This window comes from Fringilla coelebs (assembly GCF_963513975.1).
Source record: "Fringilla coelebs genome assembly, chromosome: 9".
NCBI lineage: Eukaryota > Metazoa > Chordata > Aves > Passeriformes > Fringillidae > Fringilla > Fringilla coelebs.
Window position 1 is genome coordinate 5,898,896 of NC_140067.1, and position 285,013 is coordinate 6,183,908.

At 41.1% G+C, this 285,013-nt stretch overlaps 8 protein-coding genes across 18 annotated transcripts; 6 read left to right on the forward strand and 2 right to left on the reverse strand.

The window, feature by feature from the left end:
* Nucleotides 1–2,350: 2,350 nt before the first annotated feature.
* On the reverse strand, nucleotides 2,351–11,340 carry BTF3L4 (basic transcription factor 3 like 4). The gene is made up of 6 exons (XM_084211102.1): nucleotides 11,269–11,340; nucleotides 10,084–10,147; nucleotides 9,131–9,244; nucleotides 6,911–7,112; nucleotides 5,643–5,702; nucleotides 2,351–4,772 (listed from the first exon to the last, which is right to left on the reverse strand). Exons 2-6 carry the CDS (start codon nucleotides 10,135–10,137, stop codon nucleotides 4,726–4,728), a joined length of 477 nt encoding a protein of 158 aa, XP_084067228.1. The 5' UTR covers nucleotides 10,138–10,147; nucleotides 11,269–11,340; the 3' UTR covers nucleotides 2,351–4,725.
* Nucleotides 11,341–11,943: 603 nt separating this feature from the next.
* On the forward strand, nucleotides 11,944–21,552 carry TXNDC12 (thioredoxin domain containing 12). Its single transcript, XM_084211235.1, has 7 exons — nucleotides 11,944–12,124; nucleotides 14,058–14,118; nucleotides 18,887–18,939; nucleotides 19,437–19,510; nucleotides 20,061–20,130; nucleotides 20,220–20,303; nucleotides 20,693–21,552. The coding sequence occupies exons 1-7, from the start codon at nucleotides 12,034–12,036 to the stop codon at nucleotides 20,770–20,772; spliced, it is 513 nt and encodes a 170-aa protein (XP_084067361.1). The 5' UTR covers nucleotides 11,944–12,033; the 3' UTR covers nucleotides 20,773–21,552.
* KTI12 (KTI12 chromatin associated homolog) lies at nucleotides 15,630–18,054 on the forward strand. Its single transcript, XM_084211436.1, has one exon. The coding sequence runs from the start codon at nucleotides 15,635–15,637 to the stop codon at nucleotides 16,355–16,357; it is 723 nt and encodes a 240-aa protein (XP_084067562.1). The 5' UTR covers nucleotides 15,630–15,634; the 3' UTR covers nucleotides 16,358–18,054.
* A 7,141-nt stretch (nucleotides 21,553–28,693) lies between the features above and the next one.
* RAB3B (RAB3B, member RAS oncogene family) lies at nucleotides 28,694–79,553 on the forward strand. 2 transcript variants are annotated; one of them, XM_084211200.1, is made up of 6 exons: nucleotides 28,694–28,825; nucleotides 33,698–33,778; nucleotides 38,951–39,178; nucleotides 69,326–69,444; nucleotides 74,557–74,681; nucleotides 77,735–79,553. In XM_084211200.1, the coding sequence occupies exons 2-6, from the start codon at nucleotides 33,758–33,760 to the stop codon at nucleotides 77,920–77,922; spliced, it is 681 nt and encodes a 226-aa protein (XP_084067326.1). In that variant the 5' UTR covers nucleotides 28,694–28,825; nucleotides 33,698–33,757; the 3' UTR covers nucleotides 77,923–79,553. The 2 variants fall into 2 exon arrangements, with proteins under 2 accessions (XP_084067326.1, XP_084067327.1); XM_084211201.1 differs by lacking the exon at nucleotides 33,698–33,778 and having other exon boundaries at nucleotides 28,702–28,825.
* Nucleotides 79,554–81,557: 2,004 nt separating this feature from the next.
* On the forward strand, nucleotides 81,558–107,351 carry NRDC (nardilysin convertase). The gene is made up of 31 exons (XM_084211057.1): nucleotides 81,558–81,888; nucleotides 85,847–86,153; nucleotides 86,342–86,423; nucleotides 86,997–87,150; nucleotides 88,806–88,879; nucleotides 90,292–90,387; nucleotides 91,316–91,438; nucleotides 92,816–92,873; nucleotides 93,812–93,885; nucleotides 94,087–94,156; nucleotides 94,514–94,591; nucleotides 95,026–95,146; nucleotides 95,224–95,282; nucleotides 95,867–95,921; nucleotides 97,197–97,301; nucleotides 97,557–97,680; nucleotides 98,176–98,262; nucleotides 98,846–98,965; nucleotides 99,692–99,743; nucleotides 100,852–101,002; nucleotides 102,022–102,149; nucleotides 102,448–102,610; nucleotides 103,253–103,284; nucleotides 103,568–103,706; nucleotides 104,129–104,176; nucleotides 104,483–104,535; nucleotides 105,144–105,227; nucleotides 106,119–106,209; nucleotides 106,487–106,603; nucleotides 106,829–106,918; nucleotides 107,138–107,351. Exons 1-31 carry the CDS (start codon nucleotides 81,689–81,691, stop codon nucleotides 107,330–107,332), a joined length of 3,330 nt encoding a protein of 1,109 aa, XP_084067183.1. The 5' UTR covers nucleotides 81,558–81,688; the 3' UTR covers nucleotides 107,333–107,351.
* A 747-nt stretch (nucleotides 107,352–108,098) lies between these two features.
* On the reverse strand, nucleotides 108,099–165,820 carry OSBPL9 (oxysterol binding protein like 9). 4 transcript variants are annotated; one of them, XM_084211768.1, is made up of 24 exons: nucleotides 165,625–165,820; nucleotides 156,768–156,818; nucleotides 152,685–152,763; nucleotides 140,987–141,063; nucleotides 131,515–131,610; nucleotides 129,770–129,817; nucleotides 125,135–125,164; nucleotides 124,251–124,301; nucleotides 120,100–120,138; nucleotides 117,126–117,219; nucleotides 116,510–116,611; nucleotides 115,902–116,061; nucleotides 115,127–115,239; nucleotides 114,738–114,856; nucleotides 113,383–113,468; nucleotides 112,980–113,148; nucleotides 111,894–111,978; nucleotides 111,506–111,616; nucleotides 111,062–111,125; nucleotides 110,807–110,947; nucleotides 109,914–109,992; nucleotides 109,490–109,581; nucleotides 108,980–109,115; nucleotides 108,099–108,887 (listed from the first exon to the last, which is right to left on the reverse strand). In XM_084211768.1, exons 1-24 carry the CDS (start codon nucleotides 165,733–165,735, stop codon nucleotides 108,813–108,815), a joined length of 2,208 nt encoding a protein of 735 aa, XP_084067894.1. In that variant the 5' UTR covers nucleotides 165,736–165,820; the 3' UTR covers nucleotides 108,099–108,812. The 4 variants fall into 4 exon arrangements, with proteins under 4 accessions (XP_084067894.1, XP_084067895.1, XP_084067896.1 ...); XM_084211770.1 differs by having other exon boundaries at nucleotides 108,101–108,887; nucleotides 165,668–165,817; XM_084211769.1 differs by lacking the exon at nucleotides 120,100–120,138 and having other exon boundaries at nucleotides 108,100–108,887.
* Nucleotides 165,663–234,111, forward strand: EPS15 (epidermal growth factor receptor pathway substrate 15). Of its 7 annotated transcripts, XM_084211765.1 has the most exons (28): nucleotides 165,663–165,776; nucleotides 169,087–169,202; nucleotides 169,292–169,399; nucleotides 193,606–193,647; nucleotides 197,544–197,633; nucleotides 197,968–198,015; nucleotides 199,049–199,144; nucleotides 199,549–199,614; nucleotides 200,045–200,170; nucleotides 200,607–200,666; nucleotides 201,417–201,611; nucleotides 203,095–203,240; nucleotides 204,008–204,167; nucleotides 207,529–207,614; nucleotides 212,927–212,999; nucleotides 217,612–217,773; nucleotides 218,251–218,448; nucleotides 220,301–220,498; nucleotides 221,065–221,139; nucleotides 221,474–221,564; nucleotides 222,847–222,882; nucleotides 223,727–223,872; nucleotides 225,474–225,543; nucleotides 226,737–226,813; nucleotides 227,310–227,472; nucleotides 230,177–230,355; nucleotides 230,924–230,960; nucleotides 232,212–232,347. In XM_084211765.1, exons 3-28 carry the CDS (start codon nucleotides 169,331–169,333, stop codon nucleotides 232,220–232,222), a joined length of 2,700 nt encoding a protein of 899 aa, XP_084067891.1. In that variant the 5' UTR covers nucleotides 165,663–165,776; nucleotides 169,087–169,202; nucleotides 169,292–169,330; the 3' UTR covers nucleotides 232,223–232,347. The 7 variants fall into 7 exon arrangements, with proteins under 7 accessions (XP_084067891.1, XP_084067886.1, XP_084067887.1 ...); XM_084211760.1 differs by lacking the exon at nucleotides 230,924–230,960 and having other exon boundaries at nucleotides 232,212–234,111; XM_084211761.1 differs by lacking the exon at nucleotides 230,924–230,960 and having other exon boundaries at nucleotides 223,727–223,863; nucleotides 232,212–234,111.
* An 11,635-nt stretch (nucleotides 234,112–245,746) lies between these two features.
* Nucleotides 245,747–280,513, forward strand: TTC39A (tetratricopeptide repeat domain 39A). Its single transcript, XM_084211802.1, has 18 exons — nucleotides 245,747–245,862; nucleotides 247,992–248,096; nucleotides 254,836–254,967; nucleotides 255,620–255,696; nucleotides 256,200–256,267; nucleotides 258,601–258,665; nucleotides 260,027–260,126; nucleotides 261,009–261,074; nucleotides 267,015–267,123; nucleotides 267,739–267,806; nucleotides 267,936–267,995; nucleotides 268,761–268,922; nucleotides 270,531–270,622; nucleotides 271,588–271,708; nucleotides 274,182–274,293; nucleotides 276,148–276,262; nucleotides 276,968–277,084; nucleotides 279,815–280,513. Exons 1-18 carry the CDS (start codon nucleotides 245,825–245,827, stop codon nucleotides 279,933–279,935), a joined length of 1,728 nt encoding a protein of 575 aa, XP_084067928.1. The 5' UTR covers nucleotides 245,747–245,824; the 3' UTR covers nucleotides 279,936–280,513.
* Nucleotides 280,514–285,013: the final 4,500 nt, after the last annotated feature.

The window sequence follows — 285,013 nt, forward strand, 5'->3', positions numbered from 1 at the left end:
GTTCTCAAAATGTTGTTTGCGCCACACTTCCCAATGTCTGTAGAGAGCTGGTCTCACAGCACTGGCTCTTCTTTATCAGCTAAGTTGCATTAGACAGAATCTAAAAATACATTAAATACTTTCTAATATTACTTTTTGACATAAGCAGTTACTATAGCTGCAACAAGGATGTTGCAAGAAAATGCATGAGGTTGCATAACTCCTTTTATTCAGCAGGGATGTGTGCACTGAAAGGTCAAAAGGCCTTGGAATAAGGTTTTTTGTTTCTATGTTTGCCTTAGCATTCATACTTTACCAAAAATATCACAAACAGCTTCAAGAACTCAAATGAGCAGTTGATCTCCTTTTACTTCAAAGAGGAAACTAATTTAGTTTAGCTACAAAAATCTACCTGCAATGCAAAATTCAAGGAGATGCTGTCTAATATGTGAGATCTGACAGATAACAGTTGACAAAAAAGCAGCATCGTCTGTTGCTTAGTGAGAGGGAATTTAACAGCACAGAGAACCCACCAAATACTAAGTGTTTATCACACAGAAGTAGCTTTTTATACCAATAGCAGAGATGTAGCTCTCTCCTCTCAAGAAACATCCAGTTTGGTATTCATTAACTTACAAAGCACATAGAGGAGGCAGAGCAGTACCTCTGAAATAAAGGCAAACCAAGGCCCTAGAAGATGTACAAGTCTGTTTTTTCTTGTCCAGTAACAGTGGTGGATGTGACACGAAAGCCCCAATAACCCTGCTTTAGATACCAACCCAAGCTTCCACCCAAACATACCAAGACTACTAATTTTAGAAATAGTGTCTTCTCTTGCTCCCCAAATCCTTGACTGATCCTGCAGCCCTCATGTTTCTGGATAAATCCATTAAGTTCTTCAGTGTCTGGAAACTGGTCTTTAAAAGGGAGGGATTTAAAAAAAAAAAATAATGGGAAAGCAGTTAAAGGCAAATAACCATTCCCTGCACTTGTGCTGTCACTTCTGTGAAGCTGCTATGGCTGCTGTTCTGATATGCTTCTCTTCTGCACCACTTCATTCGCTCAAGTACAAAACAGGGATCATTTAATTAGTGAAATCTGGATCCCCAGAATAAAGACTACTCACTTTGTTGAACAAACTAATACTGCCTTTGAATAATATGAGCAGACTGATCTTCGGTGCTAGTGGAAGAATTCACTCAACCACCTTCAGCTAAGGGGCACTTTGCTCAGCCCTCTGTAAATTCCTACTGCCCAGAGCTGCATGGGTTCTGATTCCAAGGAACCTCAGGAGGATACCTCCTAGACCTTCCTCAGTAGAGGCATGATTTATTTCATATATAGTACAGCCTTGCTGTGCTTTTATGGCTTCTTCAGTTCCTTCCTGCTAACAAGTGCACTGGTCAATCAACCTACTGCTCACTAATTAAATCAGCTGTAGGACTTCCATGGCTCATTTTGTACACACCAAATCCAAAACATTATTTGTGAAGATCCTGGCAGAAGGGAGCTCATAACAACTCCTAGTTCCCATGGAAAGTTGACAAATATGAGCAAGTTATCAACGTATTTCCACAGCAGTTCTAAATTCATCCTTATCATTCCTGTGCACTCTTCAAGTATTGCTATATAACAAAAGCTAAAAATAAAAATCCAAGGTCTGTATTGTGCATTAAACATCCCTTTTACATTAACGCTTTCCACCCTACAAACATTCCCAGCTGTAAATTCACTTTGTTCTCCAGCTCTGCATGGGAAATCCATGCACCCAGCCCCACTGCCTGGGCTGTAACCCCTGGCATCCATCACACACAAGCATTTCTTTCATAGAGAAAATCATGAAACAACTGCAGGTTTTTTCAGACTTCTCTCCTGCCTCAGAGAAGCCAGCCAGACCCAGGTTTCCCAGCCATAAACTAGGGAACAACACAAATGCACCAGCAGCCAGGGCAGGAAGGTGTGTTTGCTGTCTCACGCATTTGCCGATTCTTTGCTTTTCACTGGTCAAGCTTTGACTCCCTAACAATCCAGGAGACATTTTGATTTCCTTTCTGCTCCATGTCCCTGCTTTCCAATCACTGCTAAGTTATTTAGCATGTCAGTAACATTACCAGTATTTTTAATACATCAGCAGAGTTAAGTAAAGAGCAAGTAAGCACAAGGGCTTCAGAAGTATGGTGGTTACCATGCTTCAGGCCAAGCAAAGAACTTAGTGTTCACTTTCATGAGGGGAGTTTTTATTTACCAACGCTCCCCAAAACTATTTTTAGTAACCTTGCATTTCCATCAGCATGTACAAACACTGTTTGTGTTATACCATGAATAAATACAAAAGAAAAAGAGCTTTTCCCACAACAGCCTTTATGGGCTACTTTTAATTAAAATCAGTTTAATGATTGATAAGCTCTAGTATTTCCAGCAGCAAATCATAAGTGGTTGACTGTTTCCAGAGACAGTGAAAAAAACTGAAGATAATATAACTACATAAGCTAGCATAGTTAGTTGGTTTACTGGTTGTCAAAACAGGAAAAATGTGAGGGTTTAACATTTAAATTCAAGAGCAAAAACTAAATCAGTATTTTGTAGGAATCAGAAAGTTCAGCTATATAAACTGAGGGAATCGTTGCTTCCAAGGCTTACTTTTAGTCTCTCACAAAATTACTTTTGACATACCTCCTACATCAGAATGAACAAGCAAGAATTTTCAGTATCTGATTAGTATTTAGGAAGGGGATGTCCCATATATCAATTCTGTACAGTTGCTACTTGAAAGGGTTCTTCACTTGTGCCTCGTAAGCAAACGGAGGAACACTGCAAATACCTGTGTCCTTCCTTTGCTCTCTGGCCTCACAGAGACAGCAATTCCATGTGCCTGAGCACACATTTGTGGAGACATCTCCTCCTTATAAGCAGAACAAATCATCTGCAGCTGATCAGCCATACAACAAACAAAAGTTTCTTTCAACAGCACAGAGAAAACAGGAGTGAGTATAGGGAGTGTGAAATCCTAGAGCTCTGACAGGACCCTCCCTAGCCCCACGTCTTCCTTGGTCACTGTCACCAAGAATGCAGTGCTGTCTCAAACAGCTGCTGCATCCACCTGCTTTCCTCAGCCAGTGCTGGTGGGAGAAGCAGACAACACACAGGAGGGAGCATTTGCTCTTTTGTACTGTTATTTTATTTTGTAGTAAGATCCACGTAGTATATAAAATATAACAGGAAAAACTGAACGAAAGCCTAGAAAATGAACCGAGGAGTTCAGCTGCCAAACCGCTACAGCTCTACTTCCCTGGGTTCATGAAGTCTCCAGAACTCATGGACTGTTTGCTTGTACTATTACAGTTCTCTAGCATATGAGCCTACACCAAAAGCTGATATGTTCCAATTAAGCCATAGTTAAGTGACAGATGTAGAGGAAAAAAAAACCAAAGTGGCTTTTGTAAGCCACAGCTGCCCTTGACAGAGGTTACAATGATGTCTAACTATACTGTAATGCACATTACATCAAGAACCTTGAAAGAGCCTCTGAGAAAACGGCTTCACATTAAGCATTTTAAAGAAAGGTCATAAATACTGCACTGTACCAACAGTACCTCCCAATGTCCTCCTTATGCCTGAGGAGCATTTGTGTTTTGTAAGCTACTACATAGATGACACCAAACCTAGAGGTAGGTTATAGGCCAAGGTAAGTTACAGGCAAAAAAAAAAAAAAGAAAAAAAAATCCCTTTAGAGCTAGTCACTGCACAGACTGCCCAGCAGGAAGCAAGGCAAAGTGTCAACAACTCTTTCCTCCCACCCTAAACATTGTTCACACAGTGCATTTAGTTCCTAGCGCCCTAAGAATGAGAGTGGATCATCAGCTGCTAGTAAATGCAGTCATGCCAAGAGAACAGCTTGAAGTTATTCAAGCAAAAACCTGTTACTGTGCAAAACTGGTGCACTGGACTGTTACCAACCAGACCTCCAAGCTCAGGAAGTGACCTGACAGTAGAGAACCAAGGTGTTTTTCTTTTGACTGGGAAATACTTTAGTAACCAACAGGAGAACACAATGCTTAGTCTACATGGAAGGAGTCAACTATCAGCTTGTATCAAAACTTTAGAGACAAAAAAATTTAAAAAAAAAATTGAAAAAGGTTTAAAAAAAAGCACACTTTGATGAGACCAAGTTTTTAAAAAGTTACTGTACCAAACAAGCCGCTAAAACAGCTCATCTCCCCTAAATCCTGGGATCAACACAAGGTTGATAACAAATATGTGTACATTGAGAAACACACCTGCAAGTACAATAGTTACAGCAAATTAACCCCAAGTTTTAATGGTGTCATTCCTTCAGGTCACAAAATGTGGACAAAACGTTAATCTTAACTCCCTCTGTGCACTATTTGGTGATAATCAAAGTAATGATGCTGAAGATTCATTTTATTTCTACTTCCAAAGGAAAAGGGTAAATGGTTAAATATGCGTTCTCCAATTTGTTCTCCACTATACGTACACCCACATACATACACACACCCCTCAAACTGCACTGACATTTCTTTTTGACCAAAAGAGTAGATCCTGGGAGTAAGTGCAAAATGCAAAATCAACTGACAGAAAATGCTGAACAAACAGCATCATAAAAATACAAAATATTTATATTACTGAACTATTAACAGATGATGTTCTCTGTTTCTTTAAAACTTTGGAACCACATAGCTGATTTCTTAAATCTAGTCCATGCCAGCTTCCAGAACTATTAATGTTTTAGTTAGCTTCATTCTTTGATGCTTCATCAAAATTTTCTACGAGATCTGAAAAAGATGAAGATATTTAATACAGTAATGCCCAGTAAGATTACCTTTGTAAGTTTAATGAAAATGCATATAATTACAGGAAAGGTTAAGTAATACTTAATTACACTTAGGGAAATCATTTCTTTACGGGCAGATTTCACAGGGCTTTAGAAAATATTGTTTGTTTAAACATAGACAAAGAACTAGAAATGCAAAAACACTCCAACAGTGAAAATTCTAACATTAAGTGATTAAAGGCTGATTTTCAAAGGTGCTCTACTAGCTGCAGTTGAGTTTTGAGCATCAGCATTCTTTAAAGAATGCCTGCCATTTTAGAGAATTGAATTTTATGCAAGGTCACAAAGAAATAAACCAGTGCCAAGGCAGGAGGAATTGAATCTCTGGTCTACACATATGCTGTTTTAGCTAACACACCATCCCAAAAGATACAGTGGAATGTGGTTATTTATAAAATAGTTATTCAATGACAAATAAAGAACTTAGCATATTACTTCCAGACACATTCACATAAGTCTTTTTTCTTCTGCTACAGAAATAAAAATTCCCACTCCAGACCCTGATACAAAAACAACCTGGTAACTATGCCAATTATGTCATTTTGCAGTCCTAAACCCCTGTTTGGATATTTAGATACCTGTTCAACCTCACTGAAACTACTTCGACCTAGTTTCACTCAATAATTAAGGTAGTTGCACAAGGTAATCTCTTTTCCAAAAGCTGGAATCCCAAGTCATATTTTAATGCTGTCCTATGTAAGAAACCTCCTTCAGCAAGTGAGGAGTATGATCACATCAAAAGCTACATATTTAAATGAATGAATCAAAATATTTATATCTTAAGTGGACATAAAAGTGTGTATGTGCCTACCTGGGACATCATCATCTTCTTCATCAATATCTTCAGATTTTGGTGCTTTACTATCCAACACTATAAAAAGAAATTTGGTGCTGAGTTCTCATAATACAGAATCAGGGACAGACACACAACAAAACCATACATGTGAAAAAAGCAAGCACTTCCCCAATCCCCAGTAGTGATAAACACACAAATGACCAGGTACTGAGAGTTACCAGCATGACCAAAAGGTTTCCTTGAGGACATTCTGACAGCAAAGCATTAGCAGAGCCATCTTCAGATGCTATGGGGTATTCATAAAGAGTTTGGAAAAGATCAAAGGATACAGAAAACCCCCAGCATGACTCAATCTTCTAAGGGAAGTCTCGTGTTTCAATGCAACAATTATATGGCATCAACAGTGACCAACATGTCATATGATTCAAATATACTTATGATGATCCATCTCTCTAAATTTTAGAAGGTATTTTACACATTACTAAAGAATAAAAACCCTTCACTTTTACTTAAACTCTGAACATGAATGCTGGAGAAATTAAAACTGATTTGAAAGGAATAACTGTGTGTTAAAAGCATTAGAACAGATGATGTATATTCCATTCCAAACACAGACAACTGCAACACATCCAACTACAGTCATCTTAATGGCTATAACAGTCTAACTGGAACTGTACCTAATCTTCATTTTTTAATTATAAAATTGCAGTCAGTTATACCACATACACCCTTCCACCCTTGCTCCCAAGGTTTTAAAATTAATAGAAAATAAAGAATCATATGCATAACTGTGATTTGGTGATTTTTTTAGTTTTTCATTAAAACTTTGATTTTTAAATAGTTTTTTTTTTAAGTCTTGGTTGGATTCCAAAGTGTATTGTAGAGCAGAAGAATATACTGCTTTCTACAATTGCAATAGAAATATGTTTTGTATGGACAAAGAAAACAGAATAGATTCCCTGACAAAAAGAACTGGTTGACTTTTTCCAAGTAAAAACTTGCTTTCCCCTAAGCATTCTGCCATACACAGCTGTACACCTGCTATCATAGCATGCCAGATTTACCTATTTCTTTTAAATCAGGGCCTGCCTATGTAATCTTGAATCAACAAAGATAAAAAGAAATTTCTTCCCCCACCCTCTTTTTCCACAACAGTGGCAAATAAATAAAAACACACACACTTCTGACTTTAAAAGTCACATGCTGTTGTTAAATTTCGGTTAAAACTTTCAGTAGTTCATATGTCCTTTAAGTCAGCTATGAAAGATTCCAAAAAGACCTACCTTGTCTTGGGAATTGTTCAGCTAACTTCCTGAGACTTGTTAAGCTGTCAGCACCGAGCTGGCTTAAGATGCCTGGAAGCATTTCTGTGATCGGTTTAGCCTCTGCATGACCAGTAATTGCAAAAGTGTTGGCAGAGAGGGAAGCTTGAACCTTGGGGTTGTTGAAGTGAATAACTGTTCCATCATCTTTTATCATGTTCACCTGTTTAAATATATTAATAACATTTAACTAAGCGTTGTAGCACCTTGTTATACAAGCATAACAACTAAAATCTAGATTTGAAATATCAAATTTACAGAACTAGCACTCCTCCTAAAGGATAATATAACCATGAGAAAAGAACCTGGAATTAACACCATCTAAACTCAAAGCTCCAATCTTGCCACATCAGGCTAAGCCACTGTCTTTCACAGGTGCCTGTGTCACCTACCAGGAAAATGTTCCTGCTTCTTCCCAGCTGGCAAAGCACAGGACTCACACTGGCTCAGGGCAGGGATGCACACACAGCTGGATTAGGTACCAGCTGCACTGGAACCGACTTCCAGCACCTTCCCAATCATTCCACAAGGGCTCTGAAGACTAAGGACACCAAAGAGCGATCCTGCTCTCCTTCCCTGGCCTTCTGAATCACCAAGAATTCTAACAGCCAGTGTAGTGGCCTGCTTTAGAAAGCTGAAAAGTTTTTTCTTTTTGGCATGGATAAACTATTCTGCAAAAAATAATTGTCTGACCATAGGAAGAGAGTTCTACCCATCCAACACAACAGTGGTATTAAACTTACATGAAAAAATTAAAAACATTGCTTAATAAGTTATAGGGAATAAAGAGGGATTCAGAGCTAAAGATGAGATCTAAAATACAGAAACATCTAAGTTCTCAATCCTCACACAGCAGCAGAGTTCCAAATATGTTTTGAACAGGAAATCCAGGTGTGTTGCTTTCCTGCAAAACTAAGCAATATCCTGTCCTTTGCCCACGGGGAAATGGTAAAGGCTTCAAGCACAGTTATCCTGTTACTTAAGAGCCTCTTTCAAAATGACACAAATGTGTTACTCATGCTTGATTCAACATTACTCTTCTCGCTGCACGAAGCTTACAAAGGTCAACCTGCGTTCACTTGAATAAAACATTCCAAAATTATGTCTCTTGCTATTAGGGTAGAAACATTTTGCATCATCTTCCTACACCGAGATATTTAAATTCCTTAATAATTGTGTCTGAATAAAGATCCTGTGCTTTGTGCACAAAAAACAAAAAAAACCCTGAACATAGACACAGTTCTTCTGAGTGTTTCTTTAGTTCATATAGCTCTACATATTTGTATTCAGCTTAAGAAAACAGACAAACATAACTGTTTCTGTAACAGAGGTCTGAAAACTTACAGGCAAACCACACCAAATCTGCATTTGCCTTTGGAAGGGAGGAATGCACTTAATGACTTCTGCATGCATGCTGCAATCCTGCTTCAATTAATTAATCACAGATTAAATACTGCACTTCTTTAACCATGTAGTACAAATACTACAGCCCCACTGAGCTCATGATGGAGAAACCTCCTCCTCTTCCATGCATGAGGGTCACTCCCTACACTGTTATGGAAAACATGTTTTATTAATACATGTAAATTTCAGGTATTTAAGGAACATCTGAAACCTTCACATTCTCCCTTCATTAACACAGAAGCTGCTTCTGTAGAGTCTCTGCAGTGCTTTAAAAAACATTTCCTGTAACCATTGCAAACAATTACAGCATTTTTTCTGTAGTAAAAGGTCCTAATTTTGATAATACAAACGTAGGTTCTTACTAAAGGTGTTTCTAAACCTTCCTTCATACTCTGTACTCCACTTGCTCTAGATGTGCCTGCCCAGTCCACGAACATTTACTGCTCTTCTCTTTAGAGCAAGTTCACAAAAGTCAAGAATGAAGAGAAGTCTTGTTCTGCAATGAATGCAAGACACACACACAGCACAGAGCTTACTACCTCCACCACACACTGCCTGGCCAGCAGAACCTTCACTTTTCCTTCTCCAGGCACGTACACATTTATGCCAATGAGGCAATAATGCATCAAACAATGTTGTCTCTCAATAACCAGATCTCCATGGTTTTGCTTGGAAGATAAACTGTTGTCAAAACGAAAAGCAAACTCCACAACACCACCACCAAAACAACAGAGTGAATTTAATTTCAAACAGGAAACACTTATTTTTTCACTATACCTCTTCAATGCCAGCAATGTTATTTACAGCCAGCTTTTTGAGGGAACTCTGAAGTTTTTTGTCATCAGCTGTAGCTGTTCTGTGCACCACCTTCTTCTTTCTGCGAGCTGTTCCCTGGGAAGAATCAGGAGGCAACAGTCAGCTCTGCTCAAAATCTCACAACAGTAATTGCAAAAGTCAGGGAACAGCCTGAGCAACATCTTTCAAGTTATGAGACATTTCTGTAGACAAAAACACTTCTCAACTTATTTCCCTTTACCTACAGCTTTGGCCATCATTCCCAGTTTTAAGTTTTTTCTTAAGTATAAAGACCAAAGAAATAGCAAACACCAGCATATTTTCCCTTCCACTAACCTAGACTACAAAAAAAATACTTAATATTAAGCAATACATAACAAAGTTTCCTCAAGATACTTTTTCCAAAACAAAGCACAAATAGAGTGATTTAAATAGCCCCACTTTGTCAACAAAGTCATTAACGCTTTCAGAGTGTTCCACAGACAGCAATTTTAAATTCCTGCTTTTGTACAATCATCTCTACGACAGGGGACAAGCACCCACACTGAACAAACTACATGCCTTTTATTGGTCACATTAACTACCCACTAGCTCAGAGAAAAGAAACAGCTCAGTGCACAGGCAGTGCCTGAAACAGGCACAGAGAAGAAAATCCCCAACAGGAAGACCATAAAGGCAGAACTGGAACACCCAACAGGTGAGATTAGCTGGAGCTTTCACAGGTCACAACAAGTCATTGAATTAAAACAATGCTTGCACACTGGAAACTGCTCATCCAGCTGTTGTGAACTGAAAAGAAACTTGCATTTCAGGTAGCTGCACTATAGGCCAGATCACACAAAACCTGTATTAGTCAAGCCTAAGCATATTTTTTTTCTTCTCTTTCTATGAACTTCAGCCTATGCTTTCAAAAGCATCTCTGGTGGTTTTCTTACCTTTCCTCCTATTCGGACCTGTGCTTGAAGCTTGGCCAGTTTTTCTTGGTTCATAGTGCTACGTCTAAAGAGCAAAACCAAGTTCAACTTAACATCAAAACAATAACAAAAAAAGTCACAGTCCATTTTAAGAGCACTTTTACAATTGCAGCAGGTTTTTCAAACTTCAAGAACATCACCCAAAACAGTGTGTCAAACAAACACAAAACCAGAGCTTTAAAGCCACACCACCTAAGCAATCCACAGTGGTCCTGCAGTAGGAAGGACTCACATTTAGCTCAAGTGTCTGTGCCACGATGAGGCACAGACTCCACAGGACAATTCATTCTGCATCAGGCCGAGGTACTCATTTCCAGGATGCCACTTTACTGCTGGAAGTATTTAAATGAATGACTGGCTCCAACCAGACCCAAACCAGCACATACACAATTGGGTCTGGGAAAACAGCTTATCTTTACGATGTTCCAGGGATACAGTCACCACTAAACTACCTGGGATAGTTTTCATATAATGAATCTATGATACTTATGACTAATAATAAGCGAGATCCAAACTTTGTGAAGTTCGTGTATGGACATATTTACTGCATGAACTTCTGATAGATTTCATCCAATACAGAGACTGGGAAGTTTGTCCACTGCTTCACCCATGGGTCAGATGGGACCTTTAAAGGCTAAAAGCCCTGAAAATCCATAATGGGTGAAAAACGCCTGAAGCCTCCCAGCAAAGGGAATGCGTTTCACTGCTCTGCCCCAGCGAGTGATCAGTGATCCCCGGAAACCTCCGCATGTGCTTTGTGCCGGGAACGACCGGGGCAAGAGCGGGAGCGGGGCAGGGATCGGCGCACGGAGGGACCCCGCGGGCGGCGGGAGAAGGGGCTCAGGGTGGCTCGCTGGGCAGCCCCAGAGCAAGGGGAGCGGGAGGAGAACCCGGCTCCTCCCTCAGGAGCCCGTGTAACCGCGGCCCCACGGGAGAGCCGCGGCCCCGCGAGCCAGGGCAGCCCCCGCACAAGGGGCTCGCTCGCTCGGCCTCTCCTCGGGGAACGGCCCAGCACTGCCCAAGGGGATAGGACCGTGCTGCCGCGGCGCCCCGCCCGCCTCAGGCCGGGGGGGACACCGCGATACCGGGACACGGTGATAGCAGGACACGGAGACAGCGGGACAGAGGAAGAGCGGGCCCCCTCACCTGAGCGCGGCGGAGCCCCCGCTGCCAACACGCGGCTAGAACAAGATGGCGGCCGAGGAAGGAAAGAGAGGCGCACAGAGAAAGGAAGCGCCGCGCCACGTGACAAGACCACCCCGCCCGCAGATGGGCGGGCCCGCCCCCCTTATTTACATAAAGGCGGGCGCTATAGCGCGCAAGGGCTCCCGGGAGTTGTAGTCTCCAAGGAGCAGACGCCGCCCGTACTTCGGGGCAGGGAGTGGTGCCCCGTGACCCAAACTGGGACGCGGCGCTTCCAGAAATATCACCACTCGCTCTGTCCGCCTTAGTGAACCCTTCCTCACACGCTGCACTTGCGGTCGGTTTTGCCTTTCCGCTAGCTGGGCAAACTCCGGAGAGAGCAGCGCGACAAAAAGATTTATTTCGGAAGAAGAGAATAAACCCGGAACTACCCCCCTCCCACCGCTGCCTGCTCCCGTCGGGATAACGCTGGGGTTTGCCCAGGGGGAGTAACCAGGGCTCTGGGGCCCCGGTGCGATGACTCCTACCCCGGGGGTCCCGGCTCCCTGTAAGGAGCTGAGCTCATCCCGAGCCCCCCACATCGTTCCCGCCGGCTGCCTCCCCCGGCACACCCGGGCCGAGCCGTCAGGGCAGCGCACCGCCCACATCCGCCACACATCACTTCCTGGGCTTTAAAAAACGGAAAAAAAAAAGTCTAGCTAAGCGGGTCTTGTCCTGTCCGGAGGTTCGGGGCCGTACCCGGGTGCCGCCGCTGCCCGCGCCGACACCATGAAGGCTCAGCCCGTGGCAGCCTCCGTCCTCTGCCTGTGCCTGGTGCTGGCGGCCTGCGCCGCCTCCGCCGCGGGAGGGCTCGGAAAGGGTCAGACAAACGCTTTCTTCGGGCTTCCCCCAACTTCTGTCCCCACTCGGGGCGGGTCCGGTCCCCTCAGCCCGCGGGGGCAGAGGGCGCCGCTTCGGGCTCTGGAGGCGCGGGGGTCTTTGCGGGGTCTCCGCCGCTGTGGTTGGGTTCTGGTCGGTGCGCTCCTGAGGGCACCGCGGAGCCCCCGTGCCTGCCCGCCTCCGCCGGGCTGCTGGCAGGCGATGAATGGCCCTTCCCTCCGCCCTCGGCCTCCCTTGCCCTTCGTGACCGCTCCTCACCTCGCTCCTGGCTTGCCCAGGCTCCTTGTCTAATTACCGTGTCTAATAGCCCGGTTCACCCGGGGCTGGGCTTCACCCCAGGTAGTGGCTTTGCCGTGGAGGTAAATCTCCTCTCCAAGGCTAGTTGTAACCAATTTGATCAATGATAGCAAAGATGTGGTGTGGACCCCAGCCAGCCATTCACCCTTTAATTCCCCAGATGACTTTCATTCAAAAGATACACTCTGTAATGTGTTGGGCAGTGCTTTTAAAAACACACTGAAGCTCACCACAAAGTGGGGTTTGTTTTAAATATAGAAAAGCTTTTGGGAAGTGTTTCCAAGCTAGAACAATAGAAGGTTTTTATTATTTTAACATTTTGGCCTTCAACTGAAATAGCTGAGGTGTCAATATTCTGGGTAAACGTGACTTGTGCTAATCCAGCTGGGTTTTGCTCTGGGGTGTTGATCTTGTACAAACGTAGTTCTGTGTCAGGGGCTGCCTCAGCACCTGCTGTGTGGGTGTGAGGGGACAGGGACGAGGCATCCCCGCCCTGCTGTGAGCTCATCTGTTTGATGTGTTGCATCACTTATGTTCATATTTGCTCATATCAGCAGAGATCAGGTAACACAAACACTGCGCCACTGTCCTCACCTCCCAGATGCTGAATGGAGGTGTCCCAAAGACTTGCCTTGTTTTAGGCTTTCTCCGGCTTCTTTGCCAAAGGTGTCTACTCGAGACAATGTCCACTTTCCCCTGTGTCTGCACTGGGCAGTCTGTGGCTCCTGATCTCTGTGTAGCTCCCAAAATCTGCTCCCCTCAGCACCTCAGGCATAATCTGAACCCTTAGGGATGGGAGGGGGCAAACCAAGGCTCATGTTTGGCCATCCAGCACAATAATTGTTAATTACTGGAACCAAGACCTTTGAGGAGGTGTTCCAAGAAGAGTTCCTCTTTGTACAGCTCCTGGATCTCCTTCATCTAAGCTCTCCAGGTGGCTTTTGGCCATGTGCTGTGTTGACTACTAAAAAACCCAACCCTGGCTTTGCAACTGTTCAAATATACACTGACTCAGTCTTAAGACAATTGACATAACCAGGCTTGTTATCTGGATGCCAGATAAAATATTTCCTGCATCGTTCAGTCACTGTAACACTCAGAAATCTGTATAATGGTGTTCTTTCTTGCTCTTCCATGATATAATCATCAGCAGGAATACTTAGCATAATAGCTTTAGAGCAATTAATGATCATATGTTGGTCTCAAAATTTTGAAATTTTAGTTTAGTTCACCTTCAGTGGGATTTAGGAAGCCAAATGCTGACATGTTTAATTTGTCATTCATCAGATAATAAATGTTCACAAACTTAAAAAGAACAGAGAATAATCAGAAGGCACTTCAATTTTAATATCTGTTTGGGGGATTTTAGTGTCATTTACATACATATATAGAAATATTCATGAGCATGGTATGTTTTTGTTAATTAATTTCAATGGGATTCCTCATAAGACCGTGTGGGCTGTAAGTATTTCTAGAAGTCTTTCCAGAAGTGGGGCTATAGTTGTCTTTAAAAAAAGAATATAAAATGAGTTGAAAATACTCTGGAGGGTTGGGCTTTTTTCCTGTTAGCTGACATGTTAAATTATGCAGCATTTATAAACCCTTCTCTTTGGCAGGTTTTGGAGATCATATTCATTGGAGAACGCTGGAAGATGGGAAGAAAGAGGCAGCAGCAAGGTATGTTTGTTAGTTTTAAATACAGACATTTGTCTTCAGAAGCATTCACAATGGTTCTATTTCAGCCCTAAATTTAATCACAGAAAAGAGTCTCTATTAACAAAAATGAGGGTGGTTGAGAAGACTCTTCAGATTCCTACAGGTTATTGAAGAGAAAATACAGAGTTTTGTTAACTTTGCTAAGGCACCACCTAGGTTTAATCACTGCAGTCTAATTAAATGATTGAAGCCCTAGCATGTCCTTGAAATAAGAAAATAATTATCACTGTAAAGAAATATATGGTTCTCAAACACACAAATACAAGTGTAAGTGGTGCTCAATGCCCTTAAACTCAGCAGTGCTAAGAGCTTCCCTAAAATTCCTTGTGCCTGTATAGATGAGGCCTCAGCATGATGTATTTTGTTTCCATCTGCAGCAATAATCTGGAAGTTTCAAATTGTAGTGAACTGACAGAACCTGGTTTGGGCTAAGCTTAAATTCTAAAAAGAACAATGTCTCCATGCAAAATGACATCTTCACTTTCTTTTCTCAGAGTTTCTTCTGCTTCTTGTTAAAATCCAAGGAGAATGGCATGCTTATAAATTCTACTTGCATTTTAACTTTATAACCTAGATCTGACAATGCTGACATGAGCAGAAATTACTCACGCCTTCCAGTTTGCTGTTTAATTTAGCTCTGCTCTCAAACTGATCCATCTGGCAAGTTCTACACTCCAGTGCAGACATTGAATTAACCCAGATGGTATACTTCAGAAGTCTTACAAGTTTTTATAACTTTGGCATTTTTGAAAAAAAAAAAAAAAAAGAGATTATTTCAGTTTTTACGTTATAATTGTAGCAGCAGCAGAGAAAGCTTTAAAATGAGACAGAAGAAGGTGGGAGGGATGGCAAGGTCTGAGTTCTCACGTTTAGGCAGGATTAGTGCTCTTGCTCAAAAAGACCCTGCAGCAAGGGATGGGATGGGTGTGACCCACTCTTCTTTCATTGCTGATGCACAGATCTGCTAGCTGATTTAAGCGTGGCAACATTTGAGTGTTATTGAACTGAAGGACTGGGAGAAACTACTATTAGCAAAGAAAATATAAACCTAAAAACTACTTATTTTTTTCTAAGTCTGACCATAAATCACGAGATGTAAAATTACATAAAATTATCTGGGATGCATCAAGTGAGATGCACCAGAGCCGGTGGTCTAGGAAGTTTCAAACCTTCGATTTCAATTCTGTAAACTCCACAATGTCATGGGATGCTGGGGACTTCTCGGTTTTAAGTTCCCTGAGGGGAACTTCCAACAACTGCTGCGATGGCGTTTTTAAGCGGGACGCCTCGCAGGGCGCTGTCGCGGTGCCGGAGCCCTGCTGGGGCGCGGTGATTCTCCGCGCCCGCGGGGAGGAGGAGCGCCTGGGGGCGGTGCGGGGCCTGTCCCGGGCGCTCCGCGGGGCCGGGCGAGCTGTGGGTGGGGGTGCCCGGCGGAAGCAGTCGCTCCGCGTCCGGGTCGGGTGTCGCTGGCGGGGCGATGCCGCTGGTGGTGCTGTGCGGGCGGCCCGGCAGCGGCAAGAGCCGGCGGGCGGCCGAGCTGCGGGAGGCGCTGGGCGGCCCGGAGCGGGCGGCGCACGTCGTGGCCGAGGCGGAGGGCGGCCGGGCGGCGCTGCGGGCCGAGGTGGAGCGGCGGCTGAGCCGGCGGGACGTGGTGATCGTGGACGCGGGCAACGAGCTGCGGAGCATCCGCTACGAGCTGTACTGCGCGGCGCGGCAGGCGGGCACGGCGCGCTGCCTCCTGCACTGCGCCGGCGGCGCGGGCGGCCCCGACGAGCCGCCCTTCGAGGAGCCCGACCCGAGCTGCCGCTGGGACCGGCCGCTGTTCACGGTGCGCGGGGAGGAGCCGCTGCCGCTGGGCGCCATCCGCGCCGCGCTGTTCGAGAGCGCCCCGCCGCCGCCGCACCGCGCCACCCGCACGCAGCCGCTGCAGTCCTGCGGCTTCCTGCACCAGCTGGACCGCGTCACCCAGGACGTGCTGGCCGCCGTGCTGGCCGCGCAGAGGAGCGGGGCGCAGCCCGGGGAGACCATCCCCATCCCCGGCGTGGCCGAGGGGCTGGTGCTGAGCCGGCCCGTGACCGTGGCCGAGCTGAGCCGGCTGCGGAGGCAGTTCATCAGCTACACCAAGATGCAGCCCAGCGATGAAAACCTGCCCCAGCTGGCCAGCATGTTCCTGCAATACCTGAGCCGCAGCATCCAGTGAAGTGTCACCTGTGCCACCTAGCAGTGGCGGTGGTCCGGCCGCGAAGTAATCACAGCAATAAGAATGTGCCTTGAGGCACAGACCCTGCAGAGCCCCGGTCCCACCTGTCGTGGATCGGATCACTGGGCAGCAGCAGCTCTGAGAAGGTGGACACCGTATCCCTGCAGCAGCCGAGCCAGCTTCATTGCTGGAGGTTCTCCAGGGAAGCAGTTCTTCAGCCCTGCCTTCTCCCCGCTGGCATCTTGCAAAAAGGAGAGCTACTGGTGCGTCCCCAAGCAAGTGAAGTCTCCTGTGGAGATGCAAACCCCAGTAATCAAATAGTGTGATGTGAAAGTGTAAAAGGTGATGACTGTAGGCAAGACTTTTCCCTCCATATTGGCATGTGTGTGCCTGGAATAAGAAGATTGTTTTACCAGAGCTGCCACTAGATGATGTCAAACTGCAGAAGAGACTTCAGGTCCAGAACTGGAACAGACTGTATTTTTAGGATGTGACTGTTTAAAAAAAATCCGACTGACCCAAGAGAGATTTTCAACTCTGCACTGCAAAAGGGTGCTGACTTAACAGACTCAAACTTCTCTGTTTCAGGTCTAATAATAAAATGTGTGCCTTAAATGGAGTAAAGTCTTAATTTACATGCAGGACTATTTTACTGAAAAAACTTGGCCATGTCTTTTGTCTTCAAGGTCATTATACACCCTTAAAAATATAATTTTACACCCTTAAACCACAAATTGCTTAAGAATGAGTGCTGTCATAGGAAAAAAGAGGTAAAATGACAGGAATTATGAGTCTGTACTGGCTGTGATTGGTAGCTAAGTTTCTAATAATTTTGGGTACAGCGTATATAAACTTCTCACTTTCTGGTGGGTGCTTCATTCTTCATTCTAATAAATGGTGGCTTTTGGTTTTAATTTTACGTGTAGTGCTCACTGGGATGATATGGTGAAGTGGGGCAGGAAGGGTTACTTCAGTTACAGTGTCTGTCTGTCTGGCACACCAGCTGCTAAGGGCTTTATGCACTGCAGAACTGAGAAATGGCTAAAAAAATGTTTTAATATAAATAAGTTTATTTTACCAGCCAAAGTAAAGAAAACAAAGCTGAGAAAACACATCAATTATCTCAAACCTCTGTGAGTTCTTACTGACTAAGAGTTGGTATTTCAAGGAAGTGAGCACTTGCATTTAAAATCTGCTTTTAAAATTTCTCTTTAAAAAGTGTGTTGGAGTACCAAACACCAGACCATTGAACTCTTTCAACATCAATCACTGATCCTTGATAATAAGAACAATCTTAAATCCAGTCTTAAATCAGCCTCTCCTCAAGAAATAAGCAAAATAATTTTGGACTGACTATAGAAACAATGAAAAGAAGTCAGGGAGAGGGCACTGAGGCAATGCAAGCTTTACTGGGAAAATGTGTGTTCTTGCTCCTTACTACAAACAGATATAGAGTTGATGACATATCAGTTAATTATAGATGGCAAAGTTGTGTTTGAACAATTCTAAATGTTAATGGCTTCATTTCCACCTATTCCCCGTTCTAAAGTTCATTACTGAACACTGCTAAGTAGAGGTTTCCTTTCATGTCTATTTACACCTAAAGAAAAACTCATACATCAGTTCTGCTAGTAATTAATGTTGTTGTGTGCAAAGGTGTTAATAATTCATGTATATGAAAATTTGACTTTATTTTTATCCCCTAATATGGTGCAGAGTTTACAGTCAGAGAAAGCTTACAGTTTGCTTTGCTTAGCATATCCTGAAAGTATCCATATAGGATGTTCTCTCCAGATTCCTTCCTCTCCTTCACCTAATTTTAGGCTGTTCTTACTGTTCTGGAAGCCATATCATTATTGTATGGGAACAATCTCTTGGTAGTGTAGCTAGTAAATGTAAAATGAATTATTTGGAAAGTGTGAAAGCAAAAATAACTTTTGTCTTTTTGTGTTGCACTTTATTTAGGCTGCAGTTCCTCACAGACCCCCTCTTCTCAGACCTGATACTGGACACATCTCTCACAATTAGTTTCAGCATACAAATGTGTAGGAAGCCATGCAGGCAGCCAGAGGGTTTGCTGGGTTATTGGGTTTGCTGGTTGCTCAGTGGAGGGCCTTAGTCATGGGAGGTGACTGAGACGTGGGCTGAATGGGGAGAGATTGTCATCCACTGGATTGCCTTAAGCAGCCACGAAACTCCATCCTGAGATCTCTCAAGCAGCTGCTCTCATTAACCATTTCCAGTAATCCAGGGGGAAAAAGCATGACCAGTTGTGTATCTGAGAAATCTAAACTCAGAAGAGAAAGTCTCCTGCTCTACACAAGCAGTTATTGGCTGGCAGCTATAATAAATTATTTTATCACATGTTTTAAGCTTGGGAAAACTTTTTGCAAGACAATCTTAGAGCACCCCATAATCTCTTTCTATCTGACTTATTTCCCATTACATTTAGCTTTTGAAGAAGCCTTGACTATTAAACTGTACATGTAATAGAATTTCTTTGACAATTTTCTTTCTTCTTTTTGTTAGTGGTTTGCCTCTTATGGTTATCATCCACAAGTCCTGGTGTGGAGCTTGCAAAGGTAAGTGCATTGAATACTAGAGCTTGCTGAAATTTCTAATGAATCTTTGTACAGACATCATGTAGCCATGAGAAATGTGAATTTTGCATCCAAAATGTAACTAATGGTATTTGTATTTCATTGAGAGTGGACAATATGACAGTGTCATAGCAAACAAACAAGCTAGGTGTATGGCTAAGCCTTAAAGGATGGGGTAGTTGAGTGAGAGTGGTGGTTTACAGCAGGATTTCTGTTTCTGTTGTTCAAATAGAAGCACCTATGTCTGTTGGGCAGGCTTCAGCCCATGGGTGCCAGGCAAGAATTCCTTCAGTTACCTCCTGTTCTGAGCCTGGCTGGAAGGGTTGGATGCATACATTCCATTTACTCACTGCTTATTGAGAAGTGCCACCTCTCCAGAGGGAGGGATGAAGTGAAGATTGTGATATAGACCTGAAAATCTGAAATATTTTCCACTGCTTTTGCATACCTCTTATTTTTATTTTTTTCTTTTTCTTTAGCTTTGAAGCCAAAGTTTGCTGAATCCAAGGAGATCTCTGAACTTGCCCATAATTTTGTTATGGTCAACCTTGAGGTAGGCTGTCTTCTGCTCTCTATCCAGGCTCTGCCTAGTAATGAAGCATTTGGAATCTGACTCAACTGGTTGCATCCTGTTTTGTGTACATCCTAAATCCTGCACTCCTAAATTGGCATTCAGGATTGATTGATAGAGCTCATTGTTTTAAAAATACTTTTTCTCAGTCTGGTTATTTTAATTGTGTTTATAAACCTGGCTCTCTGCCATTGTCTCTTTAACAGTTTGTACCTTGTGTGATTCGGTTTCGACAAGAAAGGAATTGATGTTCATTCTCTCAGTACATATCAAATATTCCTGTACCCAGAGTGGGGTGGGTAACGCAGATTGACAGACAGAAAAAATACTGTTTTCACAAATGATATTTATGTAGGTAAAAATAACTTTCTTCCCTTGGAGAGTAGAGGATACTGTTATTTAGCATCTCTTCAAGATGTAAATTGCTCAGGGTAGAAGGAATCTGAAGGCAGTAACTTGTTTCTGTAAAAGGCACCATGTTTTGTTAGCTGTCTTGCTAATGTCTTTCCTCTCTCCTGCCTTGCTGTGGAAGGATGATGAAGAGCCAAAGGATGAAGCCTTTAGTCCTGATGGAGGTTATATTCCCAGAATCCTTTTCATGGGTAAGGCATCCACAGCTGTTGTGTCCATTCACAGCACTGGGTTCTTACTGTTTCCATCTAAATTTCCTGTTGGATTTCTAACTTCATAGACCCCAGTGGAAAAGTCCATCCAGAAATCATAAATGAGAGAGGAAACCCCAGCTACAAGTATTTCTATACCAACGCTGATCAAGGTATGTGCTGAGTTGAAGTGCATTTTTAGTGAGATGAAGCTTTGGCAGTGAAGAGAAATTATGTTACTTTAAAGTGTAACTGGGAGTGGTTAAATACAGTGTGAGTGATTCTGTGATGCCATATTCAAATCATGATTCGCCTTAATACCTACTAAAAGTCTCTAGGACCTAATTTTGTCTCCAGTTCTGGCATGGGAAATCATGGAATTTGCATAATCCAGCCACACATAGTTGGGATAAGGGTGCAGGACTGTTTTTTTTCTTACAGATTAATCTGTAGATCTACATTCTGTAACTGTGTTGTTTTAAATCACCACTTTCATTACCAGTTCACCTTGATGTTTTCACCCTGAGATTAATGGTTGGTATCTCTCTGTGTAATCTTTCAGTTGTCCAAGGGATGAAGGAGGCCCAGGAGAAGCTGACAGGCGATGCTTTCAAACAAAAGCACCTGGGAGATGAACTATAATGAATACACTGAATGATACCTTTTCATCGCTTCAAAACTGAGAGGAAATGATTAAACAGACCAAGAATGTAGATGCACTGAAGGGACATAATTCCCCTGTCAGCAATGTTAGGTTAAAAACCCTGTTTGGAGTTCACACACACACACACACACACACACACACACAACAATTACAGTGTTTTCTCTGCCTGGCAGTTTGCACTGTGGTGGTTCTTTACAACTGGGTAATATGCAAACACATCTCTGTGTGTGTTTGAGAAACCACTGATATTTGGTGTTAAAAGGGAGGTGTGTAGGGAACACAGTATTTGAGGACAATGTGATGGGAAAACCTAGAATTAGCCATCATTTTGACACTGATCAGGGTTGAATCTCTCTTTTCTCACTGGTATTATGTGATCCCATAGTTTTTACTGGGCATTCCCATCACTGGGGCATGTTCTTGGGCCAGTTGTTTTCTAGATATCCAAAACCATGAATTCTGCCACTACACCAAGTAGAATACATTTCATGAATGTCCAAATAGCATGTGAATTATCAGCTCTGCAAATGTATTATTGTGTAAAACTGTGTGATTCATCTTTATTTGCCTTTGGGCAGAAATTTAACTTTTTCCTTATACACTCACCTTTTGATTGTTCCATCAAGTGAGGGTGGGTTATGTTGAAGCTTTACGGGGTTTCCCCTTTTATTCTTTGAATGTTTTTGGCGAATGCCTTGCCATCACATTGTACTGTATTTTTGTACCAGGGTGAAAAAATTAAACCTTTTTAAACATAAGCATGCTGAGAGTGGTTTGTGGTTAAGGACGTAGCTTTACGTTTTTAAGCATGGGGGGGATATGTTTTTGTTTGTGTTGCAGTGATTATTAATGTTGACTGTCACAGCTGAAGGTTTCTCCTTTTTTATAATTAAAATCCATCATTTGTTTTTCCATACAATTACAATTCAGCCATTCTTACACTACCCCCACTGTTGAAGGCAATGTGTTTCTTTACTGGAACTGAAGAGAAGAATAGAGGGGAGTAAAATCACCCCTCTTGACCTGCTGGGGACACTTTTTCTAATGCAGCCCAGCATGCAGTGGGCTTCTTTGTCACACGAGTGCATTGCTGGCCCGTGATCAGCTTGTTCTCCACCTGGATTCACATATTCTCCTGTGCAGCAAAACAGATTTCCAGATTGTACTGATGCACAGGTTGTTCCTCCCCAGTTGAGGGACTTTGGATTTCCCTTTCTTGAACCTCCTGACAACCCTCTCTGCCCATTTCTCCAGCCTCTTGAGGTCCTAAGTGACAGCACAACCACTGTTACATGGATATCAGCCCCTCTCCCCAGCTTTACATCTGCTAGTTTGCTCAGAGTTAGGTGTTAAAAAGTACCAACCAAGGGTACTCCACTAATGATGAGCCCCCTTCAGGCCAGCTGTTCTGCCAGTTTTCCATCCATTTCACTGTCCTTTTATTTAGGTTGTACTTCATCAGTTTTTCTATGGGGATGCGTTGGGAATGTTAAGCCATAGTAAAGCCAAAATAAACACCACCTACTGCTCTCCCCTCAGCCACCAAATTAGTCATCTCAAGCAAAAATTCCTGTCCAAAAGACACTTGCCATAACTTCCCATAATGAACAAGGAGATAATTTTCTACAAATATTTAGTGAGGAGCTATCTCAGGACATTAGGTGGGAAAAATTGTTTATACAATAAACCCAACTTGTGTACTGAATCAATTTTTACTGTTCAGCAGCATTAGGAATTTTACTTTCCAGACCAGTCTGTCTAAGAAATTTTAGGCACCAAGACTCAACAGGCTGCTAAAAGACAAGGACTCAGTGGAATTAATGGAATTATTGCACATTGCAATTACCCTGCTCTGCTGCTAATAGTTACTCTACAGGCTTTATCCTCTGCTTCTCTTGCAAATTGTCTAGTAAATTAACTGTGGAATTGAACACAGCAGCTACTCTCAAGTCATATCAACCTCAAAGTAAATCTATATAAGCCTTAAAAAAGGATTCATATTGTGCAAAACGTTCCTTTTTTCCCCAGCTCTATCCATTGAGCAAATAAAAAATAGATCCTACCTGATGCTCATTTTATTTAGAGCTTTAGATTGACATAACTAAAAAATCATTGCTATGGCTTTTTTACTTGCCAGCAGGGGGAGGACTCTGCGTGTTCATCTGGGATAAGATTCAACAAATCATAATTAAAAAGTAATCTCTGATGCTAATTAGCAGGGTGCACCTCTGTGAATTTCCATGCATGATTTTGCAGCAGCTCTGCCCTGCTCTTATCTCTGCAGTGAAGCTGCAGCCTGTGGGATGTACATGAAGTGTCCTTTTCTTTGCAAAATGCTCTGATGCCTGAAGTAATGTGGCCTCAAAGTAATTTTTAGAAAGCTCTTCATCCATGGACATCTCCCTTCACTGACAGGTACAGGCAATGTGCTTCATTCTTTACATTTAAGACCACCCTGATTCAAAATTATCCTCTTTCACATCTTCTCTCACACATCTCCTCTCCTTAGCACTTCATGCCTTCCAGACTTGGTACTTTGGAAATAACAACTTATTTCATGACCCTTTTTCCTTTGTTCTTCAGCTGCCTCCTTTCTCTCTAATCCTTTCTACCCTCGGTATGTTCAGACATGGTGAGCTAGTACAGCTTCCCCACCCTCTCTTCCATTTGCTGTTTTCTAGACCATGCTTTTGTCCTCTGTAGCAGGATGGAGCTTGGTACTTGCTGGCCTGCTTGGTGTCTAGTTGGGGTCTCAGCAGAATATGATTTATGTGCTTTCACAGTTTGATTTCTAGGGACAGCTGGTTAACTTGTGTAAAAGCTGTTTTCACATCTCTGGATTGCAGGGCGAACCTACTTTTGATGATGTTAAGTCACTTGAGTATTTTTCTCTTTTCTACCTGTTAGTTTTATACCTGGATATTTTTGTTACTATCTCATTTACATCTGTCTTCTTCATGATCTTGATAGGATGGTACAGATGGTTGGCACTTTCTTCTGTGCAGAGGGATCCACCCAGCAGTTGCTTTTCGTAACGTTTTGTGACTTTATACACAAACAAGTCCCCAGGGCTTAGAGGCTTGCAGGTCAGTGTTTCCTGCAGCTGTGTTTAAAGTTAATGATACACGGCAGCACTGCTCAGTAACCAAGACCTCAGCTTAGTTTGCCCCCATCAGCTTTGTTTCTTGTGCTGCCCATCTGTGTATGACTTGCAGTAACTTACATGATCAGTTCTTCAGATGCATTTAGAAATCCCCTTGGTTTCTCAGCTTTTCCTCCTTCTATGGTGATTAAAAACCCCAAGACACTTCAAAATTCTTAGTACAGATCCAGCAAAGTGCCAGGCTGAATTAATCTCTTGTAAATAAACATGCTGTCAGTTCCCTTTCTTCCAGAACAACCTACAGAGGAAAAAAATCCCAAAGTTAATTAGGGAGTGCCTGGATTGCAGCTCCCATCTGGCTGCCTGGGAGCAGAGGTTGCTTTGTGCACCTGAGGCTGGACAGGCTTTAAGGAAGTTTCAGCTGGAGACTTGGGAAACCTTTCCTTTGCCATGTTAAGCAGCAGGGAACAAAACTGCAACAACCAAGAATGCCTGCATGGTCAGAGTGTCCCATCTGTCATCCTGGCATGCTGAGTTTAGGAGTCATCCACTTCAAACACACTTTTGTCCCCGTGGCTGTCTGCCTGCCACAGTGTCTAACCTGTATCAAATTGCTAATGAGCATCATTCACTCAGAGCTCGTTTAGAGCTCCTGTAATAAATAGCTCTGAAGTGAAATATTATTAAACCCCTATGAACATGAGGTCATATACCATTGGAGATGATGAAACTCCTCCTAACTTTTGGCAAGAGGAGAGGTATTTGCATTTATGTTATGCTGTGATATTTATTTGCAGCTGACCTGGTATTATGCCTGCTTGGGTTTGCCCAGCCAGGAGAACCACTCCAGGGCTATTCCTTGACAACCGTCGCTACAGGTGGCTCTAAACTTGAGGCCTGAGGGTAGAGATTCAGAAAGCAATAAAGATGGAATTACTCTGAACAGAGCTCTCTCCAGAGAACGGGATGAAAAGGGGAAGTCACTGCAAATCCATGCTCATTTCACAGACAGCAAAGCCAAAGATGAAGTTTCTCTAAAAGGTTGCATCCCCTTTCCAGACAGCTGTGTAAGTTGTCTTTGGCACTCACTGGAGGAAACCAGGAAACAATAATGAAGGTCTTTCTAAACGTTAGAAGTCACTTTGTCTCAAAACTATTTGGCATATTAACCCGTTCCCCCTTTCCTCCTCGAAGAAACAGGTGCTGATTTGTTAAGCAGTTAGTCAAATAATCTCAGTTTGCTTTTCCCCTCAAAGTTTGTCTAGAGAAAGGTGTGGCTGTGCACAGTTCCCAGGCCTGCCATTGTCCAGGGAGCACCACTCCTGCCACTGCAGCACCAATCTGGTGCCACCACGTCAGCACCATCCAAGGAGGAGGAATCTTCACTGACAAGTGCCAGCCAGCCCCTGTGACCTGTCACAGGACCAAAGCTTAAGTGATCACCAAACTGTGAAAAATGTCATGGCACCATTTTGGATGGTGAAATCTGCAGTAAGTTCCTTTCATTATGGACAAAACAAAAATAATAGAGACCCCAAACTGCTCTGCTCACAACTGTGCTGGGAGCAGGGACTGGCTGACCTGTGCTTACAGCATTCCAGCTTCTGACTCAGATCAGTAAGAGAGGCTGTCGCACACCAGCCCCTGCTGGCTCTCATCCAGCATGGGGCACAGCATCAGGAAGAGTGCAGGGAGCGGCTGGGATGTGGGAGCAGGCAGGGTGGGGGGAGCAGGCAGGGTACAACCTGGGCATGGGGTCTCAAGTAGGTAGGTGCTGCTCCCGTGTTCTGTTTTCCTCCAGCCAACACAGGAATCTCCTCCTCCATTCCCATGTCTCTGCTGTGATGTGGGGAGTGAAGGGGAGCCAACATCCTAGAGTTTCCACCCTCTCAAAAGGTCACGATCCCATTGTTACCACTCCAAGTTAGGGCAAGGGAGGAGCTGGAGCAGAGCTGAAGGGGCAGGAGTGTGGAGGCCGAGTTTGGCTAAGGTTGTAGGTAACTGGCTGATTAGAGTTTATTTGTTAGTGCACATTCATTTTTGGACCATTTTGCACATGCACAGCATGAAATAGATAGATGTGCTGCAGAAATATTAATTGATAAGAACTGCAGATGTGCTCTCTGCTTTTTGAGAGTGCTTCAGGTCACAACATAACATGCTGTGCATAAAATAAGCTGCACTGGCAGCACAGTCAAATTTGGATGTCACTTTATTGTGCTGTTTCTGATATTATGAACAGTGTTCAAAGAGCCATTTGTGAGGATTTGGATGCATTAGTCCTGTTAAAGGGAATGAAATTTGCACACATCCTGGGGACACAGCATGGGCCTTAGATGCTTTTTATTCCACACTGAAGTGGAGAAGAACCTGGGTGAGTGCTGCCTATTCAAACAAGGAGGATTTTGTTGGTAGGTGTCCTGTTTTTACCTGGCTCCCCCGGACAACAGCTGATTTAACTGTTTTGGTGCTACTCTTGCTTTAAGAAGAAATAAATCAATACATAAATTGATAAATTAATTTTTAAAAATTCCCTCTTTAGAAAAGATTAAATTTCTTTCTTCAGATCAATTGCACTGTGAGAGGATGGAGTGTTTTGAATTTAAAATGTATGTTGTGCTTGATAAATGTGCTCTCCTGACTGCTGGGAGAGAGTGAGATAGATCCACATGTCAGAAAACAAGATAAAGAACAGCATCTGCTCTTCCACCTCCGTGTGCTTGTGGGAGTTCTTTCCTGTTTCCTTATTTCCCCATCTATAAATCTAAAATAACAAAGACCTCCCCCACTGGAAGTGGTATCAGCAATTCATGACCATACAACATTAAAACCTGGCAGGAAAGTGCACTAGGAGAGCAAAAATTATTCACTCCATAAATTATAGAAACATGTCTAAACAAGGTGATAGACAGCAAATCACTGCATATTCTCCTGTCTCCTAATTACCTGGGTGCATGGCTTCTTTTGGTTATCCCTGACTAAGAAAGGGCTTGTAGGTAAACACTGGCGTTTCAGGGGTGGAATGAAATCTAAAAAGCCTTTGGAAATTAGGATTGAACAGTGGCTCTGCACTTGTGGCTGTGGTTTTGGGGTGTGAAATCAGGTGATCACTGCCAGATGCCCAAGTGAGCCTCAGCCACGGTGTGTCCTTTGCATCCAAGGTGCAGGTGTGTGCCCGTGACCATTTGCACTCTGTGTTGGTGCTTTATAGGGCTGTGGGATCCCAGTGATTTTCTAGACTGAGCATCAGTCAGCAGACTGAGAGAAGAGAGCTCTACCTATGCTGGATTGATGAGAAGTCAGGTTTTGGCAGAGATCAATTATCCCAGAGCAACAAGAGGATTGCAAGAAGCTGGAAAGACTTTTTTAGGTGTCAAGCCTGCTAGGCTGTCTTTAAAATACCTGTTGTAATGAGTTTGGGATTTTGTTACACTGTTGATTATTTCTAGTTGCCTTCACAAAGCTGTTATTTTGCTTAAGGCTTAAATCAGGGCCTGGTTTATATAACAGTAATTTTAGCTGGGGTTTTGGTGGCAAATACACATTTTCACTCTAGATGAGGGTAGAAAATGACTCTGATGTTGGGTAGAATTGTCCCCTGGGCCAGCTGGCAGATAGCTCTGACTTGAGTAAAACAGAGAAGCTGTATGGCATCTCTGATCTCCAGAGAGAAGAGGTGCTCCTTAAAGCTGCTCAGCATCTCTCCTGTGATTGTTCCTAAAATGTTCACCTTAGCCATATGCTAGTCACACAGTACTACTGTGCTCCCTGGCTTTCTACATTCCCATGACCCTGGTAACTAGTCAACTGCCCTGGACAAAATGTAGCGATAAATCAATTGTCAGAGTCCTCTAAAGGGAGTGAACTGTTATTAAGCTCAAGCTGCTCCAAGGGCTACAAGCCAGTCCGAAGATCAGAGCTGAGGATCAGATGCTGAAGATCACCAGATGTGCAAAAAGCTTTTACAAGTGGACAAAGTTATTCCTGTGCTGTGTGGGCAGTGCCCAAGCCGTTTGATGCTGCGCATCAAACAAAAGGCACAATGAGACTGAGAAGAAAGCAGCAGTGCTCTGGAGGACATAGCAGGGTGAAAAGACGTCTGCACCTCCAAGTTTTAGGGGTATGAGTTCAGAGGTACTGCCTGAAGAAGAAACCCTGCAAATCCAGTACCTTTAAGCATCTCCTGCTCTGGCCTCCCCTCACAAGGAGCCTCTCTCCTGGGGCCCAACAAGACCTTGTGTTTGTGCTGAGGCACTTGGTTAAATCCTGCCACCTTTGCCGGTTGTTAGGGAAGCACCTTCTTAGTTATGTCACACATAATGTTTAATATGTTTTTAAAAACCCAATATTTTGTTAATTCTGTCTTGGGCATCATGGCTAAAGGCTATTTTGGTTTCCTGGAGAGGAACAGACCACAGTCAAGTTTCTCTGGGGTCTAAAGGGTCTTAAAGCTAAGGTCCACCACAACCTCTTCATCAGACCTCCTTCATGTGAGCGACTTAGATCGCACCCCCTGCCTCAATTTCTGCCTTCTCACCAGGAGAAATGTAGTGCCTGATGCCACATCGGCCACCACTGGGCTTCAGAGTTAACAGTGCTACTGATGAGAATCCCAACCCGTGCAGACAGCGGGGTAAGAACGGCAAGTTTGGGCCGTACCCGGGACGTTTTCCCAGCCCGCGGGGGCTCCAGGAGCGCCTGAGGCGATTCCCGTTCCCGCGCTCCCCGTGGGCCCCCGCCCCGCCCCGCCGCGCTCCGCCCCCGGGGCCGCCCCAGGTACCGGCGGGGGGGCGGCTCCCGCCACGCGAGCAGCGGCCGCGGGACCGCTCGGCTCGGCTCGCTTCAGTTCAGTTCGGCTCTGCTCGGCTCGGTTTGCTTCGGCTCGTCCCGGCTCGGTTCGGCTCGGCGCCGCCGCTCCTCCGCCGCAGGTAAGAGCCGCGGCCCCTCTGAGGGGGCTCCTCCCGCGCCGTCGGGGCTGCTTCCCCTCGAAGGTGGTGGGGAGGGAGCTGGCGGTGTTCCGCGCTTCACGTCCCCACCGAGACCCACAAACTCCTCCTGCCCTCCTCGCCCCGAGCGGCGGGGCTGTCCCCGGGCTCCGCGGGACGGGAAGCAGGAGGTGCCCGGCGGGTGAGCTCCGTGCCCCGAGGTGTGGTGTAACGGGCAGCCCTCGGGAGCGGCGCGGCGGAGAGGGCAACAGCAGTTCCCTCTCTAAAATAAATATTTCCCAGCAATGAGAGGCGATATAATATTGCCTTCTCTCTAAAATACCCTCAGCCTCGCGGGAGGGGGGAGGCCGGAGAGCGGGGCCTTCCCGGCTGTTTTCCAGCTGGTGCGTAACCCGCCCGTTCCCGTCACCCCGGGCCGTGCCCGGCTCGGGGAGGCGGACCAGGTGACAGCAACCCAACTGCTGGGCGATGGAGCACTGCCGGGAAACGCGGCACCCGCTGTCGTCGCGGCTGCTCGGGCAGGGCAGGGACCCGCTGCTGCCTGCACAGCCCGCCCGAGCCGGAGGAGCGGACTCGCCCGTACCCACAGTGCCCGTATAGCCCCGGGCAGCGAGCCCACCGCACCAAACCCAACGGATCCATCTTCTAATTTAGTTCATAAAAAGTATAAACTCCCCAGTTTGTCCAGTTTATGCTGTGCAAAACGCATGTGGTATATATTCTATTTTATTTTATTTTTTGCCACGCGTTCTGGGACGACGCGCTGGTTTTGCCCTCTGTTTTCTCGGCGCCCGCCAGCAGCCCGGCGGTGCCGTTGGCGTGCGCGGTAACATCAGCCGGTGGGACCGCAGCGGCATCGCCAACACCGGCACCAGTGGCTCCACCTTTTCTGCATCCCAAGGTTCTGTCTCCACGCTGTCCTTTCCTTCTTACAAGCTTGTGGGCTTGTGCAGTGCATCGCGTTGATCTAAGTGTAACTTGTCAAAAAAAAAAAAAACAACCAAAAAAAAACCAAACTGGGGGGAATAATTTTAATGTGGATTTTCCCATTATATTGTCTGAGACAATATAAGACTGTGGTCTCCGAACATATTTCTGTGAAATTCTTTGGTGGCAAATCTGGTTTTGACTTCTCCTGCTTTGTTTCTCATCACTTATTCCTCACCCAGTGCTGCACTCTCAGTTGTGCAAATAATAGTTTGCAGGGCTTCAGAGTTGCCTGGATTAGCTCTGGGTTCAAATAAACTTCTCTTGTGAATGTTTTTTCTTTTCCTCCTCCAAAGGTAAAAAATGTCACTGGAACTATAATTTTGATCTGTGTGTTTGTAACTGTAGTCAGATCATGGGAGCACTGGTATTGTGTTATAGAGGGTACAAAATTGAATCCATACACTGCTATGTGGAAGTATGTAATTAAAAGTTGGGTTTTTTCCTGTTATTTGTGCTTGCTATGCTGGAGGTGGTTGTATATGCATTTACTGGGACTTTACTGCCTTTAGGACAGTTTTATCAGAACAATTTATAGTGGAAGTCAGAATGAGAGACAAATAAACCAAATTAAAACCAAGCTTCCTTTGCAATTTTAACAAAATCATGATGCCCTCTTTGCAAAGCAAATATATTTTCAGGTGACAAAGTGAGAAGACTTATCAGCTTTAGGTTTTAATAGCAGTAGTTCTTGTGTGCAGCAAAACAATGCATTTAGTATTTGTTAACATGAAGGTTGTTGTGTGGTAGTCATGTTAGCTGCGTAGTTCAGAGGTGGTTTTTCCTACCTTCATTTTCATGTTTTCACGCAGCTCCAGATTAAATGTGCAGGTCACAGCATCACAGTTCAGGGTCTTGCATCATGCTGGTTGATTGTAGTGCCAGGGAAGGGCTCTCATGTCCACTTTGCCCCCCAGTATTTTTTGTTACTGGTTGGGCTGAAGAAGTAGGGTTTTTTGAGGCAGTTCTCAGTGGCTAACGCTGAGAAATGTCCTGAACTGGTCATTTCAGGTATGCTTTTTGCTGTAAAAATGTATCTTGTGCTTCAGGTTCTGCATATTAGTGAGCTCCTGGAAATGTGTGCTTAGCTTAGTGCAGTAGTGTTTGGTATTTGAAATAAGCAGTAAGATTTATGTTTGGAAGTATTAGCTTATTAAAAGATGGGAAGTGTGAGGGTGCTTGTTCTAATCCCAGTTAGCAGGTGGCTTACTTTGCAGCATGGGAGAACATCATAGCATAGAGAAATGAATTAACTTATTCATCACAGATTTTCTGCTTGGAAGAGGAGCATTAAAAGGCATCAAATTAGACTTCTGCACTGCAGAGGCATCCTGAGCTGGTCTGTCTCTGTGTGATTCTGGTTTGCAGGTGGTTTCTACAAGAAAATTCTAGTCTCTGGTCACTTGATTTGGTGAGGACAGCAGCTTGTTTTTACCTATAAGTGAAAGGTTTTAGACCCAGTGGTGCAGAAAAATCTGTGACTGTGTCCTGCTCATTGGTGGAGGGGTGTCTACCTAAACCTGCATGTGGCCTCACTCTAGCTTCACATAGGGTGGGTGCCATCATGTGCCTGAACTTCCCTTATCTTCCACCACCATGGGAGGGTATGGTCATGGCTTTCTCCATGGAGGGCTGTATCCCAGGGCAGAACACAGCTGTGCCCTGCCTTCCAGCTGGGGAAGGATCAACAGGGACTCAGGCGTGTCTTGTAGCAGAGCTGGTATAGGTTCATCTGGTGTGTTGCTCTGGGTGCTTTCATGTCACTGCTCCTTCAGTGTATTCAGCAGTGAGGTGTGAGGAAGTGCTTCACCATTGCCAGTTCCTTCCTGAGAAAGAGAGGCAGAGCTGCAGGGCTGGAGATCCCACGAGGAGGGGACTGAATTCCGGATTTCTGTTGTTTTGGCCATCGCTGCAGTGTTTGTGACAGGAAGGAAGGGCTTTGAAGTTGGTGAGTTTTGTAATGGCCCTCAACCTCATCAGTGTGCGCTGTTCTCTGGGACAGCGCTGGATTCGGGTCAGCCTCAGCTTGCAGTTCTGTAGACCTAGCAATTGTCTGACTCCAGGGTTCCTAAATTCAACAAAATATTCAGGGAGTTGTGGAAATCTCTACATCCTCTGTTTAGGGCATAGGGAAGATAAAAATCCCCTCTTCCTTGCATCCTGTGGAAGAGAGCTGAGCTGGGTTCAGTTAATGGGTCCCCTTTCCCATGGGAGATTTTTTTATTATTACATATTTTTCTGTGTATTTTCTAGAGTAGTGTGCTTGCCAACAGGCATGGAACCATGTGATAGTATGAGAGTGGCAAACACTTAACGCCCATAGAGAAAAAGTGGAAACTTATATTTAAGTTTTTTTTGTTTTGTTTTTGTTGTAATACTAGAGGGACTAATTCCTCCTTCCTGAGAATTTTATTCTGGCTCTGAAAGGGACTTTGAGGATGTTGAATGTTGTGCAGGAAATGGGAGAGGCATGGTTTGATGTTTGACTCGAGGAAATCTTTTTAACAGTCGAACCAGATGTTGTTGTAAAGTTAGATGGCAAAAAAGTGGTACCTGCTGGTTCTTGACTCATGTTCCACACCCAGCAAGTTCTTAAAAATCCTTTAAAAGCTGTTTTTAAAGTCTGTGTTCCCAAATCTAAATGGGAATGAAAATAAATAACCACTGACATTGCTTAAGGCTTTCATCCTTTAGTTTTTATGCATATATTGAACTTCTTTGTAGCATGTAAGTTCCAGAACAAATCCACTACAAGCATCTTCTCATAAAGACTTCTGGACTCACTAATAAACGAATTTTATTAAAGATGAAGTGCTCAAGATGAAGAGCTCACATTTTAAAAGTAATAAACATAGACTTTCTGTGTAGAGAGTTGAATTGTTTTTGTTCTAGATCTGTCAGTTGAGTGGCATTTAGATGACACCCCAAAGTCAAGTTCTGGACAGTACTGAAGAGTGAGCCAGAGGCTGTCACAGGGAGCAGCTGTTGCAGAGGGCAGGGCTGTGAGAGCAGGAGGAAATGTAACTGAAAAATGTGCAATACTTTGAGCAAGACCAAGCTGCTGTCGTGTTGCCAGGCGAGGTGATTGTCAATTGTGTGGATCCTGAGAAGGGATTGTGTTTGATCCAAATTCCGGCCTGGAGTAGGTGGCTGCAGCCTGTTATTTACATAAGGTCCGAGTGTGCCCAGGTGTTTTGGCAGTCTCCACAAGGCAAGATAATGTAAGTCAGGATGACAAATGGTGCTGGCTTACTGGAGAGAAAATGCACCAGACACAAACTTGGCCTTTACACTGTATTAGCCATGAAAGAGACAACTACGTTCTGTTACGTTTTTCTGCTCTAAATCTGGAATAATTATTACTTTAAGGCAGATATTTTTGTGTAGATGTGCTATAGGTTGCAGATGTCCTATTGCAGTTGTCTTTGCAGCATGGTAGACTTTGATCCAGGCTTTGTGCAAAACACCTTTGTGTACAGAGGGATTTCAGCTGCTTCTTGGTTCCGTTTGCTTTGCTGCCTTTCTTCAGGAGATGTGTAATGGTTCCTATCCAAGGTTTTTCGTCGACTTGTGAGATTTATCCGGAACTTAAATTTTAGATTAGTAATGATAATCTCCCTTTAATAAACTTTAAACTGATGGCTTCGAATGTTTGCTGTTATCTTTATATCTGTCACTAACTCAAGCACTGTTTCTGCTCTTTTTGTACACTACAGGACTTTCCTCTTTACCTTCAGTGGAGGAAGCTCAGACCTTACACAGCACTGTGTTCCCAGCCTAACCTGCCTACCCATTATTCCCTTACCCAATATTCTTATTATTCATCTTTATCATAATCATTGTAATCCTTTTGCTTCTACATCACAGGTTCAACAGTGTGGCCACTCTCTTGATTCATATACTCACAGCAAAGCCTTCATCTCTGTCATGGATTATAGATCTAAATTGGTAACTATCGCTTGCTTGTAATGTTTATTAGCGCTTATGTTAATTGCTCATACTCTGTTTTCTGCTTCTGATAAATCTCTCTTGTAGAACAGCATTTATATAAGAGTCTCTAAGGTCATGGCCTTGTTTCCTTTATGAGCTTTATCCTTAGGACAGCACACATTGGCTCTAAAAAATTCCATTGCTTGGTAGAAATCTGGTTCAGAATGGAAATTCATTTCTGAAAAAGAAAACAGTATTTATTTTCCAATGACAGAGCACATAAAGGAGTGAGTTTTTATAATAGAAAATTCACCTAGATGTGTAATTTGTAAACTAGAATATTTTTAACTTAATTGCTCTTTCTAAGACTTTTTGGGAAAAAAATACACGGGGTATTAATGCTTTTGAGAAGAAGTTATGTTGCACATTAGTAGCACCTCTCAGGGGTCACTGTAGAAATACAAAGGAGTGGTTTCACCCTATTCTCTCATCTGCCTAATTAAAGAAGTGTGTGTTACTGGATGATGATGAAACAGTTAAACTGTCACATTTAAATTGTTACTGGTCCTAAATAGCATAAGACAAACATAGGAAATTACACTTTTGGCTTTAAAAATGAAGCATATTAAAAGATGTTTTTATTGCTAGAACTGCCCAGAAGCTGTAATATAGAGAATACACGGGTTCATAACAAGTTGAATTTGCAAATGTGTCTTAGGGTATAGTTTGAAATATAAGTTGCATCAGTGTGACCAGGTTTCGTGGTTAACTGGGCTGACTGACAGCAGAAAAGGAGATTCTTTCCCAAATTCAGACTTCTTTCTCGCACTGTTGTGAGAGAGAATGGGATGTGGAAACAGCATGTCAGTGAACACACCCACTTGGTTGCTGGTAAAGAGACACCTAACCTTCCAAGGTAATGATTGGATTTCTTGTTTCTTGTCTGTGAGAGGATAAAGAAGAACAGCTCTCCATTAGTTTGTAGCTAAAACCATAAGGGCTGGCAACACTTAAAGTCAACCTTAGCCTTTTTTTCTGGGAATAAATAAATGGTGAGGTACATCAGTTAATTTCTAGCCAACACTTTAAACTTGTCCTGAAGTTGGCTGTAGGCAAAAAATGTTGCAGAGCAGGGCTTACAGTGACCACTTCCAGTGATTCCTGAGAGCAGGAACACTGATGTTTTGTGTTGCACTAGAAACCAGTTTGAGGCTTCACCATGATGCTGGTCACAAATTGAGCACAGCTGTGTGGATCCATCTATGTGACAGATTTCAGTGAGCACTAAAAACAACAAAGGCTGGTTTCCCATGGAGGTGTCTTAGGGCAATTGTCTTTTTTCTTTTAAAATTCATTAGACCAAAATAGAAACTAAAGGCAGGAGAGCCACTTTGACCTAGGAATATATTCTTTGGTGGCTAATAAGCTCTGATTAAGATTTTATTGCTTTAGAGCATTTGCAGCATCCTGCTCTTATGTGGTTTCTTTGTCTAATAAAAGATGAGCTCACACTGCAGGCTTTTTCCTCAATAGGGAAATAATAAGGTATCTCAGAGCTACAAAACTGCCTATTCCCACAAAACTAGTTGGAAGTGGCTGTGTTTGAGACCTTGCTCCTATTGCTAATGCACGTGGGGAAAGAAGGTTGTCAATATAAGTATGCTCTTAGCTACAAAAATGGGGGCTACCCAGGCAAAAAACTAAATGGTGCAAGGTCTCATGCTGAAGTGTTCTCAAGGACAATCTGATTGGAAGCTTTTCCCTCTCCTCTGTAACAGGTTTTAGGTCCTGCAGCAAAGTCTTTCCTGTGTAAGTATTTTATTGAGGATTAGTCCAAGACAGTCAGAATGGAACAGTTGAGAGCCTCTCCTTTGCCCTCTGTGTGCCAGCTGTATTTGACCTGGTCTCCTGTAACAGAACTCTCCTTGGGCTGTGTGTTTGTGTGAAACAGCAGAGACGCTGCTCTGTTTGGAGCCATCCTAAAAGAGCATCTGTGGCTGTGTGCCCAGGGAGCAGGGGTTACACTCCCAGCTAAATGTCTTGGGCCAAGGAGGGAGGACAGTCCCCTGGGAGCAATGGCTATGTGAGCCTTCAGCTGATTTGGACAGGAGCTGCCTGACCTCAGCATGTTGTCTCCATTTCCCTGTGCTGCAGAATCTCCTCCAGGTGCAGAGGGCCTGCAGGAGGTGTGATTTTGTGGACCTTTCTCTCAGTAGCATAGCAACTGCCACCACTTCCCACTGCTCTGTCCCCTCTGCTTGGCTCCCTCAGCCCTGAGGGATCAGGAACTGAACCAACTTTCCAAACAGCCCTGCAAAACAGGAGAAGCTGTAGGAGGATTTATTTTTAACTGGGATCTCTGTTCTCTGAACCACCTCTCTGCAGGGTCCTCAGGGCTGACATGACTAGGGAGTGCTTGGAGCAGGAGTGAGACTACAGGTGAGGGAGAGAAAGGGAGGAGAGGAGCACCAGGAGAAAGGTCTGGTGCTCCCTGGCTTTGGGATTCAAGCACAAATTCAGGGGCAGCCCTGCAAACACTTCCAGCCCAAGTGCTGGTGGAGCACAGCTTCAGTAATGATCTGCCATCAGAGGGATAATCAGAAATTAGTATGAAAGTCCTTTCAGTTTCACGCTGTTCACTAGAGGGGAAAGGGAAAAATGAAATTTAAGCAAGGGGATGGAGTTTTCTTTAAAATTTTTGTGCTCTGTCTGCCTCTGGTGATTCAAGACACTGACCTGCAGCATCTTCAGCCAGCACAGAGGCCAGTGAGGGTTGTGCTTCTATGACAACAGCCCCACGTTCTGGACAAGTATCATTTGATCTTATTCTCTGTGTTGTGCTTCTAACAAAGCTGCTCAAGCTGGCCACATTCTGTAATTGCTTTTTCAGCTGAGATCTGAAAGTCACATTTGTAGCCAGGTACAATTCTGATTAGAGCAATCTACGAGGGTTAATAGAGGCAGCAGTGCTTCAGTTGCAGGATCAGCTTGGAGTGTTTGGATGGGTTCTGGGCAGGCAGGGGTAGAAAGAAGATACTGATTCCTGTATGATTAGTACAATACCTTTGTTAAAGGTCTGCCACTGAATCTGTAAAAGACCAGGCTTCAAGTGATGAGGGTTTCTCACTATTTTGAGCCTGTGTGAGTGGAATGGAGAAACAGAGATTTTAAGTTTTTTTCTTCTTTAGCAAGTGCACTAGTGTTGTCAATGGCATTTGTAGAGATTAAATGTGTATTGGGAAGATAAATTACTCAAATAGAAAATTTTCTGTTGTCCAGTGTGGTGATGGTACAAATCAGCTAATCACCTGATTAATAATTTTTGCAGCTGAGATTTCTCAGGATAAGGAGGCAGTAAGTGCATTGGCCTCAGTGTCTGAATGGAAGTTAGTCATATGTTGAATTCTTCATTTTAGAAATTCCTGCTATGGACCACAACACATGGGTAGAAGAGCTGTTTTGTAATACACTAATGAGAAGAAAATTTGTGCTTGTGTTTTCTGGAGTGCTTGCAAAGGACTGTAGACTGACTGAAGAGCAGCTGAAGTTCAGAAGAGAGTGTATCAGAATTATGCTGTATCCTACTGAGAAATACTTTTGGGAAGATTTTAATGCATTCTGTGCAGCTGTTCACTATTGAGCTACTGATAAATTCTTCAGAAACTGCCCTTGTGAATGCAGTCTGTGAACGAAATGTCTGCTGCACCAGCCCTTTTCTGTGTGAGAAACTTGCATATGTTTAATCTGAGATAAACCATTGTGCAAATTGTACTGAAGTTTAAACCAGGTTGCTTTTGGTTTGTTTCCCCTCTGCTGGAAATTTAAGTGACATTATCATCCCTATTTAAACTTCCTTGGGATAGCATTTTGGTTTAGAGTTGTGAATTTTGAACTGTTTTGGTTTTGTTTGGGTTTGTGGGGTGTTGTTGCTGGTTTTTTTCAGTGAATGGGTGAAGTCCTCTGTGAAGGTGAGACTTGCTAAGAAGGAAGGCATTTAGGCACGTGCTGAGAGTAGATATTGGAGTGAGTTTTGTTCCTAAAGGTGCCTGTGAATTTGAGTTGAGGAGAAAATTAACTTCTGTGGAGGCTGGGTGAAGGAGAGGCTTCTGTCACTGCTTAGTGCCTTCTGACTGCACATGGGTAGCCCAGGCCCTGGTTTGCATAATAGCTGCTAATTAAACCTGTGCTGTCATTGCTCCTATTTGCCAATCCTGTAACTTGTTATAAGGAGCCAAGACCTTTGCTTATTTGATGTGTGGTGGTTTCAAACAGCATGAGAGATTAAAAGTGCGGTATATCTGTTAAAAGGTAAAGTTTCTTTTTCCTCCTCTGTAGTAATTTGGTTTGTCTGGTTGTGTTCTGTACAACCAGAGGTAAAAAGTCTTACCTCTTCCCACCAACTGTCTGAGCTGCACACATTAGAGAAGCCAGGGCTGCTCATAGCCCTTAATGATTCATATTTTGCTGTTGGGTTTTTTTCCTTCTGAATCTAAAAGGGATAATTTATCCATTCCAAATGCTGTCTGTACCCCTACTGGAGCCCTCACATTTTATACAGTGTTTATTCCAATTGCAGTCTTAGGAGTAGATAGGTGTTGAATGGATTCAAAGTTTCTAGCTGAAATTCCTGTTTTTTCATCTTTTCCCATTTCCTTTTTTTTCTTCTATAAATGTTGAGGAGGGAACTTTTCTAAGGATAAAATGGTGGTGGTGCATGCACTAGGAATGAGGATTTTCCACAGAAGTAGTAAAAAAAATTATTTAGGTTTATTTACCTTGGAGGCTGCTTGATGAATTGCATGGTTGGATGCACTGTCAAAGATTTTAGTTCTTGGTTGCAGTTTATTGGAGCAACAGAAGTGGCACCCTGCCACTGGAGTAAAGAATGCTGTTTCCCCATGAGTATTTGAACAATCTGCAGTGGCCATCTGTTATTCTGTTAAATACAAAGCAGTGCAACAGGTGTATTTCTTGGGTTTGGAAGTCTTACCAGCACAAGTGAACACTAAACAGGATTAAAGCCAGAATTTGAAAGAATATTTCAAAGTGTGCTCCTCTTTAATCAGCAGACATAGTGGTTGTGACATTAGAAAGTGGAGAGATAACCTAAACATATGGTACACAGTTAAGGAAAACAAATGCTGAACTGCTCTTAAATCTGTTCTTTTCCCACGTTTGTCATTTTCTTAGATGGCTTCAGTAACAGATGCCAGATTCAGGCAGAAGGATACTTCAGACCAAAATTTTGATTACATGTTCAAGCTCCTGATCATTGGCAACAGCAGTGTGGGTAAAACATCCTTCCTCTTCAGATACGCCGACGACACCTTCACTCCAGCCTTTGTGAGCACAGTGGGAATCGACTTCAAGGTGAAAACAGTTTACAGGAATGACAAGAGGGTGAAGCTGCAGATTTGGGTAAGTGCCAGCACTTTCAAAGGTGCTTTATATTAATCCCAGCAAAGCTGTGGTGGTAAAATGTGGCTTGTTTAGAAGTGGATTTTTGGATCGGTGTAGATTTTGTTGTGTGGCTGGACCTTTGTGTCCCTGCGGTAAACTGAGGGAGTTCTCTTTGTGTCTGTCTCACTCAGCTGGTGAGGGTCCTGATGCGGGCTAAGCAGCTGCTCAACATTTGAGTGAACTCTACACACAACTCATACCATCATTTTATGGCCTCTACATAAGATATTTGTATCTTCCTGTAACTCATGTACCTGCTCAGCACTCCATTTCTACCCAATTTCTGCCCCATCTAAGAGCTTAATCTTCTAATTGCTCTACATACACCTGATTTGTAAGTCTTTAATAATTGCATTTAAATGTCAAATTACTGTAATCACATATCGGTTTTTTATTTATTGTGGTGGTCTTGAATAGTGAGAATCTAAAATGAAGTGCTTTTTTTGGTACTACAACTGTATGTTTCATTTTATTTCTGTGTTGCTGGGTACAAAGTAAAACAAATTATTTAATAAATGATCCTTTTCATGTTGTAAAATCCTGACATTGAAACTAAGGTAGGTCACCTGATGTGAAATTGATTGAATTAATTTAGGGTTTTGGCAATAAAAATGTTTTTACTTTAGGCTCTTAAAGCAACTACAGATGATTTCCATTTAGTTGGTCTTTCTGAATTTTGGAACGTGAAATTTTCTAAGAATTTGTGTAAAAGCAAGACAGAAAACAGCATAAAATGTTAGAGTTTTTTTTAAAGACACTGTGATTAAAGTGAATTAAGCAGTAATCTTAATTAAATCTATTAGAGGGCTTCTGGGCAAAAAGGGCTTTAATAACCTTAAACTTCTTTTGAAAAGAGATGTCAGGTGAATTCCTCAGAGGGTACAATCCATAGGAGCTGTAATATTGGAGTTACCAACAACACTGTTGATTTTACATTTATTTTTTTATAAAAGGTACACCTAAGTGTTGGACAGTTTCCAGAGTAACTTGTGTTCTGTTCTTCTCTCTTTCTGCTTGGATCCCTGACATGAGTCATGATTCAAGGACCTTAACAAAACCACTATGTGCCTCTATCAAAACCACAGTATTTAAACATGTTTGTGTCCTGCCTGTCCTGAGATTATATTTGTCATTCAATGTGTTCTCCAGGGTACATGGAGTAATAATGGGTCCATTAGCATGCCAAAACTGTGGGTTTCTATGTGTGAGAAGAAAGAGTTTTCATAGCAACCTGTCTTACAATTACTTTTTAAAACTATTTACAGCTGCTGTTGAGTTTCTGGAAGTGTGGGGCTCTGTGGCTCCATTGAACACGTTGCTCTGACTTACAATTTTCCAGTTATGTTGACTTTTTTTTCAATTATGCTCTCCCTAAGCTTGGCATTAAGCCTTATCTGAATCAGATTTAATGTGAAAATAAGTGAAGGAGAAGGTACAAGTGTTTGACTTAACCACTTCAAATATTTTTCTAAAATCCAGAGAAAAGCACTTCTAGGAATCTGTGATGTTCTCTTCTCCACAGACCCAGGGTTTTTTCAGTTCAGGGGTGCTTGTGGAGCTCTGAAGTGAGCGCAGCTGTGACACACTGGAGGTGCTCAAGGGCTGTGCCAAATAACCTTGTTCTGTGTTCTACAAGCCTCAAGGTTAGAGGGAAATTATTACTGCTGTGCTGTGATCCACAGAGATCCACGATCAGTGGGACTTTCTTTACACTGCCTGTTGCCTGTGTTGAACAGAAGAACAGAATTTGGGTGCAGGACCCAAAATCTTGTGTTGTCTTAAAGCTCAGAAGAATTAATGCTGCTTCAAGGGCCGAGCAGGTGCATGTAAAGGCTGACAGCTGTGTCAGTAAATGTCTCTGGCCTGACTCCTGGTTTTGTTTCTCCAGCAGGAGTTGATGAGCATTTTAAAGCCAAAGATCTTGCATTTGTGTTTGTGCTGAGTTTGAGGAAGTCTGTGTTTTGTGAATCAGGATTTGACAAGCTGTCACATGGAATGATCAGAAGAGTGCTCCTCTGTTTGATTTTGGTGTCGTTAGTGGGGCTCTTGCTTTGTTGACATTAACGCCTCAATCACCCAAATTGATATTTTAATAATCAGTTGTGCCTGTGACTAAGCAGTCTGGGAAATGATCTGCTTTGAAAAGACTTGAAAGGAATATCTCTTTAGCTTAAGAGGAACAGGACATAGCAGAGATATTCATGATGTTTTTAAGGTAGAATGACAGCACTGCTGCTGCATATGGAAGCAGTAAAATGCTTCAGAGAGGGGTTTATGAAGTAATTTTTTGTTGGCTTTTTTCCCTTTCTTTAAAGAACTCTGAGATCAGTTGACTGTGTTTCAAATATTTTCTGTCTTGTTTAGGAATGGTGGTGTTGTGCTAATAGACTAAATTAACTTTATTGAGAACATTTGTTTTGTAGTTGGATGGGACTTAGTAATTTAATATCCAATTTAAAACATTTATTACATAAATATATTCATATATTGTATAGATATGTACATATCTACATAAATGTAATTCTTGGATTAGATTTTTTTATGCCACTGCTATCTGTAATAATACTTTTATATAAAGCATCTTCCTTATGATTGGGTTGTAAGGAGCCAATTTATAATATCTCTCTGCATTTCTTGATCAATTTTGTATTCTCAGTTGCTAATTACTGTTTACTGGAGGAAAACTATCATATTTTCAGCTAGGTATGTTTTTTTATTATAAGTAAATCTCAAAGGTAACATTATTATATTCTTAGCAAATGCAAACAGTTAATACTTAATGCAGAGTTCAGGTTGCCTAGCAGCTAGAGAGGGCCACTTTGTCCAGATCCACATGGAAGCAGGGTGAATGAATAAAAGTGATTTCAGTTTTAGGTAAGAGCAAGGTGAGATTTCTTTTTCTGCCTTCTGTGCATTTGTGTGTCTCTTGCTGGTGAAGCATAATGGTGGTGAAAATGACAGCAGAACTCCTGAGCAACGTGACATCAAGAGGAGCTGCTGAGGGGCAGCCTCTGGCCCTTGTGCTGGCCAGGTCTGGGCTCATTACATGAAGTCTTTGCACAGTCACATAAATTAACTGATAGAAAATCATTGGCAGGGTTCAGCCCCAAACACCCAATACTTACTTTGTGTGAGGAATTTGATTACATTTCCATTATATTTTTGTGCAGTACCTTACACAAAGGACTCTCAACATTGATGGGATTAATAATAAACATAACTAAATACAGGGTTTGGCAGCTGATGCTGCAGTTGAAACTACTTTCCACCCCCTTTGTAAAAAGCAACAGAGATTAAATTTAACTTCAGGTTAAAAGGCAGAAAGGCTGTGATGCTCAGACAGAGGCAGCATATTTAGACTGCAGTAAGATTTTTCTTTTAAGGAGCTGTTTATCAGAATTAAACTGCTAGGATGAAGGTTTTTCCTTCTCATTAACAAAAATGTCTCTGTGGCTTAGCTGCTGAAACCTGTTGGGGTGTGAGATTAGCTTTAGTGGATGTCTGAAGCACTTGTTACAGCTCTCAGGCACAGCTGGGGAGAGGGCACAAAGCAACATTGCTCTGGGTTTTTTGGATCTTTAAAAACAGAAATATGACAACTGCTAATTATACTGAGTGGCAGTTACCACTACAAAACAGAAAAGTATAAACCAAAATAACCCCCCTGCTGTGTAGCTGTCCAGAAGGCAAATACACAGTATTTTTAACAGCTTTTTGTATCAGACATTGCCTGGATGACAGGATCATCTTGTGCAGCTTGCCTCTTAGGGAAGGGATTCAAAGCAGTAACACTGGCAACTGAGTTCTTTTTTCTTTCTTTCTTTTTTTTTTTTTTTTTTCAGTTACTGGAGGTAAAATTAGAACACCATCATATTTGATTGTAAATTTTAATGTTAATTGCACACTTAACCAAAAGCTAATTATGCATTTCAGATGAGAGAGTCATCTATTCCCAAGGCATCCTATTCCTGTCGTGGTTTTGCTAAGTTCCTTGCAAGCACTACTTCAGGCTTGAATGCTTGCACAAAACTTGTTTCAAAAAAGGAGATAATAAGGTTCAGTAATTAAATGTATAGATGTGATAGTGAGGGGTGTCTCTAAAGCACTAACGGGCCTGATTCTGCTTTTATAGACTCACAGTTGTTGTGAAATTCTCTGATATGCTGTTTGGATGAAGAACTAAAATGGAGAAATTCATGACAGTGAGAAGATCATGTTGATCCTTGTAAGGGAGTCAAGGATTACATTTTATTTGCAGCATTAAGGACTTACTGGGTCCCAGGAATGAAAGTCATTGTGGGTGAGTGGATGTAAAGCACTGCTTCTCATGCTAAAATACAATGCAGAATATTTGACTGGAGAAGAGATGCAATAACAGTGTCTGTAATTCAATTCCAAGGTCTTGGTTATATCTCAAGTAGTAATACTTCTGCTTTGAGAAGAACTTGGTGCTCATGCCACTCTGAATGGCTTTAAGATTAGAGTTGCAAGGGTGATACAAAGGTGAGAAATAAAAACTTGACAAATAAGACCCTTGACAAATAAGACAAAAAAACCTGATGGGTCAGTTACCCAACTCACTATTGAATTTATTGAACAGCCTAAGCTTGCTTAGCAGGGCATTGCTGTGTTTGCAGTCAAACAGCTGACATGGAGGGTTTATTTCTGTTTATAGTTAATCACCTCAATCTCATTGTTATCTCATTATAACACTGCATAACAGTGAAGGCCAAATTCAACTTCAGTCTAAGCTCTGATACCACTGCAGGTATCCCTGCTGACAATACTGGATTTGCTCTCACTGCAGGTGTAGCATCTCTCTTTGTGCTCCATCTTTGCAGAGTTACTGTGTCCTTGGAGGCCTTGTTTTCTACATTTCAGTAAAATGAAACATGTTCAGAGGTACCAGGCTGTATCCAGGGGCAGTGTCGAGTGTGTGTTTGTTGATAAAGAGCTGTTGGTAGTTCAAAGGTTTGGACCTTTCCTAGAGAAAATGGACCAATGCTGACTGTTTGTTCAGTAGAGGAAGGGCTGTGTATGGGAAATTTCAAGGGAATTTACTTGATGAGGTGAGGCAGTTAAGCTTTGAGAGGACAAATGAATTGCCAGCCTCCTGACGTTTTGCATTTAATGCTTTTTTACCAGAAATTCAGAATAGATATTTTGAAGTAATTTTATATAAGGTCTGAGACTCACGTGCCTTGAAACCCTTTCCTGTTGTCCTTGTCTCATCAGAATCACCCTTATTATGACTTTCTTTCACAATTTTATCTTCTGCATAATGACTGGGTATATTCTATATTTAGATATGCTGGGTGCACTGTGATCAGTTATGAGATAACACAGGGGGTGGAATTTATGAGTTCTCCTAGTGTTTGTCTCAAGTGAGCATGTACTTAGAGTGCGTCACATTTGGTCAGATGAGAAAATACAACTGCTCTGCTTCCTCACATTTATAACTTTGATGCATTGTGTTGTCTGCTGCAGTGCCATGTTTATGCAACACTTGAGTACCTGAATGGCTGATCTTAGAACTCAAGAAAGGGAATCCAAACCCCCAAAAATGTTTTTCAGTTGTGAGAAATTGTACTCTATAGCACAGCTGGAGTACCTAGGAATTTAGCAGCATGTACTTTGTGATTTATTTTCTGTTGTCCAGCTGTTCAACATCATCCTGATTCATTAAACAGCATGAACTGAGCTCCCAGAGATAAGCACTAATTTTCTGTATTCTGTTTCACTGGAGGCATTGGACTCTGCAGACAGAAGGAAACATTTGTGAGAAGCACCAGAAACTGGACAAAAAAGCAGCACATTCCTGCAGTGTGGAGAACTGGGAGGCTTATGGTTTGCTGGTTAGGTTCTCCCATCTGCAGAGCAATGTCATGTTTACCAGGTGACACTGATCTCAACCCAGATTTCTGGCGAGCTGTTCTGGCTGCCCAGCAAATACTAATGAGAGTGATAAAGTAGGAAACAAAAATCCTGTTTGGGGTAAGATGTATCTTCCAGTAGCAGCTTAGCACCTTGCATTTTATGGCCAGGGGTCACTCCACTGCAGCCCAAAAGTGTACCCTAAGCAACCCAGTGGATCCTCCTCTGCTTCTGCCACAGTCTGGGTTTGCAGCGTTGCCGAGATGTTCCTCCATCAAAATGGAGCTGCCGGTCCCAAGTGTCCTGCTTGGCTCACACATGGCATCCTGTGCTTCTGTTGTGCACTTGCATCTTGTTTGAAAATTCCTCTAGTATTGCCAGTTCTGCTTTGCATCCATTTCTGTGCTAATCAGATACTCGCTGCTTCACTAATAATTTGTGTTAGAAACTGAAACAGGAGGTGGCAGGAGTGTTTGAAACTTGAGGGGAGCAGGTGTAAGTGCAGCAGATAAACACTGTGTTATGAGCTGCTGTGCTTCATTAACTGAAGTACCTTCATGTGATCTATGACTGAAGTGATTGAACTTTGTGTATTACTCAACGAAGGCTCGATGGTGGCATTTTCTCAGCCAGATTCTGGCTGGTTTGTCGCTCTGACAAACTCATGCAGACATCTGCAGCAGTGCTGGAGGGTAAAGCCACGGCGAGAGAGCGGCGGCTGTGGATGCGTGTGTGCACAGATGCTCCTGGTGCTACCAGGTTTTACTGTCCCTCTGCTTTCCTTGCAGCCAGAGCAATAAAACAAAACGTGCAAGGGACCTGTGCATAGGATGTTTACGAGGCAGAACGCTCACCCTACTGCTGTTTTTGCTTTTGCCTGTGCTCATTCCAAGGTTCACCTGCTGCTTCCCCTCCCTGCGTCCCTGGGTCGGTGGCAGTTGTGAAGTTGCTGCATGTTCCAGTGCCATGGTAACTGTATCCTGCTCTGCTGGCTGCCAGCGGGCACCAAGCCTGCCCAGTTGTGAAAGGAAGCAAGTGCTCCAAGTGCCAAATTGTGGTAGACTGGCATGAGTCAGCTTTGATAAGTCCAGGTGAAGTCCTTTACCAAGGACTGCGCATTTGTTTTTTTTTTTTTTTTTTTGAGGGAAGAAAGAGAAATAACTCCCATCAAATGTGTTTTGGATTTTTTTTTTAAAATTCTAAAAGTCTAAAATAGGTGTTTTCTTTGGAATTGCCACCAAGTGCTAAATTGCTTTCCTGCTCTGCAGTTTAACTTCATGCTGTACACATTTCTGTAAGGCTGGGCTACTTTTCCCATTGTTTCCTCTTTGTGTTGTGCACCCTGGGTTGCTCTTGGAGAGGTTAGAGAGCACCTTTGTAAGCACTTTTGCACTAACTGCAAGGTGAATTCTTGCAGAGAATTCTTGCAGAGTACTGTCATAACAACATTTAAAATGGAGTGGAGTTGTGCCTAAGAGTGAGCAAGTAGAGCTGGGGAAAAGTGAAGAATTCTTATTTGCTTTTTACAGAAGAAATACTCTGACTGATAAAGCACACAGGTGCATCACTTAATTACATGGAATAATAACACTGGAAATTTACAGCAAGCAAGGGTAATTAAGGAATGCATTTTTCAAGTCTTTTATGTAAAAGAGTGGAATGATGGACCATAATAACTTCCATGCCTGTGTTACCCTCTCCTGGTTGGAGAACCACCAGCACTGTCAGGGCTGGTACTGTGAGGGCAGTGTAGTGAGACACTGAGGTGAAGTGAAAGAAGGAAGGAAGGTTGTGCTCAGTGCAGCAGGTTGGGGCTTGTAGGAAGCCTGGCTTAGCTAAAACACAGCTTCAGCTGACTCTGTCGTGCCCCCTCCACCTCTGGAGTCCTGCTTCTGGCATGTGGAGGCCTGTGCAAACAACTCCACTGTGCAGTGCTGATGTGTCCTAAAGGGAGCAAGAGAGTGCAGTGAAAACTGGGACAAAACTTGTGTAGAAGCAGGACCATGACAAGAAAAACCCCTGTGCCTGTAATGAATGCATTAATTACAGTGCAAAACAGCAGCAACGAGCAGTGCTATAAATGCTGGCTTGCAAACAGCAAGGACAGGCCCTGAGCAGCAATCCCAGGAGGGCTGGAGGGGTGGAATTGCTGTTGCAGAAGTGTCAGTCTGTGTGACCTCCAGGTGGGTTCCAGCCCTTCTGGGAGGGGCTGGTGTCTGGGCTTCCTGAGATGTGGAAGGGGGTTTGCATTTGGCAAAGCTCTTCAGCTGGTTTTTATACACCTTTCTTCACCAAACCCCCTCCCTAGGTTGTTTTCCTAAGTGCGAGAGCAAAGCACAAAAAGGACTTGAATGGTTTGGCTGATTATGGGAACTCAGAGCTTCAGATGAGCAGTATTTCTGCACTGATGCTCATTCTGACTGCTGTGGTATTATTATGCAACTGCTGCAAATCCATACCTGTTTAAGGTGCCTTATCCCAGCTAAAATGAACTTCTCTTTTAGAAGAATCCCCTTCATCTTGAAAACAGCATGCAGGAAGAGTCACTGCTGCAAAGATATTAAATGAGGTAAATCTGTGAGAACTGCTTAGTCCCTCTTGAATTTTTGGGGAATTGAAAGTGTAAAATTAGCAATTTCATTCCACTTGCACTAGTTAGTGATTTTAGGGAAAAGCAAACTCTTGCAAGGGAAGAATCTGCATAAAGTCCTTTTCTGTGATGTACTTTCTACTGTTCTGAGTTGCACATCCCACAGTAGCCTGTTCAAAGCTATGGCCATCATTCTGAGGTGTTGGAAATGCTTGAAATTACTTCAGTTTTTCTGGTAAAATTCTGATATAAATACGTGTAGGAGCTATTTAGTGTTCACGAGACTGCAAGAAATGGAAAGGGAACAAATTCAGTAAAAATACACCATTGTCCTGGCAAAACTATGATTTCAGTAATCTTTCACCTAAATCTGGAAGTGGTCTTGGTCTACAGGATATTTACTGCTTTAACAGGAAATTTCACCTGAGTGAGTAGAACTTGCTGAATCTGGCTGGAAGTTGGACACAGCAGCAGCACCTCTGCATCAGTGCAACATCAGCTCAAAGTGATTTGTCAGTTCTCCCATCTGCAGCAGGGGCTTTGGGAATCCTCCCTTGCCCACCTGGCTGGGAGACCAGGAAGCAGTTGTGTGTCAAAACCTGATGTTGCTAAGTGATGGCAAAGTAGCCACCTGCCTTAGCATTTACAAACCCTAGTGCTCAAACAGAAGGAAAGGAATAACTTTATTTTCCATTAACTGCATGCAAGGTGCTTATTTACTCTGGTCTTGAAAGTATCAAACATATGCATCCCTTTTACTCCAGCTGGAATCTTCAGAGTTTTCAAGTCCCTGGAATGGCAGCTGTTTATTCTGCCTGAGAATGCATCCTCCAGGTAATGTTGTATTACCCTATAGCTGTGAGAGACACTGCAGTCAGTTTGATGATGTAAAAAATAGAGACTTTAAAAAAACCAAACCAAAAACCCAATACAAAACCAAACTGCTTTTTATCACCTATTACAAAGGCAGAGAAGAGGTGGTATTTGTTTAGTTGGTTATAATGTCAGAATCCATGCAATAGCCCTCTTTATCTTTTCTCTCCTTTTTGTTTTTTTGTTAAGTTATAGCCTATGTGGCCAAGAAAAATTATAGAATTGATTTATTTTCTTACTATATTTCTTGTGGAAGAAGCTGAGAAGAAATACAGATTATCAGATTTGCTAACTACTCTGGGACTGTTATCAGGAAATGGGAGAAGTAGAAGATCTTTCACTTCTTGTCTACTTATTTTACAGATATTAAAAAAAAATTTATAAAGGCTTAATTGCTCTCATGCCACAAGTGAGTCTGCTGTGTTCTGCTAAAATCTGTCTGCTCAATAAAGTACTTGTTCAAAATAATCTCTCAAAGGGAGATGCTGAGTGACTTTTGCAGCTGTGACTCATTGGATCTTCATTTTTAAAATGAAAAGATTCCCAAGACATATTAATTTTAAGATCTCGTCTATTCTTGATTAATAACAATAAGAGTATTAGTTTGACAGTGTGTCAAGCCTTGAGGGATTCATATAACCAGTGTTCTCTCTTCAGAGCAGGAGGGATAGTTCATTTTTTTCACTGAGAAGGACCTGACAAAGACCCAGGTTTGGAGCTAGAAGCCCTCACCTGAGGAAATGGAAGCTTTGTAGTTGTCTCCCTGTGAGGTTCAGTCAGGAATCCAGCTCCCCAGATGAATTGGTCTTCCCTTCATCCAGAGGATGTGGAGCACCTGTGTGTGTACAGAAGGAGGATCAGGGGTTTTCAGGAATGAAATCTGTACTGGCATCGTTGATTACTTCCTACTCCTAAAAAAAGAGCTCTTCCTGAGTTTTACAGTTCTGCCTGACACAGGTGGCCCTTTGGAACTGAATTTGAATTGGAGCAGTTTCTAGCAGGGCCTTCTGACCCCAGACAAGCTCTCTTCCAGAGTCAGGAGTGTATCCTGTGTAGAGAAGTGTCCTCTCTTGGGAGTCTCGGTGCCTTGGTTCTTGGCTTTGGCAGTCCCAAAGTGTCACTCAGCTCCCACAGATAGCAACAAAATCCTGTAAGTTTAGCTTTGCTCTTATGATTGATCTCTTCATTCACTCTGACTAATGAATGGAAGAGAAAATTGTGTTTCTTTGTTTTATTGAGTAATGAAAGGGAAAATTGTGCTTCCTTTACTAAACAACCAGTGCCAAAAATAGCAATTGCAAAAATACCTGACTATATTTTATCTGTCTCCTCTTCCTTACTATTATTTGACTACACTAAATGCAATCTTTTTTTTTCCCCTTTGGATTTCTTTCCATCTTTGTGCCCTGAAGCTGCAAACAGCAAATTTTGTGAGTCATATAAATGTTCTGAGACATCAAATTAAGTAGAAACTGGAGAATGAGTTCTCAAAAGGTTGTGAATGCTGCTGACGTCAATCTCAGATAGAAATAAGAAAGAAGATATGGCTGGCAGATCCTGTGAGCAGGACTGTAAGCACACTTATGCTAATTCTGTTGTTGGAGGAGAAATTGTGTTTTTATAAATGAAGGCGATAGTCCCAACTGAGGACTTAGCAGGCATTCATCTTAGTAACTAGATGATCTTGAGCTTTCATACTTTATGCTGAAATTTGCCTTCAGCAGATTCAAATGAAATTGCTTGGAAGTGACTAAAAAGAATGGCAGCATGCTTTCTGCTTTTTCAGCTTGTAATATAATTCAGTTTTCCAGCTCTGCTTCTGCAGAATTCCTCCTTCAAAGTGACATTGCAAAGTATGGGGTTTTCTAATGAATAGAAGGCTGTGATGAACCTATTTAGAGATTTTTCTTGATTGTCTCTGGCAGAGAATGGAATTTTTGAAAGTAGCAAGGAGTCATGAAAGTCAATATGTCTTATGAATTATTTTGATAACATGAAACATTTATCTTGCAGAAAGCAGTTAGTAATACTGTTTTTGAAGTTAAATGCATGCAGATTGCATATCCATATTGATTTGATGGTGCTATTGAAAGTTTCTATAGGTGCAGTGAGAAGAGTGCAAGAAATGACTAAAGGAAAGGGATTCTTGTTTTGTGGAAACTACAGGGAAGTTATTTGTTGTTAGCTTATCAGTGCAGAATGTTTTTATGTGTGGGCATGTTTTGCCTTTAATGAGTGCAGCAGTTCAAAATTGACAGATAACTGATGTACTTGTTGACTACTTTATCTTGCCTTCATTCACATGGTTCACTGGAAGCCTGCACCCAATTGTTAATTATTAGTGCTGCAGTGATCACTCTGAGTCTAGATGTGTTTTGACCAAAGGTATGTTTCCAGTGGTGAAATTGGAGTTAAAGATGTTTAGCCCTTTTTCAAAGCAAGCTGTCTTTTGGAGAGGATCTTAGAGCAGCAGATACAATAGTACCAGGTTCAGAGAGACCAAAGTGAATTGAAGTGAGCCCAGAGGTATTGAAGGAGCAAGGTAATGTGATTGCTGGTTAACTGGATCAGGGCAGCAGAGGAAATGCCTCTACCAGGTATCTGTATTGCTGTGCTCAGGTGCCTTCCTGATGCTGTGAAGAACTTTTGACAGAATTCTGTGGGAAGTCAGTTTTCAGACTGGTGGCACAGCAGGTGTCTGGGTATGAAATATTGCAGTCAAGGCCAGTATGAAAATAAACAAGAGATATCCCTTCAAGTTTAGAGATTAAATACAGGCTGGATTTACCTGCAGGTAGCCAGCAGGAGCTCAGCAGGAAAGTAATGAAGTGGGACTGTCTAGCTGGGTACTCGGTGCAAAATGTGCTTTTGCTTTGATGCTGAGGAGAGTGCAGGGAAAGAAGTTCTGGCTCTTGAAGAGTGTGCACACTGTTCTGGGAATAGAAATAACAAAGAAGAGCAGCCCCAGGGGTTGGTGCTGCTGCCAGCTCAGGGGACACCAGAGTGAGCCTGTCTCAAGGCTCAGGCTTCAGTCACAGGCTCCTTCTGAAAAGGGGAACAAACCCCATCAGTTTGCAGTCATTTTTCTGTCATAACTCCTTGGTCACCACTGAAAGGAAGAAGTAGGCAGTGATGGCAAATAATGTGGTTGAAAAGGTATCAGCAACCAAGATAGGAGATAACATGTCTGAGGTATGTGCTGAGTAGAATTCTAAGGCTTCTGACCAAAAATGATCAGAGATCATCTGGAAACTCACAGTGTACAATTTCATCAGTGAGGAAGGGACCTGTGAGGGATGAGGTCCTTTAAATTACACCTATAGGGTTAAGAAAAAGTTTTAAATTGAGAGTCTGTGAGGGTTAAAAAAGAGTCTTGGGAATTTGCCTGATTCTGTGTGGAGGAGGAAGAGAGGTTTTAGTGTTTCAGGTATAGGAATATTTTGGTAATGCAAAGGTTGTCCACCACAAGCTGATTTATTGGAGATTGGCTTCTAAGTTAGGAAAGTTTTTCCCCTGCTATGTTACTTATGTAAAGTTTTACATAATTATACTTCTCTGCAATTTTGTATCTATTGCAGAACCATCCATTTCAGATTGCTGTTTAGATCAGAAGCTTGCACTGTTCAGGACAGGATGCTGAAACGCTTCAGCTGCTAATCTGAGCTGGCATGGTGATTTCTTTACCCCACAGTGGTTCCTCTACCCTATGGTGAATGAGCATAGAGACAGAGAAGCATTTCTATTTCCTGAAGCTTCCTGTTTCTGATTAGCCAGCATAAAAATTAGTATTTGCTGAATTGATGCTTATCAGAATTCCTAAACAACTCTTCTGCCTCCAGCAGTGACACTCGATTATGTTTCTCACTCCTAAGCCTCTTAGAGGTTCAGCATTTATGAATCCCCTCTAATACTTTGCTTGACACATTTGGTTAGGCATATGACAGTGATCAGCTGAGAGAAAAACAAGTCATCTCATCAAGTACAAATTGAGGCTTCTGGTAAGGAGAGTGGAGAGGGAAGCTAAGGTTTCCTGCTGTTAGAAGTCAGAATAGAACAGGGCTGTTAAAATAACTGATGCATTTAGTATAAAAACAGGCCCTGTGTCCATTTCCCAGCCAGCTTCAGAGAGTCCACCACAGCTGGAGCAGCTGGAGGAGGGAGGCTGAGGACTGGGTGCAGTGAAGTGAGGTGGTTGGTTCAGCTCTCACTCGGTGCCTCAGGATGCTGAGCACACTGAAGGTGTGTATCTTACACTTGATGTTGGTTCTGCAGCTAAACTGTGGGATAAAACCCAGACACAGGGCTCTGAAGTGCAGCCCACCCAGTGCCTCTGGAGTGCAGAGTGGGTGATCTAGTGGGGAGGAGGCAGCCCTGGTGCTGACTGGGGTGGTGGCTCCTGCAGCCCCTTGGTGCTCGCTCACTCCTGACCCTCCTGCCCAGAGAAACTCAGCAGTGGCTGCAGAGGTGCTGCTCGGCCAGCCTGGGTAACCTCTCAGCAGTGGCTTCAGATGAAGGCTCCTAAGCATTCCTGCAATACCAATGATGTTAAGAAATAGTTGGTATTGAAAGCAGGTGCTTTCCAGCTCAGCATACCTTGACAATTTGACAGCAGCCAGATGTTTAACTAGGTGGAGTAAGCGACGACTCAAAATGCCAACATATAAATCTTGCAAATGGTGCTACAGCTGAGCCTCTGGGTATGCCTGGTGAATTGTGATTTCTCAGAGGTCCTGTTTGATCAGAGACTGAGCTCTTCTTTAACCTGTGATTGGATCCCACGGAGACAGCAGGTACTGTGATGCATCACTAGTGACAAATTTCAACAAGTCAGTTAATTGCTCCTTTGGAACTACAAGAGGCTGGTTGAAAATAGTTAAATGTTGGTGTTTTAGTGGAAATTGTCCTAATATTGCCGTGAAATGGAGCTGCAGAAAGAAGCTTCCTACAGCTGCAGTCTAGCTTTGATATACATTTCAGCCAGCATATGGTGTGCATTTTAACTGAACACATGGAGAACTAATTTGATTTGAGTTGATTGATTTTGATTACTGGCATGAGGATATGCTAATGAGAAACAATCTAGCATGTCTAAAAGATTGTTTCAATTTCTAGCACAGCTGATACATGTTTGTATCATATGCATGAAAAGTAGGGGAGAAAATGTTGTCTATTTTGAAATTTTTCTCAGTGGTTACTCTGTGGTGAACAGGAGGAGACACATTATTCTGATTGCAGCTTGACAACACATTCTTCTCTCAGTACAAATTAGGACTGATTGAATATATCTAGCTAGGACAGGTGAAGTTTTTGCATCAGGGAATGGGTAATACTGGTAGCTGTAAAAAACCTCAAGCCATTTTTCAGGAAAACTTCTGCTGCAGATCAGGAAGTGAATCTAAAAAGTTCCAGCAGGAGATTGTTGACTAGAGATGTGTGAGGTCTAGGAGACCAGCTCAGACCAATGTCTTTGAAATTGGTTTGTTAGTTTTCAATTTACTGGAGCCTGTTCAGTTTAGATGTTCGTGTACATGTTGCTTAGGGAGCAAAATCGTAATATCCTAGTGGAGGATTTTCAGAGAAGGTGAATTATTGGATGCAACATCTCAAACCTGAGGCTAAATACTTGTACTTGTGAGCATTCAGTTATAGGTAGGAAGCCTTGCTCTTGCTTTGTGTGGGTATGAACCAGCCAGAGTATGAAGTGCTGCTCTTTGAAAAGAAGCAGAACACCTTCCTTGATGTATTTATTCTTCCTGCACTCTCAAAAAGTCACATCAGCTTATGTAGATTGGGGTCCTGCAAATGCTGAACAAACATGCATCACTCTAAATATACAACTTAAGCCAGTGGAGCTGGTTGTTCTACCCTTATGAATATGGATTGAAATAAAAATCTTTCCAAGTGGTCAGTAAGTGAAGCTGAGTCATAGCGAGTCAGTTGCTCTCGTTATGGGAGACTTAGAATCACAGAGTTGGTTAGGTTGGAAAAGACCTCTGAGATGGAGTCCAACTGTTTACCCAGCACTGCCAAGCCCACCACTAACCTGTTTCCCCAGGTGTCACATCCACTTGTCTTTTAAATACCCCCAGGGATGGTGACTCTACCACTTCTGTGGACTGCCTGTTCCAGTGTCTTACCACCTTTCAGTGAAAAAGTTTTTCCTAATATCCAATTTAAACCTCTGCTTGTGCAACTTGAAGCCATTTTCCCATATTCTGTCACAGGAAACAGAGCCTGATCCCCACCTGGCTACAACCTCCTTTTAGGGATTTGTGGAGAGTGACAAGGTCCTCCTGGGTCTCCTTTTCTCCAGGCTGAACAACCCCAGCTCCCTCAACTGCTCCTCACTTGTACTCCTTCCCCAGCTCCATTGCTCTTCTCCAGACATGATTGATATCTAAGCCCCAGAGTGGTTTCCACCTAGCCAAAAATACCCACTTCACCAAGGAGGTATAAAATCTTATTTATATAAGAACATGAAATGATAATCCACCACATTGTAATTGATAGCAAGTGATCTGAGTGACTTATGCAAATAATCACTATAGGCACAGCTGCTGCAGGAGAGGAGAAAGAGTGGGATGCTTTACAGCCATCTCTGCATGACGTTTCTCACACAGGACTTGAGTAATCACACTGCCTCTGTGCAGCTACCAAGGTGAGCCACATAAATAACATTTATTTAAGTAAACAGGAGCCTCCTGTATTAAACCTGAGCTGGAGGAAGGGAGCTCTGCTGCTTTTCTCCCTGCTCTGAGGTTCTGCAGTGGGGTCAAACCTTCTGCGTAGGCACAGAACTACTGCTCAGGGAGAAGAAATTCACAGGTAAGATAAGCCCACAAATGTCAGAGCTGCAGTTGCTTTGTCCCACAGCAGCTCCAAGGTGATCACAGTGCTTGTTGCACTGTTGGCAGCACAGCTGGCAGTACTGCCAGTGAGGCTGCTTTGGGACTCTGGAGTTATCTCCCCTTTAGGCACTGTGATGTGTGAGAGGAGGAGATGGCACCCCTGAGAAGCAGAAAGTCCCACTGACATATGACATGTTGCTGTGTTGCTAAGTGGGGTGTTTTCCTTGGGTACACAATGATACAGCCTGGCTTTTCTGCCTTCGCTGTACGTTTTGCAGGAGTGGTTCATGGGATGTGAGCACAGTTGCTAAGATCAGGAAGAGGTTTGCTGGTATTTAATCTGCTCCTGTCAAGCAGCAGGGTGGTATCTCCTCCTGGATGTAGCAGATGACAGCCTTGATGTATCTATGAGGCAGTTTCTATAGGATATTTGGAAGGTATAGCTTGTCAGTTAACACCTGTCTTCATTCAGATGGGTAAGCAGATGGGTAGTAAGGGCAAATGAACTATATGTATGAACCTGTGAAAGCTAATTCTTTGTGGCCAAAACCATCTGTATTTCAGTATAACTGAATGGCTACCTCCAGGCTGCTCTCCCCTCTCCCCTTCCCTTTCTCTTATATATCAACTCTCCATTCCTTAAGAAGAACACTAACTAGTCCTGGAATGGCTTTGTCATACTATGTCTGTAGATTCCTGTCTGTCACATATCCCCAAAATTCAGCTCTTCTCTGCAAGGACAGTTGGGATAGAAGAAGATCCATGGCACTGGAAGTGGCCAGAAGTAATCCATGGAGGTGGGAAGGTGTTCATGTAATTGGGAGGAAAATCCTTGCCGGTCAAAGGTCAGTGAAGAGAGAAGTGTTCTCACAAAGACTCAGCAGGACTGTAAAAGGCCTTGGCATGTGCCCTTTTCTCCTCTGCTTCAGCACCCTGTGATGAGCTTTCTCTCCTCCTTTTCTGAGCTGTCCCTGCAGCACTGTCCATCTGGAGCAACAGGAGCCTGCTCTGTGATTGGCAGGGTTTGTCACTGTTGAGCAAGTGAAGAAATGGAAGATCAGCTGCTAATCTCAGCTGAGCTCAGACAAACCAAGAAAACCTCAACTCCTACAGCAGCGTACCTGGGAGCAAAATCTGGATCAGATGCTCTCTCTGAAGTTACAATGGAAGACTGTGCCCAGAAATTATTTCATTTTCAGATTGCGGGAACTATAATGAATTATGAATAACAAGTTGGTGACTCCTGTGAACAAAGAAATTCTGAGAAGTCCTGTGCTGGTTTATTGCAGCTTCCCACACAACAGGATGAATGAGTTTGCAGCAGGGGAAGTACAGGTCTGTGTTAAAGTGTTCAATTTTGTGTTGAAAACACAAAGCTGGAAGGAACAATAGTATCCTGGTAACTTGTGATCCTAATCTTCCTTACAAGATTGTAAAACTGTTTACCCTGGCAGTATCAAGTTATATAGCACATTCTTTCTGAATTTCTTGTTTTCCCTTTTATTAAACAATGTGTTTGCAAACTCTCTGATGTTATATACTGCTATTTGAAACCGTATGATCCCATCCCAAACATTCTAATTAAAAACATTTTTACTACTGTGTTTAGTTGATTTTTTTCCTTCAGTTATTCACTTTCTTTGTTTTAACAATCCTATTAGCACCTGAGAATTCTGACTTAAGCACAGTCTAATTGGGACACAATGTGAATCCTGTGATTGTGTTTCTCTTTTTATTAGAATATTTCATTAATTGTATATTCATCAGTTCCTCCTGGAATCTGAGTGTATCTGCAAAATGGCTTTTCAGTAACCATGTGGATATAGATGTGGTAACAACTCTGCTTTTCCAGAGTGTGGATATAGTTCTCAGTGCAGTCTGTGCACTAAAATCTGCATTACCATGCTATGAAATTGTCCAACATTCAGATTATGGCACAAGCTGACAAACAGAAAAGCTCCAAGAGGAGGCTGCTGCTGCATGCTAGAAACCTCTGTCACACAGCAGCAAATCCTGACCTGAGTGTCTTGCATGCATGAACCAAGTGCATCTTTGTCTTAGAATGTCTTAAGCTTTACCAGATTTTGTCATTATTTTGTGGCTGCTGAGTTTGGCCAAACCTCTGGAAGTCACAGAAGAAACTCTGCACAACAATGTAAAAACCAGCCAAGCAAAAACCCCAACAACCAAAAAATCCCAACCCACCAGCAGATGCAGGGGTCTATGATTACCAAAAAAACTGATTGAGGTGTTTTCCCTCCCTTTTAAAAATCTGAATAGTGAACTGGGTACAAGTCCTAGACCTAGTGAGATCGACCAGAGTTCTTTGGTCTTACTGTGTGACAAGGATAATATCACTTCATCATCTGCAGAGTCTGAGTACCTTGGGAATTGCAGATTTAGAGTCATTCAAGCTTGAAGGAGAGACTGCCTGAAGACCTGCTGATCTCTCACAGATGAACAGACCTATCCCCTGCGCAAGGGAGCTGCTTGTTTTGCCTTTTTTGAAGCAAGCCTTGTAACATCCTGGGGTGGTTGTTGTACTTACCCAATACAGCTCATTTTTCTAACAGTTTATGATGAGCCAGACTTCCCATCATCTTATTTTGATGTTCTTTTGGCTCATTTCAGCTTGTCCCTTGTTCCTCAACGATGATGTGTTACAAGGTGTCTCCTTCCCTGAAGTGACAGATCCCATTCCCTCCAAAACAGTCCCAGTCTATTTCTAGTTTCATCCCTCCCATTTTCTTTCATGGGCAGAGAGATTAACCTCTCTGTTTGCCAGGTGCACCTTGAATACCTCCTGTTTTTCTGCTTTCCACACTAAAATGCCACCTCTTCCCTTTCTGAAGGGCAGAGTATGGATGTGGCACTGATGAAGCCAGTGTGGATGTGAGGTGGTTCCTGCAGCTCCTGTCAATAAGCTGTTTTGAAAGAGGGGGCATGTGTGGAGGTTGGTTATGTTTACATCCTGTTTCAGGAGATGGACTACAGCTCCCCTGCTCACTAATTAAAAGGAGGTAAACATGTTGCCTGTTCTCATCTAAGAATTTTTATATGACATTTGCTGCCTGTTGATGCAACTGCCCTAATGAATGCAGGGCGATTTGATGTATCATTAGTGATGATAAGGACACTATGAGATTAGAACAGAGTATTTATTCTTTATCATCTAATACTTATTGCCTGACTATTTGACTCCAGGAAGAGTACAGAACATGGATGAAACTTTGCTGCATATTTACTTTTGCGCTGCTTAATGAGGATAACTAGAATCCAGGAAATTTTTTGTCACTAAGCATCGGGAAGACTGGCAGAAAGAACTGATTAAAAGTTGCAAAGACTTCTCGTGGAGGGTTAGATTTTAGGATTCCCTTCTTTCAGCTGGAGGTGTTGGCAAGAGATGAGCTCTGATGTTATCACACGGTTTGTTAAAAAGGCCTGGCTGAGATTGAGAGTTATGGGAGCTGTCAGTTTGCCCTGGTAGGACAGGGAGGAAATCTTCCACTTCCCCTCCAGGGTCCATATGAAGAACTAGCAAAAGAACACATCTAAACAGTTTTGGATATTATTGTGGCTTTCATAATTTTTCACCTGACTCAGAAGATGTAAAAAAAAGCTGTGGTCAAGGGAAATTACTTCCATTGGGAAAAATAGATGGAGAAAGTAGTTCTGGGTGCTATGTGAAGAGAGACTTGTTTTTTCCTTCCAGTTCTTTATATTAATTTTATTAGTGCTTTAAATGGGGATACATTTTGTTTTCTGAACTCTGTTCTTCTGACAGTGGTGTTTTTGATATGAGCACAGCAATGAAACAGCAACTGCTCCCTGAAGGACCAGGAATCACTCCTGCAGAACGGGCAGAGACTCTCACTGCCTGAATCTTGGGACAAAGCACCAGGGTAAGCTCCAGACAGCCAACACCAAAGCTTCCCCTGCTGCTCTGATGCCTCCAAAATTGTGTTGAGTTATAATTCTTTGATGTCAAAGTAAGGCAAAATAGCAGCAGGCAGAAAGTGCAATTAATTCAATTGGAGTTTCATAATGTTTTGAAGCAGTAACACTGTTGCTGAAGTCATGTCCCCTTTAGTGAAAATGTCTTTTGCTCACTGGCAGATCTAATTCTGCTCACTTATGCTTTACTCCAAAATTTGCTTTTGCACTTTCATTCCAGAGAAGTGATTTGGGCAGGGGTGGGACAAAAACAAGTCCCAAGAGCCCTTTCTTTATCTCTGTCACAGTAAATAATGCTGTTGCTCCAAACATCAACTTGTTGCACCTTCTCCAGACACATCACTCAGCTGCACATGAAAGCAGAGCACAGTCTGCCCAGAGGTTACTGCTTGCTAGGGAGGCTGCTTTCATTTGATAAATATTTTAGTGTGTATTTTTCCCAGTGTAACACTACTAATTCACTCCTAAGCTGGGAAGTGTTTCCAGAAGTGCGAGGTAATGGAGTGTAGGACAGCTCCCTTTGCTGAGCTGGGCCAGCAGTCCAGAGAGTCTGATTTCAATTTTCTGCTGGCAGAGGGCCTGGGTGATTTAGGAAGCTGCATAATGCATGAACTTGTGCTTGTATTGTGCCTGATACTATGATTGCTTCAATTACAGATTAGTTTATAGACCTTCGCTTGCTTGGGGTAATGCTGTGCAGTTTCCCTGTTTTATGAAGCTATATTAATATAAAATTGCTAGAATGTAATGAAGACTGATGCCCCCATGTTTTTGTTGATCTGTAAAGCATTGTACATATTTAGTGTTCTGTACAAATATGATCTCATGCTGTTTCTGTTGCTTGTAGCCTTTTTACTAGCTTTAAATAAGACAGTTTGGAGTTGTCATTAACAACTTTTTTACAGACTCCTTTCCTTGGGCTGAGGTTTGTGTTTTGAGAAACAGATCACATGGAAAAAGCTGTGTTTTAAGTTACTCTTATCTAGACATTTAATCTCATTTGAGAGAAATCAGGACCCCTGCATATGCAGGATTCTTTGCTGAGGTCACTGGATGCAGACAGGACCTTACAATTCTTCAGGACTTCTTTTAAATCAATCCTCAAATTTGGGCTGAACTGAGTGGTCCAAGTAAGTAAAAGCAGCAGGCTGTGCTTGGGAACCTGACCAAAGCTCCACTGGCGTGCATGGCTGGGGACAGGTGAACCTGGAGGCATGGAGCAGCATATTGCTTTTTTGTAATGCCATCACCACGTTTTCTTCAGCTGGGAAATCTGCTGTCATTTTCCTCTGTTCTTCTGAAAAGGTGAACGTGAAGATGTGCTTTCCATCAGGAAGGTTTGAGCCACTCAGGCCCTTGATGTGTCCACTGGCCAAAGGCAGTTTGGGGCTTAGCAAGAGCAGGGAGGTGGTGATGAACTGGTCAGTAAAAATAAAACAGTAAAACCAGCAAAACATCACATGTGTGTTGAGGAGTTTTTGCTCATGGCTCTCTTTCCAAATGGAAAAGAGAAAGGAGCATCACCACAAGGGTGGGTGAACTTAAATCAGTGCTCAAAAGAACCTCACACCTAGAAATGCATCAGCTGTAACTACTTCTGCCCCGAGGTGCTTCCTGGCTGCCTTGGGAGCCACCTGCAGCTGCTGCACAATGAAATTTCTCTTTTAACATCTTATCTGTGTGGTTATAATAGAAAGCATCACGGTAAATGGCAGAAGATTATTTTCTTTGTCTTGTGCTATTACTGAGCATCATCACATGTGTACTGTTGTGGCTGACAAAGCACTTCAATTCTAAGCTTCTATTTTAAGATGCTTAGGACTACTCCAAAATAGCTGTTCTTTAGCTGAAAGTCTTCCTTTATATTCTTAGCAGAGATGTGGGTTTACTTGGAGAGTTTCAAATTCCATTTGATTTTTTTCTTTTTACATTTCCTGTGCATTTAAACATGTAACCAATATATCAAATCTATTTATTACATTGCTTTTCAAAGTATGTGCACATTTCCATCAAACAAAAACACGAGAGAGAGGAATCTGGTTTTTTTTAATTCTAGAAACACATGAGAGAGAGGAATCTATGTTTTTTTTTAATTCTAGCATTCTAAATACATTTAGAAAATGTATTTCAAACTCCACTGAAGTAAGATATGCACTTTTTTGTTTTCCTTTTTATTTACCTTCTGGTTTATGTGGTTCAGGTTGCTCTTGGGTTTTATTGTCTAAGCTTTCATTCTACCTTCCTGAGTGCTAGAACCTTCTTTATATTTTTGTTTAATGCTCACTTGAATACAGCAGTGGGGCTTTTTTCCTAATCTGGGAGGTAATAATTGAAAAATTGCCTCATCTACTCTAAATTTCCACCAAATCATGAAAAATTACACAGTAGGATTTTAAAGACCTTAAAAGAACATTATATTTTCTTTTTATTGGCATGTTGTTGTTAATATAAATTAAGCTTGATTATTTTATTTTTGCCTTGCTGCTGCCCTTCAAATTAAAGCACACATTCTTGACTCATGGTTGTAATTCAGTTTGGTATTTGAATCTCAAAAATATCATGGACAGCTTCCCAGAATTTCTGAGCACTTTATCTTAGAATTGACCCTCTTGACATAATATCTCTGGGGGCTTCTTGTGAAGTATGAGGCTCGGATTTAGCCTTAATCCACTCCTAAATAAGATGAAATCTTCCCTGGATAAGAAGAACCAGCCCTTGGAGGGATGCTCCTAGCAGAGTACCAAGTTTTTTTTACAGTTCGGGCTTGCAACAGGTCTCTCAGCACAAAGCCATTGATTTCCCTAAACACCGAAATAATTGCTTTGTAAATGAGTTAAGGAAGGGCTTGCCCAGGGCCGGGCGCATCCGCGGGTACTGCCGCGATATCCATCCGTCCATCCATCCATCCATCCATCCATCCATCCATCCATCCATCCATCCATCCATCCATCCATCCATCCATCCATCCATCCATCCATCCCTCCATCCCTCCATCCATCCATCTCTGCATCCATCCCTGCATCCATCCATCCCTGCGGCCGGCCGGCCCCGGCGCTGCCCGTGCCCGCTGGTTTCCATGGCATTGTCTCCGCCAGGGACGGGCTCCGGCCGCTCTGCCCGGGGCTCCTTCGGCTGCTCAGCCGCGGGGTTTTGCTGCGTGCGCTGGAGGGGAGGCAGCCCCACGGCACCGCCGTGCTCATTCCCTTCACCTCTCCTTGTTCCTTCCGAGATGAGAGAGGCAGGCGCCGGAACCCGGGCAGATTTGTGCGGCACATCGCTTCCTCCTCGCAGGCTGTGCGCTTGTTCTTTTGGCAGGCGATTCACGGCGCGCCGAGCTCTCCCTTTGTGCGGCTGCCCTGGCGCGGAGCTGTGCCCGCCCGCCGGGCCCGGGGCTGCGGCACATCGATCCCTCGGGCAGGGCCAGTTCGGATGCACAGCCTGGCTCCTTCTCGGGAGTCAGTGCTGCTGCTGAAGTGCTCCAGCTGTGATTAATTTAGCGGCTTCTCTACAGCAGCTAATTAATAATGCTTATGGTGGCTAACCCTGCTCAGACATCTGTGTGCTGTGCAGCTGTTCTTACAGGGGCTGATTAACATAATTAAGGGATATATGTGGGAAAACTAAAAAGATCCAGCAAAACTGGCAGCATATTCCATAATAATAATGCATCCACTTATTCTGGGATCTCAGCCTCTTAGATGTTTTTGGTTTGGTTTTTTTTTTTTTTTTTTTTTACATCAGTGATGGTTTTATCACTTGTCCACAGTGGATGGGCTTTCAAATGTATCATATGCCTCTTGAACTTTGTTTGCTGTTTATTTGGAGCTAAAGAAATGGAATATGAGGTAGGCATGTGGTGTGGATGCTACAGATTTTTATCACTGCCATTTATTTATTTTTCTATCAAGGTAGCTGGATCAGAAATCATCAACAATATGAGACTGATCTTCATGTTAGTTCTAAGTAAGGAAAAATAAAATTTTTAAATTCTGTGAGATTTAAGAAATGTGCTCAATGAACTTAATCTTTGTGTATATCTCTTTATGTGATTTCACTTTTGCAGCCACTGTCTCTTAAATACTTTAACAGAAAAACTCAGCCTACAAAATGATGAGAGGAGCAGATAAGGTTCATAGGCAAGCCAGTGCTGTTCCAGGCCTCCGTACCCTCTGACAGACCAGGAAGGGCAGCTGATGCTAATCTTCACTACAATCTCAAAGCACCTGGGAAAATGGAAATAACTTTTTTAACATCTTAGCAGTAGTGTCACTTACAGTACCTTGACCTGATTCCAGTGTGGGAATTACATTCTGCTGAGGAATGCACCCTGTTGCATTTTCAGTGATTCACTTTTTGTCTTATGCGGTGTGGAGTTGCTGAGAAAAGATAAAAGAGCAGGGGCTTCCCTACTGCCAGAAATATTTAAATGGTGGATTAGGTCAATCTACAGTAGCTTTTCCTACTTGTCCCTAAGCTTATTTTACAAAAGTACTTTGAAAAGTAAGTGCAGTGCCTCACCTGAAGAGATACTTAGCCACAGAGTTACAGGGAACAATTTCAAAAGCCTGTGTGTTTGGGCATGACTGAGGCCTTGATGGCTGGTGAGCTCTTGAGGATTCTGCATGCACTAAGAGTCTCTTTCAAAAAAATTTCCTCCTCTCCACTGTGAGCAGTTAGTGTGGGAATGTTAGGAAGAGCAGGGTGGTAGAACTTTCTGTACAGGGTAAGTAAAATAGGATAGGAAAAGGGAAATTACTACAAGTGGTAAGTACTGAAATGAGACAATCTTGCTGGTTTTACTACTTCTAAAGAGTAGAAGTGAAGATAGCCATAATGGGGAAATGTTTAAAAAGCCCTTAGCAAAGGTGGAGCATTTTATCAAAAAAGGCAGGGGTTTTGTGTTGGGTCTTTTTCACATCAGAAATGTTTTCCTGCATATTGCTGAAATGAAATGTCTCTCAAGGCAGCTGAATGGGTCTGAGTAGGTTCCAGTGGCTCTTGGGCAATAGGAGCACTCAATAACAAGAGAGGAAAAAAAAAAGCCTAATATGATCTGTTGAACTGGAGCATTTTGATGAGAGCTGAGTTCTGAAGGAACCAGGTGTTATTTTGCTCCTGGCAGCAATTGAATCTTCACAGGTTTTTCATGACATCACATCTTTTCCATGTCTTAACCAGTGACTCATCCTGCTTGTCTGTTTGTTCCTATTTCTAGCTGCCAGCAGGAAATGCTAAGCTTAATGTTAACATTCTCTTATTAATGACTTAATGTGTCTGCCCAAGGTACCTCTCTCTTGTGGTATGTGGTGGGTGGGTTGTTTTTTTCCCCTTTCCCAAGGTGACTTTTGCTTATCTGATTCTTGGTGGCTTCCACCCCAAAGTCTCTACTTTTGCAAAGGAGATGTGTGTCTGTGTGTGAGTGTAACATCCCCCTATAACCAGGGGGCTGGGAAGTGGATTATCCTGTCTCCACGGCTGACCAAACCCCAAACAAGGTGCAAAATGCCATAGTGTGTTACAATGTGACATTTAACAGCAGGGAAGAAGAAATCTTTCCTTCACCAGGTTTGAAGAAACCCCAGATTGTGGTGGGTGCTGCTTATTGGGGAGGACGCAGCCTCTGTTCTGACTCTGAGCAGCCTAAGGAAGGATCATGCCAAGTACATGCAGCTTGTAGATGTTGCCAATAGCTGGGCAATAAGCAACTCTCATGCTTGCATGAATGAATTCTCATTCTTCTTCTAAAAAAACCAAAAAACCATGGAAATCACACGATAATCCTTTAAAAAAATGGAAATGTTTATTTCCTTAGAGGCTATTTGTCACATACACTGCTAGAAAAGCCATGGTGCTAAGGGGATTAAATTCAGTACAGATTAGATGTTTCGGTGACATTTTATTTGGAACAAAGAATTTGTGGCTGGAAATCTTGACTAGAAGAAGGATGGTTCGGAATCAGGGATTGTGGGTTTTCAGACCTGCAGCAAAGAGCATCTGTCATTATTTAAAAACTCAAATATGTTTTCTGTGTTAGTACCTTGTAGTTTCTGCTGAGACAGCCAAGTAAATTTAAGAAAAGCTGGTTGTACTCCTATTGTGAATGTTTGTGTGATGGATCTTGAGACTAGGGGGCATCTGCACACAATGCAAATGCATTTAGGTCTTTTTCTTCTCTGATAAATACTGAATTTTGATTGCTCATTAATGCAAAACCTTCACATTTTTGTTTCAAGCTACCCACTAATGGTCCTGTGGGTGTTTTTAATTGTTTGCATAAAGCACAGGCACACGTGTAAGCTGCAGAAGAAGAGAGCTGGTAGCACGCTGGTGTAAATACACCTCGCAGAGATCCTCCTGTGCCTGCTTGCAGCCAAGCTCTCTGGTTCCTCCTCAGGGACAGCCTAGCAGGTTTCTGGATGCTGGGGGCTCAGGCTATTCCACCCAGGCATTTGGCTAGACTGTTAATTAGTGCTACATCACCTTTCTGCTGATCCCTGCCTGTGCCTCATGTACTTGGCTCCTAATGAGTTTGTGGTCTACCTGGAAATCTTGGAAACAACTTGGCGGGGTGGAGAGCAATTTCTGTCAGTTGTTTTTTCCTTCATTAGATAAACAACTTGAACTTAAAAACCCGAAATGACTAATTACCTGAGGCTCATGGTGCTTTAAACTGAGAGAAGGACAACTCTTGTAATTGCTGAGGAAAGTGAGATCAGATTTTACAGTTTGTTTTATTTTATTTATGCTGAGGCATCTGTGTGTGTGGGGGGGATTGTCCGCTTGAGCTCTCGTGGTGTGAGTCAAGAAAATTAAGCCAGTTTATTGCTGTCTGAGAAGATAATGTAACCTGAGGAAAAAAGTAATTTTTGGGTGATAGTACAACTATTCAGATGCAGTTGGAGAAATGCCACTATAAAGCTGTGAGGGGAGATGACATGCTCTGTACCTGTACAGTAAAACAGAGTGAGAAGCCATCAATGACTCAGGAGGAGATGAATCACATCTCTGTATTGTAGCACATGGCTACCAGGGCAAGGGTATGAACAATCTTTGTATACCATGAGATACAGAATGCATTTCCCTCACACACACTCCCTCTGATAATCTGAGAAGGCAGGCACACAAGTATATCCTAGTGAATATGCAATTTATCTTTCTAAGGATTTAAGTGCACTGCCACATAGGACAGGTTATGGCTGAGCAAACTCATGTTATCCCTTGTGCTTCTGTACCTCCTGCAGCCCCATCTCTCACTAATGTATAAATTGGGCCCCATCCTCACTCACAGGGGGATCACAAACAGAATTCTGAAATCAGCAAATCAGATTTGCTAAAAGAGCTTTCAGGAAATAGCACAATTTGGTTTTTTCAGTCCAATTCCTCACTGAGCTGAGGCACTGAGGTGGTACCAGGACAGATGTTGGGAGTCACCCTGTGTGTCCCTTGAGGCTACTTCCCAGGACAGCCTGGGTGTATGTCCCCAGAGCTGAGTCCTTGCTCTGAGCCATTGTCAAATTTAATTTCTTTCCAAATTATTCTGCATGTAACCTGACAATGTGTCTTGCAGTCACTTTCTGCCTAGTCACAGCCTCATGCCCTAAGCCAGAGTGGGCACTGCCTAAACACAGGAGAAAATAGGAGATGAGATTTGGAAGGCAGATGAACCTGTGAATGCAGGTGTCAAACAATAATGCTGTGAGATGTGGAGAAACCTGACTTCTGTGGATTTGTTTGGTTTTGTTCATTGCAGGATCTCTGAAGTTATTGACACTGATTTAGGGCCTTCTCCTAATGAGGCACAAAGAAAGCCTCTCTATGGTGAATCCTTTGGTATTTGGAAAAGATAATCATTGCACTTCAGCTTTTTTTCACAGCTAAGGTATACTTAAGGTCTCTCTTCACCTTACCAACTACTTTCTGTGGCATATATGAAAACATTTGAACACATCTTCCTTCAGGCAAATTTGATCAAGAGTGCCTATGTGGAGACTGATGTTTTAATAAGCCTCATGTCTTTAGGAAATCAGGCTAAAGTAAACTATCATCTCTCTGAACAAAAGAACAGTACTATTACTGCTGAGACCTTCCTTGCTTGAAGAAATATAGTTAGGATCTAGTTGTCATGGCTGGTTTAGCTGTTCAGCAGCTAAGGGGGGATGTGGTGTCAGTGAATATGAGAGTGCTCTGTGATGGATTTATCACTGGCAGGAAAAGAAATGGTCACTCAGGCTGCAGGGTGGAGCCCACCTCATTCTGATATCCCCACCTCTGACTTGTTGCCAGGAGGGAATAAACAATTCCTTAGCCAGTGTGCAATGGTTCATCGTGATCAGCCACTGGACTACCCTGTCTTGAAATAAATGCACAAGTTTAAGGGAAAAAAAATCACATCTTTTCCCAGACATCTGGTGGAGAAAGAGCAAGATTCCTGCTGCACAGCCTCTCCACTGGGAAATTCACAGTATGTTACAGCTGTGGATAGTCTCACAGTAGTGCAATAGCAGAGCCTTTTAAGCCAGCTGTAGGGAGCTTATTTACAAGTGCTGTCCTGCAGAGAGGCTCTGTGATGTTCTGGTGCAGAACAACAGGCAGCCACAGACTGGCTGCTGTGTGTTCTGCAAGGGCCAGCACTGTCTCTTGCACGCAGCAAAAAACAAAGCTGCCTGGATGGGTATGATGGGCAGGATGCTTTTAAAGCTGAGTTTCCCCCCACTGTCTCCTGGGGCTGTTGTGATGTGCTGTGTCTGATCTCTACTCCTGCAAGAATGCTCTATGTGGATTTATTTTACTCTTGTAACTAGTTACATGGTTGTTTTAAGTCCTTTTGGGTCTTTTTCTTTAGAACTTTAATCACATTTTAAACCAGTGGCAGCAATGCTTTCTTCAGTGTGGGTTTTGGGAGACCGAAGGATGGTTCATTTTAGAACTAACCCATCACAGTAACTAGAAGTTGACACCTCATACTGAGCACACAATTTGAAGGCAAAGCCTTTTGGCTCCCTGCAGCTGTTTCACAGAACTGCCATTTGCCCAAAGAAGGATGAAATATGTTCAAAAGATAGACACCTTCATAGTGAGAAGGACAATCAGCACATGACTTCTCTCCTTGGTTCAGAAGGCAGGTGTGGAGAGAATGGATTGGGCTGTGGGACTGCTGGTCTGGTGTAGAAATATTCCTCAGTTTAAAAATAAGCTTGCAAAATGTAAAGGAAAAGTGCTACTGGCATCCAACAGATGGTAGTTGACATGTTTTCTAGCTGTCACAAGTCTTTCAAAATTCTTCTGTTGCATATGCCAGAGTTCACCTTTGTGCTGCCCAGCTGAACACAGAAATGACAACTGCAGGTGGAGGAGCTCTGCAGGAACACTATGGGTAAACAGAATTAAGATGAACCAACAGAATGGGATTAATAGATCTCATATTAGAATGTGCACCTCAGACTCTGTGATTGGAATATTCCACATTAAATTCACTTTCTATAATAATGTTGATTGCATCAAATCTTTAATTTTTGTCTCTAACCTGAGGCAAGAAAGGGAGTCACCCCCAGTATCTACCTCAAGGACATTTCCCTGACACTGAATTGCAACATGTGAATGTTTTCTGCCTGGAACAGTCCTGGATTGGTTATTTTGCTTCTGCTTTGAAGTGTCAGTTTTCAGTGAACTCTGCTAACATTTTATTATTGCATTGCAGCTGAGGCAGAGAAGAGCAATTAAAGGGTTGACATCTTTGGTATTTTTTTAATAGCACATGTGTCAAAATGCATTTAACAAATCATGGTTGATGCAAAAGACTAATTAATGCTAAAATGTAAGTAGAGTTCATTTCAGTTGGGAGCAACTGAGAATTTTAAAATGTATAACAACAAAGAGTGGTTGCCTTGTTTTAGATATAGGACCTAATTACAGCTTTTGCTTCTGAGAACTGAAGTCTTAAAGCCTAAATGTTCTTTTCTGTTGCAGGACACAGCTGGACAAGAACGATACAGGACCATCACTACAGCCTACTACCGAGGGGCCATGGGCTTTGTCCTCATGTATGATATCACCAGTGAAGACTCCTTCAATGCTGTGCAGGACTGGTAGGAAATACTGAAATACTGTTGGTAATGTTGGGTTTGTTTGGGTTTTGGCCAATTCTCTCCCCACAATTGTTTCTTGAGGACATGAGACATCCTGCCCTCCATCACCATCACTTCCATGTTCTTTCCTCTTCACCTAAATAATTTGATTTATGAACATTGCTTAGAAAAAGTTCTACAGCTTCATTTTAATGATAAGGTTGTAATTCAAGTATTGTAGCATACTATAGTATTTGTTACTTTTAAAAGTTTCAATTTATTGTGAAGAAATGAATCCTTTAATGCTTTTTGGGGGGTTTATAAGATTTCTGGCTACACTGCTAAAAATAGAGGTTAAATTAACAGTGGTTGTTCAATTCACATCTCAGGCATGTGGGGAAAGGCTGTGTTTCTCCTTAGTAGTGCCCTGTGACTCCACTGAAATGTCTTGCAATCATTTCTGCTGCTTTCCTGCTGCTCATTACTGCAGATAAGAGTGGTCACGGTGCACAGAAGGGCAGTGCAGTGGTTAATGTGATCTCCTGAGGCAGATTGATTTGCAGTGATCTCAGTGACCCTCTGGAGCATGTGACATCCTGACTGTGGCACTGGCTCCCGGCACCTGGCTCAGCCTGGCTTTCTGAACCCCTGTTCTGTGTCCCCTAAGCCAGGCTGTAACTCAAAAGCTGGTTTGTTGTTCCAAGTGATTTGTGTTTCCTCCAAAGCTGCCCAGTTTTTGTTCTCTCTGTTCATTAAAGCAGTTGGTCATGAAGGTCACATGCAAGATGCAGTCTCCACTTTCACCCCCCATCCCCAGTACCAGAACACCAAATGATCTGCAGCCCCATCCTGAGCAGCCCTTCAGCAGCTTGTGGTTGGGGAATACATTCTTCTCTTGTTAACCCAAAGGTTTTGCCTAAACCAGTTTCATCCATCAAGTTTTGCTCAGATGAAGCTTTTTCTGCACTTGTCTGCACAGGGATTTTTACATAGGAGTGCAGGCATGTGAGCTGGGGCAATATGTTTCACTAAACTATAAATATTTCCAGCTTGTTTCCCTGGTGAAACAAGATCCATATGACCAAACAGTTCATCTATACCTGTCTATCTGTTGGTTCTGCTCTAGTAAGTTTTACTTACTGGTCTTAAGTTAGCCAAAATTTACCAAATCTCCATCTCTGAGCTGCTACTGAAACTGAAATTTGCACAGGTGAAGTTTTACCTGAAGCTTTATATTGGAAGCAGTCTAAGGTCTATTCCATCGAAGGCACTAGTGTGAGAATAAGAACTGGGAAAGGTCAGCTCTGTCTCTTTGACTTCATGTCTTCCTGTGCCACAGGAGTTGCAGGAAAATCTTTGCTAAGAGCACCTTGTCAGCCAAAGGACAGAGGTGAACCATCAGGGTGTTTTTCCTCTGTATGTCAGGAATCTTTCCAACCAGCTTTAAGGTTCTGATCCCAAGGGAGGTAGTGGGATGGATAAAAAGGACCATTTCCTTCCTTCCTGAAGCTTGTCCAGGGGAGACATGAGGGCTTCAGCCAAGCCAGCATCTCCAGGCCAGCAGAGTCCTCTAGTGGCTATTGCAGCCAGGAGATAGTTTTTCCCCAGAATTGCTTCCTAACCTTCCAAAGGCACAAGAAATGGAGAAAAAAAAGCCTTTGGCTGGTGCTGCTCTATTGGCTGTTTTCTAGCATAGCAAGTAGGATTTTTTCCCCCACCATTCTGCATGATACAGTTATGATTATGAAAATTTATTCCACTGGATATGCTCTTCAGTCAGGAACTGTACTCTGCATAGAAAATTAAGTGTCTACTACCTGAGCTCCTTTATCTCCATCTCTGGGTCATTGGCATGTGACTGTCCTAGCAGCTTCCTGACTGGGACTCACAAGGGAAATGAGAATATTCCTCCCAGTCTGCCAAATGATTTCTTCCCTGGGAGACGTTTTACTACCCTCTCTCTTCCTATGGGGGGATGTCCTGAAGGGGATCCTCGTTTGCTTTGTGTCACTCAGACCTCTCCTAAGCCAAGTAAAGGCATGTTCTCTCCTGAGTGAGAGCATCATGGCTGTATATCAGTATTTAGACAAACTCTCCAAGTAGAATATGAATGCAAAGCAGAATCTTTCCTTCATTCACATGAATCACCCCAATTAATGATGATGATCATAAAACCACTGAGAAAGAGACACTATTTAAATGCATTTGGGAATACCTGGAACATGACTTGTTCTCTTGTTCACTGGAAAATGTACAACACATTGTATGAGAAACCTTAAAATATTAAGCCTTACTGCAGTGTGGCAAGAGTTCAGTCAGGTTATTTTACAAGAAAAAATATAAATAGGCAAACACAAAGATTGGTTTTAATTGATATTTGAAAATAAGTTAATTATTTTCTTTGAATATGTCTTTCCTGTAGGGTGAGTGAAAGGGTTAAATGAGCTTTCATAGCTTTCAGCTCAGTTTCTGGAATTTTTTTTAGTAGTCTTCTTTGATAGCTATTGTTTGATGCTGGGTTGATAGTTTTGTGTGCAGATAAATCAGTTGTTTATACCTTGTTTGAAACTGCAGTGGAACTAAAATATACTCAGTACTTGAAACTGTCAAGTAAATACAAAATATTATGGAAGCTGTGCTTTGGACAATCTAGACAATTTCATAGAAGGGAAATAAAAATTGGTAAAATTTAACTTAGATACAAGTGACATCTGGGTTCACAAATCATCAGCATTATTTATCTTTAACCCAAACTGAGTTGTTGATACCTCCATGTAACTGTGAACCTGAGATTATTTTTCTTCTAAGAATGAAGCACAATGTTTGTGCTTTATTGTTAATTTGGGGAATTCAGCACAAACAAGGCACAGCATTTTCTTGTGTCACAGAAATGTGTTTCACCCAGTGTGTATATTAGGCTGCCCTGATGGTTGTTGAAACAGCTCCATCACACAAGCCTTGTTATTATTCATTTATCTTTACATAAGCATCTGGAAATTTTCTGCCTTTCATTTTCTATGGACATCAGGGTTTCTTTTATTTGTTCTTCATAATTTTTGGGGTTTTTTTAATTCTTTAGAAGAATAAAGATTGGTGGTCTGTAGGAGGTTTTCCACTAATTTGTACAAAACAAGGAGAAGGATGCAGTTCTGTGGGAGATCCTTCATGCTGTTTGCTTCTTTTTCATTTTCTAAGTAATTCTGTATAAATAGTTAAAATTGGTCAGGGTGTCCCCATAGGATGCCAGGGGCTGAAATTAATCCAGAGGCTGAACTGTGAGTCAGAAGAGAAGCCTGTTTTTAGTTTGAACTTGGAGAGACTTCATTTCTCTGTATTGCTTATAGAGGGAGACTGGGGAGATTTTATCTCCCTGGCTTTTGGCTGATTTCTGCAGTCACCCCCCTCCTCTGATGAGCCTTGAGAAACCCCAGAGTCCCACAAAAACTCATCACAGATCCATATTAGCTCTCACAGGGCTTTTCTACATGGAGACACTCAAAAGGGTGAGACTGGAGGAGCTAAAATTGGGGTTGGAGTGAGATCCTCTCCAGAAGAACGCTACGGGAGAGTGAGAAGTTTCATTGCGCACAGTCTTGGTTTGTTTTTGCATGTTGCACTGTGGGGCTGGGCTTGGGTGAGGTTCCTGTTCTCCAGGGCAGTCCAAGCAGGCAGCCTCTTCAAGGCAAGTTGCACAATGAAATGCCCCCTTTTTCCCAGGTACCTGTGGAGTAACATAGCTGGCTGCTTTCCATGGAAAAAAGCAAGTAAGCAACTCAGACTAATATTGTCATTAATAGATCAGAGCTGGAGGCTGCTGCTAATCTAAAAGAGAAGGAATCAAGTGATTTATTGTTAAGGAAGTTCAAGGAAACTTACACAGAAGTAAAATTTGAGTGGACTCCTGGCTCTCCTGGGAAGTGGCAGATTTGCCTGAAACTGTAGTGTCCTGCCTGGAGTGGTGGTGGGGCAAAGAGGGGGAAGATGAGTTAGGGAGTGGGGGAGGATGGAGTAGAGGAATGTATGGCTTCTAGCATACCCTTGGGGAGGAGGGAGCCTTCAAAGACAGAGCTGACTTGGTGAAGATAAAATAGGTTGCGTGGGTCTGAAAAGACGGATGAAAGTGAATGCTACTGAGCTAATAATCTCTGCTGCTGCCTCTGGGTCACCTCTGGGAAAGAAGAGGGGTGGGAGAGGACTGGCCCCTCAAGATGCACAAAAAGAATTTTCTCTTTTGTCATGGAAAAACTCTAAAAAGGCTAAATGTAAGGTCAGAGTCCTGGGATCCACAGTGAGCTCCACTCCAGTTTCAGCACATGAGCCACAGAAAGCTTTAGAGGCTCCAAGTTCACCTGAATGCTCTGCCCAAGCTCCCATGCACTGCACCCCTGTGCCACTGAAATTAGTGTTGATCTGTCATTGCAGCTGCTCTTCCCAGCCTTGGGTGTCCTTTAGTCCTGCTGGGTTCAAGTATTAGCTCACAGAGTCTTGCTTTGATCTTGTGTCTTCCCAATTTGGTAAATTTCTCTTTCTCCTTTGCAGTTGCTTCTATGTGATTTTCAGTCTCCGTGAAGTTTTCCTGTTTGAGCAAAGACACCTTGATACTTCCTGCTGTTCATATGGTGTTCCTAAAGCTCCACAGCAAAATGTGCTGCAGAAAATGAGAGAATTACTGTTGTTCTTATATATGGAGTTATAAATCCAGCATGAAGTGTGCATCTGCTGTATGGCTTTCTTTATGGGACAATATCCTCAAGAGCTCTAATTGATTGTTGTTCCTCTGACAGATGAGACCCGAAGGAGAATAAGCTTTACAGAAGTCCTTTTTATGTCCCTAATCTTCAAAAATCACTTGATTCAGTTTTTTATCTGAATCTTGTGATCTTTAAAACCCTTGCAAAGTCTTAACAAGAACCTTTATTGTCACACTAAGTTAAGGAGTGGTAAAACAGAGCAGTGCTGTGAATTACACAGGCTGCATCCTTGCTTTGTGTGTAAGCCTGCTCATTTGTCCTTGAACTAACACAGCCTGGGGATGTTGATGGTGTCATTAATGGTACTTGTTTCCATATTTAATAGAGGATTGTATTTTGGCACAGCTGATGGAATGTAACAATCTCTTTTGACCTCCTGTAGGGCCACACAAATCAAGACTTACTCCTGGGACAATGCACAAGTGATCCTGGTTGGAAACAAATGTGACATGGAAGATGACAGGATTGTTCCTGTGGAGAAGGGGAAACATCTGGCAGATCAGCTGGGTACATGCAAAGCTTTTCTTTCCACCTTTCTTCCTCTCTTCTTTATACTCTGTTCCTTTCAGTTTGTACAGCAGTAATACTTCAATAATGGTCTCACAACTAAGAAGTGTAATATATTCTAGGTTCATATTTCACTTGGTTTTGGCTCAGTAGGCCAAGATAGCTGGTAGAATACTTGTAGTGTTGCTGTGTTTATAAAGGTGGTGTCTAGAGGTGGAAGGAAGATAAAGTTTATCTGAATAAAAAAGCTTTTATTAGCTCAGCAGAATGAAAAAAGTTTTCATAAACATAATTCTGTCTCCAGGTCTCTAAGTATCATGTGCTCATTGCAAATCAATGCAAACTTTGATTTTTGTTGAAGCATTTTTTTTAAAGTAGACAATGAAAAAGACAGAAGTTTATACATCAGAACTGAATTAAGTAAAATGTATTTTAAAAATGTACTAGGTTTCTCTATCCAGGTAAGAAAATGACATTATGTTATTGATGTGGGATAGAAAAAGCAAAATAGTTCCATTGAGATGAAGCTGGGATTGCAATGAAAATTTTATAATGAAGAGCCAAGAACACTCATACTACTTTATAAGTTATTTATCACTTTTCATTATCTATTATAGCCAATAAGATATTTTTAATATGAAATCGGGGCTTTGTGTTAAAATTTAACTACACTGTTGTTTTCTGTTAAAGAATTCAAAGTAACAAGTAAATCCTGCTAAAATTTCATTCAAGTAACAGTGGAGACCCTTACAGTGGGCATAAATGTTTAGCTGTCAGAGTAGAGATTCTTACCAAAGGACCCAAAAGAATCACCATCATCCTCAATTTATAAAATCCTGTGTTGTCTTCAACTTTTAAACAGTAATTGGAGGGTGCATAATAGACTGGGGGTACTGGAGTTCCAGGACACACTGCATACATTGGTGTAGTTGAAAGTGTAAATTCTACAATGCACACACAAAGGGGTTCCATTCATGGCTGGAGCCTTGAGGCACTGCCATCCTAAATAAATAACAAGCAAATTTCAAATTAGACCCATTGTTATTATTGTAAGAGTAAATCTTTCCATGTTGCAAAGCAAACAAAGATATGGTTAGTTTGCAAAATCAGTTATGGGCTCTTTTTTACCTGTCAGAATTTAATTTGTTTTTGAAAATATGAATGTGAATAAACTTGGTTCCTGGCTTGCAGACTCTCAGAAAGGTTGTGGATGCATGTGTGTCCACCCATCTCACAGGAATAATTACACTGCTAGTAATTGAAATTTTGTCCAGACCAATGTAGCAGCAAATGGAGAGTTTTATTTGAACTCCCAACCCAATTTGGACTTTCAATGTTTTTTTCTCCTCTCAAAATTCATCTCCTTGTTTCAATACAAACTTGGCATCTAGAATCTGAATCCTTTACGTGTGGGACACTTCAAAACACACACACAGAGGGTTACCATAGCAACTGATTCCATCAATAGGAAACTGTTTTGCAGAAGAATCCCCAGTGCTGCCCTGACCTGGTGCTTGTCCAGCTCACCCTGGAGAAACCACCCCAGTGCAGAGCAGCCCAACAGCCTTTAGGAAGTGCTGTCCCAGCTCTGCCCTTCTGTAACCTCCCAACTTCCAAAAGATTCTTTTTAAAAGAACTGGAAAATAGATCTGATTTAATCAGATCAGTTTTTCCTTATAGTAACTATGCTAATGTGTACAGCATTATATGAAATTATTTTGTGAGTTACGTGGGAGGAATCTAATTGGCTATTGACTGCTTAAAGTGCTAATATTCATCATGATGATTCACATAAAGGTTATCCCTCAGCATATTTATCTAAATTTGCATAGTGGCATTAACATCATTGAAATAATTCCCTAATCAGATTAAGAAATTGTTGTTAGCCTGAATGTGAACTGAACCAAAACAGATTGGTTTAGCAGAACCTAAGCCAATGTTGGACTAACAGATATCTAAGTGCAGTTCTCTGATTTCCTATGCTTTTTATATACATTTTTATTCATCATCAAAAAAGCAAGTGGAACAGACAGAACCCTCACTGATGCAGGGCAGCTCTCCCTGTTTGCTAACAAAGCAAACATCACTATCATTTCACCCCTTGTCCCATGAATCTTAAAAAGGGACCAAATGGAGTGGACACCTACTTATCCCACACATCGAGGTGACTCAGCCTGCCAGTAGTGGCACACACAGTAAAGACAAATTTTCTCTTTGTTTGTGGCAGAATCAAAGGGAACTGATGCAATGCTGAGTATCCCCAGAATGAAGCACGACAGAACGGAGCTTATTGCAAAATAAACTCTCCGTGGGGCCTCAGCTCTCACTGCTGGCAATTTAATAACCTGACAGACGAGAAGCAACAGCCTGGTTGGCCCTTAAGGCCCTTGGGGTGAGGGAGATAAGGAAATGCTTCACAGTTCAGGCCATTCCTGCTGCTGAGGCAGGGCCTGGGCTGTCTGTCAGAGGCTGCTTCTCCCCTAGCCCCTCGTGGCAGCAAGAAGCAGCAGGAGGAATTGGTGCCATCCCCTCCTTGGTGTAACTCCAGCCTTGCTGGTCTGTTTTTTTTAAATCAGAAAAGCTCAGTCTTTAAAGGGTCAAGGAGCATTTTGACAGAAATTGGACAGCAGAAGGAAAGCAACCCCCATCTTCTTTCTCTTTCTGACCTCTGCTCTTGCCAGAGGGCAGCAGGGCTTGGTGGAGCCTGGCCCCTGGCAGGGCTGTGAGGAGCCCAGGGAGGTGCCTCACACCTTGCTGGACACCAGCTGCAGCCCAGGGCACCTGCACTGATGAAAGGAACAGAATTGACTCCCTTACCTGCAGATGTGCTTACCAGGGTAATGGGAAGGACCCATGTATCCTTTTCACTCTTAAAGAAGCTTGATAACTTTTAAAAGTATTTCTGCTCACTATTCTGAGATTGTGGGAATCAACTGACTTTCAGTATTATCTGATGTCTTGTTTTCTCCAGGTAAATCCTGAAAAAAATGGTATTCTAAAACCCATCATGACCATCTGTTTCTATTGATCATTTTTGTTCCCTTTTTTCCCAGGTTTTGACTATTTTGAGGCCAGTGCCAAAGAAAACATCAACGTGAGGCAGGTGTTTGAGCGTCTGGTGGATATAATCTGTGAGAAGATGTCAGAGAGCATAGAATCAGACAGTTCCAGGGGCACTTCTGGAAGGAGCATGAGGCTCACAGACAACCCCCCCCCTTCACAGCAGAACTGCTCGTGCTAGTCACCTTTCACACTGAGAAATGTCCTTGTCCCCTGATTAAATTTTATCTTTTCATTTGTGGTGGTGCATTATCATGTAGTCCAGAGGCAGAAGTGTCTGTTGTAGGAAACTGGTATGTTTGTTTAATGTGCTGGAGTGTTAATATGATATATTTCCTCATCCAATAATTTAATAATCTGAAAAAAATATTGTAAGTGCACCTTGTGTGAATGTGAGTTACACTGAAGAATAATAATTGTGTAGTGATGCAAATGTTATTTCTACAGAGAATGTTGCATTTTTAAATTCTAAATTTCACTATTGCAGAAAGAGTGTTTTTGTCAAGAACAGCAGAAAGCACAAAAACCAATTAGAGGGGATCAGGCCTAAGAGAAGAAAGTGGAAAATCTCTTATAAAGCAAGAATATGCTTTTTTAAAAACATAAAACAAACAAACAAACTAAAATCCCCAGATATTTTGAGAATTGTTGCTGTCCTCCAGACATGGACCTCAGTTTTTCTGTAGGATTGAGCAGAAAACAAAACATTTCTGTCTGACAGTGTGAGGTCTCCCAGAGTGAAGAGGAAAGGGGCTGGATTTCGTGTCAAGCCTCTAAACAGATGAAGAACACAGGCAGGAATCAAAGCTGCCAGGCTGGAGGGGAGGAGGCCTTGCAGCCATCCCTATATTTCCTTCCCTGTGCTTTGGCTGGTGCTGAGTGAAGGAGTGAGAGCCCTTCCAGGGGCTGCCCTTGCCTCCAAACTTCTCCAGCCCAGCTTGCAGAGTGCTGGGGGTGTTGCTGTGTTCAGCACATTCCTGTCCCAAATCCTGTCTCCCCAGAATCTCTCTGTCCTGCAGCCTTTCCCCTGAGTCCTGTCATTTTACCTCTCCAGTCTGGATCTTTCTCTCATCAGCTGCTTGCAGGATGAAGGAAAAGGGGAGTTGGCTGCTGAATGCTTAGTTGGAGGCAAAAACATTTAAGATATGGAACAGCACTGTCTCAGAGAGATAAAAATATCAGAAACCAAAATGTGAGTGTTGGCAAGTATTTGTGCCAATATTATTAGATTATCTTTCTGCATTTTGTTGTTGATTTATTTTTTTAATCTTGTTCTAGATGGGTGTGTGTGGGGGGGCTAGATTTTCTGGGTTCAGATTCAAGCACAAAGTATAACTTAAGAAAAGTAAGAGTGACTAATAAAACACAACAAATGAAACGTGGCAAAGACATCCTGTTGTTCTGTCAACTTTTTCTGGCATCAAGCTTTGAAGGGAGGCAAAATTTTTAAACTGAGTGGATATGGAGAGAAGTTGGTTGTCTTAAGGGGAAAATTCTGGAAAGTTTTTACCTTTGATCTGTGATCTCTGACTGAGGGGACTTCCTGATGAGTTGAGTGCCTGCCCACTGCCCTGTAATGTGTTGGATCATGACACCACTGAGTGCTTTTGTGATTTCCTTCTGCTGTGTCTCAAAGTGTAATAGCTCTAAGAAGAAAAGCACAAATTTCTGGACAAAAATGCAACTTTTTTGGAGTGGTTTGAGCTCATTGTGCTAAAGGCTTGACCCTCTGTCTTTCGCTTTTGGGAATCTCTACTGTGACGTGTTGGGGGTGTGTGTGATCTCGTCCTGAGAGTGTGATTTGTGCAGTGCTGGGACTGTGCTTGTTGTATCTAAAACCCTGAAACTGCAAAATAAAGAGAAATGTACTCACTGGCTGTGGCCAGAGAGCTTGTGTCAGCTGCATTTCTTGCGTTAGGAGTCCTACACGTGTGTGGAGTAATCTTTTTAATCCTTTAAAAATCCATCAAACTACAGTGATCTTTCTTTGACAGGGAGATGGTCTTTGAACCCAGCAATCTGGAGTCACTGTGTAGGTTTGGAACAGTAAGGAGAAGGCTTATTTGGCCAATAAATGCATAGTATTGTGTTCTACTTGTTGAAGAAGCAGGTTTTAGGGCAACTTGTATAACTAGCAATAAAATTTAAAAAAAAAATCCACATCAGATTTTGAGCTGTGCAGATCTAACTTAGTGCAAATAATGATTTGTCAGCTCAGCAGCTCCCTGATAAAAGAAAATGGATTCAGCAGAAATGGAATTTCAATTCTTTTCTTTCACTTACTCTTTTTTTTTCCCTTAGCAAAAAAGACATTTCCCTTTCCTACTCAATATATAATTGTGTTTCCTTGTGTTCTGGTCAAGTCAGATTGGATTCTTTAAAGAATACAAGTACATTCCAGGCCCTTCAAACTAGGATGGGCAGACTTGTTTTTCACAGGACAAACCAGCAAGTAGCTACATGGCAGTCTGAAGAAAAGGGTTAGGAATTCTACCCTGTCTGATATTGCATACATGGAGAAACCTAATACTTTTTTCAGAAATCCTGCAGAATTTATTTCAAATAACGAATCAAACCTTCACAGGCAACTGCTACATCTCTGAATTAATACACATTTTGTGTGTCTCATCAGCTTCTGTTTGCTGTGAAGGAATACAAGGAAAGCCTTTTGCCTAAGTGGCCTGCAGCTGGTTTCAGTAGCAGCAGTGAGTCAGGAGTAATTGATACTTTTATGAACAAGTCAGAGGGCAGAATGTGAGACACTGATTTGTCACGGGAAATAAACCTGCTTGCACTGAAGGCAAACTCGAAATTTGCGATGTGGGCTTGCAGAGAGCCTTGCGTTTGCCTGGCAGGGTAGTTGTGTTAATAAAGCAGCCTGGTTGCAAGATAAAAAAGGGGCACTGGGGTGTGAAAATAAAGAGGCGACAGCTCCTGACGAGCGGCTCTTGTGACTTGTGCAAACCAGCACCAAGCGCGCTGCGCTCAGCAAAGGCCGTAGGGAAACCCTGGGATGGGAGACGGTCTTGGCTTCCATCTGGTGGAGAACTGAAGCGCTGGGGTGTCAGGCGGGCACCCAGGCTGAGCTACCCAGGCTGAGCTACCTCAGGCTCGGCCTCTTGGCTTTCAGCACCTCCTCTGCGGCCAAGGCCGCCGGGAGCCGGGCACTGCGGGGAGCGGAGCGGGACGGACGCGGGCGGCGCAGAAAGGCTGCGCTGAGGGCAGGATCCGCCACAGCGAGAGGCAGAGCTGCCGCTCCACCGGCACTGCAGTGTGAGAGGGGAAAAGGGTACCCACGAACCGGAGAGCGCAGAGAGCTGCCGAAGGGGCAGCAAAAAGCGAAGAGCGGTTTCTGTCCGGCAGCCGTGGGTGCAGCCTTTGCGCTGCTCAGGACACGCCGCGCTCCCCCTTCCCGGGAACGGCGAGCCACGGAACCCGCCATGCTGCCCACAGCCGGCCCGAGAGCTGATTGGTCCTTGCTGGCTTGAGCGACAGCCAGCCCGACCAATCGGTGAAGGCGCTGAGGGCAGGAGGCTGGCTTCCGTTGGACTATTCCAAGGCGAGAGCAGGGGAGCCCAGCTCAGGCGGCTGGCGGTCATAGTCATGGAAACATGGTGGCGCACAGAGAAGTCCCTGAAATCTGTATCCGCTTTTCCTCCTTTTTCTCGTCCCTCTGATTTCTCTGCCTGCTCCGCTCCATTCCTGAAAAGGGCCACATGCCCCCCTTCACTCCCCCATCTATGGTTTCCCCCACCCGCTCACGCCGGCAGCGTAGTCTCCACCAATGGGAGCGCCGCGCAGCTATGCGCATGCGCAGTCTCGCGGCCGCCCTCGCTCGGAGCGGGCGGGCGGCGGCGGCCGGGGGTCCCCGCGGGCGGGCCGTGGCCGGGGGCTGGCGGCCGGGACGGGCCGTTGTCCGGCCGCTGTGGAGCGGCGCCACCGCTGCCATGCCCGGCAGGAACAAGGCGACGTGCGGCTACGGCAGCCCGGAGCTTGCGGTGGGGCAACAGGCCGCGGAGGGGGGCCGCGACGCCGGGGGCCGCTCGCCTCACGGGGACGAGGAGGAAGAGCGCAGGGGGGCCGGTCCCGAACACAACCTCGGTGACCCCGACATCGTCAAGTCCCCCAGCGACCCCAAGCAGTACCGGTGAGTGCGGGTGCGGGAGGACGAGCTGCCGCCGGGGCAGCCCAGCCGGGCGCCGGGGTGGGCCGGGGTGTGCCCGGGGACCCCGGGGGATGGAAGTCGGGCTGGTCCCGGCGGCCGGGGCAGCCGGGTCCTGTCTGTGATGAAAGGAGGCTGGCGGTCCCGCGGGTGTGTTCGTCCTGGAGGTAGGCTGCCCGGTGTGTGTGCGGGCACAGGGCGGGAGGATCGGCCCTTTTGGCCAGGCTGCTCGGTGCTGGTTGTTCTCCAGGCACTGCAATGCCCAAGGCAGCGTTAGTTCGCAGCCCTCGGCCCGGCTCCTCTCCGAAAGCGTTCAGTGCGAAGTGCGGTTTAAGTATTTCAGAGCAGATCCCAGCTTAAAAACTGTTACTCTTCGTGTTTAAGATGAGTTTCTAAGTTTTAACGCAAATATATCTGTGAGTTGAGGCAAAGTTCTCTTAGGCTGCCATTTTGCTTGTATTTTTATTTCCCTGTTTCTAAGTAATACCCCGAAAAGTGATGAAAAAGATCAACTTCCCTGAGCGCAGCCCACACAGCATCTGTAGCCCAGACCCAGCGAGAGACTCAGATGAGAACTCCAGCAGAGGTTGAGCTTGTTGGATGGTGTAAGGCAGTCTGTTCTTGAAAGGACACTTTGGTAACTTTTTCCTCTAAGATGATTATCCAGCCCTTTTTCGAGGTGCTTTCAAATATTTATCTCTAATTTTCATGATGTCTAATCTGTGCAGCCAGTGAAGAATCTGCTGCCTGAGCCTGGAACTGAAGTTTGGATTTGCAGTGACATTGGCTGGCAGTGAGATTCCCTGCTGTCTGCCTGAAGAGGGCTGTGCCCATTGGCTCAGGGAGAAACTTGCTCCCTCCCTTCTTGCCCTACTTCCTTGCTGCTTCCTCTGGATCTCTGCCTGCCTCTCCTGATGGCATTCTTAGTCATGCTGCTTTGTGGCAGGCTTGTCTTCATGCAAAGCTCACAGTGCTGATGCTGTCAGGTTAAGAAACTCTTGCTTTTGCTGCCTGAAGCAGCACACTGCTGGATGAAGCTTGGGAAATCCATTGAAGGCTGTCACTACCTATTTTGAGGCTCAGGAACCTCCTCTGCATGTGAGAGTTGGAGAGAGTGTTTGCTTATAGCATAAACTAATACCAAAATCTTGCAGAAATCCCACTGTCCATTCTTAACAGAATTTTTCAGTTGGAAGCACAGAGTTGCTTTCAGACTTATTTTCATGTGTGTGAAGTGAGCCTGACAGAACACAGACCTTGTCCTTGTCCTTTTGTCCAGTGTGTCTGGAAGGAAAGCCACACTGAACCTGTATCCAGGTGTGATGTCCCAAACCTCCTGGGGGAGTGTCCTGGCAGGTGATGTGATGATGCTGACACATTTTCCCCTTTTCATGCTTCAGTGATGTGTGCTGCAGCCCAGTCACAGTGGGCTTAGTGTCTGTGTCTGGTGATATCAGTCTTAACTTCATGAAAAATGTCTTATTTTGCCTTCTCAAATAACATTCACAAAACCAAAGGAGCTCTGACGTAGATATCAGGATGTATTTTCAGAAGTGGGTTGGTTGGGACAAAATATTTGTCATTGTAAAAGTTTCCTCATTAGAGCTGTAACTGTGTAGTTATATTTACCAAAAATATATGTTGTATTTACATTCATCCACATATGGAACTTCATGGTCCTGTATTTACTGTCATTTGTGAAATTATAGCATTTCTCTCAGTATTTACCACGCACTGATATGAATTTCAACACTAACTTCTAAACAATTGTCAAAGAAAAACTTTGTGTGAGAACAATCCTGTTTAAACCTATTCAGGAGATTTAAGCAGGATTTTTAAGAATTTGAATTTTATGTTATAATTTGGCCTCACTTGCATCAATGCTGTATAGTCCTTCAAAAAGCAATTGGACTGTGCTTGCTTCTGTTTCTGCCTTATGGCATTGCATTTTTTGCGCTGTATTTTGCATACTAGTGGATATTAGTTACATTTGTCCTTTTCCATTGGACTGAAACATGGAAAAAGTAAAGAACACCTGTGTCAGTGGTGCCTGTGCTCTGTATAACCTAAGCTGTTTAAATCCTGCTGGAGTGAAATCCGAGAGCCTCCAGCCGCACCGGCCGTGGTTCAGCCGTGTCCTTGGTGCTCCCTGTCCTGGGTGCAACACCCACGAGCCTCCAGATGAACAATGTAAAATTAGTATAATCTGCTCCATTAGCTTAATGGGGCTCTGTGCAAAGGATCAACAAGAGCTGCTGGATACACCTGGCTGAGCAGCTTTTTGGCACATTGTTCCTCGGGAAGAGCAGCCCTGTTCTGTTCTCTGCTCTCCGCCAGTGCTGGGGGGCCGGGGTTCTCCAGGAGCTGTGCAAACCTGCAGGGCAGAGTTGTGTGTGGAGAAGGAAGTGCTGGAAGGTGCTGTCTGGGGCTTTGGCTCTCAGCTCTACAGAGGCTGCAGCACCCATGTGTGCAGTGTGTGTTTTAGGATATTCAGGAGTGCTGCAGCTCTGCAGTGGGACACGTATCTGGTGGGAATGGTTCACAAATGTGCTTTCAGAATGCAGGAGGGTTAACTTTGTACACAGACATTCCAGCACTCTCTGTGCCTCCTGCAGTTCATCAGAGCATCCCTGCAAGTTACACAGTGTGTGCTGTAGTTTGAATGAGTCAAAATGCACTTTGCTTTTGGATAGAGCAGATTTGTCCTGCTCAGCAATCTTGCAGCAAGGAGACTGGGTGTGTGCATGATCACAAAACCCTGGCCCAGAGTAAGCTCTGTCACCTCCTCTTGGGTGACTGGTCATGAGTCATAACCTTAACACAGCTATCAGACTTCTGTTCATTAGCTTTTTTCATAGACTTGATAGTCCACATGGCAAGGTTCTGACCTGGTACAAACTCGAGGGTTGGAGCAGATGACCTCTAAAAGCCTCTTTCAACAAAGACTGGTCTGTAATTCTGTGCTCTGTAACTCAGATTTTTCTGGGAGCGTGGGATGTGACCATGGGATTATTTTATTCTAGCTTGCTCTTTTTTTGTTTGTTTCTGCTGGATCAGATACCACAGGTCTCTATCACACTAGTTCATAGGGTGGGTGAAGTTTTTTCTGGACCAGCATTCCTTCCTTTCTGCTGGTGGTGTATTAGCAAGTGCAAGCTCCTGGCAGGTATGCTCTGGCCAATTTGATAAATTGTGACTCTTTTCCAGATTTGATGGTAAATGAATACTGATGAGGGCGCTTGTAGTGGAGAGCACTGGTGCTTGCAGTCCTCAGAGTGAAAAGTTTTAGAAGGGGGCTGCACAGAGGGCTTGTGGGGTTTTATTTATATGTATACACACATGTTTAAAAACTTCTGTACATGTATAAACACACCCAGAGAACTGTTCATTGCTTCTTGGTAGGAGCCCAGCCAGTTCCCTTTGACTGGTTCTGTGCATCCTGCAGAGGACCTCTCTCCTTTCTAACACTTGCCTGCTACATCTGCAGACCCCATGTATTAAAAACCATTGATGAAAACAAATCAAATCAAATGCTCTGGGTCCTACTTAGAAGCAAAGACTAAGATCTTCATTCTGTCACATCATACCTGTTTCCAAGAGCCTAACAAGCCTAAAAGATGATTGAAGTTTGGGTTTGCCTGTCCTGAGTGCATGAAGTGAGTTAATAGCTTAAATGTTTCACAAAGAGAAGAATAAAAGCCAAAATCAGTGAGCTTGACCTTATGGGGAGAAGGGCTTCTGCTACTGCCCTGAACTGCTTCTTATTCCTAGAGGCAGAAGAATGTTCTACTTTCCTGCTATAAATCTGCTCAGTCTTGGCTACCATTAGATTTTCATTAGGAAATCACTCTCTAAGTATTACATGAAATAATGAAATTTTTGCAATTCTGAAAATTCAGACTTAGGAAATGAACGTATTCATTGCACAAAATTATTCTTTCAGGTATATCAAACTGCAGAATGGCTTATGTGCACTTTTGATTTCGGATTTGAATTACTTGGATGGTGCCCCAACATCTTCAGAGGAAGAGGAGGATAATGATGATGATTCTGAAGAGGGCAGTGATGAATATGATGACTCTGGAGCTGAGATCGAAGATGGCAGAGAAGATGATGATGAGTGTGATGAGGGGGATGAGAGTGAGGACAGTGATGGAGATAATGAGGATTTTGATGATTCTGATGACAGTGAATTAGAAGAGCTGGCTGAAAAGGAAGAGACAAGAAAGAGAGGTTGTTCAGAAAAGCAGGTATGTACTTGAAGCTGTAGGGTGCAAAAATATATAGTGAACTTTCTTGAGGTCTGAAACTGTGTGATTAGGTGTTCAGATGAGACCTTTTTATTGTGCCTGTCCTAATTGATTCATCTTGTACTTCTGTCATTTTCCTGAAGTGTTTCTTGAAGCAGCTTTTACTGAGAATGTTGTATTTTCTCTAGTCTGCAGCAGCTCTCTGTGTTGCTGTTGGCAGCTTCTCTGATCCTGAAGATCTGCCTGGATTAGCACACTTCCTGGAACATAGTATGTATCTGCTCCTGTTTCATCTTCTCCAGCTTCAGTGCAAAATGGGTGCTATGTAGCTCTGCATTTCTGAAGTATTTAGTATTAATTCCTAATTTGGCTGTTTGAGAATTTATTTTCAAGAGCTTGTGATTTTATACAAATACTGACTTAGTAAGGAGTTCTTAATATGGGAGAAGGTGTCTCATACACTTTGCCAAGCTTTGCATTAGCTTATATCAACTTTAGTTGTTAGCCATTAAATTGAGGGGAATTATGTTACCTGTGGCTCTATAGACCAGGCTGGAGCTACAGACCTTTATCTCCTGGTAAAGGGTGGTGAATTAGTAATGTGGACACAGAAACCACGTGAAGTTTCTGACCAGGTGTGTTTCAAAATACTGTTCTTGTCAGGTTGAGGCCAGGCCTGCCTGGGAGGGCACTGTCAGAGGCAAACTACAGCAGGTACTGGGCAGATCACCCAGGCTTCCTCTGCCTGTGAGCTGTGGGTCAGTCGTAGAGGGGTTGCTCTAGCTGCAGTGAGGATTAACAGATGAATGTCATTTTGGCACTGTTGGTGATTTTTTGTTGCAGTGGTTTTTATGGGCAGTTTGAAGTACCCAGATGAGAACGGGTTTGATGCGTTCCTGAAGAAACACGGGGGCGGTGACAACGCCTCGACGGACTGTGAGAGGACAGTGTTCCAGTTTGATGTGCAAAGGAAGTACTTCAAAGAAGCCCTGGATAGGTAACTTTGTGTGAATGGTGACTAGGTATTAATTAATGTCTGTTTGTGCCTCAGGAGCTTGGGTGTAGTTGTCCAGTTCTTAATTTTGGGGTGATCAAAGTTGTTGCTGAACTTCCATAGCTACCTGCACTACAGCAGTGATACTGAATCAGAAAAGTGCTGTTTCCCTTTGGATATGTTGCTGGTTTTTTTGCTGTGGGATTATGTAGGACCCATCTTTAAGTCTTAACACATGCAGCTCTTTGATTGTTTTGGCACTCTTAAGCTGGTAGCATTGATGACAGGAGAAATGTTATGCAAGGTGACAACTGATCTGAGGGGAAGGGCTCCCAGAATCCCAGTAACTCATCCTTTGAAATGTCTGTCCTGATAGAGTTACTGTTTTTTCTAAATTGTTAGTTTGTTTCAGGCAGCCTTCAAAGTTATGGTACAATGTGTGTCTCTGGAGGCATTTAACCCAGTGCAGGTCATTCCCTGCTGAATGTCTCTTATGCCAGAAAGTGCTTAACTTGCTCTTTTGTGCATTTGGAACAGAGCTCCACTGGTTGGCATGGTTTCCTTTAGTAAGAGGAATTTCTCATTCAAAGGGGTGTAGCTGAGTATTTTGATGCCATAAAATATCTCAGGAGGAGAGGAGGCTCCTCTGCAAATTTACTTTGACTCAAGAGCCAGTGTTTGCACATTTTTCCAAGTATAACCTAAATTTTACTAGGCCAATTTCAGCTTCCATTTGCAGATTAATTCAGCTTTTTGAGATGTTTGGAAGTGCAAAAGAATAAAAAAAACATAATTGCAATCTGTCACAACAACTTGCTTGATGGCGAGGGAAACAGAAATTAGGTGTTCTGTCGGACCACTTCTCATGAAAAGGAGATAAATGAGTGCTGACGATGAATTGTGCTCATTCAAGCACTTGTGGATCTGAAGAAATGGAAAGACATCACCTTTCAGCTGTCTTCATTGTAATGGGTTTTCTGACCATAGAACTCCATCACAGATATATTACTTTTAATCTTTTATTGTTCCTAACCTTTTGCTTCAGCCAGTTCAGTTTTTCATTTTAAAAAACTCAGCAAATAAAACAGAGCTATATCTGGCAGCCTTCTGCAGTCTCCATGCACTGCAGGTCTCTCCCTTTCCAGTGCTCTGCTCTCTGAGGATACTGAAGGATGACAACGCTGACTTTTATGGTAGATAATAAAATTGTAATGGATATAAAAACTTGTGTTTCACGACAGTTTGTTTCCTGGAGTTAGGAAGAAACTTCCCCTGTGGTCATGTTGTTCCTGAGGAACAGCTGGGTATTTCCTCTGAAGCACCTGATACTGGTCCCTGTCAGCCCCAGATTCCAGACTAGGTGGATCACTTGTGTGATCATGTGGTGTGATCATTCTCAGGATGTAATGCAGATCGTCCTGCACCCATATCCTACTGCATCCAACCAATTCAGTCCCACTGTGGAACTGGGAATCTTTGCCCTTTGCTTTCTGATGGCTTTTGTCTTTATTTAAGACATCATAGTCAAGAATGACATAGCTCCTAGTAAGTCCAGCAACTTTGTAAACCAAAATATTAGATGTTGCATTTAATTACTGGCATTTTGGCCTAGTTTAATAGACACTGAAGAGAAGTATATGAATTTTTCTGTTCCATAGGTGGGCACAATTCTTTATTCACCCATTAATGATCAGGGATGCAATAGATCGAGAAGTGGAGGCTGTAGACAGTGGTAAGTAAGAGAATCTTTTCCTGTGTGTTTAGCCCATCTTCTTAAAACAAAACCTACTTTGTAATATTGTTTATTGGTTTCTGTGTTGAACTCCCCTTCTAAGCACTTCAGTCAACTTCACATAACCTACCAGAGAGATTAAAATCTTGAATTAAAGCTTTGTGGCTGTTAGACATCAGTGGCTTTTAGAGGAAGAAAGACTGGATGTGGTGCCAGCATTGTGAGAGTTTACCCTCACATTTTCATTAATTGGAAATTAATAATCTGAAGTGGTTTGGCAGTAACTGGCAGGGCAGTTACATGAGCATGTGGAAGCTCTGCAGTGAACAAAATGCCTTTAGCTGCAGCACAGCCCCAGAGCTCTCTCCAGTCCTGTGCAGAGTTAATACAATAAGTTGAGGTGATTTTATTTGTCTACTTATTCTAACACCTGGATAACTAAAAAGTCACTTCCCAGAAGGAAATTAAACCAGGCACAAAAGCAAGTGGAGTGTTGATTTTCTTATATGTGCTGAATACTCCCAGACTGCCTCTAAAATGTCACTGGTTTAGGGAAAAAAAAGCAGATATCCCAACTAGGTCAAATATTTATTCCAAGTAATTTTCTTCATCTGTCTTCTGGTAAGGAAAAGTGGGCGATTTGATCTTTGAATTTAGATAAAAGTCAGTGTAAACAAGGACCTGCCTTTGAGTTAAGGTGTGGTTCTTCAGCAGCTTCAGCCATTTTACACCTTGGTGGTGCAGAACCAGTCCTTGCCTTGCAGTGACACCATGGTAATGTGCTGCCCTGGAAATGGTGTCAGCTTGCTGAACTGGCTGCAGGAGAGCCCAGCCACAGGGATTAGTTTACAGCTCTGCTGCACATGGTTGTTATTACCTGCAAAACAGGAATAGGAAAATGCAGTTCAGGAGGGTGAATTGATTTTGGCAGAGCCTCGTATTTAGATTAAAGTGGTTGTAAAACTGCATTTTTAGAAACTTACCTTGCTCACCTTTCAATTTCTTATTTCTTTATTAGGCTAGGGGTTGTTCTGTGTGGCATATGGTAGAAGCAGGTTTGTAATTGTTCTCTGGCTCTTACTGCAGGGCCTGGTCCTGTATAATATTGATAGCCTTTTGTTCCCATTGAACTTAACATAGAGCATTCAGACAGGACAAGTTGGTGCTTTACATGCTTTTCCTTCTTGACACTTTCTTTACTTCTAACACCTTCTTTACTTCTCAGCTACATTTTCCTCTTGTATTCATTATTACTTTCTTATTTCACTACTGCATTCATATATTAAAAGAAATTCCAGACTGCATTTGTGTGGTATGTCTCCTTTTCAGTTTGGCTGGGATTTGTGCTTTGTTTTGTGGGAACATGATGTCAAACTTTGATGCATGCCACTGCAAATTCTTATAATTAACAGAGTATCAGCTTGCAAGGCCCTCTGATGCAAACAGAAAGGAGATGTTATTTGGGAGTCTTGCCAGGCCTGGGCATCCTATGAAGAAATTCTTTTGGGGTAAGTCCTGAATTTTTGTTACAAAATGGTAATGATACTTAAACTTTGAACTGCTTAGAAGTTTGAGTGGTTAGATGCACTAACATGAACTGTCATATCACAGCAACCATTAAACTTGTTCAGAAGAGTTCAAGCAATTATCCATTTTACAGGAAAATGGTTTGGAATAAAAGCAGCTGTCTCCTTTTTAAGATACTTCTCTTTCTGGTACTGATTTTTGCTATGTTATAACTGGGTGCCCAAGGTGTATAATTATGGAACTTACTCTTAACACAAAGGTGGTGCTCTCTGAGTCATCTCCATCTTGCTTAAGCTTGGTTTTTTTTGCTATTAGAATTTCCTGGAAAAATAAATTATTTCTAGTTGTCTGTTAAGGGAGGCTTTTCAAAGTAAATAATTCACTGTTGAATTTCTGGGAGTTAGTTCACAGCCATGTGAAGGGAGCAGAATGGAAATTTGTCCTTCTCTTGGACAGTCCTCTCTCCCTCACCCTCATGGTGCTGGTGAGTGTGTAAATAGCAGTGTGATTGATGGGTATTAGAGTTACCAGCTTTGAAGTGTAGCTTGTTTTTATAAATTTCTGTGGTGACATACACTGAGCTTCATATTTCCTCCTCTTTTTCCCTCTGCTGTTCTGGAAATTCCATTGGTGAGGGAATGGCTGGCAATACACAGTGAGAGATGTGATAATGCAGGAGGACTCTGGCTTTCCTTGTCATAAAAATATCAGCTGTCCTTTGGATAAGAACCAGAAATCAGAAAATACCCAGTTTCACTTAACACTCCTTTCACTCCAGTTTTCTATTAGGTATTTTTAATGTGCTTTACCATGATTAGACCTGGGGAGGAAAGTGAATTCTCACTGGGTGTGTTCTTGCTGTCAGCACAGTGTGGATAACTAGCCCTGCCTCCCCTGTGATGTTTGCAGGTAATGCAGATACCCTCAAGCACGAGCCCAAACTGAACAACATCGACACCTACACCAGGCTGAGGGAATTCTGGCAGCGCCATTACTCTGCTCACTACATGACCTTGGTTGTCCAGTCTAAAGGTAACATCAGTTCTCCTTAAAAGCAGCCTCATTGCTGCTGTTGGTGCTTTTGGAACCAGTCCAGCTGCAGCCCAAGCCAGTCTAGTGGTTTGTCCAGTCCTGCAGAGGGTATTTATATGTAGATTTTAGCCTGGTTTCCAAATGAAACAAGACCTGAGCAATAGTGCTGTCTTATTGTCATCCTGCTGCTTCTTGAGAAACCTTTTGAGCGGGTTCCATGTTAACACAGAAGGGAAAATCTCAAAGATAACATTTCAGAAATAATCTTGTAGCAGTGAAGAGTCAAACCAGTTACATGAATTAATGCTGCTGATTTCTCTGCCATCAACAGAGGAACTCCTCAGCAAATTATGGGGAGACTGAGACTGAATCTCCCTGTTGTCTTGTTTGTCTAGGAGGAGGAGTAGCTATCCCCCCATAGCTTGAGGGATTCTGTACAAATGGATTAGAATTTTATTTCAGTGGAGAACTGCAGACGTATGGGTGGTTGGTTACTGCTGAGAATAAAAGAAACACATTTCTCAGAAGTTATTCAAGTTAGGTTTGTGTATAGGGAGGAGTTTTATTGAATGCTAAAACTGATTACAATTCCCATCTCTAAAATGGAGATGGTAATAACAGAGGCATTCTTTCTTTTCTTCTCCTGTGCTTTTAATTTTGGTCTAGACAGTAAACTACTTAAGGTGCTGAATGCCTCTTGAATAGTCATTTAGCCAGTGATGAATTGTGATATTTTCTATGGTGTTTGGGAAGAAAATGGTGGTACCTGATAACCAGCAAGGTCAATTTTGTATTTCCTTCTCTGTTAAACCCAACAGTGAATCCTCCTCCTACCCCGTCCAGACTTTTTTACTGCTGCTGTTTGCATATACAACATCACTTCTGGAGTTCAGAATGGTTGCTTAAACAAGCAAAGGTTTTATTTTACATAACCTTTCTGGTTTGTGACTTATTTCCCTTAGAAAAGAGGATGGGGAGAAGGAATCCTTAGAACTGCAGGTCTGAGTTTGAGGGGAAAAACTCCTGTGTATAATCTGGAGAATTGTGGAATGAGTTGCAAGTCCTGGTGATTTTGTAGATCCCTAAGACAGAAATTCCTTCTGCAGTCACTCCAGACACTGCTGAACTTTAAATCCCAGTTGTGTCAGCCTGGGATTTGAGCCCCCTATACAAACCCAGAGCTGTGGCCACAGATACAGCTCAACAAATGTTAAGAATTCATTCAAACCATCAGCTTTGAAGTTTATAATTTAGAACGTTGCAGTTTTCAAATACACTGACTTGCAGCCTCTTTGAAATAACTGAACTGGTGAGATAAGGTAACTTGTCTTAGATCTTGAGGAAATTGAATTTCTGTCTGTCTTCTTTCTTTTTTAGAAACACTGGATACATTGGAAAAGTGGGTGACAGAAATCTTCTCTGAGATCCCAAATAAGTAAGATTCACTTGATGCATAAAGACATTGCAGATGATAAAATCTCTTCTTAAAATGACGTTTTAAAAAATCCCTTACAGAGGGATTTCCCCTTTGTTAATTAACATTGTTATCTGGAAAAAAAAAAGGGAACTTTTAAAATTAAAGACCACTGTTAATTGTTCCAGGAAGACTTTGTTTCTGCTTAACAATTATTTAGGCTGTGAGTTGTGTGGTGCTAACTTGAAGCAGTGTTTGCTTAATATTTGCTGATGCCTTGGCTTTATGATAAGTCATTCAAACTTAGATTATCAATTCACATTGCTTATCTTTGCCTTTTGTCAAAAATAATTGGAAGCAAAATTAATTAACATTGTATCTGGAATTTAAGTGTCATCCTTAGGGTGGCAGTGGGTTAGAAATATTTTTTTTTTAATGGTTCACTCCAATATGCCCTCTAAAAAGGGGGTTCTGCAAAAGCTTTGCTAACTTGAAAAGCATTTTTTTCCCTTTTGCAAGAGATTTGTTTCTGTGGTGCTTGGAAATGCTCTTGTGAGAGCCTAATGCCATTCAGGGACACATTTGTCTGTCCTGGCCACACCCCTCCTCATCCCTCCTGCCCCACAAGACAATCCATCAGGATTCCTTGGGTCCAGGGTGAACTCAGGATGTTGTTTGCTGTTCTTGGCTGTACAGAAGCAGGTTTTGTGCTTCTTGTACAGAAGGAAGGGGAGGTGTTGGGGTGATATCCACATCTGGGTTAATTGCTCAGTTGTGTGGGCAAGCTGCCTCCCAGGGACCCTCCCTGGGGCTGGGGGGATGCTGGGCTGCACCCTTAGAAAAAGGGCCCTTTCCAGGCTCTCTTGTGTGCTGCAGAGCTGTGGTCCTGATGCCTTGGAATATCTCAGTGTAGCCTTGAACCCCTGCCAGTAACATCACACTTCCATTTTGCTTTATAGTGGTTTACCCAAGCCCAGCTTTGGCCATCTGACTCAGCCTTTCGACACACCAGAGTTTCACAAGCTTTACAGAGGTAAGTGAAATGGATTTAAATGTTTTGAATGTTTTGAATACCTGAATGCTGAAAGAAATTTTCTCTGGGTGATCCAGATACTTTGTAGAGTAATTCTGTTTGGTTTTCAATAGCTTTTAATTATTCTTTTTGCATTATTTAAAATTTCTTATCTCTGTGTCATCATGTATATTTATAATTATTCCATTTATTTGTGTCCAGTTGTTCCAATCAGGAAAGTTCATTCATTGACCATCACTTGGGCACTTCCCCCACAAGAACAGTATTACAGGTACACTGTGCTGCATTTTACTTCTACCTTGTTTATGCTGGGAATAATTTATTGACTTTCACAACAAACCAAAGAATCTCATTTACTTGTCTAACTGATTACTTTGATTCAGCTAGGGGGGTATTTTAAAAATGAATTCAACTGCTGCAAATACAGTTCCCTTTCCTCACTGACTCAGATCAGTCATTATGTTCTGAACTCCCACACTTTCAGCTTGTTATCTTAATTCTGCCTGAAAATGCAAAACTTGCCCTGAAAAAAAGAGACAATGCATATTTTAGTCATTAGCCCAGTGATTTGAATTCTTTCTGTGAGATGTGTTACCTCCTGGCATCTAATCTCCAAACTTTCTCTTAGGGTGAAGCCTCTTCATTATATTTCCTGGCTGGTGGGACATGAAGGCAAAGGCAGTGTTCTTTCTTTCCTTAGGAAAAAGTATGTGGTTTTTAAGCGTGGTTATTAAATGTTTTGATCTCATTCAAATACAGATAAACTCTATTTTGTGTATTTATATTTTCTATAGATGTAAAAGCAGGCCAAGCCTGCCTTTTTTTATCAGTGTTTTATAGTCATATTCTGTAAGGTGATGATAAACCCAAGTAAGGAATAAATGGGCTTTTTGTCTGTGAGTCATGGATCAGCAGTATCTCTGACTGATCTTTGAGATCTCCAAAAGGATACTTAGCTTTTTCACTGCTTTTCTTTAATTCTGTATCCTGAGGTCACATCCTTTAACTGGAAAAGCTTTGTGTAAACTGTAAATGGATTGAAAGCCTCTGAAATAAGGATACCCTCTGATATACTGCTTCTAGCTAAGCTCAAACAAAGCTGAAAGGAGGAATTAATAAGTATCTTTCACTCTTCCATAGGTTTTGGGCCCTTGCATTGTATGGAGGAAATGGAGAGACAGGATTTGAACAGAACTCCACTTACTCCATCTTCAGCATTTCTGTGACTTTGACTGATGAAGGTTACAAGCACTTCTATGAGGTATGGTGTCCTGCAGCTTGTTTTTCCTGCTGTTTCCCAAAGTCTGGAAAGATGAATCTCTTCCTTTCTGCCTGCAGGTGGCCCACGTTGTGTTTCAGTATGTGAAGATGCTGCAGAAAAAGGGGCCAGATCAAAGGCAAGTGTTTGCCACTCTTTGTGGTGGTGTCCTTCTCTATTATCCTGTTATTTGTAGTGTTTGCCCTTTTTGTGGAGTTCCTGGAGCATAAACAGGGAGTCACTAGTAAAGCTTGTCTGTGTGGAAAACATGTCAGTTTAAAAAGAAATTTTCTAAATGTTTATGCTTATTTCTTGGTGTTTTTCAGTTTCTTTATTGTGATGTGATTCCTTCAGTTTAGTAAGCTGAACTAGTGTAGAGGTCAGGTGCAGTTTTGTGTTCATTTTAAAGAAATTTGTTGAGCCAGGTCTGTAGAAGTCAGGGCTGGGTGTTCTTGTGTTAGCCTTCATGTTATTTTGGTATCAGATTTTGACTCTTGTTAGTTAACTCTCTTTCTCTTTGGAAAATGGAAGAACTTTCTGCCAGTTCTGAGAAATGCCATTTTGGGAAGTGCATTTAATATTGGCTTCTGTGTCTTGTACCTGGATGAATCATCAATTTCACCATTGATGCCTTTCCTAGAAGGCTCCTTTTTTAAGATTCTTGGTAAATATTGTGGAATAATGGAGAAAATCCAATTTTATTATCTTCTTCCTCCTTTGCAGAATATGGGAAGAAATACAAAAGATTGAAGCTAATGAATTTCACTACCAGGAACAGGTATTTATCCACTGTTCTGAAATAGGTAAAATATGAAAAGTAATTACTTTTTCAGTTTGAAACACATTTTCAAAGTTCTATTTGAGAAGAAATACATTGTGCACTTAATGAGGCTGTGTTTGGCTGAAAAGAGATGTATTCTAGGCAGAGAAATATTGAGATTTTTCCCTAATAGAATTTAATGTTGATTTTTCATTCCTTACCTGCTAGCTAGGCTCTTTCAGTTTAGTCTTTACTCCTACTACATTTAGCCATGTTCTGTTTCCTACTAGGTAACTTGGTTTTTTTCTTTGAATGGCACTGAAATTTCTTTTGGGAAACAAATCCATCCATACAAATACTATATACAGCAGGAACATAGATTGGTGTGTGCTTTTGTGACTTAGTCATGGCACTCCAGTTTTTGTGAATCCCAGGGGCAGAAGAATGACTTACTTAGTCATGGCACTCCAGTTTTCTGCCTGGTGGATGGAGCTGTGCTAGGGAGTGATGGTCTCACAGGCAGGGCTTGGCATGAATGGTTAGGGGGTGCCTAGGGAAAATTTAATGTTTCCTCAGGTGTTTGTTTTCTTAAATCCTTGGGCATATTTCCCACTACATTTACAAGACACAGATGTGCCAAACTCAGCTCTTCCCAGGTGTCCTGTGCTCTCTGTCTGACCCAGGACCTGTACAGTCCTGTGCTGGCTGGTGCAGACACCCCAAAAGCACTTAGCAAGAAGCTGAGCAGGCTGGTCCTCCAGGCAGCCTTACCCTGCTAGAATGCAATGTGTATTTCATGTTCAAACAGGAGGGCAATGTGTATTTCATGTTCAAACAGGAGAACCTCCCCCTCCTCACCCTGCACATCATGGCAGGGAGCTGGGGAAAGGAGCAGAGCCAGAGCTGCTCGCGCAGCAGCTGCAGTTCCTTGCCTTGTGCTTTCCAGGTCACTTTAAATCTTGAGTTGTTGCAGGGCTCTGCTTGTGTCCCCTGGAGGCAAGGAGTGCATTCTGCTGGGTCTTTAACTTAGTAGATTCCATGACTGTAAACTGCATAATCCTGGTTTCTTCTACAAAGGTGATGTGTCTGAAATTTCAGGATTCTCAGAGAAGACTGAACATTAGATATGGTTATGAAATATATTTAATGTGATAACTGAAATGAAATGCTGTAACAAGCACAGCATCCAACACATGCTCAACATATTTGACTAGTCAAGCTCTTCTCAGAACAGAAAATTGGTATCTTGGGTTTCTAATTATGTGATAAATAGCTATATTTCTTTGCTTGCAGACAGATCCAGTTGACTATGTGGAAAACCTTTGTGAGAACATGCAGTTGTTTAAGAAGGAAGATTTTCTGACAGGAGACCAGCTCTTGTTTGAATACAAGCCGGAGGTAAATGTTCTTTGAACTCTGATTATATGTTTTGATGTAAGGAAAACATGTGCATACTGTGTAATACAGGCATTTGAAATCAAACATAATGCAGGGACAGGTTTTGTATTAATTGAAACACTTGTTGTATTCAGAAAGCAAATCTGTTTTGTAAGCTTGTTATGTCTTGTTCTTCCTACTTTCCAACTGGGAAGTCTTTGCTGGCTCAGGCAGTCAGAGCTGCATTTGAACTGAAATATTGTCTGGAACTTGTAGATCATTGCTGATGCCCTGGACCAGCTCAGCCCTCAGAGAGCCAACCTGGTTTTGCTGTCTGCTGCCAACGAAGGCCAGTGTCACCTCAAAGAGAAGTGGTTTGGGACTCAGTACAGCATGGAAGGTAAAGCAGCAGCAGGAGCTGAGAGGGTCTGATTCCTGCATTAGAGGAAGTGAAAGGCTGACAACACAAAATACAAGTGCATGGATGTGGGGCAATGAATCCTCAGTGCTTTATTGAGCTCACCATCAGTCTCTGTGCCACCTGAACCTGCTCTCTGTTTGCTGCCAGTGGATTCCCACTCCTGCAGTTCCTTTGGGAGGCAGAGGTCCCTGTGAGCTCCACTTGGCTGCCATTCAGGGGAAAGAACAGCACTGGAGCACAGGGTGTGCAGGGAGCTGGGTTACTCAGGCAGACTTGATTTGCTTTTTAATAGGGCTGCTTCAGTCCTGCTCCAGAGGATTTTGTAGGAAAGGATTTAGAAAGAGTCCTGAGGAATAGGGTGATGTTAAGAAACTGCTATGATGCTGCAGATCTTTCTGGAGATTGGGAAAAGATGTCTGGAAATAGGTGGCCTTCCCTTCCTGCTGAACTAATGCATTTTATGGTTTTTAACAGATATTGACAAGTACTGGAGTGATTTATGGGACAGTGACTTTGAGTTAAATCCCGATTTACACCTTCCAGAGGAGAACAAATACATAGGTAAGGCACCTGGGCATGAGTGAAATCTTCTCCAGTGATTTATTTGACAATTTGCTGTGATTTAGAAACAACCTAAACTGGTATCAACCGGTTTTTGCAAATTAAAAAAACATGAGCACTCTGTTCAGCTGGATTTTATTTACTCTTCTTTTATTTATAAGCTTAAGAACTGAGTTATTTTAAGGTATATAAAATTACAGATGATATATCCATAACAGAGCAGAACTCACACAGTCAGTGAGAGTTAATGCAGAGCTCCAGACACCTTAGAAGAGAATTTTATTTGCTTAATCCTCCTGTTTCTGAGAGCATCTAAATACCATCTGGTTTTGTTGCCAAAAGCAAATGAAATGAAAACCAGGACTTGTGTCCTGGATGGAAATGTGATGCCACCACTTCTGCTCTGCTTCAGCCACTGTTCTGGTGTGGAAGTGAAACAGAGATGTTCTTTGGGTCCAGGAAAGTACTGTCACAAATAATGTAGAAAACTGGAAGGGAAAAATGTATTTTTTAATAATTTAGCCTGATTGTATCTGTGAAACACACTAACATGTGGTTCTGGTGTGCTTTTTCTCTTCGTTAGCCACCGACTTTGCTTTGAAAGTTGCTGACTGCCCTGAGACAGAATATCCAGTCAAAACACTCAGCACACAACAAGGCTGTCTCTGGTACAGGAAGGATGATAAATTCAAAATCCCAAAAGGTAAATGCCTGAGGGCTTTCTGAATAGCAAGACCCTGCTTTTACCAGCTGGAATTTATTTGAAGGCAAATAATCCTTGGTAGTGTTCACCATTTAAACTGAAGTGCTTGCTGTCAGCTCTTCCATGGTCCTTTTGATATGTTTATTAGCTACAATAAAAGAGAAGCAGGTGAGCTAAGGCAACAAAGACACCCTGCTGATACCTCAGGTTGAAAAGTGTAATCACTGAAATTTACTGACTTCTGAACAGTCAGTGTGGGGACAGGTTGGGCAGACAGAATATGCTGCTGAGACAAGGGTTTGAGAAGGAAGGAGCACATTAATTAGAAGGGACATAGTCTCTTCTACAGGAAGAGAAAAATACAGCCTGGATCAGAGACAAGGGTGTAAAATATATTGCTGCTTTCAAGCAGAATGTCACAGTTTTTAGTGTCTCTTAAAGAGGTGTTCTGTGAAGTTTTCTTTTTCTATTTATAGTGGTCATGCCATGGGAGTATTCTGCAAAGCACAGCTTTGTTTTTCAATATTTGGCACTTCAAAGGGGAGATTTTTGGAATAAGAAGACGTTTAATGATGACTTAAAATAAGAAAAAAAGTGTTATAGATGAGTGACCTTTTCATTAAACTCAAATTGTCACCAAAGAGCAACTTGATGGAAATATATCTGAGTTTAGGAAGTTGTCACTTTCTACACAATTGCTCATTGAAATTTCCTTTTCCTCCCCAGGTTATGTTCGATTCCATCTGATCTCTCCATTGATACAGCAGTCTGCAGAGAAGTGAGGATTGTATTATTTATGCTTACCTTGCAGAGTAGCTAAACTACCATACCTAGTGAAAAACTGGGAGGAGACTTTAATTTTAAGCAGGAATAGAATAAGGTGTCCTTTTCTCACATCCTTCCACCTTCCTTGTGGTTTTATCTGCCCTTTGCTCATGGTGATTGTGCAGCAGGTCCTGCCTGTAGCAAACAGATGTGTAAGGAGTTCATGGTGTGGTACTCCCCAGGGCAAGTCTGGGGAAAAGCAAAATTACAGCAGCAGTGCTCAGAGAAGGAGCTGCTCCTGGAAAGAGCAGTCCACAGTCATGCCCTGAGCATGTCCCAGCATCCTGGGAGCCTGCAGGAGCAGGAGAAGAGGCAGCAGCAGCCTTGGGAAACCAACTGGGGTCAGGCAGAGCTCTGTGTGCAGTTCTGGGTCTGCTGCACTTGGCTTGCCTCAGGCTGCCATTGCCACTTGTGTCACAGTGCTGCTGTCATAAGCCTGCCAAGACCTGCACAAATCATGTTTTGGGAAAGGAAAGCCTTTTTAAATCTGTTTTCATGAGTTGTGTTAGTTTAATCTTTGAATTAGAATCCAGGCAATAACAAAAACCTGAAAGCGGGGACTGCAGTTTCCAGGTTGTGTAGCCTGCTTTGCTCTAGTTTATTATTATTTTTTACCTTGGTAGATAAATAATCATCTCATTACTCAAGTATTGAGCATAACCAAGTCTGTCTGTCCTCCACACCTTTACACAGAGTGAAATAATTTCATTTACTGTGATTTTTCCATGTTTTGAGCATGGTCATGTTAAAATGTGCATTCTTACCTTGAAGAAACCTTAAATCTTGTGAAGCTGGAATTTTTCATATTTCAAGGACATCCTGACACATTACAGGATGTCCAGATCATTTTTAAGTAGCGTCATGTGCTTTTTGCACAAAGGGAAACCTGCGTCCTCTATCTCTGATTTTTTGGGAAAATTTCTTTTTGAATCTCATTTTACACAAATTCTATTGCTGTTGGAATTCACTGTGTATACCATCAAGCTCATCGGGCTTAACTTTCATATTTAGTCCATCCTTTTTTTCTTTCTTTTTAACCCCCTGCCCTTCTCTCCCTCCAGCATAGTCTTGTTTGATACATTTGTAAACATCCTTTCCCACAACCTGGGCGAACCAGCTTATGAAGCAGACGTGGCTCAGCTGGAGTACAAGCTGGTGGCTGGAGAGTATGGCCTGATCATCAGAGTGAAAGGATTCAATCACAAACTACCTGTAAGCTCTGCTCCTCTCCTCACTGCTGTTTTGCCTGCAGCTTTTGCAGTGTGTGTGCTTTTCTGGTGCTGTGAATGGTTGGATGTGGTGTTTTAAATAGAAGAATTGGTCTCTGGCAGGGTAATTTAGCAAATGTGCTGCTTTTTCTTGTGCTTACATGTATAAAGATGGAATTGTGTGAACTTACACAAGCTCAAATTACTGACTTCAGGCTGACTTAAATCTTCCTTTTAAGTAATAACTGTATCTCCATTAAAATTTTAACAGCTTTTCCTATAAAAAGAGCTTTGTGTCTCCCATGGCCATAAAGAGGATTTCCATCTCTAAGTTGTGCCTATTTCCATGATGTCTGGAGAAGGGTGTCTGAAAAGAGATTTTGGTTTCAATTTCACTTTGGAGATCCAGCTTCTGAACATGCCCATTTTGGGTGCAGATTTTCTGTGTTGGCTTACTGAGAGGATTGGGGGATCCCTGTTCCCATTCCCTAAATTCATGTAAGGCATGGCCAGCACAGGGAGGTCACAGTGAAGGGGAGACAACCATTAACTTCCATTGCAGGAGCTTTGCTGGAGCTTTAAGACCATTAATCACTTGTCAGACTTATTAATAGGAGGTTTAACAGAAAAAGCCAAATACTCAAGCAGCAGGGTCTGAATATTCACTTTTTTAATCCTGAATGATGTCTCTGTTGTGATGTCATTGTGCTGGTCAGCTGTAAAACGAAAAAATGGAATATTAAATACAGAAATGTTGGGGGTTCCAGGCTAGATATGTTTCAATAGAATGTGGAAACCCCTATTGATTTGGGATATTGACCTTATTCACTGTGTAAAAACACTGCCCTTCTGAAACAGTCAGGATAGAATTGTTTAGTGAGGAACATCTCTCAGAATGGAGGAATGTGCTTTAGTAATGCTCCATGTCTCAATAATGATAATTTTATTAATGATAGTTTTATATTATTGTATAGCATTAAATTAAACCAACAAAAGCCCCAATTGAAACTGTTCTCTTTACAGCTTCTATTTCAGCTCATCATCGATTACTTGTCTGACTTCAGCTTTACTCCAGCAGTTTTTGAAATGATAACAGAGCAGCTGAAGAAAACATACTACAACATCCTCATTAAACCCGAGACTCTGGCCAAGTGAGTTCTGGGGAGGGCAGCAGTGGCTGAGGCTGAGCTGAGGCGCTCAGGGATCCCTGCTCTGTGCTCACAGGGCTGGTTGCAGGCTCTGCTCATGGCTGAGGGAGCCCCAGCAGCTCTGCAGCCGCGGGGCAGACCCGACAGCCGGGGAGCCGCCATCCCACAGTGACCTGCAGCCAGCAGTGGGGAGGGCACAGCCAGCCACGGCTCCTGGAGCCCTCTCCCTGTCTGCAGTCAGGAGAGGCATCTCTGGCACCCAGCAGCTCCTGCTGACCCTGCTTGTGTTCCTGGCCCCCAGGGACGTGCGGCTGCTGATCCTGGAGCACGGCCGCTGGTCCATGATCGACAAGTACCAGACGCTGATGAAGGGGCTCTCCATCGACGCCCTCTCCGCCTTCGTCACCACCTTCAAGTCCCAGCTCTTCGTGGAGGGTCTCGTGCAAGGGAACTTCACCAGCAGGGTGAGTGCAGCCCTGGCAGCTGCAGTGCTTATTCTGGGCTTTAGCACACTGAACTCTGCCCTGGCAGTCTGGAGCCTCATGGGTACTGGGCAGCGTCAGCTCCAACACCTCAGGAGTGCTCGTGGGGATAAGCCAATGGCAGTCCACAGTTGCCAGTTTGAACAGAAGTTTCCAGGAATTTGGGCTTAAACTGCTGATAGGAAAAAACGTAGTAGATGTCTGTAATCTATTTCTTCTGTTGCCACCATTTTTTATATTGTTTGGCATAATGATATATTTGATATGGAGAAATTCCCAGAGTGGTGTTACAGGAGGAGGCTTCCCTCAGAGCACATTCATCCTGGGAATTTGCCTGCATGGTTTGGTTAAACCTCACTGAGTGCCAAACACATGGAGTAAGGATAACTGGTGCCATTTCTTTGGCTCGTGCCTTCTCCTGGAGACATTGCAGTGCAAAAGGCAGCGTGGACACTCTGCAGTGTGGTGCAGAGGAGGCTGGAGGGACTGGGGACAGTGTGAGGGAGCAGGACAGCTCAGCTTTGCTTGGGGCTCACTCTCTCAAGTGCTATCCTGGGGTGTGTGGTTGTGAATTGAGGTAACAATTCTCTTCTAAATAAAACTGATGTCTGCTTTCTTCCCTAGGAAGCAAAGGACTTCCTGAATTATGTTGTTCAGTGAGTATCTCTTGACTCTTTAATTGCTCATTATATGGAAACTATAATCAAGATTCAATTCTTTTCTGGAGGAGGGAGTTAGAGTGGGAGTTGAGAAATTCCCTTCTTCCCTCTGGTGTTTGCAGGAAGTGGCTGTTGATGGTGGCAGTTTAAGCAGACACAGTTCTGGTTTGGGGAAGGGGAGAATACTGTCAGACCAAGTGTGTAAATGTCTGGGTGTTGCTCTGGTTTTGGCCAAGATGTGAGCAGGTGTTTGAAGTTGTGCTGTTTGTGCTCCCTCCAGGAAGCTCCACTTTGCTCCCCTGGCCCATCCCTGCCCCGTGCAGTTCCGGGTGGTGGATTTGCCCAACACCCACCTGCTGTGTAAGGTGAAAACTCTCAACAAGGGCGACGCCAACTCCGAGGTGACAGTCTATTACCAGGTACCGTGTGCTGGGCTGGGCTGGCCTGCTCCTCTGGCACCACTCCTCCTTGAGAGCAGGCTCTGCACAGGGATGTCACAGAGGGGACACACAGACCTCCTGTGAGCACAGGCCCTGTGCCCCAAGGCTCAACCCAAGTGGAATTCCCTGAATTCTAAGGTGGGGGTTCCCTGAAGCCAGCACCTCCCTTCCTGTACTGCTGCTGGGAGCTGGGTTAGTGCTGTGGTGGCTTCCTGGTGTCCCCAGCTGTGATCTTGGGTGCTGGGCTGGGCCTGTCCCCTCAGGGAAAACCAGAACTTCCCATCTGTTCCTGCTGTGAATTGTCCCTCAGTGCTGCAGTCCAGGCTGAGGTGTGTGCCACAAGTCACCTAGGCCTGAGCAATCACATTAAACCCACCCTAAATTCTTCATTCTTTTTCCAGTCAGGTGCCAGGAACCTGAGGGAATACACCCTGATGGAGCTGCTTGTGGTAAGTTTGTGTTTGTGCCTCCTAACTCAGCACAGTGTCTCCCTTGAACTCTGCCTGGAGCTGAGGCCACCAGGCTGACTGGCCCCCAGTGTGTTCCTGTTGCTGCCCCTGGTTGCAGTGTTTGGGTGCTGCAGTGATGGACACTACAGGGGACTGTTCTGTAGCTCCCAACCCACTGAGCACAGAGCTCTCTCAGTGCTGTGGTTGTGGCTGGCAGGGACACTTCAGTGTCCCTGTGCTCTGTGTGGAGCCCTCGAGGGGCTGCAGGCAGTGTCACCTCTCTGCTGTACCTTTGTGCTGTTTCAGATGCACATGGAGGAGCCTTGCTTTGACTTCCTGAGGACCAAGCAGACCCTTGGGTGAGTTCACTGGGAGGAATTCTCCTGCACCTGCTCCTACACTCCTGCTTTGACTGGTCTCTGGTGGTTTTACTCTGGGAATCCTTCCTGCACAGTGGCTAATCTAATGGGAACAGCAACACCAACACTTCAAAAACAAAAGCACCCATCAATACAAAGTGCAAGCCAAGTTGCTTTTGACTTCTGTAAGAATTGCATCTCTTACCAGTGTGTTAACTCAGAATTATTCAGCATGAAGTTGTTCCTTGCACTTCCACACTCAGCCCCCCTTCCCCAGGGCTGTTTTCACAGCAGCTCTGTGGTGCTGAGCAGCCTCCCTCAGAGGCACCCTGCTACCTCAAGAAACTGGAGCAGGCTTTTCACAGCTCTGGGTCTCTCACTCTGCTTGGATGAGTTTGCAGGAACCCAAATATGAACACTCCCAAGTTTAAAAGGATTTCCTAAAGCTGAGAAAACACTGAAAAGCAGCAATGCAGAAAATAAAGAAAATAAGAGTATTGCAAATTTAGATCTCAGATTTTTCTTTCGAAAGTACCAACACTATTTTATCTTGCAGCATGTCCTGTAAATGAAAAGTTAATTGTGCTTGTGTCCTTTTTTCTTTTAAGCTACCACGTGTACCCCACCTGCAGGAACACTTCTGGGATTCTTGGCTTCTCAGTCACAGTGGCAACCCAGGCAACTAAATACAAGTAAGTGCTCTGTGGGGAAAGTTCTTCACTGCTCCCAGCCCTGGCTGTGGGAGTCACCTGCTCCCAGCTGAGAGTTCCCTCCTGTTTCAGGCCACAGAGGCATTTTTAATTCAAGGGGATGTCAGAAGGGACACTGCTGACAGTCACAATATCCTGACTCAAAACCAGCACCTGAATAGAACAGCAGCCTTAGGCTTCTTAAAACTGCAGTGGTCCTGCCTTGAGTAGTGAAAAGTAATCTCAAGACTAAGTAAAATATCCCCCTGCCCTTTTGAAGCTGTTTTGTCAGGAGAGTTCAAATCCTGGCTAGCTGTTATTGTGGCTCATGTTCAGCAGGCACAGCACTGTTATGGCTTTGTTCAAACCTGGGTCTTTGAACTACAGGCATTTGACCTGCCAGAGGTGAAGGATTATTGGAAAAATGTGCCACTTGTGGAAAATAACAGTGTCAGTGAAAACTTAATTAGCACAGTGCTGCTGCCTCTAATTTTTACATTTGGACACTTCCACTACTGAGGTGTGTGTCATCAGGGAGGGTTTTAATGTGTCAGAAACCTCAGGATCCATCACATCACATTTTCTTTCAGTCCCAGTCCTATAGCCCCTTACTCTGCAGGGCTCAGGGCTGCAGCTGGGGACACCAGAGCAGGTCCCCAGCAGAGCAGGTCCCCAGCAGCATCGCAGCAGTGGGCACAGCTGAAACTGAGAGCACTGCACAAACTGACCACCAGGTGCTCTCAGATCTGAGTGAGCTTTTCAGGGCATGAGGGAACTCAGCCTGTCCCTTCCTCATCAGATGGGGGCTGCTACTTTACCCCTTAATATTTTGTGGATTTTTTTTTGTTTGGTTTGGTTTTTCCTGCCTAATTAAATTATTTGTTTCTCTTCTAGTTCTGAATTGGTTGACAGGAAAATTGAGGAGTTTCTTTCTTGCTTTGAAGAGAAAATCAAGGATTTAACTGAAGAGGCATTTAACACCCAGGTAAAACATCATCTAAAAAAGCTCTTCTTTGAACTGCATGGTTCAGTTACAGCTATCTGGTGATTTTCTGAGGTTTTCTGGACCTTTTAAAATCTGCCTCTTGCTCTGTTCTGCTGTTGTTCCCTAAACATCCATTCTCTGGCCATTTGCAATCAAGCTCAAAAAGCAAGGAGCTACCTCATTAATGTAATTCAGCTTTTCTCTCAACTGCAGTGACTGTGATGTTAAATTAAGGTAGTTTAAACTCATTAAAGCTAATTGTCTTTTTCCCATGTAGGTAACAGCTTTGATAAAGCTGAAGGAATGTGAAGACTCCCACCTTGGGGAAGAAGTGGACAGGAACTGGAATGAAGTGGTGACCCAGCAGTACCTGTTTGACAGGCTGGCACGGGAGGTGGGTGTCCTGCAGCTGTGGGACACAACCACCACACTGGTTTTGCAGCAGTTTCAAAAGCATAAATGGAATTTATGCTACTAGTGACACACTGGCTCTAAAATGATGTGTTCTTTTAAAAAGGTTCTTTTATCCAATGGATTAGAGGTTGCAGAGGAAATATTTTTGTTTAAAATTATTTGAATTGCCACTGTGCTGCTAAAACCTCCTTCCTGTGGGTTTCAGATTGAAGCTCTCAAGTCTATTACACAAGCAGACCTGGTCAACTGGTTCCAAGCTCACAGAAGCAACCAGAGGAAGGTGCTCAGTGTACATGTGAGTGTCTGTCAGCTCCTGTTGCCACCTTCAAGAAGCAGAGTGCAGTAAGAGTGTGGGAGAGGAGATCTGTGATGTAACTTTTACAATGGTTATCCACATTTTCTTCATTTATAAGTAGTGTTCTTGTTAAAATTGCATTTCAGTGTCTCAAGTTAACTGATGGGGCAGAGAAATGCTGAATGAGATCCCAATTTCTCTTCTGGTACCTTTTTCCAGGTGATTGGATATGGAAAGCACGAAGGGGACTCAGAGGTGACAGCTGTCTCAGGACAGAACTCTTCATCTGGTGAAATACCTCATCTTGTTTTATTGCCCCCCTCCTCTTTCATGCGTGACTTTACTTCCATCAAGGACATCAAAGCCTACACATCAACTCTGAATGTTCTCCCTTACCATAAAATATTGAAATAAAACTGATACCTTGCCCTGCCCTGCTGTGTAATACAGGTGCTTTCTGCAACATCAACATTACAAACCTATTTTTATTAAACCAGCTGTAGTGGTAGCTGGGATGAAGAGCCCATTCAGACACTGAGGAAGCTTTCCTCAAGTTTCCAGCCAACCTCTCATCACCTTCCCAAGTTCATTAAGAAGAGGCACAGCCCTGACTTCCCCACGGGTGCCACGCTCTCCTCTCCAGCTGGCTGGAGCTGTGGGCTCTGCCCTGGTGCCCAGCCTGGCTTGCACCATCCCTGCAGTGCTGCAGCAGCTCCTGCACAGCAGTGACAGCTCCTCAGGGAAGATCTGCAGCGCTCCCGGAGCAGTGACACAGTGGGAGGGAGGGGAGGCAAGCCCAAGGCTTCCATCTCACACTGCTTTTTTAGTTTTTCTGTATGTGCAACAGACAAAATTAAGATGAAATCAAATAAAAGCTAGACTTAACTGTGGAGAGAAAAGTAGTTTGATTGCTGCATCTAGCTACTTACTCAATCATTATTAACTGTAGCAAAAGCTCCCAATGCAGAGGTTCCTGATGTGCTGGCAAGGCTGGATGTGCAGTCCAGAAAACTTCTCCTGTGGATGCTGCAGACACTCCTTTTGCTAGTTCATTACCTACTTTAAGAAGTAGGTTTAGCTAGCTGCAAGGATTATTCCAGTGGAAAACCAAAAATACCTCTAATACATTTCACATAATTAATTTCTCATGACTCAACTGAAAAAGTCTTCCTGCAAAGGTTTATTACGAAATAAATAAAAAGTCCATAAGAGAAGTTTGAAAAATCTATTTTATGAAGCTTTAAGATGCATTGGGTAGAATTATCTATGGTTACATTTCAATCTCAAAATAACAGTTATTTTGGGCAAGACACTGAAATGCCAAAAGATTTGATTATCGTACAGGTGGAAGATAACATTTATGTAGCATTTTCTAACAAACTGTCCCATCGGAGGAATCCTCATATTTACACGTTGCAAACATCAGCGAGATTTAAATGACACCTTGCATTTTGTTCCTTGCTTTTTAAATATGTAGGACCCAGGATTATGATGCAACTGCTCCCAGCGCCGTGGCCTTCACAGTGGTTACAGAGTGTCTGTGCCCAGGGCCCAGCCCAGCCCCCCCTGCAGGGCCTGACCCGGGCACTGCCACCAGAGCCAGTCCCTGCCCGGAGCTGCTCAGCCTCTGTGAATTGCTGTGTCTGTCTCAGCCAGTCCAGAATCCCTGAGATAGGAACCGCTGCAGCTGCAGGAGGGGCGGGGCTGTGCCGGGCACTACTGATCATCATCTGCGGCTGTGGGCTCCGCTGCCAGCCCTGCCCAGCCCAGCCCAGCCCAGGCTCCAGGTCCAGGCTCAGCTGCCAGCCCTGCCCAGCCCAGCCCAGCCCAGGCTCCAGGTCCAGGCTCAGCTGCCAGCCCAGCCCAGCTCAGCCCAGGCTCCGGGTCTCACCCCTCAGTGCTTGCTGGCAGCGAGGCGCTTCAGCAGCGGCTCGTCGTACACCCAGCACTCCCCGTCCTCGTGGAATAACTGCAAAGGAATAACCAGGTGTAAGCCTTCTGTGACTCCAGAAAGGAACAAAGGGCACAGGCTGAGCTTCACCCTGCGAGAATAAAGCTCACCCTTGTTTCCCACGAGGTCTCGTTCTCCTTCCTGGCCCTGGCCTCGGCTCTCTGCCGCTCCTCAAGCGCGTGCTTGGCAGCCGTGGCTGCGTCGATGTCTCTGATCTTCAGGTTGTAGGTGACATCCTTCCACAAGCTTCAAAGAGAAAGGGCAAGGGAGACTTTTATGGGAGCAGAGTGCTACAAGTTGGAGACAGAGCAGTGAATAAAGGTAGATCCCAGGTTAGAGAAAGGGCAGAAAAGCCCTCAGGATATTTGATACTTGTGCTGTTACGGCAGGAGGGAGGAGGCTGTGGTGGAGCTCTCCAGACCTCCCTGAACATTTGATCCCCATTATGATGTGACTGAGAACTCCAGGTCTCCTCTTCCCCCTTAAATTCCCAGCCTGCCTGAACGTGGGCTGAGGGAGAGCAGAGCATGCAGTGCATGGATCAGTGCAGCCTTAGTCCCTGCAAAGTGGAGTCTAACTAAAATAAAATCTTAATGTTCCCAGTTAACTGAAGTTCTTACCAGCGAGACTCAAAGTCGTCTTGGTCCTCCAATTTCCTTACCTTCTTCTTTATTGTAGGCATTTTCTTGGTATCTATAAAGACAGCATTCTCCTAGAGTGGAAGATGAAAAAGAAATAAACTTACTCAGTTCTTTAGCTAGCTTTCAAATTCTCTACTCTCTAGTGCACTGGTTAGCAGGAACTACAAGAAACATGGTAATTCTTCAGATTCTCTTCTTGTACAGAAATCAAGCTTCCTTAAGAATAAATGAACAAGTTTTATCCCCAGTTCAGCATTCATTTAGACAGCTTCATAGGAAGTTCCAACTATGAATGTTTGTTTAAAATAAAAATACCAACCCTACAAACCCCCCCAAACCTCCCTTTCTAAGTACAATCTTGTATTTCTGATGAAAAGAGAAAAAAGAAAGTAAGCTGTGTTACCCCTGTGGAGTACTTTGCATACATGACCCCATTCCATTCTCCTTCAATGGAGCAGAAGGGTTTCTTGTCATTTGGAGAACTAAAGAGAAACAAACAGTCATTTCTCAGCTGTATTACAGCAACTGAAAAATCCTAAAGGATCAAAGCTTGGTCTTCTGTAAAGCCTGGTTTATATCAGCCACAGAAGAGAGGAGGGTTCTGCTCACAAGGGGGCAGTTTGGCAGGAGTGAGTTACATAAACCTGAACAGGAAGCACTGATCAGGGTAAAGCAGGCCCTGCCCGAGGGCTGGATCTGCATTCAGAGTTTAGGAAAGCAGTTACAGGCCTTCCACACAGATTTAGGGTGGTGAGTTTAACCTTAAAAATGTTTCCAGGCTACTGGGAAACACAAGACACCAGTTTTTAAATGGCATCTATCAATGTGTCAATGATTTAAAACCAAGCTAAACCTCATTTTGTCAGCATCCGCTTGCTGGCCTCAGAGCACATCTCCAAATATGATGGGAATCTCCACTGAAATCTCTGAAATCCACCAAACCACAGATAAAAATACGTGAAGTTTGCAATGGACACACTATGAGGAGCATCCCAAGGCTTGCTGCAGTTCTGGTATTTGTAGGAAAGGTAATGATGCAGACACTTTTGAAAATTCAGGACAGCAAAGTTCCCTTTGGGAATCAGCTGAGGATGTTTTCAAGCAGGATAAAGTAGGACACAGGCCTGTGCAACTTCCTCTCACAAACTTGGCTATAAAATGTCCAATTCCACAACAGGTAATGATGAGCTAAGTTCTTTTGGGTGTTGCTGCTTCAGCATTTTACACTCTTGACTGTCTTGTTTAAAGCTGTTGGCATTTAAGGAAGGGAAAAGTGAGATGAAGGAAACTGCTTACAAAATTTCAGCTGTAACTCTGTGCTTCTTCCCTCCATAAAATGGTTTTGTGTGGAAGACAATGGAAGCACTGTAACCTGTCTTTGAGCAATTGATGCTGCACTCCCCCCCAAGCTCTATCCATGGCACAGTGAGAATAGACCTGCAATTAGAAACACAGAAATGCACATCATGATAAACTCTTGACCAATAAATACTAAGCATGAAACATTACAAGGCATTAAAAATGAAAATAACAATTAGAACATTTACTTGCCTTCCATAGCCATTAGGAAAAGTCAAAATATAGTGTTCATCATGATCTAGGCATGTAACACACCCTGTTAAAGAAAAATATGAATAGATTTGAAAAACATTAAGCAAAACCTCTACAGAACTTTTCATAATGATCTCATGAAGTATGCCATTAAAAACAGGTGCCATGAAAAGGAAAGGTGAGGAGCTCCATTTTTAATGGATGCTGAGAATGCCCAGCTTCTGGAGGAGGCAGGGATGGCTGTATTTTTGGGGAAAACTGGGCCCTAGGTGTTGTCAGCAGGAAGGAAATCTCTAATTCAGATACATAAGCTCCAGTTACATAAATTCAACCATTGCTTACATTTAGCACCATGAGTTTAAATAATTTATGTAAATTATTCTATGAAAAATCCTAGTGGCAGAATTGAATTTCTCCTCTGCTGTTCAGTTTACACACACATACCTTGCCCTATGTTATGAACCCCAATAGACATTCCTAGGAATTTGGACTTGGTCCATATGTGAGCATTGAACTGTATCCTCTTGCTAAAACACTCTGCATAAAATGCTGAAACTGAAAAGAGAGGCAGGTATTAAAAACAGCAACACAAGACATTGATGCCTTTGTTCCCAAATTCATTCACTGGGAAATATCCCCAGGTGCCTCACACTTATTGTGAGTTTGCAATCAGTTTCTCACAAAAGCAGTTTATAATTTTTCAGCCTTTATAAATATTCAGCTTTTAAATCTGGAGAGAAAGTATAAATCCAAGATTCAAGCCAAGAGCTGATTTTACTGTGCCCCCTCTCCAGCTGCCACCTCTCCTGGCACAGGTGGTGTCACAACTTACTTGGAGGATGGTGAGAGACCTGCTCTGCCACAAAGGTGACGTTGCTTTTGCTGACCCAGGGGACTGGTCCTTCTGAGACTGGCTCCTGTGGGACAGGGCAGAGCATTCCATCACTCACAGTGCCTGCAAACACTGGAAGCTTCCCTGAGACACTGCCTCCATCTTTAAAGGCTTCTAAAAATGTACTGCAGGACTCCTTAGTCCTGGAACTAGGATCCTTTCTAAAGGATCTACTCTCTTATTTTTAAGCATAAATGTCTTTGTTTTAATTGTCCCCAGAAAAACAGTCAAACTGAAAGACTCATGTAGAAACCCAATTACAAAATAAATAAAATTTAAGTGGCAGAAACAATTTTTACTTTTGCTTCTGAAAAAGTCTGATCTGCCTATTAATAATGATCAGACTTCATGTACCACAAAAGCATAAACTAATATTTATTTCCTGTGGCAAAGAATGCAAAGTGTAGTTAATTCTTGCATAGAAGCAGTGGAAGCCCAAATACAACACTGCCTTTATGCCAGCACACTGGAGTGCAAATATTCACCTCAGAAACAAGATTTCAGCAAACACAGCAGTGGGAAGCAATGGAAATGGGAAAAATGCATGGCTTATACCCAAATAATCATACTGATTTGGATGTATTACACTGAGGCTACATGAAGCACCTCACAGCAGCACTTCCCACACCATCACTGGCAACTTCCAAAGGCAAGAGGCCCAAGTGAGGTGCCAAAAAAGAAAAACAAGAAAAAAAACCCTCTGGGCTGGTTTAAAAAATAAAAGCAAAAAGTAAGAACTTTGGGAATAAACAAATTCATAATCAGTGCTATGAAACAATTCAGGGAAAAAGGACACTTTCAACACATCAAGTTGTTCTTAAAAAAACCAATAAATTTTGTAATGGAAGATTGTATATTTCTGTCAAAAGAAAACAAGGAAGGATGGGGAGAATTGGTTAAGAAATTGCTCAAGTTTGTTGATTTGCTACTTAAGCACAGTATAATCCATTTCAGGCAGTGACTTAACAAAGCTTTGGGTTGCATCTCTGCATTGTGGGCTCCAAAAAATCACCACAAGAAACTCACCATGTCATCTTCAGTGCCAGGCAACACCCAGTGGCAGCGGAAGATCTCCCCCAGGATGGGATTGTAAGGCTTCTTAGCAACTGACCCTTTCCTTCCTGCATGGAAAGCTGAGAGGTACCATTTCACCACCTGAACCATCCTCTCCTTGGGATCCTTCTGGTCACTAATGCTACAGAGAGAGAAAAAAGGACAGGCAGAGTGAAACATAAGCAGGGACCTTGGGTACAGGAAAGTTTTATGGCTGCTTGGCTGTTTTACAACTACAAGTTTGGCTGATTTGACTTTTTTTGAAGTTTCAACCAAAATCCAAGCAATATTCTTCAAAACTACCAACTTGTGGCAGCCCAAAAGGGCCATAACCAGCATGAGAAGCAGTGAATGCCCCTGTTCCAAAGTCAAATACCTGACAAACAAGTCCGGGTGTGCAAAGAAGTCAGCGTACATTTCCAACAGTGACCTTCTTTCCAGGATAAACGTTGGGAGAACCACCTGAGGGAAGGAAAACAACTCATCTAGCTGCAGGTATTTGAATATCCTGTTCAAAAGCCAAGTGTAAATAGCAAACAGAGCTCCCAGAGCATTGTGTGCTCTCAGCTGACTGAGCTTGAGCTCACCAATGAGCTCTGACACATGCAGCTCAGTTGGCACCTTCTCCAAACCCTAAGGTTTAGTAGGAACAGTCTCATCCTCCATGGATTCTAGACCCATCACAAGCTGTTCTGAGTTGCAGTTTCTCTGCTGATTTCATTCCATCTCTGTGAACACTGTCAATTTTCAGTTACACTCACTTGCAGTCCCATCCTGCTGCATGTCTCTGTCAAGATGAAGGTCAAGCTCTTCCCTACTCCCTCCCAAAGGTCCATCCTTGTGGATTTGTTCAGTGTGATCCACCATCACTCACTGTTGCTGACAAGGTACGTGCTCATAAAGATTCCTGAGCCTAACTTTCAGCTATCCCAGGAATTCCCAGAACAGACACAGTATGGATCAATTCCTATTCAGAACTGCCAGAAACCTTGAGCAGTTTGCCTGTGAGCTGCTGGCTGTTCCCCCAGAAAAGTGTTATCTTTTCATTATCTCCTGTTCATTCCAGGCTGGACAGTTCAATTCATCCACTTAAGGATAAGAATTGATCTCTCCTGTCCTTTCTCACTCTGGAATTACTTGTTTAAATTTATCCAAGCTGCCTGGAAAGACCAACACCTTCAGAAGGCTGCTCATTGTGCCTTCAGACAGACACCAGCATGAATCTCATCCATGAAGAACCCAACCCTTTCCTTGCCAGACCTAAGTGTAGCATTTCAAAATACACATGCAACTTATTTCCTCATTAAGATCCCAACTAAACCAAGCTTTTCCCTATATGGTTACTTCTCCCTTTCACTTTATGTTTTATTGAATGCCACCATACTTTGGAATATTGTAGCTCTTTGTTCCAGGAAGTTAAAAACAGGAGTAACATTTCAGCATTCTCCCTATGCCAGCTTCACAAGCACTCCAAGAATTAGGTTCAAGGAGAACAAACAGCTACTTTCCATAGCAAACTATTTTCCCAAACAGATTTTAGCATCTGGATATCCTTATTCTGCAGCTACTTCTTCCCTTCCAGTAAGAACTCCGATTCAAAAACACCATGCTAAAGAGATTACAGCTTAACCAGCTCTTAGAACAAATATGTAGTTAAATTATGCAACCTTTTTTTACACAGAACTCTGGGTTTACTGCCCCTCCCATCCCCAGGAAGCCCAGCAAGTTTACCTTGGTGAGGTCCATGCCTAATCTCACTTGTGACAAGAGATGCATGATAACACTTTTGTGCTCCTCCACCGACTCTCCTTCCCCATCATCTTCTCGATCGTCGGGAGGATCAAAGAGATCTGAAAGACCAAATAAATGGCTTTTGTTTTCCTCTAAGCCTTCAAAACCAGACTGTATTTCATTAGCATATATGTCAAAAAATACAGGTTTTTAATCCTACAATTCAGCAATCTTCCATTAGTAAGGAAACAGTAGATAAACCACTTCCCATAAGTACCTCGCCATACACACACACACATTTATATAAAAAATCCTGCCTGTATTGACCCAGTTTACACACAGATTAACAATCAATAACTCCTTCCTGAAAGCTGACCCAGGCCACTTACCAGCATCATTTGTGCCATTAGACATGGAAGAATTGAGGGACTCTGTGGTATCTGGACGTTTCAGGCTGCTCCCCGTGCTGCTCCGAGTCAGGACTGCAGCAGACCCTGAAGAACTGAAGAAGAGTAATAAATTCTCACAGTTCAAATTAAGTAATTCAGGCCAAATTATTGTAATTTGATATTCATAGATAGGGAATTTAGTGATAGACATGAATAATTGTGCAGTGGCAGACATTAATACACATGGTGCATGCTAATTCACAGAAAGCTCAGAATGGATTGCAGCTGAAGGAATGGGACAGCCTGCAGCCTCAGATAACACATGAAGGCAGAAAACAGCTGACTAATCCCTCTTTGGAATGTGTAGCATCTCTTAAAATTAATTTTTCAATTAATAAAAAATGAAGAGTAAATGGAGATTTTGAGAAAAGGGTGCCAACTTCAAAGAATACCTTTTAGCAAATGTGTGAGAATTGGCCCCTTACCAAAGGCTGCAGCAAATGCATGTGAAATGCACCATGGCTCAGATTACAGCTGGGGCCTTCCAGAGTTTGGTTTGTTAGAGTTTGTGCACATATATCTGATGGAAGGAGAAGGAACAGAGGAAGAAACTGCCTCCCTCTACCTGTCTGTGGCTGAGGGCAGGGGCAATCTCACTCTGTTACACAAAGTGGATTTTTGACCTCCCCCAGCTTTTTAAACCAATTTCTGCAAGCAGACAAGCCATGCCCTTGGAGATACAGACTGCACACACTGCACACTGCCAGCTACTCACTCCATGCATCGCTTTGGGGAAGAACTGCTCTGGTAGAACTCATCAGCATCATAGAACTCATCCTCACTGCTTGAGTAAGAAAAATCTGGGACTGTATTTGGAGACAGGTTGACATGGCTTGGAGAGGTGAGACTGCTGCTAGGTGCTGACTGGCCACTCCCTGTGGAGTATTAAAAATTACAGAAACAATAAAAATTAATTCTTTCAACATCTACTGAAACAAGAATTGTTCAAATCAATAAAGACTGACGTGAACTCAAAAAAGGAATGTACAAAATTAAAAGCAATAATTAGGCAGGTTCATAGAGAGTTTAACAGTTGACAAAAGGAAAGTCTCAAGGAAAATCAAGAGCACAGAACACTAGTAAAGTTTAAGGAAGGTGTTTTCTCCAATTACTGCAGGATTGCAATGCTGGGGAGACAAAGGGAAGCTGCTAAAACTCGTACATATTGTGTATATGGTGGGGAGAAAGAGCAGCATTACTGGTTTTAACAAAACACTGAAACTGGTGTTGATCAAAAGCAAGATGCAGGCCAATAATATTGTTTTAATGACTAATTCCAGGGTTGCTTGTATTTCAATAAATAGAACTGTCCAGTCCAGTTACCTGTACTATTTGGGGTTGGAGTCTGGTTCCCGAGCGATGCTACCACAGGTCCCACTGGCAAAGAGGAGGGTCTCTGCTCTGACTTGCACAGCTGAGCAGGTTCTAGGAGATATTTTGACATGTTAACCCCAAAATTCAGAAGGAGATTCCACATTATTTCACCTCACCTCCAAAAATTCAGTAATTTTCTATACAAGCCATTTGGACAGAAAAACGTGTAGCCATCACTTTTACCTAGGTTCTTCTTTTATTAACCAAAGATGGCATTTAAAAAAAAAATGCAGTTGTTTAGCTAGAAAGCATTTCCCTATTCTGAAAATCATAGCTTCATTTTTAAAGAGTGTTAGAAATGCAAGCCTGTAACTGAGAGTAAATAAAACACATCAGCTTATACCCAGAACCAGGTTAGTGAGAATTCTCTGTGCCTGCTGCCCCTGCTCAGCCCCTCTGAGCTGAGTGTGCATCACTGCTCTGGGTGGCTGCTCCAGCCTGGCTGGCAGTGTGACAGCCTGGGAAGGGGCAGTCCCAGCCTACCTGGCAGTGTCACAGCCTGGGAAGGGGCAGTCCCAGCCTACCTGGCAGTGTCACAGCCTGGGAAGGGGCAGTCCCAGCCTACCTGGCAGTGTCACAGCCTGGGAAGGCATGGTGCTGATCCCTGATGGCTCCAAGGGGCTGGGCTGATACACGGCGTCCACGGGGTTGATGGTGCTCTAGGCAAGAAAAAGAAAAGCCCTTTTTTTTTTCCCCTTCAATTAAAACAAAATAAAACATAGATAGCAAGAACATTGTGAGCATGAGAAATGCCCAAATGCAAGAGAGCAAATCCCTGAGAGAGGAAGTAAAACACAAATTGACAGCTGAGGACATGAGAAATACTTCTGAGGTGGGAATATTTTGATTCTTTACACAGACTGCACAATAAATTGGATTTGATGCAGATTTGAAGTGTCCTATAAAGAATTCTTATTTCAGGTTCTTGCTTCTGGAATGCCACCCAATGTCCATTAATTAATAATGCATGCAAAGAGTGGAAAGTTAGATGCAAATTATCTGGCCAAAATAAGGATAGGCAATCAGTATTTAAAAAAAAATTACTTTTTTCTCAAAAATTCATTTTGCAGATCAACCTATAAATCAAAACAAGAATCATCAGCATGCTCAGAGCCATGAAGCAGCTTTGTTGGCAAAATTCTTCCCAAAGCAAGCTGACAGTGTTCAGTGCAGCTCAGCAGAGGACATCTCAACCTACTTCTGAATGTGGGCACTTGGAAAATGAAGCACCAGGTCAATTCAAGGCCCCCAAAAGTCACTGACTTCAGTCAATGTTCTTGGTTTTTATGCATCAAGACCCTTGGAAATATCATCTAAGCACTGTTTGCTATTTATGTTTACACACAACCACCAGAACTTCTTGGTTGTTACTTGAGTAAAAGGCACATAAAACCCTTTTCCAAACATCTTGCAATTTAAATGCCTGATCTATCAGAACTATGAAAATTTTTGCTCAGTTTGCTCAGAAATGCAGTCAGTATGTTCATCTCTATCCTCTTTTTTACACCAGTATTTAAAAGAAGTGTCTACAACTGCTCTCCTCTCCCTTTCGTCCATTAATTTCTATTTACATTCAGACTGAGGGAAACAGGCTCATTTTAATTTCTTCCCATTTTCCTGCTAAAGGCAGATTCCTTTCCTGCCTTCTTTCCCAGTTACCTGAAATTCTGAACTTTATCCTACATTTGGAAGTTTGGACAATGCTCTCAGACACATGGTGTGGTTCTTGGGGCTGTCCTGTGCAGAGCCAGGAGCTGGAGCACTATGATCCCTGTGGATCCCTTTCAACTCAGGACACTGTATGACTCTAAAAATCAGTGAAAAGTTCTATTATTTTTTTTTTTATGCACAGGCTTTCTTTAACTAAGAACAATAATTCTCTGCTTATCACTAAAAAAAAAAAAATCTCCATTAAAAATATCCATAAAAGTAGCTTTCTACAGTTTCATTGGTTTTACTACTCAGTATATAAATAATCCAGGTAATATTACTCCACTGCATTCCAGTATAAAGGCAATGTCCCCAGTACTTCACCTCTTTGTGGAATTATGTATTTAACACAGGAAGGTCCCTGTCCCACAGAACTCACAGTTTAAAATGATGGTCCCATCTTAAGAGTTAAGATTTAAACCCCAAGATGGTTCTATGATACACAGGATGCTATTGCTACCTACAACTCCTTTATTTTTTAGGGAAACTAATAATCCACATGATGGAGAACACTGGTATGATAAAGTAACTCTGGTTTTGTATTCAGGGTTGTAACCTCATCCTTAAACAATTCTCCTTACTGCAACAAGAACTGGAGTTTCTTGTTGGATATTTTGAGGGATGCCTTCATGAGCTAGAAACAGCTGAAGGCAGATCTGAAAGTCTCCTACTCTGAGTTTAATAACAGTTGAATAACAATTACACAGAAACAAGACTCATCCCACCATGGCAGCAAACAATGATTATTTTTCTGCCTAAGTTTGAAGTGAAATCCTGACTTTTAGCCCAAGGTGATGTTGACCTCCACAGCATCACAATTTCACAATCACTGAGCCATTGTTAATATATTCTTACAGAAATATTTTTTCCTCCCCAGTATAGACCAGCCCACAGATAATGAGATCAGTGGCTAATCAAATTCAGACTATATCAAGCTGCAACATCTCCATGAAATTTCTGAGTTGCAGCCCAGAAGTGCAGGTCACCTGTGCCTGTGGAAGTGTCTTCCTGCACAGCTTCTCTTTTCCAGGGGACATCACAGAAGCTGTTCCCTCACACTAAGACCTGAATTATGTTCCCTCTGCAGGGCACATATTAATTCACCTTATTTATGACAAGCACAAAACTGAAATATGCATGAAAATCTTCAGCCCAAGGTTCACACCAGAAAATCCTGCTGCTAAAGCTGTTTGTAATGGACAAACAACCAAGGCCTGGGAATTACTGTCAGCTCTAATGAAAACACATCAGGATTTTTACAGTTTTTACTGAAACCAATCTCCTATTAAAAGGATCTGAAATGTACTCAAGTGACCAAAAAAAGAACAAAGAAAGAGAAACCACGTGTGACCAAAAGCAAAAATGACAGAAGTTACATTAAAAATGCAGCAGTTCTATTAAAGAAGAAACATTGCTCAGACAGACATTACACAACTCTGCATCAAAGGAGCAGCACTGCAGAAGAGACAACTACTTGAAGCACACGGAGAGCAGATCTATTTCCTACACAAAGACACTTCAGACAGAACACAGAACTATTTCTATCCCATTAATTTCCCTTTCATCTGTTCACATGGCAGATTTTTATCTAAGTGTTGAGTCACAACACGCTGCTCAAGACGCTCCATACAAAACTGACCACTCTATCTTCTAAAGACAAGGGTGTTAGCCAACCTCAGGAGCTAAGGACTCAACAGGAATTTGAACAAGACACTGGAAGCAGTAAATTAGAGAAAGGAAGAAGCATGTTGCAAAGTGAGTGGAAATTCAGGTCTCTGTTCACATGTTCTGCAGAATTAAAAGGAGATAAAGATTAGATTTAAACTTACTATAAGTCCATTTGCGTGCTTCTCCTCATTATTTTGGTCCTTAAGGAAAAAATGTTAAAATTATCAACATAACAATCTTGCATGACTTATCAGTTCTGTGCTAAGTGAGAACAGAGAGTTTCCCTCAGGAATGTTCACATTTTCAGCCATAAAATGTTCCTCATCATGTGATACAGTAACTAAACTTCGAGGACACAATTCCACACACACTCACTGCACCTCTGAAGATCAGCATTTTCTGAGGGCCTGTCCACATGAGTGCAGACAATTTTAAAAATATCCTTTCTCTACTGCAGAGTACAATTCTGCTTTATAATGTGGGTGCTCCCCAAACACCTAGGAGCTTCCCAAAATATGCTCTGCAGCTCCTCTAAGTCCCTGAAAAATGAAGTTCTCAGTTTCTGTGATTAACACACAAAAAAGGCAGAGGTTTAAGTTGAAAGGTTTTAACTTTTGCTTTTTGGCATCCACTATATTTTAAAATGCTTTAAGATCATTCACTACCTCAGATTTTGGGGTTTTTTTTTTGCCCAGAAGCATAAATGAATGAGCAGGCAATGTAAAAACCATCTGTCCTCAGGGGATATGACACGAGCAGCAGAGCAGTTAATGCCAATCTGCAGCCAGCACAGTTTTAGCACTGAACAGCAACAGAATAAATTTTACTGAACACTAAGCCAAATCTCTTCCCTTCTGCTGCAAGTTCATATTAGTCTGTACATCAATGCCTGACTTTATCCAGTGTGAACCCCAAAAATGTCTGCAGAGCATTCCCCTGGATATCCAGCAATATTTGAAAGGAACAAAAAAAAAAAAAGCTCTAAGAAGTATAAAGAAAATTGGCACATATTTATGTTTTGATACTTAATACATCCTTCCTTAGCTTATACAGTTGGCAATAGGCTGTCCAAATTTCATCACATTTTTGAAGTCTGGCTTTCCATGATAAAAAGAACACCAAGGAGAAAAAGTTCCACTGGGTTGCAAATTTACAAAACACAATTTTTTTCCCCAACACAAAGAAAACCCCCATGTTGTGTCCATCATCTCTAAGACCTAAGAAATAAACCACAAAGATGCTGCATGAGCACTGATGCTTGCTCTCCCACCTCAGTACTGCACCAGCAGCAGCATCAGTAAGGCAAGGATGGCAGAAATTCCATAAAACTGGGCAGGCAGGACTGGCCAGAAATGGAGTGAAAAAGAGAAGGGAAGGATGCAAAACAAAATATCTAAATTATAAAAGGTACTTCATAACACATATATAAGATACATTTCTAAGACTGAGGTTTACCACATCCTGGCAGAACATTTAATTGTTTTACAGCACACACATCAGCAGAGCTGGCCATCTTCAGCTGCCACACACACAAAGGGGAAACCACAGGTCAAATGCTCCACTTTTTAAATTTTGCATATTATTTTGCTCCCACTTTGTTTATTTTGACTGCTTTTTGATAAGCAATGAATGTGTTATGACATATTCCTCTTTAGCTGGTATTTAGTTGATTATTTTGGAAATGTCATGAGTCAGCTCAGTACGAGTGGTGTAATTACACACTCAATTTACCAGCAAGTTTAATGAAAATTTAACTGTCCAAATACTAACACAGGTAAAAATCCATGAAACAGAACAACTGAACACAATTAAAAAAAGAAACAAAAGAAAACTCCAATTAACAGAAATCCAGATTTGCCTCAATGTTCCAAAATAATCCACATAATAAATGGTTGTGTGCTGGAAATAGAGAGTTCTGGTAACACAGATTGGCAAATCTGTCTCCTAATGAGAAAGGCACTGTGGAAGTAAAAATGGGGTGCATTTCAAAGATTATTCATTTTCAGCAGTGTCAGTCAGCAGTCATACTTGCCCTACAGATCTGGGAAAAAAACCTGCAGAATCTTAAATGGTCTCTAATGGAGAGCACAAAGCCACAGCCAGGCACAACACATTTTTACACAGAGATTGCATCATACACAAACAACTTGCAGAACTGTGGGGAAAAAAACCCAAACCCTTCTGTATTATAAATTTGCTACAGCAGTAGGAAATCAGGATACTAACACAGTTAATGGAAAAGGTGTGGGGGGAAGGAAGACAGAATTCCCTGGGAGTTAAAAAGTTCAGTTGTCTGAGAGACAAAGAAGGTGAAGAGATGAAGCAGAAAAGAGGTTGTTAAAGTACTGGGAATTTTTTTTCACTATATGTGGATGAACATCTTGCAATTAGCTGTGCATAAGGCACCCCTTTAACCCACAGTGTCTTCAACAGCTCCAGAAAAGCTTCAGATATGGTTTAGCAAATAAACAAAACAAGAAACCCCCACTCCTTAGTGGATAAACTGACCTATTTACACTGGTTAATATTTAGTGGTAATGAAAGAAGGACTTCAAGGTCTGATTTAGTGCAACAAAAAGGAAGTGTTAGCACCTTTGGGGGACTCAAATTGCACCTGCCTTTACACTCACATGGCAGCTGGAGCAGTGAAGTACTGAACCTGATCTAAATGACTGCATCTGCCACTACCAGCCTTGTCCATTATCAGCAAACCACCTAAAGAACTTCAAAATATATTTTAGCATCAGCATAGGGAGTTTGTCTGACTCCCAATGAACTCACACAGAGCAGAATCAGGATTTGATATTCAACAGAAACAAGAAAGATAACTCAGTTACCAGCTCTGATCAACAGCCTGAAAGGCAGATTATAACTCTGCAATTTCACATTTGCTAATTACATAGCAGAGGTTTTGAAAAAGAGTAAAATTTCATAGGAATTAAACCCCTGTGAAAATATGAACTACTGAATACATTTATAGAGTAATTAAGAAAAAATGAGCTAGTAATTCCTTGCAGTTTCTCCAACAGCTTCATCAATACAGTAAATCACATACAGATAAGAAAATCAGCATATTGCCATCTAACCTATCTACAACTGACTCCATCAAATCCCTAAAAAATGACACATTGTCTACTGACTTCATTGTACTAAAACACCTCTAAATATACCCAGGATTAAATAAAAGCAAATTAAATACTGAAAGGCTTTTCTTGCTGGCACTACAGTGAAGGATTGAAGTAGCCTCACTTCATGTTAAATAAAGACTGTACTAGCTCCAAATTCATGTGGCACAAAACTATTTTAATGTTTCAACCCTAGTGCTTGTAAAAAAGTTTTGGTTTTGTACAAGCCTCTTATTTAACAAACAGTTTCTTCATAAAATCTTAAGTAAAAGATATGAAAATGGAATTTCACAAAACATGCACTGATCCTTTCAGTGAATGACTTTTGATCCTGTAAGATTCTAAATACTGCAATTTTCACTGCACTCAGAATTTTGTACAACATATCTGGCATCTAAAATGACGACTAACAGCAGTCTTGCATTCCAAGGCCACAAAAAATAGTTGATCTAGATAACAGAAAAAAAATTGAGGAGCCCACACCTATTTCTGGATAAATCAGAATGTGTTCTGAGTAGGTCAGCCTGAAATTCTGAAAATACCTTTATTTCTTTGCCAAATATCACCTCCCTCCACTTTGGTCAGAAGATACAAATCAGCAGTTCATAATTCACATATCCTAAATAAACAATGCTAAACCTGTAAGGGCAGAATCTGACAAACAGTAAATCCAAAACTCCTCAAATTTTAAAACCCAGTGTAGGTGAAGAGCATAAGTGCATTACCCACGCTGCATTCTCAAATAAAACAATTCTAACTCCAAGAAGTTCCAACATCATGATGAACTTCAGACCTGTGACAGACCTTGCCAAACCAGTTTCATTATTTCCATCATCTTTCTCCCCTTTTTATTCGTTAGCCACACTCTTAAATGAAGCAGAAAGAAGAGTTTTGTTAAGTTCCTGTTCTGTCAACCTGACATTTGTCTAAGTTCTTCTTTAGTCTAATAGCAAATTCTGCAAAAGAAAGTTTATCTGAAAGAAAACTCAAACCAGCGTGGCTGTTACCATGAGCATCAGCAGGACTGTCTGCTGTGGAACTCAGTATTTCAGAAACTTCATTAAAATAAAAGCAGAAATCAACTTATAATTGTTTTCTTCTTCCTGAATCATATAAAAGGCACTTTTAGGTTTCAATTAGATTAAGGCAGTATCACTAAAATTCAGAATAGTTTACAGTGTACTTACTTTAGCAATCTGTAGCAACACAATGCAGTGTTTTATTGATTCTACCATGCTCTAGGAAAAGAAAAATATCAGAAAAGACTGTGTTACTATGCCTTAATATTCTGTATTTATTAGTTAAATAGAACATTGGGTGTGAACTAAATGGACACTCAGTTCTGTTGAACCCCTACTTTCCCTTCCCCATTTTTTTTCCAGAGAAAAGCACAGCAGCAGAAAACTGAAGTTTCCAAAGCCACACACACAAGCCAGGCTGTCAGGGTGAAACAGAGGTCAGCTCCAAACCCCCAGAGTGCTGCAGGCAGGTAAATCATCACGGGAAGAGAGGCTCAGAGAGCTGGGTTTGCTTAATCTGCAGAGCAAAAGGCTCAGGGAGACCTTTCCAAGGGGGATCAATATCTGACTGGGAAGGCAGGGGAAGCCAGAGCAAGACTCTTCTCATTGGAGCCCAGTGACAGGACAAGCAATGGCCACTAACAGAAATACAGGAAAATCACCTTGAGCAGAAGAAAACACTTTTTATTCTTTTATGTATGATCAACACTGGAACAGATTGTCCAGGGAAGCTGTAAAGCCTCCAGCCTTGGAGTTACTCAAAACCCAAACTAGATTTGGTCCTGAGCAACCTGTTCCAGCTGATGGTGCTCTGAGCACAGGGTTGGACTGCAGACCTGCAGAGGCCCCTCCCAACCTCAACTATTCCATGATTCCAAGGTGCTGGACAGAAACCTGAACACAGCACCAGAACCAGGTTGCCTCTGCCATGACAATATTGGACCTAATCTGGATTCTCATTTTTCTGTAAAAAGGTTTTAAAAACTTCCCAAAGAAAATAAGGTGAATTTCAGAATTAATATATAATAATTACAAAAATTAAAGAAACTTACACTGGTTGTTTCTTTGAGACCTTCAATTTTCTGTAATAGAAAAATCAAAACAGTGTGATTAAAGACAGAATTTCCAGCATCTGGTTTGACCTAAATACTGTATAAACACAATATTTTAATTTTAAATTGGGGGAGGGAAAAAAACCCTTAACCAACATGTTAAAGACTATTTCCATATACAGACAATTTGCAAGACAAGACTGAAGTCAAACTGATAATTCAAGCTTAAAGATGACAAGGTTAAGAATTTCTTAACAGTGACATTTACCCATTAATTCTATACTTCCTTTCTGCATAACATCAATAAAAATGAAATGCAGCATGAAGATTCTAAGTTCATTTTGTATCCTTATAAAGTGCACTGAATGGTGGCACATTTCAACACTATTACACCAAGTGACATCATTCAAGTACAATAAACATTTGCAGCTAAGCACAGCTTGAAACAAATCACAGAAAATAACAGTGCACACATGTTCCTGCTCTTCCTACGCCTCCAGTAAAAGTGCATCTGGAAATGTGCCTACTGGATTTTATCTAGAAACACTGGTCCATCAAGATTTCCTGTGTGGAACTGCACCTCAGGCATGCAAAAGGCATCTGCATGCCATGTTCCACAGCAGCGTGACCTGGTGCAGGAGCAGATGCTTCCTGTTGATGTCCTTGGCTCTGTCTGCAGGAGGCAAAATCACTAAACTGGACTCAGCTCTGAATCTCTACTAATGCAATTACAGGAGCTCTTTGTTTTGATTAATTTGAGTGTCTCATGTGACTTGAGTCACAATCTTCTTGAATGTTGAATAATCTGTGTAAAGGATCCTTTCCCTGCATTGAAAGGAAGAGCCTGCAGCCTAAGAGAACATGCAGCTCTAAACCTACAGAAATGAACAGTCCTAATTTGTGGATTAAAAAGAAAACAAAGGCAGTGACAGCCTCTCAGGCAGTTCCTGGGGGGAAATTCTCAGTTATGCTCTAGATACATTCCTTATGCTCTAGATATTACTCAAGGGATGCTGTACATTTTCTTCAGGATTAATTGGCAAGAGGTGGTCAAACAGAACCCAGACTCAGCCCTTCCTACTAAAAACTGGAAAACCTGGATCATGTTTATCTAGGATATACCATATGAGAGATGTTATACCATGAAGTTATATTTACTCCTGCTGCTAGCAGAGAAACATGCCAACAGCTAAAAATTCCTTGGCTTTGTTTTTGTTTGTTTTTCACGTCTCTATGAGACTTCCAGTCTAAGCTTTATCAGCACATATCCAAAAAAGCATTTTAAATACGACAGCATAGAAGTTTTGAGCCTTTTAGCACCAAAATAGAAAAGGCAATGCACCCAAGCACACAAATCTTGTTGGATGAGAGATGATGCAGCTGAAGGAGATCATGCAGTCTCAAGGCTGTACAGCCAACTGGAGGCAGACATCAGCAGCTTTGATCATTCTTTACTCATTTTTTCCCCAACTTGTTATAGAGTATTTACACACCAAATAAACTGAGATCTCAGTCCCTTCAGTGACATCACCTTTGCTGAAAATAAGAAAGTGACCTCAGGCCATGTGATGCAACTCAGTGATGTTGGTTTCTCCCCACCCATCTGTAATTTTCCAAACAGGTCACTGAAACACTGTTATTCTTACACAGAGGTACAGACAAAAGAGTAATTCTAGCAAAGATCACAAGGAAGATTGAAAGGGAAAAATCCTCAAGACAAGCAGATTTCTAAGGCCTTTCAGCAAATTATGGAACCATAGTTTTTTCCTCTTTGGAACTGAATTCTTTGCGAGCTGGCCAAATTAAGCAGTGACGTTTGCATTGATCCAGTATTTTTCACGTTTGTGCTTTATAATCACCTTGCAAGAACACAGCACATGGAACTCTGATAATTTAGACACTACAAAGCAAGTATGTTGAAGATAAAACACGTTATCAATAATTAAAAAAACCCCAAACATTTACTACTAACATCTATCACAGTCTTTGAAAACTGATGAAGATAAAATTTTAGTAAGACAGTTCCCCTGCTTTCAGTAATGAATACACACATTTTAATCTGACACACCAATTTCCTGCAGATCCTCATTTGCAGAATGCAGATTTACAATTGCAGAACACAATTTGCTATATTTAATCTAATCAAACTGCAGGCTGCTGCTGAAACTACTCCCTCTACTTGCTGCTCATTGCATCTCCTTGACATCTGATTTTTAGGAAATCACTGAGAAAGCTAATTTTTCCTCATCCAACATAATTTTTGCCTCATTCAACAATCATGTGACTACAGAGGGATCAGCTCACACAGCAAAGAGAGGCAGCAGAGGCACAGAGGGGGAGCTGACTCATGGTTGAAATCTGTAAGGCGCAACCCAAATCTGTGTGCTCAGGCTTGGATTAACATCACAAAAAGCACTTGTTTTGAAACAAACAGCTTAAACAGGCTGCACTTGCCTCCCAAATCCTGTTTAGTAATGTCAGCTTTGTTCCAGCCTGCAAACATGCACCTCTTAGCTATTCTGGTGCCTTTGAGTGCTCCAGTTTTCTTCTCCCTGATGTGTGGTCAAGATAACTACAGCAAACAGAACAGAAAAGCTGTGCTGGAGTTCTCACCAGTAATACTGGTCACACTGTAAGAAAGCAAGGTCTGTCTTGTCTTCACCTTGAAACATCAGCACCCTCTGATCAGATCACACCCCCTCCTCCTCTGCAATCAGATACAAACATTGTACCCCACCAGGAGATTCAGCAGAACGGGAGCACTGCTGGTTGTGCATGATCCCCCCATACCCTGCTGCTGCACCTCTGCCAGAACAACAAAGCAGCACAGGGAATTCATGAAAATCCCTGCATTTCCATCAGGCCTACACCTGCACTGTCTTCATCCAAATTCTAGAGATTACCACACCTCAGAAGGAAGATATCCAGGAGATCTTGAGGCATGTCAGAACACCTATAACCTGTGCCACCATCTTCAAAAGACCAAATATCCTGTAACTAAAAGCCAGTTCATACAATGCTCTTGGAACTTGCAAAAACAACAGCTCAGCTTTGAAATCCCTGGCCATAAACAGTTGCAGAACAGCACTCAGGTGGTTGGGAAGCACTTAAATATCCAAAACTTGTTTCCTTGGAGGAAGGAACTATGGGTTTGATTGAAGAACCCTGCAGATTATACTCCACTCATCATCTGATAGCTGAACCACACTTCCATAAACAAACATGGAAAATGCCAAATACTGTACCAAAAAACCTCTCAGTACAGACAGAGACAAAAGAATGCTTTGTCAAGTGTTTTTCATTTTTAATAGAGAATAAATGGAATCTGTAGTAATAGCAATCCTCATCAAGATTTAAAACCAGAGGACGCCAGCCTCTTTGAAATGAGCCTCACCCTTTCTCTATAAAGTGAAACCATCTGTCCCACAGATACCTTGCACAGACAAATAAAGAAGTCAGCACAACATGTGGAAAGTCTCTAGGGATTAGGAGCACTGCCACAGGAAAAAAGAAAGTACTGCCTGATCTGCAAAGCAGCATCTGGAGGGAGGTCAAAATTGAAGGACAACTCTTCCCAGTAAAACTCACTGAAGGAGAAATACAAAACCCTTCGACCTTACTCTTGTGGTCACTTGTCTACAGATTAAACACACTGGCAGAGAGGAACTTCAAAGTTCTTTTAAAAGCCTGTACATGAGAAAGAGCTCCCCAAGACAGCACCTAACACATCAGGTGAGATGAATAACACTTGAAAGGTCACAACCATTATAAAGAAGTAAAACTAAACACAGAAAACATCAAAGAGTTTTCAAAAAAGGAACCAAACACCAAGAGAACACAGCTTGTTTTCCACAAGAGACATCCAGGGAGGGAACAAGGATGAAATACACCACGACTTCATGATATCAAAATTACTGCATTTGCTGAAGAGAAGCTACTGCTCTGTAACAAACCCTTCACAAGGAATTTTAAATCCTTCCTGCACACACACAAGTTAATATATGAAACCAGCATGACACTGAATGCCAAACCCAAACCACCAAAGAAATGTTTGTGCCAGCCTTTCTTAAACACTGCTTGAAGTGACAGAGCTGACTTTGGGATGGGACAGGAGGGGATGCAAAGAACCCAAACCATTTAACTGAATTACACCCTTAAAGAGCTGGGCTCCCCACTACTACATTTCTGGCACCCTCACTTCAGTGCATGAACTGTGGTATTCTCAGACTTCCAATGTGTCACAGACCCACACAGGATGCAGACTGATTATGTGAAATCCATAATTAGGAGTATTTATTTTTTGCCTTTGGAATAGCTTTGTAATTCCTACCAACACAGAACACTCATCCTTGCTAAAGACTAAAAAATAGCAAATTTAACTTAAAATGCTTTCAGTACTGTTGGAAGCATTTCAATATATGGGATAGCAGAGGAGCAATTATTTCTGACAGACTAAAACCTTTTATAATGTTATGACTCCCATTATTACTAAATTTTTTTTTGCAAACTTAGTCACAACACAACTGTTGTAAGTTATTCAAATTGCTTGAAGTGATTTTGACAACCCAATCAATGTGTACTTAGCATTTCTACTACAGCAAACTGATGCACAATCTATAGATAAAATGTACTTGCTTTTCTCTGTTCATCATCTTTGCAGTTCTGGAGTTTTTCATCAAAGAGCTGAAAGAAAGAGATACTTGTGAGAATACTGAAAGTGTTATTTTTCCATATAAAATCAGACAGAAACACTGGCATTTCCAAACCAAAAACATTTAATAAAGTCATACGACCCTGGCATTAGGATCCAAAGCAGTTTTGGCCTAGTATTTCTTTAGAGCATTTGTGATATAACAGATTTGTAACTAATTTCTCACATATCCCATCCTGCAAGAGATCTCACAGCTAAGCCTGACAATTCTCCCATGATTTGAACAAAAAGGGGAGGTTAAGGAACATAACTGAGCTCATCAGAACACCTCCAGCTGCCTTTCTTCTATTTCAACAAAAACCTTTAACCAGAAGAGCTTTAACTCTTATCAACCCTTGCAGGTACCTTGATTCAGGTATATGATCCAAATAATTAAGTACATTTTTTGGGGAAGATATGACTCCCTAGCATTAATTTATGTTTAGTTTCTTAACAGCAGGATATGAGATGCAACAAACCAAAGTGAAACAAACCCTCACTGAAAAGCCTGCATGTTCATTTAACACAAGCTGAGCTGAAAGAGTTAACAGAGGCCTCTGAGGGCACTCTAAAGTGCACACACAACCATGAAGTTGTTCAAGGAAGAGAAAAGACTGGGTAATGCTGAAAGTTCATCACATCCACCCTGGCAGCTTAGAGAAGAGGATGTAATTTTTAGGAAGTGAGCTGTAGCTCTCCACTCAACTGCCTGCCTCAAACCTACTCATGTGTTCCCTTTCCCTTGAGGGCTGATTTCTAGTTCTAAAAATAGACTGTGATCTTGGTCTCTGTCCATCCTCAAACTGACTCATCTTTCATTGTTAATTAATTTCTATCCCCCTCCCCCCCAGCTGGCCTGAAATAACAATTAGAAGGTGTAAAGATTTAAATACCTTCTGTCAGAAAAGTGATGGCTCCAGAGTGGCAGAAAAGCTTCTGATCAAATCTTTGCAGGGCAGCTCTGAATTTTGTATGCATCTCTTCTGCCTACCTTCATTTTTGTTGCTGTGCTCATCCCCCTCTCCACCCTTCCCTTCAACTGAATTTTTGCTGAATATCCCACATGCAATACTTGCACATTATATCAGGGAAAAAAATCCAACCCAGCAGAACTGAAGCAATTTAACAGCAATTTTAATCAGCTGAGTCATGGGAAAAAAGGTGTCCTAAGCAGCAGCAAAAAGTGTTTTTCTCAATAAGGTGAGTACTGAGAGATATGACCTCACTGTTCCTTGCTGTCCCACCTATTCTTAAAATACAAAGTTTAAAAGAGCTGTATTGTACAACACTCCTACAGAATGTTTTCACTCAAGGACAAAGCATGGATTATCCACCACCACTGCAACAAAGTCTGAAACTATCTGCAACTGTAGTTACACATCACTTGACAAAATCTTCCCAAGATAGAGTCTAAAATGCTATGAGCAACACAATGATTTAATTATGTTTCAAAACGAAACTTAACACATTTAACCTTGCAATTTCCATAAAGGTTTTACATAAAACAATTTTTCAGCCATTGTAAACCATTTTATTTAAATCTGCTTGAGATGTTCTAATTTTTAACAATCCTTAGAGAAAGGCATTTTTATCTTTGACTTTTTCTGTTGAGCTTCCTTTCAAGCTGGCCTTGAAATCCAGCCTGACAAGGAGACCCTCACCACAATAAATGCAGCATTAGTTACCATACCTTCAACTGGTCTATCAAGATCTGTAAGTAAGCATCAGCCTCAGTAAGTTTCTTGTCAAAATCATGAACGCTGGGAACAAATCCTGAATCCACACCCTAGAAATAAATAAACAAACAAAAAATAATATGTTTAATTAGTGTCTCAGAGGAGAAAAAAATACAACAACAATATGGTTTTGCCTGCCATCTGACTGAGAAAATGCTGCCTTGCCTCTCATCCTGCCATGTGCAAACACAGGCACGCAGCTGAACACATTTGGCTTCTATCTGCAGCTAAATCAGTAGGAGTAAATTGCTCCACATTTTCAGAGGGGGTATAATCATCACACACCAGAGTATTTCATTACTTATGATTGAACAAATCCTCTTAAATTACACTGATTAAAGTTTCTTTATAAAATATAAAGGAGAATTCACATTTTTCTGAGGACTGTCTTGTGATTCCATATCCTTACACTTCAGCTAGGGAAGCACAAATCACACTCAATGGGATAACTGCACTTTTCACACTTCACACAGCATTGCTCAACTCACAGCTCCCTAGCTAAGAACTGCTAAATCTTTTCTTAAATACCTTTGATCTGAAAAGTTCAAAATTATTAGTCCAGGCTGCCCTAGTTCCTTTAGAGCTATAATGATTTGCATCCTTGTCACTGTATCTGAATTCTGACATACAGCACCAAGGACAATGTATTAGTGCAATGAGCATGGTTACTTTTATATTTTCTTCCTTGGAAACTTGTTTCTCCTAATAATAATTCTCAGAACACACTTCTTTATATAATATAATCCCTATCTCTAAACTGATACACCAGTGATTTAAACCAACAAATTCCCACTGGGATACCACATCTTTAATTAGAGGAAAGAAAATAGAGAATTCTTGATAACTTCTGCCTTCCTACACATATGCTATGTGAACACATTAAAGGTTTATTTACATAATACCTTTAATGCAAATAGAACTGAGAAACAAATACTGAAGCTGGAAAAAATTGTACACTGTAGGATAGACATATATAGGAGGGAAAAACCCATGAAGGATAAAGAAGCAAACATCAGTTGTAAGGTAACATAATCCTGAGAACATCACATCACTTTGCTACCAGCCTTGATATTTTCACCTGTGTTCACACTGATCTCAAACAGGACAACTTCAAACTCTGCTGAAACCACCAACTACTGCTTGAACTGCTGAGCATCTCAAGAGTCTGAGCATGTAAAGATCAACCAGTGGGGAAAAACATTTCCACATGGAGGAAGATGGGCAATCTGTATTTGTAAAATTCCACGTTAGTGTAGCATTTTCTTTGGCATTGTTTGCTCTGTCAGAACACACAATTTCTCTTATTTTTGTATGATACTGGGCCATCATATTTAAGAGTTTTATTGATGGCTCTTTAGAGGTGTGAGCATTTCTGTGGAGCAGTGGAATGACTTGCACAGAATCACTCAGAGCCTAAAACATAAACCCAGCTACTGACTGTAGAAATTATTATTCTTTATTCATTTGCTACAGATGGGCATGCAGATCTTGACAACAGCTCTACAGCAGTACATCTATCCATACAGCTGGGTTTGGAATCAAAAAAGATACTTCACCTGCATTAGACAGCCAACCCCAGTCAAATTTAGAAATTTGGAGGAGGAGGGAGGAGAAGATGAGGAAAAAAAACCCATTTTGACTATGACAAAAAATAAATTAAAAAAGCACTGAGTGTAACCAGTTACTAAAACAACTAATAAGCAGAAGGGAGCGTCCTCTCAACCCAGCAACTTTTGACCCTCCCTCAAACTAGTTTAAATTACACTGAAACTACATATGAAATGATGTGAAATTAGTATTCAATTTCCTTATTGAAAATGGAATTGTCTGCACAGCTACCAGCCAACCTCATCAGTTCAGCAAATGGTCCTGCAAGCTCAGTTAAAAATTTTGGAGGTCAGGTTTCATATACCAAACCACATACAGGAAATTTCTGCTGAAGATGCTATACACAGAAATATGGTTTACTGTGCCTTTTATCTGTATGCTGTATCAAAATGCTGATTTTTATTTCAGTCCTCACTCTATGACTACTAACATGTAACTATCTGGTATTTTTAGTGGTGGCTTAAAGATAAAATGTCATTCTTAAATTTCAGGCTCTTAGAACTAAGGGAAAAGCTGATCAAAACATTCACTGTTACAACTGAGCAGACACCCACACAAAACACAAGAGTGAAAATTGTAACCTAAGAAGTTCTATTAGAAAATTAAAACTTCAAACTGTAAAGAGAAAGCCACAAAACCAGGCAAAGTGTCAAGCTGAACATAACAGAGATGAAACATGAGAATAATTTTGCAAAGGACAGGTATTTAAAGGTGCAGCACCTCCCTAGTTTGCTCTTGGGTAGTTAAAATGAAATTTCATAATCTTCTCAGCAAATTTATTACCGGTCTTATATGAGATTAGGTTAATAATTAAAGTTCTCACATAGTTTTAGAATTGAAAACCAAAAGATACTTGGAAAAGTTGAAAAGAACAGTACTATAGAAAAAACAGTCTGGATAAACAGCAAACAAAATCAATCAGTATTTCAAACCCAGCAGTTATTTAGAAAGAGGAGATACACAAAGTGCACATTTGCATAACAAACGCTTATTTCTTGATCTTCTTGTCTCTCAAAGCCACAGGAAGGGTAAAATGGGGACCCTTTCTCTCCTTCCCTGCCAAGAAGGAAATGAGGCTTCAAAAGAAACAGGTGAGCAGAGTCACTAGGATGGCATTTAACAGCTTGGTAAACTTGGACACTGGGAATCTGCACATCTCAGCCAGCAATCAAATTTTTATGAGGAACTTGTAAAATACACTGCTCACCTATTCACAGGCTGACAAAACAGGTTGCCTCCAGATATTGTTGAACCTCGACCCTTGGAGGGCAGAGCTCCAAACTCAACTGGATTTGACCTTTGACAGCCTGATCTCAAAAATTTGCCTTGCAGTGAGAAGGTGCTTGGAACTGGTGATTTCCAGAGGTCTTCTCCAGTTGAAGTCATCCTGTGCCTCCAAAATAAGTATCTTTAAATTATGAAAAAGAGCAGGAATCCAGACTATTTCTGATCTTCAGAAATACACTGACTCTATCTTACTGTCAGTACCTATCTGAAGCAGTATAACTTGTTTTTCCATCGAGTAACTACAGCTATTGGTAAATACACTTTATTAACCTCAAATAAAGACTCTAAATTCACGTATGTTTAAAAGAATTAACAGATTAAGTAGCTGCAGAAGAGAATAATTTTAAAAATTCTAGGTTGACCACTACCTTCCAAACCAAATTTGGTGTCAAAACAAGTAATTTGATGTCTGACTGCTCCCCACCAAAAAAACCATACTGATAAGAACTCTATAGAAAAAAGGTACCATAGCACTCTTTCCCTGATCCTCCCTCCCTCCCACAACTTCTGGAATGTCCCTCCCCTTCAGGACACAGCAAAAGCTTAAAGCCCAGACTCTCCAGGGCACATCTCAGTGCCAGTGCCTGCAGGAGGAGGCAGGGGCAGCAGCACTGACCAGCCTGAGATAGTGACCCAGTGGGATCTCTGTGAGCTCAGTGATGTGGAGTGAGCAGACAGGATGGTTCTCCTAGGAAAGGGTTTCCAAGCTGCTCTCGAGTAGAGTAAATAATTTGCATGCTAACAGTCCTGCAAAATTATTCCCTTCATACACAATCCTTTTTTTTTTTTTTTGTTGGAGGAAGTAAACAGAAAGGCAACAACAAAACATAATTTAATAAAAAATACATATTATGAGCCTTATTTTCACTACAGAACTGCCAGCACCAAGGGAGTTTTGTGTTGTTTCCTTGTCCTCCAAATTAGAAGTCACACTTCTCTAATGCATTTGTATTCAAAACTTGTTCATGCTGAGAAGTAATTCAGCCTAATTTAAACCAGTTCTTTCAAACTCAGATGGGATGAAAAGATTGCATCCTCCTTAGAAGAAGCATACCAGAAAAATTCAACTATCTTTCTCAAATAAAAGCATTACAATAATAGCTTTCCTGGGGGAGGAAGGCAGAAAGCTGTACAGAGTGGAATTTCTTATCTTTTTGAAGACACTTCTTCTACATTCTTCATCTAATTAGGATTCAAAATCCAACAAAAAATTCCCGTATAAGTTAGTTTGAAGGAGTGAATAAAAATGTTTTCCTTTCATCCACAATATCTCATCAGAAACATATCCCCTGCCTACATGCTTGATTTTAATGAGCTGGACATTGCCTGTAAGGACCACTGGTAAAAAAATTGAAGAAAAACAAGAAATTAACTTGTAAGCCACTAAACAAGGGCACTTTTGTGGCAAAAATAACTCTGGTTTTTTCCTCTGCTAGATTTTTATGCAATATTTGAAGCTCAGAATGTAAGTGTTTGAAAACAAATATATAGGTTGTGGAAAGTATATGACCCTTCTAAACAGAATATTGCAATTCTTAGAGGGGAAAAGAAAGATTCTACTTTGCAAAACACAAAATGCTTAGCAAAGAGTGTGTACCCACAGATACTATCAGATCTTCAAGGAGAACAGAAAGTTCAGGAGATAAAAACATTTACAGACTGATGTAAAATTCTGTCTTCAAAGCATAGGTTACAATTCTGAAACCTCACAAATACTATCTTAGAGTCCCATTCCTTTGCCTTTATAATCTATAATCAGTGCAGATAATGCACATGTTCTAGGGTATTCAGGCACTACCCTGATTATTTCATTAGCAAAATCTGAAAAGGGCAGCATGGCTGCCAACCCTATGCCCTCCCACTAGTACTTGAAAAACATCTACACTGGATATAGTCTTAAAGAGCCTGGTTTTAGTTTTATGCAAGAATTCTTGACTCACAAAAGGAGCAGCACTGAAAAGCCAGTTAATAACAATACTATACATTTAGAATGTTATATACTTAACACACAAGGAAGTTTTACTCTACCTCGTGTTCTTGCTCGCAGCTTTAGAAAGGTCAGAGAAAATCCTGGTTAATGTGATACTAAGTGAACTGCTACTATCAACATTTCATAAACACTTTGCACCAGCATAAATGAAGGGGAAACAACTCAGTTCCCCTGCTGTTTATTCTAGCCTTCACTCTGCTCTTTGTTTTGAGTCAGCATAAACATTTACCTTGTCACATAAACAACTCAATGTGGAAACTAATCAGGGTAAAAAATAAATGCAGAGAGAGCAGCAAGAAAAGCAATTTTAAGTTCCAAATTCCACCCTTGTTGCCACACTGTCTCTTCCCTTTTGTTAAGAGAAGTGAGACAGGACTGCTTCCAGAAGCAGCACCAGCTCCTACACTTTGGTGAAGCCATGGTGTAACTCAGTGTTTAAGCCATTGTATCTACTCTTCAGCCAGCACAGACCCACTTATTAGAATCAAGCTTTCCTATCATTTGCTACTTAGGAAGTAAACATCTTGTTTAAATTATAGAATTATCAACCAACAAAGCAATTAATTTTCACTTAATTCCTTTCTATTTACTGGTGGTTAGAAATGGCCCACCTTCCTTTGTCTCTACAGAGGCCACTTAGAGGCTGAAGTAAATTAGTGTAGATCAAATAAGGAAGTTACTGTGGTCCTAAAAGACAGGAGCTATCCATTATAACTCACAAGATAATTCCAGAGCCAAATTCCACTGCCCAAAAGTACTTGTAGCACCAGGGTGCTGCCAGGGTGTACTTGACAGGCAGCAAGGAAAGCAGGACAATGAGAAACATGTCCTGTCTGAATGGGACTGCTGCTTGACATAAGATGCTGCTGAGCATGAAGAATGCACTGAAGAAAATGTGAGATAACTCATCTCCCCACACAAACATGAAACTTTAGCCACAACATGCCTTCACCCCAAGCACACCCTCCCCCTGAAGTCCTGTGGGTATGAGGCAACTGCTGTGCTGCCACTGCAGAGCCACAGGCCTGCTAATGCCACAAGAGTAACAATTTGGGGGGAAAACTCTGAGGGGTTCAGAATGGCATTTCCAGTAGTATCACACCATCTGTTCAATGACTTTTCCATAGGCAAAGCCAATACTAGAACTACTATGCGTATTTTTAGCAATAGCTTTAATACAAATGCATATGAAAACACAGCACACTTCAGTTTTCAAATTCAAACAAACCAGGCTTCAAGTGTATCTGAAATGTTTCCTCCCTGTCCTTGTTCCCTGTGGATACAACATTACTAATTGTCAGCCCTCTGGACAGTTTGGGTCCCTTTACACATTCTATGTATTTATGACTCAGTGACTGTAGCTCATTTTAGGCTTGGGAGGAGGGGGGCAGAAAAAGTGTGTTTCATTCTGTGTTTCAAAAACACTTCCATTATAAATAGTGAAGGACAGCACAGCAGAACATTTAGGCAAAAATAAAACCAGCAAGATTAATCAGACTAGAGAACACAAAGACACCACTTCACCTCTCCACCTCGCATTAACTCGTAATCCTTCCTGATTTGGTTCACACAGCACACGAACCACCTGGGGTTTGGTACAGTTTCTGACAGCTCAGATGAGTTTTTGGTACAGTGAAGTCAACTTTAAGTCTGACTTTCAAACTTGAACAGTCCTGTACCAGCACAGGCAGACTGAAAAGCAGCATGGAAATATGAAAAAAAAGACTCTGAAAAGATACAACATTTTGGGTAAAACCAGCTGCCTAAAGTTTTAAGTGACTGTGAACAACATGTTTAGTTAACGACAGAAACTAAGAGCCTAAGAAAATGCCTTTACATAAAATAATCTCTGCCGCGGCACTCAGACCCCGCCATCCCGCTGAGCCAATAATCCCCCAAAGAACCCGTTCGACGGTTTTGTCCGAAGGAAAAGGAAAGCGAAACAACACCAAGTGCACGAAACGCCGTTTGTTCAAGCGCTGCCGAAGCCAATGCGTGCGGCCAGCAGCATCCCTGCGGGCACACGGCACCTGGCGCCTCTCGCTGCTGCCCGCAGCCTCCCGGGCGCTCCGTGCCCGCGGCCCCGCTCCCGTCCCCGCCGTGCCCGGGCGGGGCCAGCGCCGCTCGGCCGCCGAGGGCAGGGGCTCGCTGCCCGCCCGGGGCTGCCCCGAGGGACACCCGCAGCCCCGACCCGCGGCCCCCCGTACTCACACCGGCCATCCCTCGGTGCTCCGAGCGCGGCGGAGGAGCGGGGCTGCCCGCCCGCCGGGCCCCGGCAGCGCCGCCTCCAGCGGGGCGGGAAGGGGCGGGAAGGGAAGGGCAGGACCCCCCGGCCGCGGCCCCGCCGAGCGCGTCAGCAGCGCGGCGGACGGAGATTGGAGCCGGGCCGGCCCGGCCCCGAGAGCCGCGGCCGGGGGAGGGCGGGGGAAGCCCGGCAGGGCCTGGCCGGCCATGGAAGCGGGGATGTTCCTGCCTGGGTTCACCCCGCGCTGCCCTGCGAGCATCCCCCAAACTTCGGCCCCTGTTCGTGCCGCCCCCGCCGCCACCGGAGAGGGGGAACAGAAGGAAACGCACACTCCTGAGCCACGAAAGAAAGCGGTTTGGCGAGGAGGTGCAGTCGTGTTTCATTCTGACATCGGTGCCTGTTCAGCAGCTCCCATGGCAAACCTTGGCGGTTCCTGAACGGGGGTGTAAGTGAACACAGCTCCGCCGACTCCACAAACAAGGGCCAGAGGCTAAAAGGTTACATGACCCGTACACTGAAGAAGGCTCTTGAAAATGAGTGGTGAGCACAGAGCAGTGACCTACAAATATTACATTCCATGCTGAACATATTTACAAGGATGGAGGATGTGTTTCTTAGTATGTGATTCAGGTTTTTTAATTATTCCCTCAAACACTACTAGATAAATTACTAACTTGGGCTTTTTTTTCTAAATACGCCTTACTCGTTTGAAAATCTCCAGGAACGTGAACAGTTATGTAATGGGAAATAGTTCCATTATTAGCTGCTATCATGAAATCTATTTCCACCAATGTAACTACACTCACAATTTCTAGAGAGCATGGAAGTGGACATTTTTATAAAACCAATGTATATTCTGGTGCTTCATTCCTTGACTCTGTATCTCTATGTCATAAGAAGTCTTCCAGGCGGAGAGAACAGCACAGATTCCTTTTACTTCAGACCCTAAAGAGGACCACTCCATTAACCTATTCACTTTCTAAACTGAGGATGGGGGAAAAAAGCATCCCTTGGGAGCGAGCTCAGCCCTTCTACATGCACACATTACTCCCTAGGTAATCCCTGTCTCCTCACATCCACTGCAGAGTGGGGTTCTTCAGCCCTTGGTCAGCTATTGTGTCCAGATGGAGAGATTACTTTTAACATACCCATGGCACTGTAGGAGGGATAAAAAGCTGCCTGTGGAATGGGAATTTTTATCCAGGGATCTGCTATTCTCTAAAATATTTGTAGTCGTCTTTAATAGATGAAAGAAGGTTGAAACTCAGTGTCTAACAGGTAAATTGACAGAGATAGTACAAGGGTCTAAAGTTCAATGGGTCAAATTCAGGCTTGTTCTAACCCTTTAGATTGGGCAAATCATCTAAATCATTGGTCACCTAAGCTTCTCTTCATGTGATATCAGAGATTTTACTCTTTCTTCACACTGAATCAAATGTTAGGAGACCTAATTATCCTACCATACTACAAAAGCACAACCAAAGCTTTATCCAACACAAATAATGAACACCATCACCAGACACCTATATGGTACAAACCAAATCCCTTTCATGAGAGTTTGGGTTTCTCTCCAGGGCAAAAAAAAAATATACAGCAAGTCTTATAGACCTGTCCAACTCTAGAGCATCACCAGAAAATGGTCTTAGGTCATAGAACCACAGAGTGTCCAGAGCTGGAAATGACCCACAAGGATGACAGAGTCCAACTTCTGGAACTAGAAAACTAAAGCTAAGAACCATCCTCAATCCAAACATCTGTCTTTAGAACCAGAAAACCACTGATACCCAGCTTACACAGTGATATCCAGCTTCAAACCAGCTTCAAACATGCTATTTATCATTTTTGTCATCCAGAAAAAGGTTCAATGCTGCTGTCTCATTTTAATTTCCAAGTTAGGTGGCATACAAGCACATACAAGAGGCTTGACCCACAAAGGACTCCTAGTTTTTAACAAAAAACAACAAAAAAACCCAACCAAAACCCAAATTAAATGTACAACAATAAATCCAGAACCTTACCCTAAATATACATTATTAATAAATATGAGTTAATAATAACTATCTATATTATAAATATGAGTTAATAAAGAAAAGTGTCATTCTGACTTTTCATTATGGTAGGACAAGAAAAATGTGACAGACTTGAACCTAAACAGATGTTTCACTATATCCAGCTGTACAGGCCATAGAACAGTCAGATTATATACAGAAGGTGTTGGAAATTAGCAGTCATGCCACTGTATTTCATTGATTGAAAAGAAAAAGTAAAAGAAGTGAAAATTGAAAGTGAAACTTGCCTGAAGTTGGAGAGTATGGCGGAGGATGGTGTCCTCTAAAGCGTGGATCCACTTCTCCCTCTCATCTGCATCTCGAGCTGAAAAATAATTCAAAAGATATTGTTCAATCACATGTAGTGTCATATACTAAAAGGCAAAGGCAAACAGCTCTGATGTCCACACTAGATATGGAAATTAATCACACTCTCTGTGTTAATCACTAAGCACATAATTCCACAGTTGTCTTAATATCCTGTTTCTTCTTCTGTGGTTAGAGCTCTGTCCCTTGTCCTGCTTTAGGGGAACACATGCAAACAGTTTGCACAGATATTCCTCAATTCATTAAGTAATTTTAAAATCTTCTTATTTACAAGAAAATTACCTGTAATAAATGATCTAGTAATTCTACTTCAGTGTGGACATACTAACTTCCAGGTATGGATTCATAACATGGGACAAACACCCCTAACAGGATACTGGTGTCAATAATGAAGCACAAAGAATAATCTTAAACAAACAACAAACATTAAACTGAAGAAAATCCTACTCTAAAACTGCTTTCTTTCCCTCCTATCCCCAGTACAGACAAGCCACCTTTACTTCACTAGTCTGAAAAGAGTTCCTTGCTGTGCTCTAGGAGTACTTAAAAAACAAAGGAGCAGAGTCAGTGGACTCCAGGTAAAGAAGGGAAAATTCCAGAGGCATTAAATAAACCGTAAACAAACTGGCCTGTAAATGGATTGAGAACAGTTATTAACAATTGTTTCTAGTTCCTCACTCAAATGGAAGATATTAAAAGAAACAGGAAGCCTGCTAGAAGCAAGGAAAGCTTAAGTGAGCTAGCACCTATTATGAATCAGCGAACTGAGATCTCTATCTCACTTATTTTTAAGGAGTTCAGAGGAAATATCCTTAGGCTATAGTGAAATGTACTCTCCAGCTCCAAACACTTTGTTTCAATGTTCCCTTCCTCACCCTTTTGTTTCCATTGCTTTTATTTTTTGGAGTTCTGCAGCTTAAACCTATCAGTACTTAAAAATGCCCCAAGTCTTCTGAATATGCAGATTTTTCTAAACTCCCCAAAGATAACCCTACCAATTTAAAGATAAATATACTGCACTGTTTACTCCAGCACATATATGCTGATTATGTCAAGTTAAGAAAATCATCAGGAGAGAACTGACAATGTATGTGTTTGTGAGAAATAATTAAGAATGTATTTTTAATATATAAGCTTGCTCAGAGCCTAACTGATGAGGTGGCCTCACAAAATAGTGGGACAAAATTTTCACTGCACACAAGGTAAAAGACTGAAATCTACTTTTTTCCTAAAAATATACATTTTTCCAATCTATTACAAGTCAATCCTTACTCACTGTTCTTTTAAAATACTAGATTATGATCAATTGCCACAGGTATTTCAGCCACAGTAGCATTAACCTGAACAAATTAAAACTAGACATAAGGAAAAGTGGCTGCCAAAGTGCTTTCAGATGCACAGAGAAAGAGGAAGAAGTTCAAGTAATTAAATGTTACTCAGAACAGCAGATGATTTTCCTGCAGGAAATGCAGCCAGTGTTAAAAAGCTGGATATGCCTCATTAGAAAGAACTTTTAACTTACAGGACTCTTCTTACTGATGATCCATATTTTAATTGAGAAGCTAAAGCAGGCACTGAGGACAAGTTTATAATTCAGTGAAAGGAGACAGGATGGAGGGACAGAGGCCCTGTGAACTCTGTCCAGTGACTGCATTACTAAATACATTTTGCAACTTGCAAATGACAGTTTTTCTTTTCACATTCTGTACACACATGCACACACAAACACTGTTCTTTGTGCACAGCATTACACCTTAACACTAATTTCAATTACTGAACTAGTCAACCAGAATCTATTTTAATGTTTCTTAGTTTCTTTGGTTCTGCTTTCCAAAACCAGGCTCCTTGGCCTAGTCCTGCCAGACATATCAATCAAGTTTATTCTTCCTATACTATTAGTTTATAGTTTATTTTTCCTATACTATTCTTCCAGCCACCACTAAACACATACAGTTACCTGTGTCATTAATCTATCAGTATTTGAAATGTATCAGTGCTTTAAACTTTCAAAGGTGTGTCCAAAACAACAGTGGTCAGCATTATTTCAATGTGTGTAAGGTTTCTGTTTTTCTGTGGTGTTTTTTTTTTTAATTACCATCTCCCAGTCCCAAAAAACATCTTAATTGGGGAACTGGGTACAAGTCACTGAGGAGCTATTAAGTAATTAATGGGATACAAATCTCCTATGTTGAAGGGTTTTTTCCCACGATTATTTAAACTAAAAAGGAAACAATTAAGCTGCAGACCAGTGAATTAATCCTTGTATTGCAGCAGGATTCCTGTGATCTTCCATACTGCCAGCAAAAAGAGGTCACAGTATTAGTTAAATACTGATCTTTATGTACAGTAGCCCATTAACAAAGGTTATCACATTCTGACTTGTATCTGAACCCCCACCAGAACAGAGAGGCCTTCCAGCAGCAGGGAAGACCTAGAAACCAAACAATCCATACAGTTCCAAAATGAAACTGACTTTCCCATGCTCATTAATAAACTGAATTTTTCAAACTTCTGCTTCTCCAATGATGCTTTTACAGCTTTCTCTACCAGGGCTCAGCAGTGGGAGGGAAAAATCTGTATTTTTTCATCATATATTAGACACTGCACTCTTCTGGCATAGCATGATCAATCCTTAGAGAGCACACATGAATCTCATCAATCCTGCTACTTAGAGAAAGTCTTGGGCACAATAAATCCAGGAACACTGCCATGAGAAGACTGCTTACTGCATGGAAACACAGCATCAAAACCTTTTAAGCACTCTTTGTTCAGGACACTGGTTTAATTTCAGACCATCTATCATCAACAGCAGATCCTCCTGGCTCTCCTCCATACTCTCTTAAGAAAACCACGGAGCAAACCAGCAGGATGCAGTTTTTAGTAAAGCAAGATGCAAGAAAAGTTATATTAAATCTAATCAAAATGGCTGCTGTGAGATTAGGTGCAAGTAAAAGCTCCCTAATGGTAAAAGCAATTTAGAACTGAACAGCTGCCAAAAGATCACTGATGGAAAAAAAAAAAAAAATCAATGGGAACATTCAAAAAAGAGATTAGTCGACACACTCAGAAAGAATTTATGGGAAAAATCTACACACAATGGTCAGAGATCACTATCTACCTATCTGTAGGGAAAGCTAAATATCCAAGCTGTTTTTCATTTAAAGAAGGCAACTTTGGTCAAAGAAAAAGTTCTGATACCTTTGCACCTAAGAAGTTTGTGATGTACACCACCTAATATCCACCCTGTACCTGCAGATGCTTTCTTCATCAGTAGGGACAAGAATGCCCTGCTCATTAGTCCTTGCCTCAAGTACCCTGAAATCACTCCAACTTTTCCATTATTTGATCAGGCTCCACTTTAAAGTTAATCCCCTCCTCAATTCCTATGTGAAAGCTACTCCAGAATTCGTTTCTGACAAAACATTTGGGATAAAGCAATTCTTATCTAGACCAAGGAATTACACTGGTGTGCTTATACAAAAATAGGGGAGTATTATCTGGTCCCTCCTGGCACAAAACTACAAAGAGAAAACTACTTCTAAAAAGAGAAGAAGGCCAAGAGAGATAAACAAGTTGCTTTTTCCTAGGCTGATTCTAGAATAACAGTATTACAAAAAAACAAACAAGAAACACTGAAGGACACTTGGACATGAGAAATACCTGGCACTTAAAAACATAAAGGTGGTTCTTAGTCTGAGGGGTTAATGCCAGTGCTACCTGGTCAGCTGAAATTCAGATTGTCCTAGAGCATGTAACTACCCACTAAAATAGCCATGTTATGTCTGCAGTTGAGAGGGCACTAACAGTGCCTGTGTTTTTCTCTTATTTTAAGTCCTAGAATTTTAATTCCGTTTTTACTGCAATTTAACAGTGAGCATTTGCACGTGAAAGAAGCTAAATCCACACAGAGCTGCATAATCACTGCTGTGTGTGAGAGACTGGAATCATTAATGGCTGAAACATTGCAATTTACTGTGATTATGTCAGTTAAGCTATTTTTACTTTTTTTTCCTAGTAGAATTAGTATTTATGAGCTAGATTACAGTTTGTTCCCATATGCCTAAGCCCTCACTCCTCTGTGTCTGTGGTGCATCCTTTGAAAGACACCTGTATAATTCACTGTGACATCTCAGGCATATCTAAGACAACCACAGGGTACTGAACATGATCACAGTCCTATTTATGACTGGTTCAGAGAAACACACTTGAAAAGTATGTCATATATTAGAGTGAGTTTTAACATGATTTTTTTAATGTGTATTTTTTGTGATATGTCTGGTTGAGCTTATTCCTAAAATATTTTCATATCAATCATACTAAAAAAAAATCTGAACTCTTTCCTAGAGGAGGTCCAAAGAGAGAAAAGCAATTATTTGATCAAAGAGAAAATTATAGAATGAAAAAAAGTACTAAACACAAGAATTACTGCTTCTACTGAAGAATTTCTGTAATTCTGAAAACTTGTGGTTTAAAACTCCCTTTTGTTTTATGGAATTGCTGAACTTCCTAAACTGCCAAATCAGATATGTCAGGGATTTTAAAAAGTTTTGTTCCATGAGGATAAGAAGGCAAATGAAATGCAACTACATTAGATGCTCTCTATTAATTTTCCAAATAGAGAATAAATTTTATAATTTAGAGTTCCTATAATATTTACTTTGCTGTGGAGAGATTATATGTGTTTATATAACATATACCAAATGTTAAAGTACAGCATAAAACAGATTACTTTTTCCAGCCTAAGCTTGATAGCATCTAAAGATTAGATATAAACAAGTTTAACAACTCTGCTCCACGATACAGCATTTACCATCAGCATTTCTAGGTCATGCACAGCAGTACTTGGAAGACAGAAAACACACAAAATGTATCACCTCAGAATCTGCATACTGGTACTTATTTTTGTGTGTTTGTATGCATCTACATGGCCATTAGGATGAAAGAAAAATGAAGAATTAGTTTTAAAAAAATTACTAGATTACTTATACCATACTGTCACAAGAAGAAATGCATATTTTATTTTCATTCACTGTGACCTACTTACAGGCAGAACTCAGTAAGAAGAGTCTATTACACCCACAGAGTCAATAGAGTCAATTATGCAGCCTTTATTCTGACAGAACTTCTACTGATTTGTATGCAAAATTCCTGTATTTTCTCAGCCAAGTGCAGAACTAATGTAGTATCTTTACACACAAATCACCAGATAATAGAGATGAAATCCTGGCTACACTGAGATCGATAGGATTTCTGCCACCAGTCTCAATGGAGAGAGATTTTTATCAGTAGTGCTCAATAAGGTGGAAAAGTCATGCATCACAGGACTGTTCCATGGCTAAATAAATTGCTATTTAAAGTCACTGAAGGCCTTTCAAACCATAAAAAAAAACATGCAAGATGAAGCAGGGTTTCATACAAGCCTGGCAAAACACTGTACTTTCATTGGTGACAAATACCCTTTAACTCATGCTGCTCCCACATCTGGCAGTAGCTGGAACATGATTTCCTCTAGATCATAATTCTGGAGTTGTCCCAATCATTATTCTCTCTCCTCCTGATGCCATTCTCCACCCACACACACAAATCAACCCTCCTTTTGTTCTTCAGGTGTCTGACCAGCCTGAGCTCCCTGTCCCTACAAGAAACTCCTGTGCAGTCACAAGACACAAAGTCATGCCCAAACAAAAGGCATCAAAAGGTCTCCTGAGCACAATGTGTTTGTAAGATTCATCTGTGATCTTGAGAAGCCAACTAAACTGTTCTTTTAGCAAGCCTTTTTAGCAAGCTTTATAATCAGCCCAGAAACACAGCTTTGGGTGGAAACTTGTGTGACAAAGGAAACAAGTTGCTATTAGTTCTCTCTGGAAATCATATATAATGTGTACATAATCCATATATAATTTTGTAGTTAAACTTTTCTGAGTGTGGGACAAATTGGCAAGCATATGGTTTTTCACTAGAAAATAATATTTAAATATTAATAATAGCAGCACTAAACAATACTTCATATGGTGTATTCTGTGGAAATGGTTTTTAGAGTATGTTTGCATTTAAAATTAATCATGGAATCACAGAATGGTTTGGTTTGGAAGAGACCTTAAAGATGATGCCATTCCAACCCCCTGCCATGGGCAAGGACACCTTCCACTATCCCAGGTTGCTCAGAGCCCAGTCCAACCTGACCTTGAACCCTTCCAGTGATGGGGCAGCCACAACTTCTCTGGGGAAGCTGTGCCTCAGCACCCTCACAGTAAAGGACTTCTCTCCCCTGCAGATCCCACTCACAATGCTCTGAAATTACTAGTTTACTGTAGAAACCATATTTTGGCTTGAATTGAAAAAAAAAAATCGAAATAGAAGAACAAAAATATAACCGTTTTCTTAGCCAATAAAATAGCTGTCAATTTAAGAGGTCAAACTCAAGGTTATTGCTATTTGGGATTTCTTGTTAAAACAGAAGGAAAAGAGTGTTGAACTACTCAGTATCTTTCCCCTCCTTATAGTGAGCATCTTTAGATGCTATCATTTTTCCCCTTCCAAAATACTCGCCATGTATCACATATACAGTTGAGATAAAAGATTCATATTGATGTCAAAAGTAGAGGGAAAAAAACCCCCACCAAATCAACACATCACACAGATACTGTTTCATGGTATTATTTCTTTGCTACTCTCAAGTTTAACACATATTTTGAATCTGCAGCTTCAACATTAAAAACAGAAAACCAGAATGTCTTGATATATGACCATAACAATTGAGTACAGGAAGTCCCATTAAAAATGGCATAACCATGGGGTGATTGGAAAACAATTACAACACAGGATGCTGCTGGTGCAAGAAGGACCTGCATGAAACAGGAAAAGCACAACCCTGCACCATTCCCTGCACTCTGGTCACATGTCCCAGCCTCTCAAAATACCAGTGCAATAGCAAAAAGGAGCAGAGGGAAGAGAGGGAAGACAGAAAAATCACTGCAAAGCTAAACCTAGCTCTGGCTCACAGAGGAATTTCTGTAGTTATGCCAATCAGGGGAGGATGAGATGCAACCCAGAACTTTGTGCAGCCTAGACCTGGTCAGAGAAAGGGAGGATGTCAGGAAGCTCAGCTTTACTCTGATTACAGCTGCTCATCCTCCTCTGCAACATAAAAAGCACAGTTGAGCATAGAGGAATTCACTGTTTCAGCACCACCAGAAGCCTAAAAGTCCCAGAAAAACATGAACTTAGGACAAACAATGCTGTCAACAGCAGTTACAGACATCACTGAAGAAACCAGCACAGACCAAGAATTCACACTGAAATCTCTCTCTAGGCATTTTTCAATATCAAATTTAAAAAGCTCTTAAACTTTTTGTTTTTTAAAGGCTGCAATTTATGAATCGTTATTTAAATCAGGTAATGTGATAGACTTAAGTGCCTCTTCCTACCACAAGAGCAGTCAGCTTCCTGTCATCTATTTGGTGGACAATGTCAAAGATTTCTAGAAGATTATAAATATTGACTATTTCTGCAAGTAATGTTGAAACACAGGTATAAAACCAATATAATTAATTTTGATATGTAATACAAATACTTAAAATCTCACATTCTGATACTGCTCAGCACCGAGGCTTTGTGGACCCCAGTATATCCTCAATAATAATGCTCCCACATTAACAAAAAATCCTTCCTTTTATAACATTATGGCAAACTCTTGCTGGGCATGTCTCCCTTTTTCCTCAGCTGGGATGGTGGGCAGACACAAATCCAGCTACAAAACTGGGAAAGGATGGGGACAAAAAAGGAGAAATCTACCTTTACTAGCTGACAGCTTTCATGTAATAGGAGAATAAGTTGCACAGCAACATTCACGCTTCATTTCTCAGATACTTTTGTGGCAGGAATAGGAAAGGAAAGACAAAAGCTAAAGCAAAATCATCTCAGATCAATGCACTGGACTGCTTCCAATCTTTCCATCCTTTATTACACAAAACTGATTTGCCTTCCAAGGAACTGTACTGCAGGCTGTAAGAATAAGAGCTGGATTTTCAGGTAGGAGTTTAATTTTTTTTTTTTTTTAATATTAATTCTTTTTATGCATGCAATGTGCATTTAGTGAAGTATTTCAGTCCAGATAGAAGCTATTATTGCTTCAGGTTAGACAGAAAATCAAATATCAAGAAGAAATACAACAATACCCTTGCCAGAGTCTCTTGAACATCATGTTCCCACTCTTGAATTTAAGTCACAAGCATCCCAGTGAGGAGAAAGAACAGCTAAGTAATATGAAGGATTGAAGAAGTGAATTTCCAAATGGAAAGAGCTTAAAGCTTGGTGATGATATGAAGACGTTAAAAGAAAAACAAACCCAACCCCCACAGTGTCTGAAAGTTATGGAACATTTAGAACAGGGACATGTACTGCAGCAAGAAAAAATATATCACCAAGAAAAAGCTTCCTGACAGGAAGGTAAATTAAACCAAAAGTAATAAAAGTATTATCCCAAATGTCTCACAGCAACTTGAATGGATTTTTGCATCTAATCTGAAAAAACTCACAAGGGAATACTTTAAGATCTACTAATTCAGAAGCCTTACAAGGAAGCCATGAAACTGGATATTCAGCATGACCAAACAAGGACCAATCAGGAGGTAAAATACATTACTTTTATATCTATTTTGAAATTTCTGATGTCATTCTACCTCCCTTCCCCCTCCAATATGAACAAGCATCAATATGCCTGTCCATAGCAATAAAATACAGGGAAACAATCTGCTGGGCACTCTGGCAGAGCTGAAGTCAAGCTGACAGTAAAACCCAAACATATTGTTTGTTTTTGTTTTACTGCCAATATTTATTGAATTAACTTCTGTCCTTTTACCCATACTAAGGATATGGATCCCATTTGGGATGTACCCAGTCACCTTTCAAAACCTACAACATCTTTGTAATGACAACTTTTAAACTTTTACTGATGCTCAATACAGGGATGGCCACTAGGAAGCACAGCTGAGAACAGAAAAGAGGGAGACTGACACAGGCAGAAACAAAATATGAACTTTTCTTCTGAGAAAGACTCAGAAGTTGCCAAAATCCAGTGACAGGCAAATCTGAGTGGGAGATGGTGGAGCTTTGGCACTTCAGAAATTCAGTTACACACATATGGAATCAAATCCCATGTGAGAAGTTGGTCAGGCAGTTTTAAATTACTTACCTGCCCTTTATCTCATTACTTCCATCTCCAAAGTGTTAGTCAGATGTGCAATTTTGAGCAACTGACATTAAGAAAGAATTAATTAACCCAGAATGAAGTTTTTCTTTCAGTTTTCACTAATTCAAATTCTATCACTGGCTGTCAGCTGAGGCACCAATCAGTACTTAAAGCCAGAGTGAATGGAGAGCCTGCAAGAGAAACTGTTCCACTGCAGATGGGACCCCAACTTAGGTCAGGAGATCTCTGAAAGCTTGGATTTTTAAAGTTCTGTTTTTTCCCAGCAAGGAGGCTCCAGCTTGTTAGAATCCCTGTCTGTCCTTGAGAAAGCAGGAAGGCAGCAAGAAGGAGACTGTTAAGTTGCCATTCCTGCATCTTCTCCTGTCCAAGATTTCTTTCATAAAGGGTGAATGAATTTATAGCTATGGCCATCTTGCAGAACAAAAGCTCTATCTTAACCAGGTATTAAAAGTTAGGAAGAAATAGTTAGGAATTTTGTATGTTTTCTTGGATTATTCCCAGAATCTGCCCTACATGTAATCTCAGCATACATTTTGCAATATTTACATTATTAATCACTTGCTATTTATGCCTGAAAGTGACCTACATTTTGCATAAATTAAAACCTGTGCAATACTGAATTAATTTAATATAATGCACAAAAATTTGACATAAATATGACAGAGGTTGCACGAGGTGAGAATGCATTTATAGTGGCTATAAGAACTATATATAGAGTTCCACAGAGCATTTTTTGACACTGAAATATCACAGGACTCATATCTTACCTGTCTTTATACATGTTTGCATTAAATCCATGTATATTAATACTGTGCTTGTGTCATTATAATTTCCTGGGTATCAGGTACGTTATCTTCATAATATGCTAATAGAAAAAGCATAATACAGAAAATAGTGTACAATATCTTAGCTGTACACTAAAGGAGGATAAATAAATCCTGGCCTAATATGAAATGCAGAGAAATTATAAAGCACGAGATGCGACAACACTGCTGTTGAAAAATGACCAATATTACTTAGAGTAGAACATTACTTATATCAAATACTATCAGTTTTCTTAAGACATCTGACTACCTAAAGCAGAATACAGCATATAACAAGATGCATTAAAAAAGGTCTATCTAAGTAACTAAAGATCAGAGATTTCTAGATTTACCTGTATCAAGTTCTCAAATATTCAGCAGTATTTAGCTTTGTAGTACTGAGAGACTGCCCTAGTACAGCATTCCATTACTGCATTAGCAATTAGCTTGCATTTTAACAATTATCCTTGGGAACAGGAGATTTAAGTATTACTGTGAGCTCAGCACTGTGAAGGTATATTTACAAGGCTTAATGCAGTGAAAAGCCAGAAGACAGAAGCAGCATTTAGGAAAAACTACAGCACAAGGAATACAGAAGCCAGTGACAATATTGTGTACAATTAGTATTTATCATTAGAAAGAGTCTCACAAAAGCAACAGCATTGATGATAATTCCCAGTTGCAAATCACTGATTTAAAAATATGTACAGTACAATATAAGTTATAGAATTATTTCAGTTTACATAAATTAAAATGACTGCTTAAATGCAAGTGTGCCTCTTGGGTATTTACATTTTCCAGCTCTATACAAAGCAATTATTTAGTTACTGCATTTCCGAGGAAAAGCAAAAGGACTAACAAATGTTAACTGCAAAATATTTTCATCATACTTCCCTGGGATTTTAACATTCAGAAAAAGGAAGTTCTCTATTCAATATCAGCACAGTATTTTGTCCTACTGCTGCAGACAAAATCATTTAAGGAGTACATAGCAATGATATAGAGCCTTACCCTTTCTACCGGTGAGCCATAGCATGCAATGACGAAACATAGCAGTGGCAGATGGCATTGGTGCTAGGAAATGTGAATAAAAGGATAATAGCAGAGAAATGGTGACTGGCAGACAAGACACAGAAATGTAGATGAAATGAATGCAAGCTGGTAAATCTTGAAGCAAAGCTCCACCGTTAAGCCCAACGTTGCCTCTAGTCTCCTCATAATTGAGCATTAAGTTCTATTTGGATAAAACTGCAACCTTCAGACCAGTCTTGATTCTCTTCATAAAGAAATGCATCACTGTATCTTGATAACGAAGAGCAGAAACGTTTTGCAAGCGAAACCCATAATCAGAAGCACATTACTTTCTCCCCTTGAGTGATTTATTCTTTACATTATTCATCTCCAAATCCTGCCAGAGCTACAGTCTCTTTCTAGCACATATGCATTCACTGCAGATGTAAATCCCTGCCTAACCTGCAGCACCCCTGGATCCAGAATGTTCTCAGTGTGCTCATTCATGCTGTTCTGTTGCCAAACATTTAAAATCATCCATCAAATACAAGTGGAATCTATTATAAGAAAAAACAATCTCTTCTTTCAGCTCACCCTGAAAATGGAAGGTTTTCTGATCAACAGTTATTGTGAAGGTGCTGTCGTCCTCATCGTCTATACCAATCACAGCTCCCTGTGAAACAAAGAACAAAATCCTGATAAGGCAAGCAGTGACATCAGCAGCAGACACTCTATCACTACACCACTGGAATTTAAAAAGCTTTGACAAATTAGAAGCAAACTGAATACAGTAAAGAGCAGAAAAAGATTCTCTGTTCAGTCATAGGATGCAGTCAGTTCTTTAAAACAAATTTTTAGTTGCAGAAAAAAACAGTGAATGTTTGTAAAGCTGTTATCTGGATAATAATATGCATCTTTTATTTTTGTAATGGAGGTGGCTTTATGCTGCAGCAGTTCCCTACTACATTCCAACGTACATATTTTATATGTATTTTCTGTGTATAAAAATAATAATTCTTAAGTACTCTATAAAAAGAAGCTCTTGACCTGATTTTATCTACCAGCCTGTAATAAAAAAATAAATCATTCTAGCAGAATGAATTTGGCCCATCATGTCATGTCACTGGTACACTGCATGATCTAATTTTCAGTCCCTAAGTAAATATTAACAGTAAGTAATCAGGATATATGGGAAGCAACTAGCTTTGTCTTCTAATTCTTCATGAATTATTACAACAAAATGCAAATAAATTAAAGACCATCTGTGCTTACCAATTTACAAATCTATCCACATTTTCATTCCTGCCCCCTCCAACACTTATAATAAATAACAGTTTCACCCAGAAGAAGACACAAAAAAAAGGACAATTCCAAGTTTCTGCCAGCTCAAATAAACTGTAATATTTAGCTCAAAAATCACCAGTGGATTGACTCAGTTTCTTTTCTCCTTCAAGGAGGCACAGTACCAGAATCTGCTGCATCCTTTCCCATCCCACAAAACAGACAGACATCCCTGGGAGGTGCACATATTTAGAGGGTAAATTCTGCCCTTTCTCTCACAGCACACAGAGTAACAGCACTACCAGGAGCCCTGAGTCAATTCCAGCCAGGGCTTCCTTCACTCAGCCAAGCAACCCACAGCAGCTGCAGGGCTGGGGGCCAGGGATGCACCAGACTGGCCAAAACCTAAGGATGGTTTGGGTCCAGATTTGGGGGCAGAGGGAGCTGAGTCAGTGTTACCCACACAGGTTCCTCACAGCCCCTCCATGGGATTTGTGGCTTGTGGGACCAAGTCACGCATGGCTGGGACCAGCACAGCCCCACAACAGCAGTCCTAGGGAAGAACAGCACCAACCCTCTGTAATCCAAGGCAGTGTGGCAGGAAAGGATAGCTCCAAGATGGTTTTTTATTTCCCTCCACTGATAAAATGTGCCACTTAACTTCTCCAAGAGTATCTTCCTTATAGGCTTTTCATGGACAGCTCTGTGATCATTGTAAAAGAGGCACCTAAAAAGTATATCCAAGCCAGTATAATTCTGAACATCTTTAGTGCCAGGACACAATAACCACCAGATTTCTTTTAAATATACCAGTAGATAAATATCTGGCACTTTAAGTACATATTTTGCTATGCAGTAAATCAGAAGGTCACTGCAAGTTGTACAATATTGCTCTCCTCAGCAGCTGCATCACAGAGCCAGTGTGGCTGGAAAGGAGCTCCAAGATTATCCAGCCCAATTGTTAACCCAGTGCCACCATGTCCAACACTGAATTATCTCACCAAGTGCCACATCCACACATCTTTTGAACACTTCCAGGGACAGTGACTTCACCACTTCCCTGGGCAGCTTTTTCTGATGGCTGACCATTCTTTCAGTGAAGAAATTTCCCCTAATATCCAATCCAACCCCCCCCTGGTGCAACTTGAGGCCATTTCCTCTCATCCTGTCACTTGTTACCTGGGAGAAGAGACTGACCCTCACCTCACCATCATCAAGATACTCTCCCAGAGGATATAGGTGAAACTCACATAAACACAGACTGAGACAGCTGAGTCCTGCTCCATCCCAAGTGTGGGAGCAGGGAGAGCTCTCCTGGGCTTGTGAACTCAGCACAAACCTGTGTACAGTGCACATACTGTCACTGCAACACTGGGGCAAAGGGTCCGAGCCAGAAGCACAGAAAATGCTTCCTCTGTCATGCAGATAATACATATGAATGAGTAAAATTAAAAATAAGAGTGGTAAAGTTATGGCTATTCCAGAAAACTTTGGCAGGACAAAAGCATAGTGAAGATGACACAGAATGCTTTATGACTACACTTTCCTAAGTACACTAAGACAATCAGCAAAAGAATTTGAAGATGAAATTTCAGGCCTATGAAATGTGCATTAGGAGAAAAAAGGTGAAGAACAAGCTTTTCATAATCCATTCAAGAGAAAAGGAAATATTTTAGCCAAATTGCTTAAGTTACATGTTTGTTTATGTTCACACCTACAGTTACAAATCAACAATTACTCTAAACAGAAAACCTCTCTGATAGAATTTCAGACTGCAAAAGCCCATCTGTTCAGCTATCAGTATCACTGTCATCTGCCAGGGGAGCTGCTTTACAAAAGCAGAAAAAAGGAAGATTCCTTCCTCACCAAAAAAAAAAAAAAAAAAAAAAAAAAAAAAAAAAAAAAAAAAAAAAATCCCAACCCCAAACCAGCAAATCACACATATTCAGAGAAATGCTGGGGGAGTCCATCAGTTTTTAGAAAACTCCAAAGAACAATTTGTGGTGGAAGAGTGACAGATGGGAGAAGAGAAAGTGGCTGTTTCATGTTAAATACATATAAAGATGGACCAGGCAATATTGAACAGATTGTTCACTTTTATTATTTCCTAAACTGGCAGGCTGTGGCCAACCTCCACAGTGACAGGCTCACAGAATTATAAAAGCAGGCATGGCTTTTTGGACTGAATTTTTCTGCACAATGAAAAAACCTGCCTCATGAATCTTTGGGAATGTTCTAGACAGAGGTTTGAGTGTACATTTGCCATAAAGAAATTCTGCATGAAGATATCAACATATCAAGCAAGGCAAAGTGCAAAGAAGTAATCTGGAATCCAAGTTAATGGGGATTCTCTGAGTCTCAGAAGGCTACAGGTACTCAGAGAAAGATAGAAAGGCCTAACAACAGAAGGAAGGAGTAACTGGAAAATGCACAGTTTTCCTTCAACACTCATCACACTGTTTGTAAGACCACAGATCCCCTTCTCTAGACTTCTCTTACTTCAACTTGCAAAATGCTCCCATTCATACCCATCATTCTCACTCCTCACTTCTTCCAGCTCTTCTCAAGACTGCGGCATGCTAGAACCAGAAATTCAATGAAAAATGGGAAAAAATATAGGAAAAGGACTTGTGCAAGAAGAAATAGCTTTGGTATAAGCATGACAGCGAGGTAGGAACTGGGCATGTGCAAAGACATCACAGCACTCTCACCTCCCTTTAGTAATTCCATTTCCAGCTACAGCAGCAGCAGTCAGGGCTAAATGTCCCACACCAGAGTGCCTCACACAGGCCATGCTCAGCTTTCCCACTCTGCACCTTCTCTTTCCCCAGTTTGCACACCCAACCATATTTCAAAAACTTTGCCAGCAGTGTTCTCCCTTCCTTTTTGTGTCCTCCTGTGTTTCACTAAGCTCAAGCCTAGGCCTAAGGAGTGTCCAAAAGAGGACACTGTAACAGAAGAAAAAAAAACCAGGACAGAAGGAAGCAGTTTCACAAGGACTTCTGTAGGTACAGAACAACCTATACACACACATATATATATATCTGTGTATATACAGATATATATATAGACCTCCACACACAGAGAAATGAGAACTGCAAACAGCAAATTTTTCACAGTGCCCTACTATTAACCCATCTTACTCTGCCACAAAATGCCTTCTAATATAGAATATAAAATGTATAATATTTTCATACCATATATAAATTATAGGATGTAATTAGCCCAGCATGTCACTTGACCTCTAACGTTTTCTTTCTTTAAATACTTTCACCATTTCAGCATTTTGCAGAGTCAGGAATAGAGCCCAAACCTCAAAAGTCTCCTTGCAGTTCTCTCCATCAGGACATATTATACACAGCAAGTCATTAAGTACTGAATAAAACAACAACTTACCCTGAGTCTAACACACCCTCGGCGTGAGCCTCTCATCATTTTGTCTTTTGACTGAAACAGAAAAAAAACCAGATCAGTGGGTTAACAGATACAGTAAGAAGAAAGTTATTCAAACCAACAGAAAAAGAATAAAGCATTTTTACACCATTTTTTAGTGACTGAATAAACAAAATGCAATTTCTGTTACAAAATATGTTCGTTCCCACAACCACAGTATGGAAAATGAATCCTTCAAAAGAATACAAGATCCCACTTCAAGAAGTTTCCTAAGTAACTTCAAGAAATACTTATGAAATGCAGTCCATGCCTTTACAGAAAGTAAAAGCAAAGGAAGAAGAAAGGAGTTGAGGGAAGAAGAAAGGAGTTGAGAAATATTAAAAATCAGCAGTATGCTGATTCACATCTTCCTCCTTTCTCTCCTATTCTCAGGAAAGTGTTCATGAAACAAAATCTAGCTGTGCAGGCAGAATTGCACAAATGAAATTATACATCTGTCAGAAACTTCCCCTGATTTATACTCCTTTTAGGCAGAAACAAAATTCATGTTTAGACTTGTTTGAAAATCTGCTTCCTAGCTAGAACAGACCGCTGTCATTATTACAATTTAAAAAGTTAACATCTATAGCCATTTAAGCTGTTGGAGCCCATATCAGAAAAAAGGATTTTCATGACCATAACCAGTGCTCAAACCTGCACATTAACCTACCTTGCAAAATTACTCAATCTCTTCTTTTATACCTGTTTGAAGCACTGAAAAAAAGCTTCAACCTCCCCCACCCCAAGTAGGGAACTCTAAACAGTCAACTCAGCTTGAAACAGTGATCCTTGAGCTTTCAGCTATTCCCACCCCTGTCACAGGCAAAGCTGACAGTAACCATTGCTATTGGGCAATAGTGGCAAGCCCAAGTAGCACACACAAACTATTTAAGAAAGAAAACAGTGAGATCATCCTGAAGACTCAGTTTTCTGGTAAGGGCTGTATTTTGACTACCCACACACATGCTTCCTGCTTTTTAAATTATAAATTCCTTGCTATTGTAGCCTTATCTGAAAGGTAGTCCTGTCTAATAAAACCCCTTCTCTCTTGCCATCCAAATATTCAAACTACATTCTTTCAGGTCAAGAAAACAACAACTGTCACTGATGTCTCATGATCAGATTCTCTTGCTGTCATCTTCTGAAATACCCATTTCTTTCCAGCAGTCTATCAATAATTCCATCAAGACAATATACTGATGTTATTACCACCAGACCTATTTTCACTGAAGCAATTAGACAATAAAATCTTGCTGACATTAATGGAAAAAAAAAAGACAGGACAAGAAGCATCAGTCTTAAAAGTAAGAAATTATTCTTTATCTGAAACATGTTTTGGATATAGCTAGGAGGAAAGAATGAAGCAGTCCTAGCAAGTCCTATTCACTAAAGATAATGTACAGCACTTGGGGCTTCAAATAATGTTTTGGCTGACCTCTGATTCAATTCAGGCTCCAATTTATCAGAGCTGTCTTCTGAGTGTTAGAAGCCATCAGTATTAATCTACTTGTTTTTACATCAGCACATGTGAGCTGGTCAAAGGGAAATGGAAGTAAAGACCAGCAGCGCCTCCATAATGTATTCTACAGATATATTTCTTTTTAGACAACAAGTACATAGGGAAGACTTTTTGGAACGTTGTTTTGTTTTGGTCTCTTTTTTTTTTAACATCAAACCCAAGAGAGGATGTAGTTACGAAGTTTCTCCAACAATTTCCTATGAGAAATTGTGTATATTTGAAACATAGCTCACTAGAGTACACTTTTACTTTTTATATTCACTGCCTTGACAGTTCTCCTAAAATGGGAGGACACTTCTGAGGGCTTATCACTCCCTCTGGTGGTTTCTGGAAGAAATATTGGCATAATCTAAGCAGGAAAGAAAATATCTGAACTGAGGCCGCAACAGTGCAGAGGCTGCAGGGACCCGACCAGTTCTGACCTGGATCCCACCAGCCAGGCAAAGCCCTCCCAGCTCCCTGTGCTGGGCACAGGCACAGGACCAGAGCAGACAAAAAGCAAAGGCAGCAGAAGAGATTGGGTTTGGAAGGGTTTAGAGCCCTTACTGACATGCAGGGAATTTGAGGGCTCCTCCCAGTGCAAGGGAGAGCAGAACCCCAAAAACCCCCACTTCCACTGACCACCACCTGAGCTGCAAAAGATAAGAGTAAAAGCATCCCTCTTTCTTGTCCACCACATTTCACTGGAAGGGAAATTAAGTTTAAACTTTATAACGTTCTTAGTCTGCAAAAAGAATCACAAGATAAACAACAGGTCAGAGCGTGGGCCTGTTTACCCATAATTTCACCATCTTCTGACAGAGCTTTACTTGGTTAATATCAATTATAAGAAAGCACTAAATGGAATTCATGCTACCTAAGTGCAGTAAAGCACCCATCATTCCAGTATCTGAATTCCCTGAGCTCCAGAGCAGGCAGCTGCCATCACACACAGTGCTGGATTCTCTCACTGGCAGACAGCAAACCTTACACTGCTGCTGAAGGACAGCACTTTAAAACACAATTCAGCTGACATTTTAGATTTTGCCCCCTCCCCCCAACTAAGGTTTTATAAAAATACAACTCAAATACTTTCAGCTTCCCCTTATTATTCTTTGATTGAAATTAGGTTATCCAATATATCCTATTAAAAATAAAGCCATCCCATAACTGCTTTGAGGAATGGTTCCATTTCACTGAACAAAAATTCATACAGCAGAAAGACATCTCTAAATGGCTAATAAACCCCCCCACATTTTACTTTCCTTTTATATTTAAAATTTTAATATGCAGCTATCTTTTTCAGCGCTCAGTTTTATAACCAGACAAAATTACATTTCCCATAAGCTTTCAATACACACTGTACTGATTGTGATGATAAAGGACTTGAACAGGTTATAAGCAGACAGCAAAATGAGATAAATTTCAGCTGAAACTCAAATAAAAATTTGCAAAAATTAATAAAGCTATAGAATATTACTGCAGGGGGAATTTAGGTATCTCCCAAAAAGATGTGGCCTTTATTGGTTCCTCTTTTACATCCACACAGCAAAGGTGATCACAGACAGAACTGATCTAGCATAAGGCATTTCAGGTAATCTACAACTTCTTAAGAGAAATTAAAATAATGATTGGGCCTATCTAAAGAAAACAAAACAAAATTAGAATCCTAATCCAAGCCCAAAAACCCCCAGCCCTCCTTCATCTTTAGAAGTGCTACTATTTCATTTGAGTCGTGGCTGTGACGTGCAAGTTTAAGGTTTCAAATAAAACCCAGCTGCTCTTTGCCTACAAAAGTTCTCAGGCATGAGTTCTGCTTGCACAGAAGGGCAGAACTTGAAGAGGTGCATTTCTGACTCACTCAGTGCTGTCATGGAAATCCCTAACATAAGTACACAGATGAGCAAAACCACTTGGGACATTTATTTCCTGTTAAGGATGAAGAACCTGGAACAAGCAGTATCCATAAACAGTAATCTCTGCAATTTATCTACATCTACAAGAGAGGCTTAAATTTGGATTGCTTTCCATAATAGTCATTTTTTTCTCATCAAATCCTAAGGCAACGCTCATTTTTAAAGCAGAAACAGACCTCAACAATTTAATGATTTCACATGCTGTTCCCAGCCCCACCATTCCCCCAGCCCCCTTCCAAGGCACACACCAGTCTCAGAGGAGAAGCTCCCTGAGCTCAGGGACAGCATCTCACAGCCCTGTTGTTTGTGCAGCTAAAGCTGGGACTTTTGTGGGTGCAGTCATAAAACAGGAGATAAAACACTACAGCCACAGCTGAGGTGCCACCGGGGCTCATCTAACCCCAACAGATGCCAGGATATTATGAAATAGGTAAGGCAACATTTTATAGGTCCTGGCATGGAAAAGCATTACACTGCTTTGGAGAATCCTATGAGAAATTAAAATATGTGAGGCCTTAACTGGATCAAGGTGTAAAAGGACAGCCCAGACCTGGAACCCTCCATTCATCCTCTTCCCCAAAAATGCACAGCTACAGACCAAACTGCCTGTAGCTGCAACCTAACTATTAAAGAGGAGTCACCTACTTCAATTATAATCCTTTAACAGTTAATCCAGTGCATGGAAACCTGTGGTACAAAGTTTAAACTATGTACAAATTTCAATTTAGTGTTGTATGACAACCAACAATATTTTATATCCCATGACCATAAATTCAGAATTATTTTTATTATTATGAGTTCACTTAAAGTTTTGTCTGTTTTTAATAGACTCACTGAGTTGTTTTCAGGGCATGTGACAGATCAAGTTATTATAAGAAAAAAGTGTCATTTCATCTGAGAATGGAAAACAGAGACCTCGGAGGGGAACGCTTGTGCAAAAGCAGATGTGGTTTTTTCCTGTTTTCTTGGGATTTTTGCACACAGCTGCTGATTGAGAAACTGTATTTGAAAGAAGTATTTAACTGAAAGTCACTACCATGGGGCCACTGAGCCTTGAATACAGCTTCAGAGGCATCGTCTGAAATCAAGTCAACAAGGTTTGTTTTCAGTTCACCACCAAAGATTCATAAAACTGCTCCAAAATTTGAGTCCTCCCCCTCAATAGCTGGGTTGCACAACAACCAGTACAAGCAGTTCTTCAATACAACCAATATTAAAGTTGCTAACTAGTTGTAATCTTGAAAAACATGAGGGGAGAAATAATTTCATACTGCCACAATTACTTTTCCCAACAAGTGATTTCACACAGCTCTTGCTCCTGAAAGCAGTCGACCAGCAAATGTCTTAAAAGTAGTCTGATGGAATGATGAACAAAAGAACAGCACTTAAATCCATTCTTCAGGCATTCACTCGTGCAAAAACCATTAAGATGATGGGAGGCTCCCCAGTTTGGTGTCAGGAACACACAATACAGAGCTGTCATACACAACAATTTTTTCTGGCAGCCCTCATTCACTGTGCAAGGCAGTTCTTTAAGCCTGCAACATTTTGAATAGTTCTCCTTTCAATATCACCAAATGTCAAATATCCATGAAGTATTAAAAAACTTTAAGGAACTGACCTTCTTCTGGCACTGTTTTTAGCACTGTTTGCACAGCTATGCCAGTTCTGCTTCCAATTTATTATATAAAATTTAAATATTTACTTAAAGAGTACACTTAAAGCTAGAATTTAAATCAGATTTTCAAACTTGAGTGGTTCCCTGGATTATTTCTACAGAATTCCCAAGGGTTATCAAGGCTATAGCTGATGTGTATTTAAGACAGCACTTCTGCCAGAAAACACAAACAAAAGGCAAATTGCATTCAACTCCCCCTTCCTCCTTGACCATTTCTTTGTCTTCATGTTCTCCTCCCAGCATAATGTCAACACACTCGTTTCTACACTGACATGCACAAAACAAACAACAGAACAAATTCAGCTGAAAAAATAAACCAGCACAAAGCTATTTTTCATCTGGAATCCAGCTCATGGAACAACTTTACAGCTCCTGCACCAGCAGAAGGCAGGAATGAGCCAGTTCAAGACTTGTTTGCTAAATAATTCAGTGAAGCTAACAAACCCACAATGCTTCAGTAACTTATATATGTAAGTTATTCCTTTAAGAGAAAACACTGAAACATGAGTAGAGTCACAAATCCAAGAATACTGAGAGGAAAAAAGAAATAATTTGTCAAGCCATTGGTCAAACTGATCCAAAATGGCAAAAATGGCACACATATTTTGCTTAAAAAGAAAAAGAAAAAAAAAGGGGCTGTTTACTGATTTCAGACAATCATTTATTTAAGCAAAAGCATGTGAAAAGAATATTTGGATGACAAGTCCAAATCATACTCTGTAAATTACAGAATTTGTAAGTAACTTTACACAACAGTAACTCTAAGCAAATTTGAGGATGAACATTTCAATTCTGAACGAGAAAAAAGCTCCTGGACTACAGAGTGGGAAAAAAAAGCCAACAATTTGGCAATTTGGGTAAAAGGCTTTTGTAAAACACCTTATAAATGCAGGTGAGAAGATCCACATTCACACATGCAAGTAGCACTACTGTTGTTCACTGCAATACAAGTACAGAGCATGGAACACACAAATGAAAACAGAAATAAATGTCACCATTAATTTTTTTTCTTTTTTTTCCTGACTCTGATTTGATGTAAAATCTTTTGACTTGCTCCTTTAAAGTTCTAATAATTCCAGAAATGGAATTTCATTGAATTCATTTGCTCCTGGTGTATGTATCCAAAACACACTTGGGTTAACAGCTATTCATTCCACCAAAAGACAAAGCATAACCTTTTATTTTCCCCACAGGGTGCATGCTATTGCACACTAATTCTGTTTGAATGTTTATTTCACATTAAGGGTGCTTTTTTGCTGTCTATTTTAGGTAGCTACCAAGGAGGGCTGAGTACAGGAGTGCACGGACACGCCTATGAAGAAGTTTGTGGCTCAGGCCCTAATGGAAGGTTCAGCTGCATCAGGAGCCATTTGCCTGCAGTTTTCCACAGCTGCCCAGTCAAAGGTTAACAGGCTGTGGGATCTGCTGGAGAAAGTGTCTCCTGTCTGCAGAACTTACTGGATTGCAATGGGCTGAGGAGCCTGGGGAGATGATGAGCAGGCACAGGCTGATCAGGTACCTGTAGTACCAACAATGCTTCCAGGTCGTGTGTCCAGACAGCCAGGCGGGAACCAGCCCAGCCCATCCCAGCATTACACTCCTGGGAGGGGCCAGATCCAGGCTCAAACAGCAGCCCAGCCACACTCAGCAGAGTGAGGCAGCTCCATCGCTCCAGACTGAAACTGGTGCAGTGGGAGCCCTGTGCACCTGATCACAGGTTCCTTCCCAACACGAGGCTGCCTGTGCAGAGCACAACAGGCCATTGTCCCACTTAAATAAAATCCCAAACCTGCCAACGTTTCAAATTAATGCTGCTTACAAGCATCATCAACTACCAGTCAGGAGTTACTCCTCCAACACTAAAGCTGAAGCAAACAGTGCCCTACCACCTTCTCAGGGGTAGGACTGGCTCTTGAGAGGTGTGTGACCAGCTGGGACTAGGTCTGAGTTATCCTTCAAACGCTGCTCTTGCTGACCCTGCTGCCCTGGGAGCAGCCCTGCCAGCACACAGGGAGAGGAGGGCGTGCACAAGCACCAGACCTTTTGGCAGGCAGGTTTCAGCAGGACACAGCCTTAGGTAAGAGAATGAATTCAGATGTCTGGAGAATGGCCTAGCAAGCACTTCAGAGACACACATGTAGAAAGAACTCATGGATGGGAAAAGCATTCTGAAGGAAATGTTCACTGCAGCCACTTCTTAGTGGTAAAGGTACATAAAGCAGAGAACGTGATTTTATTCCTTGAACCCAACTTGAACTTTTTAGGACAGGTAGTTAAAGAAGGGTTTTTTAATTTTTGAACTAATAGTTGCTATACTGACAGAGAACATAATAAAATATACAAAATAAAAGTGTAATGTACATGTAGAGGTAACCAGTCATAAGAAAAAATTAAGTAATATAATTTTATTAAACACCTGAAGATCATAGGATGAAAGTCAGTGCAATATCCAGAATTATAATTATACACAGCAGTCATCAGCAAATGTTTCTATTTCTGTAGCTGAGCATTAAATGACTTTGCACCTTGGACTGCTACTTAGACCACACTGACTAATTCATCTCTGTCAAGCAGCTGACATTTGAAGAGCCACTAAATAGCAACTATAAAGCATTTCCATTTCTCCATCCACTTCCCAGGTGAGAGATTTTGAACCCACATGAACAAAATTGAGAGCCTGTGACAGTTCTGTGTCAAGAGCCTTACCCCTGCCTCTCTCAGTATAATGGAAATCCAGATTTAGGGAAAAAAAGTTTTATGTGCAATGCTTCTGTACAAACAAAGCTTCATAGGCAATGTGGTATGTCAAGTTATTTGCTGTAAATCTATTACAACTTACTACAGGTTTACTTTGTATGTGTTCTATTCAGCATGATACACTAATTGCTCCATGAGAAGAAAACTTTGGGGCATGTATGCAGTTCACCCAGTGAGCCTTCAGATTTCAGGGTGCATCCTTGAAAAATATTAATTCCTACATTAAAATAGGTGTAAGTTATGTAAAAATATGAATAAGGAAGGTGAACAAGCCAGTAAGGCAGGATCTGTCAGGGGTTATAAAAAAAAAAAAGTTAAGAAAAGCGTCACTGTGTCTGTTTCTTAACACACCGCAGTAAAAAGTTCGTGCTGGGAAGTGGGAAGTCCTGAACGGAAACGGGAAAGTCGATCCGGCTCTGGGAGGCACCTGCCGGGCGGCAGCGAGCCCGCCAAGCGCGGCCGTACCGCTCCGAGAGCCGCGGGAACGAAGCGCGGGGCGCGCACGGCCCCGGGAAGGCGGCACCGCCCGCGCCCGCCGGCTGAGCTGAGCCCCCAGATCGGAGCCAGCGCGGGCTCCCGCTGGACAGGGCGGGGAGCAGAGGGACCCGGCAGCGCTCGGCCAGCACCGAGCAAGGCTCCGGGGCAGGGGGACACGGGCCGCCCGAGGCGGGAGCGCGGCCCCGGAGCTGCCGGGAGAGCCCGGGCGGGTCCCGCGGCCGCTCCCGCCGGCGGCGCCGCCCGCCGCCAACAACAACAGCGCCCCTCGCCCCCGCCACTCCATCTCCCCGCAGCGCCGCCCCATTGGCTGATCCCGCCGCCTCCTCCTCCCCCATTGGTCGCTCCCACCGCCTCCTCTTTCCCCATTGGCCGCCCGGGCGCCCGCACGCCCCGAGTCCCCTCCCCGCCCCCACCCTGCGCCTAAGCCGGTCCCCGGCGCCTCCTCGCCCGCCCGGCCCGCCCGCCGCCCCTCACCGTGTAGTAGGAGAGCAGCCCCGCGTTGTAGTCCAGCACGAACCAGCGGTACTGCCAGCCCTTCATCACATTGGTCCATTTGCTCAGCGGGCCCTCCATGATAGACGCCATCTTAGCACCGGACCGGCACCGCCGCGCACGCCGCGCGTTCGGTGAGGGGAGCGGGGGAGAGACTCGGCGGCCGCCGGGCGGGGAGGGGCGGAGCACGCAGCGACGGGGAGGGGCCACGGGGCCACTCTGCCCAGTGGGGCGGCGTTTGCGCGCGCAGCGGGGAGGGGCCGTGAGGGGAGCGCGGCCCGGCGGGGGCGGCCCCGGTGTCCCGAGAGATGGAGTTTGGGGTACGGGCTTTGAGGGCGCTGCCTGAGGGATTCCGTCCCCGCGGCTTCTCCTCACGGCCCCGGGGGAGGCAGAGGGCGAGGCGCGAGGCAGGGCTGTGAGGCGGTGCCGTGAGGGCACGGCGCGCTGGCCCTGCGGAGTGTGAGGGCGGGAGGGCGTTATCCTGTCCCCTAAAGCACTTTGGAACCTTTTAGTTTCTCTCTAAAACATTTGGCACCGCTTGGAAGCTTTGAGCATCTCTCGCTGGTGTACTTGTCCCTCTGCCTCTCGGCTTTTTTCGTGTCCGAAGTGCCTTAAGTCTAAACCAAAGTGGGCTTAACAATGGTGTCCGAGGGGGCTTCTCTTCAAAGTGCTCCACGTCCACAGTGTCTAAAACCCATCCGTGACTCGAGATGACCTTTAAAAGTTAAAGCTTCAATGTGACACAGCTTTCCTGTGGACTGATCCAAGAATGTGGAATGAATTCCCCAGGAGCTACGGACAATTGCAAATCTGTTGTTCAGCACAAGGCATGGTTTTGGCACTGATCTCCTCTGACATAAGTACAGAACTTGAGCTGTGCTTTAACATGAAATCTTCAAAGGACCCATAGGGATACTCATGTTCCTTCCTAGGGATCAACAATAAAGCAGCAGAAGTTAGTGTTTTTACCATGAGGTTTATCGTGCAGTCTTCCGTGTTCATTAGTAACATTTTTTCCTTTCCCCCTTATAGCCCTTTTTTATTCTTTTACTATTAAAATGCCTTTATAGTTCGGCTAAAACAGGTTTAGTGTCTCACAACACTGCAACTTTATACTAAGTTAAACAAAATTTAATAGGAAATCACCCCTTTAGTGAAAAAGAATCACTGTGTTTGGTTTTAGGACATAAGAAATATTCCAGATTTCTAATTGTCTCCCCATATCACATGTCACATCATACACTAGTTTGTCACCAACGGGAATTTGGAGCATTGATACTCCTCAGAGTCACCTGGTGGTATGTTTATGCATGGGCTTACCAGTTTAAGGTACCTTATGCACAATTTGATTTTGAAATCCAGCTTGTTACTTTAGATAACATTTTTTGTTCAAGCTGCATATGACCTTAGTAGTCTGTTTTTGTTCTTTATTTTCACTGACTAAACAAAGCGGGGCTGCCTAGAGATTATACCCAGGCAAGCAAAACAAAAAACATCAGATGGTACCAGAACATTACTAGTGCTGCCAGTTAAAGCTGTAGCTGGACTGGAGCTTTATTATCTCAGATCACTCCTTTGGCTCTATTATGCAACAGAAGTTGAAACAATGCAAAGAACTCATGGAACAAAACCCCTCTTGGCTTAACCCTGAAAAACCCGTGTGTGGGCAGAGCATCCACAATAGGAAATTCTCCACAGAAGAGCTTTTTATTTACCTTGGTTTGTCAGAGGCTGAATTTCCTGAACTTCAGTTTACACTGCATATCTTAGTAGTTCTTTGTTCTCGTTCTCTTTTTTGGGGGGAAATGTGACAAAGGCTTGTATCCACCAGAAAAAGCATGTATTTTAGATATCTCGTTTTAGCTAAAAGTTTAGAATAGGAAAAATGGTGTTAACAGGTATAAAAGGGGGAATTCAGCTCAAGGTCTCTTTTAGAAATGTAGTGTGGATAGTCTCTTATAGTAATTTGGCAGAGATCAGAGAATCATTGTTTTTCAGAAAGCCCCACACAAACTGAAATAAATAAGTATATTTGAAATGGCTGTCTTTGAGCATCCAAGGTAGATCACACAGATTTATGCACTTTCTTGCCAGGATGATCTGTGCCTGTCAGATAACTCCCCTATATTGAGCATGAATCATGAGGGCACTGCTGAAGGATTTAGGATGAACTACCTAGATCCTTCTCATAAAGATTCTTGGGGTCTATTCAAATTCTTTTGAAAGATCAATGCAAACATTTTAGTTCATTTAAACAAATCAATAAACTGAAATCTGCAATGTGCCATAATCTCTTTTTATACACTTTTTATTTTAAATCATTAACATAAATTATTTTAAATTAAAAATCACTTAAAATAGAAGTTAGTGAGGAATTTCTTAATAGAAGAATTTGGTTTGCTTTAACATGTTCTGTGTGAATTCCATCTGGATCAGTTACAAAGAGCTGTTATTTTCTGTAATTATAGACAGTTTTATTGTGACGTTCTCCATATTTTACACAACAACTCAGACTGGAGTGTCACCCTCTGTACCATTTAGTACTTACTGTCACCTGGGAGAACAATGTACTGCACAGGTAACAGAACTGGGCTGAAGGGAGCAGCTGTCACCTTGTGCTGCCTTTGTTTCATGCACTGCTCCATCAGCTGAAAATCTTGTCCAGCACCATTCTCTTGCCTCACAGATGTCTCAGTTTTATTATCCTGCCACTGTGTCCCAGCCACACACACATTTCCTGACCATAAAGTGGCCTCCAGGGTACTCAGACTGTCCCAGCAGGAATGTAGGGGGAAACCTCAGATATGCCCAGTCCTTCCTGTGTTTTCCAGGACATCCCAATTTGTACCCTACTTTTAAAAATTTCTTCTATGTTATTTTTCTTTGTCCAAGCATGTCCAGTAAATTATATTTTTGCCCATTACAGTTTAAATCTTCATGGTTGCTAGCCAAAAGGAAGACACTGCTGGTCAGAGTGAATAACAGTGAAGGACCAGGGTAGACAATGGAAGCAAGAGAACGCTGGAAGTCTGATTCTTTATGAAGAAAATGCTTTTCTGTTGTAATTTTGCTGAAGTTATGGCTGAACTCAGAAGAACCTCAGTGATGAAGTTGTGGCTTGTGGGTTTCCTTCAGGGTGTCTGAGAGCATGACTGGCAGCAGTGAAAGTGGCTTTTGGTTCTCCCAACAGCTGCAATTGCTTGGGGTTCTGAGGAACATAAGGAAGGCATTTGAGAAGAGAACAAATAACATTCTGTTTCAGTTTCTTTTCCAACTGCAGAAATGTGCTGGTACTTTAATTTTGTATTGCTTGTCCTGTAAGTTCACTGTGTCAACTACTGATAATGTAATCATCCTAATTAACAATTTATGTTTTAGCCTGATAGTGGATGAGTCTTTTTTCACTTGTTGATAGCAAATAATGTCTTTTATTTGTACCTTCAGGGAAACGTTCCATCCATTTTATTTTTTACGGGTAACAAATGCAGTAATAAACTCCAATCAAGTAGAAGATGGAGCATTCTGTGTCATCCTCAGTCTCCAGCTACTGGCCTTTACAGGTATTTTCTAGTCCCTCTATGTGCATCCCAACTACACTACAAATAGGAGCATTGTCAGAGCATAAACATTTTTTATTTTATTTCTTCAGAATTATGTTTGGTTTAGGGGATTACAGAGAGAAAGATAGATGGGAGAGAATCGCCTTCACCCTACAAGCAGTCATTCTTCAAAGAGGACAATTAAATCAAGTATGACAGTAAGTGCCATTGTAAGTAGATTTTCTGAATAGATTTATTACACTGTCACCGGTTTTAATACCAATGTTTATTAAAAAAATCTACAAGACAGTGGAAGGAGGACAGTAGCTGGTTTCTGAGGCAAACAAATAATTCTCTTGGGCCTTTCTTGCCAATTCCTCTATGAATGAAATAAAAGCCATTAGCAATACATTTTTCCAATTCTGTCCATTTTAACCTAGTTTTTCTCTGATTTTAATGAATTGTCGTAAATTCATTAAATTGATCAGGGATCAGGAACTTCGTTGAGGGTTATGCAGACCTTTCTGAGTCTTCTAAATGACTCCATATTAGTATATTCTGGAAAAAATCAAATTATAACAGGTTGTATGGGAATCAAGTCATCCCGTCTCAGAATCCCTGTTCTGTTTTTGCATATTGCTTATGGCTGTGTCTGGTGGAAGTTCACGAGAGAAGGGGCTTTTCTTTTTGAACATTAGATCTGCCTTCCTGCAGTTCAGAATCTCATCCCTCCATGGTGTGTTTAGAGCTGGAATATTGGAGCCAGTTCCCCAAAACCCATGGAATATGTTCAGCCAAACTGCAATACCATTTAAGACAGGGCTGAAGACTCTCTCTTGCATTTAAGATAGAGATGATGCAGAAACTCAGATTTGTTCTGTGTGCAGTTATTTAATCCTCCCTGGTAGTGCTGTCTGTCAGAGGGATGATGCAGCAAAGACGCAGCTGACTCACCTCGCTGGCACGGACCCTTGGCAGGACGGGGAGGAGTTTGTCAGATGTTGTTGCTGTGTGTTAAAAACAGGGAGTGGAAGTGCTTAATTAAGCAACTCCAGTGACTCACCTAATGGCCAAATCCTGTTAAAAGGTCTACAGAGAAACACGTTTTAAGGACATTATAAATTGGAGTAGCTTTGGAACAGTAACAAAACTTAAATTTTTGGTGTGGTTTCTTAAGAGTAAATTCAGGTTTTGCATGACAGTTTGACATAATGTTATCTGGGAGTTGCAGGAGTGTGTAGATTGACACTTAGGACTCAACATCTCTTCAAGAAGTATGTTTCTGGGCTTGTTGAGGGGCTTGGCTGTTAAGAAATGTGATTATCTTCTGCACTCACTTTACTCAGAGGACAAAGAATTCCTCCCACATATCCTGATCACACTTGAGATCTTCAGTGTTCTGAGAGGAAGGAATTAAGAGCAGTAAAAATTAAATGGGGAAAGCACCTCCTAACAGGTTCTGCAACTTAAATATAATATAAATCTAATACAAAATAATTTTTAAAACTACCTAGCCTTTATATTGAAGAAATAGTTATACAGGCTATTTTCCATTTCTACATTGGCTGAGCTCTGGTAATCTGAAAATCAGTGTAGCAAGTAGAAAAATGCTTGCAATGAATTTTGGTGAACAATTCATTGTCATCTTTGTATTATTGTATTATAAAACTTAAAATATCATAATTTACTCTTGAGATCAACAGGCCATGGACACGTCTAAAATTCAGGGTGCTGGACCATATTGTCTAGTCTGTAGTTTCACCAAGAAAGAATGGACCATATAATCCTTGAGGATAATATGGTAATTCCAACCTGGTATTGTGTGAGTCTATGAGTCTTTGCTGAATACAGGAGTTTGAATTCGCAGCGTGCTGAATCCCATTTCATACTCCTAATGCATTGCTTAGATGGGTAATGTCTCATCATTTGATTTAAGCATCTTATCATCCTCTCAGCAGAATGTATTTAAAATTTAATGCAGAAGTCCCTGCTATTTTCTCAACCACAAATAAGTGATTCCTACTTTAGCCTCCACAGAGGCTTTGAAAAGATACAGAGGAATGCTGCTCAACTGGAATGTTTCCTTCATTGCAGCTGTGGTATGCAGCCCACTGCTACAAAAAGGCAAATAAGTATAATCTCTTTTCCCAAAGCTTTCTCACCTTTTTTTCTTGGTGTTTGCTCTATTAATGTGTTCAGGTAGGGTTACTTGCTCTTTGTAGTCAATTTAGCAAGAATGCAATACATCCATCATCATCTTCTCATAAAATTTAGACTTAGAGTTTGATGTGTGGCAAATTTAGCAAGGGAAAAGCTAAGAACTCAATTAATATTTTAGAGTATTGTCACTATTCATAGGGGTTATATGCTGTGTTTATTTTCACCTAAGGACTGTTTGTTTTTCTTTATACACTGTATTTATTTGTTATTAATAGATGCAGCAATATCAAAGGTAGTATTTAAAAATGGTCTTTATACATACAGATAGGTTCCAAAATATATGCATATTTTTAGGCTGTTATGAGCAGTATCCACACTCAGTGGTACAAAGTCATGATGAAATCTGGAGGGAAAATACCTTTTTCCCTATCTTTTTTTCCCCTGGTTTTGTTTGTGTGTTTGTCTGGGGTTTTTGGGGTTTATTTAGTTTTGTTTTGTTTTGGTCTTTTTGCTTGGTTTGGTTTGGTTTTTTGGGTTTTTGGTTTGGTTTGTTTTTTTTGTCCAGGTTAATAACAGACATCTGACTGTGGTAATTTTTAGGGTATTAAATAAGTGATGAAAGGAAGGATAAAAGTAAAACTGGGGAGACCTAGAGCTAAGCAATCCATCATAATACACAATGTACAGTGTGTGCCTTTACTGCTCATTTGATTTCCATAACTAGAGGTATTAAAGTGGTATCTGTTAAAACTAAGTTTCTATTGTGTCAATGAGTTTCTGTCTCCTCTACATTTTATTCTGGAATTTAGGGTAAAATAATTTTTCTTAAGGTCTAGCATCACTCCCAGGGATTTGTGTGTAGGAGGAGTCCATGAACAGTATAAGCCCTCATTTAATACTGCCCTGATTTTGGGATGCCAAAAAGATTTTTCTTTGGGGTTACTGTTTCTTGTGTAAGAATGAGAGACAAAACTAGCAAAGTTTATCCTACCAAAAACTGGAGAAGAATTTTTCTTCTTATCTGAGAATGAAAAAGTCCTTTTTCATGCCTACTTAAAGGATTTGCTTCCTCCTTTTTCTGATGAAAGCAAAAATGCAGAAATTTTTTTTCATCCTACTCAATTCTCTCTCTCTCTCTTCTATGAGAAATGAAAAAAGAAAGAGAAAACTAATTTAGTAGAAGAAAAATAAGTAGTCAGCAGAATACACTCAGATTGCTCCCCCAAAATCACGATGTGCACTTGGACCAGAATTTAGAAAGCAGATGGGTGCTTTGCCACTGTGTCAGCTCTCAGGAGCTGTCAGGAGAATATTTCATTTATGTGTGAACTCTCAGACTTGTGCAGAATGCAGCTACATCAGATCTCCAGATGAAGTGAGGCTTCAGTTCACAGCAGCACCTCCTGCAGCTCCATCAGTTTGGTACAAGCAGGAAGAAAATCCAGTTCAAGGATCAGGGAAAGCCCTTACACGCCCTGGTGAGTTTTCAGTCTTGGCAGGGTGAAGACAAAAGCCTTGGATATATTATTGGATACATTAAGCTGCTGTCCAAAGTAAAACAACCACTCACAAGAATTAGCTCCAGCTCTGGTGACTTCTGAACTGTAAATCACTGGAAGTTTGGGAAGTCCACCAGAGCAGTGTCACTACATTTTCCACTCCTACTATTTTCCATAGCTACTGGCTATTGACACTCCTGGAGACAGGACATTGAGCTGTTTATACCTTTCTTCTGAGACATTACTGCTCATTTTTATTATTAATATTAATATTATTTTATCATTAATATTATTATTTTTCTTTTCATTTGGGGACTTATTTTCACTAAGGGACTCTTTAAACTATTATTTCAAGGAGAGTTTTGGGTTGTCAGGTTTTAGTTTTTTTCAGTAAGAGTGGTTTTTCTGTGGGATCTTTAATAATATTGTAGCCTAATTTTTACATTTTAGTAGTCAGACCTTACTTTTCCACTTCTCCAACATGAACAGTTTTGCAGATTTTTGCTGAAGCTGAAGTTGCTCAGAACTGTTAAAATACACCCAGATGTCATGGACTGAAACAAAGAAAATCCTACTCAGCTTGTAGGCAGCCGCACACACAGGGCAGCTCTGTTACTCACTTTGTGAGCCAAAAAAATCCAGGCCTTATTGCATCAGTTTGCTTCCAAGTTTCAAAAGTTCAGTCTGTGAACTTCCCAATGCCCCAATAAACTATTGCAGCACTAACTGCAGTGTAACTTCTAAGAAAATCCTACAATAACATTAATATTAAAATCTCTGAGTGCTACTGGAGTTAACCAAATTCTCTGGACAACTGACAAAACAGAGAGTTACATAATTTGCTTTCCATTGCCCAAGAGAATTAGTTTTTGAAAATAAGCTTGTAAGGAATGTACTTACAAGGAAGTCTAACAATAAAAAAAGTCTGCTGTGAAACTTTAATTTGCATAGCATAAACTGAAGTTGGTAATGTTTAGGACATGGTAGTTTCTTCCAGTGTTGTGTGTACTTGAGATATACACAATAAGTAATTTGTTCTAATTTACTGGTCAAACGTGCAATGTAGTTTGGAGATTAGCAGCCTTGAGCCTTTGGAAATAAGTTACCAGCAAAGCAAAGCATGAGTTCAGTTGGGTGTTTTCACTCCAGGCCAAACAGACCAAATGTTGTTCACAACATTTGGTGTTGAGGCAGTTACATGTACATAATCAAGAGCAAAATTTATGACACTGACTTCAGAGATTAAAGCATGTAACTACCCTGTTAAGCTCTGCTATTCATAATGCATAAGCAAAAGAGGAGGATCTGAGTGTATCATTAGCATTACACTCTTTGGTTTACGTTTCTAGTCTGACAAATAGAGGACAGATACAGCTCTTCTAAATACAGCAAAACCAGTGGCAAATGAGCTGTTGTCTTATCTGTCTTTCAGATTTTGGCTTGCACATCTGTCAATTTTAGACAAAACAAAATCCTACACAGATCCAGCTGTCACTTACATACTGATAAAATTAACTCATTTGTCTGTAAAATATTGCTTCTGTTTGGGTTCATGCTTTTGAATGAGAATTTATTCTGCTAAATATCAGCAGTGATATCTTACATTTAATTGCTGCAGTCCCTGCATTACATTTACTCATTGCACAGAATTTCTAAAACACAGAGACAGGAATTTTCTTTTTCTTGTACGTAGTGGACCAGTCTTGCACCCTTTGTCTTGACTGTGGAGTTAACTTACAATTTCATTGTGTGTTTTAGCTTGAATCTTCTACACCCACAAATCCTTAACTGTAGTACTGTAGTGCTTTAAACATTTCAGGGGATGATCAGTGCGGTGTCAGCTGGTGCAGTGTGAGGCATAGGTAATGTTCTGCAGTGTGACTGATCTCAGTGGTGCTTGGCTGACTGAAGTGATGGCTGTCATTTCTGTTCCCAGCAGCCACACAGGCATATTCTGTACTGTGAGTGCCCAGACTGTGTAATTAGTTTTTGGAAATGTTCATTTTTTTTCATGAACACCAGAACTCTGCAGTATGCAATCTGCCATTGTCTGGGTTTTTTGAATGTATTTAATAGTCCTGTGTCAGGATTCCTGATGTTAAGAAATTCAGACACCTAGATAACAGAATCTGGGGAGATGGACAGATTAATAGACTTATATATGTACATAGATATGTGTGTGTGTGGTTTTTTGTGTGTGTGTGTGTGTGTGTGTGTGTGTGTTAGTGTGTGTGTGTGTTTTTGTGGGTGTTTCTGTGTGTGTGTGTGTGTGTGTGTGTGTATGTGTGCAACCTCAGGAAAAATTCCAGGTGTCAAAACACGGTATTTATGGGAAAATCAAGACATATGGTAGCTTCAAATCAGGTTTACTTTACAATGAAGGCATTGCCTAAGGCATAATAATGCCTGCAGGAACAATGCCTCCACTTAGACAAGCTGTGGGCAGGGAGTCCTGTGGAAAAGCTAGGAAGTATCACAAGCTGGGGAGAGCTCTCTAGTACCATGTATCAGAGGGTTTAAATGGGAAATCAATACACTTCATAGTCTGTGCAATCTAAATTATTTATTTGTGCTTAAGCGCTGCTAACCAAAGCATGAGTTAAAAAGGAATTTTGGTTTCTGAACACTTCATATTTTCAACCTTTTCTTTGCAGCCTTAAAGGTCAGAAAGTTCCTGTATTTTGCTCTTTCCTTAATTTATGCTCAAATAACCCTGCGATCTCTTCACTCCAGAGTATAGATCTTTATTTAAAAAAACCCAACCAAGAGATTGGAAAATGCTGGCAGCTGTTAAAAACTGAATTTGTTTTCTAGAGCATGCCATATTTGAAAAGAATAAGTAGACAAGCAGAAAATGAGAAAGAATCATCTTCTGAGCAGATAGGCCCTGTTTATCTAAAATGGGACAAGAAAAACTTTTATCCCACATAACTTTTACTTTTGGATGGCATTTGAATTGGCCTTGAGTGTTTGGCAGCTCATCTGTTGAGCCATCTGTTTCAGATTATGCATGCTCGGAGGGCACATTGCACCCAGGCTTACAGTTCCCCTGAACACCAGAAATTTGAATTGGCTTTGCAGTTTAGTGATCAGTGAGCATGGATGTGCATGTACATGTGCATGACACATCTAAATAAACTCTGTTTATTCGGGACAAATTGAAGCATTCACACAGCTGGAGAAACCTGAGGGGGCTCAGAAGGGGAAGCCTTAGGCCTTGCTCACTGTCCTGGGCCCTCTGTCAGTGCTCAGGCAAGGCAAAACAAGAGAAAAGCACCCAAGGTCCAGGAAATTTCTCTTCTAGACTGAAAAGTTCTGAATGAACTAAGAGGTAATATGTTAGCCAGTTTTACAGCCCCTTTAAACAGTGTCTTAAAGGGATTGTAGGGTAGAGAAATTGCAATTTGGCTCCTTCCATTAATGAATCATCTCCAGTCCCATCTAAGTGCCAGAGATGAACTGGGCTGGGTAGTGAATCAGAAAACTGTACCCAACTCTGTTAGAGTCTTTGTAATGGCTAAGTACATCATGGCCAGGAAAGAAGATTTGATCCATAAACTTTAATGGTGCATTATGTGAGTCTTATATTATTTATGGCATACTAGTAGCACTTATCTTTTTCATGGTATCTGCTTTAAACATACTTTTTTTTTTTTTTTTTGAGAATGCACTGCTTGTTCCACCCCTCCCTTTTCCTTCCTTTCCCCAGAATGCTGACTCAATTCCTTTTACTCTTTCAGTCAGCTTGCAATTTTAGGCATTTCCTTGTCCAGTTTTCAGGGGAACACTTTACTTCCCTCTCATGATCACTGTGCAGAACTTTTCTGGCTGTTGAATCTCATGCTGGCTGGAGATGGAGGAGATTTCTTTGCAAGCACCAGAGACTGACATAAGACCATCTGCTCTTCATGAAGTTGTCTGAACCTGTGCACTTGGATAGCAATTGTGTAGTTGTGTATGAGAAGAAAATTTGGCCCACAGAGTGCAGTGATGGAAAGAATGGTAAATCTAGAACTAACCAGGGGATTTCAGGGATAAATGCAGTTTTGTCACAGGTTCTCTTTCTAGAGGATTATATTTCTTTTTCACAGGTTTTCACATTAAGCAAACTACCAGATGGCATTATTAGCAAAGTTTGAGTCCTCTGGCAATGAGGATCAGACTTTAGTTTAGTTTATAATAAATTGTGAAGAGAACATTGACCAAATGTAGATATATTGTATTGCTTGGGCAGATCTTATTCGACGTACATGAAGAGTCTTAATTATGAGATTAGACTGAGCTTGGAAATATTTCTTCTTGGTTCAAGTAGCTCACATAGTTCATTTAATCAAATAACTGCATATGTGCAATTAAATGTGCAACATCTAAAATTTGAGGCGTTTTACTTTTTGTGATATATTTAATCTGCTCATCTGCTATAAAATAGATCTTCATATTACATTACTTATTCAAGTATTAAATTCTATTACTTTTTTAATTAGCAATCCCCAAAGAGCTACAGGAATCTATGAACAATATTCCAGCAATGTTAAAAAATTGAGTTACCTGAAAGAAGAAGAAGTCTAATTAAAATTTTTTCCTTGTTGAATCCTGTTAAGTGCTTTCCTCATAGGAGAAATTTGTGAAGTTATTGCAAGGCTGTAAGGGCAAGGATCAGAACTGCAGATATATATAAAAGTCAGCTGTGTGATAATGGTAAAGAGAGACAGAGACAGATTCTGTGCTGGTTTTAGAATCTGCCAAGGACGTGGGTGCTATATTTTGGGCAAGAGAACTCTTTTAGCCTAATGCCATCTGGCTGGCTTTCATCTGTGCCAGTTGTTCCACATGCCAAGCCTCCTGTCCTGCCCCTACCATGCTTCTTGAAGTAGAAATTAAATTAAAAATACAGTAATTTCTAGTAGCCTGATTGGAAAAATATCCATGAAGGGATTTAGAAAAAACCCAAGGAAGCAATCCAAGCTTCTGTGCTTCTGTCAGAGACTTTGATCAGAAGTTTCTTCATCCATGTTGTGAAGCAACCTTTGGATACTTTTCCCCTTTCAAGTCTCACTGGCAGCAAAAGTCCTGGCTGTAGAATCTGCTTCAATTTGTTGTCCAATGTACATGATAAATACAGTTAACACACACATAAAACCTCCACACACTCCCACCTAAGATCTTCTGTTCCATTCTTTTAATTAGCAACTATATACCTGTATTTAGAAATACAACAATACAGGTTTTCCTCACCTTGATCTCTACAAGGTACCTGCATGGTTTGTATTTCTGGGCTGGCAGTTGTGCCATCTAGCACAACATGGATCTGTTCTGCAGTCCTCTGTAGGAGACCCACAGCTAATTTTTAGCCTGGGATTTATTCCCTACTTAGAAAAATTAAGGAGTTGAGCTAAATTAAGTAACTCATCTATATATTCATTTTACAGTTAACTAAATAGCTCTACTGATGATTTTGGAGTGTTTTTTTCTCATGCTCATCTGTATATATGTGATTTTTACCATCATTACTGCTATCACAAGGAAAGGAGAGAGAAATTCATTAAATCGTTTTGTACATATATTTCTGTAAGGAAAAACATTACAATAAACTTGGATTTCAACAGCAACAAATTCTTCACTAAAGACACAGAGACTGACAATCAAGAATGTTTCAGTTTGGGATGGAATTTGAATGTCTTTTGAATCGTGGAGATTCTTTCAGGAAGGATACATCTTTTGTTTCTTCAAAACTCATCCATCTGACCTTACCTGCCTTATATGGCTTCTGCCTCTGTTTTATACCTAAAACCTTGATCCTTTTCTCCTTTGGACCTCAGTGTTCTTTGTGTCAGTTTTATACCTGATATATATTTGTCTTGTGAGCACTTTGGGGAGGGGGGGTTGTCCTTCTAGAGAAGGTCAAATTTGTTTGTCATTGAACTGATTCAACAAATTAAATTGATATGGGGATCTGAAAAATCTTGGTGGTTTGATGCTTATGCATCATCATCAATAATTTTGGTAATCTGATGTAGGTATTTATAAATAACATTCTTCAATTGTTTCTCATATTTTGTGAATCACATTTAAATTAGTATTACCAATAACAGTGGGAGTGAACAGAGTTTTTCAGATTCTGCAGTGCATTTTTAAAATCAGTATATATTTAATGGAATTTTATTTCTAAAGAGAGGAAGTTTGATTGAAAAACTGTTGTGAAGCTACTAAATCCATGATGTATTTTTCAAAGTCACTGTGATGATTACACTGAATTTTCCACAGTTGCTTTCAATGCTACTAAAAGTAATTTAAAGAAACATTTTATTATGAATGGTCACCAGACTTTCACTTTGTAGTTGTTGCATAGCTATATCTGGTTTTAGCTGCATTAGCTTCACCTGTTCAACAGGTGAGATATCTTTTATTAGAGATAACAGGACAGGAACATAAAGTGGCACAGAGGAAAGCAAGTCCTTGTCAGCTGATGGAGTTCAAAGTCCATTAATGCCCTCTTGCATCTGATCAGTCACATGCACACCTTAACAATTCCATTGAGGCTCAATCACTGCTGCATTACTTCTGCAACTTAATTTAAAAAAAAAACCCCAAACAAAATCAACCAACCAAACAAACCAGTAAACAAATCAGTCATTAAGCAAATTACTTGGTCATATTTAAGGATATTTCATATTCTAATAGCATTGTGTGTACAATCAAATGAGAACATATTTTGAATTGTGAACTATTTACTGATCTTGTCCTTTACAGCAATAGAGAATATTCAGTCTTTAATAATGATATTTATTGTATGTTTTTAAAACATTTTTCATAAAGACAAATATGTTTTAAGGGGACATTCCTTAGTCTTATGTGTTGACACCAGTGGGATTATATGTGTTGCACTTAAAGGAACATTTTGCCTGCTGATGTTGTGCAACAGTTGGCCAAGTAACAGAACAGATTCCACTCCCTGCTACAGGGCTGGAAATAAAAAAATCCCACATGGTCGTTTCTCTTTTATGGACATACAGCAGGATTGTGCTTTTGAGAAGGGGAAATGCAGCTGAAAGAGCATCTGTGGAAATTCCTTCTGCCTGCAGAAAGAGCACTGCAATTTGGTATTTGATAGCTTTCACAGAGTGCAACCTGCAGGCTCCTTTGCAGCTCTCAGCACTGATACAGATGTAGGACAGAAATGCTTTGCTCTTGCTTCTCACTGTATTTGTCAATAATTTGTGGGCTTTTCTATAGCAGCAAAACCACCATTTTAAATGTCACTTGATCAAGGTTAAGTAAAATGGTCACATCATCTCTGTCCTTGTCTACTCTGAGGGCTAAATCATTAACACCTTTTCAAATATGATTGATTTTCCACTATTGTTGAGCCTTTTGACTCATCTCACTGAACCTTTGGCACTCACTGCCTTAACCCAGCTGAGATCTCTGTTCTCTCACTGCAGCTCCCACACATGAGAGACTTCATTGCTGAGAGCAAGTGGAACATGATTTACATTTAGGAGAAGTTTTAACTACCAGTGTAAAATTAAATATGAATATTGTGTTGTCCTGGATAAGGATGAATTAAAAAATATTATTTAAATGTTGGTACCTGAATTTCTCAGCTTGAAGACTGGGTTGCTGTAGTAGGTTACTGTGATTTGTGAAAGTTATTTTTTGTCTTATGACCAATGTTACTGCATTGGTGTTATTTTTTTTTTTAATATTTTCTGAACCATTTTGACATTGTTATGGTTGTGATTAAGACCAGATGAAAATGAAAGAACGTGGAGAAGGTAAAAATAGATAAGAGAGATGAAAATGATTGGGAGGACAAGTAAGGAAATCTCAAGAAGAAACACTTGCTAGTATCAAGATTACAGTAATACCTAAAAATGGTGTTTTACCATTAACAGTCATGAGTTTGTCTTAAAGACAAACCATTTAATAAGAAGAAAAAATACCAAATGCTCTTTTATCTAATTACTTCATGTATCTTACAATTCTGAAATTAATAATCTTTGTGAAGGGCAAAGTAAACTAATTCTAGGTTAGGGGAAGGTTGGGGATTCAGTGTGTAGATTATATTTTTTAATATTTTCTGTTTTCTTAAAACATAATAATCTTTTAATTGTTTCAGAAAGGTGAGCAATGTGTTCCCTGGATTTGTGGTATAGACAACATGCTGAAGGAAACAGGGAACAGAAGAAACTGTTGGTAAAAGCTTTTCTGCCTGCTACTTTGTAAATATATTAGTTTTCAATCCTCATTTTGGTTTAATATACACTACACACTATGGTATTGATGTGTTTAATTTATAATGAAGACTGATGCTGTTTCAGCAGTACTACTGCTTGTTCTATTTCAGAACATGTATTAAGCTGTTCAAGGAACAGCGAAATCTCCAACTGCTACATTAGCTGGACATGTCAAATTAATGCTTATTGAAGATTTTCCTGGGTTTCAGATATGGTCTTGAATAAAAAATGTCATTGTGCTGTCAGTCATCCAGCTAATTATCTAGAGGTCAAGCTGACTCCCTGTATATATCTACGTTTTCTCTTATTCTTTTACAACATGAGGTGTAGCCTTGTGAAACTGGCTAATATAAATTAGTTTGAGAAAATATGCTTACAGTCTAAAAGAAAAGATAAATTGTGTATGCTTTAAAATAGCATGGATCTGTAGTGCTGCATTTCAGATTTGCCAACTCTTCCATCAAATATGATTAAAGAGATTCACTCAAGCCCTATTCAGGTTATTTTCAATGTTACCATTCTCTTAATAAAAATTCAATATTGTTCTTTCTAATTACTACAGTTCAAAAACAATTTTAGCCTTTGCATTTCTGAATACTGGCAATATAGATGACATCATTTTACAAAACAAAGAGGTACAATGATTCCATACTGTGCTCTGTTTCTGCCAGATGAAGGAGTTAAATTCAGATATATTCCAATACTTCTGAACATCTGAACAGAAAACACTTTAGAGATGAAGAAATATGCCATTACCTTAATATCCTAGTTTGTGTTTCTTTAATACTGCTACAGTTTTTATGCATTTGATCATCCCACAACCCATTTTGAAATACTTTCAAAGCTGCTATAACTTTGAAAGTGTGCAAACCACCTTAAGAAGACAAGAGCACAGCACAAGATGAATTAGCAGATTATTCCTATGCAGTTTTCATCATGATCAATGTACATACTCTGGTAACTAGACATCCTCCTAGAAGATACACTGTAGGACTCAACAGATTACATGGTTTATGCAAAACAAACCCAGAGATTAACAGATCTCTACAGAAGGTCTGTTGGAGTCTGGCTAGATGATTGTGCCCTTAAAACATAGCAGCCTATCTGCAACCCTTTGTCTAGAAAACTTGCAGCTGCATAAAATGTAAAGAGCACACAAAGCATATCCTGGGGTGAATTTCAGATAAAGGCACACCTGCAGTGGTGACTTCCTAAACCAGCTTGTGTCACTAGTCCTGGAAAGTAGTCTGAGATGATCTGATAAAAGGTCCCCTCAGTCCAAAGGTTGTCAAAGTTTGTGTGATGATCTTCCTTGTTTCTCAGGAGGGATGGTTCAGTAACCTAGATGTGGGAAATGCTGTTCTGTGTCAGGAGCATGGGTGTTGCTAGGCTCTCTGAAACCTGTGCAATGTCTGTTTGCCTGTGGGCAGGTTCCCTTGCATTACAGTCTTTGATCATGGAGCAGGGATTCCTTTTTCTGGCCAGGATTTTGTGCGCTGATGCATATATTTCCTTTTGTTCTGTAAAACTCAAAGTGGCTTAATCCTTCTTATTTTAAATTTTTTGTTCTGTGTACGCAATGCTGCAGCTCCTGCTCTGTTTTGCAGTGGAATTCCAGAGAGCTGGGTACCTCATTTGGTGCTCAGGAATGCAGGAGGCAGGGCTGAGTCATTCCTCTCTCAGCCTCCGGAGTGCTCATGGGCTGTAGTAACACCTTGCCTAGAACGAGCAGAGCAAGTCACACTGAATGCCTGCGTGCTGTGTTGAGCTGCCTGGGTGCTGATCCATAGGGTGACCAAAGCTCTAAGAAAGGAAGAGATGGACACTTTAAATGTTATTTCCGGGGAGACCAGTGGATATGATTAAAATGTTACCAGCTTTACTAACAATCATATTTGGAGAGCTATAAAACAGAGGTTGTTATGTTTGACTGACTGCTGGAGAGCCTTTCTGTGCTATCTTGCACATTTTTCAAATTCAGCTGTACCAGAACAAGCCACTTTATACTCTTACACGGTGTTTCACATGGGGATTTGCACCAAAATGGTTGTGCTGCTGCTGTGCTGGCTGCACTGCTGCAAGGCCCAGTCCTCACCAGCCATTTGGCTAGTTTTGTTTTGTTAGCAGTCCCTTGTTTGTCCAATGCAGACATAACCTTGTGCATTGTACTTTTAAAGAAACAATAAAAAACACAGAGATTGGTACCTATTTGTCAAAATGCCAGTACTTAGGATCATAGAAAATCCTATTACACTTACAAATAAAAGCATGCTAATACTATTTGCCATGTCCTTTGGGCATAAAGTGCACTGTAGTAGAGGATCTTGCAACAAAAAATCAACAAATAGCAATTCTTACAGAGCTGATTACAGATAAACATTTCCTGCAGGAGAATTCATGTTGAATGCAAAAAGATATAAAAGGAAGCTGTTAAAATTCTTGCAGTTCATTGATCTTTTGACTTTCTTATGTTCTTAACAAGCTTTCCTGAAAACCCAGCACAGAATCCCACCACTCCTTACACAATTTACAGAAGATGTTGCAAAAGGTCAGCAAAGGGAGAGACAGAAGAATGAGGTTTCCACTGAGGAGGGAATAAGAGGAGAGGTACATTTAGAAAATCCCTCTGTTCCAGATTTCAGGAGCTATTCCACCCTAGCCAAGGCCTGGTGAGCTGCTCATGGCTAAGCCAAGAAGGTCACTGGAGGGCATTGTTTTGCAAATCAGCCAACAGCTTTGAGTAAATTTTAGTAGCTGTGATTTTCTCTTGGCTGAAAGTTAGTATGAAGTCCAGTTTTGTGATCCAATGTCAGGTGATGACATCTCGATTCCAGCTGAGAAGCAGAGAGCTGTTTTCCTTCTGGGAGCTGTCATTCTAGATTTGTGAAATCTGCAGTACAATCATTCACCATCAGCAGGCTGACAAGTGCTGTTGTGATTGTTACAGAGATGTCTGAGGCTCTGAGCTGGTTGTTTTAACTCAGGTGGTTGGAGGCATCCAGGACAATTTGTCTGTGAGATGCACAGAATGATCAGCAACAGATCTACGTGACCACATTAATTCAATGTTGATTATATGAAACTCATTATTATTGTAATTTGTAGAGGCTACAGTGATTACCTTCAGTGGTTCTTGTCCTCTGACTGTGGACACAGTGGTCATGCCTGATGACTGAGTGTGCACAGCCAGGGTGAAGGTACATAACCACGTACCTGGCACTGCCTGCTTGTTCCTGAGCTGCAGGTGCAACTTGGAGTCTGCCACTGCAGCTTTGGAGAACCCTGTGGGAAGGCTCTCTGGATGCAGACTGCTGTGCACTTCACAGTTTGAGGGAGTAAAATGGGGGGTCTGTTCTGTTTATTTTGTAACACAAAGGTTCAGAATGGTCAGGCCCTCAGGAGCAGACCGGCCGGAGCAGACCTCCCTACTGGACAAGTGTTCTGCTCTGAGGGGACTTGGGGCTTTTGATTGTGCTCTGGGGTGACACAGCTCTGCTGGCTGACCTGCACAAACAAGTCCCTTGGCTCAACACCCTTATTCCAGAGCCTTGCTGTGGCTCTGGGTATGCTCCTGGACCTGGTGGGAAATACTTGATGCAACACCCTGGACAGAAAGGGAACAGCAGCAAGAACACTGCTGAGCCAGATAGCCTGCCCACAAAATCCTGCTCAGAGCAGCTCTCGGCATCAAACCTCCAACTCCAGAGCCAGATCCCTGGTCCCTGTTTTGCATTTTCCTTCTCTTTGCAGTGAGAACACATCAGCCTGGGTGTAACCTCTCTCCTGAGAGGCCACCAGTCCCTGCCCAGCTGCAAGACTAAGAGATGAAGGAAACAACTGACAGAGCAAAAGGCACCCACATGAGCTCATGGCAGCTCAGAAACCCAGACTCTCTAAATGTCTACCAAGGGGCCCCCTCCCAAAAATACTGCTGTCTCCAGGAGACGCAGCTGTACCTTTACAATCTTCTGGTTTAATTTCCAGGTATTAATTATTCTGGGATAGAATTCCAATTTTAATCAAAGAAGAAAAAATCAACCTAGATATATAAAGTCTGTGCTGTTTTCTAGGGAGTTTTCTTATGGGAAAAGTGTGAGGTGGAGTAGAGAAGTGACAGTAAGTATGTGAATGGCGTGAATATTTTTATATCTATTCTGTTTACTTTTTATATTCTTCCCCTCCATATCTTTTTTTTCTTGCTGAAAAAATGGCTGAGAAGCAGGTTGGTAAAGCAGAGCTTCTATAAAACATTTATTAAGGAATAGGTGGGAAGGAGGGATCCCACGTTTCAGGACAGAAGATGAGCACTAGCAGCTCAGGATGACTGCCAGCTGAGGAATGACAGGATGCAGAGGTGGGGCACAAGCACACGACTGAGCTGAGGAGGACAAAAACAATGCAGAGGGGTAGAGAATTACGAACAGATAAAGAAAACAAAGCATGTAGGGAAAGCTTTTCAGTAATCAAGTATGACTTCAGCTAATTTCCTCCTGCTGGTCCAAATGCATGTTTCAAATTTAAATGTGTGCCTAAACCACCTTGGGTTAAAGTATAAAAATAGGAACGTTTTCTCTCAGCCCTCAGTGACTGATGTATGCTGAGGCAGTGCAGAGCTCAGAGCAGGAGTGGAAATAAGCCAGTGGGAGGAGGTGAGCAGGTACAGGAGGAGCAGGAGAATGAGTGGTGACACAAGTATTGTTTTCAGCCAGTCTGTACACAATTGTTTCCCCTGGGTTTGGAGAATGTGGTGCAGTTCACTCCCCACTCCAGCTTTCTCCTTTGTGTCTTGTTGCCTGTGATGTCTCATGGTTTCTCCTACCATAAGGATTGCTCATCCCTTTCTTCTGGTTTCCAGAAGAGCCACTGTTGCCCTGAGTACAAGCAGAGAGACAAAAGGATGTGCACAACCATGAGTTGCCTGGATAGGCATCCGATTTCCTGTGAGTGGAGGGAAGCAGGAGGCCGAGCCCAGGCTGCTCCTCACCGCTGTGAGGATGTGTCGGGTCAGGACATCCTGCTGGGCTCACGCGCCGCTTCCTCCTGGGCCTTGTGCCCAATTCTGTCGCAACTGAGCCCAGACCTGGTTCGCCTCCTGTTTTGGGACTTCCCCCATCTGTGTCATGACTGCACTGGAGAACTGCAACCATTCACCATGCTGGAAGCATCTCCATCTGAAGCAGGGCCTACAGGGAAGGTGAGGGAGAGGCCAGCACCGGGCAGGGGGGGATGTCAGGCCAAGGACTCCGGCTCCGGGTTTTCGCTGCAGCTGCCTCGAGCGGGCTCCGGCTCCGGCACTCCGCGCCCGGTTTTGCGCGCGGCTGCGCTGCCGTGTGGCGGCGGGGGAAGCTCCGGCTCCGTCCGGCGGGCGGGCGCGGATCCGGTGCCGGGATTTGCCCGGGGCCGGCTGGGGAAGTTGCCGAAGTTGTGCGGCGAGTGGCGGGGCCCGGCGCGTCCTTCCTGCGGCCCGGCCGGGGGCATGGAACAGCATGGCCGCGCGCCTCTCCCTGGCACAGGTAAGGGGCTGCGCGCCCGGCCCGGCCGCGGGGCCGCCGCCGCGCGCTCCCGCCGCAGGCACGGCCGGGTACCGCGGGGCTGCCCGGGGGCCCGCGCTTTGTGCGGACGCCGCCGCCCCGCAGCGCTGCCCCGCCGCTGTCAGGTGGCGGCGGGGCGGGGGTGTGTCCGTGTCTGCGGGAGGGAGGAAGGGAGGGAGAACGGCAGCGAGGGGAGGCGGACGGGCAGCCCCGCGCCGCGACCCGGGGGTGCCACGGGCGCAGAACGGGTCCCGCCCGGCCGCAGGTGCCTCTGCCCGGGGCTGGGGAGACCCGGCCCGGGAGCGGCCCTGGGCGGGCGGGGCTGCGCCGGCGGCGGTCGCGGTCCGTCTTTTGTCTCCGTAGGACTCGGGGTGCCGGGCTGGAGCCCGGCGAACCCCGTCCCGGGAACGCTGAGGGCGGGCGGACTCGGGGAGCGTTCGCGGAGGGGCTGAAAGGCGATAGCGCTGGGTTAAGGTGTCCGTGCCCGGTGCCAGCCCCGCGGGCACATCGAGGGGTTCTCCGGGCCAGCGAGAGCATGGGCAGGTGACCCTGGGAGGGACAGACGAATTCCTTGTTTTAACAGAAACCCCTCTCCGGAGATACTGCCTGCAGTATCGTTTTACCTTGGTTTGGTGGGCCCCGTGCTGTGGGGACACTGTTGTCACATAGTGCCCATACAGGTGCCTTAGAGTGAAGAGCTGTGCAGGTGATGGCCCTGAAACTTGGAGACTCTGGCCCTGTTTCGTGCTCGTGTCATCTCACTTCACCTCAATCCTTGTTGCTCGCATTTTTTCCGTCAGTAATGGAATCACTTCACACAGGTTATTCTATACCGTTAGGATCATGTCTTTTTCCCTAGAGCTGCGATAGCTAATGAACGGCACTTTTTGGTACTTTTTAATTTCATTTAGCAGTGAGATGAGAAATTCCCATTCCTACATGACATAAGGCTGAGGTGGGCCTATTGGTTCCCCATCCTGGCTTGGGATGCTTCAGTCTGATAGCCAGTTGTGACATTTACAGAAAGCAAAGCGGGTAAATGAGCTTAATGAATTGCTTAAGCACATGGAAGTAAACTTAAAAAGCTGGCAGCAAGGCTGCACAAGTTTGCAGTTACTTACACAGCTTGCTTTTGAAAATATCAAGCATTTCAAGGAAAGATGGAGTAGTTCAGTGAAAAGTGAGAAAACAAATGTGTCTTTAGGAGTCTAAAGGTATGAGGTAGAAGTCTAGAGTTATGAAGTATAGTACTTTTTGTGAAAGCTTGCTTTATATTAAAATGGCTAAGTTAGCATTGTCTTGAGTCTCTTAATAGTCTTCAAGTAAATGAAAAAGCTTTAAACATCTGCTTACTGAAGGGAAAGAAGTTTTCACAGAGCTGCTCTGTCTCTTGATTTGGGGAGAGGAGTGGGGTGTCAGCTCTGGTGTGTTCTACAGCAAGACATTATTGTTTACAGGCTGTGTAATCCTTTCATTGTAGAATTTCTTTACTTTTTTGTTCACATGGATGGGGGACTAAATACAAATGTGATAATGTTGACAGAAGCAGAAAAATTGCCAGTATCCTTAAAACCATTGTGGCTGCAGCTTACAACAGTGGTTAAACTGAGGGAGATATTTCTGTGTGTTGACCATTTATGTGGGGATTTCTTTTTTTGGCTTGTTTGTTTTTTCTTCTTGTGTTGCATTAGGAAGTCAAGCAAGCCTGAAGATAATTCTCTTCAACATAGATTCTAACATGTGGAAATTTTGGGTTATAAAAAGTCCTCACAAGTGTTAAAGTGTTCAGAATCTGTTGAAGAGCATGAGGAAGTGAAAATGAGGGCAGGGGGTGGGGAGTGCAGTGGTGGCTGCACCGAGATCAGTTACGGCCAGCAGCAGTGAAGTTGTGCAGATCACTGGGATCTGCTCTAGGTCACATGGAGAGAGCAGGAGGCGCATGAACCTGCACTCAAACTCACTACTGGGTCCGATTTTTTGTTCCCCTTCCTGTGCTTGGTTTGACACTACTTTAGCATGGCTGAGACGTTGGGTATTTCCAACTGAGATGAGGGTATTTTCAGATGGCTTTGCAGCTGCGATGTCTGAGAGGGCTGCACGTCCTTTATTTGAATATCAAAGCTGTAATTTCAGTAATTTGAAACTTTTCTGTGCTAACTGTATTCTTTTCACTGATTAGTAAAAACACTTCAGGACTGTGTAGCTGTGGTGAAATTTATTACACCAAGTATGCTTGAACAAGGGTTGCAAACTGAAGGTGATTATCTCCCCCTCCTCTCTCCCTTTAATAGTAAATATCTGAAGTATTTTTTATCTCCCCATTTTGAACCCGTTCTGGAACATCTTGTTGCCACTTGCGTTTGCTCAACGCATGACTGTGAATTTAATGTGGAACTTCTAAGGGAACTTTTACCATGGGAGTGTTTTGTTGTGGTTGCCTTTAGTTTGGAAACAAGCAAACAACAGCAATGAGAAGGAACTGACCGATCTCACAGATTGTCATCTGTTGCTGGAAAAGTCAAATGAAGCTATAAACCAGTATAAGGGCTTGTATGTTTTGACCTTCCAAGGATGGTTGCTTATCAGACCAATTTCATATGGGGAATTTAGGAGGGGAAGAACAGAGAACTGAAGATGTGGAAGATGGATGTTGAGAATGGGGCAGAGGTGTTTCTTGAAAGGTGGGTTAATACGGACATTCAGTACCTTCTGTTTGCTCTTGAAAATAGAACTTGTGGTTTATTCTGAAAAACCAGCTGTGATTGAAGGGGAAGCTCACAGCTCAGGGAAGCATTTTTAAGTACTCGGGAGGAAAAGGAAGATAACTTTGTGTTTGTCTTCCTGATGAAATGCTTTTTGTGAGAAATGTGGTAATTGTCTTGAAGTAGTTATGAGCTGCTTTGGTAAACGAGACAAAATCATGTAATATCAATTTGTATCCTAATTAGCTACAAGTCTCATTTTAGACTTGAGCATTGTGTTGCAGAGTTGAGAATGCTGTGCTGTTTTGTTGAAGGGAAACATGGAGTATTACACTGAGGCTGAACTGGATGGATTCCTGTCTCGTGCACACATTGCCAGGATTAAGGTCTTGTTACTGGAATACACAGGATCCAAATACTTGCAGTATGAATGGTACCCTCATGCTGATGAACATATTATGTATAATCTAGAGACAGAGATTTTGAGGTCTCTGGCAAACTTCTGATGTTTGTTTTTGTTTTTTGGGGTTTTTTTAAGAAATCAGCAAAATTGTTAAATAAAGATCAGTTTGTAATTTTTAGTGGAATGAGGAACCTGTTGTTCCTCTTTCTGTCATGCAAATGAAGAAATCAGAGTATGCATGTGTATATTTTAACCTGTACATAGAGGGGACTGCTCCTAAAGCAGATAAAACCTAATTTTTTTGGTTGGTATTGCATCCACCATGTTAGAGAGAAGCTGCCTCTTAAAAGGCAGTGCAGCTACTCTTTCATTTTGCACAGGCTTTGTTCAGTACTGATTAGAAGATGGTGGAGATTTTTCTGTAGCAATTTGAAAATTAAATGGAACCATTTCTAATTATGCAGTGACAGACATCTCTGCAGAGAGAAGACAGCAGTTCTTGTGCCTGCTTCAGCTGTTCAATGGGAAAGAAAGTGCTCCATTTTTAAGTATTTGGTAATGATTGTGTAGAAATTTATAGTAAATATTTTCTTTACATTTGTTTTTGCTGTAGGAGATATTCTTTATTATATAATTGAAAATGGTAGAAAGCTTTACCCTGAAACACTTCAGCTAAGATAATAAAGCAATAGAGGAAAAAGAGAAAAGTTGATTATATTTTTGAAATGGCATTGTAAGGAAACCAGCCTGCCTTGAGCTTACCTGCTTTTTGAATGGCTAACTACAGGAGGAACATTTAAGGCCAGATTGTGTCTTTTGGAAACTCTTAAAATGAATGCTAGAGCTATGTGTTGTGATGGAATATGGTATTTTGGATTTTCATCAGGATTGAATAGCTTGTTTCTCCCCTGATACCTCATTGGGGTTGGAAGGGGAAATTACTTTCGTTTTTCTCAATGGACAGCTTTTGTTTGTTTGTTTTTAAGCCCTTTTGGAAGGAAGGTTGTGGCTGGATGGGGTGGACAGACTGGTAATAGTATCTTATTACACCTAAATGCAAATGTGCCAGAGGCATGAAAACATGGGGATTGATTGACAACAGAAGATTAAAAAGAAGGGTGTCCCTGAAGGTGTTTTTTATTTCCTCGGTTATCATTCTAAAGTTCATAGGTGTGTATCAAAGGTTGTAATTACTACAACACACATTACCCTTATGAAGTGATCAACTTTGAAATGGAGCCATAATAATGTCTTTCTATTTTTATACGCTGTGGAATCTGACCTTTTCTCCCTCCCTCATTTTGCATTTAAAACAAGCTGAATTTACTCTGCAAATGGTTGTTAAAAATCCCATAAAAAGAATTTTGCCAGGCAAATTCTAAGGCAGCACTTGGAAAGGTATTGAACTGCATTTTTTTTCTTATCCCAGAAGAATATCCTAGATTATATTTACATTTTTTGTTTATTGTGGGGTCAACTTTGAAGGAAGAACAAGTTTATTACTAGTAAAATAGTCTGAGAAACTTTTTTACTACTGGTTTTCCATTCACAGGAAATTCCAGTAACTGCAGTCATACTGATATTAAAATGAATATTGGAAGCACTAATGAAGTAAAGAATTGGCTCATACTCTTAAGTACTGAATGAAAAGATTATTTGCACTTAGTGTTTCCATTGCAGGACTTCAACATGATGTTTCCTGTCCAGGAGTGACAGTGATCAGTTTGGCTGTAATAAGGAGACATTTGGCTGAGCAAAGGGTGACATTGGGCAAGAGGGATGATGCAGAGGAATCAAGGGCTCCAGCAGATGCACTGGCCAGCTCTGTTCTGCTTCTCTGCTTACAGATTTAGTTTTGTCCTGTGCCTAGACTTTTACTTTCTCAGGAAGTAACACTTAGTAAGTCAAATACTTGAGTATTTGGGAGAACTACCCATGTAGGTTGCTGTGCAAAGTGTGTCTGAGTGGGTAAATAAAGCATGTGAGGTTTAGGTAAGAAAATAAAGTTTGCTATGGAGTGCTGGAAAATGATTGAGAGGTGTTTGTTGTATTGGTGTTGTGGCAGTCTGAGGGCTGGCAAAACTTAAAATATTGTGTCAGGCTATTTTAAGTTTTAAGGGATGTGTAACTGCATGTTTAGTTGATGGCTGAAATAATAAAAGTCTTTGGGTACCAGAGCAAAGTCAGAGCAAGGTTAAGCTATAAAAATGGAGGTATTGCAGTGAATACCAATGATGGTTTCTCAGCATATGTAATTTTTCATGTCTGGCTCTGGGAGAAGTGTTTCCCACCCACCTCCTAGTAATCAAATAAAACCTTACCAGCTGTGTGTCTCTGTTGTTGCCCCCTTCCCCCAAACACCAAAAAACCCAAAACAAACATCAGCAACAAAACTCACCAAAAAAACACCAAACACAAAACCCAAACACCAGCTAGAAAATCAGAAGCTGAGTCTCTGGGGCAGTATACTTGCTGAACAAGCTCTGAATGGAAACTCTCCTGTTATTTCTAGCTGTACTCTATAGTTTGTCTTTTAGGATGTTCTGGTGTTGCTGCACACTTTCTGTAATTGCACAAGATCATACTAAATGAATTTCTACCAAACATCTTCTCTTAGTAATATTTTCTGCTAGTCAGCACCTGTGAACATGGGCTACTCAACCAAAAGAGCAGCTGTTGCTGTAGGAAAATGGATGTGGTGTTATTTAACTCTCAACCATTTATACAATCTGTAGTAAAGGTTTTTACAAAGATGTGATTGACAACATCCATGATGCTGTTGGTTTCCATATTTCCATTTGAACATCTAAATGTTAAATCCAGGGAAGCTACTTTGTTGGATTCTGTTTTTACCAAGGTCTGCAAATCCTGAGGTTTGACATTATATTCCTCCTAAGGGGGAGAACTCTGGTTTTGGATGATATTTGAAGTTATGAGCTCTGGACTTTTTTAGTAAGTATTGTGTAATTAGCTTCTATTATGCTCAGTTGTTCCCACAGGGTTTGTGAGGACAACACACTCTGAATTCTAGGGTTATCCTCTGCCTAAATGCCTTTGGTTTAGGCAACATGCACTTCATGAAAGCAGGATCTGATTTTGTGCCTGTTTTTATATAGGGGAAGAGAGGTAACCCTAACACTTCATTTCTTGGCAGCCTGTTGGGCAAGGGTGTTTAGTGTAGGCCAAGAGATTAGGCTTTGCATTGTTTCAGGTCTTCAGATTTTTTTTTGTGTTTCTAAGAATAATTTAAAAATAAAGAAAAGGCCTTTTCCAAAGAAGCTGTTTTATCCTTGTCCACTTAACTTTAGGTGAGCCCTGAATGTCTGGTAGAGGACAGTGGAGTGAAGGCAGAAGTTATCCCCAACAAGGGTTCAAGTTACAAAACCCAAAGTTAGAATATTATTCTATTTTAATGTGGTATTGTTGCTGTGGGTTTAGTTTTGAATCCAGGGATTAATTTGGGTAGCTGAAATTTTTACAGACTGGTTGCATATGACACTAAATTCTAAAGAATTATGCCGAGGACGGTGAAATAAAATTATATTGCTTTGTACTCTAATATTAGAGCACTTCCTAGCCTGAGTCGTTTCAGGTTTCTGCTTTTGCCCCCAGGCCATGTTGCCTAAGAGTTCCTGTTTCACACAGCCTCACCTGGTGACCTGGCTGAGGGAAATCTGATCTGGGGTGGTGTCAATGGCTGCAAAACAAGAAGTCACTCTTGTAAAAGTTAGAGCAGGAAGACCTGTCCTAGTTCCTCATCGTTGTACAGAATAAATCCTTAATGCTTCTTTGAAGACCAGTGGAGTGTGTTTTATATCTTTATGTGTCCAGGGGGAGAGAAATTGAAATATGGATCTCCAGGGCTCATTTTTCCTCTGTGTCTCTTTTACAGCTATCGAGTGCAAATCCTGTGTATGAGAAGTTCTATCGACAGGTATGTATATTCTGAAAGAACACACCTCATCTGGATTTTAAAGAATTTATATCCTTTTGCTATGGATTTAGCCTGGCCAACAGTGTGTAAACAATAAAAGTTCAAGAAAAATTATAAGCTTTAAAATGTATTTTTATAATAGCTAACATGTAGGTCTGAGCTCTATCAGTAAAAATTTAATATTGGTTGCAAGATGACCCTTATTTTCTAGGGAACTGCCAGGTGTGTATAACATCCATCACTTGAATGTTCTAACAAACTGTGAGGTCTTAGGACAGAGTAAATTCTTTAAAAAGGCTGTATTGATATGTTCTTGGTTACTTTTTACAAGTGAAGATGAATTTCTTGCATTTGTAGCTCAGTTAGCATCATGTAAAACTTGATTTTCACTCAGAATATCCCCAGAGTTAATCACAGGATGTTGTAAGGAATGAAATTTGGATAGAAGGCCACTGAATGCAAACAGAATGCCTGTGGTTCTTGCAGCTTCACTCAACAGATGCAAACCTTTTGATTACTTGACGCAAAAATAAAAAATTCATGTAAATAAAATATAAGAATATAAATTTTATTTATCACTTGTCTTCTGTATTTTGACACCAAGATGTCTTGATTCCTATGAAAACAACCTTTTTACAAAACAGCTGTTTCACCTATTCTGTAATAACAGTACATTTTCTGTACATTTTCTGTCATGTACATAATGTACTTTATTGTACAAATGTATTGTAAAACTTTCAAGGAAGTTAAACTACTTGGCTGTATAAAACAATTAAAAAGAATTTTGTTTTGTAATACACCTGATGAGTAATTGATGAACCCTGTAAAAAAACCAACCTTATAGGAAGTTCTTTTTTCCTTTGTGAAACTGGTAATGTTCCTGTCTGTTTGTCCTAAGACAGGTTATGGTGTATATGGCCTCCTTATTTAAGAGCTTCTTTTATGTGTCAGCATCAGAATGTAAACTTATGTGCTGGGGGAGGGACAAGGCCATGATTTCTATCCATGTCCTATTTTCAGACTGTGCTTGGAAGATTAGTCCCATTATCAAGTGCAAAAAATCTGCAGCTCAGATGTATCAGCCTGTGATGCCTGAAGTCTGAGCTCGCCATTGTACTTCAGTAAGGGATTTTCACCACTGCAGGAGAGTGCAAGCAGATTAAAAATTGCTAAACAAGAAGAGAGAGTTTACCTTGATCAAAGTTCAGATGGCTCCTGGTGGCTGAAAGAGATAATATCACCCTCAGAAAGTTTTCCTTCAGATGGACAAATCCACAGTGTGTTTATCTCTAGGCATTGGATTAAAAACCTTAGGAGAGTCCCTTAAGATATCATTATAAGGGCACAAGAAAAGGCTTGGAACTGATTGTTCTGCACATTGTGCTTGCCAGCTCAGTCCTGACTCTCACTGTCAGGTACTACCTTTGCCATCTGCCTGTCTGTTCCTCCTGACTGCAGTTGCTCAACCACTGAAGTGTGGAGCAAAAACTCAGATAAAGGAACTGAATTGAAGGACAAATGTGGTACTGGTTGCTAAGTCAGTGTTTTCCATTTTTTGGAATACTTAGCCTAGTGAAACTAGAGCACTATTTGTTGTCCAGTGGTTTCAGTAGTGTACAGGAACAGGGATTCCTTAAACATGATGTTACTGTTAGTGAAGTGGTGCCAGTGGATTTGTTTCCCAGAGGATTATTTTTCTGACTTGCTCAGATGAACTCTTTGCTGCAAGGATTTTTCCTAAAGAGGAGCTTTCAAATGTGTCAGAAGACTTTCAGTTCCACTAGGGAACTTTTCCCTTCCATTCCTCAGATAAGGAGATGTCAGCTTTCAGAACAGAAATTCAGAGAGACATTTCCCACTTTGTCTTGTGGTGTTGGTGGGGTGTTCTTTTATATGAATAAATTCATCACCTGGAACAGCTCTGATGCTGAGTACACTTCCAGTCCTATCCCAAACTTAAAGGAATTCATCTGGCAAAAGGTGTGTTGTGAAATGGGTGTAAATCCTGCCCTTTGTTCTTAGAATGAGATTGGAACCTCAACCTTTCAGTAGGCACTCTCTTCTTTCAAATAAATATTTTTCTGTTGAACCTTTTATAGACTCAAAGCAGGGCGAGGTTAAAGGATAAACTTAAATACCTGTCATAAAGCACTAGGAAATGACTTAATCACATGATGCAGTGCAGCAGGGAAGCAGTGCTGAATTCTTGATGAGTCCTGAACTGAAGCACTTCTCACTGTAACCTTCTGCCCTAGTCACATCAGATGTATGTTTGTAACTTTTGGTAATTCCTGGTGCTCCAAAAGACAGCCTGTAACAAGGGGGCTGTTGGATGATGCAGCTGTGGAAACTGCTTCTTACACATCAGGGGAAAAGCTCTGCCAGGCTGGTGTATAACTGACAAACACCAGCAATCATCCCAAGGCAATAATCAAACAGAAGTAACCCCACCCCAGCGCTCAAGACTCAGTAATTTGTAAAGAAATTGAAATTAGCCCTTAAAAAAAATAGTTTCTAAGGTTTTGATAATTAATTGTACAAAAGAAACTAGATCAGTATTGGGTAAAGTAAGAATCCTGTTTATATCCCTCAAAGTCACCTTCCTCTGTCTTGGACTTGGGGAACTAAAAAGTAAACACAGCTGATACTGTGGTGTTCTCTGACTTGCTTGAAGGAGGAGTGCTAGGCTGGAAGTTTTCTGAGTGGGTGCCAAGATTGTTGTGTTACATGCAAGGCCGACTCCACTATTTGAAAAGGGGTTTGATGCTCTGTCTTGGCAGCTTTGTGCCTATAGATGAACAGCTCTCCCATAACTCACTTAGCCTAACTGCTGGACTGTGGTGTTTGCAACCTTATTGCTCTGACCAGGGCATCCTCAGTGACAGGAAAAGCCCTCTCCTAATTAAAATCATACTGGTTATGTTAAAAACAATAGTTGTTTTCACTTTCATATTAAATTACGGTTTGGGGATTTCAGAGTGTTTTGTTCCCTTTCAGAAGTATCTACAGACAACTGCTGCAGCATTCCTTCCAAATGATAAATTCCCCACAGTCTTTCGGGAGCCAGCTCTAATCCCATCTTGGGAAGCTGTTAGCTTTGAGCACCTAGTGTGTGCTGCAGCTGTGAACTTGGGCAGCTGGTCTTGTGTTCCAAACACAATATTGAATATGGCCTTTGTTTAAACACAAAGCTGTGAGACTGGAAATGGTGCAGTTGTCATCGTCATCACCCTACCTGTGGGCTGTAGTAAGGCTGACAGTCTGAACTGACTGAAGATACACTTAGTTCTATTTTCCATACTGTGCCCTTTTTTAGAATCCTTTTCTTTAGGCTCTCAAGGACTCTCAGCTTTTCCTCTATTTCCCTTGCCCTTACCATCACCATCTAGGTGATGTAAATTTTCCTTTTTCTTTTCCCACTTGAAAAGGTTTAGTTTAGATACCGTTTCCACTTAACAACTTGAATAACTCTCTATTTTAATGATATCTCTATTGATCCAGGGAGAAATGCATGCTGATTGGTATGCTGCCAATATCACCAACTTCTTCACTGTGTAAATAAATTTCACTTTAGGGAGTATTTCCCTCTGCTGTGGTGGTAAAGGTATCTTCAAAGCAGAGCTTTCTTTTTCAGACCCTAACAGTAAAGAATGCAGAGCTGGACAATGAAATGTAATCAAACCCTAGAATTCTCTGTTCTTAAAAATCACATGTTTTTATGGCATGAAGAAGAAAAGCCTGTGATTAGGAGGGGATAATGAGATAGGTTCAGAAGATTGTCCTAAAAGTGGCTGTTAAATAGAGCATTCTTCTTCAGTAGCTTTTTGAGAGCCTTTGTAGAGAGATGGCATCAATTCAAAAGACAATTTGTCATGTGAGGATTTTTTTCTCCCCAGGTTGATTCTGCTAATGCTGGAAGAGTATTAGCTTCTGATGCAGCTGTTTTCTTGAAAAAGTCTGGATTGACAGATTTGGTACTTGGAAAGGTATTTAATTGCAATTCTGTGATTTATTTAATTATCCTGTCTTCTTGCTTCAGTTAGTATCCTGTTCAAATTAAAATACTTAGTAGTACTACAGGATACATGATCTTCCCTAATGTGTTTTCAGTTGTTCTATCCAATAGTTCCAATAGTTTCTATCCAGTCATGGAAATTATTGCAATATTTAAATTTGTCATCACAATTAAGTGAAAGTTAAAACACAATTATCATTAAAGTTAAGACTTGAACTTTCCTCCAAGAATCCATTATAAATGGAGGGAGGATTTGCCATCTTCCTCTGAAGTGCTGTGAGCCCTTCATTGTTTTTATGTTTCAGATTTGGGACCTAGCTGATACTGATGGCAAAGGTATCCTGAACAAACAGGTATGATTATTTATGTGGTCTGTGACTCTAACCATTACCCTGCCTTGAAACAAGATGAAAGTTGAAATTTTTGGTTCAGGAAGGTGGTTTCCTAAAAGATTTTTCTAACAGTTTTTTTCTAGTTTTGACTGGCTATGTAATTCCCATTTGAGTGGAAGCTGCAATAAATTAAACAGCCTTCAGCTGCCTCATCAGCTTTTCTCTAGGTTGTAAAATGGGCTGATGTGTAGCTGTGCAAAAATTTGCTGAGAAGGAATTTAAGGTTTAATATACTGCATTTATGAAGAAGGTGACTTTTTTCTCATAATCTTGTAGGAAACAATGCAGAAATTAAAATTCTTGTAAAATCTTCAAAATTCTTATTACTTTAATTTTGGTGGACTTGACATTGGTACATTCTGTTTGGAGTTGTCCTTCCCAAGCTGTGGCAATGAGCAGTTTGGGGACAAAATTGAAATCTCAGTGATGCTACCACGAATTCTAATGTGTGTTGCTGTTTGGTTTGAAATATAAGTAACAGTCTGTGGAGAGGGAACTGCTTCTTCCCATGGTAGGAAGAGGAGGAGGTTGTGATGTCTACCAAACAATTTTGGGGTTTTTTGGGCTTCTTTTGGTTCATTTTTCTGTTTTTTTTCTGCTCCATTAACCATCTGTAGGATCAGCTGAGTTCCTCCAAGATAAACAGCTGCAATTGCAATTCAAATTTTCTCTGTTCTGTGGAAGAATTGAGTGCTGAGAACTGACTACACTGGCCAGGAAGTTAATAAATTCTTGGAAAATTAATTGCAAACTTTGTCCTACTGGAGGAATCCAGCATTTGCTGGCTGCTGCTTTCTGTCACTTTCTGACCCCCTTTGAAGCCATGTGAAACTTATCATCTATATAGTAATACTAGAAAAGCTCTTAATTATTCTGAAATTGTACTACATTTTAAAACTATATTTTAATATATAATATATATTTTGATATATAATATATATTAAAATATCTTTTTTCATATTATAAACCCTTCAAAAATTTTTTTTCCCTGTAGGAATTTTTTGTGGCTCTACGACTTGTAGCCTGTGCACAGAATGGATTGGATGTTTCCCTGAGTAGTCTTAACTTGCCTGTTCCTCCACCAAGATTTGTAAGATTTCATTTTTAGTTGAACATATTATTAAGAACTGCTTTTAAGTGAAAAATTAGGAAGGTTTGGTGTAAATACCAAACACTTCAGAGGGTGATGTTGTAGGGCAATGGGGCCCTAAAACAGGGAAAAAAATGAAGCAGCATGGAATAAGCTGTTACATGTTCTAGTGGGGATTTGAATATAAAGTTGTGTATAATTTGAAGATATGTGGTATTTGTTCTAGTAGTGTTGTCCTTAATGGAATAAACATTTTAAATTTTTTGCTCTAAAGTTTGGTATGAATGACTAAAATGCAGTTCTGGCTTTGAGAAGCAGTTTCTCAAATAAGGGGGTGGTTTTGCAAAGTCAGAATCACATCTCTTTTAATGTGTCTGCTGGTTTTTTGCCTTGTTTTTCCTTAGACTGATACTAGTAGTCCTTTGCTACTCAGTGGAACAGCATCAAGTGATCTACCATGGGCTGTAAAGGTAAACTAAATATTAGCTGTTATCTAGAACTGTTATCTGGTTTGCAGGAAAACCTGTCTTTCTTAGAAAAATCTAATGCTGCATTTCTGAAGTATGATAGTTAGCATTCCTGTCAAATTTGTAATTGGGCTAATAGACCTAATTTAATAAGAACACTTGACTCTTGGGAAATCTCTTCATGTTTAGAAATTTAAAATAAAGAAAAAAAAAAGGTTGTTACATGAAGCCATGAAAATAATTGAAGAAGAAATCTCACAGGGTTTTGATGAGTCTTTGACTTAAAAATAGTATCTTTTTGATGTTTTCTTATAAGCATCAGGAACTGCAATGTGTCTTTATTAAAAAAGTTAACACTTTTGAAAGAACTTCTGCTTCTTATGCTATGAATGTGGCTGTTTCTATAAGTAATATTTTTCTTTTGCCCCTGCAGCTGGAAGACAAGGTCAAGTATGATTCTATTTTTGACAGCCTAAATCCAGTGAATGGACTGTTGTCAGGGGATAAGGTGAAACCTGTGCTCCTCAACTCAAAACTGCCAGTGGATATCTTAGGACGAGTAAGAATATCTTTCTTCTTAATTGTCAGTTCACAACTAATACCTGTGCTGCACTCAGCAATACCTGTTTTTCAAATTGAAGATTTTTAGTAATGAGCCTAACTTTTAAATGAGATTTTATGGAGTGTGACTTTTGAATGGAAAAATAAAATTTCTTTTGCTATTTGGATAGATCACCTCCAGCTGCAGTTTATCAGTTTTGTGTACTCTTTAACACTTGGGTCAGGCTGGGTGCCTCTCTCTCCAACTTTAGAATCTCTCTGCTTTTGTGTGGTTTATGTGAATTTACATTGCTCACTGCAGAGCAATGCTGTTACTAGAACTTAAGCTATGGTGAAGGGAGGCCATTCTCATGTTTGTTTTTAATGAGGTTTTAAGTAGGAAACTGCTGCAGTTTAGTCAAAGATCCCTATATTCTGCCTTTTTTTTTTGCTAGGTGTGGGAATTGAGTGATATTGACCGTGATGGAATGTTGGATCGAGATGAGTTTGCAGTTGTAAGTATCTTCTGCCTCTTGGGATTTTGAAAGCCTAATGGCAGGGTTTAAAATAGATGCACTGTATAATCATTTCTGACTGTGTGGTTCATGTACTTTCTTTATTCAGAGTCCTTAATCAAGTTTTAGTGCTGTTTAATGTTTCTGTCAGTTTGTTGAATGTGTCTCAGTACACTTCCTTCATGGGTTAGATGAGCCATTAAAAACTTACACCTGAGATCTGCTGTCCCATGAGACAGAGTGTTTGCACTGAGTTTTACCTTAACCTTCAGTATTTATAGAACTTGAATGCCTCAAGGCATCCTTGAGGAAAGTTTGTAGTAAGTTAGAATTTTAACACTGTTAAAGCCAGGACTGATGAAATCATGTAAGAAGTGTTGAATTAGAGATGGCCACAACAAAAGAACTAAATGCTAAGTGGAGCAATTTCTGGGAAAATGGTGATAAATTAAAGTGTTTGAAGTTTTCTCTCAAATAAAATTCCACAAGTACTTGCACAAGCTTGGAAGATTATTTTAATGTTCTGAAAGATACTGAACTTCACTTGCTAAGCACTGATCCTCAAAAGAAAATGCTAATGAAAAGCACAATTTAGAAGGCAATGAGCTGCATCAATTCCCCTTGCTTGTGAAGGGGAAACATAATGAAAAAATGCTACAAAGTTATTTGTTAATGACTTCTTCAGTCTCTCTATATATGTATATATATTTCTAATATATTTACATCCACACACCTTTTTTCCCTGTTCAGGCCATGTTTTTGGTATACTGTGCTTTGGAGAAAGAACCAGTGCCAATGTCCTTGCCTGCAGCTTTGGTGCCACCATCCAAGAGAAAACCTCTCAGTGTTCCAGGAGCAATGCCATTAATACCATCTTCAACCAAAGAATCTCATCAGTCCTTGCCACCTGTGGGCATTTTAGCTGCCAAAACACCATTAACACAGGTACAGTCCTGAAGTTACTGGGGATTAGAAGGTTTCTGCTCTTAGTTCTGTGCTTCAGAGACTGCCTGTGTGAAGAGACTTGATACAAGTTTTTAGTTTGCTTCTTGCCCTGCTGGTTTTTAGGAGGCTGATGGGAAGATCAGATGGAGAGGTGTAAAATTTACCCTGTTTTACTTTTCCTAGATGTCTTCAGATATAAACAATGGGTTAAAAAAATATTGTTTAGTACAGATTTTGAAGATATTTTCAGAACAAGTTATTTCAAGCTCAAAAAAAAAATAGTGGTTCAGGTACACATCTGCAGAGCACAAGTTTTCTGGATGAAGACTGATTGCAATATGGACACATTCTAAAAACAGATTGTGGCAGTCATGTGTGTGTGTGCATGTGTGCAATTTGGTGAAGACATGAATTAATAATGGAATGTATAAATGCAAGCAATGGGAAAAGAAAACAAAAGGTGGAGTACATCTTCCTAGACACAGGAGATTTGATTTTTGTTCTGAATGTGATTATTAGGGAACTTGATGCCTTTTACCCTCCCCAGATATCTTATTTATTCCTCATCATTTTAGAGTCCAGAAGTTGGGAAATGTCTTTCCAAGTAGCTTATATATAACTTGTTATATTCAAAATAAGAAAAAAACATTGATAAGGGTATTTAAGGTATGAACTGAGGTACTTAATGTATCAGATGCACCTTGGACATTTGGGTACCTTTATTTGACTAATCAGTAAGAAACTGACATCTAAATTTTGGAGGTGCCAGGGTTTTAACCTGGAAATTTCCTTGCCTTGAGGGTAAGTCTTGCTGTATGTATTGCAAAGCAGTGCCATTCTGGGTGAGTTTGTGTACAGCAGCCTTTGGGAGTCATCTGTTAATTGTCTGTGTGCACTGAAATTAATTAGCATCCATACATGCACTCGAAGCTGTTCTCACTCAAAAAACCCCAGACATCTTTATATTAGCTGAATGTTGTGAAAAATTGCTCAAGTAACAGAAGTGGCTCTAATTCCCAGCTTTACTTTGTTCAGATGTAAATTCTTCAATTTAGAATGTGCCCAACTATTAACAACCTGGGCTTGAGCAGCTCTCCAGTCCCTCCAGCTAAAGCTTCTCAACCGTGTAAAGGGGAACAAAATTGATAGAGCCAGACAGGCAGCAGGACTGTGACTGAGCACAGTGATGAGGGATGATCCAGCCTCCAAGGAATGCTTTGGTTGCATAGGCAAAGGGGCAGAGCAGCACCAAGCAGCCTGGCTGCTTTCCTGAGGGAAATGCTTCTGCTTTTGCAGTTGCTTGAGGATCTCTGGATGTCTGTTTAGGAGGATAAAACTGGTTCATGAGCTAGGCACCTGTATCACTTTTTTAAAATCTCTGCTGTAGTCCTTGAATTATGTAAGTCTGAACTGGAAACAGAACTTGCCTGTATCTTAGTGTTGTGGTTTTGGTTTTTTCCCTTCCATCCTCACCCCCCTTCAGTGGGTTGTGTCGCCTGCAGACAAAATTAAGTACGATGAGATCTTTGTGAAAACTGACAAGGACATGGATGGATTTGTGTCAGGTGTGGAAGCCAGAGAACTGTTCCTGAAAACAGGACTGCCTTCTGCTCTCCTTGCACATATCTGGTAGGTTTTTTCCCCTGTGACAGCTGTGTAGATGATGGCATAGTTCTCACTTCTTGCTATGCTGGCATTTCTGAAAGTGGCATGGCCTTTGTATAAATGATAACTTACTTGCTTCTGCTCTGGGACAGAAATGGGTGGAAATGAGGTTTTTGCCTGAACACAGATAGTTACAAATGCTGCACTTCAGCTATCCCTGTGTATTTAAGACATCACATCATCACAGGTATCTGATCACTGATCCCACTCATGTACTGGGAAAGGGAAATGTTTCTATAAAATTGTTAGAGTGCAAGATTTATGTCCCATCTCATTCTACAGCATGTCTTTCCTTACAGCTTTGCATTCATTTGGCATTATTCATTACAGAAATGCCTTCATTGCACTCAATGCTTTTTAATTCTTTCTGTGCTATGAGCTGTTGCCAAGCACACTGATAGGAACAATTTTTTTTTCCCCAAGTTGTGATTACCACAACTGCTAATTTATGAAAATCAGGAAAATGTAAATAAACTTGTGTTCTTCTGAAAGTGTTGCTAGTGACCTACAGCCCTGAATGTGCTTTTCAGCAGAGCACAGCTGTGGCCTCAACATGCAAAGTGAAAGTGGCTGTGTGTGTTTGAGTGATGTTTCCTATGCCTCTAGTATTGCTTTAGAAGAGGAGATACACCCTAGCAATTTTCACATTTGTAAATGACAGCATCTACACTAAATAAGGCTGTACTTGGAGAAATGAGAATTTTTTAAATTTCATGTGCATCTCTCTGCAGGGCTCTCTGTGACACCAAGGACTGCGGGAAGCTTTCAAAGGAACAGTTTGCTTTGGCTTTCCATTTAATTAATCAGAAGTTAACAAAGGGCATTGATCCTCCTCAGGCTCTGACTCCAGAGATGATTCCACCTTCAGACAGGGGTGTCAGTTTACAGAAGGTAAGGATGGGTTTGGCATTTTTGGTGTACATCTCAAACAAATAATGTCAATTTCAAAGGCTACACAAGAAGCAACCTGAGTGCTGGCATACCTTATATTTATCATAATATCAGGAAGTAAACAAATCTTAGGTGAAAAGAATTGACAAAAACCTTCCATCCATATTTCAAAGTGAAGCTGTCATTTATTACACCTGCCAACCAAGCAGAGAGATCTTATGTTGGGAAAGCTTTATTTTCTCTTTTGAAAGAATAATCCTTCTGCTGCCATTTTAAAGAAATTTGAGTTTCCATCTGAAGTGACATGCACAAGTTCAGTGCTTTTCCGTTAATGTGTTCAGTTACCTTTTTTACATCAATCTTTTTTAATAAGTTTGGCAACAATGTGAACTAAAATTTAGAATTATTTAAAATTTTAAAAGTAAATGGTCCCTCATTTTATACCTCACAGATAGTTTAGATATCTCCATAGTCTGTTGGTTGCCATCTATCTTAATCCAGCAGTTAGCTATACCTCAGCAGTTCAATTTGTAGCCATCAGAATGGTAGAGCTCATCACAAATTCTTACGTGTTTTACACATCATGAAGTCTGATGTGAGTTACCTTTTCTTGGTTGTGCAATACATTGACCTAATTCTGCAACTTTCTTAAACAGAATGAAAAATTCACACCTGGAAAAATGAAACTCGAAATTTGGCACTACTTTTTTGAGTTTTTGTAACTGGTATCTAGGTTTATTTTACATTCTGTTTTTAAAAAGTAATTGCTTTATTTGCAACTCTACTAATCTTTTTTGTATGTTTGCTTTCCTTTCTATGTCTCTTTTCTAGTTTGGACTGTTTTTTCCATTCTGCACCACTCTGCTTTTCATCCTTATTATTCTGTCAGTTTGTTAACTCTGCTTTCTCAAGGTTAGAGAAACTTTGCTTTTCTAATATTTACTGTCTGTTGGTTTAATAATGAGCATCCTTCTAAGACTTTCACATAGTCATGAATGAGCTCAGCACTTCTCTCAGGTGTCAAGTTCTGCTCAAGTTCTGCTGATTTCCAGTGTTGTTCATTCAGAGTAACCCTGAGGTTCTCCCTTGAGCCCAGACCTCTGGGGCTGCTCCTGTAAAACTCTGTGTCATCCTGGTGAAACTGCAGGGGAAGTGGTGACAGAGCAGTAGCCCAGTGTGGCATTTGGCAGTTGTCATTAGGATTAATACCCACGGCTTTACTGAAGATAGCACAGGAAATTGAGTGATTACAAAGCATTAGATGTTGGTTACTGCTGTTCTGTGCATGTAAATTGATTTTGTAAAACTCTCAAAAAACATCTTTGTGATTTTTATTTCATTGCTCACTTAAGTGATGAGTGAGAATATTGTGTAAGAAGGTAAGTTAGCTTTCAATTAGCTCTGTAAATCCTGAACAAGAGGGTTTTTACTAAATTGAGCTGAACCTTCAGCTCATTTTGAGCTTTTTCAAAAAAGGTGTTGTGTTGTCTTGTTGATATGAAAGAACTTTTGTTGTCCAAGATTATTGTTCAAGATTTGAACTCAAAGGTTTGAGTCAGTAGTAAGGGATTGGCTTTTTGCTGGTTTTCTTGATGTGGTGTACATGGGGAAAAAAACCAAAACACCATGTTAGGCTTCATCTTCTGAGTTGACCCATGCAAAGGTGATAGCAGAAATATCAGTAAGTAAAGTGGTATTTCATTGTGGTTTAAAACTTGCTGCTGTGTTTCCTGACCCAGAACTGTTTGTAGTCACCACTTGCATGACAAGCCATTAAAATGAAACTTATTTGTAAGGTCCTCTCAAAGAATTTTGATGGGAATTTCCTTTTACTCTGACTTTGAGTTAAAAACTGGAGGTGCTGTTTTGCATGCATGTTGTAATGTAGTAATGGCAGCCTGTAGTTCTAACTTGTCTTTGTTAACATGTGTACTGAAGCTAAAAAATGTTGGCTTTTATGTTTTTGCCCTCCACCAGTTCTCCTGAGCAATTGAAAATAAGATTGAACTACGTTTTCCTCAAGTTTGATGCTGGTATTAGTGTGCAGAATTTCTTTAAATGGTGAAAGAAGGAGGCCTGGAAAAAATTTTTCTTGTGATTAATACTTCCATGTGTTCCTTCTATCCTTGTCATAGGAGAAGTAAAAACCCTCATTGGAATGCCATTATCAACTCCTCAAAACTCCTGTGTAATTCCTACAGAGCAGGATTGAACATCATTGCTAGTTTGCCCATTTGAGAAGCTGTTCACTAGCCAGTTTAAGAATAGCTGTATAGTTGGTTCTTTGGTTGGTTTTTTTGGGTTTGTTTTTTTAATTCCCAGTTCATACCATTTGTGCTAGTAAAATGTGCATGAATAGTCTGTACCTCTGCTGAATAATACTCTCAGCCAGTGTGCTCACAGTTTAGGTGTTCATAGCTCTTGGTTTTTTCCTTCCCCAGAGTATCAGTTTGAGTAAGCACATAGTTAATAATATCTTGCTTTATCTGTAGAGAAACTTAAGCATTTAAAAACTTTTGTGTTACTTTGGGGGGTATCACTTGCCTTTTAAAATTATATGTATGCACTTGTCCTCAGAGTGTTGTGTTTGTCCTGGATGACTTTATTCAAGACTTGAAGGAAGAGATGTGTTTATAGGAGGTAGCTACAATGCCTGTTGCTTTGTAAGCATGTTCATGTTGTGACAAGGCACAGAAGAATAATTACAGCATTTGTAATTTCTGTCTTCAGCATTTGTTCTCTCTCCATTTATGTGTACTTTTTTTGAAACAAATAATTTGTATTACAGTCGTTGTCTCAATTTACTCAATGTCTTACAAAGACATTAAGTAAATGGGAACTCATGGGTGTCACTTACCCTGTGACTTTGTATTATCAAAGTTTCATTGAGTATTCTGGAGGTTCCTGTCAAACAAGCTCAGTATCCCTTGAAGCCTTGCAAGTCAGTGTCTGTACTCTGCAACATGAGGATCACCAAGGTGAAGAAATATAAAAGTAGTAAGCAAACCTCTCTCAAATGAATGCTAGGAAATCACCTAAATATTAGCTGTAAGATGAGACTTATTTTAGAACAAGTTTCTATGGTTTTTGTATGATTAGGTAGTCCTGTGCTTTTGTGGAAGGTGTCTTCAAGGAGACAAACTCTCATTGAATTGAGCTGTCTCCATGCTTTGGCTGTATGTTGTGTTCTGCTCATACAGCATCTGTACTCTTTTGGGGTTTCTAAGATTGAAGGTTTGAAATACAATGCTACCAGCAGTTGTTACAAGAGGACAGCTCATGTTGCCACAAAAAGCAAAATGAATGTAGTACTTGAATAGCATAAGCTCCAGACTAACAGTGTTTATTTTTTATCTTGCAGAGTACTCAAGGACCGAATTCTGTAGCAGATTTTTCTGCAATTAAGGAACTTGATACATTAAACAATGAAATTGTGGACTTGCAGAGGTATGTAAGGGAGGAATAGCCAGAGTTGCCTTGATTTCAGCTGTTCTATTTACTGGTTTTTAAAGAACAATTCAGTGCAGAAGAGAAAAGCAGGTGGTGGTACTCTGCTGAGTAAAGGGTCAGCATGTGTGTAGTACTGTGTGACACTGCTGCTCTCTGCTCACTCACTTGAGTTCACTTAGTGACAGCAGGACTGTGAAGGGTCTGTCCCTTGTGCCCTCAGGTTGTGTTTCAGAGAGCTGTGTGTCTCAGCAGCCTGACATGGGAATATTCTCCATTGTTCATCTTTATTGGCAGATGTGAGTGGAGCAAATCTTTAGGATGCTGGAACTGTATACAAATGGTGTTAGTTACCTTTCATTTGTAGAGGGCATTCCAAGGACTTGTTTTTGGGGGCAGTAAGGAAGTGAGGTGGAAAAGATCAGTAAGTATGCAGGATAGGGAGTGGGAAGGTGAGTGTGCATGGACCTCTGCTAGGGTTTTGATGGGGTAAAGATGGGGATGCTGCTCTTGTGTAATAAAATAAACTGCTGGACTGGGAAAAATTGTTTTGATGTCTCCAGACTCTTGGATTCCATTAATTATTTCTAAGGTAATTAAGATGACTTCAAGTGACTAAGAAAATCAAATGCATATATTTTCTATAGTCTTGGTAATGCTCTTGAGACAGCAGGTATTTTTCTTCAGTGTTTTTCTTGTTACTGTCATAAATCCACTGAAAATTCTATTAAGAACAGTAAATTTTCCTATTTTTTAAGTGTGGGTGCTTTGTCATGATGAAATCTGCCTCTCTAATTCATGTCACTTGTGGGAATGATTTAACTTGGCAGTGTGTCAGAGCACAGTCTGTTTCCTAAATGCATAAATATTTTTTCATTTCACTTGCTTATTCTCTCTTATTACTCCCACTGCCTCCTTGCTTCTCTCTGCTCTGCCTCCACTGTTCTTCAGGTTATATTAATTCCAGTTTTGGACACTCACATTTATTAACCTGAAATAGGATTTGCAACTGTGTATATTTACTGTTGGTGTTTTAGAAGGAAATAAATTGTTGGCTGGCATGAATTTTTAGATGAAGTTGGTTTTCTGTAGGTGGGCTTGCAGCCTAACATGCAAGCCAGGCTGTTTATGTCTGGTTTTCTTTTCTTACTGTGAGGTGTGAAGGAACCTGAAAAAGTCACTGCTTCCATTTCTTGAGGGGCAAATATACATTGACAGTTATTTTAAATTTAATGATACTAGATTTTTGAAGATAGGGTAGAGGCAACTCTTAGTGTGTATTTGTTTTTAGAAAGAGGAAATTGATATGATTTAGAGGTTCAGAACAGAATGGGATTAACAGTGTGCTTCAGTCTTTGGTGAATTCACATTTCTATTACAACTAGTGAAGTACACTTTCATACTTGATAGTTGTCATATAAAAATGTAATTTAAACTGAGGTTTTTTTCTGTTCATTATTAGCAAGATAGATTGTTCAGCAGTTGGACTCAATATATAAGAAATCTAATCTCTGATTCCATTGAGAAGTGTCCAAGAGCTGCATTTTTGAGGCCCAGTAATAGAATTTGAATCTATTTTTGAAGTGCACTTCAAAAAACAACAACAAAAAAAAGGGGAGGAAATGGCCAAAAGAATGACGATGTGTGGAGAACAGCTTTTGGTGAGGCTGAGCAAAGAATGCAGAGGTGACGTCTTTGTGGCTCAGCAGTTTGTGTGGGAACGAGGTCTGGTGGCCAGTAGCTTTGTTAATCTTAAGTTGATAAATACAGTGTCAGGAAGGTGGAGGTTGAGGATCAGATGAAGAATAAGTTGCAGAACACTTATTAGGGAGGACAGTGCTCCTCTGGTGGGGGGAATGATTTGCCTCTGGACATTGTGGAACCTGCATCATTTTGAGCCTGTTAGCACTGCTATCTCTAAATTCTGTTCAAATTGCACTATATTTTTAGAAAGCTATTTGAAGCTTTTCTTCAGCAACATGGTGGGAGGCTGGACCATTCTTTTTCAAGCCATAAAACCTTTTTCTTCCCCAACAGACCCAGCTTTGCTTTCTTGCTTTCAAAGTTAGCAATGGCTCAGAAATTCACAGAATTTCTTCAAGCTTTACTGACACTACACCTCTCTAAGCAGAGGAGTAGTTGAGCTTAACTTGGGATATCTCACCAGAGATGTCATCCTTCACATATGCTGGATAAGAACATGTAAAATTATCTTGAAGTATAAATCAGATTAAAAGGACCATAAAGCTGTTGAGTTGGTCTCTCAATAGCAATGAAAGAGCAAAACATCCTCCAGAAAAACCGGACAATCTCTCCCTGCCATATACTTGCATCAACTTTTGTTTCAAATTTCAGAGATCTACATCACCTTAGCTAAGAACTTTAATGTAGGATAGATCATTTCTTCTCAGCCTCTGGTTTGGAAGAAACTGAGCTGTTGCAGCAGAAGAGGTTATGAGTAACAAATGTTAGAAGAAACAAGGCAAACCCTTGGCATTTCTTCCAGTATTGCCAAACTGAAGTATTACTACATTAGGAATTCCAAAACTACTGATGTGAAAATAAGAAATATTGGGCAACTATGAGTGTAGATAATGCTACCAGCTCTGTGAGTATTCATCATTTATTATGGGAAAGAACTATGATTTTTTTGCTGTTGTATCTAAGGTGATTCAGCCTGGCCAGGGTTGAATGTTTGGCTTGAATGCCTCTGCTGACACAGGGACTTTGCAGTTCTCAGCTATGACAGATATTTGCAATGTGCTGGCTCCCATTTATAAATGACTCCATTCACAAATTAGTATTAAATTTAGGGTTTTGGTAAATCATGAAGCATCTGTGTGGGAGAAACCATCTATTAGTCATTGCTTTTAGTTTATTTGATGTGAGGTTCTCCCAACCTGACTGCTATTAAAATGCATGGGGAAATTGTATTGCTTTCAAAAATTGGCTTGAATTGGTTACAAGTGTCCTTTGTTGGCAAGACCACAGTTCTTTTGGAGTTGCTTTTTGGATGTAGTAAGGAACTTTATGATCAAGGAAATCTGTCATAACCAACAAATCAATTTTGTTTCTTGTTTTTGTTCTTTCAGTTGCTAAACATTCCTAAAGGGGCGTAGCAGATAGTTTGTAAAAGAAATTGAGGTATTCAGAAGAATTAATGAATTAAGTAGTTCTGTGTTGTCTTTTCTTTGAAACAAAGAGGCATTTCTGGGGGGAGGATGGGATGTGTTATGTGCAGACTATATGCACTCAGATTGTTTTCCTTTGCCTGAGACTGCTGCCTGAGCTTTTCTTGTTCTGCCTGACAATACTTCTTTCACTTGATTCTTTCCAATTCATTGTTTGTGCTCTGATTTGGCTCATGGAAGTGCCAGTGGGTGGGTTTTGTATCCTGTTGCTTAGTCCAGATTGCAAGGATTTAGGTACCTGGCTTGTGTTGAAATAAAAAGGAAGTGATCTGCATCTCTGACAGTCTCAGGCACATCAGTGACTGTAATGTATAAATGCTGGATATTAACCAAACGTGCCTGCTTGCACTTCTATTTCTTGATCATTTTTCCCACCCCAGCAGGAAAAATAACAAGTATTCATTTTTCTAGTCTTTTTTATCATCAATCAGGAAGAATATCTATGAATGTTGGCTGTGCTTGATGAGTGTTTGAGGGGCTTGAAGATATTTTTCAGCCTGATTTGTACATAGATATGTAGAAGTGCTTTATTGAGACCTTTGTTCATGGGAAGTTAAGGAAGCCGAATCAACAGAGCTTGTTTCAAGCCTGTGTTGAAGTACTTTAAATATCTAAGTACAGTTATGCTACAGATGCTTATTGAGCTGGAGGAGTATGCTGTAGCTTTGATTGAAAAGGTAAACATTTTTTTAGAATTGCTAGTTTCTGATGAATGGAAAGTGAGGAATTTTATGAAAATTATGAAATTTATTTTATGAATTTTATGGAAGCGTGATCCTTTATTTTGAAGAACCACACTTAACAGAATAAATAGTCTTGATCTTCAAAATTCCTCTTTCCACATCTTTCCTTTTCCTTTCATTTAAATTTCCCCTTTGGGCTTATTCAGGAAGTTCCTTTTTACTCAGATAATGAGAAAAATTATAGCAGAGTATAATCTATAGTAATTATTTGTCACAGCAAATGTTCATTTAAGATCTGATATCTGAGTTCTTTTTATTTTCCGTTGTGTATGGTTTAACAGTTAACTAAAACTTTCTCAGCTTGACTAAAGAGCTTAGAGTAGACCTGCTTTACTTCAACACAGAAATGCTTTCTTCTGTATTAAATAAGAGTAAACAAATAAATAGTTTCAGATTGATTAACAGTCTGCTGCTATTAAAATACGAAGTTTTGTAATTTCGGTTTATACCAGTAATACAATCAAATAGCTTTTCACTGTGCTATTTCATTTAAAAATGTTAGGTTTATTGTTCAAATTCTAACTTCAATGTGTGTGTTGGTTTATTAGCAGAGTCCTTATAATAGTAAATATCTACAGAAGATTGTGTAAAAACTGTAATGCTTAATGTTTTTTCTGCATCTATGAAAGGAGAAAAGATTCCATATGCTGTCTAGAGAGAAACACTCATGATTTTTTAATAACACTTCTCAGTTGTATGGGTTTGTTCCCTTTCTTAAAGCTATTGTTATGTCTGACTGATGAGGATTTATTGATGATAATTCCCCTGTCATCAGCAGTCACTTAAACTTGAATAATGTCTGTAGAGGCAGGCTTGATATGACACAGCAAATCCGTGTGGAGTGTCTGAGCAGATCGTGATTCCAGCAAGCCAAGCCAGCCTTCCTGCTCCTGCCTGAGCTTCCCAACAGACAGATCCAAAATGTGACAGGCAAAGGGCATTCATGGGCTCTGCTGGCCTGTGGGAGTGTTCCCTGGCTGCTGTGAGCACAGGCATGGCTGTGTTTGCAGGGGTTAATAGATGGAATCTGATGCAATCCCTCCCACTTTTCCTAGCAGTTTTCATTAGACAAGTGCTCCATAGCAACAGTGAGATCACTGGAGACAGTATTTCATTGATTTCTGCCTCCCGCCCCCTGCCATTTTTGAGCCATTCTTATCACTGGAGTGCAGTTGGTGGAAAGACAGGGGGGTTTTTGCAGAACACTTCTGTGGGCTTCTGTCTTGTAAATCATTTGGAAAGCAGAAATCCCTCACATCTTTTTTGTTTAATGTTTCACTATGTATTTAAAGAGAGATACAGGCTTAGGGGGCTGGATAACTGTACCTGCTGTAGCTGATGTTCTTAAGTATTCTTGCATTGTTTGCTGGTCTTCCAGGGAAAAGAATAATGTAGAGCAAGATCTGAAGGAGAAAGAAGATGCCATCAAGCAGAGGACAAGTGAAGTCCAGGTAAATAAACCACCAAATTATTGTTCAGACACCTGATATTGCACCATGTGCTGTTTTAATGACAGTGGGATTACTGAGTCTTTAGGTCACGTCACTTATCCAGTAAAAAGAAAAAAATTGGTAGCTAAGAAAAAGAATTTACTTTGAAGTGTATTTTATATATAATTTTGGGTTTGTGTGGATGTGTATATTTATATAAATGTGCAAGCTCCTATAGGATATATAGCATGCATGGTGTTTTAAATGAAAAATATTACAAAAGACTAGATTTTTCTTTCTTTTTTAAGCAAGATTATCTACTGTATAATTAAAACTAAAGAGGACACTGTAGCAGTGTAAATTATTTAATAAACTTAAGTGGCTGAATTAAAAGGGCTTGTGTATCGGGCTGCTTCTTAAGAGGCACAGTAATTACCAGCTAGGGAGAAATGTTGCCTCTAATTAATTTTGCCTAATATAAGTTAATTTTATAAAGAATCTGTTGATTTTTATTTGAAAGGATGATATTGAATTTCTTGAATATCTGCAAATCTAAATTTACAAGTGTTTTGCAGATGTTAAAATTATGCAGTCAGCATCAGTGTTTAGAGTGCTGACAGACTAGCCAAGCTCTGAATTAAATATTGCAAAGCAATATTTCAGTTAAATTCTCAGTTGCTGTTTAAAAATAAATCTTCAATGTGATATCTGACTACTTATATTTATTTCTAAATTTATTTTGAGATTCTATCATTTTACATAATCTTTACTTAAGAGCAAATAATGCAAAATTTCAGCATTTCAATTTCGGTCGGGCTGAAAAGGAGCTAATGTGTTACAAGAGTTGTGAATTTTGTGCAGGGTTATTTAATATCCTTGGAGTCTGGATGATAATTAATAGTGTGACCTTTGAGGAGATAATCAGATGCTGGCCTGTTGGTCATGCTGGCAGCAGCTCCAGCAGCTGCAGGAATGCGTGTGGAAGTTGCCCATGCCTGAGCTCCACGGTCATTCCCCTCCCCACCCTGCAGATTTCCCTTTCCCACTGTTCACCAAATTCTCAGGGGTATTCCTGGCTTTGCACACAGGATTATTTTGTTGGTGTCTTCTGGAATCTGTGCTGGCTCATGTGAGGGTTGAGTTTGCACAAAAGGTTTGTAAGCTTGATAAAAACCTTACCTTGAATGTTCCAGTGTCATCCCTGTGTTTGATAGGCAGTAGCATCACAGAATGCCCTGAGTCTCTGCATCCTGAGCAGTGCTGCTGGGAGCAGCTGTCTCAGGTCTTTAACCTGTTAGTGGTCACACAAGCTATTTGTTAAATATAGTTAAGAGTTCTGTCAGTGTGCAGAGAAGGAACAATCTATTATGGGCTTGTCAGAAAAAGGAGAAACCTCCAGGATCAAACAGGAAATGGCTGCAGCATTTATTTAATGTGCTGACCCTTTATCTTTTCTTATTCCTGGCTGGTGGAGGACCTGCATGTTTCAACAAACTTTCTAGAACTTCACAGAATAATGGGACAGATTAAGGATATCTTTCCCTTGTGCATTTTTCTTCTGGTTTTATTCTAATGAGGACATTTCTAAAGATGGTCTACCAAAAATCCATTTTGCTCTAACCTGCCTCCTTGTTTCAAGCTGGTTTTGTGGCATGGCACTTCAGGGTTTCTGATACCAGAATTCCTTCCACAGGCCTCTTTGTAATCTCAAATATAGCCATGGTCAGTGATCAGTCAAACTGATTTGTATAGGTGAAGGGAAAGAATGACAGTTTTTTCTTCTATAAAATAATTTCAAAACTGTGTAAATAGGTACTAAAAAGCAAAGGCAGAAAAAGAGTCGTAAGGAAGATGTAGCACATAGATGGGATTTAATGTGCTTGTTAAAATATCAGCTCTTTAGTAGCAGAGGCTAAGGGGTGTTTCCTCAAAGTTACATGCACTGAATATCCCTCAGAATTAGATTTTCTTTTTCTCTATTGCAGTGCACCAATGCCATTAGAAAGTCAATAAAGTTTCACTTTTCTGTCCTCTTGCAGGCTTGGCATTTTCTAGCACATGAATTGTCTTGGGAAGGACAGACTGGCAAACTATTAAATCCCTTGTCCATGGAAATATGGATTCCTAAACTTTCCTTATCCTATTTTATTGGCATAAAGAGTTACAATGATCAGAAATCTAATACAAGGATTACTGTTATCATCAGAATGGCAGTTTGTAACACCTTAAGTATCTTAGAGGCTTTTATTTAAAATCTCATTCAGTGCTTGAACTTTAAGATGATGCTTCCATGCTGAAGGGTGTTCTTTGAAATTGAAGCTTAATTGGAGCCTGGTTTACTTCATGAAGAGGCATCTTTGAGTATGATAGCCAGTTTTGTGTGTCATATCTACTGCAGCCTTTAATTCTGGAGATGTTAGGTGCATATGTGAACAAAAACCACCACAGATTTTGGGTTTGGCTGGGCTTTTTTCCTTCTTTTCTCTTCTGGCAGCCATCAGGCTTAGTTAGGTCTCTTCAGTGCTTCTCTACTGCTGTGCCTAGGACAGACAAAAGTGGAGATGATCTATATTTAGCTTATGTGGATGTGAATTCCTGCTTCCTCTAGGAAAAAGGAGGCTGAAGTCTCTTTAAGCTGTTACTTTTTTCCTCCACTGCTTGTGTTAACTGTCAGCTGATCCTTGCTTTTCAAAGCCATGTGAAAATGAATGGATCAAGAGTGTCCCAATTATCCAAGTCAGTAGCTGCTCTGAGAGCTTTTTGTGTGCACGCTGGTTTTTCTCTCCTGGGTTAGAAATAACCAGTATTTGTCCTAGTCTGACTGCTGTATACTGACATACTCTTCACTGAAATTCAGATTTGATTTGGGAGAGTTTTGTGGGGGGCTTTTTGTGGTTTGGTTTAGAAGATTTTTTTTGCATGGTTTTGTGGTTGATTTTTAACGTAAAACCATCTGTGATGTATCTTTGGGTAGCCCTCCAGTTGTCTTGAGGTTACCTAATTCCCCAGCATCTGACTGCTGCATCATATGCCTTTCTGTTCCTATCTGGCTTTTTGTCCTCCTTATGTGGAGGTTTTAGCACACAACACATGGTTAAACTGTCTCCCTCACCAAAAAGAACCCAAACAAAACACCCCTAGAAAAGAAGAGCAGGATTGTAGCTTAGAGCAGCACACAAATGTATGAACTAATCAGAATTTCATGTCTGCTTGCTTTCTTATCCTCCCTAATTTTTTTTTTTCTCTCTGTTCATTTTTTACTGTTGTTGATGATTCTTCCTGAAATTGCTGTATTTTCTCAGAAAGGCTGCAATCTTCTCTTTTCATCTAATACTTTTCCTTTTGTATTAATCCTTTTTGATCTCCTTGTATTATCTCTTCCTCCTGACTATGACGATTCTTTCTTCTTCCTAAATTCTCTCCTTGACATGTTTTTCAGTGTTGTCTCTGCAGCTTATTGAAGGATAATCATTCCTCTTGCTCAGAAATGAAGTAATTATTTTATGATGCTACTTAATGTACTTAAAACACATGACACATATTTGCTGCTCTTTCATAAATCAAAAGATTCCATATTGTTGTGTATGAAATGTGCATTTTTTACCTGTAGTGGTACACAGAAAATAAGTTTTTGGCTGATCTTTGCCAAATTGGGGGCAGGAGCATCCTAGGAGGCAGTGCATTTGGGTTAATGGTCTTTCACCATGCTCCAAAAAACAGTTCCTATTTTTGGTTGTGTGTTTTTGAAGGGGGAAGGAGCAGAATAAAGTATTTCTATCATGACAAAATCCCAGAATGTTTTGGGTTGGAAGGAGCCTCAAAGCCCATCTCATTCCAGCCCCCTGTCATGGGCAGGGTCACCTTCCACTACCCCAGGTTGCTCCAAGCCCCATCCAACCTGGCCTTGGACACTTCCAGTGATGGGGCAGGCACAGCTGCTCTGGGCAGCTGTGCCAGGGCCTGCCCACCCTCACAGCAAAGGATTGCTCACTAATGTCCCATCTAAACCTGCCCTGTGTCTGTGTGAAGCCATTCCCCTGTGTCCTGTGACTCCATGTCCTGATAAAACGTCCATTTCCCACTTTCCTGCAAGCCCCTTCTCCTTCCTGGAAGAGTCTGTAAGGTCTTCCTGGAGCCTTCACTTCTGCAGGGTGAGCAGCCCCAGCTCTCTCAGCCTGTCTTGATAGCAGAGGTGCTCCTGCCCTCTGACCATCTCCATGGACTCCTCTGGCTCACTCCAACAGGTCCATGTTCTTAATAAGAAACTCAGTAAAACGTAATGCTAAAGCACAGGACAGACACACTGTAGCAGCCTGAGTAAAGACAACTTTGAAATTCAGAATGGAAACCTGACCTCTCTGTGAGAGACACAGTTCATCTGTCTCTTGGTGTATGATCTCAGCACTTCAGTGAGATTTATTTTACTGAAGAAAAGCAAAAGTGAACAAGCTGATTATTTTTATGTCATTGAATTAGAATCTGAGAGTACTTGCTTGTCTGGTATCCATGCAATCTTCTGGAAGATAATTTGTTGATAATTTGAAATCTGGGTTAGCACTGCAGTTTATACTGTGGAATTCAGTGGTTAAGGGGAGAGAGGGAACAAATGTCAAGCTGCTGTGTTTTATTTCAGGATCTCCAGGATGAAGTAAAGAGGGAGAGCAGTAATCTGCAGAAGCTGCAAGCTCAGAAACAGGAAGCACAGGAAACCCTTAATGATCTTGATGAGCAGAAGGCCAAGTTGGAAGAACAACTTAATGACATCAGGCAGAAGTGTGCAGAGGAGGCCCATTTGGTAAGGTCTGGTGGCCAGTGCCCTTGGGAAGCATAAATGCCTTGTCTTGAAGAACTCAGCCTTGCAGAGTTCCAGTTGTTGGGGCAGGAAAAAAGCTTTAATGAATAAATAGCCAGTGTCAAGGTTTTGTGACCAACAGAGCATAGGAAATACACACTTGCTTCAGTGTTCTTAATTTAGTGTCAGTGTGTCAACAAACATATTGAGATATACTTGCACACAAATAAGGTTTAAAGCAGAGACATCTGTGTTGGTCAGAAGAACAGCTAAAATACTCTGTTCTTATTGAGACCAATAGAGAATTAACTGTTCATTCAGGTATGATCTATAATCTCTGCAATAGCTATGAGATTTTTTTACTTTTTCTGGCCATAAATAATAGTATTTGGATGTGTTTGGAATTGTTGTTTGGGTTTTTAGTTGTGGGTTTTGGGGTTGTTTTTTTTTTTTTGACTTGAAATACTGTTCATGCTTTAGATTGCCATGCTGAAGGCTGAAATAACAAGCCAGGAATCAAAGATTTCAGCCTATGAAGATGAACTGACCAAAGCCCAAGAGGAGCTGAGTCGCCTGCAGCAAGAAACTGCAGAGCTTGAACATTGCATAGAGTCTGGGAAAGCACAGCTGGGACCTCTTCAGCAACATCTGCAGGATTCACAACAGGAAATCAATTCAGTAAGGCAGTGTGAAAGACCCACCCCCCAAAAATATTTTGAGCTGGAAACCTTTAGTGTGGTTTGCCTTAAGGGGAAGGCGTTGTTTCCTTTTTTGCTCACTGTTTGCTCTTGTCTTTAGTTACTTACACATGTGTTCTGTGCTAGTAGTTGTTAGGATTTTTAGAGGCTGACTTAAGTCACTCAAAATACTTCATGGTCTTTCTTTTATTAATTAAAGGGATTAATTTATTATAGTCCATAAATAATTTGTCATAATGTAATGAATGAAAAATGGCTGATGCAGACTTAAATTCTCTGTGCCCAGTAGTTATTGAAGCTTTCATCCTCCATGGCCTGGGGCATGCTCTCCCTATTCTTTAATTGATGGGAAGTTGGTATAAAATTACTGATAGCATTTACTTAGTGCATTGTTGAGAGGGGAAAGGTGAGATGGATGGAAGAAGAAATTAGATTGAGTTGGACCCTGAGAGGGAGAGAGCTCTGTGCTTTGATGGGGCTGCTGTTGCACCAACACTTTCAGTTTCTGTAATCAGGGATTTGTTATAACTTTGGTGATGCCTGAGCTTGCACACCCTTTCCTCGTGGTTGTCCTTCCCTCTTGCCAGCTGTGTTATGTATTAGCCACTCACACTGATACCAAGCTGAAAACAAAAGGCAAAGCCTACTTTTGAACCCTAGAAATGGCTGAGCTCAGGGTTGGTCATTGCACACAATCCACATCTGTAACTTGCTAACGAGTCTTACAACATCCATAATTTTAAAATCTGGCTTTTAGTTTAGAAACTGAGAAGAAAACAAATGGATTTTTTCATCATTTCATCACAGGTGGAGAGAAGATTATACCACTACAGTGTTTTTATGTGGCAAGAGGTGCTTGCCATGAACAGATATGAGCCTGATAACATAAGTGGTTATGCTTGACTGTACTACAGACATTTTTTTTACTAGATTTTATAACAGTACTTCTGACTTTATTGCTCTTGACTCCTAAATAAGGAACAGTAGGTGCTTCAGTGCTCTAGGCAAGATTATCTAATGGCTGGTCTGAGGTCAGTTAACTTGAAAGATACCTGGTGGTGTCTTTGCTGACACCCCCATAACTCTATTCGGTCACTGACCTAGCAGAGTTCAATGGGATTTAGGCACCCAAATATCTGGACTAGGTTTATTCTTTTGCATAACCTGTCAGATCCAGTAATTTCTTCATAACTGGCAGGTTGGTTGTAAATGTTTGCTGTAAGGCACTGCATTAAGCATATTGCTGAAATAATAAAAGATGAATATAAGTGTCTGCTTAGGAAGATATACTTGGCTTTTGTAGACTCCAGAAGTCATGTGGGAGATGATAAATCACAATGTTCCTTCTTGGAAGATGAGAGTTCTGATAAAGCAGCCTTTTTAATTCTCGGTTTAAAGAAATTGCAAATACATAATCTAGGAAAAAAACCCAAACCACACACACACAAACCCCAGTCCAAAACAAAAATAAGAAAAAAAAAAAAGCCTAACCAAAACTCCCCAGCAAAACTAAACAAACAAAACAAACCCCTGAAACCTTTGCAACTTTTCTGATGAGTCTGAATAGCAACAAGTCTTGGTGTTGCCAGTGAACAGTCTTCTTCCTTGGCAAAAAGCGTGTCCTTCTACCAGTCTGCACTTCTGCTAAATAAGTTTTCTGCTTATCTCTCAAATTTCACCCTTTGATTGACAGAACAGGTTTTTATTATATTTGCTTTTGAAAATAAAATTACCAGACATATATCACCCACCTTATATTTAGGAGGGGATGGCAATTTACTGGCTTCCATGTGCTGCCATACTGATGCTAATACATTTATTTCTGTTTACAGGTGCAGACAAAGCTTCTTGAGCTGAAAGAACTGGAAAATAACCAATTTAGCTGGCCCTCTCAGTCCCATAATACACTTGTTAATGGAACTGTGGATCATTCTAGTCTTAGCAACAGCAGCAGTGAAACTGCAAACCTTAATGAGAATGCTGAGAGGGAAAGTATAGCAGAAGAGGAACAAACAAACTGTGTGTCTCCAGTGAGTAGTGTTTTGCCTGCTTGATCACGATGCATTGCAGCTGTGAAGTTGGAATCAGTTAAGAATGTACCAAGATTGATTATGTTTTTAAACATTTGCACAATGAAGTTTCAGGGTGTTTTTATGAGGGACTTTGTTTCCACATATCTGAAAGTTCATAAGCAGAAAAGGGGGTAATTTTAGTTTGCCTGGAAAGTAGCAGTAACTTTTTTTTCCCCCCTGTATTTATTTCCAAAGCAAAATATCATAAATTGAATAGCAGAATTAACATTAAAGGAGAGCAGCTGTCTCCATTTGGTGCAATGAGAGCAGAATAAGGAAAAGTACAGAAAATCTAAAACTGTCTTGCTTTAAATGTTCCTCCTTATGTCTCAGTAGGTTTGTGATTGATTTATTTTTTTAAAAACTTATACAGAGTTTATGGAACACTAAAGTATGTGCTATAATAAGTATGAACCTCTTGAAGTATACTTTTGGATATTCTGTGGTTCTATTTAAAATTTCAAATTTTATTGTGCAGTCTTACATTTACTTATTTATGGTGAATTGCTTTTACCCTTGTACAGGTAAGGAATAGTCCTGAAACAGCAGTCTCTGTAGGAGAAGCGAAAGAGACCCCAGCTGCAACTGTTACCAAAAAAGTGAGTTTCTTCAGGTTTGGGGGAGGGAAAAGTAGGTTAAAAAAAATCCTGGTTAAACTGCTTCAGGCTTGCATGATGGTCATACAACAATAGAGGAACAATTGTCACTTCCTACTGCTTTTATTTAGTGTGATGTCTTGAAAACATTTCATCTCGTGTAGCAGGCAGGTTGTTGAACAATACTTTGGATCTCCATTGATGAATTATATAGAATTCTGGCTGTCTCTTTGCCTTAAGCTTTAAGAAGCCACTGAATGGTAACAGGAGATGACATAAGTGTTTTCCATCCTTGCAAGTCTTAAAAATTTAATATGTTTCTGTCTGTGTTGCCCAGGAAGATCCATTTGATGCTGAATCTCATCCGTTGCCTGATCTAGTTTCTGAAGCCAGCTTAGAGTTCTTCCAGTCTGACCCTTTTGTTGGCAGTAAGTAAACATTTCTCTCTAAGTGCAGATTTGCAGAAACAGGTCTTGTGTGAATGCATCAGACTCATCTTCACCTTAAGACTGCTCTTTATAGAATAAATCTGAAGATGTGTGGGTGACAGGAGCCTGAAGCCAATAGCATTACAGAAATAGAAGTGATAGAAATGAGAGTTCTGGGGTGTTTCTCCTTCCTTCATCTGGACTTCCTAATGAGCTCTAAAAAATTGCTCCTTTCCCTCATTGCTCCTCTTGAGGACTTCTCTTCCCCAACCCCTCCCTGCCTCTGCCCTGGTGGCATTTTGGCTGTAGAGGTGTGGGCAGGCTTGTGATGTGTGTGGTGTCAGTGATGTGATTGACAGCCCCGGTCCACAAAGAGGTCAGCAGAGGGTTCTCTGGGCTGTGCTGTGGGGAGGGTGTGGGTGGTTCAGAATGAATGGCTGTGGCCTACTTCTGGGGAGTTTGGCTCTCAGAACAAGGTAATGTGGAGCTGCACCATCTGTTCATCTTGTGGAAGTGCTGGGCTTTATTTTAAGAACTTGCCATTGACGAATGATGTTGCTCTGCTCTTATTTTTTATGGAAGGAATGATCTGCCTATATGGAACCAATTGGGAAAGGGGAGTTATTTTGAATTAACTGCTGAAGCAGATGTTTTCAGCCACATTAATATGATTTTACACCCTTTCACATCAACATGGTCTGATCAATTTAGCTTGTATTGCCTTGAAAGGAAAATAAGCTAAATTTGTTTCAGATCACTTGGCTTCTGAAAGAATGTCGGTGCAGATTGAATATTTTATGAATAAATTAAACTAATTTAAAACAGCTTGAATGTTTGTGTGTAGATACTGCTTGACTTTTGTTTATATTGAAGTGGTCTTACAGCACATGACAAGGCTTTTCTTTCAGAAGAGAAAAGATCTGTCTGTTAAGAACCAAACTTTTAGGCTTTGAGCACTCAGTATATTCAGGGGTGGATACCCACAGCTAGGAGACAGGGTGTCTGTATCTCAGATGTACATGAGAACGTAGAAATGAGTTGGGATCATGCATCCAGTACTGAAGTGAACACTTAGGAGCTACCATCCACAGTGTCTGTGGCAATTAAACAAACCTGGGACTGATCTCAGTAGCTGGCCTGGATTACTGCAGTGGTAATACTGCAGAATGTGGGTGTTTGTGGACAACAGCCAACGGAAATGCAGCTTGGATATGGCTGGTTCTGTGTGTGTTTCATGATGGTAATAAGCTCTTTAATGAATATTTGCTTTTCTTCTGAACAGGTGATCCCTTCAAAGATGACCCTTTTGGAAAAATTGGTAAGTAACTTTATAACTCGTAATGTGTTTGTTTTTCTAAATGGTTCTTGCTAGTGGGGAAAATTGTCACCACTTGCAGAGAAAAAATGTAGGTGGAAATGCCACAAAAAGTCATGCTAGAATGTATGTGACATTAGCACCTGGCCACTTATGTAAAAGCTTTTCAGAGAAGTCCATTGCCAGTGACTTTTGCTCTTGTTGGAAGCTCCTTAGCTGGGAGTTAGGTATGTGAAGGTGATGAACAGAAGGCCCCAAACACTTGCTGCCTGTTTTATTTGCAAAGGAGTAGGACTGTGCTCTTTTAAAGGCTCTTAACATACCAGCTTCCTTTAGAATCAAGTATTGAGAAGGTGAGAAGTCTCTCTTTACATCAACAGTATGGGCAATGTCATTGAATTGTTTGCTTGGTCCTGAGTGAAGTTACTGGTGGCAAAAAAGCCAAATAACCAGTGGGAAAGCAACAGTTAAATAGGGTTGAGCACCAAGTGCCAAATAAGGAACATCAGTTGGGCTTGGAAGTGCAGGAGAGGAGGGCAGGAGAGTTCTTAAGAGCATTAGGTTTTGTAAAATGCTTCATTTCAGTGACTTGGTTAAAGAACCTATATGCTGAGATGATTCTGGAACTGCTGCACATTTTTTCACGATGTGCAGAAAACATTGCCTTGTCTGATGTTTTGAATCACAGAATACAAATTATTCACAGGCAAATTTCATACTTCAAAGGTCCTTGGGCTTAAATGTATCGCTTTGCAGCAGTATGAAGAAAAGGTGATACATTGTTTAGTTTTTAAGATATCAGCTAAGTAAAGCAAGCAGAAATATTAGGGAGATGTTTACTTTTTAGATCCCTTTGGTGGTGATCCCTTCAAAGGCTCAGACCCTTTTGCAGCTGACTCTTTCTTCAAACAATCCTCCACCGACCCTTTTGTGACTGCTGGCACTGATCCATTTAGTTCTGCAGACAACAGTAATAATACCACAGTAAGTCTGGTGTGTCACCTTTTACTGCTTTCTCTGTGTGCTTTGGACAAATAACCTGGTTTGTACACTTAGACATGCTTTAAAAAATTGATATTCAGAAATCATATGAAGGTTACCTCTGATCCCCCGGCTCTGTCTTGTCTTTTTCTGTCCTATTTTCTAGAAATAGTCACAGATGAAATAGGAGTAAAAATAAAAATATTTTTGAAGTATTTAGTTGTGGATCTTCATTGCTCCACAACTAAGAGCATTTGACAGTAATGACTTTAAGCTCTGTCATTGTTTAACAATGACATAAGCTCTGTTAAGCTTTAGAGCTCTCCAACAACTCTGTTAGTTGGTGGAACACAATAAATGGAAAGAAAGCCAGGATCAACCTCACCAGGTTATGCTCAGACACTTGATTTTTGCCTCCAGACACTATAGGAACAAGAGCTATGTGCTGTATTTTATCTGAAATCTGATGTGGTGTATGGGGTTTCCCCTCAGAAAAATCAGATTGTTCTATAGGTGTATGTTTAGGTTTTGGTGTGATTTTTTTTTTTTTTTAATAAGAATCACCAAAGGTCTCTTGTGATGTGGAGATGCCTACTGAATGTACCTCTTTCAAGGGTACTTCAGTCTAACTTTTAGCTCACATTATAAATGAATAGTGACTCTTGGGCCTTTAATAAAGTAGAGTTGGGCATAAAACTCTCTCTGGTGTAGACTAGAACTTGTTGAATAGGTAATATTTAAAGCTGCTAGACAATTTAAGCAGCTGAAATTCTTCATGCCATTAACTTTGTCTCCATTCTTTTGCCATCTCCTTTCTTTTTCATGCTGTTTCTGTTCATGCCTCACTTTCAGCTTTGTGTGTGCATAAAACATGCATAGACATAAATAAAACTCAGATACATGTGGATTAAGAAGCAAGTTAAGTGGCTGTAGAGTGTGCCTGAGGTGGATCCACAGCAGCCAAGAGTGAGAAGTCATTGCACCTGGCAGTGCTGCCCTTCCCCATGGTGTGCACATTGTGCAGATCTCAAGGTCCTATTATACACCACAGCCTACACCTCCAGCCTTAAAAATTAGATTTCTACAGTTTGTAGTACTCAGCACACTATCCTTTTCAAAGTCTTGATGTTCAAATGTAATCAATTCTTGGTCTTTTTACAGCCCAAAGGAAGAAAAAAAACCAGGGAAGTCAGAGCTGTGGTGTGGGATTAGCAGTGGATTCTTGAGATCTGTACTTCAGAACTGAAGTTATGCTTTCATCCTAAATGCTTTACCACACCTCTCTGGAGTGTTGAGATCTTAGATCTCCTTGAAGATGGCTCTGGTTGTAGAAATCTGAGACCAAAATGAGCAGTAGATATTGTTGACTGTTGCATTAGCTGTTACCAGTGTGTTGCACATATTGTACCTTTTTTCCATCCTTTCAAAGTATTAATCAAAACAGAAAGGAAGAGTTTCTATTAATAGGCTTGTTTACTGATGCTGCTAAAAGCTATTTCCAGAATGTGTTAGCTTACAGCTTCTAAACTAAAATAAATAGTGACTGTATTCTTAGATTGAAGACTCTTTTAAGCTGAAAACAAATTTCCCTCCAAAGGAATTTTTTATTTTAGACAGAGATATCAAAGAAGAATGACCCTTTTGCTCCTGGTGGAACCACTGTCACTACATCAAATGATCTAGGTAAAAGTAGATCGTACATATCAAGCTTCTTGGGTTTTATTTTTGCTTTTGCTTGCTTTTGTTTCTAGGCTTTTAACTGAATTTGCAACAGAGCATTATAGGGATTTCCCATGTGTTCTGAATTTTCCCAAAAGTATGACATAAGGTGCCTGTTCTCAGGGGGGAAGTTTATAACCCAGAATTGACTCTATCTGTAGTGTGTATCACTGAAGACTGATTCCACAAACACTGTTCCTCTGCTTTCCTAAAACTGGGACAGTATCCTGAGGGTTTGGGCTGTTTGGATGGTCTGTACTGCTTCCCATTAGGATTGTTTTCAGAGATTTCATGTTACTGTGTAAGTAACAAGTAATCAGGGTAGCTCTGCACCACAAGAGTAGATGTGGAATACAGTAACTCCCTCACTGAGAGCTTTTACTGCTCAAGTTTGCTCCTTCTGTGACTCTCTCTCATCTGAGGGCTAAAGATGTTTTAAGGAAGGCTCTTAACTCCTCTTTTGCTAAACTGCACTGACAAGTGATAATCCAAAACAGGAATCTGTGTGTGATTTTGTATTGTAAACCTGCTCATTTTAGTTGTAGGGAAAAAATGCTGGTTTTTAGAGATGCAGAAGTGAGTATGGCACTTCTTGTTCTACTGTACACAGTAGCAGCTTTCGCTTCTTTTAGGCACATCAGAAAAGGTACTGTTGAATTAGACTGGGATGATATGAGGTTCAGGTACTTGATTCCACAAGTGAGTCTGAAGTCAGAAAAGAGCTCTGGTTCATTTTCATATATATATATACACATATACATTTTAATATATGTCTGTATATGTATGGGTGTATGCACACAAAAAACACCTCTGTGTGTATACATACATGTATCTCAGTAGAACATTTCCTGTAGTATGGTTATTTGATACTTTCAGTGGAATATAATGTTTTTTGATTTAGGAAAACATTCCAGTATTTTTTTAATTACTTCCTGTTTAGAAGATTTATTGTTCTTTATTGGAAGTTGACACTTAGAGTTTTAAAAAAGTTATTAACAATTTGAAGTGGTTCACCACATAAAATACTTCATTTGAATTACTTTAAGTTGCAAAATATATAATAGTTGCTATTTAGTAGTAATAGTAGTGGGAATTGTTCTTTTCAGTCTTTTATATTTAACTTTTAATCTTATTTTTGGCTTGATTTGTGTATTTAGCTACAGACCCCTTTGCCTCCCTGTTTGGAAGTGAATCCTTTGAAGGTGGCTTTGCTGACTTCAGCACACTGTCCAAGGTAATGTGGAGCTGCTGCTACTCACAGAAAATGCATGAAACTGCAGTGACAAGGCAAAGTTTAAACAGTTTCATTACAGTTTTGCCACTACTGAACATTTATAATGGCTGATTGCTTGAAAAAGAGGTCTTGATAGCAAATTGTCCTGAAATTCTGTAAAGAATGCAATGTAATCTTTCTGTCTTGATAAGTATTTTCTCTCTATTTCCAGTGATGCTGTAATTTATTTCTTTTTAAATTTGTTGATTTTAGCAGCAAAATTATTACTTTTGCATGTTTAACTGCTTTCAGCTTTATAGTGTTGTACACAGTAACCATTCCTGATTTTTCTTTCCGTTCAATTTTCTGAAGTATGTGGATATGTGTAAAAACAAACAAAAGTCTTTTCTTTAGTCTTAGTCCAAACTTTCAGTTCTGATTTAATACTGTATTATTGAAGAGAATATCTCGTAGTGCTGTACTGAAAATCTGTGTGTTGCTGTTTTGTTTTTTGAAGGCAAACAATGAGGATCCCTTTAGCTCTTCCACATCAGGCTCTGTCAGCAGTGTCACCATAACTAAAAACTTATTTGAGGAAGCACCAGCTAAAAATGAGGATGTTCCTCCTGCACTGCCCCCAAAGACAGGAACTCCCACCAGGCCCTGTCCACCACCACCTGGTAAGAGCTGACAGATGTGGTAACAGTCAGCTGCTTCATGTTGGCAGAGGAACAGGAATCATGAGGGGAGGGTAAAGGGTCTCAGTTTAAAATGAATGGGCAAGATGTGAAACAAATCCATTCCTGATCATTTCCTCAAAGTTTTGCATGGTGTTTGGGAGCAGAGCTTGAAGACACAAAGGATTTAGAAAACAGGAAAAAAGACTTGTTACACATGTGTGCAAGAACACAGCATAGCTGCAAGTTAAATAGTTGCTAATGTGCTACATTGTGAATCTTGAATTAAATTATGCTAAAAGTGAGAATTTAGTGTGCTTTATACATTGCAAACACAGATGGGTTTAATGCAAAATGAATTAAATAGGGTTAAAGAATTGGCTTAGGTTTTCAGGTTAACTTGTTCTAGGTGGGGGGACCTCTTGCCAGAGGTCTGTAGCAGTAACAGTAATAAACCCAAGTTCCCTGGGCTGTTTTCTCCTCAGTGATAGAGGAGTTTCTGGGATCTTCCATGGCACAAACCACTCTGCTTTCTAGAAAAGGCCATGATTATCATGCATAACAACACCTTGTGCTTGCAACAAGACCTCATTACAACAGGCTCCTCACTCTCAATTTGGTTTTGCAAACATAGGAGAGTCTAATATTCCTTTAAAACTTTCTGTCCTCTGTTTCATTGTCTTTAAAAACTCTACTGCATCATTTATTACACTGTTACACTGGATGAGTCTTAAGGTGTTTTGAGAAACTGGCATGAAACTTAAACGTGTATTCATGTTTTCCTCAAAAGAAAGGGAACACAGTAGATACAGGAGTGTTCATACTGAAGTTTTAACTCAGCTGTTTGATTTCTCATGTTGGTGTGAGATCTGGTTCATGCTAATGCCTTGCAAGTCATCATTTCCATTGTAAATAACATTAAAACAGCTGACATGGCAAGTGATGATAATTTGAATGTTTGATGTTGGTCCTTATTTAAACATAAAAAGGATTTCTGACTTGATTGTATGGGAGTGGCTGTGACGTGGTGCACTTTTGGAAGGCAAGCTTCTAGGGGTGGAGCAGCAGCTTCCTCAGCAACAGATAATTGGGAAAAAATAGGTGGTTTTGATATGCACACTAAAAATGTGATTATCTTGATAACCATTCCTAATTAATTATTTTCCTAATGGAAATAAAATCTGTTTACTTAAATGTAATTATTTCTAATTACTTCCTTGGTTTGATTTGAAACAATAGAATGCTTTTTCAAAGAAATACCCAAAAATCTTTCTTGCTGTTCTTCTCTCTAGTGGAAAGTGTGAAGAAGGGCTGTTGCCTCTGAATTCTGTTGCTTCTCTAGATAGTGATAAACATTCCCATTTTTTGATTTTGGGGAAGATTTGGTGACTGTGTATTTTGTATTCTTACAATTATTCACCCTTCCCATGCAGAAATAAAATTCCCTGGTTGTCATTTGGAGATGGCTTCTCCCACATTTTTCAAGAAACAGGCAGGCATTATTTGTGAATAACAGAACTGTAAAATCACAGAATGGTTTGGGTTAGAAGAGACCTTAAAGATCATTCAGTTCCAAGCCCCTGCCACAGGCAGGGACACCTTTCTCCAGAGCAGGTTGCTCCAAGTCCCACCCAGCCTAGCCTTGAACATTTCCAGGGATGGGGCAGCACAGTATCATCAGTGATACATGGATAGAACATCATCAGTGAGAGAGATGGCAGGGGTATCTGGGAAGTGTCTAAGTAAATAATATATTTCCCAGGGGATGTTCTCCAAATCTCTAAATCATTGCCAGATGAGAATCCCTTTTCCTCTTTTGAAGTAATTTTAGGTTAATTTTCAAAAATGATATGTGAAATCATAAACACCTTTGTTCAATTCTGTTGTTTTAATCTGAAATGGAAACAGAAGCATGTTCTAAAATACAGCCACTGCACGTGTGGAACCACTTGCAGAACCTGGTAGCAGAGTTCATGACACTGCACTGAAATCTCTTGTGTAAACAGTAACCTACAGAGGGAGTGGTGGGGTGGAATTCAGCTCAGCTCTTCTTGGAAGTAATTGGGTTAATGTCCTCAACCCTGTTGAAAGTTGACTGGGGTTAAACTGAAAAAAAACCCCAACAAATTAAGTGGGGGTTTGTCCCTGATTCTGTTTATTTGCAGCTTCTTAGGCAAGAATTTACAAAGCAGGTCAGCCTGTGATTGCTTGTTATCATACTCCTTGTTTTAAACTGCAGAAATTCCTGTTCTTAGCTCAGGGAGAGGATATGGTGTTTTGAAAACTTATAAATGTAATGTATTTCTGCTCTCTGAATAAAATTGTGCTAACTTGATCCAAAGAAATAATAAAAGAGCCTTGCTGGAATGATCAAAGACAGCTGATAACCAGAAAACAATACTGTGCTGACAGAATAGGTGCTCAAAACTGTTAGAAATTCTCTTTCCAAAACAGTTAATTTATATATAAGTGTGTTCCTGACTCATTAACATACATGTGTTCCTTTTTACCTGATTACCCTTTCAGAAAGTGTGGGCTGTACCCTCATTTTTTAAATTGGCAACCCTTCCCCTGAAACTACAGCTCCACTAGTTTGTGGGAAGAGGTTGCATTCTAAGTAGCTTTTGAATGTTTTTTTTTTTTTTACTAGTTTTGGCATGTTATTACCTGCTATCTTAAATTCATTTTAAATTCATTTTGATCTAAGGGAAAAGACCTATCAATCAAATAGACTCTTCAGATTCCTTTAAGTCGAGCGACCCATTTCAGCCTTTCCCCACCCCAGACATTCCCAAAGAACAAGAAGCAGATCTATTCTGTGATCCATTTGCTCCCACCAGCATCAGTAAAGAGGCTGACCCCAACAATTTTGCAAACTTCAGTACTGTGAGTAAACACTTTTTACATTTGTTTCGGTATAACGGCAGCTTTGAAATGTTCACACTGAAGTCTTCAGTCTAATTTAAATTATTAAAACATATCCCATGTACACAAGGGATATTGCTTCCAGTTCAAACAGTGTTTACATTTAATTTACAGCTGAGGCTGTCCTAAAACAAAATACTGCAAAACTTTGTAGTTAATGTTTAAATTGCATTGGTTTTATGCCTTTTTTCCTAGAGACCTTCCAGCTTTTAGAGGAGAGGATTTCAGAAATATCTGTGTTCTAGAGATTATCCATTTTATCAATGTGTGCAGCAGATTTAAATTACAAATCTATAACAAGCACACTGTTAACTACCCAATTAAAAATAAACCAAAATGTGATTTTAATTTAACTGCCACTGAACTTTGGTCATAATTTTAATGTACTGAAATATTGATAAACAGCCTCATAACAGTGTATGTTAATGAAATATAATTTGATGAGTTTTGAATGGTTAGTAAATTCCAGATTTATGCACAATGAAGTAAAATAGTAAGTGTCTCTTTATAACCAGAATTCATTTCATAGAAGTCGTGGTGTCCAAGCAGTAGAAGCAAATCTAAAGGTTTGTGCATGCCTATATATTATTTTCTTCTTTCGAGCTTTTGCAAGTAGAAGTTTTGAAAGGCATCATCTCACTTTCAAGCCTGTTAAATGCAATTTGCATTTACAGTATCTTGACCATACTGCTCTCTCTGTTCAGGCCTAATAAGCTACATGCTTGATTGAAGTAAACTAAGGATTGTCAGGCTCTCAAAGTAGACTTGCACTGGTTGGTGTGTCTTGGAGCATGGTAACTTCTGACATGTGGTTATCCATCCATGGCAGTAGTTAGGGAGAGTGAGAAGCCACTTTGGAGGAGTGGCAAAAATGCTTATTATCTTTGTGAAGGAAATAGTGTTATTTTCCAGCTGCAATTACTGAAAATACTGAGTGCACTATGGAGAAAACTCAGGTATTTCTGCTTTTATTTCCCCAAGAAGCAGCACAAAGCAGAGACCTGGAGTCTCTAACCTCTAACCCTTTCAGTTAATGCTGGGACATCTGTGGGAACAGGGCTTCACCTACCTCTTAATTTTTCTGCATGTTTGCTAGGAAGAAACTTCAGCATAATCTTTTGTGTTTTATTTAAGATAATACCCTTAGCTCTCTCTGATTTATAATCATTGTACCAGAGGTATTTAGTTCACAATCAGTTCTCATCAATATACATGGAAATAATCTGTTCTTTTTTTCCCCTCTAATATCATGCTGACCTTTCTCTGTATTACTACCAGCCTTCTAACTCTACAGTTACCCTTATCATTTTGCTGCTTCTTGACAGCATTATTTGTCATCTACACATTCAGAAACAGTCAGTCTACAGTTAAATTTTTGCGGTCATTTTCACCTGGAAAAGTCATCCCTAATGAAAGCAGGATAAATCAGGACGGCCTACAGTGTGAACAGAAGTGTGCTTTGCAAAATGTTCTCCTGATTTATTCAAAGGTTTTTTGTATGGACTGGTATTTAACCAAATAAAACTGTTTTTAAATTATAGCACTTTCTGCTCAGTAACGTTTTAGAAACTTAATAGTGAAATTTGAAACGTGGCAAATCATTGAAATACATCCTTTTGATGGCTTCAGTGCACTTCTTAGTAGTTAAACCTTTGACTAATCCAATTTAGTCTGTTACAGCTACAAAACAAGTAATATTTGAAGAGTAGAATATGGACAATTATTGAAAAACTAATTGTCCCTTAAACTGATTGTTTGGACAGTAATAATTATCACTGTATTATTAATCTGTCTTATTTTGTCTTTTAAACTTGCAGTATTCTACTGAGGAAGACATGATTGAATGGGCTAAGAGAGAAAGTGAGAGAGAAGAAAAAGAAAGATTGGAAAGACTAAAACAGCAAGAGCAAGAAGACTTGGAACTGGCTATTGCACTCAGTAAATCTGAAATATCAGAAGCATGAAGTTTAGAATAAGATTTATCTGACTTAAACTGTTTTGTCCCTTTTCCTGAGTACCTAACCTATTTAAATGTTAATCAGAAAATGCATATATACAAGAAACTATGAAAGGTTTTAAATTTCTGAAAGTGATGTGAATGTTTCTGCTAAATTTAATCCTTTTGGTTATTGTTTGAATAATTGTTAAGTTTAGCATTCAATTTCTCTCAAGTTTTCAGGAGAGCAAAGTACTTTTCCCAGCTGAAAGCAAATCAGTTTAAAATGCAGTTAGAGAGATTGGGGTTTGACTGTAATCTATCAGCAGTTGGTAATTGAGCATAAAGTGAACACAGCAATTATTCTGTCATGGCTGACTGTCTCCCATCAAGCAGTTAGTCACTGGAAACCTTTTATTCTTCTGAAGGGGTTTTAGTAATGCCAGAGTTGGAGAGTGCTTTATTTTATCTGTATGCATATAGTTTCTTTTTCTCCTCATTGAAGATTTTATGTTGGGTTTAACATAATCTTCATGAAGTCTCCATCAAAGAGAGTATGTCTTTCTGAGACCTTTATTGCTTTTCCTGCATGATCATAGGTTTTAAGACAGACCTGTTATTTTGTTTTATAAAGCAATTAAACGGAAAATTCATGTGCATTTGCTGTTGGCTAAGGTGACTGTCAAATTGTGAGACCCCACTGCTGTTTGAGCCACATTTGCCTGTGAAATATGCAGCTGAACTGGCAAGTTAATGAGTTCCATTTGAAATAGGATTGAAAATAGAAATAAAAAACAGGTAGTCTGATTTCTATTTTTTTTAACCACAGTTGTTTTCTGTATATGTAATTTATTGAATGCCAACTGATAGTTGCACCTTAAACTGAATGATTTCTGAATGGTCACTGAGTCAGAGTAGGATTGATAGAATGTTAATGAAAATAACTTAATGAAAATAACTTATTGTTCATTTTGAATTAATTCTATTTGGAAAATCAGTTTCATTAAAATAATTCCAAAAACAATAATCTTGTGCCCTATCTAAGAAAAATGGATGGCAGCAGCATTAGCATCTAGAAGGGTTTTTTTCTTGCACTTTTAACCTGTGGTATTTCTTTTGAGGAAATTGAAGTGTTTCAACACAAAGCACTGGGGCAAAGGGGGAGAACTCAGCCACACTTCAGTATATTTAAGCTCTTCCCATTACCTGTCAATGCTGCTGTTGCATGAGTTTGAGGGATTTCAATTTTTCAAGAAAAAATGAGTAACCTGACTGGGATGGTTTTTCTTTTGCACTGGGAGATGAGCATTTAAACACCTGCTCAAAAAAAAAAGTAACTTAAAATTTTGCAAGTATTAAATAGTTATAACTTATCTTATACATCTTTGTAATGAGTGTACACTAATCTTGCAAATCATATGCTTAACTGGATTACATAGTTTCTTATCTTTTGTTAAAAATGTATACTCAGTGGACCAACACAATATTATATGTATATATTATATATATATTCCTGCTTTCCTTTATGGGATTTAAAGTTTTGAGTCATTTGATGTTACATTTCATGTTACTGACTCTGACTATAGGACTTTTACTCAGACTACCAACAAACCACTGCTGTGAGCTAAATGGCATTACTTTATGAAGTTTTAACTGTTTGTTTTGTTGGTTTTTTTTTTTAAACAACTTGTTCAGGTGGGATTAGCCTCTATTTATAGACTTCCCTTTTGTTTAAAAATTCTAACAATAGCCTGTAATTATGAAGAAATAAAGTTTAAGTACATAAATGTGAACTGTTTGCCTGTTTTTTCAAGAGGGTGCTGTGAGATGTGAAGCATTTTGTGAATGTCATGCAGTGTGAGGTGTCCTGACTGCAGCCTGGTGTCTGTGGCCTTTGCCACCTGACACACCTGCCATGGGTCACCTTCACAGGAATGGGATCCAGTGGCAGAATTGTGTCTTGTGTTATTTCCCCAGTAAATTCTCAACAGTTTCATTTACCTGCCTAAGTTTAAATTTGCTGTTTCAGAATTTGAATATTTACTAAATTATGACTTCAGCATTGGAATGTTTTAGTTGAATCTTCTAAGTCATTGTGTGCAGGGATGTGCAACCTCATGGTTTTGTGTTTGCAATGCTGACAGAATGGTAATTTAGATGATACCAGATTTAGATAACAAAGGGTAAGGTTGGGAATGTAACATATTTGTTCAAAATATTGGCAGCTAAAGTCCTGTTTCCTTATTATGGGATTCTGTATGATGTCAGTGCACACTCTTGAATTTAATTCCATTGTTAACTAGAGTGAACATGAAGATTGGCTTTCAGATGCATCCATTTTTTCTTATTAGAAGGAAGAGAACAGTGATTTTCCCTAATGAAAGATCTTTTTTGATCTTTTGTGGTAGATAGAGTGGAGTTTAGTTGCCCATGTTAGTGTTACTGAGCTCTTGACTTCTCTGCAGAATTGTGTTTGCAGGGACCTCTGAGGCTTAAATTAGGAAAGGTGCAGAAGTAAAGAGGAAGGGAGGGAAGACAGCATAATGTTATCCCAGGAAAGGTGGGAAGGAACTTGTAATTCATCAACTGGCAAGCCATCAGTCAGTAATATCCTGAAACAGAAGTCATTTTTATCCACAAGCTCTTTAAAGAAACAAGGAATAGCAAAACATACATAAATAACAGCAGCTGCATCCCCATTCCTTGCTCAGAATACTTCAGAATTCAAAATGGAGACATCTGGAGCTGCCTGGACTTTAGATTTTAACTGAAAACAAAGAGCAATAGTTTTTAGAGCAGGTGATAGAGGGGGAAAATGCTGCATTGTTTGGATGTGTGTTCAGAAGGTTAGGATGTTGTTTCAAGGTATCTCTTGCTGATTTAATAAGTGAGTATGGACAAACCACTTAATGTGAAGCCATTTCCTGTTCTGTAAGTGATAACAGGTCTCACAGTTATTACATAAGTGCTCTACTCTGGAAAGACAACCTTGTGCAGAGTAAAAGGAATTTTATCCCATTTTATTTTTGTATCCTGTAGATAGGATCAAAGTTAGGAGGTGTTTTCTCTGTTGGTATAAGCAGCCAGTTGCAGTCCTATACAGGACTATACAAATAACTGGAAATAAATAAAGAATTTAACAGAAGTGCTGTTTTATACAAGATATTTGAGGGTTTAGTTTGCTGGTAATACAGGGAGAAATTCTTGTCTTTGACTTCAGAGGTCTGTGCTGGTGAGAGAACCTGTAACACTGCAAATTGTCAGCTCTCTCAGGTTTGCATGTGCCACACTCAGTCTGATCCACACAAACTGATTTTCCTGTGTGGCCAGAATTACTGTTTATTCTCTTGAGAATATGTAGCATTGAAATGTTTGTATTCAAAGCCAGAAGGTCTTTAGGATCGTTTTCCATAGAATGCAGTCTCTCCTGAGATGCCACATGAATAGGTGTGGTCACTTACAAAGAAAAAAGTAATTCTAAAAGACTCAGTGGGTTTTTACGTAAAATCCTTGTAGAATTTTTTAAATACTTACTGAAGCTCTGCTAATAATTCCTTATTTTTGAAATTAGGTCCTTGAGTTACAAACAGTTCTGAGGATTTTTGGAGTGTGACTCTCATTTTGGGCCCATATTTTTACTGAATAAATAATTCAGTTGAGGTTCAAATCACTGATCCTGAATCTTGAAAAAGATAAAGTACTTGTTGAATGTTAAACTCATATATTTAAATTGTCTAATTTTCTTTAATATGCTATCCATTTAACTTAAAATATTTATTTTATTTTACTGTCAGATATTAAAAGCAGAGCTGTTCTCAAACATAAAATACTATGCTCAGAGGAGCAAATTTGTCCTTCTGTTTTAGCTTTTCCAACTTTGTTCCTGCCACATATAATTCTAAACGTTTTAAAAAGCAATTTAGAGCATATTTTGGTGGTTTTATTAATAAAAATGTTCTTTAAGTTAGCTGTGACTGGTTACTGACAATGGGCTGGTGCAGAACTACACAGGAAGTCTGGCTTCATTGTGAATGCTGTGAGCTGGAATGTGTGAGCCTCACAATTCAGAAAATGGAATGTATGTAAACAGGTATTTTATGCTGGAAAACATGGGCTTGCATTTGTACCAAAACAGCTTTTTTGGCAAAGAAAGCACAGGAAGGTGCTTGTCACAACTCTTTTTGCTATCCCTCGCTGAGCTAAAATGCTTGATTTAGTGAAGACAATCATGACTTCTTGGCTGGTGTCAGGAGAGGGACTCATCCTTCAGTCACTGGCTGTCTGCCTCTCCTCTCGGAGCAGCTGCGCCCCGAGCACTGGAGCGTGAGCCCGTCCTGCCACCCACCCCTTGTTCCTCACGTCACCAGCCACATTGTCGGTGTGCAGCTAATAAATTCTTTCTTTTTTTAACCTTATACACCCACTGTTCCCGTTAATGTGCCCATTGTTTCTTTATGTCAACCCAGTCCTTCTGTTTGTCCTGCCACTCCCTCGGCCGTGTATACCTTTGCCTTCCTTTGCCTTGTTCATTTCCTTCCACGGGCTCCTTTCTTTTGTTAATCTCTTCTGAACTGTTATTCCCATAACCCTGAAGCTGCGTGATTGATTCGACTATAACAAAAATAATGGCCAAAGTAATGCAATTTTTTTTCCAATATTGTATATTCTATTCACAATTTCAATGGGTTTGGTTTTCTTTTATGGAAGAGGCAAGTTAAAATTGTAAATATTTATTTTGTTCATGAATTTTATGTTAATGAACAAATTAAAGAATTTAATTAGTTGGATCTAATTATTTATTTATGTGATTTGGTCATAACTTGGTCCCTCTGATGTTTGAGCCCTGTGGTGTGTTACTCCTGTGCTGAGGGTAGACGACTGCACCTTGGCAAACCCTGGCAGCAGGTGCAGAGTGCAGCTAATTGAAAACCTGGCGAAATATGAATTATGTTTTCCACATGCTTTTTCTCGAGAGGAATTAATGACTCTTAATTCCAGCACACAGAAGCGATGCCCGCGTTCCTCTGGGCCGTTCCCGGTGCGGAGTGACACGCCCGGGTCCCGCCCGAGCGCTGCGGTGGGACGGTAACCCCGGGGCACCATCGCATTCCCCCAGTGCCACTCGATCCCATCCCATCCCATCCCATCCCATCCCATCCCCGCCGCCGGCGGAGGGCGGGCGCTGCCGCAGCCGCTCACCTGCGGGGGCGGCCCCTCCGCCCGGCCCGGCCCGGCCCGGCCCTGCCCGAACATGCGCCGAGGCTCCGGCTGCCGCCGCTCCACACACACCATGCGAGCTGGCTGCGGCGGCCGCCGGGGAGCAGCAGCAGCAGCGCCAGCCGTGCCCGTCGCCCTCCCGCCCTGCCCTCAGCCGCTGCCCGTCGCGACACCTCATGGACGCCCGGCCGGCCGGCAGCGCCGGTGCCCGGTACGCGGCTGGGGCGGGCCGGGGGGCCGGGCCGGGGGTCGCCGGGGGCAGCGCCGCCTCCGCCGGGCTCTGGGGATGCTCCGTCCCGGGCGGGAGGAGGGGCCGGAGCGGAGGGTCCGACCGTGGGACGGTGTGAGGGCGGTGGGGTTCCGGGAGCTGCAGCCGCTGAGGGCAGGTCGGGCCCCCTCGGGGCTGGGGCCGGAGCCGCCTGCGGCCCGTGGGCCGGGACCGACCGGGCCGGGACCGACCGGGCCGTCCGCGGAGCGCTCGGGCCGCCGGGCTGACCCCGCTGTGGGCGGGGGCTGTGCCCACCTGTGCCGGCTGAGGCGCTGCGCGGGCACAAACTGGTTCTTGCACTTTGAGGGGCTTTTCTTTTTTCTTAGACAAGAGCAATAGCTTGAGCTAATTACACACCTGCGCAGCAGCAGCCCTTCAGTAGTTTTATGCAAATTGCCTTTGGGCTTCAAAGGGTTGCTGAAGAGCGTGTCACGTCTGTGGAAGACCAGGTCTTTTGCTTGAGCTCCTGTTTGTGCAGCTTGCAACACACCTTGACAGCGAAAGGCTGATGTTCTTTACCCTGTAACTCAATACCTTCTTGCTCACCCTCAAAAGGGAGCTGCAGGTGGATAACTTTCTCCATTCCAGGTGTGCATTCCCGCTGCCCCTAAAATACATAAACTTCCATTGTGTGCATGTCAGAGAGTTGTTTCATCAAAAGCTGAATCAGTCTGCAAATAACATTCTTCCCCCGTGATGACGGTGTGTTAAATTTTAGACACGGCTGTGTTAAAGGTCGGCTTGTGGATTCTGTATTTGACATAAGACATTTATGATAATCTGCTTTATAATCTATGCAGCAGTAGAAGCTTTTAAGAGTACAGTTGTTGGAGAGGTTTGCTGCTTAGAAGAGTGGGGATGGCTCTGTTCATGGTTCTTCATCAGGTGTTTGGAGCAGTGGTGTGCTCTCTCTCTCTGGCTGCACACTTTCCCTTTATCTTAAAGTTGAAAACAGCAAACATTTACCTGAGACTTTATTTCTGCTGAAGGAAACATGATGGGAAAAACCATTTCCTGAACTTTAGATTATAGAAGCTGTACAGTAGTGCTCTTTTTTGGTGGCATTTGTATTAATGTTAGAGTTATTACAAAGATCAAAGGAGGTGGTCTGGTGGCATTTAAAGCAACAAAGTCCTGTGGGATTTAAAAATCTAGAGTGCTAGACTTGCTAATGATCAAAAATGACCTTTCTATTAGCATTTATATATATAACCCCTACCTGGAATTATTCAGGGTCTGGTTGGATGGGGCTCTGAGCAACTTTGTGTAGTGGAAGGTGTGCCTGCCCACAGCACAGGTTTGGAATGAGATAACATTCAAGGTCCTTTCCAGCCCTGTGAATTCAATGATTCTGTGATTTTTAAGAGCTTTATATAATTTTGTTGCCATGCTCTGTCTTGATAATTCTTTAAGGGATGGCTCAGCAATTTTAAAAATATTTTTTAACTCCAGGCTGGAAAGGTGGGCTGTGTGTTTGTAATAATGATGTTAAATGATACCTTTAAATGACCTCCAGGTGCTGTGTTTGCACTGACAGCAGCAGCCAGCTGAGGGACTGCAGTTACATTGTGCTTCAGGAAGTTCTGAGCATGGGGAACAATGTGTGCAGAAATATTTAGAAGCAGGAGGGAGCTGGGTGAATTTTCCAGGTTGGGCAGGTTGGCCCAAACGTCTGTGTTACTGAAGCTGCTGGAGCTCTTGGTGCTGGCTCCTCATCGCCTTTCTGGAGCTCCATCTGCTGGAACCAGCTCTCCCATTCCAGGGTGACACTGCACTGGGATCTAAAGGGACTCAGGTGTTTCCAGTACTGTGCTACAAAGTGCTGAAAAGCATTATCAGGATTTTGGCTAGTTTGTGGGAAAAGATTACTATTTCCTTATTGTAGTCCACATTTTACTTAGATCAGTCCTTTAAAATCTGGAAGCTCCCAGAGTGTTTCCACAGATCTGAATTTGTGGTTTCTTTAGGTATCATATATGTTTTGGGAATAGATTGAGATTATCAGATCATAGTTGGAGGAAAAATGATCTAGTGGAATGATTGGAACTAAAAACTAAACAGATATTTGAGCAGGGGTGATGAAAAATTACCTCCCATTTTAGAGATTTTCAGCTGTTGTCTTCAAATTGATAATAAAACTTTCAGTCATCTGTTGTGAAAAAGCAATTGTAAGAAGAAAGTCTCCATCTAAGGATGATCATTCAGATACACTTGACTCAATGGCTGGAGCCTCAGCTATATAGCAAACAGAATGCAGTACTGAACTTGGATGTCATTTTACATTTCTTTCTAACTAAAATTACCATCCTGAACTGATTAAATCTTCTCACTGCATCTGCATTAAAACTTACTTTTCACCAATCCTTTTTCCCTGTCAGGGAAAAATTGACAGGAAGATCCCAGCCTAACTGAATCCGAGTTCAACATCAGCCTCACTTATTTTGGTTTTCTTTGTTTTTTTCTCCTCAGGTAGTTTGCTTAGTTGTTTTTGCACTCTGAAATGGAGAGAATAATAACTGTTTTCTTCTTGAAGCCACTGTGCCAAAGAATAACTCTTCAAAAAGGCTTTGGCAATGCTGAGTGCCAAGACAACTTTCTACTGGTACTTCTTTTTCTGTTCTTGAGTATTGATTCAGTGGGCAGGCTCAAGAGAGCTGTAAAGGTGTATTGAAGTGCCATGCTGGAATTTTTACTTAATTGGAGAGAAGGTGGCATTGTTAGTGATCAAGGTGCTGTGAAGTACGCTTTGCAGATGACTTCTGAAGAATAAACTCAGGCTGTTGGAAGCTCTCAGGGAAACATAATTTGTAATGTCACGTAAAGTAATGATTAAAGGCATAGCAACAATCCCCTATTTGTTCAGGTATTTTGTGTCATTCCTATATATTATTTCTATGGAAGCATAAGATACTGTTCAGCAGTGCAATGATTTAAAAAAGCATGATTTTTTTTTTTTTTAAGTTGCAACAAAACATGTTACAGAGTAATTTATTTTGAAAAGACTTTGCTTAGATTTAATGAAAAAAAAAACCCAACCAAACAAAAACCCTAAAACCAACCAAATGGCATAAAACCAAACAAACATTTCAACTCATGTAAAGTACAGCAGGAAAATGCTTTTTGGGCCAGAATGTGTATTTCATCCCTTCAATGTTGGACACCACGCTGAAGTCTGAAAGAAGTGAAGGGTAAGTCACCATAAACAAGTACATGCCCAGGTAGCTCTCTTGTTACCTACCACTCAGCCTTTATCACTGCTGATAAGTGCAGAATCCAGCCAAATGGGGGAATTGCCTGACATCCCTCCCTAAATTCTCACCCAGTCTGATTTCAGAAGCAATACAGATCTCTACCCTGACCTTGCAGTCCTTAGGAAAAGCAAATCTCACAGATTTTGTCTGGCTTCTTACCATGAACACGGCAGAGTGAGTTAGCATTTTGCTTCATGCTTTATTTGTTAGTTTGCTGGATACCTAAATGTGCTCAATACCATTGCATGGTAGTGGTCTAGTGCAGCTCTTGCTGATTTTTTTTCTCTCATTAATTTTAGTGAGATGAGAATTAGACCTTTAAAAATTGAGAGTAACTATGTCAGAAGTGTAGGTGGATCAGAGGCAGGAAAACTGAAAAGTCAGAATACTTGGAAAAAGGGGCAACTGGGTATTATAAAATTGTTTAAAGACCCTTAAAAACCCTAAAAGGAATGATATCAATCACATGTGCCCTTCAAAGTGACAAAGATTGTAGATCATCTGAATTTAAAAAGAAGAGCTATTAAAGCTTGCTAAACATTACTCTGGTGTGATTTATGATGAAAATTTACTCCTAATTGCCGCAATCCTGTTAATTTCTGTAATGCTAAATATATTTGTTTTATTTCAGTGTTGATCCTGTGTGAGGTAACTTTTTCTTTGTACATTCCAATAGATCAGTGCTGTTGCAGGACGTTTTGGCTTATTTTTGTAATATGCCAGACTGGATGGTGTGCCTTTTTATATATTTTCATTCTGTCTGATGCAGGCAGTTCTGCTAACTGCGAGTGCTCACCCACAGTGGTGCATTTCACCCTCTGAGCAGTCATGGCAGCACAACAAGGAAAGGGAACAGTAGGAATGACACCACTGCATTTTATTTATCTGAACAAACCTATCTTAATGAATTTATTGCACTGTTTGCCTATTCAAATACAGGATGAGAACTGTGAGCCTAATGCAAACTAGATCCTGCTTGGTCCAAGTTAAACATGGTGGGACCAAGGGCAGAACACGATTTGCTGCCAATTCCCTGGTCTTTGTGCTTCTCACTGCACTACTTTGTCACAACCCTTTGATTTGTGAGCTTTTGCTGGAATGGAAGAGCTTTTTAAAAGACCTTTGACATTGCTGAGGCATCAATAACTCAGTGATTTGAGAGCTGAATTAACCTCACAAATAAATGGTGTCATACTCCATGTACAACTCGAAATACTATGAATTCCAGAATTGTATCACTGTCGTGTTTCTATGCAGAATATTTGGAGAACATGAATACTGAAATCTTTCCAGTTGTTTTGTTGTTGAAGTAATGGCATTTGTGCAGCACTGAGGAGTCTTAGACATGGGCCAGAAAAGTGTTCAGGAACACAGAAAGATAAATGCTGAGGTATTAAGAGCTTGGCACATAGAACAGGAAGGGATATGGGAGAATTAATTTTCTTGCATTAACTTATTTGCTTTTGAATTATGAAGATATTTCTGTATTGTCTGAAAACTGAATAGTAACAAATTATTGTGAGAACTGCTTATTTGTTCTTTTCATCCAAGATTACTTCTGATCTCATGTGGGTTTGGAAATGCTTGCAGAAGAAAAGAATTCTTCCCAAGTGTTGTGCTTTTTGTTCACTTTGAATGTTGAGATTTGTTTCAGGCTGACAACTTGTAGTGCAGTGTTGCTCAAAGAAGTCAACTATTTAGAAAAGTAGTAGTGGATTTAGGAATGATGTGGAGAACTGGAAGAGGCTAAAGGAAGTAACCCCAGGTGTACCCTGATATCTCCTAATGTCCCTGTGATTATCCAACATTAGGAGAACAGAAAATTGTGTCATGGCAAGAATTTCCATGTTTCTATATCTTTTTGAAAAGAGGCAGGGGAAGGACTTTCTGGTGTCAGTGATTGTACCATGGGATGTGAAGTGCTGAGCCTTTGCAAGAAAAGGGCTCAGGGAGGAACACCTGGGGACAAGCAGGGGCTGAAGAGCCCCAGAATTTTTCCTGTTTAGACTGTGAGGGGATAAAAGCCTGGGGGTTCCTTTGTTCGGAGTCCCTCCTCAGAGGCACCCACTCAAGCTGTCATTTTGTTACTGCACCAAGATGAAATAATTTTAAAGATTGGGACATCTGAGACTCTCTTATGGGAAACTTGAGGTCGAGCCTGTCTCACTGTGTGAGATGTGTGGGGTGTGCAGCTGTGAACGGGCTTTGGCCCCAGCTCAGGTGATGGGAGTGTGACTGCCAGTGGCTCCTGGATGGTCAGACAGGGAAGCTTCCTTAACACTGACACTGAGGCCTTTGAAATGTGCTTTGGGAGGCTCCTCACATCTGTGAATGATTGAAGTGTTAACACTGGTGAAGCTTAAATGGTGTTTGATTCTTTGTATTTTATTCTCCTCCTCCAAATGAAGTTAGCCATGCACGCAACCGCAGCTGACTTATGCAGATAAGGTAGATTTGGCAGAGAAATGCATCCATATTTTAGGATATGACTGATTTAACTTGCTTTTAATGTTTCACAGTACTGAAGGAGCTCTTGAATTACTATTAAAAGCATTACTACAAAGGCACAAACCTCAGACTTACCTTTCTTTGTAAAGTTCTGATAATTACTCAGGCTGAGTATTTTAGCATTTTGCACAGTAAAAGGTTCAAGATGCCTTTTTTGTTGAAGAAGTCTGTAAAACCCAGTGACAAATCACAAAGCTTATGCACTGCAAACTCATAGTAAGAAACCAGTCAACATCATGCACACAGTGAAATAAAATTATGCATAAATGTGGTAACTCCCATGCTCAAAAATGGTGTGTCTCTACATTTTTTTTTTAAGATGCTTTACTGTTCATTGGTATTCCAAATTTTAGTTTTGCTTATTCATTTTGTTTGATACTGCTGTTGACATGGAAAGGATCTGGTGCTTAAATAAAAGGGGCATTGCCTGGGATATTCCAAGGAACTGTTTCCAGCTAGAGACAATGGGGATGCAGTGGAGTAAGGAGAGCAGTTCTTGCTGCAACTCCCAGGATATGCTGTGGTTGTGATTTGTGAAGCAACCCCTCTCGTGGTCCCCGGGGCAGAGAACAAGGATTTCATGAATAGCAAAACCACAAGAAGAACCATATGACTGTCCTTGCAAAACCTGCTGCCCAAAAGCAAGAAAGGAAAGAACCTTGTAAAACCAGCAGGGAAATGGCCTAAATGTGGAAATATTTCAGATCTGAGTTTTTTACATTTGTTTACTTTGGTTAAAAGAAAACATACGTGTATGTGGGGAAGGAGAGGTTGCATACTGAAGGTTGTCTGTTGTTTCTAGAGCAGTGGTGTTCAAATAAAAACCTGGCAAATCAAGTCTTGAAGAACTTGGCAGAGACAGCCAGAGCCTCCACCATAAAGGGATTTAAGGACTATTTGGAGAATACAGTATTAATTAGAAATTGTACAAACAGCTAGTGAGAATGATGAACCTTTTCAGAGTAGCCTGTGATCCTGCCAGGGAACCAGTCAGTTAATTTTAAGTTGTAGCCAGTAGTTATTCCCAGCTAGGGAAAAAAACCCCAGTAATGTCTTCTATCTCCTGCTGTGGCCCACGTACACAGTGCTGTTAGGAACATGAAATGGAGTCATTACTGGGGCAGCCTGTGGATGTATTACAGTAATTTTTGTACCAAATGCAGCACAGGCTTTTCTGTACAGGATGCCATAAAACCAGCAAGAGATTTAATCAGGTATGTTAATGGATTCATAGTATCTTCCTGGAATTGTCCTTTGCTGGTTTATCATTTTTGGGTCTTCCTTCTGCAGTGTATGTCTTCATTATTGCTACTGCTTTGGGTAATCTAGCAAACAGATAATTTCTGCCATTAGATGCTCTTGGAGAAACTAATTTATGTAAGTAGATCATGGCTAATCAACTTCCACAGTCCAGCTCTCATAATGAGTGGAAGGACTGGTAATGCTGCTTGTAGTTGTGTACAGGGGTGGTACAGCTGATGTACGAGCAAAGCAGTTCAGGGGAATTCACTGTTGCATTTTGGGCAAAATCAGCCAGATGCACTCACTCCACTGATTAAATTGTTAGTGCCAACTCGCCTCATTTTCCATGGCATTAAAGAGAGATTGTTACAAAGAGCATGTAAAGTCTCAGTTCCTCCCAAAGGTACAGGAACTAACGAGAAGCAGCAGTTTGGCTGCTGGATTGGAGCCTGTTTTGTGGAGAATCCTTGCTGGGAAGAAGCACTTGCTTGTGTCTCTCGCCTGCGAGGTTCTCACATTTGCAGCAATTACTGCCTGAGTGCCGCCTGTCAGCTGCTCTCGTTTGGCTCTCCGTTCTGGTTCGCAGCTTTCTGGTGTGGGCCACTGCCATATGCAGTAATTCTTGTTGTTTCAGGTCTGTAATTACAAGGGTATTTGGCTTCCGCCTGGTCTGGGCAGCAGAAAAGGTGGCTGCTGCTGCTGCTGCTGCTCGTTCCAGACAGGTCTAGATCAGAGATAGGCTGGCAGCCGCCAGCCCCTCCTACATTAGAGTATGCGGCTGCATTTGGATCCAGCGGCACACGAGGCTGCTGTGGCACGGCCTGGCCGGGTTTGTAGGATGTGGCCGGTGCATTAGCGATGCTCCCGTTCCCGCGGCAGTGCCCAGGCGCACAGTGTGGTGCCGCAGGCAGGCGCTGCCCTGCGCTCCCACCGGGGCTGTCGCTCGCAGCTGGCTCAGGAGCACCGAGTGCTGCAGATGTTCGAGCCTAAAAGCTGAGTGGGCTTACGATGACTATGTCAGAACACGCAGGACACTCAGCAGAGGGGTGAGTAGCAGCACGCAGCATTTTGCGTTTGGCTTAGAGGCAGTTCTGATCCTGCTGTTGGAAGCAGGAGGGAATCTGCAGCCCACTGAAGCATGACTAATCAGTTTGCTAAAATGCTGAGCACCCTCGAGTTTAAAGTATTTCTGCCCTACTGTTCACAGGGACAAGTGATGGTTCGTAGCATTTATGTGAGGTGTGTATTTTACCCAGGTCTTAAGCCCTTGACTTGGGAGCTGCATCCTGTGGCAGGTTTCCTTGGAGTATGAGGGAAATGTGCCGCTTGTGTATCTGCTGCTGCTATGGGTAGCAGTGTGTATTGTTATTCCAGAAAAGATGCCAGTAATTATAGTATCTTATTTCTGCTTTGAGCTTCAGCAGTGGTTTTATTCTTTGTCATCTTTCTGTTTCAAAGGAGCATTTTGAAAAGGTTTATTTGTATTGAATAGGGTAATTCTGCTGCATGACAAGAAACGAAAAAACAAAAACCCAGGTAAAATGCTAGTAGTCTAAATATTTTAAAACAGGCAAAGATGTGCTTTATTCTTGTTAAATATGTTACTTGGTTCAGGGACACAGATTTAAAACCCGGAAGGTAGGAGTTTTAATACAATAAGCAATAATTGACCAAGTTTTAATTATTAAGCAAGGCTCAGAATAGCTCAGAATAGGCAGACGTGATATTGCATTTTGTATGAGGCGGATGCCAAAACTTGGTTAATCAATGCTTGCAAAGCACTCACAAAGTGTCTTGGGTGTAAAAGGATTTGCAGTGGAGCTGAAGTTGTGATGACAAAGCCACTAGGAACAGCATCTCAAATTTTCACTAGGAATGGCATTCTCTCAAATTTAAAGTCCTGCTTTTTGTATATATAATTATACTCTTTATTTCTTTGCAGTCATTATCTGTGAAACCAAAACCAAACCACTGCTGCAGTGGGTGGTTATTACTGATGCTATCTGCTTGTGCTGTGCTCCCCTGCCTTTTCCTTAAGATGTTATCAGGACTTTGCTTTCTGGTTGTCCTTACAGCATTCTGTGTTGTGCTACTTTTTAAGGAACTAACACAGTTTCTAAGTCACAAGAAAGATCACATTAGTTAGAGCTGTTCAGAATCAGGAACATGGTGAGGATTTGTTTGTATTTTGTTGGAGGATGTTTTGTCCAATGCTTGTATACAGTATATTAGTGCAGTGTAGCTCTTTGATCATTAGATGCAGATGTTTCAACTGTCCTAACACTGCCTAGGTGACCTTAACTTCATTAGTGCAAGGCTTTATTGTTTCTTTTGTGGAGTTTTTTTTTTTTTGTCCAGCAGTTCTGGTGGTGATGAACTGGGGCCAAACTAACTCAGCTGGTCTGTATTATCCTGTTGCCAGTAACCCTGAAGACCAGCTGAGAAGCCTTGTGACAGGTCAGGCTGACATCAGAATGTTGTAAAGGAGAAAAGTACAGCCAGAGTAAGTCACTGAGAGTCTTCTGACTTTGAGATACCACAGTAGTTTATTTTGAGTGCAGTGGCACTTCTTGGAGACAGTGATGTTCCCACAAACATGCACAATGGGAAATTGTAACCCACCTGTGAGTTTGTAGTGGTTTGTTGCTCAGACACCACTCTGAACATGAGCTGAATGAAGGCAGATGTTCCAGCAGCAGTTGGTAAATATTCTGATGCAGATTGACAATGTCTCATCCTTAAAGTGATAACATGATCATGATGTCACCAGCTGGAGTCTGGCAGCCTTACAGTAAGATGTGCATTGTCACCCAGTGCTTCTGTGTTCCTGCTACCTGAGGTTATCAGGTTGCTGTGCTCCCACATGGAAAATTCAGCATGTCCAGGTTCTTACCATTAAAGTAAGTGCAGTTTGTCTCTCTTTTTTTTTCAGAAAATGAAAAACTTCAGTTGCTTTTCACATTTTACTTGGTGAAAGCATAGTTAAAACAAAACCCCAAAAATCCAAATCCACAAACCTAATAGGAGTCACTTTCACTTTTTGCAATCATCAAAGATAAAATAGCAGGTTATGCAAGGGAATAAATCTGGAATTGAGGAAGGGGGGTTCAAGTGCAGCAATAATGCACGGGTAGAAGGAGAACAGATGTGCTGAGCTTGTTATCTCTTCTGGCAGGTCATCTACGTCAGACCTCAACGTGGCACTGCGTGAGTGTATGGCAGCTCTGGATTTATTTCTTAACAACAAGTTCTCAGATGCTTTGGCTTCTCTACAAGCAAAGTAAGTTGATAACCCTCCCTACTTTTTCTATGTTTATTTTTCTTTGCTTCACCATCTCTCAGGAGATTTTGACCAGACAGCTGGTTCTCTCTTAATAATTGATAAGTCTGTAGGGTTTTGGTTCAGAAGGGAGGGGTAAGTTAATGTGTTAAGTTTTAGGGAAGACTGATAAGTGCTTTACACTCGTGTGAGTAAATAAAAGCTTGTTTTTTACTCACATGAGTGTAAAGCACTTACTTGTCTTCTAAAATTGATGTCCTCAGCTGTAATGCAGTATGTGAGATTTTTCTCCTGGAAGAGTAAAAACCATCTTTTGTCACATTTTATTTTTGTCTTCTTTCTCATCTTTTTCTGCACACTGTGAGAATCTGAATAATTATAGTTATGTCTCTAAATGAGCAACTGACCATCACTTGAAAGTTTGAGAAACATTAGGTATGAACTCCTTTGTTGTTGTAACCATTTGCAGAAACTTTCTCACAGCTTATTTTGCAATTCAGTGTTGTGGTCATGCACTCTGTTTCCTAGTTATTGCAGCCCAACTTGTAATGAGTGACCCAGCTGGAAGCAATGAGGTCATGAAATAATTCCTAAAAATTGTTGTGTCTTTACAATGTCTGTGATCTGTCATACCCTGTCCTGAAGTTACCTGTGTTCTTGGCTTGTTGAAGTCTGTGGTTAATTTAAATTTCTCCCCCACCCACCCAATTTGCTCCATTTATTTTTGAGCCACCAGCAGATTGCATCATGCCTTATTTCAGGACACTGGAATATGAAAGAAGAAAAATTCATAGTGTGTATTTGATATACACCAGGGGTAATTACAATGAATGCTACATATCTCCTTTGCTGAGGTACCAGCCTCATATTTGATGCCAGAATCTGTAGTTTAGCCATGGAAGTACAGTCTGGGAAAGAAATTAATGATAAATTGTAGCATCAGCTCTATAAATAATGCTGGGTTTATTCACAGCAAAGTTGTTTAGCGTTTATATATCATCAGAAGATATAATAAAAATGGTAAGAAGAATAACTGTATTTTCATTAAATCCTGACAGCAAAGCCCCTGTGCCCATCTGGGAAGGCTCACTCAGTGCTTAGCATAAAATAAGGGGATATTTTATTGCAGCAGGTTTCCAAAACACTGCAAAAGCTAGTGAGGCTATGCGTTGTTTTTTTCTGTAAATCCATTTTTCTACTGTTGCATATGGTTTTCATTCAGCTTTTGTTGGGCTCTGCAGAACATATTTCATGAGCTGATTCTCTTTTTGTACCTGACTCTATTCCACACTGCAAAACCATTTTGAAACTAATTTTTCATTTAGCCCGTTGTTATGAGGAGGCCCTTATTCCTGTTGCCCTTGGCAGTGAGGGAAATAGAGACTTATGATCTTTGTGAGTGCAATGAAGAAACAGGATGCTGAATTTCCCCACAGATGAAATCCATTATGGACACACTCCATCTCTTTAGGAATGAGAAGAGTTGTAGAGTGGACACATGTGGTAGTCCTGAGTATTTTCTTTCAGAGCCACCAGTTCTTCACTGTTCCCTTTTGGTGTGCTGAGATTTGAAATTAGTTTTCACAGTCCATAAACATACTATCAGTGTTTAGAGAAATGCTTCTCAGTTTTTACATGCTTGTGGAAAATTTAATATCTTAGATTTTTGTGGCTCTAATGCTTCTGGTGTAGGAGATACTCTGCTCTGTATTATGTTAATGCAGATTCACTAAATTACTCACATTTGACTTCCACAATAAGTGTATTTTCTACTAATTTGTACCATGTGAAACTGACAGCAGATTTGGCATAATGTGTGAGGCTTAAAATCAGAAGAGCTTTCCTAGCAGCTTAAAAATAAATATCTGAGGATGGTGTCTAGACTTGTGTTGAGGTAAAGCTCTTTTTTCCTGTTAGAAAAGCAAATCCATCACAAAGAAAAACAAATCCATTATAAAGAAGAGATCTTATTTCATAGAAAAAAATACATCTGGTGTTTTTGCCTCATGTTATGTAACTTTTCTTGTTTCCTGAACTACCTTTTAGCTTTTAGAGTCAGTTTTCATTATTATTAACAATCATTGTACAATAGTGGGTTCTGATTATGTTGTGCTTTCTGCAGGAAGTTTAATTAAATTGATCTTTTATATGGAGTACTCGCACTGCATCCAAGAACTCTTAAGACATTCCCAAGTTCAGTCACCAAGCACAGCAGTGATTTTCAGTATGTAATGTGTTAACTGTTAACATGCATAACACTGAAACTGTCCAATCACTGGAGCAGGGGGAAAAAAATCTCATCTTCCTTCTCAGCCCTGAGACATGCAGTAAATCCATCCATTAAATGCTGACTGGATTTTAGCCCTTGTGTAATTGCAAACAGACAAGGCTTGATTCTGGTGAGATGTCCCCTTCCCTTCCCAAGACAAATGCTTAATATTTTAATAATTATCCTGGAGGAAAACATGGCATAATCACCTGATAGTTGGGCGATATCAGATCCATTGGGAGAGTGGTAAATAAGATTAATTTGTAACAGAATTATCTGGACCATTGGATGAGGAGCACCACGTGTTGCTGCTTGCAATATTAAAGGAATAATAAGACAGTGATTTGTTCCAGGCAGTTGACTTTAATCTGAAAACAGACTCCAAAAAACACTTGGAATATTAATTCTAGAATGACTGTGCTTTGAAAGCTTTCCCTGGGAGCTGATCTCCCAAAGATCAGATGTGATTGTCAAATGGAGAGTGGTGAAAGAATAGGGGGAAGCACACCCCAGGTAGAGTGAAGCTCTAGACAGTGCTTTGATAATTACGTTGCTTGGGTTAGCTATTTATTGTAAGGAATGTCATGAACAACAGCCAGGTTGTTATTTCTAGGGAGTTTATCTTTTTATACTTGAGGTCTGGAAGAACACAACTTTTATAGTCTTTGTAAATAAATTAATTGCAACCAAAACCTAACTAAATTATTGGTTTCTCCTCTTTGCTGGAAGAACTTAGCCGATTCTGAACTTTGAAAAACTGGCTTTGGTTAAAAAGGCTCAGGGATTCTCTTGTCTTGGGCTGTCCTGGTGGTTTGTGCTAGCAAGGGAGCTGTGGTGGTGGCTGATTGGAGAGGTCCTTGCTGGTTGTTAACTTACTGCTGCTGGGGAGTCCTGCAGGAAAAGGGTTTTTATCAGAAAGTGTTGGTTCATCAAATGTGAGCATTTCTGTGAAAGTCTGCCATGGGTCTAGTGGGCTGTTCAGACATTGGTGGAACCTGGGATCAAAGATGAGGAAAACCTTCGGGCCCCTTGTGACCACATTCTCCTGCTGCAGGTTTGATTTGGGCATTGATCTCTCACTCTTGAGTCTCCCTGGATGAACAGACTCTTGACTGGTCTGTGGAGAGTCTTTCTCACTCTGTGCTGTTGGATTTAAGTGTTGGAAGCATCTTGATGCTAAATCAACATATGAATTTGAATCTGAGGTTTCTGTAACTGAGGAATGCATGTCCTGTCTGCTGGATTACTTTAAAGGATCTGCAGAAAAGATTTTGAGTGCTATTTTTCACAAAAGATTACTAGCCCTGGGTTAATTCTGAGTTCAAACCAAGGCAAGTTTTTTGATTTTCATACTTCAGCTGGAAAGCTGTGACTGTTTTCACTTAAGCACTTGTTTTAGAGTGGGAAAAAAAGTGTTCTCCAGCAGCTCCAAGAAAGGGCAGTGCTGCAAGATGACAATGATTGCACCATAGTTGGAGAAGAGGCATGTGGCAGAACTCCATAACTGCTTAAAGATATTACTTATAATCCTCTTATTCAGTCATGTGATACCAACTACTGGGATAAGTCATTAATCACAATATTAGTTGCATTCATGTCATACAGGCTTGTTAACTCCAACAATGTCCTGAGGAAATTGCTGCTGAGGAATGAAAAGAAGAAAAGTAAAAAGATAATAAATTTCAGTCTGTATCCATCCATATGAAACCCAGACCTTAAAACTCCTGGGAATACGCCAGGATGTAGCTGGCAACTTTAATTGAATAGTTAATAGAAGTAGCATAGATAAGTTGCATTTCTGTCAGCATCCCCACCCCTGAAATAAAAAGAACAAATTTGAATGTTGCTAAATACCAGTTTGCTAATGAGAGACATTAATTATTATCTCCTTTAAATATTAGAAGTAAAATAGATGAAACCATTGATTAGGGAAGGGGTGGTTTGGTTTCAGAAACAGATTACTGGAGAGGGAAATCTCTCTTTACCACATGTATGTGAAAAGTACCAATTTTCCTTTTAGTGCAGTGAATTTAATATTTATTTGCTTTGCTTTAAAAAGCAAATTTCTGTAATTTTGAAAGGGTACTATTTCAGTCACTTTCCTGTGCTTTGAATTTTAGCCTCTGGAAGGGTTTTAGTTTAGTAAATACAAGATGAAGTGTGTTTTTCTGTGCCCAGTGAGGCTGATGAATAATCTAATGAACAGAAACACTTCATCAGGCTGGCATTTTAGTGTGTTCTTTTTTTTCTACTTTACATTATCAGTCTACTGAAAGAATCATGATTTACAAGGCCAAGAAAGATCTGTCCTAACTCCACTGGATTTCTAAAGCAATTTCTCCATTATCTATCTGTTCTTCTTAGCTTGCAAATGAGATGGATGGTAGCATAGTCTGGGGCTTACAGCACTTATGGCACCAGGATATTTCCCAAAACAGCTTTTCTGCTAGATTGGTTTAGATGGTGAGGGCAAGTAGGAATAAAGGACAGCCACAGAGCACAGACTGCAGTGAAGTTTAAAGATGTGCACTGCAAATTCCTTCAGTGCAGCCAGCCTGCTCTGTGCCCTGTGCCTTGGAAAAATCAGCCCTTTGTCGTCACTGTGAGGGTTGGGAAGCACCAGGCCCAAATCACCACAGTGACTAGATTATTGATTAGTGTAGGATTATCTCAAATTATCCATTAAATTTTCTTTCAGTCCAGTCCAGATACCAAAACTTAAGGAGGCAAGTGTATTTCTGGGGTGAGAAATTGCATCAATTGAGGTGTCTTTAAAGTCTGACTTTTCTCCTTAAAAAAACCCTACAGAATAAGAGGAGTTGAGGTTGGAGGGCACCTCAGAAAGTCATGTACTCAAGCAGGGCCGTTTGGAATGTCTCCAAGGATACAGACTCTACAACTTTTCTGGGTGATGTGGGCCACTGCATGGTCACTCTGATGGTAAAAAAAGTGTTCGCTGATGTTCAGCCAGAGCCTCCTGTGCTTCATATTGTGCCCTTTGCCTCTGATCCTGTTCCTGGGCACCAGTGAAAAGAACCTGGCTCTGTCCTCTTTGCTTCCTCCCCTCAGGTATTTCTAGATATTATAGGAGCCCCCTGAGCTTTCTCTTTTCCAGCCAGAACAGTCCCAGCTCTCCTGGCCTTTCCTCATAGGAGAGATGTTCCAGTGCCTTAAATCATCCTCACCACCCTGGTCCTGAGTGTGTCCATGCACTGAGGAGCCCAGAGCTGGGCACAGCACTCCAGGCGGGGTCTCACCAGTGTTGTGCAGAGGGGAAGGAGCCCCTCTCTCATCCTGCTGGCAGCACCACCCCTCTTAATGCAGCCCTATCTTTGTCAAGAGCACATTGTTGGCACACACCTCTCTCCTTGAAAGAAGAAAATGAAGAAGCACCTGAAGTAAACACATTGAGAACAGGTGTGCTGAGGGTGGAGATTTTGAAAGGATATCCTTGTTTGACTGCAAGTATTTTTGAATATTCCCTGCCATACAGAGCTATCTGATCTGTTCAAGAGTGCAAACAACTGAAATAGCAATTGTTGCTCCTTAACAATATTTGTCTTAAGTTGTGCTATTTGTCAGGGTGGATTAGCAAGGTCTACAGAGAGTTTCTGTGTCAGGAATTTATCTGAGCTCGCCCTTCAACATATTTCTCAAGTCATCCTTATTAGACCTCTGTGCCTGAAGATATTTTGATTCACTTGCAGAGAATTACCCCAGACAAAGGTGAATGCTCTAAATGGGTGCAATATATAAACCCTCTTTCCTGTCAGAGGAAAGGTGCCAGCAATGGCTGCACATAGGAATTAATTGTTTTCCTTGCACTAATGCCAAAGTTTTTTTACTTTCTGCCAACGTGGCACTGTCTGAAACCCTACAGAATAATATTTTAAGTTTAACAGATTGAGGCGGGGGGGGGGGGTTGCCAGAAGGGGAGAGGAGAAAAAAGCTGTACTTTTTGATACAGACTTTAATGCTCCTGGTGAAAAGATCTGTTTCAAGGAGATTCTATTTTGGCCATGGTTGTAGTATTGTGTTACTTATCTCCTTGAGCCTGTACTGAGTAACTGTCCCAATTTAGAAGAATATCAGCAGGATTTGTGTCATATGTTGTAGTATTCATTAGATAATAAAAAAACCCCACCAAAATAAACCCCACCATGATTCTATTGTTTCTGAGTGGTGAGCCATGTGGTTAATTCCTGTGCTTTGTTTGTTAAATATCTATCCTCAGCTCAAAATTTATACATTTTAGCAAAGTATGGAGAACTGTAGACATGATTTCTTGTACAAATCTCAGTGTATTACTGTTTCTTGATTATTCTTCGTGTTCTTTGTGTTTGATTTCTAATTCATTTAGAACTTGTTCCCATGAGGCTGATGCATTTCTAGAATTGGGTTTGTATTTGCTTTTTAAAAGCAATAATACAATCAAATCAGCTGTGCTTTGCACCTTGTGTTTTCTTGCAGAACTAAAGACAGCATGTATCATGCCCTGACCTATGCCACCATACTGGAGATGCAAGCTATGATGACATTTGATCCTCAGGACATACTGAATGCAGGGAACACAATGAAGGAAGCTCAAGCCACCTGTCAAAGGTAAGACTGGAGCAATTCTGTCAGTAAATAGTTCCTTCTTGGGAAAGTTTTGAAAGACTACTGGATAGAAAAGGAAATGTAATCTTACAGAAATCACAGGAAAACTGAGATTGGAAGGGCATCAGGAGGTCATCTAGTTCAGCCTCCTGCTCAGAGGAGGATCACAGCACATAAAGAGGGTGTTCAGCAGTCTAATCTTGAAAACTTCAGTTTTCCACACTATCTGATTTTTCTTGTGAATTAGAATTTGTCCTACCTGTAGTCCTGGTTCTGCAGTGTCTGGAAGTTGTTTACAATGTTCAAACACTGCAGAATGTTCCCATGGGTGATGGTTGTACTGCAGTTGTCGAAGTCAACTGTGCTTCCACTTTTGCACCCACATTCACCCATACACAGAAAAAAATAAATCAAAACATACCCTTATCCCTCTCCTTCATCGAGATAGATTTCTGTGCACAAAGGGTAAGAGACAGATCCCAGAGGACCACGTTGGCTCTGTGTGGACTGTGCTGAAGTTTGTGTGTGTGGTGAGGTAACAGGGGGCTGGTGAGCTCTGGAGGCATGTTAGAGACTGTGTTAGAGGCTGGCTGAAAGATGTGGTTCTCTGTTCTTGATGCTCCTTCTTCAGAATGACCAAACTGACTTTTTGCAGATTTAGGAAGAAATCTACTGTAGCTGATTCTATCAACAACCTTGTGCACAGGCAAAGCCTTGAACACTTCACTGAAGGTAACATCTTTCACATGGGTAATGTTTTCCTTTTTTATTTATGCAGTTTGAGTCCTGTAGAATTGTTCACTCAATATGTGCTTGCAAATTGTGAATTCACTGACAAAATCACTGGTCTGGATTTCCTGGAGCAAACATCAGTGTTTTGGCCACTGCTGTGCTACCAATCCGAAATCACTGGTCTTGTTGCTTTCTGACTCAGCATTTCCAAAAATTGCTGTTCTTTCTAGAAATATCTAGAAAGAAGTATTGAAATGTCTGTAAAGATTCTAGATCCAGGAATTTATGGAAAGCACCAGAAAAATTTCTGCAAAGTTCCTGTAACTGTGTGTCATTTCTATTTGGAGTTACATCAGTAGTCTAGAACTGAAACACTACAGCAAATTTGGAAAATGTTTTTCTCAGTTTGAGCTCTGTGATCTTATTCCTACATTAATGGGCTAAATGGTTTTTAATTACTTTCTGACTGATTGATTTGTTTTCTTCTCTCTGTGTGACGTTAGAGGAAATCCATGCAGAAATTTGTTATGCTGAATGTTTACTTCAGAGAGCAGCACTCACATTCCTCCAGGTATGGATTCTTGCATGGCTCTTGGGGGGAAAAATATCATACAGATTTATTTTCCTAAATGGACTGATGGAAGACTGTAATTTGACCTAATGGATCTTTCAGCTGGATCAAGTCTGGATTTTATCTGGGCTATCTGGTTGGATATTAGAATGTTTAGTTTTCCCTCATGATTACTAAAAAATACTTAACGCAAGACGCATAGTGCTGAGTGCCCTATGACACCTTTCCCTACTCCCTTTTGGATGTGTGAAATGTAACTGCAGCAAGCACCAATTTTCAAGTGATGTCTTGTGATATCAGATTAAAAAATTTAAAAAAAGAAAGGTGAGGTAGTCATTGAAGTTGGTGCTGAAATACAAGGAAGACTTTTGTTTAAGTCTGGCCGGTGTTTTCTCTTCCAAGACTGCTTTCTCACTGGTTTGTTCTTGAGCAGCAATTATGTTCTGCATAGCTATTAGGCTCCACACATGCTTTCTCCTTAACAGTGCTGTCTGTGTTTAACAAAGAGGAGCTCTCCTTTGGATTTTATCTGTCTGTCCTAATGAAGCTTGATTTGTTTGATGGAGCAACATTAGCAGTACTTGCTAGGGCTCCAGCATGCAATTTTAATTGTTAGTCACATTTGAAACACTGATTTTTCTTCTTGATTTGGCTGTAGTTGCTGTATATAACTGGGCCTCTTCATCTACCAAGGGGATAATAAAAGCCACAGTAAGAAAAAGGCTGCTGCTTCTTGGCTCAAGGGTGCTGATAGGAAATGGAATGCAGGTGGCTTTATAGTGTTTGGGAGTTGCCAGGTGGGCTCTGATTTATGTTGCTTACAGTTTATGAACCGTGTAACCTTTTTCAGCCATCTGCTGAGTCCCTCTGCTAGAAACTATTGCTTCATAGCAACACCCATACTCAGGGGAGCTTCTAGTAGTTTCTAGAGTGCTGATGATGGACTTTGAAATGACCAAGGTGTAGCTGTCTGTTTCCATTTTCCTTTGGGATAAGTAGCCAGTTTGGGTGAGATCTGAAACTATGAAAGGAAGACTTCTGAGAACTTCCCTGTTTTGTCTATAGGAAAGGAGCATTTTAAAGCAGGGTATCTTGATTTTAAGCACTATTTTTCACAGATATCTGTTTATGAAAATGTTTATAGAGACATGAGATTTAAGCGTACAAAACCAATATCTTGTCCTCTTTTGCAAAGGTCTTTTTGCTTCCTGTTCTCTTCAGTGTTTAATTTTTCATGAACACATGAACCAGTTTGAAAAATTAAACAGAGGCACTTGGTCCCAACAGCTACTGAAGTGGCTTATTTTTGATGCTTAGTAAAAATGACCAAATCCAGTTGAAAACACATAAAATGTAGTCTCAGCATTTTTCAAGGACTGAAAAATTCTTACATTGGCTATCCCTATTGCTGGTGTCATTCTAAGTGTAAGCATTTTAAAACCACCTTCCTTCCTTGTTCCACTTTCCAGTCAAAGGAAAATATAACTGAACCTTTAGACATGGTTGGGTGTGCTGCACTCCCCAATATGCTGTACTCAGTACATCTCATTAATTCATCTAATCCATGCTATTTTCTCCACAATGCCCTTTTATGATTTTTCTGTGTTGGTATCCTCCTTTTAAACACATGTAGACTCTCTGAGTTAAAGTAACAGCAGACATCAAAACAAACCAGAGTGACTATAAGTGAGGCAAGAAAGTGCCTCCAAAAAGTTATGAAATTAAAGGCCCTCTAACTAATGGTCCCCCAGATACTTTGCTGTAATTTCTCAGTTTGTTATAGCTTATCATCTAACATGTTTTCTTCCTAGTATGGATCTCATGTATATATATGAATATTCAAACCAGAAAGAGCATATCCTGTATAATTTTACTGACCCTGCTTCACTCTTAGGACATGAAACTGTATTCTGCAGACTCTTGAGGACAGGCAGTTTCCTTGTGAACCTTTCCTGGCTCAGCACCAGATACATCCTAACTACACTCAAGTACAAATGAGAGAAAGCTATTTTTTTGAGAGAGCCACAAATGCATGTACCTTAGGTGACATCTATTAGCCAAGTCTGTGTTCATTAATGCAAATTCAGATGGTTCAGAGGTGACAAGGGCTAAACTGATTAGCATTAAAAAAAAAGAAAGCATTAAAAGAAAATGCCTGTGTCTAAACAGAGTAAAAATTATTTTAATATAAAAAGGAAATCCTAAATCCATGTATTATGTCTTAGAGGCTTATATTGTCTGTGTCATGCTGGTTATGTTCCAGGTATGTAGAAGACAAAAACCCTTTATAATGCTTACAAATTCATATTGCTACTGTATTTCCATTCCAACAGGATGAGAATATGGTCAGCTTCATAAAAGGAGGCATCAAGGTCCGAAACAGTTACCAAACCTACAGGTGAGTCAGAATGATGATGTCATTAAGTGCACTCTACCAGTAAAAAGTGCTGCTGGTGGAATTATCCAATTCACAAATTCATTACTGTTGTATTTACTGAGTCTTTATTATGGGCCTCATGTCTACAGATTCTCTCAGCCCAAACAGATTCTTCCTTTGCATAACAACATTAACATTATGATTATTTGGACTGTTGAGCCAGTGAACTCTAGCTCTGTTAACTCCCAAGGTTTTCCTACTTCAAGTACTATATCCTTGAAATGTCCAAAAAATAACTGTTCTAAACGATGGACTGTTCATTGTGTCAGCATAGCAGAATTTGCAGGTCTTGTAGGCTTTAGGCATCATGAAATGGCATTTCTTTATAGTACCAGCTGCAGCTTTTTAGAGCATTTAATGCCAGTAGCTGAAGCACAGTAAAAAGGGAAGGCTAAATATGCATGTATTTTATTTATTTTAGATTTATAAATTTTGATTCAGAGTGGGCACGAAGTGTCCAGCAGACACAAAACAGCATCAAGTCCAGGTTCTCCAGAAGGCCACTGGAAGGGAGAGAGATGGCAGTGTTCATGTCTGTGTGGGTTGAAGGTGGCTCTAAATGCAGGTCCAGAAGACTGCACTTACAGAGAATTGTGCTGAGTCTGTTGGCAACAACCAATCAAAAACATGTGACAAGCCTGAACACAAATACATTCTTCCATTTTTTCCAATGTTTTTCCTCTCCTAATAATTAACAAAATAAACTAAAACAGTAGTGTAAAAACCACATTGCTATAGAAAGCTTGGAGGCAAATTGATTTCATGCTGAGCTGGATTACATGGGAAATAAAGGGACACTACAAAACTGAGACCTATAAAAGTTAGAAAAATGAGTGAAAGTAATTTCTGATGCATCTTCCCATTTTAGAATATTTATTACAGTTGTGTTTTCCTAAATAAAACAAACTATTCTTTTGCACATGCACTTAATCTAGGGATCAGTGAAACTCAAGTCAAATTTGCTAATTTAAATTTAAGTCTCATGCACTGCTCCATCATCTCTTTTTGCAGTGGCAAAGTTTGGTGATGCTCCCAACAGCCATCCTTGAAACATTTTCAGGCTGAAATGTGGTTGAATATTGACTGTGTCTGATTGACAGGAATTCCTCTCCAGGATTCCATGGTTTTTAATTGATAGCAATGTGACAGAAATTATTTGTTGATAAATCCAGCAAAATGTAGATGTTGTTCACTTGAGTGAGAGGACAAATTGGCCTTTTTTAAACTACTCTGTAGTTCAGGGTAATAGGGTTACTTTCTTACTGAATTATAATTAATCATGTTATTTACTGACACTATAACAGAATCTTGTGCATTTCCAGGGAGTTGGACAGTCTCATACAGTCCCCACATTATGTCAAAGGAGAGAACCATCTTCATTTTGAGGGAGGTGTAAAACTTGGAGTTGGAGCATTTAACCTGGTATGTACCAGCACTCTCATCCTGAGCTGCTTCCCTGCTCCTTCCTGAAAATGACCCTAACTTGAATTCCTGAGAAGTTCCACTGGCATCATACTGATTGTATGGTTAAAATTAGGTGTGTTCTCTGACATGCAGGATCCCAGTGTCTGGTCTGAGCATATCAGATAATAACACTTCAGAAATAAAGAGTTTGCTGCCCACAGCGTGGTGTGAGGGCCCAGAGAAGCCTTGCCCAGGAGCACCAGTTGCCTCTGCCTGTTGAATTCCACTTCCTCTTTACCTGGCATTTGGAAAACTACCAGGATCTAGGCTGTTGGCAGGGCAGTTGGAAGGGGTGGGGTACATGAATGAAGCCTGAGGTGCTGCTCCAGCCACTGTTGGCTGTTGTTGCTTGTGTTCTGGCCAAAAAGCAGATGAGAAAATGGTGTAGGACGGTTCCTGGGAGAGACTGACCCAGAGATAGGAAGGGGTGACGGGCTGCAGAAAGTGCCTGGAGCTTCCTTTTGCTTGCATTGCATTGCATGAGTCTGGCACATGCACAGATATCAGATTTTCTACATCAAGAACAAATATGGACTGTGTGGTTTGAACCCAGCATTTCTGAAACATCCAAGTACTGGAGTTACAAGGCATGTGCTGTGTAAACATATTTCTGTGTAGGGCATCCTGGAGACACCAAGTGCCTATATTAAACGTATTTCTGTTGAAATTGTATGTAAAATACAGCAGGTATATACATTTACCCCGAAAAAAAATGTCATCTAGAGATGATTTTAGTAATTTTATTAATTATTTCTTGTGCTTGGAAAAATTGTAGGGGGCCATTGGTAGCTGAAAGGCAGAAGGTCTCTTACTGCATAACTCTTACATTTTTCTCTGTAGACATTGTCCATGTTTCCTGCACGGATTCTGAGATTACTGGAGTTTGTTGGATTTTCTGGGAATAAGGTAAATGTGAACTAAATATCATTGGAACGTTCCCCTCACTCTTAAATTAAAAAACAGAGGCAGGAGTTTCTCTCTTCTCCCTCACATTACTGTAACCCTCTGGTATTACACATGTGCACTGTTGCTTTCATGCAGCTCAGTTTTGCTTTATATTTTTTTCGGAATTATTGCGCTTCGTAGGTTGTAATACCATTGTTCAGTGTTGAAACAGTTGTGCAACATGGTAAAAGCAATGGCTAATACAGGGATGTCAACATATTTAGGCTTTTAGTTACTGGTCTTTTGATGTAGGCTTGTGCTCAGAAATCTGTAGCCAAAAGTGTATTCCTAGCTTTTAATATATTTATATAGCTTCCTTGTAGTTACTGTCATTATGGGGTCTGAATGTTCCTGACAGGTTCTTGCATGGCAGGGGAAAACAAAAATCTGTTTTATTTCTGCTTTAATAGCAACTGGAAATTTGAGTGTGGCGCCTCAATTCTCCTGCCTAAGGGAGTAAGGGCTTTTTTGCCTGTAGACCAATCTGACTTACGTTGTTTGAGCAAGATGTTTAAAGAAGGAAGTTCAGTAATGGAGCACCAGAACGCTCACTCTTTTATAACACTTTCTATTTACAAAACAAGTTTTAAGGAGAAAAGTGTCTTTTTTTTTTTATCAGAACTGAAGCCTTACACATTGGATTACTGTCATCACCGTTTTATTGATTTACAGGAAGGATCTTATATCTGAAAATAAAATGTCTTATTTAAAAGAAAGGAGCAGAGTGTGGATTACAATTTAGAAATTTCCAGGAGCTGACCAGGAGCTATTTCACATCAGTGAAGGCAAAAATCAAATAGTTCTACCCGTCAGTTTCAACAACAGAGCATTTAAAGCAAATATTCTCTTAGAAATGAGAGTACCAGCAGAGTTCTGAGAATACTTTGGTGAATGCTCATCTCTACTCCTGCAGATGGAAATTGTCCCTCCAGTTGAGTTTTCATTTGGTCCTGGGATTTCTTGCATGGCTGTGAGTGGGCTGATACTTGTTTTGATGAGTCAGCTCCTATTACAGCTCCTTAATAACTCACTGAAGCATGACCTAGATTACCATAAATTTGAGCAAAACCCCTGTTGTTTGCACAGCATACAAAGGAGCATTTTAAACATGTTGATCAAAGTTTGTTGATCAGCAATGAATTTATTTGTTGAAAAATTTATTTTAACACCCTAAAAAAGTCTTTCTGCATTTAACATTTGTGAGTCAGGTGCCTAAAGCCAAAAGCAAAATTGCAATTACATGTGCAGTCCTTTCCAGTGGTGGTTTTCCAAAGTTTCTAACAAGACAGTAGGCGGAGTCTAGAGGGTGAAAGAAACAGTGACAGAGGAGGAGAGGAAAGTTTGTTAATCTGTGCTCCACTTGTCCAGGAGATTTTCATACACCTGTGTTTTATGCTGCAGTCTTTTCCTTTAAATGCTTACTCTGAGTATCAGATTGAGCAGCAGAGTCATGGTTAGTGCCTTGAGCTGTTTGCAGATTACCTGGGAGAGCTATAGTGCACTGCAGGACAGCTTGATTTTGGTGTGGGTGATGTGTTTATTAAAACTGGATATAAATTTGCTTTGTGTGATCCCCCATGATACCAACCTACCTCAAAGCCAGCACATTTACCCCTGGGGACTCTCCTTAATCTGAGTCATGTCGTGGGGAACAGCAAATGAGGACATGCCTAAAGCTCCAGCACTTCCTAAGCCATTTGCAGGCACTGTGGATATCATGATCAACTTAACAGCAGTCTGGAGTCTCAAAATAGTAGGTGGGATAAGATCAAGAAAATATAAAAAGTAGCCTGAGGCCATGTTTGTTCCCTTCCAGTCCAAGATGTGCCAGCTGTGCCCTTTGCACCGTTCAAGCTCCTTTCTCTTGCATCATTACTGAAATCATGGACTTATTTGTGTTTAGTAGCACAGGCCCCACATTTGGGCAGTGGAGTTGAGTGCAGTTTTGCCCAGTTTTGAGAGAAGAGCCTCGTGGGCAGAGGTGAGTCAGGCACCCGGTGCTGGGAGCACAGCAGCCTCGCTGGGCAGTAGGTGGAGCGTGTGTCCCATCTGCACTCGGGTGTTTAAGGTGACTAACCTGTGAGGTGAGAGCAGGAGACTCCTTGCACTGTCTTCCTGGAAGCCTGAACCCTCCCCAGTGTCTCCTCTGCCAGGTCTCAGGCTAATATTTACTCCTGTGCTTATTTTATAGGTGATTGCAAATGCTGTGCTGCTAAACTGTAGAACAGTTTGACATGAGCCTGCCATATGTTAAGTGCAATTTGTCAGGGGGTCAGATGACAGCATGATTTCATGAGCAGGCAAGAAAACTGTCAGATAGAACCAATTTCTTTCAAATTATACTTTTTTTTTTTTTTTTTTTACTGTGGGAGGACATTTTTCCCAAAGCTGAAGAATATTCTTGATGTGTCAATTTCTAATAAATTGAATTCCAGTTTCTCACTAAGCATCTCTTTTGAATTGTATTTTGGTCTCTTCAAATTTTAAATGCAGCTTAAATATAATATTATTTGATGGGATACATTCAAATGCCCTATCAGCTTAATTAGTCAGTTCTTTGTAGAGCTGTTAGTAGTATCCATCCTCCTTGCTAAGCCTGCACCAATGTGATCAGGCCATGGGTCATGAACAATGACCCTGCTTTGCTTTCATTGTCAAGATCTCTAATTAAAAGAATTATTTAAAAATAGCATCCAAGAACTTTTGTTTCAGGAAAGTTGATGGGTTTTAGTCAGTAACAGCTGAAATAAATATGAACCAGTCTCAGTGTTGTCTGATAATGATTTTGAGCATTGTCCTTGTTCATCCTGCAGTTGCTGTGGGAATCCCCAGTGCTCACATGGGGAGTCCTGAATGAAGCATTGGGAGTCTTGGGACAAGAATTGAATCAATGAGATACTGATGTAATATAATGCAGTGACAGTCTTGGGAATTGGATTGTGGGATGTCATGAGGAACTTGCACAGAATGCTGAGTTACCACCCTGGATCATGTCTGCTCTGTGCTCTACCTCATGTCCTTCAGAGTAGTTTATGTTTTGTGTGAAAATAAAACTGAAATGTCTTAGTGTCAATTAGGGAAATCACAAAAATGTCTTTCTGGAAAAATTATGAACACTTACTGCCTTGACATCTGTCTTATATTGTCACCAAATGCCTTGTAATGGACTTTGTTTGGAGGCTCACTCCTGGTGTTTTGGGATTGCTTCTGTCAGTTGGGACCTAGGTGTGGGAGATAGTTATGGGTCATTTATGGTTAGAAGGTGTGTCCTGGCAATTAGATATAATGTACTCACTGGTGCCAGTCCCTGAGTGTGTTTGCAGAGTTACTCCTCAGGCTCAAGTAGCTGCTTGTGATTTGGTTCCCAGATCCTCAGTCTGATCCTGGAGAGCCTTACATTGCCCAGCTCCTGGCACTCCCTTGGCTGATGGGGATTGTTGGATAATCCCTGTAGGCTCCTTGTGGGGAAAGGGTGGTGCTTGAAAAGGTGATTCATGTGCCTGATCCAGGCTGCTGTGCCAAACTCTTCCTTGGAGGAGCACCTCTGCCCCAGCCAGGCTCAGAGGGAGCCTGGGGAGGCCAGCTAGGAGTGTGGGATGTAAAACATGGCTCCCAGTGACACCCTTCATATTCCTATTCTCTGGGCATCCCATTGCAAGAGATGCAGTTTGCAAGTGGCTTTTTTGAGGAGAAGCAGCTTTGCTGCAGTGTATTCTACAAGCAAGAATTAAAATACTAATAACAACTGCTTCTACATTTCTTCGATTTAGGCTGTGTCTTCTACTGATTATTATTACTTTAATGCAGAAAGTTTGGGATATTAAGGTGGCAGAGTGAAAAGTAAAGAACCTTTAATACCCCTGCTGGACTAGATAGGCTTTTGGACATTCCACAGAGTGAACTAACTTGCTCAGTGAGCTCCTCATGCCTGTGTAACTACTCAGTTTGAGAATTTAGAATTAAGGGTGTCAGATTTGAAGCCCTCTTCTGATGAATGGGCAATATTCTTAATCCAATTACTGCAATCCAGGATGCAGTCCTGTGTAAGATGGGTGTGGGTTCATTCCTTGTCCATACAGATTATAACTTTGTGTTTGGCTGCACTCAAATATGCTTTTGAGGGTAAAACATAATTGAGATTAACTTGACAAAGGTTGCATTATTTTATATGACAAACAAAGTCTGTTTGAATCATTCTTAGTGCTATTCACATTCATTTTATGTTTGTTTTTATATAATACGGAAGATACCAAATGCTGTAAAGCCTAGTGCCAGTAAAGGCTCAGTGAAATATCAAGCCTGAAGATTTTTCATTGCAAAAAAATGTGCTTTGGAAATATACTTTGGAAAATTTTTTTGCCAAAATTCATTCCACAGAATGTTTTATTTTACTTCTACTTTGATGTGCTACTTTTTAAAAATACAAATGTTTGTCGGTTTCATCTGGGCAGTTTGAAGAAGCTGAATATATCATATTTTGTTACTTTTTTGTATCACTTAAACTTTTCCTCTGAGCAGAAAATGAAGCTAGTTTTATTTTGCTAAGTACTTGATTTGCATTAAGTCACTGATTTTACTATCTTTTAATTTCTTCTGTAGTGACATGCAAGTCAGTATTTTCATTAACTAGATGTTATAATAATTGATCTGCAAATATGAGTCATATTTTTCCTTGTAGCAGTAATTAATGTAATACATTGAGTTTCAGAATAAAAACAAAGAGAAGCAAAATCACAACCTCCCCTATATTTATGTGAAAACAATTAACTGCACTAGTTAAGTGCAAAAATAGATGTCTGAGGAAAATGAGAATATGATTACAGGCTTCAGTGTTTACACAGTAAGCACTAAAGGCGTGGTGGTGCAACACCCCTCGGTCAACAAGGACCCACAAAAGATGTAAATCTGTGCTGGGATCGTGCTCTGAGGGCTCTCCCTGATGCCTTTCCTGGTGCCTCTGATAGACATCCCTGAGGGTTCCTATTTATAGTGTAGCTGGTTTGAAATGGTGTCCTTGTAGTCACACTCATCGAGTTGCAGTGACCTTCCAGGGCAGTGATGGAGTAACTTTGAAACAGATTTTGTCCCAGCACACAGGGGATGTCTTGCTGTGCATATTTACAAGTAGGCAGAGCTCTTGTTTGATGCATTTGCATATTTATATTTTTGCTGTTGATATCATGGAACTAGTCCTAGAATGGCTGATTAATGCTTTTGCCTCAGGAACTGGAATCCCTAAAGCTGGTTATCCATCATGCTGTCATTGACTATGAACACAGTGTTATCCTTGATCGCTTTAGTTCTTCCCAAAGGAAACAGAAATTCTCTTCTTTTCATCATATTTTTCCACTGGTGGTAGTGGGCCAACATCATTGCAAAGCTCCTTTTGTTCTTGGCATACTTTAAAATGTCTTTTTGCCCTGACATATTTTCCTCTGTTCATTGCAGATTTTATTTTCTTGATACCTTTAACTCTTCTGTGCAGTGAACCGCAGCAAACAGGAATACACTGTACAATGTTGATGTGTAGGGGTTTTTTTGGTTTTTTTTGTTTTCAAACCCCTGTGTTTTGTGTCTGGAATGCTGTTTAGCAGCACTTGGATGACAGTGATAGGTTGTCTCTTGTTTTCTTATGTTAACCATACATCCCAAGTTGCTGCTCTGTCACCGGGTGTTTTCCAGGCTAAGCAGTAGCTCCATGAAAAACTATTAGATAAATGAAGAGGTGTATTTTTATCTTTAATTGCTGTATAAGCAATCAGTGCCTTTTGAGGAATTTTTCAGTGCCTTTTAGGGAGTTTGGTGAGTGAGCAATCTGTAGCTGACCCTGCAGAAGTTAAGCCAGCAAAACACAGCCCTGGTTCTTTCCCAACACCTTGTCCCCCTCCCTGTGTTTCACAGGAACATGGTCTGCTGCAGCTTCAAGAGGGAGCGTCATCATACAGCTTTAGGTCGGTGCTGTGTACCATGCTGTTGCTTTGCTATCATACTTTCATGACCTTTGTGTTAGGTAAGCTTGTTTATAATAACTCTTGGATTTGATTTGTTCTTGTGGGACACAAAGGGGAAAAAGAGGATTCCATCACCTGCTTGTTGGCGAATAGTTTGTTTGTAACCAGATTAAATGGAGGTCATTTGTGGGCCATTTTACAGTAATCATAACTGAAGAGTGTGTTTTAATTTTCAAGATGGAAGTTTTTTTAACAGGTGAGAAGGGAGATACTGGGGATGGCCAAGAAAGTTGTGAGAACTGAAATCTGTTTTAGCCAGGTGCATTGTTGGGGACGTTAAAATAATGGCTGTAACTGATAATTGCTTTGTTGACATTGGATTTTCTTTGGGAGGTGACAGCTTCCCTCTAATGTGCACTTCTGTGTTATCTCCTGCTAAATCATTCCACAAAATGTGTTTGTGCCTGAGTTTTCAAGTCAGGAAGCACAATGTTTTCAGGGCTTCCTGCTGCTGCCTTAGTGCAGCACCAACCTGTATTTATGCTTTACTTAGTGGAGAGAGGAACCAACATGTTGGCCAGCTGAGGGTGGAAAATCAGTACCTTGCATTCCTGTTCTCTTTTTTTGCTTTGTTTTCTAACTATTTTTATCACTTGCATTTTTTCACGTTCTAGGGACAGGAAAAGGAAATGTTGAGGAGGCAGAAAAACTACTTAAGCCTTACTTGGCACGCTATCCAAAGGTAAAATGAATCATAATTTATTTGGTGTGGTCATTTAATGTTTTCATGCCAAAAATCAAAGATTTAGATTGTATGGCCAGACTGAAAACTGTTATAGAATACTTGTGTTTTTATTATTATTTATTACAGGGAGCCATATTCCTGTTTTTTGCAGGCAGGATAGAAACACTAAAGGGTAATATTGATGCGGTAAGTAATCATTTCGCTCTTGAGAAAGTAAATTTCAAAAGCTTTGGAGAAATTCCTCCAGGAATGTTATTTCCTTTTTGGCTAATGCTTCCTCTGGCTTTGGCCTGTATGTAATTCCTAGTTTATTGAATTACAAACAGGAATTTTATACACTATTTTGACTTGTTTCTCCACCTCATTTTGCTACCCCTCTCAATTTCTGGTGATAATGTAGTCCACCAGGATTAATGACACAGTTTTGTCATTGTCTTTCCCATCCTGCAACAGATTGTATCTTTAATGGGACCCAATGGTAATCCTTTGCCTTCAGTGTGAACAGAGTCATAAAAGACTTGAAAAAATTATTAAGATGAAAAATGCATGCCCAAAACACTCTGAGACAGAGAATCAGCTGGTGTGCAGGGCAGCAGCTCCCTTGAAATCCATGGAAGTGCAGCAGTAAATGTCAGCTGAGCATCTGCCCTCTGCCTCCAGTTTCCTAATTTCCCAAGACACAAGCATTCATTTTGAGTGTGCTTAGAAACATAACTTGAAGGAATGGGGAGCTCTGTGGCGGGGTAAACTCGCTAGCAGCAGGATGACTGTGTAGCCAGGAATCTCTTGGGTGAAGCAAACAGATGTGGTTTTGGGAAACACTGGGCTGGCAATAACTTGGAAGCTGTAGGAGCCATGCAGGCAGATCCTGGAGCCCCAGTGTGTGTTACAGCTCCCCTGTCTGTGCATTTACACCTGACTGAGGCAGTGTTTGGAAATCTCTGTGTGCAGGCAGTCCATAGGTACGAGGAATGCTGTGAAGCTCAGCAGTACTGGAAGCAGTTCCATCACATGTGCTACTGGGAGCTGATGTGGTGCTTCACCTACAAGCGCCAATGGAAGATGGCTTTTTTCTATGCAGACCTGCTGAGCAAGGAAAACACTTGGTCAAAGGTAAGCTCAGCAGAACAGGAGGGCAGGAGGCCTCATAGTATCTATAACTTTCAAGCAAATTGAGTTGATTTTTTGTAGCTTTGAAGGTGCAGACTGTAAAGTAAAAGCTGGCCTGCTGTGACTGCTGCAGAATGATGTGAATTGCAAACATCCAAGTCTGAACAGATGGTGGGCAAGCACAAATCTTTTGGGCCCAACTGGTAGATGAAGAGCAACTTGTTAAAGATGCTGTGTATTGACTGGTTGTGTCATGAAATGTTGCAATTAATGGTGCAAGTTTCCATTTCTTTCATTATGCTGTGGATGAAAGCTCTTCTGCTGGTGAGTGAGGTTAGCCACAGTGGTGCCTCCAGGGTAATAAATAGAATTAGAAGTGGCGCCTATATCCCTGTGCATCTGGAAAGGAGGAGCTCTTCAATCCAGAACCCTGGTAGTCCTCCCCCCTTTCTCTTCCCTTTTTGCCTTTTAAAAAATATTTTCCCTATTCCAGTTAGGAGGAATTTTCCTGAGCTAGCTTGACTTCACAGATATGCTGGGCAGGGGCTTAGCAACGTCATTCACCAGTTCCCTCAGTGTCCATGAGCTTTGCCCCTTCAGGTCCATTAGGCGGTCTTGAATTCAAACTTCTCCTGCCCTGGGCAGCTCATCTCACATTCTCTGCCTTTGCTTTCTGTGACTTGGGCAGGGAGGCTGGGACATTTGATGGTGAAGCCTGAGGAAAAAAAGTCAGAGTTCCTCAGTCTTCTCCAGATCCTGGGTAAGCTTGTCTCCTGCTTTCTTCCAGAGAGGGCCCACATTTTCTCTAGTCTTCCTTGTATCACCAGCATACCTATAGGGTCTTTCCTTGATGCTCTTTCCATCCCTGGCCAGACATTGGGCTTAAGTTTTCCTAAACTGATCCCTGGCCATTCAGACAATTTCTCTGTATTCCTCCCAGGCTACCTGTCCTTCCCTTCACCCTCTGTAGGCTTTCCTTTTTGTGTCTTGAGTTTGTCCAGGAGATCCTTTTTCACCTATGTGGTCCTCCAGGAGTTTTTGCCTGACTTCCTCTTTTTTTGGGATGCATTGCTCCTGGGCTTGGAGGAAGGGATCCTTGAGTATTAACCAGATTTCATGGGCCCCTCTTCCCTCCAGGGCTTTATCTTGTGGTACTCTGCCACACAGATCCCTGAAGTGGCCAAAGTCTCCTCTCCTGAACTCCAGGCAGGGACTGTTTTCTAGAACTTACTATTTGGGACATGTTACCAAGTTGTGATGGGACACACAGACTGTATATTATTGGGTTTTTCTCTGAGCGTGACCTTATCTTAGGTTTTTTAGCATGTGTTCCTAAGAGTATTAAAAACTTACTTTACTCAAGCATGAGATTTGTTCTTGGAATTTGGACACAAAATATAAGCTGATACATACTAAGCAAACATATACATGATTTTAAAACAATATTCTATACTCACTTTCTAAAATACTTATCTCTTACTTAAATTTTTATAAGACTGTGAGCAAAAGCAGCAACTTCTTCCCTTTATGTTGCTGTTTTGTGCTTTATATGAATAAAGGTGATGCTGTAAATTCATTTTTCTATATAGATATTCTTCATTGCATTTCCAGGCTACTTACATTTACATGAAAGCTGCTTATCTCAGTATGTTTGGACCAGATGACTGCAGTCCTTTTGGAGACAGCGAAGTTGAATTATTTAGGTAAAATTTGCAAACTCACAGTTACAACAATTTACTATCTTTTCATGTCACAGTGCTGGGGGAACAGAGGCAAAATTATCGTGCAAATAGCATTGGATTGGTAAGAAATTGCAGAGTTAAACATCCCTTAGACTAAAGTGGACCCTGAGTTTAGACAGCAGATTTCTCCTGGCCATACAGTGCTGCTGCTGTTCCATGTAATACATTCTTTTTCAGTTACTTCCTTAAATCAAATTGGAATGTAAGATGTGAAAGCTTTCAATGGATTTTGCTGCAAGATGTGTTGTTCCTTAGTGGGAACATCAGCACAACTTGATTCTTGGGTTCTGAGTCTCAGAGAAGTAAGAAATAATTAAATGTGCAGGTGAATCTATGCATTATAAACACAGTGAGATAACCTCACTGTGTTAATGTAATGTTTAAGCTCAAAAAGGCTTGTTGGGGCAAAGAAAATTTGGTTACTTTAGGGTTTACAATTTTTAGATGAAATCTAATTTTTTAAAATGTGATTACATTACTCTTTTCAAGTTTTCTCTGTCTTTTGTAATCATTATAAACAGATTTCACTCAATTTGGAATCCATTATGAAGTGAATAGTTTTTGTCTTTGGGAGAATGGGGAGACAAAAGCTAGTTTGCCTCTTTCTTAGTCTGTGAAGAGAGATGAGCCCTTTATAAGTCAGGTGCATCATCTAATTTAATCTTTCAGTGGGGAAGAGTCCCTCTCCTCCTGCTTGATTAAAGAGGAAGCCTAGAGATAAACGTGCCCTGCATAAAGACAGCTTTTGTGAGTATGTATTGCTCAGCTCCCCCGAGGTAGCAATAGCCCAGTGTGTAACAGCTCTTTAAAGTTCTCCTTGGTTTGATTTTTTGTTGTTTGTTTGTTTGTTTGGTTTTAAGTTTGAATGTGTTCATCTCAGAGGTTCACAGGGGAAAAATTCCTTATGTTTTCCTTTAAACTTTCAGGATTGTTCCCAGCCTGAAACTGAAAATTGCAGGGAAATCTCTGCCCACAGAAAAGTTTGCAATTCGGAAAGCACGACGGTATCTTTCTTCAAACCCCATTCCTTTGCCTGTCCCACCTTTGGTAAGTAAGAAATATCCACACACACCCCCTCTTCAACATTTTTGTAATTTAGAGAAATAAACCAGAGATAATTGGAATAGTATCTTTCCGTGTTTCTAAGGTGAAACCTCTGCAGGAGACTGGAATGTTCCCAAAGCAAAGCCAGATGAATGCAAGGAATGCTGTAAAACTGGGGCATGCACCAGCCACAGGGAACTCAGCCAGCTGTTTGTGACACGTAAATGTGTTGCATGTGTAACTCATTATTCCAGCTATAGAGCAGCGTGCTCCCAACAGCTTTCGTTTGGTCCCCTTTGGAGGAACTTTGCCCTGGGTCTCTTCTGTCGTGTCACTTGCTAACAGAGCACTCTAAGGTACAAGGAGGGGTGGTGTCAAGGAAACAATGGAAGGTTTGGGCACTGCATGTAAGGAGCTGTTTAATGTGCTCCTGAATGTTGGCGGTTTGGTGCTCTCCAGAGCAGCTCATGGGTGCTGGGATGAAACAACTGACTCCTTTGACCACCCCAGAAAACCACTGCAATTAATTTTGTTTTTCCCCTGTTCCCTGTGGCCAGTTGCATGAGGCACCCATTGCACTTACAAAAATCTGTCTGCAAAGAACATGTGAAAAAGAGCATAAAAGGTTTTTGAGTCCAGGGATTTACCAAGTGCTGTGGTGTTAACACTTACAGCACTTTCAGCTGTTGTGGCTTTAAGAATGAGATGGAGAATTGGTGAATATTCTTTAAGAAAATGCCAGAACAGGGAGAACCTCTTGGAGACCACTCTGCAGCCCACCAGGGGTACGTGACACTGAAACAGTTGTTACAGAGCATGGGTATTCAGCAGGGGCCACTTTCTGCTAGTAAGACTGAAGTGAGAGAAATAATTAGGTTACTTTGCTGTGCCTTTCAGGTTTCAGAGAGGAAGGAGTGTACCCTGGGGTTTGGCTGGGCTGTGCTGCTGGGGTTTTGCTGAGCAGGTTTCTGTAGCAGGAGCTCTCAGCCCGGCACCCGTCCTTGGCTGCCGTGCAGTTGCATTTCCAAGGCAGCAGATGCCGCAGCTGAACAGACAAAAGCACTTTATGGATGTGGAACTGGGGACAGAATCTCATCTCCAGGATTTTTCTTTTCATTATCAGGAGACTTGCTGGAAGGAGTGAGTCCTCAAGCAAGTCTTAGCTCAGAGATTTAGCTTGAATAAATGTGGTTTGAATACTCCCGTTTGAAAACCACGTTAACGAATCTGCACTAGGTCCAGTAAGCTCAGCGCAGGTTTTCCAAACGACAGAGACCAGATGGTGAAAGCAGCAGTGACTGGGGTTAACATGCTGTTTCAGCTATTCTAGCCTGACAGCTTTTTGTGCCACAGTTCCACAGTTCAGTTGTTCTATATAGAAATTTTATCCAAACGCTTTAAATTATCACTCGCAGATAAGGTCATGTAAATAAATAGAATAAATATATCCCACACTGGTCTCTTGTCCCTGGTGATCAGGGACAGGGCCTGAGGGAATGACACCAAGCTGTGTCAGGGACGGTTTAGGATGGATTTTAGGTAAAGGTTCAACCACCCCAGAGGGTGGTTGGGCACTGAACAGGCTCCCTGGGGAATGGTCACAGCACTAGCCTGACAGAGCTCAAGAAGTTTTTAGATAACACTCTCAGGCACAGGATGGGGTTTTTGGGGTGCTCTTGGGCTGTACTCAACAATCCTGGTGGGTCCTTTCCAGCTCAGGATTTTATGATTAAATAATGTCATGAAGGCCAGTTGTAAGTCTATGTAATATTTTAATCTTTCACTTTGTGATTGGTAGTAGCAATGGGCACATTTGGTGATATACTCTAAGAACTCCAGTAGGAAATAGGAATTCAGCCAAAAGTTTTTGATAAAACTTACTCTAAGGACAGTTGAATAATAAAGAAGTTGCTTTCTTTGGGAACATCAAACAAACCTGAGGAATGTAAAAGTTTACAGTTCAGATTTAAAATTCTGTCTGTTTGTTTGAAACTTGAATTAAAGGTTAGAGGGTTTGGTTTTCTTTTTGGTTTATTTGGCTGTCCTGAGATTTCATAGTTGTTCTGTGGAAGCAGTGCATTGCAGTTATTTATGAGTATTACTGCCTTTGCTAGGATAGAATTGAAAAACAAGAGGAGACCTTAATCAAGGGACAATTAGCCACGTGCCATGAATGTTTTAAGTCTGTTTTGTTGGTACTTGCCTTCTTCTATAAGTGAGAATGTGTTTGCATTCTGTTCAAGCAATTTCCTTTGCATTGTTTGCAGTAAGTGGCTCTTGAGGTATCTTCCAGGGCTAATTTGTTCTGATAAACAGTGTAACAAGTTGTCAGTTGCAATGAAAATACATTTTGACAAACTGACTTTATTTAAGGAACCTGTAACTTTTTCATCATGCAGAGATAAACTGAAATATTTGACAACTACATTTATCCAGTACTGTAATTAATGGTGCTGTCATTTCTCCCTGACCCCAGGAAATGATGTATATCTGGAATGGCTACGCTGTAATTGGAAAATGTCCCAACTTAACAGAAGGCATGTTAGAGACTTTAAATGAAGCAGAAGAAGCATTGGCAAGAAGTTCAGGTAACCAGTGGTAGGGTTTAAGCAGTTATTTTACCCTGCAATAGCTAGGGATATTATCTGTGAATAGAGACACGCTCATTAGTGAAGTTAATTGGGTCACAGGAGGAACACAGGTAATGAAACCATAAACTATTTATGCAGATAGGAATATTTTTTATTTTTAAGGTAGCAACTATTTACAATAACAGTGACTTTTCCATCCAGGGGTGTGTGTTAGGAATGGTTTGTGACATGTGATAAAGGTCTGTTTATTTTGTTAGATCAACATCAGCATATTCATTGACTTCATTACTTGGATCCTGAAGCTTTGTTACCCTCAGATTTTGTTATCCTCAGTTTTGAAGGATAAATAGGAGAGGAGTTGGTTTTTGTTTTAAAAGTGCTGTCAGTTTGTGATGTGACCTTTGGGTTGAATGTTCTGGTGTCACCAGTGTGCTGCAGAAATCCAGGACACCAGGGATGGCCTTCCTGTCAACGAGCACAATATGGGATGGAACTGAAACAGCCTCTGCTACTACATTCTCTGTCAGTCTCTTAATTAGCTATCCATGAGAAAATTGAATTGGTGTTTATTTCTTGTCAGTCTTTCTGAGTTCCTGTAGGAGTGCAAGCAGTCTGCACAGCATTTGTCAGTTTTTCCTTGACCAATATTTGATCTTACTACTATTATATACAACGTTCCTGCAAAAGGATCAAGCCCCTTGACAAAGTAATATAGGCTAAAACACTGCATTGCAGTCTTTTCTGGGGCCTTGGACTTCTGTGCAGTGAGTTACACAAGATTTGAAAGGGCTGCCTGAAAGACTGGCTAAAACTATCTATTTTTAATTAATTGAAAAAGAGAGTGGGAAAATATTTTCAGTGAAGGTGACATCTCAGAAAAAGGCCTTTGACCTATTCACTTTCTTTGTCACCCATTTTGTTTCATCATTTTAAATAACTGAAGTATTTCCCTGTTCCCTTTTTTCCCTTAGTTGGCAAATTGTGCCTAAGGCTGCATTTTGCAGGGATTTGTAGCAGAGGAACACTATGAGGACATGTAATTGAAAAGTGGGGTATATTTTAAACATGCCACCAATTTAAAGTGTTGCCTGTTCAAAATATTGACTTGCTGTTTTCAGGCATATTTAATGAATTGGAAATGAGCAACCAAGCTGAAGATTTTGCCTATAAACTTGTAAGAGTAAGCTGCCTATATGGATTGGATATGAAAAACCCTGCAGTTTTCTTTGATATGCATTATGCAGAAATTTTCTGATGGAGAAAAAGTGTTGATAATAAAGATTTTGATCTAGGTGAAGCTGGAAAGACTCTGGGCTCTCAGAAGTATAAACTCCAAAGAAGGTATGGTAAGATGTGAGGTACAGGTAGCAAAGTTTCACATATTTTTATTTAGCCAAATGAAGGTGGAGAGTTGACAGAATTCTTGCCCATGAATAGGCCATGTGACTACAAGTCAGGAAGCAAAAGAGCTGTACAGGGTAAAAAAGGCAAAGGGTTGAAAGATTGTAAATTGGACTTTAGTATTTACAAAATACTAAAGTCTAAGTACTAACACAAAATACTAACTTAAATTAATTTTTAGGTGTTAGAGCAGTAAGAGTGTGGAATAGCTGTTCAGTGGGAGCAGGGAGGGAAAGAACAGCCCAACAATTTTTTGACAAAGTTGGATCAATTTATGAAAAGGTTGATGTGTGTTTGTCTCTGCATTAAATTAAATTCAACAGCTAGTTCTTTCCTGTGTTTCCATACATGGAATGTACTCACACATACCTCTGAAAAGTTTCCCTACAGGCAGGAAAGTCTTCTCTGTTGAAGAGTTTTCTAAAATATGCCATTTCCTTCCTCCTGCAGCTACAGAGCTACTGGCAGATGACCGGTGTGTGATAAAGCTGTTAAAGGGATTATGCTTCAAGCATTTGGGCAAGATCTCAGAAGCAGAAGACCACTTTAATTACATCTATTTAAAGTAAGTTTTCATACTTGGCATGTAGGAGAGCTCTTGAGTTTCAAGTAAGAGGAGATGCATCCATATCTATCCATGATATGGATAGAAGGGAGAGGACTGCAGTATCTTTAGTGTTTGCTCCAAGGTATTTCAATTTTAATTTCCACTGTTATTAGCCATGTGTTGAAGAATACCAAATCTTCAATTTTTACTTTATTTTAAAATAATTTTTAATTGAGGTATTTTCTCCTTTTTGGGGGACCGTATGTGCACAGAATTTTTCAGTTACCACTTAGGTTTTATTGCCCCCTTCCTCTTCCCAGTCATGAAGAAGCTGTACCCAAAAATACAAATGCAATCTGCAGAGACTGGTGGGAGCATGATTACACTGGGACCTTCTGCACATCATGTGGTGAATGGCACCTCTTTTTGTCAGCTCACATGGATAGAGCTCATGATATTGTCATCTTTTCAAACATTTCCCTGATAATAAAGGCATTATTTTCTGATCCTGAGATTATACATACTGTGTAGGATGCTTATGCAAAATACACATTTAATAACCCAGAAGGGAGCTTTGGATAGAAAACATGACAAGTGTTGTAATAGAGATTGATTGCTCCTTCTGATCTTAGCTAATCTCCTATTTATTTGTGTTTGGAACTGTTAAATGAGGGAAACAATATATCATTTCAAGGTCTCTAGGCTATTTCTTTTCCAATGCAGTGAGAAGAAGATAAAATATGACCATTACCTAATTCCAAATGCCTTGCTGGAGCTGGCAATACTGTATCTGGACCAGGATAGAAGAGAAGAAGCAATAAAACTTCTGGAAAAAGCAAAGTAAGTGAAAAGCCTGTGTTGATATCTGATGGATCAGTTTGGTGTTTCACTGGTTAGCAGGAAGAAGAATAATTTCATTAATATGGAAACTCATTTCCTTTTTCCAATGGGAGCATCCATGCCTTAGTTTTGGTTTGGACCTTTCCAGTGGTAGGTGTTGGATTTGTTCAGTCTTGCACTTGAAAAAAGAGCCAAAAAAAATTAAGTATCTTAATAGGAATGTCAAAGGCTCTATAAGAAATAATCCACATGTAACAAAATGTAATAATCTTTGTAGTCTATTTGCTTATTCATATAAAAGATGTATTAAATTTAATCAAAGCTCTGTGCTGTGGCTAAAGTAGCATTACTTAAATTGATGGTCAGCACTGCCTGTTTCTTTCCTTGATGAAATACATGTAAGATAATGCAGCAGGGTAGTTCTCCTCTGCCTGGATCCTGCATGAGGCCAGATGTGCAGAGTCACTGCCCCAGGTGGGAGCAGCTACAAAACTGATGCCTGCCCTTGGCTCAGAGAGGTCAGATAGAGTTTTTATGTTGCTTTGTCCAACTCAGGCAACTCTGCAAGTAAGAGTAGCAAATCAAGTCTACCGAAGGTAATGCCAAAAGCCTGTCAGCACAAAAATTAAAATATTACAATCTTTAGTCTCCTGTGTGCTTCTGAGCCTGGTTCTCTGTAGACTCATGAAAGATATTAAGAGCAGCAAAAGTTGCATTAGCAAAGTGCAGTGGTGTTTCAGTTGGCTTCATGTTCCACAAAACACACCTCTCCTGTCCTCATTTCCTTTCTTCAAATCTCTCTTAACAAGAGATCTAGAAGTGAATGACTTGGAGCTGCTGATTCCAGCTGGAACTTCTGTCATTGCTGCTTGGCCATTGCATCTTTCCCTGGTAGCTCTGAGTGTCTCAGGTCCTCTCAGGAGGTATTTGGTTTAACAGACAGCAGCTCTAAAAAATGTGCTGTGCCCATTGTATGAAAGCTGCTACTCAGACTTGCTGTGCTCAAAGGACTCTTGAAAACTGTAATGACTGGGGAAAAAAAAACAAACTAAACAAAAAAACCCAAACATACAACCAAAAAAAACCCCCAAAAAACCCAAACCTACCCTCATTACAGACGCCCTTGTTTCAGTGAGTCATAAATAAAGGTGCAGCTCTTACATTTCCACCTGTGGCATTAAAATGCTCTGGGTTTATGAGCTTTCACCTACCAACACTGAATGTCTCAGGAGCCAGGAGAGGGAGAGCAGAGCTCCTCTTCTGGGGCTGCAGAATTCACTTTGCAGTTGGCAGGAGCGCAGGCGAGTGCTTGGCTGGTGCCTGACGTTTGATTTGCCTGACCTAAATCCACGTCCTGCTGCTGGCTTGGATCCTCAGCTCTGGGAGAAAGAGTGGGATGAGATGATAAACAGTTTTGGCTTGGTCATGCATGGAAATATTTCTATTTGTATGACTGTAAACTACAAACAAGAATATCAGTGTACTCATGAGAAATACAGGCTCGGCATGACAAAATCCATTTCATTTAAAGGAAAAACTCCAAGGGGTTTCAGATCAGCACGCAGCAGAACCTGGCTACCTCCTTTTCTCAGCCAGCCTCTTGGGTGTTGCATACATAAAATTATAAGCTGGTGTAGGATGGGCATGGAATTCCTTGTTTTCACCAAGAGACTGGCACTGCCACAGACAGATACCACGCTGCCATGCTTGGTTTGAATTATGAATTTAGAACTGAAATGCTGTTAAGATACACAGAGTTTAATACTTAATGTTATGTTTCTGTAAAGATGACAAATACCTTCTACAAGAAAATTAGCATGGTCTAATCCTCTTTTGTATCTGGATTCTGTATCCATCCTGTAGGAGCTGACATGTTAATTCCTACTAAGTAGGATCTGCAATTTCTATGTGGTCCTGGGGCAAATTTTCTTTTTTTAATATAAGCTTTTCCATGAAAGTACAGGTTCTTTGAATCTTCCAGTAACTCTTTAGAGCATGACAGAACTACAGGAAACTATAGGCAGATGACAGCGTGGAGCAAGGCACTAGATGTGTGTGGTGGAAATCCTGCCAGTCTTTCCCTGGGATGGTGAATTTCTCCTCAAAAGCTGATATGGAATCTGGTGTGTGTCCACTTTCTCTTTCCAAGCTCTGGAGCAGCAAATTGTCTGCCTTCATTTCCTACACACAGAATTCACACTGTTGGCAACCATAGCATGGAGATGGGGTTTTTCCCTCCTCTGGATCAGGACAGCTTCCCTTCTGTCTCTCTCTTTTTTCTCTATTTTTTTCTCCCCTCCTCTTTACTTTCTTGAAATGAGTCTGCCTTATTAAAATGATTTTTTAAAATGCTGAAATTATTTGTATTCAAATCTGTCTGTTACACTTTGAGAGGGAGAAAAAAAGTTCTAATTTCTGAATGTAAACTAAGTGGATGTTACAGATAATTAATATGGACTCAATATTTTGATTGAGTGGACCAGATTCAATTTCTTAGTAAGCTGTATTTTTCTGGTAATTGCCAGACAGTGGAACTACAAAAAAAGAACAAAGAGCTGCATTGTTTGGCCAGGAACACATGCCTTGTATTTTAGAGTAAGCAACAAAGGAGCTTGTGAAGAAAGAATTTTTTGCTGTCTGCTGTTGTTTTGATTAAAACAGTTATACAAAGATAACTTAGAAATGTTTTAAAAATACATATTAATTGGACTGGATCTTCTTTTGTTTCAGGCAAAACTACAAGAATTACTCCATGGAAACAAGGACACATTTCAGAATTCAAGCTGCCCTGCACCAAGCCAAATCCGCCCCAGAAAATGGAATGCACTGTGGAGCCTCGGCAGTGTCGTAACTTTTTCTTCTTTGATGTTCTGTTTGTTGCAAACTTTGGTGCAGAAAATTACTGACACTTCAGAATTATTTTTCCTTTTCTTTCAAGTCAGTGGAAAACCAAATAACTTAAAATTTCAAAGGTGATGCATAAAACATTAATCTAGTGTAACAACATGGCAAAAAATCTCTCAAACCAACCATAACCCTGAAAAATATTGTTTTTCCAACAGTGGCTTTTTGACACTTACACACACCTCCATCTGTGTAATTCATTTTTCAATTGTGTGCCTTTATCTTGCATTTGCAATGTTATGTTGTAGCTTGCTTAGTGAAAGGGAAACATTTGGAAAAAAAAAAACCAAACCGCAAAACTTTAAGATTTCCAGATTTCTTCTGTTAGTTCTAAATGTTTGTTTGCATCCACACTGCTAGCAGCTGAGAAGGAAGCATTGTTTTTGCCCAGTACCTGCTTAGTTGGAATGGTGGGAGAAAATCACACAGCAGGGAGGAGCTCTGGATCCTGGGCATGTCTAGTTGTGCACAGAAAGCCTCTCTTTAACAGAAGAAAAACTATTCTCTTCACATTTTTGCTTCTGTAAGAACCCTGCTGGTGAAAAGAATGGTCTCCCTTATGCAAGTACCTTGACTTTTTCTTTAGTTTGGTTTTCCTGTCAAGTCTGCTGCATGTAGCAGCTGAATTAATTTACTGAGGATTGCAAGGGGAAAGGTGGTGATGGCATAAAACTGCATCATTTCTTCTTTGACAATGGGAGATTCTTAGGAAATGTCTTTTGTCAGAATGAACATGATCTGAAGCTTGTGTCAAATTGAAAGCACAAGTCCTTGAAGGTCATTTAGGAAATGGCAACACTGCAGTGGCTGGAGCAATACAGGAGTTACTGTGACAGTGCAGCCCTTCCTGCAGTGGCTGCTCTTGGGATTCCCAGGCTGAGATGTCCCTGTTGCACAAGGCTGATGTTCCCTGTGGGAGGAAGCTGGGGCTGGAGCAGGCTCCCTCAGCACAAAGGACAGCCCTTTATCTTTCTGCTCTGTATTGATCTTTTGGGAGGTTTTCTGTGTTAGGGGCTTTGAGAATAGAGCAGTGAGCTGGGTCTGCTTTCCAACGCTGCCATGGAATTCCTGCTTTGCTGGAAAACTGGTGAACTCAGTGGTACCACAGCTTTGCCTCTTGTCTGCTTTCTCCAGGCTAGCTCCATGTCTGTATGCCTCTGGGGTTTTGGGGCACAATTCTACCTCCCTTTTGAAAGAGCTTCTTCCCCATTGCCCATTCTGATGGGTGGAGATGGGAGGTCTTCTGACAGCCCTTTTTCTCCAATGGAGACGTTTGTCAGGAAGATTCATATCTATGTACCTCACAGTGAATATCCTTTCTAAAGTGATTGTTCCCAAGAGAAGAGAAAATTGACAGTTTATAGCTCTGCTTTTGCCTCCTCAAAGGAAATAAAATTGTTTTATAACTGTAGATTAATATGCAAGGAAACAGAACCACCAGTTCCTCAACATGGAGAACTTGCATTGTCTTAAAAATAGATGCCCTTTATAAAAGTCTTTGCAAGTTAAAAATCATAGATGAAGAATGCATTTTTTAAAGTGACTTTCTCAGATAAATTCAGTTCTGATAAATTTCTCGATTCAGATAAAATTCAGTATAAACAGTTACGCTATTTACATGCTGCACATCAAAACTTCAGTGTAAAAATTCAGTCATTCTTTGTATAGAATAAAAAAACTTTCTTGTTCTACTTCATGCATATAACGCCTCTTCTTCCAGTTGTGTCCTTTTCAAATATTTTGGCAGCCTTAGCATCTTTTAAGCAAGTAATGCCACGTGGAAGTTAGCATAAATTGTACTTTGCAGAAAATGAACAATCCTTCTGAGTATTCATTTCCCATCTTTGAAATTCACCCACAACTCGGTTTTGCCTGATCTTAGATCACAAAAGGATGTACTGTGTGATACTCAGCCAGCTTCCCTGATGCTTTGCAGCAATGAAAATCCCAAGATTTTCCTAAGGTTTTCATAACCTTCCGTAGATTTTCAGAGTCATCTCCAAACACCAGCACCAGTCACACTGTGGACCTGATCTCCAGCTTCACCTGAGTGCTTTGTAGTTCACTGTGATGCTTCACAATGAGTCCTTGGCTCCCAGTTTGCTCCCAAGCCATAGCAAGTAATCACCTTCCTTATGCAATGAGGATTTATGGGCTGTAATAATATGGATTCACTTGAGGAGAAGATGGAAGTCTGGTACATTGTCACTGTGTAAGTTTTTTGATGTGTTACATTTGCAATTGCCCAGCATCTCTGCTCATCAATTCCTTCATTTTGGTGCTCCTCCATGGCAGGGATCCAAACTCCATGGGGTCAGTCTGGGCTGGAAGGTTGATGCTGGGCTGGTTTTTCCATTGCTCCTCCTGCAGCTGTGTGTGGTGCCTGGAGCAGCTCTGCAGGACAGTAAATTGCTTCATCAGTCTGGAGTCCCAAATGCAGTGAATCAGGGGAAGCACAAAGGCGTGAGCTCTCCCCTCAGGGTACTCAGCAGAAAATAGCAGATATTGTCATTGAATTGCACAGCAGGGACTGAAGTATGGCCCAAGATTCAGGAAATGGAGGTATGACTGCAGATGGGTATAGTCCACACCTCAGCTGAAGAAGGAGCAGTTCCTTCTGCATTCCAACACTGAACTGTCTGAGCAATGCTTGAGAAACCCACTCTGTGCACCAGCTTTAGCCAACAACTGCTGCAATCAGCTCTTCCCCATCCTCAGCAAAACCAGAGGTGTTACCCAAAGACAAAAATTACTAACTCAGACAGCAGAAACGTTTTCTGCACTTGGTAGGACTTTTACCTTAAACCCAAATCTTTATTTCTCCTTCTGTGTATTTTTTTAAACTAGGAAGTGTTTTCCTGCCAGTAACCAGGGAGGGGTAGAAACTCCTACTCAGTTTCCTGGATGTCTGCAGCAGCAGCCGTGGTGGCCCATGGGACAATGCTGTCACCTGAAAGTGGTGCTGGCAGGAAGGGCAAGGCAGTAAAAGGGGCATCCCTTTACCATGAGCTCTGTGATGTGGAATCCCTGTGTGCAAGGTCTCTCAGTGAACTGGGGGAGGAAGGCAGCTCCTGCTGAGGCCTGGTCAGGTGCAACTGCATCAGCTCCCAGCTCCTGTGAGTAACACGAGATGAGATACAGACTGTTGGGTGAAGCATGTTGGGCTGGAGCTGAACCTGGACACAGCTGTTCTGGATGGTTAAAGAGAATTTGATGAAGTCACAACCATGATACTGTGATCTGGAAACACACATTTAAGATTGCTCAACTCCACCAGTGTCCTAGGAGCCTACTTTTCTTGCTGACACGCAGCTCACACGTGCCATCAGGGATGGGTGGTTTAGGGACTGTCCCCTTCTGGCTGTACCTGGCCTCAGGCTGTTTACACCTCAAAGCTTGGCTTAGGAAACAGCATTTTATGAAATACAGCAGCGTAGAACAGGATCATAGCAAACATTTCCTCCCATTTCACACTGGTTTTGGCATTAAATTCTGCATTGAGTGCTTCAGTATTTTTAGTTATCTGTGGCCTGGGTCCAAGACTAAAAGCTCACAGGCTGACAGCTTGTGTGCCTCTGGCCCAACAAAGGCACCAAGTAATGCTTCTCCACGTGAGACAAAGCTTTCCTACAGGTCAGTCCCAGACTGCAAAAAGCACTCCCAAGAGTTTAAATACAACACTCAGCCTCCAGTTCCAGCTGCAAGATGCATTTCTTTGCCTTCTCAAGCATAAAAACACAGCAGCAAAGCAAATGTATATGAAATGACCACAACAATGCATTCAACGCCGTTCCCCTCTGGGAGGAAGAGGAGAAGATAAAGAGGTGAGTCATGTTGTTTACTGCTCTACAGGAAAATGGGTAATGGTTGGCAACATCACTGATGAATGAGACTGAGCAACCTGAACAGACTAGAAAAGAACTTGCTTCTTTTCTCATTATGTTCTGCAAATACATTTTGGTGGCAGGTGATGTGTGCGTGTACCAGCAAGTGTTTTAATTGAATGATTTGTCATCATAGAATATTTTTTAAAGATGCTATCTAGGTTTGCTTCAGGTGTTTTTTTAAAAAAAAATCAATTACTTTCTTTTAAGGACATGCCCAGTCAATCCCTGTCTCCAAGATTTATGAATAGCAACAGGGTTAATAAATACCTGCATTGCACTGTGGTAAAGTTCTGCATAGTGTTTGCTCAAATTCAGTCATGACTCTGTAGAACTGGGCTTCCATTATCTTCTGTGGTTTTTTTAAACCTCAGGACCTACTTATTTTCATTGCTTGCTAAGCATAGGCAAAATGTTTATTTAGAATTATGCATTGCAGGGAAATCTACTTGCTTTTTCTCTCCTTGGCTATTTTACAGGACGAATACAAAACAGAGCAGTTATAACCCCCTGCATGCTCTTTTTATGGGCTGATTCAATTTTTAAAAAGGCAAAGAAAAGTTTATCTTGTGCTACCAAAGTACAGGAACAGCACTTTCATGCCTGTGGCCTAAAAGTAACGTAGTGATGTGCTGGAAAGAGAAGATAGGCAGAAGCTGCAATACTCTGGCCAGTTTTCCTCTTCCTGTTCCCTTCATCCTGCAGTGCACAGGGTGTGAAGGTAAGAACAAGAGCCTTGGAGCTGTGTGGGATGTTTGTGCAGTGCTGCAGCCCCAGGGCTGTGCTTGGTGTCAGCTGTGTCTCAGGGACAGTCCCAGGAGGAGCTGGTGCTCTGGGAATGTGGTGCTTTCCCTGATGTTCTGGGGAAGGTGCTGGTGTGAGATGCCTGCAGCTGCCTCTGCCCTGCAGATGTGGCACAGGAACTGTACCCCAGTGGAGTTCTGTAAATCATTCTGGGGAGTGAAGCAAGGCTGTTAACTCCAGAGGATCCTAGAATTACAAGGCTCATGTTCAGGGTCTTACCTGGGTAGAGTACCCAGCACTGCTCTCACCACCACTAAGGTTGTGCAGCTGCAGAGGTTTTTAGATGCAAACATAGGGCCAGTTACAGTTTTGATGTTTCAGTCATAGATACGGTATC

What these genes read in the sequence shown, in the direction of transcription:
- KTI12 (XM_084211436.1), top strand. Translation starts at nt 15,635, where the DNA reads ATGCCGCTGGTGGTGCTGTGCGGGCGGCCCGGCAGCGGCAAGAGCCGG.
- TXNDC12 (XM_084211235.1), top strand. Translation starts at nt 12,034, where the DNA reads ATGAAGGCTCAGCCCGTGGCAGCCTCCGTCCTCTGCCTGTGCCTGGTG. An exon ending in TTGTTATGGTCAACCTTGAG is followed by an intron (nt 19,511 to 20,060) that starts GTAGGCTGTCTT and finishes TTGCTGTGGAAG; the next exon opens with GATGATGAAGAGCCAAAGGA. An exon ending in TCCCAGAATCCTTTTCATGG is followed by an intron (nt 20,131 to 20,219) that starts GTAAGGCATCCA and finishes CTAACTTCATAG; the next exon opens with ACCCCAGTGGAAAAGTCCAT.
- BTF3L4 (XM_084211102.1), bottom strand. Translation starts at nt 10,137, where the DNA reads ATGAACCAAGAAAAACTGGCCAAGCTTCAAGCACAGGTCCGAATAGGA. An exon ending in ACATTGCTGGCATTGAAGAG is followed by an intron (nt 7,113 to 9,130) that starts GTATAGTGAAAA and finishes ATATTTAAACAG; the next exon opens with GTGAACATGATAAAAGATGA. An exon ending in AGAAGATGATGATGTCCCAG is followed by an intron (nt 4,773 to 5,642) that starts GTAGGCACATAC and finishes CATCTTTTTCAG; the next exon opens with ATCTCGTAGAAAATTTTGAT.
- NRDC (XM_084211057.1), top strand. Translation starts at nt 81,689, where the DNA reads ATGCCCGGCAGGAACAAGGCGACGTGCGGCTACGGCAGCCCGGAGCTT. An exon ending in AGTGGAGGCTGTAGACAGTG is followed by an intron (nt 88,880 to 90,291) that starts GTAAGTAAGAGA and finishes TATAATTAACAG; the next exon opens with AGTATCAGCTTGCAAGGCCC. An exon ending in TTCTCTGAGATCCCAAATAA is followed by an intron (nt 92,874 to 93,811) that starts GTAAGATTCACT and finishes TTTGCTTTATAG; the next exon opens with TGGTTTACCCAAGCCCAGCT.
- RAB3B (XM_084211200.1), top strand. Translation starts at nt 33,758, where the DNA reads ATGGATTATAGATCTAAATTG. An exon ending in TGGATTATAGATCTAAATTG is followed by an intron (nt 33,779 to 38,950) that starts GTAACTATCGCT and finishes TCATTTTCTTAG; the next exon opens with ATGGCTTCAGTAACAGATGC. An exon ending in ACATCTGGCAGATCAGCTGG is followed by an intron (nt 74,682 to 77,734) that starts GTACATGCAAAG and finishes CTTTTTTCCCAG; the next exon opens with GTTTTGACTATTTTGAGGCC.
- EPS15 (XM_084211760.1), top strand. Translation starts at nt 169,331, where the DNA reads ATGGGAGAGAATCGCCTTCACCCTACAAGCAGTCATTCTTCAAAGAGG. An exon ending in ATAATACCACAGTAAGTCTG is followed by an intron (nt 223,873 to 225,473) that starts GTGTGTCACCTT and finishes TTTTTATTTTAG; the next exon opens with ACAGAGATATCAAAGAAGAA. An exon ending in CACTACATCAAATGATCTAG is followed by an intron (nt 225,544 to 226,736) that starts GTAAAAGTAGAT and finishes TTGTGTATTTAG; the next exon opens with CTACAGACCCCTTTGCCTCC.
- OSBPL9 (XM_084211768.1), bottom strand. Translation starts at nt 165,735, where the DNA reads ATGGCGTCTATCATGGAGGGCCCGCTGAGCAAATGGACCAATGTGATG. An exon ending in CTGGCACTGAAGATGACATG is followed by an intron (nt 111,979 to 112,979) that starts GTGAGTTTCTTG and finishes CCTGTCCCACAG; the next exon opens with GAGCCAGTCTCAGAAGGACC. An exon ending in GGTTCATAACATAGGGCAAG is followed by an intron (nt 111,126 to 111,505) that starts GTATGTGTGTGT and finishes TTTCTTTAACAG; the next exon opens with GGTGTGTTACATGCCTAGAT.
- TTC39A (XM_084211802.1), top strand. Translation starts at nt 245,825, where the DNA reads ATGACTATGTCAGAACACGCAGGACACTCAGCAGAGGG. An exon ending in TTGGCTTCTCTACAAGCAAA is followed by an intron (nt 248,097 to 254,835) that starts GTAAGTTGATAA and finishes GTTTTCTTGCAG; the next exon opens with AACTAAAGACAGCATGTATC. An exon ending in GCTCAAGCCACCTGTCAAAG is followed by an intron (nt 254,968 to 255,619) that starts GTAAGACTGGAG and finishes GACTTTTTGCAG; the next exon opens with ATTTAGGAAGAAATCTACTG.